The 288,358-nt window shown below is 43.4% G+C and overlaps 1 protein-coding gene and 1 pseudogene across 2 annotated transcripts; both read left to right on the forward strand.

Annotated features, from left to right (window-relative positions):
• The first annotated feature begins 26,161 nt into the window (after positions 1-26,161).
• LOC137378733 (chromodomain Y-like protein 2) lies at positions 26,162-168,330 on the forward strand. 2 transcript variants are annotated; one of them, XM_068049094.1, is made up of 7 exons: positions 26,162-26,350; positions 106,675-107,269; positions 107,589-107,803; positions 124,651-124,823; positions 144,047-144,257; positions 148,456-148,599; positions 165,800-168,330. In XM_068049094.1, the coding sequence occupies exons 1-7, from the start codon at positions 26,327-26,329 to the stop codon at positions 165,956-165,958; spliced, it is 1,521 nt and encodes a 506-aa protein (XP_067905195.1). In that variant the 5' UTR covers positions 26,162-26,326; the 3' UTR covers positions 165,959-168,330. The 2 variants fall into 2 exon arrangements, with proteins under 2 accessions (XP_067905195.1, XP_067905196.1); XM_068049095.1 differs by lacking the exon at positions 26,162-26,350 and adding an exon at positions 28,974-29,035.
• Positions 168,331-246,206: 77,876 nt separating this feature from the next.
• Positions 246,207-248,456, forward strand: LOC137378576 (myc proto-oncogene protein-like; annotated as a pseudogene).
• Positions 248,457-288,358: the final 39,902 nt, after the last annotated feature.

Below are 288,358 nucleotides of genomic sequence, written 5' to 3' on the forward strand. Positions count from 1 at the left end.
TTATTTTACATTGGCAATCATTGTGATGCTTTCACAAGTCTGCCATAATGAGTCCTCTTTTCCTTTTAGAGTTATATGGTATGCTGTCTTCAGCTCCCCTAGTCCTGTGAACAGAGTTGGAATTCAGCTTTAAAATTTCTGTCTGATCTTCTCTTGACGACAAGTGGTCAGACAAGGCATCATCAAACACTCCAAAAACAATTCTATCTCTGATCAACTCATCCTTCAAGCCACCATACCCACAGCCTTCTGCAAGTTTGTATGAGTCGTTTATAAATGCATCCACACTTTCCCCTTGACGCTGTGTGCATTTGTTAAAATTGGCGTGTTCCACGATGATATTTTTTCTCTAATTGAAATATGTATCAAGCACTTTGATCACTTCATCGTAGGTAGCTTTCTCCTCGTTAATACTTTGCGTTACGAGAATATTATCCACACAGTCACCCATCACATACAACAGCGTGCTGACCTGCTCACTGCTCGGTTTCATAGCTAGACCTGACAGGGTGTGAGAACCGGCAAATCTTCAATACCCTTCAACCAGGCCCACGACTTTTTAAAACTTTCTGGTATAGGCAGGGACTTTTCCATCATTCTTGCTTAGCGTTTTCACCACTGTTACCATATAATATACTGCTTACTGTTAAACTCTGTTAGTACAGAATATCCGAAGAATCAGATGAGTTAAAAGAAATGGGAGCTTTATTAAACATGTCTTACTACAATGGTTTACATCTTCCAAGCCCGTACATGAAGGTTCCACACAGGTGGTGTTACATCACTTCCTGTGATGAGGTACACAACATGATTAGCTTATTTTATCCAGTAACAATCCAACGTCCAGTATACCACATTCTATTACAAGTTGCTGTAAAGAGCTTTGAGACATCCTAACGTCGTGAAAGGCGTACAGAAATCCGTCTTCTCTCTCTTTTATTCTAAATGATGGAAAAAAGTGAATGTTTGTTAAAACAATGCAGGTCTTTGTTCAGCTAAGGGTGCCACTCTCAAAGCTAGAGTCAGGTAGAAACTTTATTAGTATAATTCTCAGGAGAGTGGAGGAATCTCTTACTCGAGGAACATAGGGCAAACAGTAAGCGACTCAGGCCCTCCAAAGTATTCTGCCATTCAATTACATCGTGGCTGATCTATACACAAATCCATTTACCCACCAAAGCTCCATATCCCTCGACACCCTTACCTAACAAAAATCCATCGATCTCAGTCTTGCAAGTTCCAATTGTCCCACTAGCCACAGCCTTCTGGGGAGAGAATTTCAAGTGTCTGCTACCCTGTGCATGAAAAAAATGCATCCTGATTTCCCTCCTAAATGTATTGGCTCTGATTTTAAGATTATGTCTCCTAATCGGTTTGCACATAATTTCCAGGCTTCAGATATGTGGCGGACTGAAATTTTGCACAGCAAGCTATTAGAAATAGTCCCTGCATCCCTTGTAAATTATCCATAGAATCATAGAATGGTTATAGCACAGTAGGAGTCCATTCAGCCCATTAAGGCTGTGCCAGCTCTCTGCAAGAGCAATTTAGCTAACCCCACACCACTGCCCTTTCCCCGTTGCTCTGTAATTTTTATTTTTGACTTCAGGTGCTTATTCAATTCCCTTTTGAAAGCCATGATTGAATCTGCCTCCACCACCCATTCCAATGCATTCCTGAGCCTAATCACTTGCTGCATAAAAAAGTTAGTCCCACTCCCTTGCTGTTTCCCTATATCCAAGCAAATGTTTTCTCCTTCAATCACAGAATCACTGAATCGTTACAGCACAGAAGGAGGCCATTCGGCCCATCGTGTCCGCACCAGCTCTCGGAAAGAGCAACTCCCTCAATTCTATTCCCCTGACTTCTCTCCATAACCCTGCACATTCTTCCTTTTTCATATAACTGTCTAATTCCCTTTTGAATGCTTCAGTTGAACCTGCCTCCCCCACGTTCTCAGGCAGCGGATTCCAAACCTTAACCACTCGTTACATGATTCAAGAATTTATCCAATCCCCTTTTGAAAGCTGCTAAAGAATTTGTACCCATCAACCTATCAGGCAGTGCATTCCAGATCCTAACCACTCGCTGTGTAAAAGCATTTTTCCTCATGTCGCCTCTGACTCCTTTGCCAATCACTTTCGATGGCCATGCTCTTGAGTTAGTTACCCTTCAGCCATTATAAGCAGTTCCGCTTTATTTACTCTGTCAGGCAAACCCCTCCCCCACCCCCCCCCCCCCCCCCCACCACCTGCCAAGATTGAGGCACGCATGATTTTCCCACATGACTATTAAAAATTAAGATCATCAGCAAAGTGATGGAAGGTGTCATCGTCAGTGTTATCAAGCAACACTTACTCAGCGGTAAGCTGCTTACCGATGCTCAGTTTGGATTCCACCAGGATCTCTTGGCTCCAGATCGGCTTTGGTACAAACATCGACAAAAGAACTGAATTCCAGAGGTGAGGTGAGAGCGACTGCCCTTGTCATCAAGGCAGCATTTGACTGAGTGTCACATCATGGAGCCCTAACCAAATTGCAATCAATGGGAATCAGGGGGAAAACTCTCCGCTGGTCGGAGTCATACCGAGTACAAAGTAAGATGGTTGTCATTGTTGGAGGCCAAGCATCTAAGCCCCAGGACGTCACTGCAGGAGTTCCTCAGGGTAGTGTCCTGGGCCCAACCATATTCAGCTGCGTTAGCAATGACTTTCCCTCCATCATAAGGTGGGAAGTGGTGATGTTCATTGATGATTGCACAATGTTCAATACCATTCACAACTCCTCAGATACTGAAGCAGTCCATGTAGAAATGCAGCAAGGCCTGCCAGATATGTGGAAAGTAACATTTGTGCCACACAAGTGCCAGGCAATGACCATCTCCAACAAGAGTGAATCTAACCATCTCCCCTTGACATTCAACAGCACTACCATCACTGAATCCCCCACTATCAACATCCTTAGGGTTACCATTGATCAGAAACTTAACTGGACCAGCCATATAAATACTGTGGCTACAAGAGCAGGTCAGAGGCTGGGAATTCTCTGGTGAGTAACCCACCTCCTGACTCCCCAAAGCCTGTCCACCATCTACAAGGCACAAGTCAGAAGTGTGATAGAATACTTTCCACTTATCTGGATGAATGTAGCTCCAACAATACTCTAGTAGCTCAACACAATGCCGGACAAAGCAGCCCATTTGATCTGCACCCTATCCACCATCTTAAACATTCACTCTGTCCACCAGCAGTGCGCATTGGCAGCAGTGCATACGATATACAAGATGCACTGCAGCAACTTGTCAAGTGTCCTTCAACAGCACCATCCAAACCCACCACCTCTTCCACCGAGAAGGACAAGGATAACAGATGCATGAGAACACCACCATCTGCAAGTTCCCCTCCAGGTCACTTAGCATCCTGACTTGGACCTACATCATCATTCCTTTACTGTTGCTGGGTCAAGATCCTGGAACTCCCTTCCTAAGAACACCGTGGGTGTGCATACACTAGATGGACCGCAGAGGTTCAAGAAGGCAGTTCATCACCACCTTCTCAAGGGCAATTAGAGATGGGCAATAAATACTGGTCCTGCCAGCGATGCTCACATCCTATGTAAGAATTTAAAAAACCAAGATATATACACATATGACTTATGTGTTTGCATGAAAAAACTTGAAGGAGCATTCAAAGATTTATTATAATGCCCCAAAACAACTCATGAGATTGCTTTGCTCCTACATTAGTTATTCAAGGGCTATATTCCAGAAATGGCTGCAATTTTAATATAATTTAATATTGAAATTGTGATTGAAATGTTTCTACCATTGGCTTTGTATATATTATTTGAGATAAAAATAAACAGTTTTAAAGAATTTCGGATCCATGATGCATGAGTTATTAATGAATACCTTTGAACAGAAATTTTGGTCCCAAAGTCTGGCTTATCTAACCCGTGCAGATTGGCTTGGTGTGGTTTGGCTATGATTTTTTTCTGGCCCTGATTTCTTTTTCTCCCCAGTGGTAAAATAAAACTTTGGAGTAGGGTCAAGCTTTCATATTGCCATTTGAACTGGAGGAGAGAATATCAATTTTATTAGTTGAGATGTGACCTGGTTTTGGCTTAAGTCCAATGCTTGGTCATTTGCTCATTTCTTAGCACTAAAGGAACTAATTAATGCCAATGAGATCCAATAAATGGTTAAATAATTATTGCACCATTGACTGCATTGTTGGTACTACGTTTGAAAACAAAGCGTCCGCATTTCCATGGTTACACGTGTGCTATTTTTGCAAAATGTACCTTTTCATCTAAACAGTTCTCAGATTGCTAAGTAATGTACTTTAAAAGACACTTGAGAAGAACAGTAATTGCTGCCTTTTGTACTTTTCCTGTGGGCTGTTGTACAATATGTTAATGTATTTACATTAACTTCAACTGCCCCATTGTACACCAATTATGGGGAAATGATTTGATATTAGGTTCACTGCAAATAGTGAAAAATATTGCGTTCTGTTATAAAGTATCACCATCTAACAGCACTGCAGTTTATCACAGGTGTGATTACACCAAACATGGCTTCTAAGGATAGACATACAAAATCTGATTTAGTTACCTGTAAAGAATTTTTTATAAATTGTCATTAGTGATTGGACTTGCTCTGCTTTGAAATTGTGGTTTAATTGTCTATGTTATGTGCACTCAAATTCAATGAAGATGTTTCCTCAGGATTTTACTGCCTTCGCTTGTTAAGCAAATGTTTTCACGCCTTCATTGTTACACTGAGGTATGCACATTTGTAGGCTAGATACGCAGAAAGTTATGATACAAGATGAATTGCAAGATATTGGGGCAGGTTTTCTGACCCTAAAGGTTAACTATATGGCAAATTCATTTTTTCCACTAAAGTCATGCATTGTAATATACAGTATTGTAAATTGTACAGGTCACACACTCACCATTGTACTATCCTACGTGGTGTAGCACTTCAGTAGTTTAGTCTGAAGTATAGCAGATTACATATTGAATATGATATTGAATATTGAATAACCATATTGATGGTTAGAGGTAAATTGCAGCCATGTATGTAGCCAAAATGAAAGCAGCACCTGATAGATGCAAAGTAGCCCCTGCAGTTCTATGCTAAATGCTAGACACAGCAGCAGCATTCAAGGGAGCACAATTTAAAACACAAAAGAAGAAATATTGAAGTGGTAAAAACAAAGCCACTGTCCTTTATGTGGTGCCCCTTATGGAAAAGAACATCTTGCAGCAATTTCTAGGAAGGAGAGATAGATGCTGAGCAAGATATTGAATAATTTAGGGGAGGATTTAAAGATAGCTTTGTAGCAGGCTTCCAAAGATGGGGCGAAAGATGCCAAAGTGAGTGAAGTGGTTCAGAAAAAGGTTACAGAGGCCAAGGCATAATCGCAGAAGCATCAGCCATTGGTAGTAGAGAGGAAGGTGGGGTACACAATAATCTGTAGACAGAGGACTAAAGGATCTAGGCAGGGAAGATTTACTGAACAGGGTGGAAGGAAGTCAGGGAACAATTTGATAATGAGGAGTAAAATGTTGATGTTGATGCACTGAGGCAGAGGGATTCAGTGGAGATAGCAAAGATCAGACTGGGCAAGATTCTTTATATGAGGGGACAAGTAGTAGATTACTAGACTAGCTGTAAGTACTGAAGGAGAAGTGGTTGATGAGGAGAACATCTGAAAAGTCAGTCCTAAAGATAATACAATATTGCTGAAAATAGGGACATGTTGTCGAAGCTTTTCATTTTGCACTCATCAGGACAATCTGCAAGAATACCAATGTAAGGGAAAACAACAACTTTATACTGTATGAGAAGACAGTGCTGATTGGTTGGCAAGTGAACTCTGATTGGTAGAGGCATTGCCATGGAGAATGCACCAGTTTACGGTGACTGACAATTAACTGCCAAGCTTTGTTTGAAATTTAAACCAGGCAGCTCGGGCAATGCCTTGACCAAACAGAGTCAAGCTTATTCTTGTGGATTGTCCTGATGAATGCAAGACAAAAAGCTTCGACAAAATGTCTCTATTTTCAGCAATACTCAAGTTTTGTACTTTTTCTTTGGCCTCCTTGTCTCGAGAGAATGGGTAAGCACCTGGAGGTGGTCAATGGTTTGTGAAGCAGCGCCTGGAGTGGCTATAAAGGCCAGTTCTAGAATGACAGACTCTTCAACAGGTGCTGCAGATAAAATTGGTTGTTGGGGCTGTTACACAGTTGGCTCTCCCCTTGCGCTTCTGTCTTTTTTCCTGCCAACTGCTAAGTCTCTTCGACTCGCCACACTTTAGCCCCGCCTTTATGGCTGCCCGCCAACTCTGGCGATCACTGGCAACTGACTCCCATGACTTGTGATCAATATCACAGGACTTCATGTCACGTTTTCAGACGTCTTTAAAGCGGAGACATGGACGGCCGCTGGGTCTGATACCAGTGACAAGCTCGCAATGTGTCTTTGGGGATCCTGCCATCTTCCATGCAGCTCACTCACATGGCCAAGCCATCTCAAGCGCCACTGGCTCAGTAGGGTGTATATGCTGGGGGTGTTGGCCGCCTCGAGGATTTCTGTGTTGGAGATACAGTCCTGCCACCTGATTCCAAGGATTCTCTGGAGGCAGCGAGGATGGAATGAATTGAAACATTGCTCTTGGCTGACATACGTTGTCCAGGCCTAACTGCCATAGAGCAAGGTACTGAGGACACAGGCTTGATACACTCGGACATTTGTGTTCCGTGTCAGTGCGCCATTTTCCCACATTCTCTTGGCCAGTCTGGACATAGCAGTGGAAGCCTTTCCCATGTGCTTATTGATTTCTGCATCGAGAGACAGGTTACTGGTGATAGTTGAGCCTAGGTAGGTGAACTCTTGAACCACTTCCAGAACGTGGTCGCTGACATTGATGGATGGAGCATTTCTGACGTCCTGTCCCATGATGTTCGTTTTCTTGAGGCTGATGATTAGGCCAAATTCGTTGCAGGCAGCCGCAATCCTGTCGATGAGTCTCTGCAGACACTCTTCAGTGTGAGATGTTAAAGCAGCATCGTCAGCAAAGAGGAGTTCCCTGATGAGGACTTTCCGTACTTTGGTCTTCGCTCTTAGATGGGCAAAGTTGAACAACCTGCCACCAGATCTTGTGCGGAGGAAAATTCCTTCTTCTGAAGACTTGAACGCATGTGAGAACAGCAGGGAGAAGAAGATCCCAAACAGTGTAGGTGTGAGAACACAACCCTGTTTCACGCCACTCAGGATAGGAAAAGAGTTTGATGAGGCACCGCGATGCTGAATTGTGCCTTTCATATTGTCATGGAATGAGGTGATGATACTTAGTAGCTTTGGTGGACATCCGATCTTTTCTAGTAGTCTGAAGAGACCCGTCTGCTGACGAGGTCAAAGGCTTTGGTGAGATCAATGAAAGCAACGTAGAGGGGCATCTGTTGTTCGCGACATTTCTCCTGTAGCTGGCAAAGGGAGAACAGCATGTCAATGGTGGATCTCTCTGCTCGAAAACCACACTGTGCCTCAGGGTAGACACGCTCAGCCAGCTTCTGGAGTCTGTTTAAAGCGACTCGAGCGAAGACTTTCCCCACTATGCTGAGCAGGAAGATTCCACGGTAGCTGTTGCAGTCACCGCGGTCACCCTTGATGATGTTGGCATTGCGCATGTCCTGTGGTACTGCTCCCTCGTCCCAGCACAGACAAAGCAGTTCGTAGAGTGCTGAAAGTATAGCAGGCTTGGCACTCTTGATTATTTCAGGGGTAATGCCATCCTTCCCAGGGGCTTTTCCGCTGGCTGGAGAATCAATGGCATCACTGAGTTCCGATTTTGTTGGCTGTACGTCCAGCTCATCCGTGACTGGCAGAGACTGGGCTGCATTGAGGGCGGTATCAGTGACAACATTTTCCCTGGAGTACAGTTCTAGGTAGTGCTCCACCCAGCGGTTCATTTGCTTGTGTTAGTCAGTGATTGTGTCCCCTGATTTAGATTTGATGGGGGCGATCTTCTTGATGGTTGGCCCAAAAGCTATCTTAATGCCATCATACATTCCTCTGATGTTTCCGGTGTCGGAGCTGAATATGACTGCATAGGTGTTGCCAGTCGTCATTTGCGCAGCGCCTGGCTGTTCTTTGTGCAGCGCTTCTGGCTGCTTTAAGTGCTACGGATGTTAACTCGCTGGTGGCTTTCTTGTAGTTCAATAGTGCAATGCGCTTAGCGGCTATGACAGGTTCCAGCTCTTCAAAGTGAGATTGAAACCAGTCTACATTCTGCATCCCACGTTTGCCATAGGTGGTCATAGCTGAGTCATAGATGGCGTCTCTGATGTGGGCCCACTTGGTCTCTGCATCACCTGTAGGAGTGTTTTGAAGGGCATTTTCAAGTGAATTTAGAAACTTATGTAACAGCTGTGGATAAGAAATTCTGCTCGTGTTGATGCGTGGGCGGCCCTTCTGCTTGGAGTGATGCAGCTTCTTTGGTTTGAGTCTAACCTTGCTGCACACCAGGGAGTGGTCGATGTCGCAGTCCGCACTGTGGAAGCTGCGTGTGATTTGAACGCTGTTTAAAGAGGCTTGCCTTGTGAGGATGAGGTCCAGTTGGTGTCAACAACGTGATTTTGGGTGCCTCCAAGAAACCTGGTGACAGGGTTTAGTATGAAAGAAGGAGTTGGTGATGCAGAGGTTATGATAGGTACACAACTCAAGCAGTCTCTGTCCATTCTCATTCATCCTTCCAATGCCATAGCGCCCAAGGCACGAGGGCCATGAGTCATGGTCGGCCCCAACCCAGGCATTAAAGTTCCCCAGCAGGAACAGATGTTTGGTATTGGGGATGCTACTAATGATATTATGGAGTTCCTCATAGAACTGGTCTTTAGCTTCAGGTGGGGAGCAGAGTGTTGGAGCATAGATGCTGAGTAGGTGTACTGGACCAGAGGCGGTGAGCAGTCGGATGGACAGTATACGTTCTGAGCCATTTGAAGGTGGTTCTATCATGCTGAGCAAAGAGTTTCTGATGGCGAAGCTCACTCCATGCTGTCTTGGTTCTTCAGGATCCCTACCCTGCCAGAAGAAGGTGTAGCCTTGCTCTCTTAGAGATCCGCTCGCAGGGAGGCGACTATTTGTAATAAAATATGTGTGAAGGTTTCACTAGCAGATGGTGAAGAACGAGTGAAAGTGGACAATGTGTTTGAGGTGGAAGAAGGAAATCTTGACAACCAATTGGATACACATCCCCAATTCTCATCGCTGTACCATTGGTGGCCTTGCCTTCGGTTGTCTAGGTCTCAAGCTCTGGAATTCCCTCAATAAGCCTCTCTACTCTCTACTCTCTCTCCTCCTTTAAGAAGCTCCTTAAAATCAACTTTTTTCATGCAAGCTTTTAGTCAACTGTCCTAATATCTCCCTCATCTTGGTGATTTCAGACTTTACACCAGAGGTACATGATAACAGGATACTGCTGAAGGTAATTCTAATACAGTCAGAATTTCATCTTGGCTGTTGCTGGGAGTAAATTTTAACAAAAATTGCAGACAATTCCACTCAGTTGGCAAAGGGCCAATAAATTCCAATAGTTAAATGTGTGGCATAGTTCAGGAAGTGGTTGCATATGCTGCATTTGAGCTTCTGCATAGAAGTTTCAGGCAGTTATGCAGTGTGTTGGGGAGGGGAAGTGAGAAGAGATCCACAGCAGGAACAGTGGTGCCTGTAGTTTCCATGCAGACTTTTTGGCTGACACAAAATGCTGAGATGCAGCTTCAGCAACTACTGAATTACAAGCATTAAACCCAGATGGGCTGCTTAGGCACTGTCAACTCTTGCACACACCTGGCAATATCTTTCCTCTGATAAAGACCAGACTTGAGCACATTAAAGTCCAGTTTCTTGGGGTCTGCAATGTTTTTGGATTGCTCTGGGTTCAGGAACCAGACGTAGGTTTAATGAACAACTTGCCACATTGTGTAAAAATGGGGCGAATCTTCCCTTTTAACGCTAGGCATAAAATGGGCGTTAACAGATTGGATACCCGTTTTACTCACCTCAAAATTTTCGTTTCCACTGAGGAACTGAAAATGGGGTGGGGTGTAGAGCCGGTGGCCAATTGGCCACCACCCAATTTCTGCCTGGCAGTAAAGGTGAAAGTGACCCCAGTAGTTTTCTTCAGTGGCTCGGTGTCAAATTTTGATTGCTAACATTCTTGTGAAGCACCTTGGGATGGACTACAATGTTGAAGATGCTACATAAATGCAAGTTCTTGTTGTTCCTTCCCTGGGTTGGATACCAGCTCTGTAGTATACTGAAAATGTTGATAGTGACAGGTCAGCCTTGTGTTTCTCACAGTTTAGTCTTTTTAGACTTAAAACAACAACTTGCATTTATATAGCATGTTAACATAGTAAAACAACACAAGGCACTTTCCAGGAAAGTTATGAAACAAAATTTGACTCCAAGCCACATAAGGAGATCTTAGGCTAGATGACCATAAACTTGCTCAAAGAGGTAGGTTTTTAAGGAGCATCTTAAAGGAGGAGAGAGAGGGAGAGAGATGGAGATGTTTAGGGAATTCCGGCTTAGGGCCTAAGCAGACGCAGCTGCCAATGATGGAGTGATGAAAAACGAGGATGCTCAAGAGGTCAGAATTGGAGGAGCGCAGATATCTTGGAGGGATGTAAATTTGGAGGAAGTTCCAGAGATAGGGAGGGGGTGAGGCCATGGAGAGATCTGAGCACAAGGATGAGCGGGGGATCAGCCATTGCTCTGTGGGTAGCAATCTTGCTTCTGAGTTAGAGGATTGTAAGTTCAAGTCCCACTCTAGAGACTTGAGCATAAAAATCTAGGCTGACAGTCCAGTGCAGTAACAAGAGATTGCTACAGTGTGGGAGGTGCTGTCTGCCAGATGAGACATTAAACCAAAGCTCCATCTACTCTCTCAAGTGGACAGAAACAATCAATGGCATTATTTCAAAGTAGACTAGTGGATTTCTTCCCCAGTGCCCTTGCCAATATTTATCCCTCAATCAATATTACTTAAAAGAACATATTATCTGGTCATTATCTTTTTGCTGTTTATAGGAGCTTGCTGAGCATCAATTGGCTGCCACATTTCCAACATTACATGTTATGATAGTTGTCACGCCCACCCACTCCAAATTTATGAACTATGAAATGAACTTATGAAGTAAACCTGAAATGGACACTTTTTGTGTAAACAAAATGGAGTAAGATGTCAGCTGACCTGTCCTTTCTTGCCATTGCACATATAACTACAAGAACACTGAGCTACTTTTCATGTCTAGACAAGTCTTGGAGAAGTTATTAAAATACAAATGACCTTTCTAGACCTATCCCTGATAAAATGCAAACAACCTTTTTTGTGGTGGTGGATGCTTCCCTCCGACTGATTGGATTAACAATACTGTCGCAGACATTTTGACTCCAAACTCAAATTCCAAAGAATGGGTGTGAAAAGCTCTACTTTATCAAGGTGATTTGAGGATAAATGATGCCCGGACTCCATTGTCTAAAAAAGGCCTCACCATCAGGAACCATTTATGAAGACAATGGAAAGAGAAACTATGGTTACATGACAGAAACTAAGTTTTTGATAAGGAGTTTTAATAAAGGAATATTCTGGGCAGACAAAGGAGAAACATCTGTGCCATCGAAGAGAAAGGACCCTGCCTGAGATTACCATCTTTGAACTACATGTAGGCAGCGACTAGAGTTTGGCCATGAATTCCCTATCTGAGAAATTGTACAAGGACTTCACCATTGACCTTTGGCCAGAATATAACAAGAACAGTCTGCAACAATGCATCCATCTTCCTGAATCTCCCAAGTCTTTCTTCAATGAACAAGAGAAAAAATTACAGGTCTGCATCATTTCAAATCTTCACCCAGGGGACAAGTAAGTTTAACAGAGGACACTTTTAAATCATCAGACCTAATGCATGTTATCTTTATAATCTCTATCTTTTCTTGAGTGTGCACGTATTTGCATGAGCGTGAGAGTGGGTGTTGTTGCGTATATTTTGGGTGTTGTATAATAAACATTTATCTTTCTTTTTAAACTTTGGAGAAAACCTGTCATTTGTATGTTCTTGACAGTTAAAAACACTCGGGTTATAAAAAAAAACCTCTTAAAAAAAAAACAGGCTGTCTTTGGTCACTCAAGAGGTGAAAAGGGGGAACCATCCTTATTATCTCTCACCTGTCCGTAACACAGCAACTACACTTCAAAAGTGCTTCATTGGCTGTAAAGCGCTTTGATCATGGAAGGTGAAATATAAATGCAAGTCCTTCTTTGTTTAATTTTGAAATTGAAACATTTGCCAGATTACGAGCCTGTGTAGGTCATCAAGCACAGGGGTGATGGGTAAATACTACATTATCAGCATCAATTGGCCTACTGTCTCTTTCAGATGGCTTACCACTGGACAGCCAAAGTGCCTGCTTGGTCAGGTGTTAGGCCTTTTTTAATATGCAAATTAGTGTCACATGAGTACAAAGGATCCCGATTGCTACTTTAGGATAGAAGTCTTTCACTGGCAATGGAGCTGAAGAGCATTACTGATCTTATGTTGCTGCACCATTGGCAGCACCTTTTACTACCTAGGTTCTAAACTCTAGAATTCTTGATCTTGAGCTCTTTGCAGCACCACCTCTCTCTCCTCCTTTAAGATGCTCCTTAGAACTGCTTCTTTGATCAAGCTTTTGGTCATCTGTCCTAATTTCCCCTTAAATACAAAGAGAAAATGTTGGAAATTCTCAGCAGGTCAGGCAGCCACTTTGGAGAGGATAATAGAGTCAACGTTTCAGGTCAGTGAACTTGTTTCAGAACTGGAAAAAAGTTAGAGATATAACATGTTTAAAGCACATACAGAGGTAGAGAAAGGGGGAGATGGTAGTGTCAAGAAAACATGCTATACTGAAGAAGGATTTTTGAATTCATCGGTTGGAAACCTACATTAAACTTTTAATTAAAAAAGGAGCTGGGATCGTACAGTTATCTTTCTAAAAAGAACTGGCTGCCAAGATAACCACCACAATTTGGATCTGAAGTACCTCACATTCCAGGACATCAAATTGGAGATGCATGTCTAACAAGAAGCCCATCCAGAACCATGCTTTGGCTAACTGAGTAGATTATCCATATCACCCTCATTAGCGAAACATTCAAAGCCATCTTGAGGAGTTCATGAGTGGAGACATCCCTCCAGGGGATAAACACTGACAATACCACCTCAGCGAGGTTTTGGGTTTTAGACTTTGGACCTCATTAAAAACAAAAGGGGATTGAGAGAACCATGTGAACATCTCCCCTGGCTGTGTAAAACTTGGAGTTTTGTTACACACAGCAGGCAAGCTACTGAGACCTTGAAGCAGACAGGCTTCATGTGCGAACAAGGCAGAACCCCAGTGGGACTCTGTTGCTCTCTCTCTCTCCAGATAACATCACAAGTTTAAAAACTGTCTGCAACTGTGGACCATCCAAGGCTACAGGTTATGACAGACAGCGACCCCAGGGGATGAAAGCCAATTACAATTCTGTCTCCAAGAAAACCATGAGCCAAGTGGGCCAACTATAAAGTGCACTGCTCCCAGCCAAAGACTTCAAGATCACGACTTCAGCCGGAAGACAACGGAATCATTCAACTCTACAGACTGCATTGATTTTTTACTTTTTCTGAATTCTAATCCAAACCAAACTATTTCTTTTCACTCTGTACTCTATTTGTATGTTTACAGTTGTTTACAGAGAAATGATATGTCAAGATTTATGGTGGTCAAGAGTTGGTTTCATTTGAGATATTGTTTTGAGTCAGTTGAGGGGGGTGGGGGGGGGGGGGAAACCTGCTAAGAGAGAAGCCACCACTTTGAGAAACCCTAGGAATTCAGTGTGTGGACTGGAGAAATTGATGCCACATATCACCCGAAAAGACTGCCAGACTAATCCTCGACGTCACCTGAACAGAACTGCTCCAAAAAGATCCCAGTGACAGCTGTCTATGGGAATCTGGAAGCCAGACTTAAAGGGCCAGCAGAGAACATTGCATATCTAATCCTTTTCTTCTTCAAGAATTAACAAGTATTGGCCAAAGTATTTTTTTTGTCCATTTTGTGAAGAGATCTCTGCAGAGAAAACTTTTTTTTCTTTAACCGGTGTGTGCTTGTGTGTGTGTGTGTGGGTGCGCGCGCATGCGCGCGTGTGTTGGGTTACTTTAGAAGGGAACTTTCATATTTCAACCTGTGTGTTAATAAGCTTTGCATCGGTATTGAATAAGTTTTGTTTTATGATAAATTAATAATTTTGTTGGTTATTAAAGAAAGCTTGTTGCTGGATTTTATTCTGAAACTAAAATAGATAAAGTATATAACTGGCCTTATTGGTAACTGGGTAAAACATTTAAATATATGTTGTGATCCTTGGAGAAGTGGAACGAGAGAAAGACAGCGCACTCCTCCAGTCTCGGTCATAACATTGGCAAAAGGAATGATGGTGCAAGGCAAAAAGCGTGGTAATGGGATAAGAAATAGAAAAAAGTGAGTCTGGAGGAGCTGTTAATGACAATGGCTCAATCATTACCAAAAGCCACTGTCTCAAAAAAAATTCGAACAGTGGTTAAAATCTGAAATTGTTGAACTCAGTGTTGAGTTCGATGTCTCCAGGGCTTAATCAAAAGATGAAGTACCGTTCTTTGAGCTTCCATTGAGCTTCATCAGAACAGTGTGGGAGACCAAGGACAGAAAGGTCAGAGTGGAAGTGGGAAGGAGAATTAAAATGATGAGTGACCAGAAGCTCTAAGGTCAGGCTTGCAGACTGAATGGAGATGTCCTGCAAAGCAATCACTTTACCGGCATTTAATTAGAATTAGAATTAGAACATTACAGCGCAGTACAGGCCCTTCGGCCCTCGATGTTGCGCCGACCTGTGAAACCATCTGACCTACACTATTCCATTTTCATCCATATGTCTATCCAATGACCACTTAAATGCCCTTAAAGTTGGCGAGTCTACTACTGTTGCAGGCAGGGCGTTCCACGCCCCTACTACTCTCTGAGTAAAGAAACTACCTCTGACATCTGTCCTATATCTATCACCCCTCAACTTAAAGCTATGTCCCCTCGTGTTTGCCATCACCATCCGAGGAAAAAGAATCTCACTATCCACCCTATCTAACCCTCTGATTATCTTCTATGTCTCTATTAAGTCACCTCTCCTCCTCCTTCTCTCCAACGAAAACAACCTCAAGTCCCTCAGCCTTTCCTCGTAAGACCTTCCCTCCATACCAGGCAACATCCTAGTAAATCTCCTCTGCATCCTTTCCATAGCTTCCACATCCTTCCTATAATGCGGTGACCAGAACTGCACGCAATACTCCAGGTGCGGTCTCACCAGAGTTTTGTACAGCTGCAGCATGACCTCATGGCTCCGAAACTCGATCCCCCTACTAATAAAAGCTAACACACCATATGCCTTCTTAACAGCCCTATTAACCTGGGTAGCAACCTTCAGGGATTTATGCACCTGGACACCAAGATCTCTCTGTTCATCTACACTACCAAGAATCTTCCCATTAGCCCAGTACTCTGCATTCCTGTTACTCCTTCCAAAGTGAATCACCTCGCACTTTTCCACATTAAACTCCATTTGCCACCTCTCAGCCCAGCTCTGCAGCCTATCTATGTCCCTCTGTACCCTACAACATCCTTCGGCACTATCCACAACTCCACCGACCTTAGTGTCATCCGCAAATTTACTAACCCACCCTTCTACACGCTCTTTCAGGTCATTTATAAAAATGACAAACAGCAGTGGCCCCAAAACAGATCCTTGCGGTACACCACTAGTAACTAAACTCCAGGATGAACATTTGCCGTCAACCACCACCCTCTGTCTTCTTTCAGCTAGCCAATTTCTGATCCAAAGCTCCAAATCACCTTCAACCCCATACTTCCGTATTTTCTGCAATAGCCTACCGTGGGGAACCTTATCAAACGCCTTACTGAAATCCATATACACCACATCCACTGCTTTACCCTCATCCACCTGTTTGGTCACCTTCTCGAAAAACTCAATAAGGTTTGTGAGGCACGACCTACCCATCACAAAACCGTGCTGACTATCGCTAATGAACTTATTCTTTTCAAGATGATTATAAATCCTGTCTCTTATAACCTTTTCCAACATTTTATCCACAACCGAAGTAAGGCTCACAGGTCTATAATTACCAGGGCTGTCTCTACTCCCCTTCTTGTACAAGGGGACAACATTTGCTATCTTCCAGTCTTCCGGCACTATTCCTGTCGACAATGACGACATAAAGATCAAGGACAAAGGCTCTGCAATCTCCTCCCTGGCTTCCCAGAGAATCCTAGGACAAATCCCATCTGGCCCAGGGGACTTATCTATTTTCACACTTTCCAAAATTGATAACACCTCCTCCTTGTGAACCTCAATCCCATCTAGCCTAGTAGCCTGAATCTCAGTATTCTCCTCGACAACATTTTCTTTCTCTACTGTAAATACTGACGCAAAATATTCATTTAACACTTCCCCTACCTCCTCTGATTCCACACACAACTTCCCACTACTATCCTTGATTGGCCCTAATCTAACTCTAGTCATTCTTTTATTCCTGATATACCTATAGAAAGCCTTAGGGTTTTCCCTGATCCTATCCGCCAATGACTTCTCGTGTCCTCTCCTTGCTCTTCTTAGCTCTCCCTTTAGATCCTTCCTGGCTAGCTTGTAACTCTCAAGCGCCCTAACTGAGCCTTCCCATCTCATCCTAACATAAGCCTTCTTCTTCCTCTTGACAAGCGCTTCAACTTCTTTAGTAAACCACGGCTCCCTCGCTCGACAACTTCCTCCCTGCCTGACAGGTACATACTTATCAAGGACACGCAGTAGCTGCTCCTTGAATAAGCTCCACATTTCGATTGTTCCCATCCCCTGCAGTTTCCTTCCCCATCCTACGCATCCTAAATCTTGCCGAATCGCATCATTGGTCTCCTCAATGTAGACGAGACCACATTTCGAGCAGCAAATGCAGTATACTAAATTGAAAGAGGTTCAAATAAATTGAAATTTCACCTGGAAGGAGTGTTTGGGGCCTCAAACAGTGGGAAGGGAGGAGATAAAAGGGCAGTTGTTGCATCTCCTGTGTTTGCACAATCAGGTGTTGTGGAAAGGGGAGTGGGTGGTGGGTGCAACCGAAGAGTGGGCAGAATGGTGCAGAGTGAACAGTCCTTTTGAAAAGCTGATAGGGAAGAAGTGAAGATGTATTTGGTAGTCACATTATGTTTGAGATGATGGAAATGGTGGAGAATGATCTGTTGAATAAGAAGGCATGTGGGGTGGAAGGTGAGGACTGGGGGACCCCTATCGTGGTTCTGGAAGGGAGGGGAAGGGGTGAGAGAAGAAGTGCGAGAAATGGGATGGGCACAGTCGAGAGCTCCGTCAACCACGGTGGAGGGGAATCTTCGGTTGAGGACAAAGGAAGACGTAACAGAAGCACTGGTATAGAAATTGCCATCATCAGAACAAATGCATGGAGACAGAGAAATTGGGAGAATGGAATGGAGTCCTTCAAGTGTCCTTACTCGCATAAAGTCCAGTTCACCCATCACCTCTGTGCTCACTGACCTACACTGGCTCCTGGTTAAGCAGTGTCTCGATCTTAAAATTGTCACCCTCGTTTTTAAATCCCTCCATGGCCTCTCCCTCCCTATCTGTAGGAGCGAACAGGAAGGCCTTATTCCCCTTGGTTGAGGGGTCCATAAACAGGTGGCATAGTTTCAGGCTAAGAAGTAGAAGGTTTATTTTTATTTTTTTTAGAGATACAGCACTGAAACAGGCCCTTCGGCCTACCGAGTCTGTGCCGACCAACAACCACCCATTTATACTAACCTTACAGTAATCCCATATTCCCTCCCACCTACCTACACTAGGGGCAATTTACAATGGCCAATTTACCTATCAACCTGCAAGTCTTTGGCGGTGGGCGGAAACCGGAGCACCCGGCGAAAACCCACGCAGTCACAGGGAGAACTTGCAAACTCCGCACAGGCAGTGCCCAGAATCGAACCCGGGTCCCTGGAGCTGTGAGGCTGCGGTGCTGACCACTGCGCCACTGTGCCGCCCTATAGAGGGGATTCGAGGGGAATCTTTCCACCTAGAGGGTGGTAGGGTTATGGAACTCACTGCCTGAACGGGTGGTGGAGGCAGAAACCTTCGTAACATTTAAAAAGAACTTGGATATGCATTTGAACTGCTGTAACCTATAAAGCCTCAGAACAAAGGGCTGAAAATGGGATTAGGCAGGATGGCTCCTTGTTGGCTGGCATGGACATGATGGGCCGAATGGCCTCCTTCTGTGCTGTAAATTTCTGTGATTCTATGATCTGCACTCCTCTAATTCTGGTCTCTTGGTCATCCCCGGTTTTAATCGCTCCACCATTGCTGATGGCGCCTTCAGCTGCGTAAGCCCGAAGCTCTGGAAATTCCTCATTGAACCTCTCTTCCTCACTCTCCTCCTTTAAGAATCTTCTTAAAACCTTTGACCAAACTTTTGGCCATCTGCCCTAATATTGCATTATGTGGCTTGGTGTCAAATTTTACTTTATAACACTCCTTTTAAGTTTATTAAAGGCACTTTATAAATTCAGTCTGTTGTTGTTGTTGAAGTGTAATCAAGGTAGCTATGGACATCAGTTGGCCTGAAGTATATGATGATCAATGGCCTAGCCTCAGAAATGGAGACAGTGAAGTCTAGGAGGGGAAGGGAAGAGTTGGACATGGGCCATGTGAAGGAGAGGGAAGGGTGAAAATTGGAAGCAAAGTTGACAAAATTTTCCAGTTCAGGATGAGAGTAATGAGCATCACTGATACAATCATCAATGTACCAGAAAAAGAAGTGTGAGAGGGGATCTGAGTAGGACTGGAACAAAGAATGTTCCACGAATCCCACAAACAGGCATGCATAGCTAGAACCCATATGGGTTCCCATAGCAACATCTTTTATTTGGAGGAAGTGAGTACAGTCAAAGGAGAAGTTGTTCAATGTAAGAACAAGTTCAGTCAAGCAGAGGAAGGTGGTGGTGGATGGGGACCTGTTGGGCCTCTGTTCAAGGAGAAAGAGTCTCAGGCTGTCCTGGTAAAAGGTGACTGAATGGATGACATCTCAGAGACCAAAGGTCCCTGATTTGGCTCTGATGGATGACATAATTGTGCCAGCTAGGAACAGCACACAACCATGATATAATGAGGCCCATGTACTTACTAAGATCATTATAGTGCATACCACTGGCATCTTGAAGCAGCTTTTTAGATACCCTCACAAATCATGGGGTGCCAGAGTCTACAAGCCAATCAGTGCCTGGAAGCTTCACAACTTTGCAATATAAATTGACCTAACCATGGAGGATAAGTGGGCCAATCTGCAATCAATGTCAGAGCAAGCAAGACAGTGCCCAAAAGGTTCTTGCTGTAGAAACACTAAAGGAAGAAGGAGACTTTAGCACATGTGGCAAATCAGAAATATTGCAACTAGGTGCTTTTGAGGAAGCTGCTATTATGATCAGACTGAGAGATTACATTCTGCAACACATCTTCAGCTAACATCGGTGCCCATCCTTTGCTTTGCAGTTACTTTAGGACTGAGATGAAGAGAAGGGTTGTGAATCTTTGGAATTCTCTACCCTAGAGGGTTGTGGATGCTCCATCATTGAATACATTTAAGGCTGAGATGGACAGATTTTTGGGCTGTCAGGGAATCAAGGGATATGGGGAGCAGGTGGGAAAGTGGAGCTGAAGCCAAAGATCAGCCATGATCATATTGAATGGCGGAGCAGGCTCGATGGGCCATATGGTCTACTCCTGCTCCTATTTCTTATGTTGTCATGTAGTTTCTTCTACACTGTCAGAAAAAGCTCAGGATAAAATTCAAATATGGTGCCAACAATTTACTCACCTACTTTGTGTCATGTGTCAGTGATGTGAGCGTTTTGCTGATTTGTGATACATATTGTATCCAACTTATAACTGCTAACTTGGGTCTTCTAAGTGATCCCTCAGTAGATGGACTAAGTGTGATCCCTGGTGGCACAATTTCACTGAGAGCTGCTTGGGATTCAGGTCATAGAAAGATACAGCACTGAAACAGGCCTTTCGGCCCACCGAGTCTATGCTGACCAACAACCACCCATTTATACAAATCCTACATGAATCCCATATTCCCTACCACATCCCCACCTTCCCTCAATTCTCCTACCACCTACCTACTCTCGGGGCAATTTACAATGGCCAATTTACCAATTAACCTGCTGTGAGAGGAAACCAGAGCACCCGGCAGAAACCCACACAATCACAGGGAGAACTTGCAAACTCTGCACAGGCAGTACCCAGAACTAAACCCAGGTCACTGGAGCCGTGAGGCTGCAGTGCTAACCATTGCGCCACTGTGCCGCCAGGTATCGCCTCATGCTGGTTTCTGAGATGACACTGCATTTGATTCAAACACCTCTTCTTTTGATGTAATTCTCTGGTTCTGGATGGTGATGTCTCTTTGAAAGACTGCGCTGACTGCAACGTGACCCTACTGCTGGGCACTCCCTCACCATGTCCACTGAAAGGGAACAGACATGAGAAAAATGGATCTTTCTTTGGTTCTGTCAATAATATAGTTTTATAGTTAATGCCATGACCTCAAGACATCCCAAAGCACTTTACAACCAATTAAGTACTTTTGAACTTTAATCATTATTGTAATGTAGGAAACAAGATAGCCGATTTACGCACAGCAAGGTCCCATAAACAGCAATGAAATAAATGACTAGATAATTTGTTTTAGTGATGTTGGTTGAGTATTAAATATTGATCTGCACACCAGGGAGAGGTCTCCTGCCCTTCATTGAAATAGGGTCTTGGGACCTTTGACATCCACCTGAAGAGGTAGCTGAGACCTTGGTTTAACATCTCATTCCCAAACAGAACACCTCCGACAGTGCAGCACTCCCTCAGTACTGCACTGGAATGTCATCTTAGATTATGTACTCAAGTTAACAAGTCAAGGCTTTATTAATAGGGGCATAGAGTACAAGGTTATGTTGAACTTGCATAAGACACTAGTTCAGCCTCAGCTGGAGTATTGTGTCCAGTTCTGGGTGAGCATTTTAGGAAAGATGTGAAAGCGTTGGAGAGACTGCAGGAAAGATTCACGAGAATGGTTAAAGGATGAGGAACTTCAGTTACGCAGGTAGAGAGGTTGGGACTGTTTACCTTGTAGAAGAGAAGTTTGAGAGGAGATTTGATAGAGGTATTCAGAAACATGAGGGGTCTGGACAGGGTAGATAGGGAGAAACTGTTCTCACAAATGAAAGGATTGAGAATGAGATGGCACAGATTTAAAATAATTAGCAAAAGAAGCAAAAGTGACATGAGGACAAACATTTTCACGTAGCGAGTACTTAAGGTTTGGAATGCACTGCCTGATAGTGTGGTGCAGGGAGGTTCAATTGAGGCATTCAAAAGGCAATTAGACTGTTATCTAAAAAGGAAGAATGTGCAGCGTTACAGGGAAAATGGCACTAGGTGAATTGTTCATTCGGAGAGCTAGTGCAGACACGATGGGCCAAATGGCCTCCTTCTGTGCTATAATAATTCTGTGAAATGTTTGGAGTGAGACTTGAACCCACAACATTTGGACTAGCAAGTGAGAATGCTACCACTAACACAATCCAATCGACCACCATGCTGAGGGTAGAGAATACAGCCTCTTGTACATTGGAGTTCAAGGATTCTACAGCAGAAGTATGAGCGTTCATAAGAGATACTCTCATTGGAACATGTGCTACTCAGGGCCATGCTGTAAATGACCCTGGAACTGACACAACATGCTCCATGGTAAACTGTAGTTCAGACACGTTCCTGCACAACTTATAAATAATCAATCTCAAAGTTATGCTTGAGACTCTTGCAATTTGCCTTGGCACACAATCCTAGTTTCGTACTTGTTACTCCTTTGAAAATACCCAGAAAGGGCACATAGATACAAAACAAGTGTTGTCAAATTTGCAAATTGTGCTTTAAGTGCTTTCAAGGAATTTGGGCAATGTTAAATATAGGTAGAAATCCAGCCTCCAGTTGGCGAGTGGACAAACTGGGTGAAACTATTAACAATTGCAATGGAGAGAAAGCAAAGAAATTGTGGTCCACCATTGGCAATCAGGACAATGCTGCTTATCTAGGTTGATAATCAATTTCTGTCAATATTTATCATCTAGGCTGAATCACTAGTATGTGAGCTGTTGCTAAAAGACCTCTCTATCCTTCAGCAATACCTCTAATAGGTTTGACTCCAAAACTTTCAATCTAGCAGCTGCTAAACGATGTTTGGAATGTAATCTGCTGTTTCAAAAAGCCAGCATGGGCATGATGCATCAAATGGCCTCCTTCTGTGCTTTAATTTTCTATGATTCTACAGTCTTATCACAAACACTTTATCCTCGGAAAGACAGATATTGCCTCATTTAGTATATATTCTTTGTCATGCCCAGCAAAGACACATTATATTCCTACTTTTAAAATACAAACTTTATTCAATAGGGAACCTTTGAAATTGACTTTTTCTTTAAAAAGTGGACAATGTGCTGCAAAAGATGGCCACCAAAGATCAGATAATCTGGGCTGTATATTCAAACACTGCTTCACTGTCTCGAAAGGACAAAAGGATACATTCCATCCTGAAATGATCAAGAGACATTCCTGAATTGAATGGATTTTTTGAGACAAAGAAGGTGTGAAGTAGACAAATCATAACAGAATGATACGCATCCAGACATTAATGGATGGCCATGGATTCCACATTCTGATCCATTGTGTGGTCACACCAAGGGAGAAGATCATGTGCCAGGTACTAGAAATGCTAATATGGCAAATTGTAACCTTAAAAGATAACCCTCTGGAGAGAGAGGGAGCGATCACAATACATCACAGAAGGAGTCCATCCAGGGATTGTGGAAAGATCCAACCTAAACAAGAAGAAGCCCTGCTACCAATTCTTCACTTCAACTTGGTGCAGCAAAGAACTGAAAGTGACCACCACCTCCAGTCTGAAATCTTAACCACTAGATATCTACAACACCTCAACAAGTTCAAGACTACAAACACCCAGGCCTGCATCTTTAAAAGAGACTGTCCTACTTAGATGATTCAACAAGTTTACTATAAACTACAAACACTTACCACATTTTGAACTCTTACCCTTTACCTTCAAGCTGTCTTCTCTTGAGAATGTATGTGAGAGTGAATGCGTGTGTCAGGGATTTTGCGAACATTTCAGAGAATGAATATTGTTCAATAAATAGTTCATTTTCTGTTTTAAACCTACAAGAAAACTGTCACTGTCTGTTTATATGGCAAGTAGAACACTCAGGGTTAACTCATCATGTTAAACTAAACACGATTGCGGTCCATAGGGAGGTGAACAGTGGGAATCACCCACATCCCTTTACCACCTGTCTGTAATATCTATTCAGAATTATTGTTAGCGAGTGTCTCAGGATTTTAGTAGCTGCAATAAAAAAGAGGGAAGCTTCTATCCCCAAAAGTCATGAATATTTGTGAAAGATAATGTAAATTTACAATCATATGCATGAATGGATCTTGGCACCAGTGTCTGGAATCAGATATCAAATTGGACAAATCAGAGATTTTTGAACTATCACTTCACTACACTACACTTTTGTGAGATTTGAGTATGAAGCCTGGAACAGGGTCCAGTGTTCCCCCAATGTACTTCATTTCCTATCCACATCACTATAATTTCAAGAAGCGCTTTATCCTTTGTTGACCAAGCTGGCAGATTGGAGCTGACATTACTTAGTGGGAGATTCTTAATAAATTTCACAAAAACCAAGTGTGAATTGTACATGATATAATGCACAACAGTATAATGTGCTACTATAGCAATTACTCCTCTGAACCTTTCTTATTTCTAAAATACAAACATTCCTACATGCATTTTCACTGCGTTGAAAGCAAGACTCATCAGACCATCTCAAGAATGAGAAGGAAAATGACATAGGTGTAAATAGCCCCAGGTGAAGAGCTGACAATGGCACAAACTCATCCTTTCCTGCAATCTACAAGCTAAAATATCCCACTGCACTATTCGAATAAGAGCAGGGGTGTTCTCCACAGTATCCTGGCCAATATTTATTATTCCTCAATCAACATCAATAAAAAACAGGTTATCTGGTCATAATCCCATTACTATTTGTGGGACGTGCTTTGTGCAAATTGGCTGCCGCATTTCCTACATTATAATAGAGATGACATTTCAAAAGTACTTAATTGGCTGTAAAGTGCTTTGGGAGGTCCTGAGGTTGTGAAAGGCACTATATAAATGCAAGTCTTTCTTTACAACACAAGCTTATTGTCATGTAATCACCACTTTTTGACTTGCTTAAATTTCTCATCTTCCTTTTTCATTTGTGCTGTCTTGCCTTGGCCCTTCACCTATGTTTCTCAGTTTAAAAAATATGCATGCCCGCCACCAACCTGTCACTTACTGTCACCTCCTGCTATTCACTTCTCACCAGCAACTCGAGTTCCAGAAGGGGCCCCACTTAGTCTGCACAATTTTAATTGCTCTTCGATATGTCCCTGCAGTTTGTACATGGTCACCTGACTGTGTTGCCAAATTGTGGTAATACTTTTGCAAATGGAAGAATATGTACAGAAAAAATCAAGAGAGAAACACAAGGTGTGTGGTATACAGATGTCTGGTCAAAACGTAGCAGCACTGAAGGTGTGAAAACGTAGAGTAATAGCAAGTCTGTGAAACTTAATAAGATTGTTAATCATATTTTGAAATTTCTGAACCTGGCCATCAGTAAGGCAATATTCAGGAGAGACTCTTAACATACTTAGAGGGCACTGGATATCCCCTTAGAGGCCACAGGTGTGGACTGACGATTTCAGAAATCCAGGGAGCTCAGCTTGGGTTGTTTACACCACTAAGTCATTCGTAAAAAGAAAACAGAAAGTGCTGGAAACACTCAGCAGGTCAGGCTGCATCTGTGGAGCGAGAAACAGAGTTAATGTTTCAGGATCGATGATCATTGCTAAGGTTGTCTGCCAACTCAGCATGTATCGCTGGTTCACATTGATAGTCACCTTTCCTTTCACTGTACCTACGATTAGTCATCATAAGCGTGCAATATTCGTGACACGTTTGACCCAAATGGGCGCAAGTTATTGATCACGTGAGATGACTAGTATTTATCGGAGGGATCGTAAATAAGAACTTTAGTCTTTCATTTGGCAGTTCCCCATTCATGTCAATCCCAACATTTTGTCAAAAAGCTCTTGCATTTTTAGCACCACGTGCTTTCCAGTGAATCCGCCTACTGTGCCGACAAGGACATCCCAGAAATTCCATTCCTCCCATCCCTCACCTCCCTAACGTTAAGGTGCTGAGACAAACTTTGCTCCTAGTTTGTCGTTTTCTGATCAAAATACTTTTTATACAGATAATTCAATACGCGAATGGGCATATCACAAATATTACAATGTAAATAGATAAGGTCGTATCATAAATATAAATACAGATACATATATTGTATATATGTTATATATATGAATCCAACTACAATATTTTACACATTTGCAGGTCAAATAATCGATTTGGGGAAGGGAACCAATTATTTGGAACGCACTTCTTAAAAACAATTTAAAAATTGTAAACATTTTTCTGTACAAAGCGCATTGCTATACCATTGGGAATGTGGCTTTTAAAAAAATACTAATGCAAAAGCATATTTTAATTACAAATTATGCATTTTTTTGTTCTCCAAAGCAATGGCATGTTGCTTAAGCATTGGGAATGTGACTTTTTTAATTACAAAAATGTGCTCTCCTTCTGTTCTCAGGTGTTGGTGATAAGTGGAGCAAGTCCTCGCCAGGTAAATTATTCCAAGGGAAATGTATCTTTCATCTCGCTACTTGTCCTGTTCCTTCCCGCACGTGGGGCCGGCCGCGTTACTTGTTCGGCGCTGCGGGATTGGACGGGGCGTTTTGCTACTTCCTCCTGTTACAGTGTAGCCAGCGAGAGAGAGAGAGAGAGAGACGCTAGCGGCGGATTCTGCGCATTAACCCAGTCTCCTGTATATGTGTGTGTATGTGAATGTGTGTGTCAGCCTGCAAAGGAGCACTCGGGCAACCCGGCCGCCAAAACAACAGCAGCAACACCAGCAGCAGCAAGCAAGCAGCGACCACGTCTAAAAGCGGGCATGGCTTCAGGAGATCTGTACGAGGTACTGCTCTTAACATTTTTTTTAATTGCTTATCACCCTTCCCTCTCCAACTAGATACAACACGAGGGGGACGCGTTAGAAAGTAGCCGAAGCTCTTCCGAGGCTTGCTTGCTTGCAATTTTCCCCCCTCCTCTTTCTCGCCCTCTCTTGCACACAGGGAAAAAAATTGAGAAGCTGTGGGATGGGAGCGCTGTCGCTTGCTTTCTCTTTTAATGCTTAAATGCATTGCTTGATGATAGGCCTTAAAAGTGAGTTAGCGGTTGCATCTGAGGGGGCAGATAGGTGCAGCACTACAATGACCACAGCTTGGAGGGGAGAGGGGCGGGGGTTGGGGGTAGAAAGTCCAGGTTGGCGAGGTAGCAGGAGGAACGAGTACAGCAGGAGATCCTGAAGTGTGTACGCACTAATTTAATGACAGGACGGCTGACGACTTTTCTGCTCGCATCAGTGTGCAGGAAGCTCAGTGGATGGAGTTTCAAATCTCATTATGACTCTTTATTTTGCATTGCTTTCTTTCTCTCTCTCTCTGTAGCTATGAGATGTACTTTATTTGTAAATGTGTATATGCGTCTCCCTGCAATACGCTGGCTGGAAGAATGGGATTTTATACAGCGTGCCGTAAGGTGACTCAGTGTGGTGGCAGGTTGTACTTTTATTGATGCACATTTTTTATAAAGCACATTTAGCAGCTCGTAAGATGTGTTTGCTCTTGGTCTTTCTGGAAGTCTGCGCCACAGTTTCATAATTAATATTCTTGCTTGGAAGACTAATATGAATTTGCTTCTCGTAGTTGCATTTTCAGGCACTCAGATCCGAAGGTGCTTTTCCAAAAAAAAAAGACAGTGCTGCCTATTAGTCATAGGTTCAGTAATATTTCTCCCATTACAGTGTCACAAGTACAGTATTGGATGATGCATGTGTAGAAAATGGACGGGTTGATTTTATTTGGGGGGGTCTTTAATATTATCCAATTAACCACGTTTTAATATGTTAGCCTATAAAAAATGCATACAATATTTTGGTAGGAGACAAGCAAGACACACGTCAGAAACGCACCGCGTTTATTACTTCCTAGGGTAATTTTACAAGTGGCAGTGAATGCTTAAAAATAGCCACTTATACAAAGTGGATGACCAATCCTGTGGGCTGCCGAATCGCATATCTGCCGCTGAAATATCTCCGCCTTGGTTATTAAAGAGTTGCAGCTCATCAGATAATAACGCCTTTTGTGAGAGGCGGGAGGGGAGGGGAAGGGGCGGTGCGACCGCCTCAGTTGAAAAATGCAATTGAAATGTACCACTTGAAATGTGCAATGGAAATGTACCAGGCGAGCGCGCCATATGACAAGGCACCAGTGGAAAGTAACATGTTTTGGTCGAGCTTTGCATGTGGTGAGGTGGGTGGTCAAATGCACGGTAACCATCACCATGAGCCGGATAATCAGACCGGGGTTGCCTGAAACCGTTATGTCTGGCACAAAGGTTGTTGGGGTTGATTGGAAGCTTCGAATGGGGATGTTGGTTGTTGGTAAGAATGTCTGCTTACTGTGGGCGACATTATTGTCCGAATAATTGTTGTCCAACTCAACGGGCAAAGGATTGATCTCTGCTGACTATCCCAATCCCCAATGGTGCAAAGTGTCCCACCAGTTAGAAGACATTGCAAGACTTGTAACCCGATTTGAGACGTTGAAACCAAGTTTGATTTGCGCATTAATCTTCATTACATCGGGTTGTAAGAAATGAGTGAGCGTTTGGCGGCTTCTGTCGAAGCGATTTACTGTGTATTTATGTTGTATCTTCGATCTGTTCAGCTTAATTAAATGCAGTTTGTTTGCATCGGCACTGCTGTAAAATTCCCCGTGGCACCCACGAAACTGTCCCCGCAACGTCCCACCAACTACATCGTTGCATTTATCCAAAGTAGAGAGATGCGGATACCTTCATTATCTAAACGTTTACAGTATGAGGTAGTTGGTCATGACTGCGGAACGCTATTTCTTGGAACGACACTGAGCTCAGACCAAACTGTTGGATCGAGAGGTGGAGAGAAGTTGGTAGTTGGACTACACTCCGAGCAAAATTGGGATCAGCCACAACTGGAGCTGCATTGGATGCCAGAGTGTATTGTGTTTCCTGTTTGTGCTTTAAAATATATGCAAGGATTATGCACAGGATTGGAAAAGAAATCAAAGAGAAATTTGAAAAGGAGGAAGAAAGTGGTCGAATGGAAGTGGAGAAAAATAGATGGTGAAAAACAAGATCTTTAAGATAAAGCAGAAATTAAACCCGAATAACAAAATAAAAAAAATAAAAATCACATGTTTTTAGCTGAAATCAATGTTAAAATAGGGAGAGAATCATGCTTTTTGTAAATATTCAAATATTTGACCAATTTTCAAATTGGTTTTCACATTGTTGATTTTCAGTGGTATTTTCCCAAACCTTTTGAGACCGAGTTTTGTGATCGACCTTTAGCTGTCATAACAATTTGTGGAATTTGAAAATGGTCTCCTTTCAATGAATTTCTGATATTGATATTGGTCTATTTTTAAAGAATGTCTTGTCAACTGTAAGCACAGACTGGAACTCACAACAAAAGTGGTCTGTGTGTTTCTTTTTAACGAAGGTACTCTGGTAAGAAGCCCAAGTAAATCCAGAAGCAAATTATATGATCTGTAACGTGGTAAGTGGCAGCTCTTTTATTTTTCACCTCTGCTTGAAAGTACTTGGACTCCAGTTCTGAACTTAGATGCTGACCTTGTGTATTCATTTGAACTGGATCTGTGAAATTTTGTATGAAGATACAAACATATGAAATTGACTGGCAGGGAGAGATCAGATGGTCCATCAAGCCTGGCCCAAACTATGATGGCTGGAGCATCATGACTGAGCCCTTCCTCTACCAGCAATATAATTTCAAAAGATAGAGAAGAAACCCAGGGCCAATAAGGGGAAAAACTACTTTGGAAAATTCCTCTGTGACACCCCCCCCCAAGCAAACGAAACCAGTCGAGGCAATTACCTGGACCACCTGCTGTCTGTTAAGGCTCTTGCCTTCTGTATGATGTGATCTCTGCTCCAGTCAAGAACTCCCACTTGAAAGCATACAGAGAGTCAGCTCCCACCACACCAGCCAGCAGTGTATTCCAGAGACTCACTACTCCCTAGGAAACGAAGAACTGTCTAACATCCAAACTATCTTTAATCTTACATAGTTTAAATCATGTCCCTTGGTTCTCCCCAGTCTGTTAAACTGCAGAGCATCTTGTGCCAGCCAATTAGCTCTGATTGTGTTGGTTCTTGTATTTTATGTTTAAGTTCTATAGAACTCCAGAAGGGATCCATTATTTTAGGATAGTGTCAACACATGGAATAGTACCATAGTGTATGTCTTAGTGGAGTAATTTGGGGGAAACCCAGTTTGTGGTGAAATATTTCTTTTGCAATTTATGTGACAAAACATTAAGTTTAAATGAGCCATGAATTCAGATTAGCAATAATTCTGACAATGAAGAAGTTACTTGCTGTTTCTAGGTAAAGTGGACTGGCATGCATTTGCGTGTTAATTATGTCTGTTGACTTTTTTAAAAGACTAGTTGTAACTTAACTGTGATGTCCTCATTGAAAATACAACATCAGTGGTGTTTTCCTTGAAGCTGGGTCTTTTCTTCCATGCAGATCGTGCTTTGGGTTGTTTCCATAACCAAGATCCCACTTTTTTTAATAGGTAGACAGGTCATTAGCCTGACCAGGGTATAATGGCTGTACTTCCGGTTTATTAGTAAGTGATCTTTAATGAAATGTGGCAAGCACTCTTCCTTATGTAGGGCATATACCTAATTACACTTATAATGGCAACACATGAATGGAAGATGGTCTATGTTTAGCCTATTATACAATGCCAAAAATAATAAATGCATATATTATTAACTTAAAAGGTTTTTGAGTAGAGATAATTAATTAGCTAATGATTTCTAATGATTTACCTCCTGTGCAAACTATAGTCACACTGCATTGTTCAATGGTGCTGCCTTTTGTTCTAGTATCTTTGGCCGTATTGCATCATTTCATTAAAGCGTAAGCAAATGTCAATAATTTCATGTTAATAGCCCAAAGCCTGAAAGAGTGCTCTGGGAAATCAGTTGTACTGACATATACTGTTCTTTCCGATAAATTGCCTATAGTGTTCATCAGGTCTGGTTGCTGTTTAGCTCTGGAACATAATACTATAATTGACTTGATTTGCTGTTCTGAATAAAATCTTACACATGAAAATAATTAAAATTTGATGGCATTGTACTTGTACTTCTCTACTTCATTCTTGAAATTTACATCAATGAACACCATGAGGTGTTGCTGCTAAATTTGGAACATCCTCAAACAATTCAAATCAACTCCACAGGACACAGCAATTACACTCTCAAATCCAGACCGGCAGCAACTGTAATGAAGATAATTTCCCTCCGGAATTGGATTTGTTGAGGTTTGATCAAATGGAACAGCCTCGAGAATTTGTGCTGGGCAACCTGAAGGCTTCCTCTGGCCTAGTGTATGCAAATGGAGAGTAACCCTTAGACTTCTGAGGGACAAAGTACCGGAAGACGTTGCTGACTGAAGCTCTGTAAGATGGAGAGGAGGTGTACAAGAACTTCCTTGCTGGTATTGTGAGAATATTCTGGATTGATTCTGAGGTGCAGCTACAAGAATCTTTGTGTTGCTGGCTTAAACGTGTGCAACTCCTGCCGTCCTGCTTTAGTCACAATTTTGTGCCTTGGTTCTAAGGTCTTTGACGTCTTTCTCGTGCCTTGTAGGATGCATTCTAGTACTTTAAAAAAGTGCTTGGATATTCACTTGATGTCCTGTAACCTACAAGACTACAGAACAAGAGCTGGAAAGTGGGATTAGGCTGGATGGCTACTTGTTGGCTGGCATGGACATGATGGGTCAAGTGACCTCCTTCCGTGCTGTAAATTTCTGTGATTCTATTTTACATGACTGGAGCAACTTCAAAGCCAAACAGACCAGTGGATTAGCTGAAGTGTACTGAATCCAACAAGAAATGATAGGCTGTTCTTTATAACAGGGTAAACTGGATGGTAATAATGCATGTGCAGCAGGATCCTGTAGCTTCCATATTCCTACTCACCTGCCAGCTTTTCTAGCCATCTGTGTTGCCTGCTTGCTTGAAAGTAGCTTGGGTATAAACACTGAGCTAAGGAGCTGGAGACCACTCTAGAAATGTGAATATATGACCATATCACCAATCTTTCACAACAGAGTTTAGTCATCTCTTAGCACTGAAAGTAACTTCCCGTTAATTAAAAAGCAAAATACTGCAGATGCTAGAAGTCTGAAATATTTTAGATCTCTGCCCCACTCCCACTCTGACCTCTCTGTTCTCCAACACTGTTCTAACGAAGCTCAACAAAAACTCAAGGAACTGCACCTCATCTTTTGATTAGGCACATTACAGCCTTCAGGACTCAGCATTGAATTCAACAATTTTAGATATTAGCCACTTCTGCAATTTTTTTCAGACTGCATCTTTTATTTATTCACCCATGGGATGTGGGTTTCACTGCTAGGACCAGCATTTAATGCCTATCCCTCATTGCCCTTGAGATGGTGAGCTGCCGCTTGAATACAACTGAATGTTTTGCTCGGCAAGCCTGTTTAAGAGTCAATCACATTGCCTGTGACAGCGATTTTGCTGTTGTCATTTGTTGCTCCTCTAGCCATAAAAACATAGGAATAGAACTGGCCATTTAACCCCTCGAGCCTGTTCCGCCATTGAATACCATTATGGCTGATCTGTGACTTAACTTATATACCTGCCTTTGTCCCATATTCCTTTAATGCCTTTGGTTAACAAAAATCAGATGATCTTGGATCATCTGCCATTTGTGAAAGAGTGTTCTAATCTTCTGACACTGTGTAAAAGTGTTTCCTACCTTCACTCCAAAAAGATCTGACTCTAACCTTTAGGCTGTGCCCCTTAGTCTTAGACTCCCCAACTAGCAATAATAGGGGAGGTAGAGAGGCGACTATTTGTTCCCCTTAATATCTTGAAAACTTGGATCAAATCATTCCTCAATGTTCTAAATGCCAGAGAATAAAATCCTAATTTATGTAATCTCTCCTCTCCTAGTAATGTAACCCTTGGAGTCCTGGTATCATTCTGGTAAATCTGTGCAGCACTCATTCCAAAGCTAATATATCCTTCCTAAGGTATGATGTCCAGATCTGCCCACAGTACTCCAGGTGAGGTCTAACCAGGGCTTTATATAGCAGTAGCGCAAGTTCTACCATCTTGTATTCTAGTCCTCTAGATATAAAGGCCAGCATTCCATTAGCCTTTTTGATTATTTTTTGTACCTGTCCACAATATTTTACTAATCTATCTACATGGACCCCTAAGTCTCTTTAGACCTCCACTATTCCCAGCTTTTCGCCATTTGGAAAGTACTCTGATCAATCCTTCTTGGGTCGAAAGTGGATGACCTCACACTTGCCTACATTAAAATACATTTGCCGTAGTTCTCTTTGTAATTTTTACACTGCTTGCAGTCTTTGTGCCAATGATAAAGTTGAATATGTGGCTATCCATCATCTTAAGTTGTTAATAAATACGGTAAATCATTGAGGCCTCGACACAGATAGATCCTTGTGGGATACCACTAGCCAGATCCTGGCAATTAGAGTACTTGCCCATTATTCATACTCTCTGTCTGCTGCTGCTCAGCCAATTTTCTAACCAGGTCAATAATGTGCTGTCAATTCCATGCGCTTCAACTTCAGCAAACTGTTTGTTATGAGGGACTTTATCTACTGCATCTGGAAGCCCATATAAATAACATCCATAGACATTCCCCTGTCCACAACTCTTAAAAAAAATTCCATTAGGCTAGCTAGGCGTTACTGCTTACAAATCCATGCTGTGTCTCTCTGACTAACTGAACATTGTCAAGGTATTCAGTCGCTCTGTCCTTAATTATAGATTCTAGTAATTTCCCAACAACTGATATTAGGCTAACTATCGATAATTCCCTGGTTTTCCTCTGTCACTTTTCTTAAATAGCGGAGTGACATGCATAATTTTCCAATCTAAAGGAACGGTTCCTGAATGGAGAGAATTTTGGAAGATTATAGTTAAAACATCTGTAATGTTTTCACCTACTTCCTTTAAAACCCTGGGATGGAAACCATCTGGCCCTGGAGATTTGTCACTTTTTACTGCCATTTTCTTCATCACATTAATTTTGGCGAGACCTGGTGCCAGATTCAAAGAGTTTCCTTGTGGTTTCTGGCTTGCTGATCTCTTCCTCTAGTGTAAATACTGATGGAAAGTAATTATTCAACATGCTGTCCCTTTCCTAATTTTAATTGACAATATCACCATTATCAGTTTTCAAAGGGCCCACATTGCTCCTAATCACACTCACTTTCCTAATATAATTGTGAACATTTTTTGTGTTGATTTTGATATCCCTTGCAAGCTTCTTTTCATTTTTCCTTTTTTGTAGTTCTTACTATTTTTGTAACCATTCTGTGTATCTCTCCCAGTCGGCAGGATAAGATTTGTGCTTTTTTTTGCATTTTTATATGCTTTTTCTTTTTGGTTTATGTTGTCCCTTAACTCCCTTTTGTCATCCATGTTTTTTTGGGCAAGTAGCGCTCTTGCCCCTTTGGTGTATAGACTCATCTTTTATTTCATTTCTTGTGCCGTTATCACCTCATTTTGCCTTGCACCATCATCCCTTTTGTTATTTAATCTCTGCTGCGTTCCACCCCATCACAGAGTTTCCCTTTTGTTCTTTCCTTTTCGCTCCCCCTGCTTCTACACTTGTTTAAAACCTGTTACGTCCTAACATTTTCTAGTTCTGATGAACAGTCATCAACCTGAAACATTAACTCTTTCTCTCTCAACAAATGCTACCTGACGTGCTAAGTATTTCCATCATTTTCTGTTTTTATCCCATTAATTAACCTCACTGTGGAGGGTGCTGTCAATAGCAACAACAACAACAAAAAAATCACTCTTGTTGATGCTGAGGACAGAATAGCAACAACCACCCTTCCTGGAGAGCTCTCATTGTGTAGATATTGTGATGCGACAGACCTATATCAAACCAGGTTTGTGTCCTCCCAAGGAAGTTGTATATCCAGTTCAAGAACTTGACGGATGTAGTGAAAATGGCTAGTTTTGAGATTATTTAGGGTGTTCTAATAAGTGTCAGGAGCGAATGATTTGAGAATCATTTCTTGACCATGCGACTGAAAGGATGCAGTTTTCCTCTGAAACATACTGACAGCTGGATATCACCATTTACATTTTGAGGCATTGACTTGTCTTTTCCAAGAGCTTTAACATCACGAACAGTCGGAATACTGGTGTGCAGTTGGTGGTACCTGGCTTCTGTCCCTCAGAGATGTATGGAAAGTGTTGGTGCTCTCCCATGCAGGTCAACACTGACTAAGATTAATCTGAAATTATTGCAGCAAGAATGCAACTTCTGTACTGCTTGGGCCAGTACACTTTCCAGGATCAAGGCTCTGAATAAGATGACTGCTTTGTTGTTCTTTACTTTGAATCAACAGATTAAATTGCGACAGTTTGGTGGAAGTTTTGGTGGTATACCTTGAATTTGGCTGGCTCTTCTGAAAATCTGGTGTTCAACATAACCACTTCATCTTTAAAGATATGAGTGATTTTTGTCCTCAAGAAGAGAGGCATGTTAACGATTTCCCATTAGTCTGACTTCAATCAGATGGAAAGCGACTAGTCTTGTTAGGTTGATGATCAGCATTATTTTACATGAATATGGGTTTCCTTGTTGGATAAGTTGCTTGATCTTCCAAATCTACCAAAGTATTCCCTTTTGGCAAATGCTACGTGGTCCCTCTTATTTAAAACGAGGATTGTGAGCCAGTGCATGATTGCCTTGATCTGATATAGTGTCCTACAAATCTTGATATGGGGAGGCGGTGGCGTAGTGGCAATGTCACTGGACTAGTAATCCAGAGACCCAGGCTAATGCTCTGGAGACATGGGTTTGAATCCCACCATGACAGATGGTGAAATTTGAATTCAATTAATAAATCTGGAATTAAAAAGATAGTCTAATGGTGACCATGAAAGCATTGCCGATTTTTGTAGAACCATTTGTTCCACTAATGCCTTTTGGAGAAGGAAATCTGCCGTCCTTACCTGGTCTGGCCCACATGTGACTCCAGACCCACAGCAATCTGGTTGACTCTTAAATGCTCTCTGAAATGGCCTAGCAAGACACTCAGTTGTATAAAACCGCTACAAAGTCTGAGAAAAGGAATGAAACCGGACAGACCACCCGGCACCGACTTAGGCACTGGAAATGACAACGGCAAAACTGGCCTCATTGATACTGCTAAGTCCTCCTTTTTAACATTGCCAAAATTAGGAGAACTGCCCCACAGACTAGTCAAGCAACAGCTTGACATAGTCATACTCACAGAATCATCCCTTACAGACAGACAATGTCCTAGACACCACCATCATCATCCCTGGGAATGTCCTGTCCCACCAGCAGGATAGACTCACCAGAAGTGGTGGTACAGTGGTATACAGTGGGGAGGGAGTTGCCCTGTGAGTCCACAACATTGACTCTGGACGCCATGAAGTCTCATGGCATCGGGTCAAACATGGACAAGGAAATCTCCTGCTGATTACCAACTTGGCTGATGAATCAGTGCTTCTCCATGTTGAACACCAATTGGAAGAAGCACTGAGGGTAGCAAGGGCACAGAACGTATGCTGGGTGGGTGACTTCAATGTCCATCACTAAGAGTGGCTCAGTAGCAGCACTACTGACTGAGCTGGCTGAGTCATAAAGGACACAGCTGCTGGACTGGGTCTGCGGCAGGTGGTGAGGAAACCAACAGAGGGAAAAACCTACTTGACCTTGTCCTCACCAATCTACCTGTCGCAGATGAATCTGTCGATGACAGTTTTGGTAGGAGTGACCGCCGCACAGTCCTTGTGGAGACAAAGTCCCGTCTTCACTTTGAGGATACCCACCATCGTGTTGTGTGGCACTACCACTGTGCTAAATGGGATAGATTTTGAACAGATCTAACAAGTCAAAACTGGGCACCCATGAGACTCTGTGAGCCATCAGCAGCAGCAGAATTCCATGCAACCACAATCTGTAACCTCATGGCCCAGCATATCCCCCACTCTATTGTTACCATCAAGCCAGTGGACTAACCCTAGTTCAATAAAGAGTGCAGGAGGGCATGCTCGGAGCAGCACCAGACATACCTAAAAATCAGGTGTCAGCCTGGTGAAGCTACAACACAGGACTAATTGTATGCCAAACAATGGAAGCAGCATAAAATAGAGAGTGATAAGTGATCCCACAACCAGCGGATCAGATCTGCAGTCCTGCCACATTCAGTCATGAATGGTGGTAGACAATTAAACAACTAACAGGAGGAGGAAGCTCCACTATTATCCCATCCTCAACGATGGGGGAGCCCAGCACATCAGTGCAAAAGACAAGGCTGAAGCATTTGCATCCATCTTCAGCCAGAAGTGCTGAGTGGATGATCCATCTCTGCCTCCTTCTGAGGTCCCCAGCATCACAGATGCCAGTCTTCAGCCAATCTGATTCATTCCACATGATATCAAGAAATGACTGAAGGCACAGGATACTGAAAAGGAACAACAACATTCCTGCAATAATACTGAAGACTTGTGCTCCAAAACTAGCCGCGCCCCTAGCCAAGCTGTTCCAGTACAGCTACAACACTGGTATCTACCCGGCAATGTGGAAAATTGTCCAGGGACGTCCTGTCCACAGAAAGCAGGAAAATCCAACCCGGCCAATTACTGTCCTATAAGTTTACTCTCGATCATCAGCAAAGTGATGGAAGGTGTCGTTGACCATGCTATCAGCAATAACCTGCTCACTGATGCTCAGTTTGGGTTCCACCAGAGCCACTCAGCTCCTCACCTCATTACAGCCTTGATCCAAACATGGACCAAAGAGCTGAACTCCTGAGGTGAGGAGAGAGTGACTACTCTTGACGTCAAAGCAGCATTTGACCGAGTATTGCATCATCAGCCCTAGCAAAACTGGATTCGATGGGAATCGGGGAAAACTCTCCACTGGTTGGAGCCATGCCTAGCACAAAGGAAGATGGTTGTGGTTGTTGGAGGTCAATCATCTCAGCCCCAGGACATTGCTGCAGGAGTTTCTCAGGGTAGTGTCCTAGGCCCAGCCATCTTCAGTTGCCTCATCGATGACTTTCCTTTCATCATAAGGTTAGAAGTGGGGATATGTTCGCTGTTGATTGTACAATATTCAGCACCATTCGCGACCACACACATACTGAAGCAGCTGGTGTCCAGATGCAGCAAGACCTGTACAACATCCAGGCTTGGTTTGATAAATGGCAAGTAACAAGTGTCAGGCAATGACCATCTCAAACAAAAGAATCTAACCATCTCCTCTTGACATTCAATGGCATTACCATTGCTGAATTCCCCCCACTGTCAACATACTGGGGGTTACCATTGACCAGAAACTGAACTGGACCAGCCACATAAATACTGGGGCTACAACAGCAGGCCCGAGGCTGGGAATTCTGTATCGAGTAACTCACCGCCTGTCTCCCCAAAGCCTGTCCACCATCTACAAGGAACAAGTCAGGTATGATGGAATACTCTCCACTTGCCTGGATGGGTGCAGCTCCAACAACACTCAAGAAGCTCGACACCATCCAAGACAAAGGAGCCTGCTTGATTGGCATCCCATCCACCTCCCTCAACATTCACTCTCTTTACCACTGACACACAGTGGCAGCAGTGTGTACCATCTCCAAGATCCACTGCAGCAACTCACCAAGGCTCCTTCGACAGCGCGTTCCATACCCGTGACCTCTACCACCTAGAAGGGCAAGGCAGCAGGTGTATGAGAATACCACTAACTGCAAGTTCCCCAAGCAACACACCATCCTGACTTGGAACTATTTTGCCATTTCTTCACTGACGCTGGGTAAAAATCCTGGAACTCCCTTCCTAACAGCACTGTGAATGTACCTGCACCACATGGACTGCTGCAGCTCAAGAAGGCAGCTCACCACCACCTTCTCAACGGCAATTAGGGATGGGCAATAAATGCTGGCCTGGCCAACTACACCTACATCCCATGAACAAATGTTTTCAAAACTGCCACGTCTTGGCCCACAAGAAGTTTAGATTTCTTGATAGATGAAAGTCTGGTGACAACTTTCCACTTTAGTCTGTTACAGTTTTCCCTATCGTAGAGCTAAATCCAATGTTGAGTTGATTAGATGCAGACTGACTGGTCTGATTTCAGGAGGAGTAAAATGCTTTTTGTATGTAGGTGTTTTCTCCAGCTGAAATGTAAATCAGCTTGGTGAGACCATTAGTTATTGTAAAGAACTGTGCAGTGTAGCCACAGTACTTGTTTTTTTATTCCCCTCAATACCGATGGCACTTCAAGTCTCAGATTTGGAGAATTGCGCAGCCCAAGCATAAATAACGATTTTTGTCAATGCTATCTGAAGGGTATGAAGACGGGTTTTGGATGTTTAACAGTTGGCAACAGAATTTTTATCTTAAGGAGCACTTTGGTCGAAAGGATTTTTTTGTGTAGTTAGCAGCATAAAATGAGTGCAACAAGGGATAGTATAATGAGGAAATATATCACAAGAAATTTAATATAGTGGTGGTAAGGGCACAATTAAAAAAAAAAACAGATTGTGTTATGCTACAGGTTGGCATCAAATTTGCCATTGATGCTATAATGACACTGGATCACTAAGTTGACTGCCCTTCTGCACATAAAGAGACTTCCAGGTAGTGGCACTGTCTAGGAAAGAGAACCTGTGTCTGAAGTTTAATCACAGAGTTAGTGTGGATGTTTTTGATTAACAAAGAGTGTTAAGACCCCAATTCAGCTGCAACGGTGTACTTGATTTCAATATAGATGTCTGGCTTAAGCACCAGCAACTCTTCATTTGCTGTTCCATTCATAATCTTATAGGGGACAAGCAGCTTTGGTATAATATCTGTTGTAGAAGATGGACTGTAATATGCAGTATCCCAACTTCATTAATTCTATTGGTGTGCATGGCCTTTGATTCTACTGTGTTCAGGAAGAACTTGGTTTTCTTTGCCAAACATGTCACAATGTTTCATCACTGAACGGATGGAAGCTTTGTAGAACTTCGAAGTTACCAGCAGGGACCAAGTTTTCTTCAGAATTCCAGCTCTTCAATCTACTTTATCAGTTAACTTCAACAATTGTTTGCCCCTCACACAGTTACCACATTTGTAACTGAGTTATGACAATTGACAGAAAATCATTAAGCCAGGGGCTGACAAATCTTGACTGCATGTCTTATCAAAATATGGTTGTAGAGATCTTACCATATCATCTGGCTTAAGAGACACGGACTTGTGGACATTTTGAATCCTAATCATAAGCGTACTGCCTACATCCGGGACAATAGCAGTTTCAAAGTTCACGCCCTCATCACCACACAGCTAAAATTGTACTTTGGATAAACCTAATTATTTTGAGACCATTGTTTCTGCCGTTGTCTAATGTTCTGTTTTAGACTATGTCTCCAGGTATCATGGTGCCATCATTTGACATCATCTCAGACTTGTCAATGTGTATTTTCGTCTTCAGTCATCTGGCATCACTTTCTACAGATACTGCCATGTGCTGGGCTTGCAGAGTGCTAGGTTCACGTTCTGTCACAAATTTTAGATCCCTTTTCTGTAGACAGTCCATTAATAGGGATACTGCACTTTTTCCAAGTTTCTTGAGATCCTAGGAATTGTAGTTCATTAAGCTCTTAGCTAACCACACTCAAGTTATTAGATTCTATTTTTTCCTGGTTCTAGCTATTGACTTTCACTTTGTTGGAATAAATCTATTCTTAATGTAATGTTTGCAGTGACTGTTCCAATGTAAAATTGTATGGTATTCAGTTTCAGCCAAATTACTTCTTTCTACTCAAAGACTTTCTGAATATCCTGGCCAGCCAGCAAAACTTTTGTAATTGATTTATGTTATATGGATGGGACTCAGTGTGAAGTCGGGCATGGTCTCCGAATTGTTTACAAAACTTTATGTAATCATCCCATCCAAACTCATGAAGTGTGTTGCAAAACAGTTCTAACCATCTGATGTATGTGATATTCTTTATGGATGCAGAGGTTGGGCTGCAGCATTTGATCTTGGAGGCACTGATATGCCAGTGTGGGTCTAGTCAGGATCCACTGGTTGATTATCCATATCACAGCTCATTAACGTCTGTGGTTGTAGCTGTTTCAATTCTTGGACTTTTCTGTAGTTCTTGGAATCTGTATATGTGCAAGCTATGTAATTTTTCATGTTGGATGTCAATTCCCTATTCTTCCATAATTTCAATCTGTATATTGCTTTTTCTAAAAAAAATCTTTAGAGAAATAGATTACATGATGTGATGTCAGGAAATGTTCACTTGCCTCTGCAACGAATGGCAGTTTTAAGTTTAGTTTAATTCCAGCCTGACTCCTAAGCAATACTTGGGAGTTTTGCAGCCAGAACTTAAACGATAACCTCATATACCTACTATTGCAAAAATATTATTCTTGAGTTGTTGAGTACAAGATCCTTGAAAGTCACAAATGTCTTCAATGCCAAGATTTCATGTGGGTAAGCTGATAAAAACAGAACAAGTTTTTGGCCAAACCTGTTGTTGGTTAGTTCTTTGTTGAAAAGTAATTAATAGGGCAAAAGAATTGATTACTCCCTGGCAATAATATGTTGTTTTCAGCACATTGTGGAGTTTTGTTTGGAGCTGGCGTATTTGGTCACTGTCATTGTCCCTTCCAACTGTTCTATTCCAGAAAGCCAGGTGGTGAAGGATAGAACTGGATCCAATCTTTACACACTGCTATAAGCATTTATTTACAGATACACATTACGCACATGCACCTCCTAACCCATCCACCACAGTTTCAGTCTGTGTCTATTTATAGGGGCACAAGTGAATCCCCAGTTAATGCCCACCACCTGCATACAATTGAACACAATTAATATACAATTAACATGACAGTGTGCATGCTTGGCCCGCTCCCTGGGCAGCAGCTGATGTACGACGGTCTAGATCTCCCAACACCTGGTGGTGTGTACCTTGTTGTAATGGCCATATGGGAAGCCTCATCCATGATGAGCTCAGAAATATCATTCACAAAGGAGTTCATGATGCTCTTGGCCTTGGAGATGCCTGTGCCAGGTGAACCTGCTTCATGGCTTTGTAGATGCAGATGGGCAACTCTCCTTCCTTTACCTTCTCCGCTCCCTGCTGCTCTTTGCTGTCACTTTTATTCAAGGCGTTCTTGGCACCCTTCTTGGGAGCTGATGTCTCCTCAGACATGTTAGCAGTCGTCAGCTGTTTTCTGCAGCAGAGTTCAGTTTCTTTGTTTTCATTACCAAATCAATCATCATGATCTTCTTGACCGAACAATAAATGTTTTTAAAGTAATCCCAAAGGTTTGCGATCTGACATCATCTGTACATATTGTCTGTTTTTTCCTGCTGTTTCAATGATAAATATCTCTGTGGTTAACTAATTCTGATAAGTTGTCAATTAACTTTTAATGTTTTTCTGTTCAAGATCTTGGGTGAGCTAGGGAAATCAAGAAATTTTAGAATTGTTTTTGTAAAGTTGCCACCCTGGTCTTCTGGTGGCTCTCCAGATACTTCATATCTTTTAGATAAGTTAAGCAACTATCTGCTCACAAAATACTTTCTCTGTTGTACCTTATAACCTTCGATTCACCATGGAAAATAGTCTTTGAGACAAAGAGTTGCTAGCAACAGAAGTATCTTCTCCCTTCTGATAGATGGCAGCATTTCTGCCAGTAAGCACCAGCGGTTTGTATGATAAAAGACAGCCTAGTCCAATGGTGATAAGCCAGTATGTACTCTGTGAGGGCGCCAATAGATCAGTGCCAATAATAATCTTTTAAGTGAATTATGTCACCTGTGTACAATTGTGATTCGGCAACTATTCTCACAGTCCATTCTCCCACCAAGATTACTTTGCCTTAGGGAGACATCAAGTTTGACTGAAGGAAGACAGAAGCAAGTGCAGTCCAATTCTAGTTCATTGAACTTGGAGATTTGTTGCCATATTTGGCATTTACACTTTAGTCCTTGCACTTGAATACCATATAGTATTCGATTCCAAGATTAACATATGTTTTCCTAAATTGGGTTACTTTAATACAGGAGCTCATGCATATGTACTGGATCCCAACAATATGACTGTTCTCCAATGATGGGGAAAAAATGAATGTATACCAAAATATACAGTCCATTTTCTATTGTTCTTTGGCCTCAGTGGCCGGCAATGTGAGATGTCCTTTCTGCTCCTTATTTGTTTTGGAAGAGCAGCCCTTGCTTTTAGAGTCCATTTCCCTTACAAGATTAAATCTTACTGTTGCACTTCTGGCTGGTATGGTATAATATTTTAATTCAACAATATCCTGAATTCTTTTTGAAAGGTATTTTTAATGAAATTACAGGCATCATGTACCCATGAATAATTTCTGGTTGGTTAGCTGCCATAAGTGCCGCACATTCTACACTGCCAATTTGTTCTGTTGTCCATTTGAAATCTACACTTAAGACATTTGAGAAATTTAACCAGTGCCCTATTTGCTCAGGTGGTACAAGATAAAATCATTGAATGGTTACAGCACAGAAGGTGGTCATTCAGCCCATCATCTTCAAGAGCAACTCATCCAGTCCCACTCCCCTACCTTTTACCCGCAACCCTCCAAACTTGTTTTATTCAGATAATTATCCAATTCGCTTTTGAAAGCCACAGTTGAATCTGCCTCCACCACACTCGGGCAGTGCATTCCAGATCTGAACCATTTGCTGTGTAAAAAAAGTTGTTGCTCACGTTTGGTTCTTTCACTATTCATCTTAAATCGGTGTCCTCTGGCTCTCGACCCTTTTGCCAATGGGAACAATTTCTCCCTACCTTCTGTCTTGACTCCTCATAATTTTGAGCACCTCTATCAAATCTCTCAACTTTCTCTTTAAACAAAACTTAGAGTTTACCATGCACAAACATTTCAAAGCAAATCAAAATTAGTTGCATATTCTGTACAAAGCATTGTATTGTGAGATACCTCTTTAGGACCCCGAACAATTTATTTGTACAAGCATTTCTTTTTGCTTCAAGTCAGCAAGGTCAATCCGTGACCTTTCCTCACTCTCATTTTTGTAGAGTATTTATTATCCCACAAGGAACAATTATCTACATAACTTTCAATGGGTATCCAATCTTCAGTATGACCCTTGCACAGAATCTCACCTAAAATATTTGACAAATCTAACCCCATATCTATTGTCGCCACAAGTACCAGTGTTTCTGCAGCTAAAGTACTATTAACAATCCTTTTTATTTTCTTAGCTTCTGAAGCTTAAGGACAACATTTCTCATTTTCACCCATCAGAAATATTGTAAAACCAGCTGTACTTGAATACCGATCAGGAAGGTTAGCATGTGAAGCATCATTAAAAATGACTAGTTTCATATTCTTTGGGTCACCTAAGGATGGAAACTTAAGTATGGATTGCTCCAAATTTAATATTTTAAATGTTTTATTTGCCCTTAAAGCAGTCTCAATTTTGTGTGTTTCGTTGTAGTACCAACACATCAAAACCAGCATCTGGTCTAGTCTGAATGCACAACCAGCTCAATTGACCAATCACGTTTTGCAATTGCTCTGTCTCTGCTTTCAGTGATAACCTAACATGATTAACTGCGATAGGAGTAACACTTTCTAAATAGAATTGCTGATCTAAAGTTATTCTAGATCTACTCTGCTTAATATCTAAACCAACATATTTAAAAGTCTACAAGCTTGACTCCCAATCTTCACACAATCCAGCAACTTGAATTCTAGCACTGAACGAGGGATCTCCAAATTGGATTTCCTCAGTCTTTTATGCAGGCTGTTAAAGTCCATGATATATTCCTTTACTGAATAACCATCTGCTTTCCAAAATCTATCAAAGTCTGACCACGACTCAAAGGCATTTAATGGATCATCTTTCTAAATTTCACCCAAGAATTATGATAGAAGATTCAGACTTCATCAGTATCTAACTGACAGATATCCAGCTCACAAAATTCTTTCTTTCTTTTCTTTCTTTTCTTTCCTTTCCTTTTCTTTTCTTTTTACTTTTGGTAGGAAGTGACAACACCAAGGGCATACCATGTTTCCTCTTTGGTAGGGACGTAATGGCACCCACATATCTACCTCATTCTTTCACTGGTCATATGTTTCAGACTCTCAGAACATTGGAAGGTAATCGTACCCCAAAAATTTACAACTGCCTTCTGCAATTTCTCACAATAGCTACCAGGATTGTAGCCTTCGATCTGAACATTTTTTTTAGTTTTCAGTCTTCACCTTTAGGCAATCATCCTCTGCTGCCATGTTAATCTCCAAAAAGCCCATTGATGAAGGATGATACGAGAGCCAATCTTTACTCAGTCTTCTATTTATTTTCAGAGTGAAAGATTACAAGCAGTATATCTCCTAACAGCCTCCGCTTAGTTTCAGTGTCTCCTTATATGTGCTCAAGTAAGACCCTAATTAATACCCTCCACTTGCATATAATTAAACAATTGATATATAATGAACAACCATCATCAACCTCTGTTACCTCATCAGAAAACTCAATCAAGTTAATTAAACACGATTTGACCTTAACACATTTATGCTGGCTCTCCTTTATTCATCAACATTTGTCCAAGTGACTTGTTAATTTTTGCCCCGGATTTACATTTCTAACAGTTTTCCCAACACTGAGGTTAAACTGACTGGCCTGTAGTTGCTGGGCTTATTTTTATGCCCTTTTTTGAACAAGTGTGTTAGATTTGCACCATTTCAGTCCTCCAGCACCACCTTTATACCTAAGGAGAATTGGAAGATTATGGCCAGTGCCTCTTCAATTTCTACCCTTACCTCCCTCAGTAACCTCAGATACATCTGATCCAGTCTTGGCGACTTATCGGGTGGATGCCAAAGAACCGACACGATGTCACGCTTGGCAGCTCATTTAAATAGCTGGTGCGGCCTGCCCCTTCCTCAGTCACATGGGCTATCTGTCCCCGGCAATGGCATCAGCTGCCTGTGGGCAGGTGCTGGTGCCATTTTTAAACAGCAGTCAGCCCTGCCAGTCGATTTGAATTTTTATAGTATCTCCCCACCCCCAAAATTTATACAATAATTTTGTAACTCTCCTTTCCCACCCCTCAATAACAATTACATTAACTATTTGCCCTTCCTGCCCCAAAACACGTACCTTTTAAATTTGACCTTTACCCTGCCCCAGACTGCACAAAGTTTAAAGTTCACCCATTCCCACCACCCCATCACCCATTATGTTTATTTGACCCTGTTCTCCCCCCCACCACCCCCGCACTGAAAATTTTAACTCCTCCCCCGCCCCCACCAGTGTCACGCTGGCTTACCCCGGACAGGCAATTGAAGGCGCGGGAGGGCAGGCCACCATGCTGAAGATCACGACGCGCCCGGAACACTTGAGGTCAGTTGATTAAAATTTCTGTACGTCAGTAATTTAAATATTTAAATCCGGGTCCTGTTGCCCAGTGTTGGGGAGGCGGCCACGGAGCCTCGCTCCTGCCGGGAGGATCGGGTCGGGCCCTCACAGCATCGCCCTCCGTGGTGGGCTTCTGCCGGAACAATTTTCTGCTCCCTTCCCCCTCCTGCCATGGAGCCCGACATCTTGGGTTTGGTTCAACTTTAGTACAGCCAGCCTTTCCAAAACCTCACCTTTTATTGTCTTTTATCCCATCCAGTGTCTCAGCTACCTCCTCTTTCACTATGACTTTGGCAGCATTTTCTTCCTTGGTAAAGACTGATGCATTGACAGTTGTCATTTAGTACCTTAGCCATGCCCTCTGACTCCATGCATAAATCCCTCTTTTGGTCCCACTCCTCCCTTTACTACCCATATGCCTAAAGAAGACCTTTGGGTTCTCTTTTATGTTTGCTGCCAGTTTCTACTCATACTCTTGCTTCTTTTACTTGATATATCTATTTATAGCCATTTTATGATACTGTTCATCTTGGCAAGAAGCCACTTCTGAGTGGGGCTGGAGTCACCATTAGGCCAGACCAGATGGTTTTTTTCAACAATCTGAAAACGTTTACTGATATTTATTTTCAAATCTGAATTCAAATTTTCTACCTGCCATGGTGGAATTTGAGCTCATATTTCCTGGATTCAGGTCTCTGGATTACTAGTTGTAGAGAGATACATCACTGAAACAGGCCCTTTGGCCCACCGAGTCTGTGTTGACCAACAACTACCTATTGAAACTAATCCTACATTAATCCCATATTCTCCCATATTCCCGACCACATTCCTACACGAGGGGCAATTTACAATGGCCAATTTACCGATCAACCTACAAGTCTTTGGCTGTGGGAGGAAACCGGAGCACCCGATGGAAACCCACACAGTCACAGGGAGAATTTGCAAGCTCCGCATAGGCAGTACCCAGAACCGAACCCAGGTCACTGAAGCTGCGAGGCTGTGGTGCTAACCACTGCGCCACTGTGCCGCCCTAGTGCAGTAATATAACCACTACACTACCATTGCTCTCAGTTTTAAAAAGAAGAAACCTCATTTTTGGCTTTTCAGTGTATCTTCCTGGATTTTTTTTTCCCAACACTTTGCCATTGACTGGGAGGTGGTTAGATTTTCTCTTGTTGGAGATGGTCATTGCCTGGTACTTGTGTGATGCGAACGTTACTTGCCACTTATAAGTCTAAGCCTCAATGTTGCCCATGTCTTGCTGTATGCTGGCACATACTGCTTCAGTATCTGAGGAGTCGTGAATGGTACTGAACACTGTGCAATGATCAGCCAACATCCCCACTTCTGGCCTTATGATGGAGAGGAGGTCATTGGGGAAGGAGCTGAAGATGGTCGGGCCTAGGTCACTATCCTGAGGAAATCCTGCAGCGATGCCCTGGGGCTGAGATGATTGACCTCCAACAACCATAACCATCTTCATTTGTGCTGAGCATTGGAATTCAACCTTTTTGTCCATATTTGGACCAAGGTTGTAATGAGGTCTGGAGCCAAGTGGCCCTGGCTCAACCCAAACTGAAAAATGTTGCGCATGTTATTTGGTGGACAAGTGCCGCTTGATAGCACTGTCAATGACATCTTCCATCACTTTGCTGATGATCGAGAGTAGATTGATGTGGTAATTGGCTGGTTTTGATTTATCCTTTTAGTGGACAGGACATACCTAGGCTCAACTATCACCAGTAACCTGTCTCTACATGCAGAAATCAACAAGCGCATGGGAAAGGCTTTCGCTGCTATGTCCAGACTGGCCAAGAGAGTGTGGGAAAATGGCGCACTGACACGGAACACAAAAGTCCGAGTGTATCAAGCCTGTGTCCTCAGTACCTTGCTCTATGGCAGCGAGGCCTGGACAACGTATGTCAGCCAAGAGCGATGTCTCAATTCATTCCATCTTCACTGCCTCCGGAGAATACTTGGCATCAGGTGGCAGGACCGTATCTCCAACACCGAAGTCCTCGAGGCGGCCAACATCCCCAGGTTATACACACTACTGAGTCAGTGGCACTTGAGATGGCTTGGCCATGTGAGCCGCATGGAAGATGGCAGGATCCCCAAAGACACATTGTACAGCGAGCTCGCCACTGGTATCCGACCCATCGGCCGTCCATGTCTCCGCTTTAAAGACGTCTGCAAACGTGACATGAAATCCTGTGACATTGATCACAAGTCGTGGGAGTCAGTTGCCAGCGTTCGCCAGAGCTGGCGGACAGCCATAAAGGCGGGGCTAAAGTGTGGCGAGTCGAAGAGACTTAGCAGTTGGCAGGAAAAAAGACAGAGGCGCAAGGGGAGAGCCAACTGTGTAACAGCCCCGACAATCAAATTTTTCTGCAGCACCTGTGGAAGAGCCTGTCACTCTAGAATTGGCCTTTATAGCCACTCCAGGCGCTGCTCCACACTCCACTGACCACCTCCAGGCGCTTACCCATTGTCTTTCGAGATAAGGAGGCCAAAGAAGACATACCTTGGCAATTTTCCACATTGTCAGGTAGATGCCAGTGTTGCAGCTGTACTGATGCAGCTTGGCTAGGGATGTAGCCAGTTCTGGAGCTCAAATCTTCAGTACTACAGCTGGGATGTTGTCAGAGCCCAAAGTCTTTGGAGTATCCAGTGCCTTCAGCTGTTTCTTGATATCACGTAGAGTGAATCGAATTGGCTGAAGGCTGACACCTGTGATGCTGGGGGTCTCTGGAAGAGGCTGAGATGGATCATCCGCTCGGCACTTCTGGTTGCAAATGCTTCAGCCTTATCTTTTGTACTGACATGCTGGGCTCCCCGTTCATTGAGGACGGGATGTTTGAGGAGCCTCCTTCTCTAGTTAGTTGTTTAATTGTCGATCAACATTCATGACTGGATGTGGCAGGACTGCATTTTTTTCTAAATCTATAATGCTGTTTCATTTAGATGTCTTCAAAGGATGAACCAAGTTTAAGTGTGTGATAAAAGTGCTTCCATTTTTAAATATATTTTTTAAGGACTCCTGTTTAAAAATTGCGGAAATGGACTCATTTGAAAGACTGAAGAGATTCCATAGATGCTAGACTTAGTTTTTTTTTAAAAAAGGTCTCTGGAAGGACTTGAGATCTTGTTTAAAAACAAACCCTTACTGGAAGTCACAAGCTAAGTAAACAGCAGGAGCCTTGGTGACTAGGGGAAGTGACATGTCAAGATTTATGGTGGTCAGGAGTTGGTTTTGTTTTGGATATTGGTTTGGGTCAGTTGGGGGTCAGTCAGCCTGCTAAGAGAGCAGCCACCAGCTCATCCTTTTCCACCTTTTCGAGAAACCCTGAGAATCCAGTGTGTGGACTGGAGAAATTGATGCCACAGTTCTCCTGACAAGCCTGCCAGACTAATCCTCGATGTCACCTGAAGAGAGCTTCTCCAAAAAGATTCCACTGGCAGTCGTCTATGCATATTTGGATGCCAGACTAAAACGGCCAACGGAGAGCGTTATCTTTTTTCCTTCAAGAATTAGTGGAAGTATTTGTCCAAAGTATTTTTCTTGTCCTATTTGTAAAGAGATCTCTGCAGAGAAAACGTCTTTATTTTTTCTTTAACCTGTGTGTGTGTGTTGGGTTCATTTAGAAGGGAACTTTCATATTTCAATCTGTGTGTTAATAAGCTTTGCATCTTTATTGAATATGTCTTGTTTTATAATAAACAAATAATGTTATTGGTTATTAAAGAAACCTGGTTGGTGGATTTTATTCTGAAACTAAAATAGATGAAGTATATAATTGGCTGTATCGGTAACTGGGTAAAACATTTAAATATATGTTGTGACCTATGGAGAAGTGGAACTGGAGAAAGACAGTGCACTGCTCCAGCCTCAGTCGTAACAATGTGTTCGATGCTGTAGATTGATTTGCCCTGCCTCCCCATCCTTTTCCTCTGTAGCTCAGTCAGACGTGCCTAAACATATTTAATGTGACTGACCTATTTTAGTGCTAATCTTAGCTGGCATCTGCTGCATCAGCTTCTCCGTTTCTATCTGGGCTTTTTGGATTTGCTGCTGCATTTCAACCTGAATTTTGTGAATCTCCCTCTTGCGATTGAGTTACCAGTGTAAGAGAGAGTGCTGGTGTGGTGGGATTTGGTGCTTCTGTCCATCCTTACTGCCTGTAGTCTGTCAGTATATGTTTGTGTGTGTCTCTTCTTCACTCAAAGGTAGTCATGTGGTATAGGCCCATTTCTCAACAGTAGAATAATGCTACAGATCAGGAAGATTCTAGGATTGATCCCAGCCTGTGCCAAGTTAGCTGGGAACAGTTGGAGAGAAAATGGGAATAGAGAACAAGAACATGTGAAATAGGAGCAGGAGTAGACCATCGAGCCCATTCAATAAAATCATGGCTGAGCTTCTACCTCAACGCCACCGTCCCTCACTATTCCCCATCCCTCAATTCCCTTCGTGCTCAAAAAAAAACCTGTCAATCTCCGTCTTGAATATACTTAACGATTGAGCATCCACAGCCCTCTGGGTCGTAGAATTCCAAATATTCACGACCTTATGAGAGAAGAAATTCCTCCTTATCTCAGTCTTAAATGGCTGGCCCATTATCCTGATTCTATTGGTTGAAACTTTAATTTTCTGACCAGCCCCTGGCAGTGGGGGAGCCTGGCAGCAAGTGGAGAACCTAAAGGTTTCATCAGCACGTTTGTCAGTGGCTTTTTAATCCAGCCGTTGCATTTACATGTGACTACCACATTTCCCGACCAGTTAGAGCAAGGGGTGTGATGATGACCCACATCAGCCTATTTCAGCTCAACTACTTTAAGTAGGATTAATCTTGAAGCATGGTAGAGCAATGGAAACATAATGTAGCAAGGCAGCACCACACTTCAACATTGTCTCTCTAGAGATGATGCTGCAGGGTTTAAGTGCCCACAGGGAGATTCTGTTCCCTGCCTGTCTCAGAAAAGCAGATGGTCTGGCTGGAAGTTGCTGTGGAGATCAGCAGCAGAAGTGGGGTGCCATGCTCCAGGAGACAGTGCAGGAAGACTTATTCAAGGGAGGAATGGTGAATGACATGAGCACATTCAAGTATATCCTGATGTAGACCTTACCCCAACCGAAACCCTTTCACTTTGCCTTCCCAAACCTTCTCCTGCATATCATTCCTCATAACAACACACCTTGCAGCTGAACCCATCCCTCTTTGTGTTGGCATTTCCTCACATTCCCATCTGACCATCTCCCACTGACACACTAATCTTAAAACAATGTCACATCTATCCATCACTGTGACCCTCCACAAATTTTGTCCATCCTCTTGACACAATCCATTTCTCACACTCATGGGCCTCTTCGTTTCCTCCTTGCAGGAGAAGAGAGCACAGAATACCAGGAAGAGGCAGAGAAGCCAGGGAGAGGCAGAGGACTGGAGCTGGCCCTCCTGTTATCTGCATTCTGAGAGGAGGAGGTGTGGGAGATAAACTAAGTCTCGCATGTCTGGCCATCAGAGACAGGGGTGTCTCAGCAACCTGGTGGTGGGATTAAATATTACACAGCTACATGGAAAACAACACTCACTCATATTGCCTTGACAGCAGCAGCCATTGAAAGATGTTAATGTACACAATGATGACTTAGCACCCACTCACTTTGACAGTTCAAATTCATGTCTTTCATCTCCACAGGCCCTGCAAGTGCTCCTCGGGAGGTGGTGCAGGAAGAGAATGAAAACTCCTCAGAGGGAGGTTACTCACTCTGAGGGTGCACAATCACAGGACTCATACGCACTGTCCACCAGCTCAGATACACCTTGGTGGGACCAGCAAGCTGGGTAGGTAGGTTGCAATATGGTGCCCCACAACTTCACAGGTGAGCAGCAAGTGGAGACAGGGACAGCAGTGGAGAGTCCCCGTTGGAAGGCACAGGGCTCTCCAAGCTCCGATCAGCTGGACACAGTTACTGAGCCTTGGGGGTCATTGAGGAAGAGGAGAATTCTGGAGCAGCAACAGAAAATGTGTGAGGTTCTCTCCGCATTTCCAATGGCACTGCGCACCATTGGAGAGAAATTGAAGGAGTCCAACTCCAACATGAGTGCTGTGATGTCTCAGGCCTTCATGCTGATGTCTTATGTCCATGGAAAGAGTATCCACCTGCAGGAAGAAGCAGACATGGCTGTTGACTGGGTGCATGCTGGTCCTCACCAATGATCTGTGCACTCAGCCTGCCAGCTTAAGCAGGATTGATGAAAATCTCAACTTGGCCGTTTAGCGTCTCACTGAAGTGCAAAAAACTGCCCTCCATCTCTTAGCGAGCAGGAAATATGGGTGGGCCATCAGAGGAAAGATGGAGAAAAGCAGTATGAAAGTAGGTACTCCGCTCAAAGCATTCCCATTTCTGACCCCTTCCCCCCCACCCTGCATTCACAGCCCCACCTGTCTCAATGGCCAAGTCTGCCCCTGCACAAGTGCAGGTGGGGCAGTTGTTGGCGGAGGCTTCATATGCTCCAGAACCCAGAAGTCATCAGCCAAGAGCATTTGAGTAGTCCGAGCAGTCTACCTCCAGCTCTGCTGAAGCCACAGGGGTGGCACCACATGGGAGTAGCTGAAAAATAAAAAATAAGGAATTGTTTCACAAGGGTATGTACATAAGTGTTTTAACAGGGTTACTTTGTTACATTTCTGTTTAGTTGTTCTGTACTGTAATATTTATTTGTTTGCACCCTTTTCTTGTTTTGCCCTTTTGCCTGCCACCTGGCAAGTGCCTTCTACCTTGTGAAGACTAGTAAGATCAGAGTTAAAGATGATGTTATGAAAGTGCTTCCATTCTTAATACTTTTTGAGGACTCATTTAAAATTGTGGAAATTGATTAATTGGAATGACTGAGGAGATTCCATAGATGCTGGACTTTGTTTTTTTTAAACAAAAAAGGCACTGGAAGGACTTGGGACTTGGTTTGGAAACAAACTCTCACTGGAAGTCACATGTTTTCAGCTAAGTAAACAGCAGGAGCCTTGGTGACTAGGGCAGTTGTTTACAGAGAAGTGATATGTCATAGAACATAGAACATAGAACATACAGCACAGAACAGGCCCTTCGGCCCACAATGTTGTGCCGATCCTTTGTCCTCTGTCAAGGACAATTTAATCTATACCCCATCATTCTCCTTTATCCATATACCTATCCAAAAGCCTTTTGAAAGTCCCTAAAGTTTCTGACTCAACAACTTCCCCGGGCAAGGCATTCCATGCCTCGACCACTCTCTGGGTAAAGAACCTTCCCCTGACATCCCCCTTATATCTCCCACCCTTCACCTTAAATTTATGACCCCTTGTAACGCTTTGCTCCACCCGGGGAAAAAGTTTCTGACTGTCTACCCTATCTATTCCCCTGATCATCTTATAAACCTCTATCATGTCACCCCTCATCCTTCTCCTTTCTAATGAGAAGAGGCCTAGAATGTTCAGCCTTTCCTCGTAAGACTTATTCTCCATTCCAGGCAACATCCTGGTAAATCTCCTCTGCACCCTCTCCAAGGCTTCCACATCCTTCCTAAAATGAGGCGACCAGAACTGCACACAGTACTCCAAATGAGGCCTTACCAAGGTCCTGTACAGCTGCATCATCACCTCACGGCTCTTAAATTCAATCCCTCTGCTAATGAACGCTAACACCCCATATGCCTTCTTCACAGCCCTATCCACTTGAGTTGCAACTTTCAATGATCTATGCACATAGACCCCAAGGTCTCTCTGCTCCTCCACATGCCCAAGAACCCTACCGTTAACCCAGTATTTTGCATTCATGTTTGTCCTTCCAAAATGGACGACCTCACACTTTTCAGGGTTAAACTCCATCTGCCACTTTTCAGCCCAACACTGCAACCTATCCAAGTCCCTTTGCAGACGACAATAGCCCTCCTCGGTATCCACAACTCCACCAACCTTTGTATCATCTGCAAATTTACTGACCCACCCTTCGACTTCCTCATCCAAGTCGTTAATAAAAATCACAAACAGGAGAGGACCCAGAACTGATCCCTGCGGCACGCCACTGGTAACTGGGCTCCAGGCTGAGTATTTACCATCTAAGACCACTCTCTGCCTTCTATCAGTTAGCCAATTCTTAATCCAACTGGCCACATTCCCCACTATCCCATGCCTCCTGACTTTCTCCATAAGTCTACCATGGGGGACCTTATCAAATGCCTTACTAAAATCCATGTACACCACATCCACTGGTTTACCCTCATCCACTTGCTTGGTCACCTGCTCAAAGAATTCAATCAGGCTTGTGAGGCAAGACCTACCCCTCACAAAACCGTGCTGACTGTCCCGAATCAAGCAGTGTCTTTCCAGATGCTCAGAAATCCTATCCCTCAGCACCTTTTCCATCAACTTGCCTACCACCGAAGTAAGACTAACTGGCCTGTAATTCCCAGGGTTGTTCCTATTCCCTTTCTTGAACAGGGGCACAACATTTGCCACCCTCCAATCACCTGGTACCACCCCCGTCAGCAGAGAAGATGAAAAGATCATTGCCAGCGGCTCTGCAATTTCATCCCTTGCTTCCCATAACATCCTTGGATATACCCCGTCAGGCCCGGGAGACTTGTCTATCTTCAAGTTATTCAAAAACCCCAACACATCTTCCCTCCTAACGAGCACTTCCTCGAGCTTACCAGTCTGCTTCCCACCGTCCTCTTCAGTAATACACCCCTTCTCATTCGTAAATACCGAAGAGAAGTACTCATTCAAAACCTCACTTATCTCTTCCGGCTCAACACACAGTCTCCCGCTATTGTCCTTGACCGGCCCTATGGTCCCCCTAGTCATCCTCATATTTCTGACATACGCGTAAAAGGCCTTGGGGTTTTCTTTTATCCTACCCGCCAAGCATTTTTCATGCCCTCTCTTAGCTCTCCTAATCCCTTTCTTCAGATCCTTCCTGGCCATCTTGTATCCCTCCAGAGCTATGCCTGTGCCCTTTTTCCTCAACTTTATATACGCATCCTTCTTCTTCCTAACAAGACTCTCAACCTCTCTTGTCAACCACGGTTCCCTCACATGACCATCCCTTCCCTGTCTGACAGGGACATGCTTATCAATGGCCCCTACTATCTGCTCCTTGAAAAAGTTCCACATTTCGACCGTGCCCTTCCCTGCCAGCATATGCTCCCAACTTATGCTCCTCAGTTCCTGCCTGACAGCATCATATCTACCCTTCCCCCAATTGTAAACCTTGCCCTGTTGCACATACCTATCCCTCTCCATTACCACAGTGAATGCTACAGAATTGTGATCACTATCTCCAAAGTGCTCGCCCACCAACAGCTCTATCACTTGCCCTGGTTCATTACCTAGTACCAAATCCAATATTGCCTCCCCTCTGGTCGGGCAGTCTACATACTGAGTCAGAAAAGCTTCCTGGACATACTGCACAAACACTACCCCATCCAAACTATTCGATCTAAAGAGTTGCCAATCAATATTTGGGAAGTTGAAATCCCCCATAATTACTACCCTGTGACTTCTGCTCCTTTCCAAAATCTGTTTCCCAATCTGCTCTTCCACCTCCCTGCTGCTATTGGGGGGCCTATAGAAAACTCCCATCAAGGTGACTGCTCCTTTCCTGTTCCTGACCTCAACCCACAGTGCCTCAGTCGGCAGATCCTCCTCGAAAATTCTTTCAGCAGTTGTTACACTATTTCTAACTAACAATGCCACCCCCCCACCTCTTTTACCACCATTCCTAATCTTATGAAAACATCTATAACCAGGTACCTCCAAAAACCATTCCTCCCCCTCACCTATCCACGTTTCAGTGATGGCCACAACATCGTAGTCCCAAGTGCCCATCCACGCCTTCAATTCACTCACCTTATTCCTGATGCTTCTTGCGTTGAAGTATACGCACTTTAACCCTTCTCCGTGCCCATCTGTCCTCTGTGACAGTGCTACCTTCCCCAATACCTCACTACACTCTTTGTCTTTCTGAGTGGACCCACTGGTCCCTGGATTACAAGTCCGGTTCCCATCCCCCTCCCAAACTAGTTTAAACCCTCCCGAACAGTACTAGCAAACCTCCCTCCCAGGATATTGGTGCCCCTCTGGTTCAGATGCAGCCCGTCCTGTTTGAACAGGTCCCATCTTCCCCAGAATGCAGTCCAATTATCCAAGAACTGGAAGCCCTCCCTCCTACACCATTCCTGCAGCCACGTGTTCAGCTGTGCTCTCTCCCTATTCCTAGCCTCACTATCACGTGGCGCCGGCAACAAACCAGAGATAACAACTCTGTCCGTCCGAGCTTTCAGCTTCCAGCCTAACTCCCTAAACTCACTTCTAACATCTGTGCCACCCTTCCTTCCTACGTCGTTGGTGCCAATGTGCACCACGACCTCTGGCTGCTCCCCCTCCCCTTTAAGGATCCTGAAGACGCGATCACAAACATCACGGACCCTGGCACCAGGGAGGCAACAAACCATCCGTGCGTCTCGCCTGCGCCCACAGAACCGCCTGTCCGTACTCCTCACCATCGAGTCCCCGATGACTAGTGCTCTCCCATTCTCCCTCCTTCCCTTCTGAGCCACAGTGCAGGACCCCGTGCCAGAGGCCCGGTCACTGCAGCCTGCCCCCGATAGGCCGTCCCCCCCAACAGTATCTAAAACTGTATACTTGTTGTTGAGGGGAACGACCACAGGAGATCCCTGCACTGACCTCTTCCCACCTCTAACTGTTACCCAGCTGCCTTTGATTTGTGGAGTAACGACCTCCGTGTAGCTTCTATCTATCAACCCCTCAGCTTCCCGAATGATCCTCAGTTCATCCAGCTCCAGCTCCAATTCCCTAACACGGTCTGATAGGAGCTGGAGACGGATGCACTTCCAGCAGGTGAAGTCGGCAGGGCCACCGGAGGTTCCCCTCACCTCGAACATTCTGCAGGAGGAGCAATACACTACACTGGCTGCCATTTCTTTTATTCAATTACCCCTTAGTTAAGTACAACTATAGATATTAACAAAAACAGTAAATAGCTTACCTGCTCAGTCCTTTTTGGTTAGAGGAGGAGGGTAAAAAGGGTCTTATTATTAGGTTAGAGGAGGAGGATGGGTGGGAGACACTACATGTGTAGTGGCTCGGGTTTACTCAGCTCCGCACCTTTAAGGAAAATACCTACCCAGGAGTCCTCGCTGCCGACCAGCTTCCGGTTCCTCCGGTGCCAAAAGAAACTCAAAGACAAGGAAAACAGTAAGTAAAACAGTAAGTACTTACTTTTAAAACACAGCTCCTGATGCCTTCACTCACCCACCGAAGAGTCGCTACCTTCTCCTGCTGCTCCGCCGGGAAATGTCAAGATTTATGGTGGTCCATTGTTGGTTTTGTTTTCGGATATTGTTTTGAGTCATTTGGGGGTTAGCCTGCTAAGAAAGATGCCACCAGTTCATCCCTTTCCACCTCTTTGAGGAACCCTGAGAATCCAGTGTGGTAGCTGAAATGCCTGATGCAGTGATTCTCCTGGAAAGCCTGCCAGACTAATCCTCGACATCGCCTGAAGTAAACTGCTCCAAAAAGATCCCAGTGACCGCCGTCTACACATGTCTGGATGGCAGAATAAAGGACCAGCTTGGAACATAACCTACCTTATCCTTTTTCTTCAAGAATTAACAAGTATTTGGCCAAAGTATTTTTTTGTCATCTTTGTAAAGAGATCTCTGCAGCGAAAACTTATATATTTTTTCTTTAACTGGTGTGTGTTGGGTTAATTTAGAAGGGAATATTCATATTTCAACCTGTGTGTTAATAAGCTTTGCATCTTTATTGTACAAGTCTTGTTTTATAATAAATGAATAATTTTGTTTATTAAAGAAACCTGGTTGGTGGATTTTATTCTGGAACTAAAATAGATAAAGTATGTACACGCAAGGTGCCAGAGGATTGGAAGTCTGCAAGTGTGTACCATTGTTTAGAAAGGGTGCGAGGGATAGGCCAAATAATTATTGGCCAGTCAGTCTGAACTCGGTGGGCAAATTCTGAAAGATAGGATAAACTGTCACTTAGAAAGGCACAGATTAATCAGGGATCGTCAGCATGGATTTGTTAAGGGAAGGTTGCGTTTTACCAACTTAATTGAATTTCTTGAGGAAATAACAAGGAGGAATGATGAGGGTGGTGCAGTGGATGTTGTCTACATGGATTTTAGTAAGGCATTTGACAAGGTCCCACATGACAAATTGGTCAGAAAAGTAAAAACCCACAGCATACAATGGAATGTGGTAAGTTGGGGCCAAAATTGGTTCAGCGACAGGACACAAAGGGTAATGGTTGACGGATGTTTTCGCAAATGGAAAGCGGTTTCCAGTGGCGTTCCACAGGGCTCAATGTTGGGTCCCTTACTGTTTGTGGTATGATTAGATTAGAGATACAGCACTGAAACAGGCCCTTCGGCCCACCGAGTCTGTGCCGACCATCAACCACCCATTTATACTAATCCTACACTAATCCCATATTCCTACCAAACATCCCCACCTGTCCCTATATTTCCCTACCACCTACCTATACTAGTGACAATTTATAATGGCCAATTTACCTATCAACCTGCAAGTCTTTTGGCTTGTGGGAGGAAACCGGAGCACCCGGAGAAAACCCACGCAGACACAGGGAGAACTTGCAAACTCCACACAGGCAGTACCCGGAATCGAACCCGGGTCCCTGGAGCTGTGAGGCTGCGGTGCTAACCACTGCGCCACTGTGCCGCCCGTATATATTAATGATTTGGACTTAAATGTGGGAGGCATGATTGGGGAATTTGCACATAAAACAAAAATTTGCCGTGTAGTTGATAGTGAAGAGGATAGCTGTAGACTCCAGAATGATATCAATGGTTTGGTTGAGTGGGCGGAAAAGCGGTAAATGGAATTCAATCCAGGGAAGTGTGAGGTAATGCATTTGGGGCTGACAAACAAAGCAAGGGAATACACAATAAACGGGAGGATATTGAGAGGGGTAGAGGAAGTGAGAGGTCTTGGAGTGCATGTCCACAGTTCCCTGAAGGTGGCAGGACAGGTAGATAAAGTGGTGAAGAAGGCATGTGAAATGCTTTCCTTTATTAACCGAGGTATAGAATACAAAAGCAGGAATGTAATGCTGGAACTGTAGAAAACGCTGGTTAGGCCACAGCTGGAGTATTGTGTACAGTTCTGGTCACCACATTACAGGAAAGACATAATTGCTCTGGAGAGAGTACAGAGGAGATTTACAAGAATGTTGCCAGGGCTGGAAAATTGCAGCTATAAAGAAAGATTGGATAGGCTGGGGTTGTTCTCCTTAGAACAGAGGAGACTGAGGGTTGACTTCATTGAGGTGTACTAGGCTTAGATTGAGTAGACAGGAAGGACCTGCTTCCCCTAGCGGAGAAGTCAATTACCAGGGGGCACAGATTTAAGATAGAAGGATTAGAGGGGACATGAGGAAAAATCTTTTCACCCAGTGGTTGGTGGGTGTGTGGAATTCGCTGCCCGGATCAGTGGTGGAGGCAGAAACCCTCAACCTATTTAAAAGGTACCTGGACGTGCTCCTGAAGTGCTGTAACCTGCAAGACTGTGGACAAGGTGCTGGAAGGTGGGATTAGAACGGGCGGCTAGTTTTTTCAGCTGACGTAGACACGATGGGCTGAATGGCCTCTTTCATGCTGTAACTTTTCTATGGTTAAACTGGAACTAGAATTGCAAAAGGAAAGAGAAGCACGAGAGAAAAAGGGTAAGGGAAAGAGAAAATAGGGAGTGAGAAAGGGTATTCCAATTTAAAAAGCGAGAACTAAAACAAAAGAGTGGCATTGACTCCAGTGAAAGTTCTGAGGAGGAAGAATCTGACTCTAACCCAGGACCCATTGGGAAACTGTTTAAATTTGTGCAAGCCCTCACAAACTTTGAGAAAATGGATTTAGAGGCATTTTTCATTTCTTCTGAAAAGCTAGCTAAACAGATGAGGTGGCCAAAAGAAAACCGGACACTGCAAAGCAAGTTGATGGGCAGAGCTCACGATGTTTATGCTCTGCTTTCTGAGGAGGCTTCTGAAGATTGAGGTGGCAAAGAAGGCTATTACTGCTGCTTAGGAGTTGGTCCCTGAAGCTTACAGGCAGAAATTTTGGAACCTCCGGAGACAGCCTGGGCAGACTTATTTAGAATTTGAGAGGGTAAAGCAAATTAACTTTGATCATTGGATGCGGGCTCTAAAGGTAGAGGCCACGTATAAGATCCTTTGGGAAGTAATTCTCCTGGAAGAATGTAAAAATTCACTCCCTCCGTTAATAAGAAACCATGTAGAAAACCAGAAAGTTTCAACAGCCAGACAGGCAGCTGAGATCATTGATGATTAAAAGTTCGTTTACAAGCCCAAACCCTTTTTCCGTCACCCCCCACAAACCTGAGAAGGATAGAAGGTGGGAGGGTGAAAGGAAGGCAAGTAGCCAGGAACAATAAGGGATAGCTGGGAATGCCACGGAATCTCCTCAGGCCAGAAAGGAAGGTGCTGAGGGCGGAAGTGAGGTCTGAAGGCCTCAGTGTTTCCATTGCCACAAAGTGGGACACCTTTGTGCAGAATGCTGGAAGTTGTGGGGTAAACCCATGGGGTTGACAAGGCCAATACAGAGAAAGGGTCCTGACCAAGAGTACGACTGATCAGGCTGTAGCTCTGACTGCAGCTGTAAGGCCAAGTACAAAACCCGCTGTGTGTGCAGGGCACTTGAACAAGATACCTGAGAGTTATAGGGAATTCTTGTCAAAAGGAAACGTAAGTCCTTATTCCTCAAGTGAGGCAGGGAATCTGTAGTTATACTTAGGGATACAGGAGCCACCCAAACTCTTTTAATGGGAAAGTCATAACTTTTCCACCAGAGAGCGCACTGAATGCCAAGGTTGCAGTGAGTGGTATCGGTGGGGAGTATATCCCTGTGCCTTTGTATTGGGTGTACCTAGAATGTGAGCTAATGTCTGGAATGATAACTGTAGGAGTTGTCCATAGTTTGCCTGTAGACGGAGTTGACCTACTCCTGGGGAATGATTTGGCCGGAGTGAAGCTAGTAGCTTCTCCAGTAGTCACAGGAAAACTAAGTGAAGTCAAAGAGACGGAGCAGTTGCAGGAAAAAGTTCCAAGAATTTTTCCTTCATGTGCAGTGAGCCGAGCAATGGCTGAACAAGTTCCATTGTCGGAGGTCAAATTGGCACCACAGAAAGATAGCTGAATATCTGAAACTTTCTTTGGGGATTTGGATAATCCGAAGGAAATGTTCAATAAGTCTTCTCTGATCAAGGCTCAGCAAACTTATCCAGAGTTAAATAAATGGCACAAGTGACTCTAACTGATGCTGAGGCAAAGGGAGTTCTGGAAGGCTACTATATTAAAAATGGGATTCTGATGAGGAAATGGAGACCGCCTCACAGACCTGCGGATGAAGAATAGACGGTAGTTCACCAGATACTCGGTACCGCCCAAATATCGCTGGGAAATATGAAGGATAGCCCATGAAATTCCTATGGTGGGACATGTGGGGATCTGGAAGACCCAATCACGTATAAGTAAACTTTTTTACTGCCCAGGTCTTTCCAAGGACATGGTGCAGTTTTGTAAAATGTGCCATACGTGCCAGATAGTGGGAAAACCGCAAGCTGCCATAAAACCAGCAGCTCTAATTCGCATACCAGTTATTGGGAAACCATTTATTAGGTGTTGGTCGACTGTGTAGGACCTTTACCGAAAACAAAAGTGGAACACCAATATATACTCACTATTATGGATATGGCTACTCAGTTCCCAAAGACCATTCCCTTGAGAACAATTTCTGCTAAGGTAATGGTAGAGAAGTTAACCCAGTTCTTCACGAGATTGGATCTCAAACAGTAATCCATATCGGGTCAAGATTCCAATTCTTATATCTAAAATTTTTCAGAAAGTTATGAGTCGTCTTCTTCTTTGGCCTCGAGAGACAATGGGTAAGCACCTAGAGGTGGTCAGTGGTTTGTGGAGCAGCGCCTGGAGTGGCTATAAAGGCCAATTCTAGAGTGACAGACTCTTCCACAGGTGCTGCAGATAAAATTGATTGTCGGGGCTATTACACAATTGACTCTCTCCTTGCACTTTTTTTTTCCTGCCAACTGCTAAGTCTCTTCGACTCGCTACTATTTAGCCCTGCCTTTATGGCTGACCGCCAGCTCTGGCGATTACTGGCAACTGACACCCCTGACTTGTGATCAACGTAACAGGACATCATGTCGCATTTGCAGACGTCTTTAAAGCGGAGATATGGACGGCAGGTGGGTCTGATACCAGTGACGAGCTCGTTGTACAATGCGTTCTTGGGGATATTGCCATCTTCCATGCAGCTCACATGGCCAAGCCATCTCAAGCGCCGCTGGCTCAGTAGGGTGTATATGCTGGGGATGTTGGCCGCCTTGAGGACTTCTGCGTTGGAGATACGATCCTGCCACCTGATGCCAAGGATTCTCCGGAGGCAGCGAAGATGGAATGAGTTGAGACGTTGCTCTTGGCTGACATACGTTGTCCAGGCCTCGCTGCCGTAGAGCAACGTACTGAGGATACAGGCTTGATACACTCTGACATTTGTGTTCCGTGTCAGTGCGCCATTTTCCCACACCCTCTTGGCCAATCTAGACATTGCAGCGAATGCCTTTCCCATGCTCATGTTGATTTCTGCATTGAGAGACAGGTTACTGGTGATAGTTGAGCCTAGGTAGGTGAACTCTTGAACCACTTCCAGAGCGTGGTTGCCGATATTGATGGATGGAGCATTTCTGAATCCTGTCCCATGATGTTCATTTTCTTGAGGCTGATGGTTAGGCCAAATTTGTTGCAGGCAGCCGCAATCCTGTTGATGAGTCTCTGCAGACACTTTTCTGTGTGGGATGTTAATGCAGCATCGTCAGCAAAGAGGAGTTCCCTGATGAGGACCTTCCACACTTTGGTCTTCGCTCTAAGACGGGCAAGGTTGAACAACCTGCCATCTGATCTTGTATGGAGGAAAATTCCTGGGTATAATCTGGGTATAACACAGTTAAAGTCTTCATCATATCACCCACAGACACAAGGGGCTTCAGAAAGGTACCATCAGACCCTCAAAACGATGAATAGGGCATATTTTCATGAATATGCCCATGATTGGGATAAAGGGCTAGAATTTCTTTTGTTTGCCATTAGGGATTCATCTAATGAGTCAACGGTTTTGGTCCCATTGAATTAGTTTTTGGACATGAGATCAGAGGTCCTCTAAAACTAATCAAAGGAAGGTTTTTAGAACAGAGGGACGAATCTTTTGTGTTAGATTATGTATCCGTGTTCTGGGAGTGGCTCATGAGAGCCTGCAAAATGGCTCAGGAACACCTTAAAGCTTCCAAAGCTACCATGAAGAAATGGGCAAACAAGCATGCCAAGATCCGAATATTTCAACCAGGGGATGAGATGTTATTACTGCCTTTACAGGGTGAACCGCTGAAAGCACGGTTCAGTGGACCATATAGAGTAGTCAAAAGGATTGGTAAAGTAAATTATTTAATTGACACCCCAGATTGCCAGAAAAAGAATCGGCTGTGTCACATCAATATGTTGAAACAATATCACCGCCGGGAAGAGGATAAACAAGAACAGGTATGTCAGGTTGTTGGGGCAGTGAAGCATGAAAGGGATAATGAGAATGAGGCAGAAGGCAGCCGAGACAATTTTCAAATTGTACCTCCTACTATCCGGTTAGCTAACACTGAATTGTTAGGGAGATTGGACACTATGCTTTCATATTTAGATGCAGAACAACGAGAAGACCTAACAAGGCTACTCATAGTATTTAAAGGAGTCTGTAGGAATAAACCAGGATGTACAATCTTAGCCATACGTGATGTGGATGTCGGAGAATCCTCTCTTATAAAACAGCATCCTTATCGCTTAAGTCCAGAGAAACAGACCGAGCTGAAAGCAGAAATCCAATACATGGTGGAAATCCACCTAATTGAACACAATCAAAGCAGCTGGAGTTCCCCAGTTGTGTTAACGTCTAAGTCTGATAGTTCAACTAGATTTTGCATAGACTACAAAAAGGTTAATGCAGTAACAAAGGAAGTCTCCTACCCATTTCCTTGCTTGTAAGATTGTGTTGGCAGTGCAAGGTTTCTTACAAAAATTGATTTGTTAAAGGGATACTCGCAGGTTCCGTTAACACCCCAAGCCGGAGAAATATTGGCCTTTGTCACACCAGACGGTCTTTTCCAATGCCAAGTGATGCCATTCGGGCTAAAAAATGCTCCAGCAACTTTCCAGAGACTAATGAACCAAGTGGTAGCCAGTGTTCCTAACTGTGTGGTTTACCTTGATGATGTGCTGGTATACAGTGACGCTTGGAAGGACCACTTGGAACAACTAAAAGCTTTGTTTAGGAAATTACAGATTTGGTGATGAACCTTGCCAAACCTTAATTTGCAAAAGCGCAGGTAACCTACTCTGGCATATAGTAGGGCAAGGACAAGTGTTGTCCAGAACAACGAAAGTACAAGCATTGATGGAGTTCCTGCCCCTAAGACTAAACTGGAAATCGTGAGGTTTCTAAGGATGTGTGGTTCCTACCGCAAGTTTGTACCAAATTTTAGCACTAGAGCTGCTCCACTAACGGATTTGCTGCAAACATAAAAAGCTGAGTTAGTGAGGTCAGGGGAGTGCCAAGCATCTTTTGAGAGGCTGAAAGCCATTTTGATTAACGAACCAGTGTTGGCTGCCCCAAATTTCACTAAACCCTTCAAGGTAGCAATTGATGCTGGTAACCTGGGGGTTGGTGCTGTTCTATTACAAGATGATGAATTGGGCATTGAAAGGCCAGTGGGTTACTTTTCCAAAAAGCTAAATCGACACCAAAAGAGTACTCTACAGTGGGTAAAGAAACCCCGGGGTTATTACTAGCTCTTAAACATTTTGAATTATATGTCTGCCACGACTACAGAAAGACACTGGTATATACTGATCATAACCCCCTTGCCTTTATGGAAAAATTCAAAAATCAGAATGCCAGACTATTTCGATGGAGTTTACTATTGCAGCCCTATCACTTAAAGATTATCCATATTGTGGGGAAAAATAACGCAATTGCTGATGCTTTGTCTAGAATTTAACCTTGCTTTGAGTTATCTGAGTACAAAGGTGGTACAGGGCATAACTGTATTAGTTACAGGTAAAGAGTGAATGAGAATGAGTGTGTAAATGCATTTTAATTTTTTTCACCTTTTTTTGCCACTCTTTGTATTGAAACGTATTTAAAAATGGCATTTCGTTCATCCAAGGATGGAGTATTATGAAAGTGCTTCCATTTTAAATAATTTTTTGAGGACTTATTTAAAAATTGTGGAAATTAATTGATTTGAAAGACAGAGGAGATTCCCTACATGCTGGACTTTGGTATTTTTTTTAAAAGCTCACAGGACGGACTTGGGACTTGGTTTAAAAACAAACGCTTACTGGAATTCACATGTCTTAAGCTAAGTAAACAACAGGAGCCTTGGTGACTAGGGGAATTGTTTACAGAGAAGTGACTTGTGAAGATTTATGGTAGTCAAGAGTTGGTTTTGTTTTGGAAATTGTTTTGCGTCATTTGGGGGTAAGCCTGCTGAGAGAGAAGCCATTTCCACCTCTTTGAGAAACCCTGAGAATCCAGTGTGATAGCTGAAACCCCTGATACTGCGATTCTCCCGGAAAGCCAGCCAGAATAATCCTCGATGTCACCTGAAGAGAATTGCTCCAAAAAGATCCCAGTGACAGCCGTCTACGTGTATCTGGACGCCAGAATAAAGCACTATATCATATCTTGTATGATATCATATCATCCCTTTTCTTCAAGAATTAACAAGTATTTTTTGTAAGATACTGTTTGTAAAGAGGTCTCTCTTGTGTGAATGTGTGTGTGTGTCTGTGTGTTGGGTTAATTTAGAAGGGAACTTTCATATTTCAACCTGTGTGTTAATAAGCTTTGCATCAGTATTGAATACGTCTTGTTTTATAATAAATTAATAATTTTGTTGTTCATTAAAGAAACCTGGTTGGTGGATTTTATTCCGAAACTAAAATCGATAAAGTTATCTTATTGGCCATATCTGTAACTGGGTAAAACATTTAAATATATGTTGTGACCCGTGGAGAAGTGGAACTAGAGAAAGATAGTGCAGTTCTCCTCCCTCGGTCGTAACAATGAGCATTGGGTGTCTGTGAGAGAGATCAGTTGTTGATTGTGAGACTGCTTTGTGCTAGGGCTGGGGACTGGGGAACACAGTGGGTTCAGGATTTGTATACCAGGTAGCTGTACTGCTTCAATGGAGTTGAAGTGTGTCTGAATCAGCTGTCCCAGGCATCCTGGGCAGCTGTGTGAGCGGTTGCTGGTGCCCTCATCACGTCACACTTCTCCTGCTCCTCCTCCTCCTCAGAAGAGGCAGAGCACTCAGCACCTCCCCCTTCTTGGGGTCCAGTCCTCGCTGCTGTGCAACATTGTGCAAGGCGCAACAAAACACTATCATTATGGATATCCTGGTTGGTGCATACTGAAGGGGGCCCCAGGTCTGTCAAGGAACCTAAAGCACATCTTCAAAATCCCTATTGCTTGCTCTAGCATGGATCTGGTGATCAAACAACTTATGTTGTACCTTTCCTGGGCACCATTGTCAGGGCTGCTCGCTGGTGTCCATCAACCACGTCATCAGAGGGTAGCCCTTGTCTCTGAGGAGCCATTTGCTAACTCTGCTTCGAGCTGTGAGCATCTCAGAAGGCTTCACTGGTGTAAGATGAAGGAAGGCATCATGGTGGCTCCCTCGGAATCTTGCAGACATGCAAGATAATTTTTTTGTGGTTGCAGACAAGCTGAACATTGATGAGTGGAATCCCTTTCTGTTAATGGATGATCTGCAGACGATTAGTTCACCACATGTGTGCAGTCGATGACTCCCTGCGCCTATGGGAATCCAGCTAGAGTTGCAAAGCTGAGCGCACGCCCTTTCTGACTGGCCTCATCAGTTGAGGAGTGCACATAGCTAGTTGCCTTGACAAACATGGCCTCAATCACCTGTGAGATACACTTATGGATGGCAGCATGCGAGATTCTGCAGATATCACTTGCGGATCACTAGAAGGAGTCAGACGTAAAGAAATTAAGAATTAAAACCAGAAATGCAAAGAAATTAAGGGCTATGTTGACTTTCACAGCCACTGGAAATGCGTGTCCACCTGGTCCACTTGCCAGGATGTCTTCCAGGAGGATCACCTGACTGAAACGCTGAACCTTCTGAGGCACTGATGCTCGGACATGTCCAGGAAGCTTATCTGCCTGTAAACCGTGTGTTGAGGATATTGTCTCCTGAGGGCTGGACCTCTGTGCCCTCATCCCCTCTTGTGGTGCAGCGGTTGGTTGTGGGGTGACGGTGGCATAGTGTAATGTCACTGGATGAGTAATCCAGAGGCCCAGTCTAATGCCTGAGGCACAGGTTCAAATCTCACCACGGCAATTAATTAATAAAAAAAAATCTGCAATTGACAGCTAGCCTCAGTAATGGAATTATTCATGAAATTATCATCGATTGTTGTAAAAACCTATCTGGTTCACTAATGCCCTTTAGGGAAGGAAATCTGCTGTCCTTACCTGGTCTGGCCTACATGTGACTCCAGACCCACAGAAATGTGGTTGACTCTTAACTGCCCTCTGAAATGGCCTAGCAAGCCACTCAGTTGTCAAGGGCAATTAGGGATGGGCAACAAATGCTGGCAAATGTTGTCAGCGACACCCACATCCCATGAAAGAATAAAGAAGAAGGCTCGTGCTGCTACTGCTGCTGTACCTCTGAGATCCAAGGTCGAGCTGAACTGAAGGTTGTCAGCTGGGAAATAGGTCAAAGGTAATAAACTCCAAGGTAGTAGAAATTACCTTGAAAACAGTGAAAGCACAATTTTAGGAAAAGACCTGTGATCAAAAGTCTTTCACCGAGGAAGGAAGCAGGTGTGAGGTCTCAGCATTTAAAAATTTCTTGCCTGTAATTTGTTCAAATCCTCCGATCACGTTGTCCTCTCTCCTTGATTTTCCTGCCGAGTTCCACAAAGCACCCAGAGTTAAAACATTAACTCCTGAGTCAAAATGGCTGTTAATGAGCACTTTACAGATTATAAATACAACCTGCCTGACCCACAGGGGTTTCCTGCACACTTCAGATCACACTCCGGTTAAAGGCGGAAGTTGGCAGGTCACTACTGATTTCATGATGCGCTGTCACTTTGAGTCCTTTTAACCACCCACCCGCTGGCATACCTACTCATTTTTGCCAGTTAAAATTCCCCCCCATGCCTCCTAGTTTTAGACTCTCCAGCTGGAAAAACTGCCTCTCAGCGTCTGTCCTGTTAAGCCCTCTTTAAAAATTTCATTTGTTTCAGTGAGATCACCTCTTATTCTTTCAAACTCTTGAGAATATAGGCCTAGTCTACTCCATCTCTCCTCATGAGAGGGCCATCTCAACCCAAGAATCAAGCTAGTGAATTTTCGTTGCGCCCCCTCTGAGGCATATATATCCTTCTGTAGGTGTGGAGACCAAAACTGTGCACAGTATGCCAGGTGTGGTTTCACCAAAGCCCTGTGCAATTGTAGCAAGACTTCATTATTATTACACTCCAATCCCCTTGCAATAAAGGCTAGGATACCTTTTGCCTTCCGACTTGCCTGCTGTACCTGCATGTTAACTTTCTGTGATTCATGCAGAAGGACCCCAAATCCCTCTCAGTAAATACTAGTGTCTCACTTTTTAAAAAATTATTCTGCTTCCTTATTCTTCCTACCAAAGAATAGAACCACAGTAATTACAGCTTCAAAGTTCAACTTGTTCTGTTGCTCTGTTGCATTTAATATGGTCAACTTGCAATTCCACGTGGAACAGTTGAACTGGAGGACTATAATTTCCTGTCATCATACTTTCTAGCTCATTGGATTTTAATATTCTACATGTTCTATAACTGAACTAAGTAATGAGAGAGATTTGACCAACTGGTAATAATTTCCACAATTCCTTGTGAACTGTAATATTAATTTCTGTTTTCTAATGTAATGAGCAAACATTGGCAGAAGTCTATTGTATCTTTTTAAAGTATTATAATTTGTAATGATTTTAACCCTAAATTGGTTTTAATAGTTCGAGGCAGATAAACAGGGAGTATATCTGATCGTGCAATTTCTTAAGGCAAGGAATCTAAACCCTTGTTTCTGTGTCTTCAACTATTTGTTCCAGATCAGCAAGGTTAAAACAGGATACTTGATTCCTCTCCATCTCTCTTTTTTTTCTATCTGTATCTCTCTTTATTTTTCTCTATTTCTCATTATTTTATATTTAGAGATACAGCACTGAAACAGGCCCTTCGGCCCACCGAGTCTGTGCTGACCATCAACATATTTATACTAATCCTACACTAATCCCATATTCCTACCACATCCCCATCTGTCCCTATATTCCCCTACCACCTACCTATACTAGGGGCAATTTATAATGCCCAATTTACCCATCAACCTGCAAGTCTTTGGCTGTGGGAGGAAACCGGAGTACAAAGAAAATTACAGCACAGGAACAGGCCCTTCGGCCCTCCAAGCCTGCGCCGATCCAGATCCTCTATCTAAACATGTCGCCTATTTTCTAAGGGTCTGTATCTCTTTGCTTCCTGCCCATTCATGTATCTGTCTAGATACATCTTAAAAGACGCTATCGTGCCCGCGTCTACCACCTCCGCTGGCAACACGTTCCAGGCACCCAGCACCCTCTGCGTAAAGAACTTTCCACGCATATCCCCCCTAAACTTTACCCCTCTCACTTTGAACTCGTGACCCCTAGTAACTGAATCCCCCACTCTGGGGAAAAAGCTTCTTGCTATCCACCCTGTCTATACCTCTCATGATTTTGTACACCTCAATCAGGTCCCCCCTCAACCTCCGTCTTTCTAATGAAAATAATCCTAATCTGCTCAACCTCTCTTCATAGCTAGCGCCCTCCATACCAGGTAACATCCTGGTGAACCTCCTCTGCACCCTCTCCAAAGCATCTACATCCTTTTGGTAATGTGGCGACCAGAACTGCACGCAGTATTCCAAATGTGGCCGAACCAAAGTCTTATACAACTGTAACATGACCTGCCAACTCTTGTACTCAATACCCCGTCCGATGAAGGAAAGCATGCCTTATGCCTTCTTGACCACTCTATTGACCTGCGTTGCCACCTTCAGGGAACAATGGACCTGAACACCCAAATCTCTCTGTACATCAATTTTCCCCAGGACTTTTCCATTTACTGTATAGTTCACTCTTGAATTGGATCTTCCAAAATGCATCACCTCGCATTTGCCCTGATTGAACTCCATCTGCCATTTCTCTGCCCAACTCTCCAAACTATCTATATTCTGCTGTATTCTCTGACAGTCCCCTTCACTATCTGCTAGTCCACCAATCTTAGTGTCGTCTGCAAACTTGCTAATCAGACCACCTATACTTTCCTCCAAATCATTTATGTATATCACAAACAACAGTGGTCCCAGCACGGATCCCTGTGGAACACCACTGGTCACACGTCTCCATTTTGAGAAACTCCCTTCCACTGCTACTCTCTGTCTCCAGTTGCCCAGCCAGTTCTTTATCCATCTAGCTAGTACACCCTGGACCCCATGCGACTTCACTTTCTCCATCAGCCTACCATGGGGAACCTTATCAAACGCCTTACTGAAGTCCATGTATATGACATCTACAGCTCTTCCCTCATCAATCAACTTTGTCACTTCCTCAAAGAATTCTATTAAGTTGGTAAGACATGACCTTCCCTGCACAAAACCATGTTGCCTATCACTGATAAGCCCATTTTCTTCCAAATGGGAATAGATCCTATCCCTCAGTATCTTCTCCTGCAGCTTCCCTACCACTGACGTCAGGCTCACCGGTCTGTAATTACCTGGATTTTCCCTGCTACCCTTCTTAAACAAGGAGACAACATTAGCAATTCTCCAGTCCTCCGGGACCTCACCCGTGTTTAAGGATGCTGCAAAGATATCTGTTAAGGCCCCAGCTATTTCCTCTCTTGCTTCCCTCAGCAACCTGGGATAGATCCCATCTGGACCTGGGGACTTGTCCACCTTAATGCCTTTTAGAATACTGAACATTTCCTCCCTCCTTATGCCGACTTGACCTATAGTAATCAAACATCTGTCCCTAACCTCAACATCCGTCATGTCCCTCTCCTCGGTGAATACCGATGCAAAGTACTCGTTTAGAATCTCACCCATTTTCTCTGACTCCACGCATAACTTTCCTCCTTTGTCCTTGAGTGGGCCAATCCTTTCTCTAGTTACCCTCTTGCTCCTTATATATGAATAAAAGGCTTTGGGATTTTCCTTAACCCTGTTTGCTAAAGATATTTCATGACCCCTTTTAGCCCTCTTAATTCCTCGTTTCAGATTGCTTCTACATTCCCGATATTCTTTCAAAGCTTCGTCTTTCGTCAGCCTCCTAGACCTTATGTATGCTTCCTTTTTCCTCTTAGCTAGTCTCACAATTTCACCTGTCATCCATGGTTCCCTAATCTTGCCATTTCTATCCCTCATTTTCACAGGAACATGTCTCTCCTGCACGCTAATCAACCTCTCTTTAAAAGCCTCCCACATATCAAATGTGGATTTACCTTCAAACAGCTGCTCGGCAAAAACCCATGCAGACACAGGGAGAACTTGCAAACTCCACACAGGCAGTACCCAGAATTGAACCCGGGTTGCTGGAGCTGTGAGGCTGCGGTGCTAACCACTGCACCACTGTGCCACCCATTATCTCTGTTTCTCTCTCTTTTTATCTTTGGGGGCAATTTTAACCTAACACCAGGAGGGAAGCTGATGGGATTGGGTGCAATGTTGCGATCAGCTGGAATGCCTACAGGAATTTTTAAACTATGTTAATCACCTGAATGTTCTCACTTGTGCTCAGCAAGGTCCATTTAAGTGCGTGCTTGTGGGGCCCATGGGTCTGTCATCAAACTGTGTACACAAGTCAGTATTTACAATGCCAGTTGTACCTACCAAGTAAATGTTTGTAGTTTTCTGTCAAACCTAATACGTTCAGAAAAGAGCGCAGATGTATAAGTAAAAAAAAATCTGTTGAAAGAAAAATACTAGCGGCTCTCCCATGCAGTTGCTGAAGGACATTTCGTTATAAGAACATAGGAGCTGGAGTAGGCCATTTAGTCCCTCACGCCTGCTCCTCCATTTAATAAGATCATGGTTGACCTTCCACCTCAGTGCCACTTTCCTGCCCCATCCACACATTTGTTGGTGTCCAAAATTCTATCGATTTCAATCTTGAATATACTTTAATGACTCAGCATCCACAGCCCTCTGGAGTGGAGAATTCCAACCTGCTGGCTTTGTGGGGGGGTGTAGGTTATCAAGGTCAGCAAAAATTGGCTGGCCTTTTTTTTTTAAACAGTCTGTAATGTGACAGACCCATGCCCAGACCCATATCTCTCTATTTCATCTTTCTTTCTATTGCTCTATTTATCTCTCTCTCTCTTTCTTTCTCTATGACTATCTCTGACTCTCTATTTCTCTCTCGGTGGCAAGCTTCAAAGATGGTAGGGCGCCAGCGCAGAATTTTCTCAGTGGAGCCGTCGCGATATTCAGTGTGGCGGCTCATTTACATGGCGGGGGTGAACTGCGCCCCCCACCCGATGACGTGGGAGGGGGTGGGCACTCCATCCCTGGCAATGGCGTCCGGCGCCATTTTTAAAGGGCTTCAAGCCCTTACATTGAATTTGAATTATTAAAGTGAGAGGCATTATGAATTTAGAGTAAAAACTTTAATGAAAGTTTCAAGCCCCTCTTCCACGCGCCCCCCCCCATGACTAAACAGTTTATTACTTGCCCTTTACCCCGCTCCCCCAGCAAACATTTACCTTGGGATCCCGACTTTCCCCCCACCCCCAAAAGTTTATGAACGATGAATCTTACCCCTTCCCACCACCCCCTAGACCAATCAAAAAGGTTTCACACCGCTCTAAAGCGTGGCTACCCGACCCAAACCCGACCAGACCCGACGACATGTATCGGGTTCGGGTCGGGTCTCTCTTCCGGGTCCAGCATTCGGGCTCGGGTCGGGTCAGGCTGGACGTGGACGTTGCTGCCTTGCCCCGGGAAGTAATCTTCAAATGAACATTGAGGACGTCAAGGCGGGTAACGTCCAGTCCAGACTCCGGACTCTGCAGTAAAGCCTGGCTACTTGACCAAATCCGACTACATGTGTCGGGCTCGGGTCAGGTCGGGCATTTAAAAAAATTAAAGGACTCTGGCCAGGATCGGGTTCGGGTTAGCTGTTGTTGGATTGAGGCTGGGTCGGGTTTTAATTTTATACCCGAGCCAGGCTTTACCCCACTTCCCCCTGCTCACACCCTGAAAACTTACCTCCGCCCCCCTCCCCATCAGTGTTCTTCCATGGATCTCCAGACGGAGATCCAAAGGCACGGATGTTCCGGCAACCAACCAGAATATGGCAGCGGGAGGGCCAATGGGAGCAGATGGGTTATTAATTCATCAATTAAAATATTTAAATCCTGTTCCCGTCGCTGAGTGGCGGGGGTTGTCCACGAGGCTTGGCCGCCGCCGGTAATATGGGGCAGGGCCTTCCCAGCCCTGAGGCCCATGGCGAGCTCTCCCGGAGGCATTTTCCGGGCCCCTACTCCACGACCCCCGATGTTGGGGAGCTGGTAAAATTCGCCCCTCTTTCTCTATCTCTTTATTTCTATTTCTCTATCTCTCTTTATTTATTTCTTTGTCTCTCTCTGTTTCTCATTATCTCTGTTTCTCTCTCTCTCTCTGTTTCTCTATCTTTGGGGGCAATTTTAATCTAATACCAGGAGGGAAGCTGATGGGAAAGGGTGCAATGTTGGGATTAGCTGGAATGCTAAATTTGCATCCCACCCAATGAGGGTTATTTTAACTGATCCCGCCAGTCAGGAAGCTGAAAGGATTGGGTGCAATGTTGGTTTTACACCTTACCTGACTTCACTGTCCATTGAAGTCAACAAGTAATATTGAGCGGGGTGTAAAATCAGTGTTCCACCTGATCCCGTAGTTTTCCCACCTGGCAGGTTACGTTAAAATTGCTCCCTCAAGATCTCTCTCTCTCTCCCTCTCTCACATTTTAAGATGATACAGCTTGTGTGTACTTTCCGTGACACAGAAATTGGATTGTTTTGATGTGACCTTTCGTAAGGAAGTGAAACAAGAAACTTTCCAGGAACAAAAAATACTACAGCCATTTTACCTGTAGCCTCTGAATTCAGCGCCAGTTGTTGGTGTCACTGCAGTCGGATGTTGTAATTTTAAACTGACACACACTTGCTCTTTAGCAGAAGAATAATGCAGTGTGTTTTACATGGGATAATGTTCCTGTCCTTATACAATAGTGCATCGGCTCACTTACTGTGAAATTGATCTTATAAAATATTTACGCTGCTATTTTCAGCTGTACCAAATTAAGACTCCAATGCGTTATCAGTTGGCCATTTAAATCAGCATTTTGAGTTTAAACAATTTTTGTCAATATTTTTTAAGTGTGAACCGGGCAGTATTTAACCAATGGGCTTCGGGCCCCTGACATCGGGACCAGCACCTGCCAGCAGCTAGCCCAGCGTCTCAATCTTCCCAGAGGTGGCCTCCTGATTGGCCGCCTTGGAGCTCGCCATCCTGTTAAGGGCAGCAGACAGGCTCCCGATGCTGCTGGCGTAATCAGAGGGCCGGCAGCTCGGCAGCCCCACCGGGAGAAGTGGACGCTGCTGAGGCAGCTCTGAGTCCTTGAGGGTGCCTCAACATGGAGGTGACCTTGGAGGCATAGATTTAAATTGAAAATTCAGAGGGGCAAAGCCGCTAGGCCCCTCGGAGCGGAGGGGAAACCCCTCTGGCAAAATCATTTGAGCCAGGAGTGTGGCCTTTCCTGCCTGCAGCCCTGTCTTTGGGGCATGGAGCCTCCAGCTCCCAACGGTCCCCTGGCCTCCCACAGGGAGGCTGCCTCCATTAAACTGGTGGCCTCTGCACTCAGTGGGGTCAACTCCGCCAGCAGCCCCTGAGAAAGTTCCCCGGCGGCGGCAAAACATTGGGGAACCATTGCAACACAGCTCCCCCTATCTTCCTGGCCCCCATTGCCTCCAAACCCCCCACCATGGGGCCAGGAAATTCAGACCATTAGGTCTGAGCCTCTGTGTTTCTGTTCCCTCCTTTCAATAATTCTGTGCAACTTTCCAGTAATTCCTCAGTTAGTGACCCAGATTTTGTGGTCAGCAGTGAATGAATGGCACCAGCCACTCATCACACTGACACTTGCTCATAGACTTTGTGTGGTCTGTGACTTGCCGTAAGTAGAGAGCCAAAACAACACGGTGCCCTGTACAGGAGATAGTTTTTTTTTTAGAGATACAGCACTGAAACAGGCCCTTCGGCCCACCGAGTCTGTGCCGACCATTAACCACCCATTTTATACAAATCCTACACTAATCCCATATTCCTGTCACATCCCCAACTGTCTCTATATATTTCCCTACCATCTACCTATACTAGTGACAATTTATAATGGCCAATTAACCTATCAACCTGCAAGTCTTTTGGCATGTGGGAGGAAACCGGAGCACCCGGAGGAAACCCACGCAGACACAGGGAGAACTTGCAAACTCCGCACAGGCAGTACCCAGAATCGAACCCGGGTCCCTGGAGCTGTGAGGCTGCGGTGCTAACCACTGCGCCACTGTGCCGCCCTAGGACCTTTGTGAACAGGGCAAACAACTGAGTCTTACTGAGACCCGCAGAGTCTAAACCAGGAAGTGTAGGTTAGAATATTTAACTCAAAGCCAAATCAATGTCAGGTGAAATAAAGAGAGGGAAAGAAAATGGGATGAAGAGAGAAATAGAAGGAAAAAGCTAACAACAAATTTAAAATGCAACAATAATTAAAATTTAAAGGAATGAGGCAATATTAAAAAGCCTTACCATTTTCTGGCAAACGTGGTAGGTATCTAGTGGGTTAGTACTGTAATTTCATGCATTTCACATGTTTTAAAGCTCCTGGAGGAGCAGGACAACACGGAGAGCAGCTTCCTGATTTCCATGTTTAAATCTGCATGTGCAGACACCGGAAGTTGTTGTCTGATTTACTCCTGGTGAGCACTGGTAGCCAAACCATTATTCTTACCACAAAATCTGGGCCATTGTATTTTTGAGAAAATCATTGGATGCCAGTACCAACTTTGCATTTCCTAGTCTGTTTTAGAAATGCAGAAAACATCCTAATACAGGAACAAAAGAGTTGTGGCACATGTAAAGATAAAGTATTTAACCAAATTAGATCAACACATGAATCATAGTAATGAAGAAGTATGATTTCAGACAAAATAAAGTCAAATTTAGCAAATGAGTGCCAAGCCATAACACAAACATAGCTTGAAAAAAAATTGCATTTGTATAGCGCCTTTCACAACCACCCTTCATCCCATTTTCTTTCCCTCTGTTTATTTCACTTGACATTGATTTGGCATTGAATTAAATATTCTCACATTTCAAGGTGTCTAACAGCCAATGAAGTACTTTTGAAGTGTCATCACCGTTGTAACATAGGAAACACGGCAGGCAATTTGCCCACAGCAAGCTCCCACAAACATCAAAGCGATAATGACCGGATAATCTGCTTTTGTGGTGTTGATTGAGGGACAAATATTGTCCAGACCACCAGGGAATAACTCCCCTGTTCTTCAAATAGTGCCGTGCAATCTTCTACATCTCCGTGAGGAGGCTTCTGTTTACCATCTCATCTGAAAGACAGCACCACTGACAGTGCAGTACTCCTTCATTACTGCACTGGAGTGTTGGCCTTGATTTTTATGCTCAAGTCCGAAGAGTGGAGCTTGAACCAGGGACTTTCTAACCAGAGGCAAGACTGCTACCAGCTGAGCCACCAATGACACTAACAGCAACTTCCACCAGGTTACTGCATAATCATGCTACTTTTATTCGTTCTTGGCACCGGTAAATCCGTTAAATTTCAAGCAATAGCTCAAGGATTGATACTATGTGAATGGCTGCAGAGTAGAATAATGTCACTTCAACATAAAAATTAAACAAGCCATTGAAATTCTTAATTTCATTAGCTGACAGATTTGACAAACACTTATTTTATAGCAAAATATCTTCAGGCTTGTTTTTCAGAAGTTAGAAGCGTACACTTCATAAAATATTTCTGAAATTACAGCAAATGTTTGCTTTTTAAAATAGCATATCTTGTACATATAAAGGTGTAAATCATTAGCAAGATACCAGGTACAATATTGCATTCCCTATTTGTTTTAAGAGCATAAGAAAATAAGAACTAGGAGCAGGAGTAGACCATTCAACACCTCCTAGCCTGCTCCACCATTCAGTAAGATCATGGATGATGATCTATCTTAACTGTACCTTCCTGCACTATCCCCATATCCCTTGATTCCATTAGTATCGTTATAAATCTCTGGCTTGAATAAACTCAATGACCTAAGCATTCACAACCCTCTGAGGTAGTGAATTTCCAAAGGTTTGCAACACTATGAATGAAGAAATTTGTCTTCATCTCAGTCCTTATTCAGTAATAGCTATAAATCAGGAGGTGAAAGGAAGAGAGGAACTTGGTGAAATTACAATCACCAGGGAAGCGGTACTAAGTAAACTGATGGAGCTGCGGGCTGACAAGTCCCCGGGTCCAGATGGACTTCATCCTAGGGTCCTAAAAGAGGTGGCTAATGAGGTAGTAGATATGTTGGTGTTAATTTTTCAAAATTCACTAGATTCTGGAAAGGTTCCATCAGACTGGAAAGTAACAAATATAATCCCTCTATTCAAGAAGTGGGGGAGGCAGAAAACAGGTAACTATAGGCCAATTAGCTTGACGTCTGTCATGGGGAAGGTGTTGGAATCAATCATTAAGGAGGCTATAGCTGGGCATTTAGAAAAACCCAAGGTAATCGGGAATAGCATGGTTTTGTGAAAGGGAAATTATGTCTAACCAATTTATTGGAGTTCTTTAAAGGAGTAACATGCGCTGTGGATAAAGGGGAGCCCGTTGATGTACTATACTTGAATTTCCAGAAGACATTTGACAAGGTGCCACATAAAAGGTTGTTGCGCAAAGTAGGAGCTCATGGTATAGGGGGTAACATATTAGCATGGATTGAAGATTGGCTGGCTGGCAGAAAACAGAGAGTATACATAAATGGGTCCTTTTCTGAATGGCAGGGTGTGACGAGTAGAGTCCTGCTGGTTTCTGTGCTGGGGCCTCAACTTTTTGCCATTTATATCAATGACTTAGATGAGGGGAGCGATGGCATGGTAGCTAAATTTGCAGGTGACACAAAGATAGGTGGGAAAGTATGTTGTGAAGAGGACATAAGGAAGTTGCAGACTGATATAGATAGGTTGAGTGAGTGGGCAAAAATCTGGCAGACGGAGTATAATGTGGGAAAATGTGAAGTTGTTCACTTTGGCAAGAAAAGCAAAAAAAAAAAGCAGAGTATTACTTAAACGGAGAACAACTGCAGAATTCCGAGGTGCAGAGGGATCTAGTTGTTCTAGTGCATGAGCCACAAAAAATTAGCAAGTAATAAAGAAGGCTAACTGAATGCTATTCTTTATTACGAGAGGAATTGAAAATAAAAGTAAGGATGTTATGCTTCAGTTATACATGACATTGGTGAGACCACGTCTCATTATTTAAGAAAGGATGTAAACGCAGTTCAGAGGAGGTTTATTAGATTGATACCTGGAATAAGCGGGTTGTCTTATGAGGAAAGGTTGGACAGACTGGGCTTGTTTTCACTGAGTTTAGAATAGTGAGGGGAGACTTAATTGAAATATATAACATCCTGAATGGTCTTGGCAAGGTGGATGCGGAAAGGATGTTTCCTCTTGTGAGTGAGTCCAGAATTAGGGGGCACTGTTTTAAAATTAGCGGTCGCCCTTTTCGGACAGAGATGAGGAGAAATTTTTTCTCTCAGGGTTGTGCGACTTTGGAACTCTCTGCCTCAGAAGTTGATGGAGGCGGGGTCATTGAATATTATTAAGGTGGAAGTAGATAGATTCTTGTTCGGCAAGAGAATCAAACGTTATCGGGGTAGATGGGAGTGTGGAATTTGAAACACAGAGATCAGCCATGATCTTATTGAATGGTGGAGTAGGCTCGAGGGGCCGAATGGCCAACTTCTACTCCTAATTCATATGTTCGTATTCTGAGACTGTGACTCTTCGTTCTAGACTCCCCAGCCATGGGAAACATCTTCATAACGCCTACCCTGTCAAGAACCATAAGAATTTTATAAGTTTCAATGAGTTCACTTCTCATTCTTCTGAACTCCAGGGAATATAGGCCTAGTCTATTCAACCTCTCCTCATAGGATAATCCCCTCATCCCAGGAATCAGTCTGGTGAACCTTCATTGCACTCTAAGGGAGACAATTTTTGCAGACATTGGGCTCAATTTTATGCATCCCCTTGAGACAGTTTTGGAGGCGGCGGGGGTCCCATAGGATTGTTATGGGAGGGTGGGGAGTGCCCGTCACCTCCCCATCGCAAGGCAATTTTGTCAGGGGCGGGCTAGGCTGACGACGGCCTTCATGCCCAGAAGCTAATTGAGGTCCTTTGGAGACCAATTAACAGCCACTTAAAGGCCTCTTCTCCCTGCCGCTGACATTAAGCTAGTCGGGAAGGGTGGTGCTGGGGGACAGGGGGCGGTGGTGTGATGGGGAAACCTCTGCTATGCGGGGAGGTTGCCCAGCAGAACAAGGCAAGCTCCCTGCGAGCCTGGCAGGGAGCTCTCTTCTGTGAGCAATCCATCGCTGGGGCTTTCCGGACTGGTCCTGGCGACCCTCCTACCTCACTTACATGAAGTCCAAGTCTCCAGCACTGGGCTGGGGTACAAGGCCTCTGAAGCACCATTGCTCCTGGTGGCGCTGACAATGTTACTGAGCTACCAGCCCTGTGATTGGCCAGCAGCTCTTCAAGGTGGGATCCCTGACTTTAAAGGGATGGGGATCCCAGCGCCATAGAATCGCACTGCCCAAGGTGGGATCTTTTTGGCCCAGTGCTGGGAGCCCCACCCTGGGCAGAAAATTCCACCCATTACTTTTTTTCTTGATAAAAGAATTCTATGATTATTTATATAATTGCAATTCAAGTCTCTTGTGTCCCATAAATATGCGCATGTAAATGTGACTTTTTCTGAGAAGCTATGCAACTACTATGTAATTGAAAGAATTATTAATTTAGCTATTGTTGAAGAAGCTGGCAGATTTGGCTGTGGTTTTTCATTTGTTGGCGGCCAGAAATTGAAGTCAAAATGGACATTGTGGAAAAAATGAAGTATATTCCCACCAAAAAAGTGTTATCCACTTTTTGAATCAGTAATTGGGCTGATTTTGTCATTACTTAAAAATGCTTAATAATTGTCAAAATGCCTGCTCACAACAGTTTTTTCCCAAATATACTGTAATTCCAATATTTAGTTACGATTAAAATAGTCTTAACAAGAAATTTCTTAAACTCAATGAAACCATGATTGTGTTCAGAAATACCAAGTCACGATTGATGGCTTGGGGAACAACAGTTATGTTATTAGTTTTCTTGTATTAGGTGACGACATCCCAACACCACCCTAATTCGAGGTTCATGGTAGAATCAGGCGTTGAAATAATGCCAAGCCAAATCTAGCAATTTTGCTTTTAATAGTTCCATAAAGGTCAAAAAGATAAATCAGATGTTTCCTATGTTTCAATGAACGGTCATGAGACTGTATTCCATCACTTTCATTCAATTGACTTATGATAGGAACAATTTTACTGTGGGTGCTGTGATAATATGCTGAGATAAATGGTCATTTGTTACTTATTTGAATCAAAGAGAAACTTTTGTTTTGGAATAGAAACTCATAACATTATTCTATAATTTACACATTTTTCAGTTCTTTTGAATGTTGTACAGGTTTATTAAATATTAAAGAGGTAGAAGTATCTTTGTATCTTGGGCTGTTCTTTTGTTTCTACATTAAAGGCACTACATAAAAGCAAGGTGTTGAATAAGATGTAAAGTTACTGAAGGAATGAAGAACAAAAGGTTTTTAATCGTCCATAATTGAATTGTTAGAGTATAAGCATCGACTTCACACGGGAACCTCTATCTTTATTGAACAGGTCAGTCATAATAATTAAAAAGCAGTAGCAATTTTGCATCCATTCTATTGGATAATTGAGGTTCTCTACTACAACTGTAAGTAAAAATACTTTAATATGCCTTTGTTTTAACCTTTAAGATTTTGTGTTACAGAACAGAATTTAATATGATGTTCTAAGGTAGGCAGCACCAGTAAAAGGTCAGTATTGGCAAGAGTCATTCTGATATATGGAGTAATCAAATAGAATGCGATTGTGAGCCATGTGCTCATTGTTGTGAATAAATTTTCCGCTTCATCTGGGGATCTAAAATGGACCGGGTCCGGAGAGACACGATGTTCAAACCTCTGGATAAGGGTGGAAAAAACGTACTCAACGTTGCCCTAATCCTGATGACCACCTTCGTGTGCAGCTGCATCAAGCTGTGTGTAGACCTCCAGTACGCAAACTCCAAGTGTCACTACGTGCTGAGGTTCCATCTGTCCCCGGTGTTGCGAAGGATGGGCCTGGTCACATTGCCGCGGAACGCTCCATGCAGTTGGACCGTGCCGTACCACCTGTCCTTCATGGAGCAGTTTCTGCGGGAAAACACCTTTGACCACCGATCCATCAGGCAGTGGTTTCCACGGAATGTCCTCAAGGCCCTACGGGAAAAGGAGACGGTGGATCCTGTCGGATGGTTCCCCGAGCAGACCTCCAAAGTCATTTGGCGGAATGCCTCATCACCAGAACTTTCAAACAAGCACCAAGATGTAGCTTGGCTGGTGGTGAGAAGGGCCCTCCCCGTCTGAATTTTTCCTGCACGCCCGAAGTCTCGCCCCCTCCGCGCAATGCCCCCGTGGTGGCTGTGGTGGGGAAGAGACGGTTGCCCACCTCCTCCTGGAATGTGTCTTTGCAAAGCAGGTGTGGAAAGAGATGCAGTGGTTTTTGTCGAGGTTCATCCCAAGCAGCTCTGTAACACAGGAGTCTGTGCTCTACGGGCTGTTCCCAGGGACACACACCGAGGCAAACATCAACTGCTGCTGTAGGACTATCAATTCGGTGAAAGACGCCCTTTGGTCTGCCCGAAACTTGCTGGTCTTCCAGCGCAAAGAGTTGTCCACGACCAAATGTTGCAGACTGGCACATTCCAAGGTCCAGGACTACGTGCTGAGGGACGCACGAAAGCTTGGGGCAGCCGCAGCAAAGGTTCAATGGGGAAAGACCACAGTGTAAGGTCCCCCCACCAAGCTGAACTGAGGGGCTGGATCCATGGGAAACCCCTCGAACTGTATCGGGAAAATTTTCATTTGCTGTAAAATGTAAAAATGTAATTGGCATGACAAATGTGAAATGGAAGGGTTGTGAGGCAACTCATGATTGTAATGAAGCAAACGGACCTCCTTTGCACTGTTTGTATTTTTTGACTTGGTGCTGTTTGAAACTGGTAATGTAATTTTTACAGATTTTTATGAATAAAGTATATTTTGGAAATTAAAAAAAACTCCTTCCTTTTTATGTATGAAACTGAAAGGAGCTGAGTTCTTCCCCATGAACAAAACAACTCCAATTGTCAGAACCTATTTTAAAATCAGGTGTTTTGGAAGGTTGTAGAATTGGATGCAGTGGAATAAATGAACTATAATGCTGTTCCTCCTTGCTCGTGGTCATTTCTGTTTAATATGCCTCCACATTATAAAAAGGATATAGAGGCACTGAAGGTTTTAAAAAAAAAAAAGATTTACAAGTATGACTTATGTATTAGGGAAGACTGAACAGGCTCTTTTCTCAAGAAAAGAGAAAACTGAGAGGTAACCTAATAAAGGTCTTGAAAATTAGGAAGGGGCTTGATAGAATAGATGTAGAAAAGATGTTTCTACTTGTGGGTTGACCAAAACTAGAGGCATAAATATAAGATAGTCACAAATAAACTGAATGGGGAATTCAGGAGAAACTTCTTTACCTAGAGCATAGTTAGAATGTGGAACTCGCTACCAGAGGGAGGAGTTGGGATGAATAGTGTAGATGCATTTAAGAAGAAGCTAGATAAGGACACGAGAATGAAATAGAAGGTCATGCTGATACGGTGAGATGAAAGAGGGGTAGGAGGAAGCTCGTGGACTATTTGGGCCAAATGGACTATTTCTATGCTGCATATTCAATGTAATTCTGTGCAACAGTGATTCTTACCAATTGGAGGTGATCAGTTTTCAATTGTACTTTCCAGCGACACTAAGTAACACTTGTTTTTTAACAGGGAAGTCTGTAAATATTTTGTTAAAACGATGGCTGGCGGTAATGATAAAAACACTAAATCATTTTTCTTCGTGTCACGTATAAGAGTACATCTCCTGAGATGGCACATTGGACCTACACTGTTTTATAAAATAAGGGTGTTGGTGCCATGTAGGGGCTGTGCCACTGGCTGATTACAGTGACTGAACAAGTAAACTCCTGACTTTTTTTGAAATACCATTCTGGGGTTTTCACTAGTGCTTAGGTGATCAAATTCCAGAACTTTTCAATATTTTGGAATGAGTGAATCTGCCCTGCTGTTAATCAGAGGATATGACATGTGACAGCATACATATGTAGGAATAGGAGAAGGCACAGGATAGAGCGAAGTAACTGCAATAATCTGGAAAAAGGGTCCTATATTTGGTTTTCCCATATTGTGAAAGTTTCTTACTGCACAACTGAAAATAAAAATCCCTGGAAGTTGTTCAGCAGCTACAAAACTCATGGGATTTGGATTAACGGAATATATTGTATCACAAAAAATGCTGGAAACACTCATCTTTGGAGAGAGAAAGAGTTAACGTTTCGGGTGGTGGACCTTTCATGAAGAGATAGTTCGGGCATAGTCAAGGTACAGTCCCACAAGGGGGAAAGGTAGGGCAAACAAATCCAGAGTTCCCTGGATGATGAAAGAGTTCGAAAGTAAGATGAAGCAGAAAAAAGGTGTGTATGACAAATGTCAGGTGGATAATACAATTGAGAACTAGGCTGAAGATAGAAAGTTCAGAGGGGAAGTGAAAAAACAAATAAGAAAAGCAAAGATAGAGTATGAGAATAGACTGGTAGCTAACATAAAAGGGAATCCAAAAGTTTCTGTAGGCATATAAATAGTAAAAAGGTGGTAAAGGAGGAGTGGGGCTGATTAGGGGCCAAAAAGGGGATTTATGTATGGAGGTAGGGGCATGGCTGGATTACTAAATGAGTACTTTGTATCTACCAAAGAAGATGCTGCCCAAGTCATAATGATAGAGGAGATAAAATGTTGTTTGAAGGTGAGAGCGGTATGGTTGAGTAAGATGATTTAGGGTTTACCCCATGTCAATTGCTCTGAAAAGAGCAGTTGTTTTCTTGAAAGAAGAGTTCTTAGAAGAACTGTTAGGACTCGATATTTCGGGCAACATACTCTGCCCGTCTTCTGGAGAAAAGACTGAATCTGTGGAAGTGGTGGGTTTGTAAGAGGTGGAGGATGGAAATGTGGGCGGGACCTTGCTGCTGATTGGTCATAGGTCCTTACATATGATTGTTCTTGCTGGTGATTGATTGGCTGTTGTGTTCCGTGATTGGCCAGTATATGCTGTTGTTCTTGCTCCTGATTGGTTGGCTAATCTATCCTGTGGTAGGTCAGTACACGCTTATGTTCTTGCTGTGTGGTGGATCTTGACTGTGTAAAGGGTTGTATGTTGTTACAATTGGTTGCACTTTGGTGTGGTGGAAGCGGAGACAATCAATGACTTCAAAAGGAAATTGGATGGCCACTTGAAGGAAATAGACTTGTAGGGCTATGGGGATCATGCAGGGGAGTTGGACTGACTCAGTAGTTCCATGGAGAGCTGGTATGGGCCAAATGGCCTCCTCCTGTGTCATAAAAGACTATGAGGCTATGTTGGCTGCATAGGGGGTGGTGTATGATTCTTGAGTAGGGGTAGCCAGATGTCACTGATGAGTAGGCCGCTGTCTTGAGGGATGGTGTGGTGTTGGTAGATCTCCATGGCCTCCCTGACGCGTCCAGAATGCCAGTGTGTGATGGATAAGACGAGTTTGGAGTTGGACCATTCAAGGTGGTAGTTGAGACACTGGATGAGCTAAAAATTGATAAAGAGGAGGTATTAAAAAGGCTGGCTGTACTTAAAGTTGAGAAGTCACGAGGACCAGATGAGATGCATCCAAGGATGATGAGGGAAGTAAGGATGGAAATTGCAGAGGCAATGGCCATAAGCTTCCAATCCTCCTTAGATATAGGTGTGCTGGGAGAGAACTGGAATTGCAAATGTTATACCTTTGTTCAAAAAAGGGTCATTACAAAGTGGACAAATCCCACAGCCAGAAGGGCTGGAAGTCCTTTGCTGCAAAAGAGATGATTCCATCTGATGCAGATTTTCCAACACGTCTGACCAGACTTCAGAATCACAGAATTATTATAGCACAGAAGGAGACCATTCAGCCCGTTGTGTCTGTGCTGGCTTTCCAAAAGAGCAGTTTACCTAGTGCCACTCCCCTGTCTTCTCCCCGTAACCCTGCACATTCTTCCTTTTCAGATAACAGTCCAATTCCCTCTTGAATGCCTCGATTGAATCTGCCTCCACCATACTCTCAGGCAGCGCATTCCAGATCCTAATCACTCGCTGCATATATATATAAGGAGCATATATAAGGAGCAAGAGGGTAACTAGAGAAAGGATTGGCCCACTCAAGGACAAAGGAGGAAAGTTATGCGTGGAGTCAGAGAAAATGGGTGAGATTCTAAACGAGTACTTTGCATCGGTATTCACCGAGGAGAGGAACATGACGGATGTTGAGGCTAGGGACAGATGTTTGATTACTCTAGGTCAAGTCGGCATAAGGAGGGAGGAAGTGTTGGGTATTCTAAAAGGCATTAAGGTGGACAAGTCCCCAGGTCCAGATGGGATCTATCCCAGGTTACTGAGGGAAGCGAGAGAGGAAATAGCTGGGGCCTTAACAGATATCTTTGCAGCATCCTTAAATACGGGTGAGGTCCCGGAGGACTGGAGAATTGCTAATGTTGTCCCCTTGTTTAAGAAGGGTAGCAAGGAAAATCCAGGTAATTATAGATCGGTGAGCCTGACGTCAGTGGTAGGGAAGCTGCTGGAGAAGATACTGAGGGATAGGATCTATTCCCATTTGGAAGAAAATGGGCTTATCAGTGATAGGCAACATGGTTTTGTGCAGGGAAGGTCATGTCTTACCAACTTAATAGAATTCTTTGAGGAAGTGACAAAGTTGATTGATGAGGGAAGGGCTGTAGATGTCATATACATGGACTTCAGTAAGGCCTTTGATAAGGTTCCCCATGGTAGGCTGATGGAGAAAGTGAAGTCGCATGGGGTCCAGGGTGTACTAGCTAGATAGATAAAGAACTGGCTGGGCAACAGGAGACAGAGAGTAGCGGTGGAAGGGAGTTTCTCAAAATGGAGACGTGTGACCAGTGGTGTTCCACAGGGATCCGTGCTGGGACCACTGTTGTTTGTGATATACATAAATGATTTGGAGGAAAGTATAGGTGGTCTGATTAGCAAGTTTGCAGACGACACTAAGATTGGTGGACTAGAAGATAGTGAAGGGGACTGTCAGAGAATACAGCAGAATATAGATAGTTTGGAGAGTTGGGCAGAGAAATGGCAGATGGAGTTCAATCAGGGCAAATGCGAGGTGATGCATTTTGGAAGATCCAATTCAAGAGTGAACTATACAGTAAATGGAAAAGTCCTGGGGAAAATTGATGTACAAAGAGATTTGGGTGTTCAGGTCCATTGTTCCCTGAAGGTGGCAACGCAGGTCAATAGAGTGGTCAAGAAGGCATACGGCATGCTTTCCTTCATCGGACGGGGTATTGAGTACAAGGGTTGGCAGGTCATGTTACAGTTGTATAAGACTTTGGTTCGGCCACATTTGGAATACTGCGTGCAGTTCTGGTCGCCACATTACCAAAAGGATGTAGATGCTTTGGAGAGGGTGCAGAGGAGGTTCACCAGGATGTTGCCTGGTATGGAAGGCGCTAGCTATGAAGAGAGGTTGAGGAGATTAGGATTATTTTCATTAGAAAGACGGAGGTTGAGGGGGGACCTGATTGAGGTGTACAAAATCATGAAAGGTATAGACAGGGTGGATAGCAAGAAGCTTTTTCCCCAGAGTGGGGGATTCAATTACTAGGGGTCACGAGTTCAAAGTGAGAGGGGAAATGTTTAGGGGGGATATGTGTGGAAAGTTCTTTACGCAGAGGGTGGTGGGTGCCTGGAATGCGTTGCCAGCGGAGGTGGTAGACACGGGCACGATAGCGTCTTTTAAGATGTATCTAGACAGATACATGAATGGGCAGGAAGCAAAGAGATACTGACCCTTAGAAAATAGGCGACATGTTTAGATAGAGGATCTGAATCGACGCAGGCTTGGAGGGCCGAAGGGCCTGTTCCTGTGCTGTAATTTTCTTTGTTCTTTGTTCTTTGCATGGAAAAGTTTTTCCTCGTGTCGTTATTACTACTTTTGCCAATTACCTTAAATCTGTGCTGTCTTGTTCTCAATCCCTCCACCAATGGGAACAGTTTCTCCCTATCTACCCTGTCCAGATTCCGCATGATTTTGAATACCTCTATCAAATGTCCTTTCAACTTTCTCTTCATTAAAGAAAACAGCCCAAACCTCTCCAATCTATCCACATAACTGAAGTTTTTTCATCCCTGGAACCATTCTCAGGAACCTTTTCTTCACTCTTTCTAATGCCTTCATATCTTTCCTAAAGTGCGGCACCCAGAACTGGACACACTACTCCAGTTGAGGCTGAACCAGTGTTGTATACAAGTTTAACGTAACATCCTTACTTTTGTACTCTGCCCTTATTAATGAAGCCTAGGATTCTTATGCTCTATTAACTGCTGTCAACCTGTCCTGCCACCTTGAATGATTTGTGCACATATACACCCAGGTCCCTCCGCTCCTGCACCCTGTTTAGCATTGCACCCTTTTTCTTCCTACCATAGTGAATCCCTTCACACTTCTTACATTAAATTTCATCTGCCACTTGTCTGCCCATTCTACCTACCTTTCTACCTCCCTTTGAAGTTCTACACTATCCTCCACACAGTTCACAATGTTTCCAAGTTTCATACCGTTTTCAAATTTTGAAATTGTGCCCTGTACGTCAAGGTCTAGGTCATGAATATATATCAGGAACAGCAAGAGTCCTAACATCAACCCTTGGGGAACTCCACTACAAACCTTCCTCCAGTATGAAAAACATTCCATTAATCACTGCTCAATATTTCCTGTCACTCAGCTAATTTCGGATCCATGTTGCTATTTTCCATTTTATTCCATGAGCTCTGACCTTGCTCACAGTCTGTTGTGTGGCACTTTATCAAATGCTTTTTGGAAGTCCATGTACACCACATCAACAGCATTGCCCTGATTAACCTTCTCTGTTACCTCATCAAAAAACTCTAGCAAATTAGTTAAACACAATTTGCCCTTCACAAATAATTGAACTGGATCATTATTATGAACTGTCAAGTGGTGAAATATGAGAACCATTTTGCAATGTCAAATTCTTTACATTAAACTAGAATGTTGTGTACAGTTCTGGTCTCCATATTGCAGAATGGGTACAAAGACACTAGGGAAGGTATACAAAAGACTTCAAGGGTGATTGAGATATTCGAACTACCAGGAAAGACTGAACAGGCCGGGGTTCTTTTCTCTAGAAAAGAAGGCTGAGAGTTGGCCTAATTAATAGAAGTCTTCAAAATCATAGGGTAGACGTAGAAAAGATGTCTCCACTGAAATTCAGAAGGAATTTCATTACCAGAGAGAAGCAATTTACTAGAATGGTACCAGGAATGAGGTACTTCAGTTAAATGGAGGGACTGGAAAAACTGTTGTTCTTAGAGCAGAGAAGGTTAGGAGGAGGTGTGATACAGATGTTCAAAACCATGAACATCTCAGTTCTAGGATCACCCTCGTAAATCATTTTTGCACCTTCTCCAGTCCTCTATCTCCTTTTTGTAATGGAAAGTAGAACCGTACACACTACTCTCGATTAATGTAGAGAGGTGAATAGCATCAATGCATTTAAGGGAAAGCTAGTACATAAGGGAAAACTAGTATATAAGAGAGAGATGAATAGAAGGATATGCTGATCAGGTTAGATGGAATAGGGTGGGTTGAGGCTCATGGGGAGCATAAACACTGGCATAGATGAGTTGCACTGAATAGCCTGTTTCTGTGCTTACATTCTATGTAAAGAGGTGGATGTACATCGGAGGCTAAGCTATGATAGTAACTCTGTTTAATGAATATTCCGTGAGTCTGTGCTAAATTCAAACACAACTCTTTTTTTGTGATTGTGCAGAATCTACCATAGATTTTGTACAGCCTTGCAAAATTACATAATCCAACAAGTCTCTTTAGGTCTTAATTCAGAAGTGCTACTCCACAATAGTCGCATATGTTAACAGACGACAATCCTAATCTTATTTATGTGATTGGTTTATGGCAGCATACAAATTCATTGGCTTGCTTCTTAACAGCTGTGGGTTATCCCATTGAATAACACTTTACAACTGCTGTATTCCACAGCAAAGAGCATGAAATGAAGGCCATTCAACAGAACAGCTGTCCTTCAGAAAAGCCCAGCCTTCAGTTAGTGCAGAATAATGAAATCTGATTTTGAACATTCCTAGAAATTTTAAGGTCAGAATCCAAATGTACCTTCTGGCTTGTCACTGGCAGAGAAATGTTTTCCAGACCTTGAGAGACGGCTGGAGTCCTCTTTTTAATTCAGTTACTGAATTATTCAGATTAATCCACGGGGTATCCAATCGCCTCTCCTTCCTAAAGGGTCTGTGATGCAGTGAGGGATATAGTTCCCCAAAAAATAAATGTTTTGGCACCTTGTTTAAGGCTCGGTTAACGGATAGTCTGATTGTTGAATGCAACAGACTTCATTTCCCAGTGTCATCACTCAACATGATGAACCCCGTTATGGCATCTAAATATCTTCATGCTTGCCTTAAGAAGCTTATAAAAATAATTAATTCTTGTGGCAGCAGATGGAAGATTTAACAATCTAGATATGTCCCAGAATATCTTCTCCTATCTCGTGTTCTAAATGAAAGAACCTTTTCTGGGATATGTATGCATTGCATCCCCCTTTACAAAGGGGCCTTGGGAGTTTCTCTTATAAAGATGAAAAGAAGCTTCTGAAGAATCTCCAATGGGTTGTCACCATGACTGAATGATTATTGTCTTAAGGGTGTTGAACATGGCCATTAGTGCATTGTCACCTTTACATCATCAGCAGAGGCTGGTTAGTTCAGTTGGCTAGATGGTAGTGTGTGGTTCAGAATAATGCCAACAGTGTGGGTTCAATTCCCATTCCCGTTGTGGTAGACTTGCGGGCCTGCCTCTTTGCCATAGCCCTCTTGGCAGAATATGGATGTTGGTCTGTGATGCTGACACAACCAACACAGAAGCATTCCGGAGAGATGCTCCAGCTGCATGTTTGAGCTGTTGCCTGTGGTTGCTGCATGATTCTCAGTGAACAGTTTACAACCACAATTGAATGGTACAGTCAGAAACTTCAGTGTGCCCAGTTTTCATCACAGTCTGCAAAGAGGCAGTTGCTTGTTGCATCCATTTGTGTGAATGAATGTTTTCCATTTCACCTATGAAATCAGAATTACAGACAAGAGGCAAGAGTGAGTGGCAGTGCCTCATCAGTTGTGGATTCTTTTATCCTCCTTTTTATATCCGGGACTTCTTTAGGACCTAAAAGAGGGAATAGAGAAAATGATTAGTACCCAGTGGTAGTGTTACATCTTTGCAGAACAGTGTTTTTTTTTCGTTCTTGTGATGTGGGCGTCGCTAGCAAGGCCAGCATTTATTGGCCATCCCTAATTTCCTCTGAGAAGGTGGTGGTGAGCTGCCTTCTTGAACTGCTGCAGCCCTTGTGGTGCAGGTACACCCACAGTGCTGTTAGGGAGGAAGTTCCAGGACTTTGACCCAGTGACAATGAAGGAATGGCAAAGTTCCAAGTCAGGATGGCGTGTGACTTGGAGAGGAACTTGCAGGAGATGGTGTTCCCATGTGTCTTTTGCCCTTGCCCTTCTAGGTGGTAGAGGTCGCGGGTTTGGAACGTGCAGTGAAAGGAATATTGGTGAGTTGGTGCAACCGATCAAATAGGCCTGAATGATGTCGAGCTTCTTGAATGTTGTTGGAGCTGCATTTTATCCAGGCAAGTGGAGAGTATTCCATCACACTCCTGAAGGTGGAGGCATGGTCAGGGATGGACTGTATCATTATCTGAGGAGTAACAAATGAGCTGAACACTGTGCAATCATCAGTGAACATCCCCACTTCTGACCTTCTGATAGATAGAGGGAAGGTCTTTGATGAAGCAGCTGAAGATGGTTGGGCCGAGGACACTATCCTGAGCAACTCCTGCAGTGATATCGTGGGGCTGAGATGATTTGCTTGCAACAACCACAACCATCTTCCTTTGTGCTCGGTATGACTCCAACCAGTGGAGAGTTTTCCCCCTGATTCCCATTGACTTCACCTTTACCAGGGCTCCATGATGCCACATGGTCAGATGCTGCCTTGATATCAGGGGCAATCACTCTCGCCAGTTCAGCTGCTTTGTCCATGTTTGGACCAAGGCTGTTGTTATGTCTGGAGCCAAGTGGTCCTGCTTAATGAAGCAGCAGTCTGAAATGTAGATTGAGTGAGGGAGTAGTTAAGCGACAGGAGAAATGGATGGTTATAGGGCCAAGCATTATTCATGTCTTTACCTCTGCAACAGCTTTAGCTTTCTGTCTGCTCAAGATATGCATATATTGCAGTCACTTCAATAAATGACAGCACAGGAAATAAAAGAGTACTTCCTCCTATATAAGTCCTTTCCATTGTATAGAGTGCTGTCCTGCAAGAGGAAAGGGAGTGTGTTTGTGAGTGGCATGCTGAAGGGTTCTGAACATCTCTGAGGGTAGGTTAGTTTGGTATTGTGAAGAAACATCAGGTGTGTGTAAGAGAGGACATTCATTGTAAGCGTGGTGGCAGGAGGAGGACCGTTGAAGTAAGTTTGCAATGATTGCATGAGAGAAATTTGGAATGGTGGAGGAGGACAGTCAACATTTTTGCTGATGCTGTCACTGTAAAGTGGTGCAGGGCTGTGCTGACAATGACGACAAGACTTAGCAGCCCAGGTCAGGTCATTGAACTTCTTACTGCACTCCTTCCAGGTCTAAGGGCTTAAACTTCTGGCATGGACATGCCCAGCCACCTTGGGCCATCCTTCCTTGGCAGTGTTTCAGGGTACTTCTCCCATCTAATGGAAATCCTCCAGAACCTGATCAGAGAATCTTGGCACTCTCCCAATCAACAATTTTTTGGTTTCCAGTACACAGGCAGCCTTTATTTGAACTTCACAATGAGTACTGGCCTTCCGCTTTAAATGATACAGGCCACCAGGAGCTAACATCAGGCATGCCCTCGATTTTAAATTTCTCATCCTTGTTTTCAAATTCATCTATGACCTCACTCCTTGCTATACCTGCAACCACCTCCAGCTCTACTACCCTAGGAGTTCTCTACACTACTCCAATTCTTGCCTCTTGCACATTTCCGATTATCATCATTCCACCAGTGGTGACTGCGCCTTCAGTTGCCGAGGTCCTAAGCTCGGGATTCCTTCTCTAAACCTCTCCGCCTCTCTACTTCCTTTAAGACGTTGCTTAAAACCTAGCTGTGTCCAACCATTAGATCATCTGCCTTAATATCTCCTTAGCGTGGCTTGGTGGCAAATTAAGTTTGATGAAGCTCCTGGTGAAGCACCTTGTGACATTCTACCTTGTTAAAGGTGCTATACAGATGTAAGTTGATGTTGCTATTGCCCAACTCCCACCCCCTCCCCACTCCAATGAAAATGATGTTCAATTACCAGTCTGATTTTGTGCAGACAACTCACTCATTAAATTTAAACAAGGCACGATCCTGAAAAGGGTTCCTGCCTCACGCTGGTGTCATTGGGTGAGTGACGTGATGTCCCCACCCACTTCACACTCCCATCAGGTGCAAGTTGAAAGCCCTCCCCTTGTACGACAGGGTCCCACAATTGCTTCACCTTGTGGGTTTAGGCAAATTGCTTCTCTGCTCAGTAGAGACTACTTGCAGCATACATCGATTACGATTTGCTTATCTTGTTTGATAAATTTTAATTTACACCATCTGCACAAATCCTCTTCCTGTTCTCACAGAAATTGGCCCAGGGCTATCTTTATTGGTTGATGGCTGTTTGATGTGTTAAGCAGTATTTTTGCATGTTCTTTCTGACGATCTGTTTCACTATGCATTACTTTACCCACAGACTGAAGTACTTGAAATTGAAGAAATCACACAGGGTAAAGTTGTAAGCACTTATTTTGAAAAGCTAAAAAACTTTACTTCCCATTTAATGCATCGTCTGTGTGCTGAATCTAGTAGCACTCTCTTGGTGTCCAGCTTTATAAGAAGCAGGATTGCTGCAGAAGTCCTATAGTCACGTTGAGATCCAAAGTTGATCTTGCACAAGTTAATTTATCTTCTCTTTTAGGAGGTTCCTGTTATGGCAAATTAATATTCTAATATTAGAGAGGAGAAAGACTGAAAGATGACCTGATGGAGCTCTATAAGATTATGAAGGGGTTTGATGGGATTGATATGGAGAAGATGCTTCCACTTGTGAGGATGTCCAAAACAATGGGTCATTAATGTAAGATAGTCACTAATAAATCCAATGAGGAATTCAGAAGAAACTTCTTTACTCAAGAGAATGGTGAGAATGCGGAACTTGCTACCACATGGAACAGCATCGATACATTTAAGGGGAAGCTAGATAAGTACATGAGGGAGAAAAGAATAGAAGAAAATGTGAGATAAAAATTGGGTTGCAAGGGCATTATGTGGAGCATAAACCTTGCCAATAGCCTGTTTCTCTGGTGTAAAATAATATGTAATGGTTTTCACAGCTGAATTCTTTTGTCATTGAATCACTCCATTTGCTTCTAAATTGAAGATGCGAAATACTTGTCCACCACAAGAGATCCTGTCAAAATTGGTATTTACACAACTTCCGACTCAAGAAATGTTACTATCTATAATTTACACCCTATGTACAGCTACATTTCAGCAAATTTCTATTATATGGTGAGGATAGTTGCTTTCATTACATGGACAGAAATAAATGTGTCAGAAAATCTGTGTACAAAAATAAAAGCAAAAACACTCAGCAGGTCATACAGCATCTGTGGGAGGAAGAACTAGAGTTAATGTTTCAGGTCAATTACCTTTTCGTCAGAGCTGGTAGATGTTAGAGTTGAAGTGCAAGCAAGTACAGAGCCAGGAAAAAGCAGGATAGGGAAAGAACAGCAGGGAATGGTCTGCGATTGAGTCACAAAAGTGATGATGGTGCAAGTGATATTGGAACCAGAATTGAATCCTTGACTGAGCACCTCACCAAACAAAAGCATGATTTATCAGTGAGATAATTGTACATTAATACTGGTTGGCAGGTCGCTACCCCTTAGCAAGATTAAAGTGACAAGTACTCTGATCAGTCGAATTTAGAACCTGGTAATTAGATAACTTTGGGAGAACAGAAGCATATTATATGATGTTTTAAAATGATTAATTTAATGACCAAATGCAGATAAGTACCATTCTGTAGATTACAGCCTATAACACTTGATAATTTATGTTTGGATATTTAAGCAGTCATTTGTGGTGTTGTAGCAATTAAAGCATAGTTTTCCCCATAAGATTTTTAAAGAACTATCTAAGTGAAGTTAGGTAGTTGCAGCAATTCAGAAGTATTAAACAGTGTAACTTTCAAAGAGATTGTAGTTTTATTTATTCGTATACCAAAGATGAATTATTTCAGGATTTCCAGCTGTGGTCTGCAATGACTTTTAGTGTTGGCCGTGCCTGCTCTCTGCTCACGTTACTGTTCTCTGTTGAGACTTTTTTGGAAGGGATTTTTGTCAGAATTTGCTCATATTTCTATTTTTATTATGTTGTAATAATTCTTTTAAACATTTACACTCTTTATTTACCCTGTTTCATTTTAGTTTGAATTGTCAATTTTTTTTTTTAATCACTGGATGATCGACTACAGTGGAAACTAATAATCTGTTGATGAATTGTGACTGCATCTCCTCATCGTGCAAAAATGTTACCACCAAATGGAATAAATGGAATATTGCGCAGATGGCTCATTCATGTGTGAGGAAGATCTGTGTCACTTGAGGACATGAGCAAAACAACAATTTACATTTATATAACGCCTTTGACATAGCAAAACATCACAAGGCACTTCACAGGAGCAGACTCGAACAAAATCATGAATGCATTTTCTTCCTCAGAAAAGACAAACATAATTCACTTTGCCACCGTCATATCCAGTATTAATTTTTATTGTCATTTAGAAAAATCATTTTTTTATCTACTTTAGTTTCTCCCTGCCAATTGTGGAAATTTTTGTGCTGAACATCGACACTTGCTAGACACTGCTTCAGACTCTTGAGGAATATTAATAGGCTCTTAATCTGTGTGAGGGAGACTTGTATCTGATGAGCTTGGCTTGGATAGGGACCCAAATATCAAAGGTCGAATGGAGTGCTCTAATCCTCCTCTTGGTGACATAATCCTTCCTTGTTAGCATTTTTCTAAATGATTAAGCCAAGGTGAAGAGTCATGGCTCTAAGTGGAAGACACCAGCAATGTTTTAGTGAATGAAAGATGAGACAAATTAATCCAGGACGAAACAAATTGGGATGGGTTTTGAAAGAATGTGGTTGACCCTTAACTGCCCTCTGAAATGTCCGAGAAAGCCATTCCGTTGTACACAACCTCAATGTTATAAGAGGGAGGTTAGAATGAGGGAGATAAGGGGCCAAATTTTCATTTCTGGCCCTGACATTACACCGCGTCAGCGTCAGTGACGCAATGCAATTCTCAAAGTGTCAGCCACTAATTGGCTCGGAGCCAAGTTCGGCATCCAATTAGGGGCATTGGGTGTGGGCAGAAGGCAGGAGCTAAGCATGGAGGGATAATTTAAAAGGCAAATGGCAGCCATGACTGGGCTTGCCGTTACCTTTGGAAATGGATGAGCAGATGAACAGAAGGTCAGTGGTGGTTGAGGCAGCCATCCCCACATTTTTCTGTTGCCGCCATTGAAGCCCTGATCGAGGCTCTGGCAGACAGGAGAGGTGTACTCTTCACTCCATCTGGAAGAAGAGCCAGACCAAGTAGGCATGGCTAGAGGTGGCCACGCATGCCAGCAGCCTCACATTCCTCTCAAGAGTCCAAACAATCTCTCCTCACAAAATTAAACCTCTCAGCTCTAGTGTTCGCAACTCTGTGCCACTGCATAAACAACTGAGGTTAAATCTCCCTTTTATGCAACTTTTCAGGAGCACTCACGGCTCCCTGCTGTGTTCCTGACGGCTGTGCTCAATTGTGACCCAGATCTCAGATGTTACTCGTGCTTGCCATTTGAAAATTGCTAACTGTTGCTGCTCGTACTCCTAACTAGTTCCACAGTGAGCTCAACAAGCAATTTATTGGAGTGCGGATTGCCAGCTCTTTTCCCCCATCCCCCCCCCCCACCTCCCCCGGAGTCCCTTTAAAATTCTAATCGCATCACTGAGACATTGGGAACCAGTGACCTCTCTGGGCGAGCAATTTTCCAAGCCTGTCCCCACCCAAACTTAACTCAACGGGTGATTGAAAATTCAGCCCAAGGAGTCATGAAACTGAGTGGATCTTGACTTCAAACAGTGAGGTTATATGGTGGAGAAAGAATGCAGATGGTGAATTTGGAGTTTAGGAGAGGAAAGTGAAAAAATTTTCAGAAACGCACTGACCATAGTAGTAATTATGGAGTAGAGAAAAGCAGAATGTTGTGATGGAATGATTGAGAAAAAGATCACCATCAAATGATGATCTATTTCTTGTATCCTACCTGGGAATGCAAACCAAAGCTCTAGAAGAACATTTTCAGATCTAGGTGAAGCATTGAAGTCTTGCAGACTTTGCCTTTCGTATGGAGAGTTATGAGTTGCTGAGTGGAACATATGTGAAAACCGGATTTCTTAGAAATAGATTTAACGGTGGGGGAGGTTTAAGAGGTCTGAGAATGCAATGAGGCCAAAAATAAATGAAAAAGACTCAGACTGAGTTGTAAACGGTAAGAGGGATAGCAAATGGAAAAAGGAAATGATGTTGTGTTCTGTTCCTCCACTGTTCCTTTTTATGTTCTTTATGGTGACATTTATCATTATTGCTGAGTAGCAAAATTGGACATGTGTGGTGCTGAAATGAGCTTGCTGTGTAAGGACCAATAAAAACATTTTTAAGGAATATACTGGGAAGCGAAGGCTTAGGTGTTCACTGTGGCATCAGCTTGCACTTGTCAAGTATCAACAGTTGCGGGTCAATTACCAGCAATATAGGGACTGTAACCTACTATGTTTAAAAACTACATGAATATCCTAGAGTATATAGGCAGTTACAGTAGCAGTTACTGCTTGTTTTATTCAGAAAGATTTATAGTTGGCTGGAGCTTTGCAACTGCAATCATCTTTGGCGCTTTTCCAAGTTTTTAATGTCAGACTTTTTTTATTAAAGTTTCTTGGCACAGTTATCTTCCAAACAGTTCTTACCCTGTAATCTCGGCAGACTATTGATTTCTATTTTATCATAACCCATGAATTAAAAATGTTAGTTTTAAGCCCTTGTCTGATGTGTGCAGTACGCATGTTTGAAACATCTCCCTCTTATCCTCTTTTTGATGAAGAACCAGCTAAAATCTAAATCCTTACAGTTTCTTCATGGTGTAGAATTGATTCACATGGCAGTAGATAGTTTATTATTTAATTCAGCAATATTCTTTGGCTATCAAAAGGATGCACATAACGTAATTAAAATTCAACCAATACTGAAATGTTTGTATATTATGGATACAGTTATGAGCTACTTTCTTGTCCCCTTCTCAAATGGCCTGTTGTGTCTGTTGAGAGGTAAACTTTTACCAAAAAGTGTTGAAAGAAAAAAATAATTTTCAGTACCATCTAATAGATGTTTGGCTGGATGACAGTGTTGCCCTTAAAAAGCAGCATCAATGGACGTAGATGCCCATCGTAATTTTATTCAGTTTTCTCTGCTTTCATTATTTATCGTTAAAGCGCATTGCATTCCTAGTGCATGTGTGAGGTTAATTAGATCTTCCATCATTTTTATAGCCTACTTTCTCCAGGTGAGTATTATTGCTCTGTGTCCAGTTGAATGCAGAAAGATCTTTCCTGTACTCAGGTCATCCCAAAGCCATGGCTAACTTGGGAAGTTAGGGATAGTATTAGAGTAAAAGTAGACACTTACAATTTTGCCAAAAGAGCTATAACCCTCAGGACGGTTTTAAAAATCAGCAAAGGGTGACCAAGAAATTAATAAAGAGAGAGAAAATAGAATGAGGGTAAATATTTAAAACGGAAGAGATTAACGAAAGTGAATGTGTGTCCCTTAGAGGCTGAGACAGGGGAAATTATAATAGAGAATAAGGAGATGGCAGAGACGTGAAACAAGTATTTTGTGTCTGTCTTCACAAGAGAAGACACAAAAAAATACCAGAAGTTGAAGGGAACCAAGGGCAGAATGAGAGTGAGGAACGTAAACTAATTAAAATTAGTAATGGAATAGTACTGGAGAACTTAGCGGCACTAAAGGCTGACAAGCCACCTGGATCTGATGACCTACACCCTAAAAGAGGTGGCTGCAGAGATTGTTGATGCATTAATTTTGATCTTCCAGAATTCCCCAGGTTCTAAAACGGTCCCTGTGGATTGGAAGATAGCAAATGTAACCCCACTGTTCAAAAAAGAAGAGAGCAAGAAAACAGAGAACTATAGGCCCGTTAACCTGACATCAGTAGTAGAGAAATGCGAGAATCTATTATTAAGGACGTGGCAATAAGGTACTTGGAAAATCATAGTATGATTCGGCAGAGTCAGCATAGTTTTATGAAAAGGAAATTGTGTTTGCCAAATCTATTGGGGTTATTTGAGGTTGTAACTGGCAGGCTAGATAAGGGGGAACCAGTGGATGTAGTATATTTGGATTTTCGGAAGGGATCCGATAAGGTGCCACTCAAGAGGTTGTTATACAAGATTAGGAATGGGGATAATATATTAGCATGGATTGAGGATTGGTTAAAGTACAGAAAACAGAGTTGGAATAAAGAGGTTATTTTCAGAATGGCAGGTCTAACTAGTGGAGTGTCGCAAGGTTCCATGCTTAGGCAATGGCTATTTACGATGTATAGATGAGTGTAATATATCCATGTTTGCTGATGAGACAAAGCCAGGATGGGAAAGTAAGCTGTGAGAAGGTTGCAAAGAGATGTAGACAGGTTAACTGGTTGGGCAAGAAGGTGGCAGATGAACTATAATAGGGGAAGTGTGAAACTATCCACTTTGTAGGAGGAATAGAAAAAGAGAATATATTTTAAAAGGTGAGAGAATAGATCATTCTGACTTCCAGAAGGATTTGGGGATCCGCATACACAAATCACAGGAAGTTAACATGCAGGCGTAGCAAGCAATTAGGAAAGAAAATGGTATCTTAGCCTTTATTGCAAAGGGGCAGAGTACAAGTAGGGAAGTTCTTACTGCAGTTATGTAGGGCTTTGGTGAGATCACACCAGGAGTATTCTTTACAGTTTTGGTCTCCTTATCTAAGGAAGGACATACTTACCTTAGAGGGGGTGCAACAAAGGTTTACTAGATTGATTCCTGGGTTGAGAGGGTTGTCCTATGAGGAGACAGTGAATAGAATGGGCCTATATTCTCTGGAGTTTAGAAGAATGAGAGGTGACCTCATTGAAACATAGGAAATTCTTAGAGAGCTTGACAGGAGGAGTCATTATTCTCAAGATAAGGTGCGATTTAGGACTGAGATGAGGAGAAATTTCTTCACTCAGAGGGTTGTGAATCCTTGGAATTTTCTAGCCAGAAGGCAGTGGATGCTCAGTCATTGAGTATATTCAAGGCTGGGATCAATAGATTTTGTCACTGGGGATCGGACAGGAAGGTGGAGTTGATGTAAAAGTTTATCCGTGATCTTGTTGAATGGTGGAGCAGGCTGGAGGGGCCATATAGCCTATTCCTGCTTCTTATGATCTTATGTTCGAAGCATTTCACAGCTAATTAAATGCTTTTGAAGTGTTGTCACTGTTATAAGGTAGGAAAACACAGCAGCCAATTTGTCGCATAGCAAGGTCCCACAAACAACATTGAGATAATCAACATGATAATGGTCATTATTAGAAGTAACCTATTTTGGTGCAGTTGCTTGAGGGATTTATTGTGGACTGGACATAGAAAACTCTCCTTTTTCAAATATTGTCATGAAATCAGTTATTTCCGCCTCAGAGGGCAGACGAGACCCTTGTTTTATGTCTCATCCAAAAGACATTGGGCATCCACAAAAGCCATGACAGCTTACTTTATGATCATTGCAAAGCTTGGCAGTAAACACAATCTTCTGACAATGTTATAGCCTGGCACCAGGGCTGGTGTCAATGGCAATTTCAGTTTTTACATCCTCACTCTGTAAGCAGCTGATCGGTTGTCATTAGTAAAGAACACAAATGCTGTGGCCATGCCCATTGTGTCTTTAAAGAGATAAATCCCACTAAAGGATAACCGTCTTGGAAGAAAAAGTAATTTTTGGTGTTACCTATAATGTGGATATTTGTTTGTATCTCAGTGTTGAGATGGAGGGAGCAGCTGTTCCTGCCTTTTTTCACATCCTCTGGCCTTTTCTTCATAGCTTGGATGGTGGTCCGTCTATGAACGTTACTGTGGTGATTTGCATTTTTGAAGGCATTGAGTGCCCCATTATCCCAAGTGGTGGTGTAGAGTTGTGGTCAGGCTATCATTCCTTCAATACTTTCCCTAGAGCTGAGGCAGGGGCAGCGGTGTTGGATGTGGCATTGCCTTGAGAAACAGTAGCCTCATCGGTTCATACTGCAACTGTGCCACTGATGCTGGGCACTGCCTAAGCATATCTACTGATCAGCATGGGAGCAATCTCTGAGCAGCAGTGATTCTTTCAAGATTCTTTTAACCTCATCACCCAGCATGTTGATTCGGATAAGTAGTACTTTTTTATTCATTCGTGGGATGTGAGTGTCGCTGGCTATGCCAACGTTTATTGCCCTTCCCTAATTGCCCTTGAGAAAGTGGTGGTGAGCCGCCTTCTTGAACCGCTGCAGTCCATGTGGGGTAGGTATACCCACAGTGCTGTTAGGAAGTGAGTTCCAGGATTTTGACCCAGCAACAGTGAAGGAGCAGCAATAAAGTTCCAAGTCAGGATGGTGTGTGACTTGGAGGGGAACATTAGGTGGTTATGTTCCTATGTGTCTCGGTGACAGAGGTCACAGGTTTGGAAGGTGCTGTCGAAGGAGCCTCGTGTTGCTACAGTGCATCTTGTAGATGGTACACACTAGCCACTGTGCATTGGTAGTGGAGGGAGTGAATGTTTAGGGTGGTGGATTAAAACTCAAGGTCTCTATTGCAGAATCATTCAATGTTCACAAGAGAGAACTTGACTGAGCTTAATCAGTGCTACTGATACACTGGAGTTTTTACATGCTTCCTGATAGGCTGTAATCCAGAGAAATCTTTCTGTGTGACTACACAGATGTGACTGGTAGACTCCTCCACACTCCTAGTCAGAACTGGCAAGGTAGTAATTTCTTTTTTAGCAGTGTTCGTTTTGTGACCTGTGTTTTGCATTTGAGTATGTGTCTTTGTGACAGTGAGTAGGTAGAGGCAGCAAGATCTGACATGAAAGAGGTGGTACTAGCCTTGACTTTCAGGGCAAGCCTCTAGTGTTATCCTTCTGTTGATGCTCTCATGCCCAGTGATGTCTAGAGCAGCCTGCTTAAATGGAAACAAGGGCTAATTCTAGTCTGTTCCTTTCTATTATGCTCCATCGCATCCCACAAGGGGAAATTTGTTTTAAGATGTTGTAACGTACAGTGATGTCTACCTGTCCATCCTGAAGTCTATCCTAACTGGCCTAACAGTAATTGTACATGCATCTTGTCTGACACTTGTTGGTAAGTTGACAACTAAAGGATGTACCTTTTCAAGCCATCATCATACGAAGGAAGGGAGCAGTTAGGAGAATTTTTTTTAACTCGAGGGTTGTTAGAACGTCCTACCAGAACCAATGGTGAGGCCGAATCTGTAACGGCTTTTAAAAGGAAAGTGAATGTTTCAAACTATATGAAGCAATCTTATGTTTGTCCCATGCTTTAGTGCAACTATGCAAGGTAGGCAACATTCCCCATTTGTCTCTTAACAGAACTGCACAGGATAAGATTGTTTGGGATGGGGGAGCAGGAAATGAGTTGCAAGTTATGAAGATAAGACTGGGTGGCATGCATACTTTCCAATATTTATCCCACAATCAACAGCAAAAACAGATCTGTTCATTTATCTCAGTGTTGTTTGTGGGATCTTGCTGTGTGCATATTGGCTGCTGCATTTCTTACATTACAACAGTGACTAGACTTCAAAAAGTTCTTCATTGGCTGTAAATCACTTTGGGACAATCTAAGATTGTGAAAGGTGCTATGCAAATGAAAGACGTTCTTTTTAGCTTGGGGCAGCTGCTTGGCATATAAAACTGTTCTGTAGCTTTATATTAGTAGCCTTCAGATAAAGGACCTGCATCTTTTTGGACACACAGATTTTATGGTCAGTGCTGTTGCTCTTCTGCTCTCGGGATCCAGCAGTTTAAATGGCAACTCAAGCAATTTGAGTGCAGCTTAACACTTGGATGAATAAAACATTTAGCAGAAGATCCTAACCTATTCACTACCAGTATTGCTTCATTATCAGTTGAGCTACAAGTTATAGATTTTTGTTTATTCAGCAATCCATGGCCATATAATCTTCATTTAACCAAATGATCCATATTTGCTTAGGGCGAAAGAGAAAACAGTTTCCATGAATAAATACATTCCTTAAAATCCAGCAACAATTTATGAAATGCTCTTTTCATGCGAAATCAGTTTTGGGGTGAGTTCAATGGATAACTTGTTCCGTTCTGCGAGTATTTGAAATAACCACAACAGCAGTAAGTAGATTATTCAAATTAAATGGTATAATTGTCTCCACCTCAATGCTTGTGGAGAGAATGTAAAGTAACACATCCATGTAACTATGCTTGAAACATCTAAGACGTTTAACTTGAAAAGGAAAACATTTGCAGGGCTATGTGGGAAGAGCAGGGGAGTGGAACTACTTGGATAGCTCATTCCAAACCGCTGGCACAGGCATGATGGACCAACTGGCTGCTATTTGTGCTGTGTCATTCAGAAGGCAAAAGGAAGGATTGGGACAGTGGGGGCGGATTGGTGGGGCAACCTATCTGTTTTGAGGAAACACTTAAGAGAGTCATAAAAACTTACATTCTCCTTTTAAGAATGAGGCCATTCAGTATCATGGGTGGCTCTTTGAAAGAACTGTTGTACTTAGTTCCGTATTCCTGCTCTTTGTCCGTAAAGCTGTAAGTTCCTCATCCTTAATTACCTGTCCAACTCCCTTTCAAAATTATTTATGGCATCGGCTCTCACCACCTTTTTCAGGTCGAGAATTCCAGATCCCAACAAGTCGTAGAGTCAGACAGCACAGAAACAGGCCCTTTGGCCCATCATGTCTGTGCTGGCCATCAAGCACCTATCTATTCCAATCCCATTTTCCAGGACTTGGCCCCTCTGAGTGAAAAACTTCTAATTTCTCCTCGAGATCTTTTTCCAATGATCTTGAATTTACGACCTCTAGTTATCGACCCACTCTCCAGAGGGAATATTTTTCCCCCTATGTACTCGATAAAAATCACTCATCATCTTGAAAACCCCTATTAGATCACCTGTCAAGCCAAATTAATTTATTAAATTGTTATGATTTGACAACTTTTTGATAACTTTGTACCAAAATAAATATTTATTTGGAAAATATCTCTTGTGTCATGCATGAATATTAAATCTAGTTTCAGTTCAGACTATACTGAATTTTCTAGCTATCCATTAATGATAGACCTGCATTGAGATAGCTTGGATACCACATTGCATCAGCACTAAAGGGAGTCACGAGTTGAACAGAAGACCATCGCATCAGTGATCCCCTGAAGGCAGAAACAGAATAATCTCACTATTTTTTGAACAAATGTGCATTGAATTAAACAGATTGGAGCCAGTTGTGTGGCGGGGAGGGGATGGGTGGAAGCAACAATTCAGATTTGCTGTTGCATTCTTTTCTTTCGTTAACGTTAGTGCTTACTAAGGTGATGTACGTTATTGCTGAGGAATCTAGCATTGTTCCACTATTTAGATTTGGGCATTTGCAGGGGGGCTCATTGGGTTGGATTCAGGGTACATGTCCTCTGAGCTGCTGAAACTTTGCACGGTGTATCCTTATCTCAGCAGCCAAAGAGACCTTCACCAGTGTGCCTTCTGTTGAATGAGCGTCTGCAGTGTTTATAAAGTACATTGGGAAGTCCTGAGGTCACAAAAGGTGCTACAGAAATGCAAAGTCTCCTTTTCTTTCTTTCAGCAGTTCCGTGCCACTCGTTACACTCCACATTTGCCTCCACCTACCTCACTTCATTTCACCCCATCAACTTACCCTTCTATTCCTTTGTCCATCAGGTGCTTATCGAGCGTCCCCATACCTGTATCTATGCTATCCGCCGCAACTACTCTCGTGGTAGCAAATTCTACGTTCTAACTGCTCTCTCAGTAAAGAAGTTTCCCCTGAAGCAGAAAGGTAGAGAGGGGTTAGGTGATAAAACCGTGGATTAAGGTTTCAAAGCAGGTAATGTAAGGTCTTGAGGCAGGCGATGGACTGGATACAGGGGAGAAGCAAACAGAGTTTGAAGTCGAACACGACATGAAGGTTTTGTAATCTCTGGGTTTAGCCTGCGATTGCAGCCAGGGTGGTTGATGGAGTCAAGGTTGGTGTTTGGATATGTTCTTGTCATCGATAGGAAGGCTACAGTACTGTTACTTTTCCACTGAGAGTCCGTGAATCCACTAGAATCAAAGGGGAGGGTTAATAAAGGGGAGGAATAATACTCAGCAAAGGTAAAAATGTGGTGTTATGGGCAGAGATGGAAAGCACAAATCTGGAGAACCCAAGAAAATTATAGCTGCTAAAATGGTGCAGTGAAAGTAGAGTAAAAAATTTTAACTTAGTTGTAAGAAAAATGCTATTTGTGTGCATAAACCTATGTGTTTGTGTTGTTACGACCCGGTGAGAAAGAGGTCTAGGGTTCCCTTTCAGCCTTCACCTGTAACAGGGTTTAATTTTAAACACACCGTGTTTTTAACTCCCCCTTGGTGAATCCTTGTTCCAATTATAAGGCAAAGAAACCAGCACAAGCAGCCTTTCTTAGGTTTAAAGAAAAGAAGGTTGAAATTTATTACACTTAAACTTAATCTCTAATTCGGTTAACGCCTACGGATACAGACGCGCCCACGCTAGCATGCATACGCGATACACACATGCAAATAGAGACAGAAAAGAGCAGAAGAAATAAAGTGGAAAAGTTCGAGGCAGTATCTGAAGAGTTTTCGTTACGGCTCTTTGAGCTCACTGTAAAGTCCTTGTTTGTGGGTAGATCTTTCTTTTCGTTGGGGCCCAGTATTCTTCTTAAACCTTGTTCGCTGTAGGAAACTTTTCTCATTTTCCTTCAGTGGATTCAGAGGCTTGTGAAAAAGAGATGGGAGCAGACAGGTCCAACAGGCGATGTTGGCCAGTTCAGAAGAAAACCCTGGAACAGCCAGGTAGTCATGTGACTAGCTGGTCTAACCAGTACTGGCCCTTGTGGATTATATCCTCCTTAGCAGGCCCTGGAATGCGCTTCTTCACCTTCAATGTCTGTTAGTATGCAAATGTTTTTTCCAGCCACGGCTGATCTGTTTAACAAGTCATTTCCTCGCTCCAACAACAGTTAAAAATCAATGTTCATGACAAAATAAATATGCCTCATTCTTGGCAGGTGAGGGCTTAGCAATGACAGTGTATATGTAATTTTTCAGAATATATGCTTACTTGTGAGCAGTTCCTTATTTTTACTGAGAGCCCCTTAATGAAAATGGGGAAGGGCAGGAACTTCTCAATTAGTCTGTGCATGAATTGTCTCCTTTGATTGAAAAGGGCTGAAGGTGAATGTCCGGATAAGTGGTGTGGAAGATTACACAGTTGCTGTGAAGGTTTCTTGAAGGTCTTTAGTATTGATGTGAAATGGTAATGATCACAATAACCTATACAGAACTTTTTCTCTCCATTAGGTAGAGAAGATTGTCGATAAAAGGAAAAATAAAAAGGGGAAATGGGAGTATCTTATACGATGGAAAGGTTATGGAAGTAATGAAGACACTTGGGAACCAGAACATCACCTCCTTCATTGTGAAGAATTTATTGATGAGTTCAATGGACTCAATGCTTCCAAAGAAAAGCGAACTAAATCAGGGAAACGGGGAAATAGTCCAAGGCAGGTCTTAAGGGACAATCATGGAACTTCTCCCCTGAGAGCCTACGAATCCACTAAGGGGAAAGGGGGAGGATTACGAAGAAAGCGGACTAATAATGCACATCAAAAGCAAAAACGGGGTACAATGGGCAGAGATGGAAAGCAGACCCCTGCAGACACCAAGAAAATCATTGCTACTAAAACAGTGCATTACAGAACAACCGCGAGTGGAGTACAAATAATGCCTTACAGAAAGACTGATAACTCATTTCAGAATGGTGATGCTAGACACAGCAAAAATGCATTACAGTTTGACAATACCTCAAGGCAACAGAGAATGAATGTGGATATAGGAGAGCAGGACTTTGCCGAGGATGGAGCAATTTCTGACCCTCCTATAGTAAATGGAATAGGTATGTAATAAGTGTTGGTGTTACATATAATATAGAGCACAGCTCAGGCCATTCAGCCCATTGAGTCTATGCTGGTGTTTATACTGCACTGTTCATTGATGTGCAAACATTTGATGATTACATTAACGTTTTTAGTTATTGCATGCAATTTGCAGTAATGATTTGAATTTACAAATGGCCTAGTTAATCATGCCACACTGTTCATGACATTTTTAAAAATAGATTGTTTGGTGTTTGCTACCAATAAGGTTTATTGGCTAAACAGAGTAAGTACAAGCAACTTGGCAGATTGACATTTCACAAACATTTTATGTAATAGGGATTTCCAATGGACAAGCTAACCTACCGTGTTCTGTGAAGAGGAAGCTTGTGGAGGACAAAGAAGACTATGTGTTTGACAAACGGCTCAGATGCAGTGTCCGACAAAATGAAAGCAACTATCGATTCAGAGACATTGTTGTTAGGAAGCAAGATGGTTTTACACATGTATTACTCTCTAGCCAAACATCAGACAACAATTCATTAACGCCTGAGGTAAGGCCAATAGCACGCTGTTTTTTTAATTAATATATGATCAGTATGGATAGGGTAGCAAATGTTCATTTTTTTCCTTTGGAAGTTGTTTGGCCTGCCTACTAGTATGCTGCTAAAGCACGAGCCCCAAATTTCAAATAAAAGAAAGCCTCATTCATTATAGGAATATAACCAAAATTGATGGGCAGGAAAAGGGCATCTGGTCCATCAAACCTGCCCCACACCATGATGGCTGGAGCATCATGACTAAACGCTCCCTCCCTTCCCCCAGCTCCTCTCCTCTCCCTCCCTCGCCAACCCAGCCCCCATCTCTGCAGCCATGTAATCTTTTGGGAGACGCCAAAAAAAAACAGGAAAAGATTCCAGGGCAATAAGGGAAAATATACTCTGGAAAATTCCTCTCCCACCCCAGCACAGATGTCTGAAGCTAGTCCAGGAGATCACATGGATCAAGTGATACCTATAAAGACACTTAACTTTCTATATGATGCAATTCTGCCCCAGTCAGGAACCAGTCCAGCTCCCTTTTAAAGGTGTACAGAGAGGCAGCACCTGACATTACCTAACATTAGGTAAGTCTTTCGTTTTCAATATGGTTTCGCCATATGGAAATTTTCAAGAACACCAGTCACATGCCGAAATGTCAGATTTGCCCAATCATTTCTTAGTATCTGTTCTTTGTGTGTGAACCCAGACAATGGGCTATTCTACTCTGGAAAGAACATAGAAAATCTCAAGCCTCATCCACCTTGCTGCTATCCTGATAATGAGTTACTCTTCAAGATACTTGTCCAGTTTGACCTTAAAGGAGATAGAAATAACTTGTCTCGCTTGCTAAGATTTTCCAAAAACTGCAAACCCTGTCAGTGAAGTAATGCTTTCTTACCTCCTACCTGAATCTATCTCTGTTCAGCTTGGACTGGTATCCCCTCGATCTGCTGTCTCATATAAAACTAAAACAGCCCTGCTCCATTCTATATCCCTCAGCCTTATTAATCTGAAAACTTCAATCAGACTCACCATCACCTCCACTCACCACAACCTCCAAGAAATGTCACAGTTCTGTGTGTCGAATGTTTCATTCTCTAGAATCGTATTCACCCTATTAGCAGTTCTCGACACTGTTCCAGTCCAGCTGCACCTTTTATTTTAATTTTTTCACGGGATGTGGGCACGCTGGCAAGTCCAGCATTTGTTGCCCATCCCTAATTGCCCTTGATAACCGAGTGGCTTGCTAGGCCATTTCAGAGTCAACCACGTTGCTGTGGGTCTGGAGTCACATGTAGGCCAGACCAGGTAAAGACAGCAGATTTCCTTCCCTAGATGTAGGTTGTGAACCAGATGGGCTTTTATGACAATTGATGATAGTTTCATGGCACCATTAGTGAAACTAGCTTTCCATTCCAGATTTTTTTTTTAAATTATTTAATTGAATTTAAATTCCGCCAGTTGCTGTGGTGGGATTTGAACCCAAGGCCCCAAGGCATTAGCCTGGGCCTTGGGATTGCTAGTCTAGTGACATTACCACTACGCCACTTTCTCCCCAATATCATCATCTTCTAGTGAGGGCTCAGAACTGGCTCCCCCTAATTCTTCCTTCCCAGTGGGGATTGCTGGAGAGAAACACGATCAACAATCGTCAGTGATCTTTGTTTTCCACTCCCTTGTCTCGAGAGACAGTGCCTCACCACTGCTCCAGCTGAGATCTACTAAATCAGCACAGATTGTGTCTTGATTGTGAAATGTTCCAAGCCTGCATGGTTAAAGGTGGTTTACCTCCAGCCTCTGGCTGATTTGGGTCTTTTGGGCTCTTTGTAGTGTTACAAAGGTGGGCGAAAAGAAATAAAAAGGATAAAACTGGACTCTCACAATCCTAGTAAATTAGGAATAACATGCATTGCTTGTGTATCGCTCAGGAGATAAAAGCCATTCACATTGGAGCAGCACATTGTTAATAATGTTGCATTATCAGAGATATGTGACTACATTAATAGTGGCTCCTTCCTTACCCGCACAGTGTGTTCTGCTCTCAAATATCCATTTCTTGGACTGTGGTTATATCTCTATTTGAAAGGTAAAAGGTTAATGATTAATTCTAACCTACTGAAGAATTTAGAGACTGCTCTGACAAACGAGCGTGTTCTGTTCAGCACTGCAAAGACCAAGCTCGCTGAGATTTTTGACTGTGATGTTGTCCACCTGTCAAATTCTCTCCGGTTTCAAACTTTCAGTGTCGTAACTGAAGTGCTTTGTCAGTTTATGTGCTATTCTGGGCTTCAACACTGAATCAGTTATTACCTTCTTAACACTACACCCATGCCCTCCATCAGTGGGTGGTCAACACCAAAGGAGGCACTCAAGGCAGGTGCGTTTATACCTGAGGTGGTCAAAATGTAACCACTCCTTTCTTTGCCACCTATGTGTACAAGCCAAGGTAACTGTACCTATAAATGCCCAAAGAGGTCCACATGCAGAGACTATAATTTACAAGGGACGTCGTGACAGAATTATGTAGTATCCTAGAGCCAGAGCTTGAAACTATTCAAGGATGATTCTGTCGATGTCTGTCAAGATGACTGTTGCTATGGGTTCTTCCCAAACAACAGCATCTTCCATTAATATAGCATCTTTAATGCAGTAAAACCTCCCAAGGTGTCTCAACAGCCCCAGCGATACCTGTTAAATCTCCCAACTTGCAGTGTGCAGTCACATCAAGTAGGCAACAGATGCAATTTCTACCAGGCTAAGGAATTTAATTGGTTTGCATGGGAAAACTATTCAGAACCAGCAAAGGGTTACTTCCATTGGGCAGGTAAAAGAAGACATCCAATAATAAATAGGACCAGAAGATCTGATAAGTGAACCTTTAGTTACATGCCTCTGCTACCCAATGCACAGCAGTGATCTGCATCTATGCACAGTTCCCTTTAAATAAACAAGACATTGCTCCATTACCCTCAACCTTCCATCAACCCACAAATACCATCACAACACCATCTGAAATGAACTGTCAACACATTACCACCAGTTCACCCAAATTTTGTTAATCCTAACTGTACCCTGCAGGTATGTGCCATGTGTTTCACCTTTGTGATTCCCACCACCATGGAAGCATTTGGTGTGTGCCATCTACTCCCTAAACATGCGTTTCTTTCCAAGTGGGATCAGAAAGTGGAGTGAATGGCGGTTGGGTGTCAGGGTTTGCCACTGGAGATGGAGGTCACTTTTTGCACTGGATTAGCAGGTAGCCCTGCAACTGCAGGTAGCATGGGCATTTCTGGGCTTGCCTCCTATCTGGCACATCGGAGTCATTTGAGTGGGCAGTTGGGTGTTATGATGTGATGTTGTTGCCTTGGCAGACAGCTCCATCGTCCGTGTCCCCAGCTGCTGGGGATTTCCTCGGCATGTCTGGTGATCTGAGCAAGAGTAAACTGGTGGACTGCTTTCTCTATGAATTTTCAATCTAATTCTCCAGTAGGTGAAGGCAGTTGTAGACTGGAGGATGTCCTTTGACACAGGTGGCACATCTTGAGGCAGGAGGCCAAAAGCTCCACCCTCAAATGCTGCCGGTGACGACCTTTCAGTTGAAAAAAGAAGGACTTGCACCTTTCAATCACCGGGCATCTCAAAGTACTTTACAGCCAATGAAGTATTTTTAGAGTGTCGTCACTGTTGTAATGCAGGAACCATGGCAGCCAATTTATGCACAGCAAGCTCCCACAAACTGCAATGTGATAGTGACCAGATAATCTTTTTGTGATGTTGATTGAGGGAGAAATATTGGATAGTACACCAGGGATAACTCCCCTGCTATTCTTCAAAATAACGCCATGGGATCTTTTACCTGAGAGGGCAGACGGGGCCTTGGTTTAACACCTCATCCAAAAGATGACATCTCTGCTAGTACAGCACTCCCTCAGTACTACACTGGAGTGCCAGCCTTAATTTTAGTGCTCAAGCCTCTGGAGTGGGACTTGAACCCATAATGTTGTGCCTTAGAGGCAAGAGTGCTACCAACTGAGCCATGGCTGACACGCCGTTGACGGAGACGCTTGCTTCTTCTTGATAGCAGGACAGCATTAATGGGGATCAGCTGCTCCCTAAAAGCTCCTGGCATCAGAAATCATTCCATTGACATGGTGCAGTCCCAACACAACATGTGATGTGCACCAGAGCTACTGCGATGTTATTCCAGTTAGCTAACCTCGCTTTCTAGTGGGTGGCCAGTTTTCAGTCTTGCAGGTACGCATAGTAGCGAAAGAGCAGTGATCCTACCACCACTACAATGGGACCACAAGATCAGCCCCCAGATGTATCATTATGGTCGCAATTACATTATTCAGCAGAGCCAACAATTTCATTATTTTCACTACTAACAAGTAACAGCACCATGCTGGGACCTCCGAAAACTTAGGAACATAGAAATAGGAATAGACCATTCATCCCTAAGAGCCCGTTCCATCATTCAGTTAGATCAGCTGGTTTACAATTGCCTGTCCTTCAGGGAAGGCAACCTGCCATTCCTACCAGGTCTGACCTGCATGTGGTTCCAGTCCCACACCAGAATGGTTGACTGCCCTCTGAGTGCCTAGCAAGTTACTCAATTCATCAATCTTCAGGGCAACTAAGGATTGACAATAAATGCCAGCCTTACCAGAGACACCTCAAATCCGGAGAATTCATTTTAAAACAAAAGTTTAAATTTGCAATCCACATATGCAAAATACCCAAGACCAAACAGCACAGTCCTATGCAGTTCCTCAAATACTGTCTAGTCTCATGTTTTGCTGTGTTTCTATTTTGCTCTCACGGAAGACACATTTTTATGATCCTGTAGTTTTTGTCTTTTCCGAGAAGTATGCAGTGTGCCTTTAAGGCTGTAACAGGATCAGTACTGCTTTCAGGCAGTAAGCTCCAGGGACTGAGTCAAAGACGCATTCTCGTTGCAATAGGTTACAGCCAGCTTCAAATATGCATTCTAGTTGCCTAGGATACAGCCACTCAGGACCAAGGACACGAGATACATTGTTGCCGACTGACATTTGAAAAACTGGCTTTTGAGACACAATTAACAGAGAGACACGCACAGACTGTTCTGCCAGCATGTACTGAAGGAAAGAGAGCTCTCTCTCGGTTTATTTAAACCCTATTTATTATACTCTTAGAATTCTGATGTCAAGCCAGATTAATTTCTTAAAAGAAAATAACCAAATTCCTTTAACTACTGAACTGTAATTGCTGAAATTCATCACTGGAAAAGAAGAGCATCAATTCAACTGCTGAATTAGACTACGGACTGTTCTATTGTTGAAGAACCTTTTTTCCCCGTCGTATGGCTGTGAGGACTTGAAGCAGCCTTAGGCTGTTCCACATTGGAAGAGTCCACTTTGGCAGGAGCGTAAATCTGCAAGGACACTAATTTTTCTATTTTCTTCTTCTTTGGCCTCCTTTTCTCAAGAGACAACGGGTAAGCGCCTAGAGGTGGTCAGTGGTTTGTGGAGCAGCGCCTGGACTGGCTATAAAGGCCAGTTCTAGAGTGACAGACTCTTCCACAGGCGCTGCAGATAAAATTGGTTGTCGGGGCTGTTACACAGTTGGCTCTCCCCTTGTGCTTCTGTCTTTTTTCCTGCCAGCTGCTAAGTCTCTTCGATTTGCCACTCTTTTGCCCCACCTTTATGGATGTCCGCCAGCTCTGGTGATTACTGGCAACTGACTCCCACGATTTGTGATCAATGTCACAGGACTTCATGTCGTGTTTGCAGACGTCTTTAAAGTGAAGACATGGACGGCCGCTGGGTCTGATACCAGTAACGAGCTCGCTGTACAATGCGTCCTTGGGGATCCTGCCTTCTTCCAGGCGGCTCACATGGTCAAGCCATCTCAAGTGCCACTGGCTTAATAGGCTGTATATACTGGGGATGTTGGCCGCCTTGAGATACGGTCCTGCCACCTGATGCCAAGGATTCTCCGGAGGCAGCGAAGATGGAATGAGTTGAAAATATTTTAAATGTTGCTTATATCTTAGTAGTGTTGAAGAATTTAGTTTTTCTAATTAAACAGTTAATTTGTTGATCTAAAGACACCTGGTTTGGTTCGCCTCATTTGGGGGTTAATAGATGGTCAATTTGGCTGTGGTTTTCTTTAATTTGGAAAGTTTAAAATGATATGTTAGGCGATCTGTGGAGGGGTGGGACTCAATCAACAGTGCGGTTTCTCCTATCACAATCAGAATCGTATATTTTAATTGGGCACTTTGACTTGAGTGGGCAGTCGTAACAACAAGTACTCAAAGTCTTCTTTGGCCTCCTTGTCTCGGGAGACAATGGGTAAGCGCCTGGAGGTGGTCAGTGGTTTGTGGAGCAGCGCCTGGAGTGGCTATAAAGGCCAATTCTAGAGTGACAGGCTCTTCCACAGGTGCTGCAGAAAAATTTGATTGTCGGGGCTGTTACACAGTTGGCTCTCCCCTTGCGCTTTTGTCTTTTTTCCTGCCAACAGCTAAGTCTCTTCGACTCGCCACACTTTAGCCCCGCCTTAATGACTGCCTCAGTAGTGTATAGGTTAAGTGCAGTGCATTTGTTCCATCCATTCCATGTTCCGTCAGCACACTATCAGTGTGATTTCCCTGCTTCTCCTTCCTGCTTGTGGTTTGTTTGCAGGGCATGATATTGGACAGCTTGTTCTAATTCATTTTATTACTTTAAACACAGGAGTACATAAGCATGTATGATAGTATGCAAACAGCATGTGTGCTCGGGTTCATCACACTTCACAATTCTAGTATGAGTACAGCATACAGTACTTCACTCAACCATAATAGTAATTCTACCTTTAATGTCTACATTCCATGCATGCTACCACTAAATCACAACACATCAAATCTGCATAAAAGCTACATCAGAATAACAACATGGAGCCAGCAAAATGCACTTAACTCTTCTCAATCTCTTCTAACCATCCTGTTACCATGGCTATATTGCTCTCAAGTGCCATGGTTCTATTGCCCTCACAACTTATTCCCATCATTTGATTACTGTAAACAGAATTGACCTGTTTAACATCTTCCATACCATCAGAGACATGGATGAGTGAATTTCATACATTCCATCAGCTCCATTATCAGAGAAGACATCCTTGCCTTAGATCCACTTACACAATGCATCCCATATTCAACAGAACTCATAGTGTGCTGATCGCTTAAACAGCCCAAGATATCAGTGTGTGCTGGTAGTGGGAACTCATGTTCGCATATATGACACCTAACCTATTATTTCTCTGTGACTCTGTATAGGAATGAATAAATGTGCTAACGGTTGCAGGGTTTCACTATCAGCTTTTCGGAATTGTGGTGATAACATGCAGCTTTACCTGGTGTGCAATCGAATGGTTCTATATCTGAGTCAGTACTATTGTGGTGCCTGGTTCTCACTACCTGGCATATACGTCACGAGGAAGCTTGATGGCACAAATGTGGAGTCTTATTCATTGTAAGACACCTGATCTGTGACAAGACCATGTGTGGATTTTGCAACACTGCTTCAACATCTGGGCAGCTGGGAGGCCTGTGAATCCCTTGCTCCAAGATCATTGTGTCTGGTCTCCACCCATTTTGAAGCTGTCAAAGCCTGCATTTTTAAAGTTCGAGCCCAATTACTCTGGTATCATACGAATCAGGAGCAGGTGTAGGCCACTTGGCCCTTTGAGCTTGCTGCGCCATTCAATAAGTTCATGGCTGAACTGATTACTCCACATTTCCACCTTTTGGGGAAGAGAATTCCAAAGACTCACAACCCTCCGAGAGAAAAAAATTTCTCCTCATCTCTGTCTTAAATGGGCATCTCCTTATTTATAAACAGTGACCCCTAGTTCTAGATTCTCCCACAAGGGGAAACATCCTTTCCACATCCACCCTGTCAAGACCCCTCAGGATCTTGTATGTTTCAATCAAGTAGCCTCTTACTCTTCTAAATTCCAGCGGATACAAGTCTAGCCTGTCCAATCTTTCCTCATAAGACAGCCCGCCCATTCCCAGTATTAATCTAGTAAACCTTCTCTGTACTACCTCCAACAAATTTACATCCTTCTTTAAATAAGGAGACCAGTACTTTACACAGTACTCCAGATGTGGACTCACCAATGCCCTGTTTAGCTGAAGCATAACCTCCCTACTTTTGTTTCAATTCCCCTCACGATAAACGATAACATTCTATTTGCTTTCCTAATTGCGTGCTATACCTACATACTAACCTTTTGTGATTATGCACTAGGACACCCAGATCCCTCTGCATGTCAGAGCTCTGCAATCTCTCACCATTTAGATAATATGCTTCTTTTTTATTCTTCCTGCCAAACTGGACAATTTCACACTTTCCCACATTTTACTCCATTTGCCAGGTCATTGAGAAGATTGGTGAGAGATGTGCCTATGACTTGAACTGGAAGCCACTAGAATGGCCACAAGCTTTATGGCACACGTGCAATATAGGCAATTCTTTATTGGTGCTGTGCCAGTCTGGATCATGGATAATGTTCTAGTTAATTTTCCTTCGCTGTACATAGCTTGTTTCTTGCACTGCGCAGTCCTTTTAAGATTACTGCGTGACCACGCATGGCATATATTAAAGGGACTGCTGCTTATGCACGGCCTGTTTGTCCCTGTAGCGACACATTCCCGACTTCTGCATGGCCGAACACCCATGCAGAGGGAACATTCGTTGTGGACTCCGTCATACACCTCTCAAGAACTCGCAATGTGTTTTGCATGAACAGTGATTACTCTTATAGACGATTCTGCTCAGACTGCAGCCTCTGTTCATAAGCAGGTCCTTTGAGATCGGAATCACTTGATACGACAGCAAAGCCAGTAACCTTGTTAACATGATGGCTTTCAGCAGCCAACATCACTTTTTTTCTTCCTCACCTTCACTGTCATGCACTCTGCTTTCTCCACAATCTCACCATCTAGATTCTCTAAGCTATAAGCCTGAAGTCACACTAGTGAATGGCAGAGGTGATTATAACTTGTGGATTGATGCTGGCTATGACTTCAGTCTCTTCCTCCATTTCTGTGAAAGGAGAAGGTGGCAAAAAGTCAAAATGCTTCCTCAACGTGAAAGCATGATTATCACTGAGATGTCATTCAGGTTCAGTCTGTGGCTGTTAATCCGTAGCACAAGTGACAGCTTAGCTCAGTTGGTAGCCCTCTTACCACAGAATCAGAAGGTAGCCCCACTCCATGGCTTGAGCAGATAATCTAGTTTGACATTTCAGTGCAGTACCGAGGGAGTGCTGCAGCATCAACAGTGCTGTCCTTCAGGTGAGATCCATAGCAAAATTCACAAGGATCTCTCCCAAAGTCCTGGTCAATGTTCTTCCCTCAACCAACAGCAAGAAAAGTAGATTAACTAACTGGTCAGTCGTCTCAAACCACCAACTGGCTGCTGCATTACCTACATAGCAACAGTGATTGCACATAAAGTGAAGAGACACAATAAGAACTGTATGAATGCAAGTTCTCCTCTAGAATAACATTATTACAATACCAGCCTTTAGCTAAAGGGAACAACCCAACTTTGTTTGCTCCAACTCCCTTTATGATGTTGCTCCCAATAATGTCTCGGATGGACTCCTTGAATGGGACGAAGATTTTGTACCATGCAGGAATCCCATAAGGACAGTACTGCTCCTGCCAATTAACAACCATCATGTCCTGAAAATAGAGCAGTGATATTGAGGTACATGGCATAGTGACGACGTACTATAGCTGCCCAGTGCTGAAATGGAACGGGCATCAGTCTGCAGGATTGACTTTCAACCATGTTTTTTTGTGTATCTAGTTTTGGAATTGATACAGTGCACATCATTTAGTATATGCACTTCTTAATTGCAACTTTCTAATATAAAAACATCTCCATTCATCCTTAGCATTCATTGCCCATGATCTCTCAGGCCATTAATGCAGCGGTTACTGGCTTGCATGTGTAAGCAAGATCAAAGTAGAAGTTTAACTGGGTGGCTTTTAATATGTCTGCTTACAGTAGGTGCTTGTCATACATAACTAAGTTTGTGATTCTTTGGAAATCACTACCCCAAAGGACTGTGTATTCTCAGTCAATGAGTATATTCAACACTAAAATGGATAGCTTTTTGGACTGTAAGGGAATCGAGAGATATGGGGCTAGGTTGGGAAAGTGGAGTTTAGGTAGAAGATCAGCCTTAATCCTGTTGAATGGTTGAGCTGGCTTGAAGGGCTGTATGACCTACTCCTGCCCCTTTTTCTTATGCCCTTAGAACAGTAGAGTTCCTTACCAGGTGTCATGAGATGTGCCCTCTACTGTCTTGCATCCTCCTTTCTTTGAGAGGTGTGGCATTGACCATTTTCAGCGATTTCCTCCCATGCCTTCTTGGAGTAGGGTTGGCAACTGTGTCACATATTGCTCCATCCTCTCATTCATTCAAGCAGCACTTCATCATCGAAGCAGAGTTTCTTTTGCCTCCTTGGCTCTGTTTTGCAGGTAAATTGCTCAGCAAATATCTGTGTTGGATTCCCATGCTACTATTTCCGGGTCTTAACTGGCTGTTTTAACACCACTTTAAAGTCCTGACCTTAATAATTTAATCTTGTACTCTTGACATCTTGTTGCAGGTTGGTTATAGGTCATGCAGTATTGCAGGCAAATTTCTTAATAAAATTATGCATTCATAAGCATTCTGAATTCGCTTAGTAATGTCAAACAATTGTTATGATCTGCATGGAGATCACCAACAAGCCAAAAGAATCGAATCCACCGACTGTCCCCAATTTAGGAAACAAAAAACCAAACTGACAAGATTTCACTTTTATAAATTTTACTTCAACACTCAAAGCAAAACCAACATACATTAAACATGAGCTAACAGTTAAATCACAGTCAATATATATATATTTTAAAGGTTACACATGCATTATCAGATGCATCAAGGATAACTCTCACAATTCGTCTGGTTAGTTCTCTCAGCAAATGTAGCACCAATTACAACCACAAAGTCCTTCAGGTCTTTGAACTTTTCTATAGATCTCCAAATTCCATCTTCCAAGATGCAAACGTCGATTTCCATTTGATGGCGGTTCACCATCAATCTGAACTCGTCTCCACCAAAACTTTGCACCCTTCTGGAACTTCCATGGACTTCTCACAACAATCCTGATGGCATAGCTGCAATGGTGTCACCTTAAATATCTCCTTAAGTCACTGAAAACAGCTGTAGCAATTTGGGCGGCTTCCCGAATCAAGTCTTTGTTTGTAAAACCAACAGCTCCCAGCTTGTTTCTTTAAAACACCCACTACAGAGAGTTCTTGTAAACTGAAACTTGAGCTCCAGTCACATGTCTTTGATCATAATACTGTGTTTCAAACTGGTTAGGACCAGCCTTCTTTTCCTAAAACACTCTGTAGCTTTCCAGTGAATGACTCTGTCAGAACAAAAGACATACTTTGAATCCAAGGTTATAGCATCTAACAGTCCATTCAGCGGGTTAGCTGTATAGAACGCAGTCTGCACACAAGGACCCCATCACACAATACTCAGATAACCTTTTCTTCGCACATAAACAGCTATTTCGAGCTTTTTCTTATGATATTAAGGGCTTCAATTCTGGCCTTTTGCGCATCTCCGATTTTAATCACTTGATCATTGGTGGCCGTGCCTTTGACTGCAAAGGCCCTAAGCTCTGAAATTCCCTTCCTAAACCTTTCCACTGCTCTATCTCTCTGCCACTGCTCATTTAAGACACTCCTTAAAACCTGCCTCTTTGACCAAGCATTTGGTCAACTGTTCCAATATCTCATGTAGCTCAGTGTCTTTGTTAGCTCTCTTGTGAAACACCTCGGGGCGTTTTACTACATTAGATGTACTATATAAATGCAAGTTGTTGCTGAATCCTTCGCCTTGGTCCCGCAATAAAAATAAATCAACCCATTTTGATGTATTGTGTAAAAGAAAATTAATGTAGAGTTAATTTTTGCACTGCTATCTATTTTCTGGTAATACTTGAGGTACTGATTACCACTTGGTCCTTGACCCTGATGGAAAATGAATCAACAGAAAAATATGTATTCCCCTGGTGAGAACCACCTTTTCTCCATTAAGAAAGGAACCAAAGAGTTAAAAAAAGAAACCGGGTGAAACATTTTTTTTAAAATTTGATTCATTGTTTAGACAGCAGTACCAAGCACAGCACAATTTCTTTCAAATTAAAGCAGACAATATCCTTACAGCGTTGACATGTTGTAAAGCATAGCAAAATTTGTAAGAACTGCTGAAATCTCAGCAGTGTGTGTATATACCAGTGCAAGGTGTATCTCAGCAGACAGTGCGTATAGCAGTGCAAAGAGTATCTCAGCAGACAGTGCGTATAACAGTGCAAAGAGTATCTCAGCAGACAGTGCGTATAGCAGTGCAAAGAGTATCTCAGCAGACAGTGCGTATAGCAGTGCAAAGAGTATCTCAGCAGACAGTGCGTATAACAGTGCAAAGAGTATCTCAGCAGACAGTGCGTATAACAGTGCAAGGAGTATCTCAGCAGACAGTATGTATACCAGTGCAAGGAGTATCTCAGCAGACAGTGTGTATACCAGTGCAAGGTGTATCTCAGCAGACAGTGTGTATACCAGTGCAAGGTGTATCTCAGCAGACAGTGCGTATAACAGTGCAAGGTGTATCTCAGCAGACAGTGCGTATAGCAGTGCAAAGAGTATCTCAGCAGACAGTGCGTATAACAGTGCAAAGAGTATCTCAGCAGACAGTATGTATACCAGTGCAAGGAGTATCTCAGCAGACAGTGTGTATACCAGCGCAAGGTGTATCACAGCAGACAGTGTGCATACCAGTGCAAGGTGTATCTCAGCAGACAGTGCGTATAACAGTGCAAGGAGTATCTCAGCAGACAGTATGTATACCAGTGCAAGGTGTATCTCAGCAGACAGTGCGTATAGCAGTGCAAAGAGTATCTCAGCAGACAGTGCGTATAGCAGTGCAAAGAGTATCTCAGCAGACAGTGTGTATACCAGTGCAAAGAGTATCTCAGCAGACAGTGCGTATAGCAGTGCAAAGAGTATCTCAGCAGACAGTGCGTATAACAGTGCAAAGAGTATCTCAGCAGACAGTGCGTATAACAGTGCAAGGAGTATCTCAGCAGACAGTGTGTATACCAGTGCAAGGAGTATCTCAGCAGACAGTGTGTATACCAGTGCAAGGAGTATCTCAGCAGACAGTGTGTATACCAGTGCAAGGTGTATCTCAGCAGACAGTGTGTATACCAGTGCAAGGTGTATCTCAGCAGACAGTGCGTATAACAGTGCAAGGAGTATCTCAGCAGACAGTATGTATACCAGTGCAAGGTGTATCTCAGCAGACAGTGCGTATAGCAGTGCAAAGAGTATCTCAGCAGACAGTGCGTATAACAGTGCAAAGAGTATCTCAGCAGACAGTGCGTATAACAGTGCAAGGAGTATCTCAGCAGACAGTATGTATACCAGTGCAAGGTGTATCTCAGCAGACAGTGTGTATACCAGTGCAAGGTGTATCTCAGCAGACAGTGCGTATAACAGTGCAAGGTGTATCTCAGCAGACAGTGCGTTTAACAGTGCAAGGTGTATCTCAGCAGACAGTGTGTATACCAGTGCAAGGAGTATCTCAGCAGTGTGTGTATATACCAGTGCAAGGTGTATCTCAGCAGACAGTATGTATACCAGTGCAAGGAGTATCTCAGCAGTGTGTGTATATACCAGTGCAAGGTGTATCTCAGCAGACAGTATGTATACCAGTGCAAGGAGTATCTCAGCAGACAGTGTGTATACCAGTGCAAGGAGTATCTCAGCAGTGTGTGTATATACCAGTGCAAGGTGTATCTCAGCAGACAGTATGTATACCAGTGCAAGGAGTATCTCAGCAGACAGTATGTATACCAGTGCAAGGTGTATCTCAGCAGACAGTGTGTATACCAGTGCAAGGTGTATCTCAGCAGACAGTGCGTATAACAGTGCAAGGTGTATCTCAGCAGACAGTGTGTATACCAGTGCAAGGAGTATCTCAGCAGACAGTGTGTATACCAGTGCAAGGTGTATCTCAGCAGACAGTATGTATACCAGTGCAAGGAGTATCTCAGCAGTGTGTGTATATACCAGTGCAAGGTGTATCTCAGCAGACAGTATGTATACCAGTGCAAGGAGTATCTCAGCAGTGTGTGTATATACCAGTGCAAGGTGTATCTCAGCAGACAGTATGTATACCAGTGCAAGGAGTATCTCAGCAGTGTGTGTATATACCAGTGCAAGGAGTATCTCAGCAGACAGTGTGTATACCAGTGCAAGGTGTATCTCAGCAGACAGTGCGTATAGCAGTGCAAAGAGTATCTCAGCAGACAGTGCGTATAACAGTGCAAAGAGTATCTCAGCAGACAGTATGTATACCAGTGCAAAGAGTATCTCAGCAGACAGTGCGTATAACAGTGCAAAGAGTATCTCAGCAGACAGTATGTATACCAGTGCAAGGAGTATCTCAGCAGACAGTGTGTATACCAGTGCAAGGTGTATCTCAGCAGACAGTGTGTATACCAGTGCAAGGTGTATCTCAGCAGACAGTGCGTATAACAGTGCAAGGAGTATCTCAGCAGACAGTGCGTATAACAGTGCAAGGAGTATCTCAGCAGACAGTGTGTATACCAGTGCAAGGTGTATCTCAGCAGACAGTGCGTATAACAGTGCAAGGAGTATCTCAGCAGACAGTGTGTATACCAGTGCAAGGTGTATCTCAGCAGACAGTGCGTATAACAGTGCAAGGAGTATCTCAGCAGACTGTATGTATACCAGTGCAAGGAGTATCTCAGCAGACAGTGCGTATAGCAGTGCAAAGAGTATCTCAGCAGACAGTGCATATAACAGTGCAAAGAGTATCTCAGCAGACAGTGCGTATACCTGTGCAATGAGTATCTCAGCAGACAGTGCGTATACCTGTGCAATGAGTATCTCAGCAGACAGTGCGTATACCTGTGTAATGAGTATCTCAGCAGACAGTGTGTATAACAGTGCAGAGTATCTCAGCAGACAGTGTTTATAGCAGTGCAAAGAGTATCTCAGCAGACAGTGTGTATAACAGTGCAGAGTATCTCAGCAGACAGTGTTGTATAACAGTGCAGAGTATCTCAGCAGACAGTGTTGTATAGCAGTGCAAAGAGTATCTCAGCAGACAGTGTTGTATAACAGTGCAGAGTATCTCAGCAAACAATGCGTATAACAGTGCAGAGTATCTCAGCAGACAGTGTGTATAGCAGTGCAAAGAGTATCTCATCAGACAGTGTGTATAACAGTGCAGAGTATCTCAGCAGACAGTGTGTATAGCAGTGCAACGAGTATCTCAGCAGACAGTGTTGTATAGCAGTGCAAAGAGTATCTCAGCAGACAGTGCGTATACCTGTGCAAAGAGTATCTCAGCAAACAGTGTGTATAGCAGTGCAAAGAGTATCTCAGCAAACAGTGTGTATAGCAGTGCAAAGAGTATCTCAGCAGACTGTGTGTATAACAGTGCAGAGTATCTCAGCAGACAGTGTGTATAACAGTGCAAGGAGTATCTCAGCAGTGTGTATAACAGTGCAATGCGTATGAGTTAAAGATCATCCTTCCATTCCTCTTGATGTTTGTTTTATTTTGGATGTGTTTCTTAGCCAATTTCATTCAGTGAAAACATGTACAGGGTTGTTGCATGATCAATAAATCACAGACAGGTAAGCAATAGTTGTCTTCTGCCAAATAAAAGCACAACTCTAATTGTACTATGAGGGCAAAGAATTGTTAATTTCATCATACAATAACGTAACTTCTTTTTGAAATAGACATAGCCTTGGATTAACCCCAACAAGCCTCTCTTCTCACTGCATCATTCAATTCCGTGCCCAGAAAACATACAGCACATTTTAGTAATGGAAGAACTGATTTCTGCCGAGTTTCATTTTCCTGCTTTCTCTCTCTGGTGTTTTCACATTCTTCTATAAATAATTATCCAGTACCTTTTTCAATGGTCACACATTTTAGCATTGATCACCACTTGTGACAGAGTACTCCACATTCTCATAACTGCCTGGGGAAGTTCTAACCATCTCCTTTATGTAGCTACTACTTAATTAAGAATTGATAGCAATCTAATTGTCTCTCACACCCAATAATACCTTCCATATCAATGACCTTCCTTATTCTGCAACTCTTTGGGGTAAATTTCCTCGAAGCCGCTTTACTTTCTGCAGTAACTTTGACAGGAAGTGCAATGGAAACCCCATTAAAATGTGTGATTGAAAAAGGTTTGGCTAAACTCACTGTTTCTGGCCTTTTTGTGCCACTGCCCGAGACTACCCCACTCATTTTTGTCTTGTATTTCAGCCCTTCGCCGTAACACAATTTGCCAGGTTCCCTTCTTGCTAATCTTAAAAACTCCTATCTGCTACCCTGTGAATTGTTTGTTCATTCTCCCAAGTTAGCCAACAGTATAACAGCAGAATGACCAGGGAGCTGATAAAATTCCCACCAGTATTTCCTTTAACAAATACATGTAACGTGAAATGTTGCTGCACAATTGCTGTCGGGTGTCTTTCTCTATTCGTTTACTGAGAAAGTCAGTGTGGGTATAAAATGTGTTTCCCCAGTTTATACCTGCAACAGCATTTTTTCTGTGTGACTTGAATATTTCCCCCAAGTCTGTTAATTAGACTTAGGGGTGGATTAAAGCCAGAGAGGCAGAAAAACAAAAGCTTGATAAAGGTTTGTTGCCATTCCCCATCTGTTCATGGTGACAATAGTTGAATGTTACTGTTGTCTTTACAGATTATGAAGGAGGTGCGGAGAGCACTTGGTAATGCTTCAGCCGATGACAGCAAGCTTCTGCTGCTTAGCGCTGTAGGGAGTGTGTTCTGCAGTGGCCTAGACTATTCCTACCTAATTGGCAGGTTGTCCAGTGACAGACGGAAAGAGAGCGCTCGGATTGCAGAAGCAATAAGGTATTTTGCAAATGGTGTAAAGATTATATTTAAATTGCATGCAACTTACCATCTTGTAGAAATGGCTGGAAATATACAGCAGGCAATATACAGCAATTTTAAAATAAAACACAGAAAAGGCAGGTTTGCCTTTCAAATCAGTCAAAATCCAAAATGTTAATCACATTCGAGACACTGACAGAACTGCTGTACCTTTCCAGCATTTCTGCTTTATTTCAGCATTTGCAATTTTTTTTCTGCCCCTTTGATCTCTATATCTTTGATTGCTTGTGTTAGATGTTCAAACAGATAAATCAATGCATCTGTTAGTCACACAGATATAGCTATGTCTTGTTTACCTGCACGGGGAGTCCTAGTTGTTTTACTAATATTCCAAAATGGCCAGTGAGCATACAGGCACTAAGGAAATCTAGATCAACAGAGGCTGCACTAGAGATCAGACCCACTTAACACCATGTACCTGTTTACCTTGAACAGTGGAAGCATTCAGACGATTGCAAGACCATGCAGTAAACAAGGCGCACACTTGTGCATTGGCAAAGGACAAGAGTATCACTGGATCATCATTATTTCTCCTTCCAAGGCTGAAAGTCCAAGCCATAGGATCATATAAAGAGCATAAGCAGCAGACAGAGTGTTGGTAGATTTGGCACTGAACATGTCCAATCACGGTGGGGCAGCACAAACTATAAATAGAATGCTGAGCAATAAAGCAAAGCACAATGCAAGTTGGAGGAAGATGTGCCAAAACCTTACTGTACTCTGGTCAGACCACACCTTGAGTACTATGTCCAGGCTTGGTCACAGAGGGGCACATTCACACCTGGAGATATTAGAAGCACCAGGGGACTGGATTGTGAAGAAAGACGGGAAAAATCTGAGCTGTTCAAGTCGGCAACTGAGGGAGTATGTTTATAAATGTTTGGAAAATAACTAACAGTATAGGAAGGACAAATTCAAAATATTGATCAATTTAAACAGTAGCAGCTCACATTTATATTTTCCTGTTATGTACTAAAACGTCCCACGGTGCTTCACAGGAGTTTAACGCTGAAGCAACTAAGGCAATGTTAGTATCGGTGACCAAAAGCTTGGTCAAAGTTTGGATTTGAGAAGCTTCTTAAAGGATGAGAGAGAGTTTTAGGGAGGAAATTCCAGAGCTTAAGCAGCTAAAGGCTCAGGCGCCAATGGTAGAGTGATTAAAATCAGGGATGTGCAAGAGACCAGATTGGGAGGAGCGCAGAGATCTCTGCGGGTTGGAGAAGGTTAGAAAGACAGGGAGGAGCGAGTCCACTGAGGGGTTTGAAGCAAAAGTTCAAGCAAACGGAAGGAAAATTTAGAATTGATACCAGGAGGTTCTTTGCACGGAAGAATCAATACACGGAATGGACTGGTCACAGAGGCATTAAAAAAAATTCTGTCATCTTAAGAAGCAGCTGAATGCTGTAAAGGAGGAGGGACTCTAGATACCTTCTGGATGAATGAGCTGGGATTAGGCCAAATGACAACCTTCAGGCCCGACTATCTTGTGTAATTGCCTTAAGTTCAGTTGCAGAATCTGACCCCTCAGGAAACATCCAGCCACATTTGAGGCTAGGAGAATAAAATGTTCTGAAAGACAAATAATTGGACATCTGTACAAGCTGGAGTTCGCCGTCGGCAGTCAGGGTTCGAGATCTTCTCTGCGATAAACCTTAAAACAACTTTAAAAGTTGCCTGAGCTCACCACAGTTGGGGAATAGAGGAACAGGAGTAGGCTATTCAGCCCCTCGAGCATGTTCCCTCAGATCATGGTGGATCTGTATTTTAACTCCATCAACCCACCTTGGTTCTGTAACCCTTCGCCTAACAAAAATATGTCAGTCTCCATTTCTGAAATTTTTAATTTACCCCCAGCCTCAACAGCTTTTTTTTTTACATATCTATTTCACATTTTTACTTTTCATGTTATGTTAAATATCTAGTGTACATTATGAAACAAAGATTAAAGTTCAGGTTTTAGCGACCAATCTCCTGTAGGTTCATGGGTCCCGTTGTTTGAGGTGAAAAGCCCATCCGTTGATGTTTTCTAATCTCCTTGATTTGCAATAGGGTTTGCAACCAGATACTCTTCTGTCTCAATCCATCAGGTTCCAATGATATGGTAAAGGAGCAGACCGCTTTTCCTTGCTGCCATTTATCCACCTGTCAAGGTAGAGAGTGGCGAGTCTGGGCACCGTCAGACAGCCGGTCATGATACAGAGCCCTTGCAGGATCTCGTATCACATCCTGGGTTGCCTCCTCCCGTCCGATAGACCTCCCCAGCGCGTACCGAGCATGCACAGGAACAGGTCCGCCACCTCCCCCTCCCTTCCCTCGCTTTAGTGGGAGAGAGTTCCAGATTTCCACTACCCTTTGTGTGAGGAATTCCAACCTGACATTACCCCTGAGCCGCCTAGCTCTAATTTTAAGGCTTTGTCCCCTTGTTCTAGACTCCCCCACCGGGGAAGAAAGTTTCTCTATAACCTATCAAATCATCCCATAATCTTCTACTTTCAACGGAATACATGCGTAGACTCTCGAGTTCACTTGAGTTCCTGTCATCAAAAAAAAAGAAAAAATGTCCAAGTGACTTTTCAAAGATACTTTAAAACAAGCTAATTTACAGTTACTAATAAATTAGAATATTTGCATGGCCAATAATATTCATTCGTCAATTGATTGCATTTAGTTCTTTTTGCATGTTGCAGCCTACTTGCCCTGTGAACAGCTTGTGGTGATCTGTAGTCATAATTTGTATTTTTTGAGCATTGGACCTAATTAATTTTGCCCCATCCCTTTATGTGGGGACACTTCAATTGTTTTAAGACAGGAATATCGCAAAGGAGCCCACCATTAAGCAGGCTATGTCATCGCATTAAGGTTTATTAATAGAGGGCTGAGTTTCATTGTGTCGAAAGAATGTTCTGTGGGTTCTCTTGGAAGACCCCTTCTATTGGTAATACAGATAAAACCATCAGTCTTATTTCACTCAACTTTCTAAAATGGGATATAACCCAGGACTGATGCAAAATTTGTTGACTCATTGCTCTGTTAATATTACATCCATACCCAGCCAAACCTGACTGGATAGAAATCTGTTCTGCATTTTTGGCTTTCAGTATCATTAATCTCAAAGTATTTGTGAGATCTTGTTATGAGGAAAATGGCTATCGAGTTTGCCTAAGTAACAATAGTCACTGCATTCCAAAGATAATCACATATGAAGTGTTGTAAGAGATCTCTGGGAAATGTGATATGATGCTTTTTAAATGCAAATCTTTTTCTTGACTTTATGGTACATTTCTTGACAGAACCTAACACTGTAGCTGCCACATACATGTCTGTTAACCGGGAGTGATTACCACTGATGTTAGATTTAGAAAAAATGCCCCTCTCTCAACCTGTGACCCACAAGTGAATTTATTGAAATGGGATAGAAGCAACCAGCATATTTTCTACATTAAATGATATTTGAAAATAAATGTTGGGGACAATGAGTAGATGTGAAATAAACCTCTAAAATAAACATTCTTGATCTAAGACTCCGAAACGTGCACAAATGCTGGCTACTCTGACTGTACGAGATGCATAGTTAATCCATAACAGGCTTCTAACATTGGGTTAGAGGATCTTCATATAAACACTCACACTCTGAGTGTCAAAATTCAGGTCACGTTACTAAAGAATCAAATTAACTGCAATTTCAAAACTCCCAGTAGTTCTCGCGCGCTCTCTCTCTACTGAGATAAACACGTTGGCTGATTTACAGTATATTTCAATTTGGTCCATAGTAGTGATAAAATGATAGATTTTCATCTTCTGTGATTGTGGTAGATATCTCTTTAAAATGCACCTATTCTGCAGACAATTAACAGCTAGCTGTCTCATGATTTTCACCTATGCCATCAAATCAGAGAATGATACAGAACAGAAAGAGGCCATTTGGCCCATCGTGCCTTATACTGGCTCTTTGAAAGAGCTATCCAATTAGCTCCATTCCTCTGCTTTTTCCCTACAGCCCTGTAGTTTTTTCCCCCTTCAAGTATTTATCAATTCCCTTTTGAAAGTTACAATTCAATCTACTTCCACCACCCTTTCAGGTAGTCCAGTCCTGATTGCTGGTTTAAAAAAAAATTCTACAATTCACCTTTCCTCCATACAATATTGATGTATTGCCTCAGCTTGAATTTGATTGTTGATTTTTGAATCTAAGTGAAAGGTGATTCAAAATGCAGGATGACCCAGTAACACCTATCCATGATTTAAAAGAGGCGGCTTTTGTTTGGATTTGGGAAATTGGAAAGTTCTTTTAAGAGAAATCCTTAGGCAGTTGGAGAATCTCATGAGATGAGACAATTGAAAATTTGGAATTTGTTGGTTTAGCAAGAAACACTGAGCTGGATTTTGTTCTCCCCCTCCCCAGAGTCGGGTTCTGTGGTGGGAGGAGACCTAAAGATGCCTCCGGGAGAGGGCCGCCACGCACCCCGACGTAAGGAGGGCCTGGCCCAATATTACCGACAGCAACAAGGCCTCGTGGCAGACCCCCACCACCACTCGGTGACAGGACCCCAATTTGAATATTTAAATAAATTAAAATGAATTAATTAATGAAACTCATATCGCTGCTTGATGTCCTGCTGCGAGCTTCGGCTCGATGGCCAGCACTCCCATGCCTTCGGATCCCCCGTCCAGGGATATGAGGCACCACGCTGGTGGGGAGGTGGGGGATGGTGAGAAGGGTTGGAGTTGAATTGTTTGTACAGTTACGGGGGGGAAGGTGAGATGCTAAAGATATGTGTTTTGGGGGGGAAGGCAAATAATTAATTTAATTGTTATTGTGTGGAGGGGAACAGGGACTAAAGAAATGTATTTATTTTTATTCACTTCACCTTAAAATATTTAAATTTCCTGATATGGTTGATAGCCCTTTAAAAATGGCGACAGCGCCTGCGCGCAGGCATCTGATGCCATTGCTGGGGACAGATAGCCCACCCCCTCCACGTGATCGAGGGGGTGAGGGGGGCGTTCCACCCCAGCTTTTTAACTGAGCTACCGCATTGGAGGATTGTGGCTGCTCCACGACCTGTGGTCCACGCAGGCGGGCTGCTGTTTTTTTTATGAAATTCGGTCCACTGTGTGCATATCTAAAAGTAATTCAGTCATTACGGCTCAGAAGGAGGGCTTTCGGCCCATTGAGTCCATGCTAGCTCTCTGTAGAGCAATCCTCTCAGTCCCATTTCCCCCTTTTTATCCCCGTGGCCCTGCAAGCTTATTTCCCTCAAGTGCCCATCCAGTTTCCTTTTGAAATCATTGATCTCCACTTCCACCAGCCTCGTAGGCAGCAAGGTCCAGGTCATTACAACCCGCTGCATAAAAAAAGTTCTTCCTCACATTCCCCCTGCATTTCCTGCTTAAAATTGTAAATCTGTGTCCCCTAATCCTTTTATAATCAGCTAATGGGAACAGCTTTTCATTGTATATTTTATCTAAACCTGTCATTTATTAGAGATTCTATTAGTTGTTAGAGTTATGACCTTATTATTTTATTCACGCACTAGGTTAGAGACTTTCCGACTGTAAATCTATAACTATATAACTGTTAGGTTATACATTCATTCATTATTTAATAAATGCATTTCATATTTTAAACTTTAAACAAGGACTTAATGTGATCCTCTACTGCTTTCAAAGAGTGACTTGGGGTCAGAAAGCATATGATAGTCTAGTATCTAAAAGCAATTACCAAACAAGGTTTTTTTGATTGTTTTCCTGGGCACATTATCAAAACCTTTCTTCGAATTCAAGGGAAGAATAGGTCCTTGAAGGTTTGAAGATTCAGCACTTGTCCATCAGAATGATTGGGGAGCCAAAATAATCCAGGATAAGTAGGCTTGAAAAAACCTGAAGTGCCAACAATAACAACTATCCAGCTGTTGGATTACAATTACAATTGCCTACATCCCATAATTTCACACTTAGAAAAAAAATAAGTTGCTTAAGTGACCACCTAGCATAATCACATATAGAACTAGAATAGATTACTCCCAAACTGAAGTAAATAAGTTATTTAAAAAGGCACCAAGTAGTCTTTATTCCGACCATGACGGTATCTTGAAACTCAACAGGAGACAGCTCCGCAATGAGCTTTATTTTTTCCACCTGAGAGGTTTTTTTTTTCCGAGTTAAATGCAGTCAAATTTTGCCAATGAGTTTGTTTAGATTACAAGATTATTCCCATATACAAAGGTCCTGAAAAAAAATCTGTCTGTTTAGGACCACTTCAAAGTGTTGCTACTTAGACTGTGTCCATTCCCCGGGGACCGTTACCTGTGTGGTTTGTGCACATTTCTCCATTGATATGGAATTTTAACCCAACCTCTTCAGTAAAATAAAGATGTTAGGAATGGGAGTAGGCCACTCAGGGCCTTGACCCTGCAATTCAAATTTGATCATGGCTGGTCTACACCTCAACTCCACTTACCCAGTTTTGCTCCATAGCTCTTGATCGCCTCCCTCATAAAAATATATTAATCTTGGCCTTGAAAGCCCCAATTGCTGCAGCATCCACAGCCCTTGTGGGGAAGAGAGTTCCAGATTACCACCCTTTTTGTGTGACAAGTTCCCTGATTTTGTTCTTGAATGGCCCAGCTCTAATTTTAAGATTATGCTCCCTTGTTCTTAACTCTTCCACCAGAGTTATTAGTGAAATTAGTCTTTGGCTGGGAACACAAAATGAGCAAAGCGTATCAGCAGTTCTTCTTGCACACTATCTGGTCCCCAATATCCTTTTCCGTTGTAGCCAACAGGAAAGAATATCCGATGGGGTGTGAACCAGCTGCTAATTTACTTTCACCCGCTGTGCACTGCCATTTTTATCCCCAAATTTTGATGCACTGGTGTTACTTCTAAAATCCATTTTTCCAAAGCAGAAAGAGACGAAGCCCAACACTTAATAATGGAGTGTGAACAAAATGGTGAAAGAGGTCGTTGCGCAATGCTAATGTTCACCTCAAGGTGCAAAATAAGCAGAAAGCTCAAAAACATAAGACAGAAATCTGGTTCATTATTTAAAAGGGATCAGATTAAAGGAGCTGGTTTGAGGTGGTGTTGGGGCACATTTAGGATAGTGTTTCATTTTCTGATCAGTACACTTGCCATCACATTCCCTCCCATAACCCCCCCACCCCCCCCCCCCCCCCCCCCACGGACAAACAAATGTGACAAATTCAGTTAATAGGTTTATTTAGTTGGTCTGTGAGTTGCGTTCCGTTGCAAGCTTACTTTGCTCATGTAAGATTGCTTCACACTCCAGCTTGTTGCCCCTGAAGTTGTGGACCAAACGTCATAGACAAATTTACTTTATTTCTTTTGATAATTGTATTTCCCCTCCTCCACCACAAATAACTTATCCCTTTCTCACTGCAGAATGAGGAAATTTGAGGTTGTGGCACTGCCCATTGATTAGATCTTGTTATCTCAAAAACGTGGAACTTTTCCACAGAACTGTGCCATTTATTGGTAACATTCATTTGTTCCCCACTAAGACACTCCCTCTTATCATGGGCAATCACTGCAATGAGCTTTAAGGTGACTGTCCCTGTAGTTTTGGTTTCAGTGCCTCAATGATAATTGAACCTTACTATTTTCAGAATGTAAAGAGTAAGTTTTGCAGGTGTGAAATTAATGCAGTTATTTTTCAAAATAAAGTGACTACCTGGTGTGAAAATATCTGGCAACCATTTTCAATCTGATTTTCCCTTTCTTGCCCTGCACCCCCCTCCACCCTTCAAAAGAAGAGAATAGGCCTGTGATATATTTGTTAATGGTGATGTTGAGGGCTTAATGACATGATCGTGCATTTCAACATTGTCATGTTTGATCTATATTGTCTGTATTGCCCAACACTTTTTTGTGAAAATGGTGCAAGGATTCTTTTTCACGATCTCTCAAAAAAAAGTGGTAAATGGTCGGGTTTAATTATTTCAGCTGCTTTCAATGAAAAGAAAGAATTGCATTTCTGTAGCGTCTTTCACGACCTCAGGAAGTCCCAATATGCTTTACAGCAAATGAAGTACTTGAAGTGTAGTTGCTGTTGTAATGTAGGAAATGCAGCAGCTAATTTGCACACAGCAGGCTCCCACACAGTGCGATGATGATCAAATACCAAACTCGATGTATAAATTGCCACTATAACTGTTCATACATTGTTGGAAAAATAAGACTAATGTAGTGGATTCATGCCTTTGTCAAGCTTGGTTTCAGTGCCTGCGAACCGCAAAGTGACTTGCGATCAATGATTTGGATGTGGGGACCAAATGTAATATTTTCAAGTTTGCTGATGACACAAATCTAGGTGGGAATGTGAGTTGTGAGGAGGATGCAAAGAGGCTTCAAGAGGACTTAGGCTAAGTGAGCGGGCAAGAATGTGGAATATAATGTGGAAAAATGTGAAGTTATCCACTTTGGTAGGAAAAACAGAAATGCAGAGTATTTCTTAAATGGTGAGAGATTGGGAAGTGTTGATGTCCAAAGGGACCTGGGTGTCCTTGTTCATACAAGTCATTGAAAGCGAACATGCAGGTGCAGCAAGCAATTAGGAAGGCAATAGTATGTTGACCTTTATTGCAAGAGGATTTGAGTACAGGAATAAAGATGTCTTGCTGCAATTGTATAGAGCCTTGGTGAGACTATACCTGGAGTATTGTGTACAGCATTGGTCTCCTTACCTAAAGAAGGATATACTTGAGATAAAGGGAGTGTAATGAATGTTAACCAGATTGATCCCTGGGTTGGTGGGATTGTCCTATGAGGTGAGATTGAGGAGACTGGGTCTATATTCTCTCGAGTTTATAAGAATGAGAGGTGATCTCATTGAAGCATACAAAATTCTTACAGGGCTCGACGGGTAGATGCAGGATGGATGTTTCCCCTGGCTGGGGAGTGGGAAGGGTGGTCTAGAATCAGAGGAAGCAGTCTCAGAATAAGAGGTGGACCATTTAGAGGTGAGCAGGAATTTCTTCACTCAGAGGGTGGTGAATCTGTGGAATGCTGTACCCCAGAGGGCTGTGGAGGCTCAGTCATTATGTTCAAGACTGAGATTGATAGATTTCTACATATGAAAGATATTAAGGGATATGGAGATAGTGCGGGAAAATGGCTTTGAGGTAGAAGATCAGCCATGATCTGGTTGAATAGCAGAGCAGGCTTGAGGGGCCAGATGGTCTACTCCTGCTCCTATTTCCTATGTTCCTATGACACATTTAGAGCATTTATCTAATCATGAAACTGACACTGCTGTCATGGAACTGGGCCACCTTCCTCTCCAATACCACCTCAGTAACTTGAGACAATTGAGAGATATGAACTCACTTTAAGCACATGTTTGCTGGCCTCATTGTTCCCTTGATTCTTTGGAAAGGTATGGTAATTTGGGTATCTTTAAAGATTAACTCAGTAACCTTGCACATTCTGGGTTAGAGATTTATCAAATTGCTGCCAGTGAGATGTAAGGAGTATCACACATCGATGTTGCAGATGAACTCTCTGAGGCGAGAGGACAAATATCACATACCTTTTACATTGACAAAAGGATAGTGGATTTGTCCTGAAATCCAGCTTTGTTTATTGCTGTGTAAGAGCTGAACACTGCAGTACTCAAGTAGCTGCTGGGGTCGGTGCAGTACATCCCAGATAGAGTATGATTGGTGGAGGAGAGATGAAAGTCTTAACTTAGCGCATGTGGTGCTTGGCAGCTTGACATATCAACGGGATCCCTTAAGCTCTCCTTAAAGGCTAGTGATGGGTAATTTATGTATGCAGTGTCCCAATGTGATTTCATACACAGTGAACATTCAGTTATAGGCTGTTTTTTTTTTTCTCATTTTATTTGATATTTTCTTGTAACAGATCTGTGGCAAGTAATAGCAGGTACAGAAAGTTGAAGCTAATGAAAAGAACATAAGAAATAGGAGCAGGAGTAGCCTTCAACAAGACCATGGCTGATCTTCTACCTCAACTCCATCTTCCCACAATATCCCCATATCCCTTAATTCCCTTCGTACCCAAAAAGCTATTGGCCTCTGTCTTGAATATACTCAACGACTGAGCATCCACAGCTCTCTGGAGTAGAGAATTCCAAAGATTTACAACCCTCTCAGTGAGGAAATTTCTCCTCATCTCAGTCCTAAATGGCCGAGCCTTCATTCTGAGATCCTGACCCCGCATTCCAGATTCCCCACCAGGAGAAACATTTTCTCAGCATCTTTCCTGTCAAGCTCCTTTAATAAGTTTATATGTTTCAATGATCACCTCTCATTCTTCTAAACTCCAGGGAATATAGGCCTAGTCTACGCAATCTCTCCTCATAGGACAATCCCTTCATCCCAGAAAGCAGTCTGGTGAACATTCATTGCACTCCCTCTAGGACAAGTGTATCCTTCCTTAGGGAAGCAGACCAAAACTGCGCACACTACTCCAGCTGTGGCCTCCCCGTGCCCTGTGTAATTGTAGTAAGACTGCTTTATTATTATACTCTGATCCCTTTGTAACAAAATTAACATACAATTTGCCTTCCTAATTGCTTGCTGTACCTGCGTATTAACCTTCTGCTATCTTTTATGTGGCCTTAAAGAGATCTTTAAAATTATTAAAGGTTTTGATTGAGTAGACACTGCAAGTGTTTCCACTTGTGGGGAAGAGGCCATCAATGTAAGATAGTCAGCAAGAAACCCAAAAAGGAAATGAGAAGAAACTTCTTTGCCCAGAGAGTAGTGAGAATTTGGAACTTGCTACTACAGGAAGATGCATAAATGCATTTCAACGGAAGCTAGGTAAGCACATGCGGGAGAAGAGAAGAAAGGGTTTGCTGATAGAGTTAGATGAGGAAGGATGAGAGGAGGTTCGAGAGGAGCATGGATAGGTTGGGCCTGTTTCTGTGCTGTATATTCTATGTAATTCTACGTAAAGGAAGCTTAAGAAGCATAAATTAGTCTGGTTCCAGAATCTCTCTTCACTCTGAAGGAGTGGCTTTGTTTATATATATTTTTGCTTTTGTCATTCTTTGCACTGTAATAGTTCTTGCTTATGCTGGTGATGGAGGTGGAGAGCATTTGTGTAACATCTGCTGACAGGGTAGTTCTGCTAACACTTTCGTTCTCTTTACAAGGGCAAACATTTACCCACAGTTTAAACAATCTGTAATCTCACAGGTTAAAAGAATAGTATGTCATTGCAACAGGATGTATTTTAGGATCCTGAGATTTGTTTTGGTTTTAGTTAAACATGTTCCTTAGTTTTAAAACTTTTAACTGAATAACTTGAACAGAAACCGTCCGCATTATTCGAGAACAGAATTTGTGGTTAGTAGAGTAACTTCAAAGTGATAGAATAATTGAAAAAAAGTTCCATACGCACAGTAATTTCTAACTCCAAACTAATGCTGTTGTGAGTATAATAAACCTGTGGGCAAAGGCACATTTTGGCAGGAATGAACATGACTGAAAAGGGGGAATTTTAAAAACACAGAGGACAAGGTTGTTCTTTTGGAGGTCCAAAGAGCAAAAGATTGAATTCTATATTGGAGATGCTATATCATGACAAAATCTTACTTTTGACTCGACATCATTATTTAAGGGTTATTAATTAACCATACTGCATTTTCTTTTTAAGATCTGTGCCTATTTTCAGTTCAAGGGAAAATAAGGCATCCTGAAAGTGTACAACAAACACACGTGATATCCTCGAGGAGTAGCCAACTCTGGATCTACTCCCAGATTGGTCTGAGTTCATAATCCCTATTAAAATGATTGCAGTCACTCCATAACAGTGGTGGCTGCTCCCTGTCTGACCTTCCACAACACAGCAACAAGTCACAGAATTGCTCGGTTGTAAAATTTAACTTTTTAAAAAAAAACAAATGTCAAGGAACATTTTGTTTATTTTTTTTTAACACAGACAATGGGAAGCGAGTACTTGGAACAAAATGTACTCTCCTTAAGCTTAACTTTCCCTCCAAGGATATTACTAATATCAGTTCCTCTGGGAATTTGCCGGCCAGTAAAAATATTTTCTTTACCCACTGCAAGTAAATAAATTTGTTCCCATCACTTCTCAATTTCATAATTTTTGCATGTAGTCTGTATAAGTCGCTCTTTATCTTTACAGTCCTACTTTTCAAGGGTATAGGTTTTTGTTAGGAAGATCAAAATGCATGTAAAAGTAAAAAGATTACAATGCTTTACTTGTTTTGCAGTACTTGGTGTTATCAGAAGCTTCTCCTTAACTATACATCTTTTGAGGTTATGAATTTTATTCAGAACCTCTCTGCAAATTTGAATGCTTGCACAGTCTATCCAGATCTCACCACTCCTTTGTTTTATAAACCATTTTCTCTTTCTGGTTATTTTTGAGTCTCAGGCGAATAAAAAAAAAATAAAGGCTTACTTTGACCTTGAGTACAAAATCCATTGCAATATATTTCGGCCTCTAGGTTTTTGCCATTCTGTTTTTCCCCCTCAGCTGAATGTAGATGCAGTTGTCTTATTCTAAATGCTGACTGTAATTTCTGGAGATCAGCTGGTAATATTATACAAATGGTGTATCTGGCACGTATTTCCTGTGCATTGTAATTCAGGAGTCTTACATAACTTTCTGTGTTGCGCTTCCAAGAAAGGTATTATATAACAACAGACTTCACTTGGAACCATTAAGTATTGGAGTCAAGATCTCTTACTTGATATCTGTACCAGCCCACCCAAAATTTATTTGAAAGTAATTGCTCTTTGCAGTCTTGAAGGGATATAACCCTATAGTTCACATAATACACTGTTGCCTGCCTTATTAAATAGCACTGAATGTAAAGCAAAGGGAGAGAAAATGTCAGTAATATTTCAAAAGCTTGCGCGCATTTTCTATTCATTGCAATTTGAGAGCAGAAATCCGTGAATGGTGGGGAAAATTCGTCAAAAAGCAGAAACTGAGCCAATTACTTGAGTCAAAATACATATTCATTTGTTTTCAGCCTCCGCCGCTGAATGCTTATGGGTAAAAATGTTGAAAATGAGGTTGGCAACAAAGATAGAAAAGGCACATATTTCATCATAATATAGTTATTTAAGTATGTGTTTTTAAACGGCAAGTTGTTCTGATCTGGAATGCGTTGCTGAAAGAGTGGTTGAAACAGATGCAATAGTAACTTTCAAAAGAGAGTTGGATAAACACTTGAAGGGGAAAAAAAGTTGCAGGACTATGGGCAAAGAGCATGGTAGTGGAAGTAGTTGCAAAACTCTACCAAAGAGCCAGCACAGGCACAATGGGCCAAATGGCCTCTGCTGTATCATTCTCTGATCTTTTTGGTCTTTGAGAACTTTCATTAGTTTTCTTTTGTACTCTGAGGCTTCAGCCTCTTCTAAGAAGTCTAGGGTTAAGAGTTATCACTCTGTCGGATGCAGAGGGATTACAATTCTACTTGCGCCTCCTGATCCCAGGCTTCTGAAGTCTAATCGCATGCACTTTGGAGAATCTGTGCATTGGTGCAATGATCTTAAATGGCATTTAACGTCATTCTCTTTGGGCAAAACTCTGACTTCTCTCCAATTCTTTCCAAGCATTGGAATAGCTAGCAACTCTTTGCACAAGTTACACCCCCAGTTTTGCTGTTTGAATCTGCATTAAGCTGTGGCCTGTAAGTTACTGTGCATGAATATACAGTAATATGATCATATATAATCTAATAATGCTGAGCTAACAAGACATAAAGAAGTGAATGCTGCAAATCTGAAATAAAATATCCTGGGAATGTACAGCATGCCAGCCGAGTTAGATAATGTTTCAGGTACAATTTCTATCTTATAACTTTGTACGGTTACTGTGTCTGAGTAAACCGATTGGGCTGTGTTGTAGTGTCCTCCAGTTCGATAATTGACATTTCGCCAAGTGTGTCAGCAGGAACCAGATGCCATTACTAGCAGGTTTCCATCACCAGTTCAAAAACTGCAAGGCTTTACCTGTGATCATCAATTTTGTTAATCCTATTGGTGAATTTTACTGAATTATGCACATTTTAATTATCTTCATTTTTGTACTCCTGATTTATGTCAGTCTAAATTAAGCTTCCCATCTGCTCCACCAGATAGAGTCCAAATGAGGAATTTTATTTCAGCTTATGTTCACTTTTACTCAAAAACATAAAAACACATAGACGCTAAAACACATCGTGTCTGTGCCAGCTAGAGCAATGCAATAATAATCCCACTACCCTACGCTCTCTCTCCATTGTGTTATATTTTCCTCTACCTGAAATATTTGTACCATTTTCCCTTAAGATATGTTATGGTACCTGCCTCAACCACTCTCTGTGGCAGAGCAATGCTCTCGCTAATGCCGTTTCATCTGACCTCATTCCTCGCCATCTCAGTGACAGTCATCAGCAAATTTTGAGATGCCATTCAGTCTGTCCAAGTCCAAGTCACCTGAACCAAGAACAAAAGTGGGCCCAGTGTTGACCCATTTCCAACCAGTCTTTAATCCAAGCCAGACACATTTCCCTCATTCTTTAATGGGGCGATAGTGACGTAGCATCATTGGACTAGCAATCCAGAGGCCCAGGCTAGTGCCATGGGGACACCGGTTCAGATCCCACCACGACGGCTGATGGAATTTAAATTCAATTAATTTAAAAATCTGGAATTGAAAGCTAGTCTCAGTAATGGTGTCATGAAACTACCATCAATTGTTGTAAAAACCCATCTGATTCACTCATGTCCTTTACGAGAGGAAATCTGCCGTCCTTACCTGGTCTGGCCTACACGTGACTCCAGACCCACAGAAATGTGGTTGACTCTTAACTACCTTTGAAAATGGCTGAGCAAGCCACTCAGTTGGGATTAGGGATGGGCAACAAATGCTGGCCTTGCTAGCGGTGCCCACATCCCATGGAAAAATTTTAAAAATCTTTGACTCTGCCAACCCTCTATCCATTTCCTCTTTTTTTTATTATTTAGAGATACAGCACTGAAACAGGCCCTTTGACCCACCAAGTCTGTGCTGACCAACAACCATCCATTCATACTAATCCTACATTAATCCCATATTTCCTACCACATCCCCACCATTCTCCTACCACCTACCTACACTAGGGACAATTTACAATGTCCGATTTACCTATCAACCTGCAAGTCTTTGGCTGTGGGAGGAAACCAGAGCACCCGGTGGAAACCCACGCGGTCACAGGGAGAACTTGCAAACTCTGCACAGGCAGTGCCCAGAACTGAACCCGGGTCGCTGGAGCTATGAGGCTACGGTGCTAACCACTGTGCCACCCAATATATAGATTATATATAGATTTTTTTTCTAACGAGCCTCTTATGAGACACCTTATGGAATGCCTTCTGACAATCCATGTACATTATATCTACTGCATTCCATTGTAAATTAATTTAAATTAAATTTGCGAAAGACAACTTGCCTTGAACAAATCCTTGTGGCTCTCCGTGATTAACCCAAACATTTCTAAAAGCTTGCTAATTTTATCTCAAATTATGGATTCTAAGATTTTGCCCACAACCGGTGTTAGAATAACTGACCTCTAGATATCTGTAGGATACTCTCCAGTCCCATGGCACATATTTAAGGAATGTTGTAAAATTGTGGCCCAAGCATTTATCAGCTCCTTTCAACAGCTGAGGGTGTGTGCCAGCCAGTCAGTTGACTTACCCACTTTGAGTTGTGCTAATGTTTTCAGGACCAATACCTGTTCTACAGTTATCTCTCTCTCCATATTATCTCTAGTATCCCTACATTCTGGCTTCATCAAACATCTGTAAAACCTGACGTAAAATATTGAAATACGGATATATATTTTTATAAATGTTAATAATATTTCTGGGTCTGAGGATCATTGCAGCATTGTGGGTCAGTAAGTCTGTCTCCAGAGACGTGAAATGTATTTTTATTTTATTTAATTGCTCGGCATTGCCTCATACATAAGTACATGAACTAACCGAACTCTGCGAAAACTTCTCTGCTAATCAATCTTATCAAGTGATAATACAAGTGAGAACCAGGCTGAATATAGCAAGTTCAGAGGTGAAGTGAAAAATGAGAGGCAAAGAGAGAGTATGAGAAGAGACTGACAGTTAACATAAAAAGAAACCCAAAAGTCTTTGTTAGGCATATAAATAATATAAAGTTGGTAAAAGGATGCGTAGGGCCAGTTAGGGACCAAAAAGGGGATTTACGCTTGGAGGCAGAGAGCATGGTTGAGGTGCTCAATGAGTACTTTGCACCTGTCTTTGTCAAGGGAGAAGATGCTGATATAGTCGTAGTGAAAGAAGTCATTGTTGAGACACTGTATGGGCTAAAAATTGATAGAGGTATTAGAAATGCTGGCTGTATTTAAAGTTGATAAGTCACCAGGACCAGATCAGATGCATCGGAGGATACTGAAGGAAGTAAGGGTGGAAATTGCAGAGGCACTGGCATAATAAGTCCAGCAACTACAGGTCAGTCATGTTGATCTCTGCAGTGGGAAAGCTTTCAGAAATGATAATCTGGGACAAAACTTAACAGTCACTTGGACACGTGTGAATTAATTGAGAAAAGCCAGCACAGATTGAAAAGCAAAATACTGCAGAAGCTGGAAATCTGAAATAAAAACAGAAAGTGCTGGATATTCTCAGCAGGTCAGGCAGCATCTGTGGAGAGAGAGAAGCAGAGTTAATGTTTTAGGTCTGTGACCTTTCATCAGAACGTGTTTAATTAACTTGATTGAGTTTTTTTCTAAAGTAACAGAGAGGGTTGATGAGGGTAATGCTGTTGCTTTGGTGTACATGGACTTCCAAAAGGCATTTGATAAAGTGCCACATAACAGGCTTGTCAGCAAAGTTAAAGCCCATGGAATAAAAGGTACAGTGAAGTTGGCTGACTGACAGGAAATAGAGAGTAGTGGTGGACGCTTGTTTTTCGGACTGGAGGAAGGTACATAGTGGGGTTCCCAGGGGTCACTATTAGGACCACTGCTTTTCTTGATGTATATTAATGACCTTGATCTGGGTGTGCAGGGCACAATTTCAAAATATATGGATGACACAAAGCTTGTAAGTATTGTGAACTGTGAGGAGGATATTGATAGACATCAGGAGGACCTGGACAGGCTGATGGAATGGGCGGACATGTGGCAGATGTAATTTAATGCAGAGAAGTGTGAATTAATACATTTTGGTTGGAAGAGTGAGGAAAGGCAATGTAGAATAAAGGATGCAATTCTAAAGGGGGTGCAGGAGCAGAGGGACCTGGGGTAATATGTGCACAATTCGTTGAGGGTGGCAGGGCAGGTTGAGTAAGTTTTAAATAGGCTTACGGGATCCTGGGCGTTTTAAGTAGAGGCATAGAGTACTGTTACGGACAGGTGGGAGATGGTGTGGGTGACTTCTACTTTTCACCTCTCAACTGACTGTAGACAGTGTTTTTAAAAATATTGTTTTAGTCCTTGAGTGTTTTAGAGATCAAATAAGCAGACAACCGACAGGTTTTTCTCATAGGATTCAAAGAAAGATAAATTATTTATTAAACAATACCCAAAAATATTCGCAACCTCTCCCACTCACACGCACACACTTGCACACACACAAGAAGTGATAGAGATTACAGAATAGCCTGCATTTAAGAGCAATTGTTGTAAAAAGAGTCCACTTTGAAAGTGTCTTGGTTTTACGGGAGGACTGGTGTTCCTTTTCTTGGTTCACTGAAGTATTGCAGATTCAGTCAAAGTTGGTGGCGAGAGTCTTGTTCCGATTTCTCAGGTGGTGAGTTTTCAAGATCATCTTACAGTTTCTGCCTCTATGGTCTAAAGATGTTACAGGCAGGGTCGTCTTCTTGGCTGAAATCGATCTCTCAGATTCCTGGCTGGCTGACTTTCCTGTCTCTGTCGTTCAGAGAGCTCGTTTTTAGAAAAAAACCTTATCAGGCTTAGTTTCGGTCAGGTGACGATAGAGGCTCTTCCCTGGTGTGGTCATGAAATGCCTTGAAATGTGTGGCCATTGTTATACAATGGGGCTTGAATGTGGCTTATCTTGATAAAGTGATGTTATGTCCCACCTATTGGCTTTGAATCCAGAGTCTCCCTGTCTGCGAAGGCCTTTATCAACCTAGTTCTTGAAGATAGGAGCCATTTAGCATTGAATGGGCTGTTTTGCATTTTAATGTGCCTTCCCCAGGACGGGTCCAGACATGATAATGGATTTAGTCTCCGACGATCACTATGTATATTTGCAGTACAGGAGAGGTCACTTGGCCTCCTACTCTATGTTGTATGCAGCAAAAGTATGTCTATTTTTTGGAGTTTAGTTCATCAGTTCATTTTTATAATTCATAATTGCTCCAGTTCACTTTAGTTCATAACTGTTCCTTGCGTGAGTATGACAGTACAAATGCAAGGAAGTTATGTTGAACATTTATAAAACACAGGTTCGGCCTCAACTGAAGTATTCTGTCCAATTCTGGGCACCACACTTGAGGAAGGATGCGAAGGCATTAGAGAGGGTACACAAAAGGTTTACGAGAATGGTGCCAGGGATGAGGGACTTCAGTTAACTAGATAGATTGAAGAAGCTGGGGTTGTTCTCCTTAGAGATGAGAAATTGAGAGGGGATTTGATAGAGGTGTTCAAAATCACAAGGAGTCTGGACAGTGTAGATAGAGCCAAGAGCCAGAGGACACCAATTTAAGGTGTTTGGCAAAGGAACCAAAAGCGACGTGAAAAAACGTTGTTAGGCAGCGAGTGGTTAGGATCTGGAATGCGCTGCCTGAGAGTGTGGTGGAGGCAGATTCAATTGTGGCTTTCAAAAGGGAACTGGATAACTAACCTGAAGAAAAGAAATTTGGAGGGCTACGGGGAAAAGGCAGCGAGTGGGACTAAGCTGAGTTGCTTTTGCTGAGAACTGACATTGACATGATGGGCCGAATGGCCTCCTTGCGGTAACCGTTCTATGAAGTTTAAAACTGCTTCCTTTTCATTTTATTTCTAAGCTGTAGTGAGAATGTGGTGACTACACTCTCGCAACGGGAACTGATCACAGTGACTGACTGCAGCATGTGCGATATCAGAAATTGTACTCCAGCTCCTGGACTAACCAGGAGCGGCTCATCAGGAATAATCTGTTATTGGCTACTAATGGAATTTTTTTTTTGCTTTATTTTTCTTCCAGGGATTTTGTGAATGCCTTCATTCAGTTTAAGAAACCCATCGTCGTGGCAGTCAATGGACCAGCTTTGGGTCTGGGAGCCTCAATACTTCCACTCTGTGACATTGTATGGGCCAGTGAAAAGGCATGGTTCCAGACTCCATATGCAACTATACGGCTAACGCCAGCTGGATGTTCATCGTATACCTTTCCACAGATAATGGGAGTTGCTCTAGTGAGTTCTTGGTTTCAGGAAATAGCCTCTTCCATTAAATATAAAAATAGCTGCATCTTTGTACTGTTCCCTGCTTTATCTTTTGACTAAGGGTCCGCACTTGAAGCGTCAATGCCTCTGTTCTCTCCACAGATGCTATCTTTATCTGCCAAGTTTTTACAACATTTTCTGGTTTTGTTTTATCGAATCAAAACGATTGTGTTTTCCGCTTTCATTTTTGTGTAATCTGATTGGCCTTTACATGATACAGACCATTCAGATCGTGGGGAAAATGTAACTGGACCAATCAGTGCAAGTGGAACGAACACTAGTTGAAACCAGCAGTTGGTGAAGCTAATACTGCAACTCCACTGTGCAATGGGCAGATCCACAATACCTGAGGCTGCTTTTGATGATTGGTGGGTTATGTCTGTCATTGGGGACCCACGTTCCTTCTTACTTGGTCCCAGCAGTAGCTCTGTGCATATTTAAGTTAATGACGTTCTTAAATCTAGATTGTTGCAAACCTGCAAGTTCTGTGTGCTTCTGCAAGTAGACTGTCACTTTACTGGAGAGAGTACGCACTGCGTAACAGGCAAACTTGCCAGTGGTTTGGTATGGAAACTTTTTAAGCATGTGGCTTCTCTATATGGCAAACACCCAGCTGACCAAAAAAAATGGTCTAATACTAGTGTCACATTTCAAGATGTTTTGACCATTTCTCCACAGAAAGGTTTCGTGGACAAACTAGCTACCTTTTAAGTGTTGTGTCTTAAACTACAGTATATTCATACAAGTTTAGAAAAAGGCAGAGATTATAGCTAGATAAGATGCTAATAGATAAAAGTCATTGTAGGTTCGTTATCGACTGTGAATAACAAACAATTCCTTAACCTGTTGCGACAATCAAAAAACACCTCACACTCATGGAAAAACTTTGACCCCTTCCTCATTATGAATAGAGGGAGATACAATAGAGACTGAGATATAGGCAGGCAGTTAGGTTTTTTTATAACAAATAGTAAGGCACAGAAAAAGGCTGCAACAAAGTTAATTGGTAGTCAGGAATTATTATGTTTAAGTTGAGCAAGACACTTCACTGCTGTGGGGAAGCAAAGCTTGCTTATTATTTAGTATTATTTCACAAAGACATCGTAGAGTCATAGAATGGTTACAGCACAGAAAGGGGACCATTCAGCCCATCATGTCCATGCTGGCTCTCTGTAAGAGCAACTCACCTAGTCCCACTTCCCCACCTTTCCCCATAGACTTGCAAACCTTTTTGCTTGGGATAATTGTCCAATTTTCTTTTGAAGGCCTCGATTGAATTTGCCTCCACCACACTCTCCAGATCCTAACCACTCACTGTGTAAAAAAGTTCTACCTCATGTCGTTGTTGCTTCTTTTGCCAATCACCTTAAATCAGTGTCCTCTGGTTCTGGATCCCTCTGCCAATGGGAACAGTCTCTCCCTGTCTACTCTTGTCCAGACCCCTCATGATTTTGAAAACCTCTATCAAATCTCCTCTTAATCTTCTCTGCTACAAGGAGAACAGGCCCAGCTTCTCCAACATCCATGTAACTGAATTCCCTCAACCTTGGAGACATTCTCATGAATCTTTTCTGCACCCTCTCTAACGCCTGAACATCCTTCCTGAAGTGTGGTACCCTGAACCTGTCACAGTACTCCAATTGAGGCCGAACCAGTGTTCATCATAGCTTCCTTGTTTTTGTACGCTGTACCTCTATAAAGCCCAGGAGCCCATATGCTTTATTAACTGCTTTTTCAACTAACCCTGCAACCTTCAGTGATTTGTGTACATATACCCCCCAAGGTTTCTCTGTTCCTGCAGCCCCTTTAGAATTGTGCCCTTTAATTTATATTGCCTTTCCTCGTTCTTCCTACCAAAATGGATCACTTCACACTTTTCTACATTAAATTTCATGTGCCACTTTTCCGCCCATTCCACAAGCCTGTCTATGTCCTCTTGAAGTTTATCACTATCCTCCTCACAGTTCACAATAATTCCAAATTTTGTATCATCCGCAAATGTTGAAATTGTGCCCTGTACACCCAAGTCTAGGTCATTAGTATATATCAAGAAAATCAGGGGTATGATCACTGACCCCTGAGGAACCCCGCTATATACCTTCCTACAGTCCAAAAAACAACCATTCACCACTACTCTGTTTCCTGTCACTCAGCCAATTTCATATCCATGCTGCTCCTTTCCTTTTTATTCCATGGGCTGTAACTTTGCTGACAAGCTTGTTTTGTGGTACTTTATCAAACGCCTTTTGGAAGTCCACGTACACCACATCAACCGCATTACCCTCACCAACCCTCTCTGTTACCTCATCAAAACACTCAATCAAGTTAGTTTAACACAATTTGCCCTTAACAAATTTGTGCTCATATTGATTGATATAAGTGAATTCAGTCAGAGCTATTTCTTTGTATCTTGACGACTTATATCTGCCCTCGCAGAGACTGAAGAAGCAAAAAATACAACGATCTAGTTCAGATCACTAAGGAATAGTATTGTTACACTCCTAGGTTATACTATTGTATTGTCAGATATTGAGCAATGCAGGCATATTCTGAACTATAAGGCACTGAGACTGTTTATAGGAATCATTGCACTGCTATATCCAAGAGAGTATCTAAGGCAAGACCATAAACTTGTAAAAGCTACTCTCTGCAGAGTGTCATTATCAGCTGAGGTTGTACACCGTAAAGAAAGGTTTCCACAAAGTTTGTATTTGTTGCTTCAACTCTTTAGGCGCTGTCACTAAAGTAGTTTTCCAGCTACAATATGTTTCCCATTGTGTTAGACTGGAAAAGTGAAGGAGAAATCTAGTCAATCCGCATGTTTCTAAACATTAAGATAACAGAAAGGATGACTTTCATTTATATAGCACCTTTCACAACCTCAGGACGTCTCAAAGTGCCTTGGGATCAATAAAGTAGTTTTGAAGTGTAGTTGCTGCTGTAATGTAGGGAAACGCAGCAGACAATTTGCACACACCGATTCCCACAATGACCAGAAAGTGGTTTTGGTTAAAGGATAAATATTGGCCAGGATACCAGAGTAAACTCCCTGCTCTTCTTCAAAATATTGTCAGGGAAACTTTAACGTACAACCTGGGAGGGCAGATGTGGCCTTGATTTAAGGTCCCATGGAAAAGACTGTGCTTCCTGACAGTGCAGCACTACCTCAGTACTGTACTGAGTGTTGGCCTAAATTTCACACTCAAGTCTGGGACTGAGGCTTGAACCCACAACCTTCTAAACTTAGTGGCAAAGGTAGGAACTATCTGAGCCACAGCTGACACTTTAGCACCAGTCTTGTGTGCATTAATATCCAGCTTGTATTACAGAGATAATTATCCCATGTTTATAACAGGGCAGGGAGGAATACCAGTACAGTGGAAAATCTGTTAGCCGGAACACTTGTCTGACTGGTTGCCGCTTGTCCCTCTGCCTTTTTTCTTCCCTCCTGCCCTCTCTGATCTAATAACTGATAGTGGTACAGGGCTTCTCCACTGGTGTAAGAAATTTACCAGGAAAAGGTGAATACATTAAGCTGCAAGTTTATCTGGTGAGTAGTTGAGAGTTATGCAGGCTGGTATGGTCCAGGGTTCTATTCCCTTATCTGTACTATGGTAACCAGTCTCATATGGGGAAACAGTAAGGGTATTAAGATTCGCTTCAGATCCTGAGCATTAGGAAAGGAAAAATTAGCCGTGTCACTTTCCAGCTGTGATGCTTCTGAGCCATCATTGAATAACAAGCAGACATTTGCTGCCTTGGTTTGTATTCGAATCTGGCCACTTGGATCAGGTCTCTAGCCTCCAAGAAACCATATCACAGCAAGGAGTCGATGCCTTCAGGATTGGAGGGAAGGAAATACAAAGTTTGGATAAAGGGTTACACCCAAAATCTTGCTGTTTCCAATAGCGATTGACCAGTTGTGCATTTCTGGCTATTTCTGTGTTCGGATTGTTAATGTTCATGTTTTTTTTTAACACTAAGGCTCACATGCTAACCTGTGCATTCATTCATACAGTGGACTTTAAGACTGTGTGGCATGCACTGTATCATACTGAAGTTGATGCTTTTGTTGTCTGTCTTATTTTAGGGAAACTCTGGAGGGATTTTTTTTAAACTAGAAAATGCTGTGGAAAAACAATTGCAAAAATGTATTTTCCTCTTTCAGGCGAATGAAATGCTGTTTTGTGGGAGAAAATTAACTGCGCAGGAAGCGTGCAGTAGGGGACTGGTATCTCAAGTCTTCTGGCCAACAACATTTAGTCAAGAAGTTATGTTGCGAGTGAAAGAAATGGCATCATGCAGTGCAATGGCAAGTTTATTGATCTCTTACAACTAGTTTTATGTTCATGGGAGGGCTGCACTTAACTGAATTTTAAGTTTACAAATCCTGGACAGCTCTTGTTGACTGATCCCAAATGCAGATCCCAAAATGTGAATGTAATTTATTTTTTCAAAAAGCTGCTAACTGTAAATTACAGGATTTTGTGCTATGCCAAACAAGATAGCTGTACTATGAAATTCCCTCCCTACCCTTCCCCTGCTATGCTGACTCATGCATCCTCCAAGCTCCAGTACCTCATAAAACAGGCTTCTTTTCATTAGTGACGCCGGACCCTGTGTGTTGGATCCTGTCCAACCATTAGGAAATATCGCAGCCAAGTCCAGTCCTGTCCTCGTTCAAAATCTGTGTAAGAGGGAATCAGTGGATAGTGATGAGTTTTAAATCGTGAAAGAGAAAATCAGATCAGTCAGGAAGTACCAATAGAGTGGCACCATGTTTGGTTTTAAAGGTCTGAAGAGTTTTGATGCAAGGAAGATAAGTGAAGATTAGGAGGCTCACAGTCTAAAGTTTCTGGGAGCTAAAGGTCTGAGCTCACTGTTTTTCACCTGTCCTGGCCTGAGAGTGCAAGAAAGCTGTTGGATGAACCTCCCCATGTACATGGGTCTTAGTCAGACATGGGGTTTTATACAGCACTGAGAATTTTGAAGTGAAAGGAAATGTTTGGAAAGGGGAGGAATATTGAGCTTTTTGAATGCAGCAATAGCAGCAGAGGAGATATGAGAGTTGCTTTTGAAGTTGAATAATACAATAGGCCAGGAAGGTCAATAGATGAGAAAGGACGACAGTTGGTCCAATAAAGGTAAGAGGTAATTAGTTGCTGGATAGTTCTACGAGAGATAATAAATGTTTTGAAACAATTTAAGTAAACAAAATTTTCATCTCCCAACAAAGAGCTTGAGATGAATGTGTAGCAATTCTGCCCTGCAGGAAGAAAGCACCATGTACTGAGGGTGTGCAATCTGAAATTGCTGATAAGTGGAGGGTGAAATCATCATCAAAAGAGTGGATAGGTTTTGATGATGAATGGAGAACATTCTTGATGTGACTCAGAAAGAGTATCGCTAAGGGAAACAAAAGCTAAATGATGACCCAGCAAGTACATCCTAGATAAAAGCATTGGAAAGGAAACTTGGTAGCTGTTTGACATTACTTTGGACGGCGCCCATGCAATGATAACATGTCACGAAGCACATGGTGCTGAACTCTGTGTCATGGGCTTTCAAGACATTCAAGGCAATGACTGGTGATTCACCAAAATCACTTAACAGAAGGCAACGAGATCACTAGAAATAGCCATTATGCAAAGTGGATGAGCAATCAAGGATTAGGTCAGAATTTCAAGATTCTGGGTGATTTGTTAGTCAGCAGTAGAAGTACCAATGTGCAGGCAATAAACTAGCAGTGTGAAAGAAATCAGCATCATGTTTTTAGTTTAGGGGTAAACGTGAGCAAGTTTCCAAGACATGGATGTGGACTGAGAATAAAGATGGAGCAAACTGCATAGATCAAGGGTGATTTCAGAGGCACCCACTTGAAGGATTATCTGGTCAGAGCTGATGTTGGAGTCCAGAGCAGTGGAAAGGAAAGACCTGCCAGGGATAAATCTTGATGTTGATCCTCCTGACTGCCCAAAAGTCTTTTCACCAGGACACAAGTCAGGAGTGTGATGGAATACTCTCCACTCGCCTGGATGGGTGCAGCTCCAACAACACTTAAGAAGCTCGACATGATCCAGGACAAAGTCACCCACTTCATTGGCACCCCATCCACCACCTTAAACATTCATGTCCTCCATTACCTGCACAGCACTGCAGTGTGTACCAACTGCACTGCAGCAACTCGCTAAGGCTTCTTCAACAGCGTCTTCCAAACCCACGACCTCTACCACCTAAAAGAACAAGGGCATCAGGTGCGTGAGAACACTTAAGTTCACCTCCAAATCCGGACTTCGATATATATCGTCATTCCGTCATCGTCGCTGGATCAAAATCTTGGAGCTCCCTCCCTAACCGCACTGTGGGAGTATCTTCATCTCACGGACTGCAGTGGTTCAAGAAGGCAGCTCACCACCACCTTCTCGAGGGCAATTAGGGATGGGCAATAAATTCCGGCCTTGCCCACATCCTATGAATGAATAATTTTTTTTTAAATTGCACGCATCGAGCATAATGGAAGAATCTCTACCAGGATCATAGTTAGAAAAATAAAATGTGCCAACAAACAGCTTTCTGTTCAGAAATGAAGCAGTATAGAAAGCAGAAGTCACAAAGGGTACAGGAGACATCTTTGCAAAGGAACAAGAATGAGAGATTGCTGGACAGACAGTGGTTGATGTCCTTTTCAATAAGGCTGCATTTAGCTGACGTTAAGAGCAAGATAAAATTGATGTGGTGTACTTCAAACCGATATTGAGATGGGAGATACAAAAAGCAAGATCTTGAGGATAAAGCTCAACAGAGGCACCATTGAAGTGACATACAATACCAAATCTTGCAGAAAGGTTAGACTGAATTATGCAGCTAAAATAAACTCAGTTGCTTCACTGGCACAGATACAAGTATCAGGAGAGTAAAATCAGCAAAGAATTCTCAATAGCAGTACCAGCTTGCTGGCTTATAGTGCCCTGGTGTAGTTACAGGCAAAGCATTGAAGAAAGGACTCAGCTGTAAGGAAACCAACACATTGTAAGAGTTGGGATCAGAGGTCAGGTGAAAGACTTGTAGATTAGCTGAATGACCTGGCCAACCAGGGTAGAGATAGGCTGTATTAATGTGTCCCAGTCATCAAGGATGAATGTCAAGGCTGAAATGCAGATTAGATTACCTTAATAAGACAGACTGGATATGCTTTGACATTTACGACATGAATTAACCAAATCCCTCCCTTCATGTTACAACCTTGTAACTACCTCCTAAGTATCCTTTTTCCTTTGAATTCAATTTATCGATTGATGTACAGTGAAGGACGTTCAGTGCAAAAATCAGCCGACATCAGTATGCACTTGAAAAGCAGGATTGTGATTACAATATACATGAAAATAGCAATACATCAGCATTTTAACTTAATAAAGCTGACATCCATTAATGCAATGAGCCATGAATTACTCGTCGTATCGCTGCTTGACAAAAGTGATGACACCTCACAAAATAATCTTGATGTAAATAGAATCATCCCCAATTACCTGCCTTAAAGGAACACATAAATCAAAATGGATAGTTTCCTAAAAATTCTAAACATTTCTCAAACAACTTCTTACAGAATTGTGTTTTATGCTGAATTGTAATGAACCTTTTATAAATCCCTTGCAAGAAGATGTCTTAATTTTAGATTTTGTGCCTTGTTTTAAATTATGATTATCGAATTGGAAAATCCATTCAGTTGCGTTTCAGATGAGCACAGAAGGTTGCTGGGATGTAAAGACTAGTTCATTTCAAGCTTCTTTTGCCCTTATTCTGTAGATAAACATCAGACTAGTGTTGCACTTTTCCCCCCCTTCCAGTCATGTGCTAATAGGATGATTTATCTCCGTGTATAGTGTGTGTATATACACAATTTCATACATACTTATATAGTGTACATATATATATATACACACACTCTTCTATAGCACACATTTGCAAACATGTGAATTTACTTATTCCTCACATAACTTGGGCTAATTCCAGCCTCTAGCCAAGGAAAATCACTGCCAGTACTCATCTTGAGGGTGGCTGTTTTCCCTGAAGTCAAGTGATCTTCCGCTAATCCCAGAGACTGCATCATTGGGGCACTGTTATACATGCTATGGCTACACAGCCATTTGTGAAAGTCAAATAATAGGCACACACTCGAAATTTAAAAATTGAAAAGAGTGGGCAAGTAGATATGACACTTATGAAGGACAAAGCATGTTCAGAGAATGGGGAAGAACGCAATGAAAGGTGAGATATCTAACCACCTTCCTCATTGGTTAACCTTGTCATCACTCAGCAGTAATCTGTATCAGTGCCCAAAACAAAATAGGAAGCAGACTGATTTGATGTTTTGGGCTTGCATTAATAATTGATTTACTGAAAGGAGTAAAGGTTTGCAGATACTGAGAGCAGATTTCTCTGATATTGGCTCTTTAAATAATTGCATAGAATCAATTTTCATATCTTATAAACCGGTCTGTTAATAACCCAGGTGTACATTCCACAGCCCCTCAGGCAATATAATGCTTGGCGATGAGGGTATTTATTGTTCTTTTGCCAAATTATGTGAAAATGTATGCAGATCCATCACATCTTTAGTCCTGTTAATGTATTGTGCAAGAATTTGTAGCAGTGTCAATGGAATGATTATCTTCATTGGCTCCCCAATGAATTCAGTAAGAATTTCAGCCTTGTAATCTCTTGAGAAATCTCAAAATGTGATGTATTTTAGGCAATAACGTTAGATGGCATTTAAAAAGAGTAGAATTTGTGCAACGGAAAAAAAATGGATCCACTATATAATTGGAGCCCTTTGAGCTAAATATTTGTCTCAAAGCTAAGAGCAATAATGCAACATTCCTAGGAAATTTTGGATGTAATGGACAGGCTCCAGAGGAACATATTCAAGCCTATTGGAGAGTATCATTTGTTTTCTTCCCAATATTCTCCTCTTCCCTGAAGGTGGTTCCATAAGAACTGGTCAGATTCTCAGGCCCCTTCTCTGAACCACAATATTCCAGGAGACCCTTCTTATATTTTTCATCTATAAATGTGTTGAAAAACTGCAATGACTATTTGTTTATTTTTCTCATCCATTTGTCTGTGATGCATCTCTTCTGAAGGCATTGAACCTTGTTGGGTGGAATCACATCAGCTCTAGGTATCTCGATCAAGTGACCATTCTTTATGTGGGCACCTACGCTGTGAGTGTTGGCACAGTGGAGAGTAGCAGAATTAATCCTGATCTTGTAACTAACTTGGCAACCCCATATATGCAGCAGGGACCACGAGATAGTGATCCGGAGCCCAGGTCAGTCTTCTCCCGAGAGCAGGAGTCCTGAGACAAATTGTACTGTCCCTAAAGTTCCAAGTGATTTTTTTCTTTTGTTAAATTATGAGGATTTATGTTTTAAAACTGAAAAAAACTTACATAAATGCTGGAATTGGTGTTTTTTTTAAAAAAAGAGGTCATCAGAAGGTCTTTTGGACTCTGCTTGTAAACAACAGTTACTGGAAGGCACCTGTTTTCAGATAAATACCCAGCTGGGGAGAAGGGGGGATGGTGTTTGACTTGGGGAAAATCTTTACAGAGAAGTGACAAGTCAAGATTTATAGGGCTCAGGAGGCTTGACACCAGGAATGCTTTTGGTTTCGCTTTTGGACAGGCAGTTGAGGTATGGACAGTGTTCTGAAAAGGAGTAAAAGAATCAACCTGCCAAGGACTAGCCCCAACTCAGCCTTTCCAGTTCTTTGAAAAGCCTGCCAGTTTTTCCATCTCTTTGAGAAGCTCTTAGAAGCGAGTGTAAGAAATAGATGCTGCATTCCTTCTGTAAAGCCTGCCTGAAATCCCCTGTTGCTGCATTTCTCCTGAAAAGCTTTCCCAAACTGATCTTCAATGTCACCTGAAAAGAACTGTTGTCAGAAGATCCCGTTGACCGTTGTCTACGTGTATTTGGAACACCAAACGAAAAAGGACATCTGACATCTTTTCATATCTTTTTTTTTCAGGAATTAGCAAGCATTTGGTCAAAATATTCTTTTTTTGTCTTTTTTTTGGTAATAGAGCTCTAAAGAGAAAATCTCTATTTTTCGGTTAACCAATGTATATGTGTGTGTGAGGGGCTGAGGTCAAAAGGGAACTTTCATATTTCAATCTGTGTGTTTATGCTTCATTACTGGTTAAGACCTGTTTTATAATAAACTGATAATTTTGTTGTTTATTAAAGAAACCTGGTTGGTGTATTTTATTTTTGGGATAAAAATAGAGTTTGTGATTGACTGTATTGGTAACTGGGGGGAAAAAATAAATGTATCTTGTGACTTGTGGAGAAGTGCAACTAGAAAAACAGTGCGCTCTTCCCGCCTGAGTCGTAACAGTAACTACACATTCTCCAAGATCATTTATCTCAGCACAGTATAGTAATCAAATATGGGGCCTTCTGCTTAATATGGTTCAATTATATACTGACTTTTCATAATTGCAAGCTACGGCATCAGGAGGATTTGGAGCAGATGTTAAAAGACTCTCATGGAAAAGGACCTGAAGCTCCAGTGAAGGAACAACAACAGTAGTAACTTGTATCTATATAGTGCTTAAAACATAGTAAAATATCCCAAGATACTTCACAGGAGCGTTAGAAAAAAAAACTTGAAACTGAGCCATATTAGGACAGTTGACACAAAACTGGGTGGGAGGGTGAGTTGTGAGGAGGATGCAGAGAGGCTTCAGGGTGATTTGGACAAGTTGAGTGGTTGGGCTAATGCTTGGCAGATGCAGTATAATGAGGATAAATGTGAGGTTATCCACTTTGGTAGCAAAAACAGGAAGGCAGATTATTATCTGAACAGCTATAAACTGAGAGAGGGGAATATGCAGTGCAACCTGGGTGTTCTCGTACCCCAGTCGTTGAAGGTAAGCATGCAGGTGCAACAGGCGGTAAAAAAGGCAAATGGTATGTTGGCCTTCAAAGCGAGAGGATTCGAGTACAGGAGCAGGGATGTCTTGCTGCAATTATACAGGGCCTTGCTGAGGCCACACCTGGAATATTGTGTGCAGTTTTGGTCTCCTTATCTGAGGAAGGATGTTCTTGCTATAGAGGGAGTGCAGTGAAGGTTTACCAGACTGATTCCTGGGATGGCGGGACTGACGTATGAGGAGAGATTGAGTCGGTTAGGATTATATTCACTGGAGTTCAGAAGAGTGAGGGGGAATCTCATAGAAACCTATAAAATTCTAACAGGGCTTGACAGGGTAGATGCAGGAAGGATGTTCCTGATGGTGGGGGAGTCCAGAACCAGGGGTCATAGTCTAAGGATGCAGGGTAAACCTTTCAGGACTGAGATGAGGAGAAATTTCTTCACCCAGAGAGTGGTGAGCCTGTGGAATTCGCTACCACAGAAAGCAGTTGAGGCCAAAACATTGTATGTTTTCAAGAAGAAGTTAGATATAGCTCTTGGGTCTAAAGGGATCAAAGGGTATGGGGCGAAAGTGAGAACAGGCTATTGAGTTGGATGATCAGCCATGATCATAATGAATGGCAGAGCAGGCTCAAAGGGCCAAATGGCCTACTCCTGCTCCTATTTTCTATGTTGACGGAAAGCTTGGCCAAAGAGGACGGGCTGAATTTTACGCCCTTCCAATGAGTGGGATTGTGCCAGGGGGTTGGGGGGGTGGGTTGGAGTAAAATGGAGCGGGAGCTCGGGGGGCCCTTCCCAACCCGCTCCCGCCTCCGCTGCCACTTTATGCAGGCGGCGGTGACGAAAAACGGCTCAGCTTCCCCAGGCTAATCAAGGCCCTTAGGTGACCACTTAACGGCAACTGAAGGGCTTCGCCCGCCTCCACAGGGATTTTACATGTGGCAAGCGGGCATCCTAGACCCCAGAAAAGCCGCCTGACAAAAGCAGAATTAAGAGGGCTAAAAGGGGTCATGAAATATCTTTAGCAAACAGGGTTAAGGAAAATCCCAAAGCCTTTTATTCATATATAAGGAGAAAGAGGGTATCTAGAGAAAGGATTGGCCCACTAAAGGACAAAGGAGGAATGTTATGCTTGGACTCAGAGAAAATGGGTGAGATTCTAAACGAGTACTTTGCATCGGTATTCACCGAGGAGAGGGACATGACGGATGTTGAGGTTAGGAACAGATGTTTGATTACTCTAGGTCAAGTCGGCATAAGGAGGGAGGAAGTGTTGGGTACTCTAAAGGGCATTAAGGTGGACAAGTCCCCAGGTCCGGATGGGATCTATCCCAGGTTACTGAGGGAAGCGAGAGAGGAAATAGCTGGGGCCTTAACAGATATCTTTGCAGCATCCTTAAACACGGGTGAGGTCCCGGAGGACTGGAGAATTGCTAATGTTGTCCCCTTGTTTAAGAAGGGTAGCAGGGATAATCCAGGTAATTATAGACCGGTGAGCCTGACGTCAGTGGTAGGGAAGCTGCTGGAGAAGATACTGAGGGATAGGATCTATTCCCATTTGGAAGAAAATGGGCTCATCAGTGATAGGCAACATGGTTTTGTGCAGGGAAGGTCATGTCTTACCAACTTAATAGAATTCTTTGAGGAAGTGACAAAGTTGATTGATGACGGAAGGGCTGTCGATGTCATATACATGGACTTCAGTAAGGCGTTTGATAAGGTTCCCCATGGCAGGCTGATGGAGAAAGTGAAGGCGCTTGGGGTCCAAGGTGTACTAGCTAGATGGATAAAGAACTGGCTGGGCAACAGGAGACAGAGAGTAGCAGTGGAAGGGAGTTTCTCAAAATGGAGACGTGTGACCAGTGGTGTTCCACAGGGATCCGTGCTGGGACCACTGTTGTTTGTGATATACATTAATGATTTGGAGGAAAGTATAGGTGGACTGATTAGCAAATTTGCAGACGACACTAAGATTGGTGGAGTAGCAGATAGTGAAGGGGACTGTCAGAGAATACAGCAGAATATAGATAGATTGGAGAGTTGGGCAGAGAAATGGCAGATGGAGTTCAATCAGGGCAAATGCGAGGTGATGCATTTTGGAAGATCCAATTCAAGAGTGAACTATACAGTAAATGGAAAAGTCCTGGGGAAAATTGATGTCCAGAGAGATTTGGGTGTTCAGGTCCACTGTTCCCTGAAGGTGGCAACGCAGGTAAATAGAGTGGTCAAGAAGGCATACGGCATGCTTTCCTTCATCGGACGGGGCATTGAGTACAAGAGTTGGCAGGTCATGTTACAGTTGTATAGGACTTTGGTTCGGCCACATTTGGAATACTGCGTACAGTTCTGGTCGCCACATTATCAAAAGGATGTGGATGCTTTGGAGAGGGTGCAGAGGAGGTTCACCAGGATGTTGCCTGGTATGGAGGGCGCTAGCTATGAAGGGAGGTTGAGTAGATTAGGATTATTTTCATTAGAAAGACGGAGGTTGAGGGGGGACCTGATTGAGGTGGACAAAATCATGAGAGGTATAGACAGGGTGGATAGCAAGAAGCTTTTTCCCAGAGTGGGGGTTTCAATTACTAGAGGACACGAGTTCAAAGTGAAAGGGGAAAAGTTTAGGGGGGATATGCGTGGAAAGTTCTTTACGCAGAGGGTGGTGGGCACCTGGAACGCATTGCCAGCGGAGGTGGTAGATGCGGGCACGATGGAGTCTTTTAAGATGTATCTAGACAGATACATGAATGGGCAGGAAGAAAAGAGATACAGAAGCTTAGAAAATAGGCGACATGTTTAGAGAGAGGCTCTGGATCGGCGCAGGCTTGGAGGGCCGAAGGGCCTGTTCCTGTGCTGTAATTATCTTTGTTCTTTGTTTTGTTTTTTCTGACTGCCTGGGGGGGCCCTCCTCATCAGGCACCCTGTGTCCAATGGAGGACTGCCCCCGTTGCCCTAACCACACCCAACACACTCCTGCCCCTCCCAATCAACCACCCTTGCCTTTCCAGGGCCCGACCAATCAACCCCTGTGAGGCAACTAAAACTTAACTTTGTTCCGGGGCTCCCCAACATCATCTTCTGTAGGCTGGGCTGCAGTCCCAGCAGTGGCCACTGCTCCCGGTGGCGCTGCTGGGACAGAGAGCTGCCAGCCCGCTGATTGGCCGGCAGCTCTATTGGGGGGACTTACTACCTTAAGCAGGTGGAAGTCCCGCCTCAGACCAAGTAAAGCCCGGGGACCCGGAAAATACAGGTCGGATCCCCAGTCCAGGCGCAAGCGGGTTCGCCACCGACTTTTCAGTTGGTGGACAGCTCCCGTCTGCCAAGGGTAAAATCCTGGCTGTAGTTTCTAAAGAGAGTTTCAAAGGAAAAGAGAGAGGTAGACAGGCGGAGAGGTTTAGGAAGGGCATCAGACGTAGGCAGCTGAAAGTGGGCACCAATGGTGGAGCTATTAAAATAAGGGATGTGCAAGAGGCCAAAATTGGAGGAACGTAGAGATTTCAGAGAGTTGTAGGATTGGAGGAGGTTACAGTAACATTTTAAAACAAGGACGATAATTTAAAAATTGAGATGTTGCCAGTGTAGGTCAGCAAGCACAGGGGTGATGGGTGAGCATGTCACCCCTCTGCAATAGGTATGAATAAGAAGATATGACTTTTGGAGCGTAGCATGTTATAGCTCCAAAGTGATGTCATGAAACAAGGATCCTCTGCATGGAGTATTTAATCTCAAGATTTTTTGCATGTTAGGAGTGTACTTGATAAAAGATCTTACCTAACAGACTTCCATTTACCATTGGTGACTTTCAGGTTTTACTGGAGTTTCTTGAAGCACTCTAGGAGGCTCCTCCTCCTACTGGATTGCAAGATCCTAACAAATTTCCTGAGTCATCAGGTCTTAAAAGTACATTGTCCACAGCAGGCCGAACGATCTTTGGTGGAAACTGATGGCAGTATACATACTGCCAATCAGGAGAAGGTGAATGTGTCGAGCTTTGCTACTGACACACTGGTAGTAGAGCCAAAGTCTAACTACTTCCACCACTTGCAGTTGTACATGTCCTCTCAGTCTTCCATACTTCAACGGTGTGATGATGGCTGGTCCATCGGCCTGTTATTTATAGGAAATACCGAATCATCAAGAAATGTGTGCTTGTGTGTATATTAAGCAGATCTGTATTTGTACTTTGTGTATATATAATGATAAAGTATTGTGATATTTGGTAATATTGTGATGTCTTGCCTCAAGCAAATTGCAGTGAATTTGGAATTGAAAGCTATTTGTCCACTTAATAGGTTTTAGAGAGTGGCACTAAATGCAGAATTACACAAAGAAGGACAATGGTACAGGTTACATAAAAGCAGTACCTCAAGAGTGACAGTGGCTTAATTCTTCCAAACACAACTGCAGCCAAGCCAAGTGTTCCCTTCATGCCAACCAGTCAGTATAAGCGTGGTATAATATTCTGTTCAGCAGAAAGAAGGCTTTAAATAGAAAGAATTGTCAGAGCATCACTCTGGCAGTGACTGTGGGCGTGCTGTTTATTGTAAGAGGGTGCTTTCTTCCTCCCAGCTCCACACAGCAAACAATATGTTGATTTATAACTTCAGATAAATTAATGTGCGATTTAAGATATCAGCCAGTAACTTGGATGGATGACCTCACCAGGTGGCTGTTTCACACCTGTAATGCTGACTCTGTACTGGTATTGGTGACCATCTGGAAGCAGATGAGGCTTTGATCCTCAGGACATACGTAGCTGGAGGAAAGGGATTAAGGGGCAAACAAAATGCTATCATTCCCAAACTTAGAATTATAGTCACATCAAACACCAGAATTTTTGTGAAGGAGATGCAATTAACATTTTCAAACGCGTTGTTGGGTGAATCACAATTTAGTGTTAGCTAATCAGATTTTGTTCTGTTTCCTTGGCGATCTAATCCTTAATGATCTGTTGTTGCCTAAATGGGTGCAGCACTTGTAGTTAGAAGTTGGCTGTCTTTTTGTGGCTCCCTGTGGTAAAGAACTATAATTTGTACAAATGTACATGAACGAAAAAAAATACAAGTTTCAAAGATTTAAAACATATATAGGACCTGTGTCCATGTAGCACTTTAGCATGTGTTCAGGTCAACCGTAATACTTTAGATCCAATAAATTATTTTCTTGAAATACAGCAACCAGTTTGTGCACAGTAAGATGCCGCAAACAGCAAATGAGACACATGACTAATTCATCTGTTTTCAGTCATGCTGGCTAAGTGAGGAATTTTTTTTTATCCATTCATGGAATGTGAGCGTCACTGGCAAGGCCAGCATTTGTTGCCCATGCCTAATTGCCCTTGAGCAGGTGGCGCTGAGTTGTCTTGTTGAACCGCTGCAGTGCATGTGGTGTGGTTCACCCACAATGCTGTTAGGGAGGAAGTTTCATGTTTTTGACCCAGTGACAATGAAGTAACGCAGTGTAGTTCCAAATCAGGATGGTGTGTGACTGGGAGGGGTACTTGCAACTGGTGGTGTTCCCATGCATCTGCTGCCCTTGTCCTTCTAGGTGGTTGAGGTCATGGGTTTGGAAGATACAGTCGAAGGAGGCTTGGCGAATTGCTGCAGTACAATTAGTCGATGGGACACACTGCTGCCACTGTGCTCTGGTGGTGGAAGGAGTGAATGTTTAAGGTGGTGGTTGGGGTGCCGATCAAGTGGACTGTTTTGTCCTCAATGGTCTTGAGCTCCTTGAATGTTGTTGGAGCTGCACCCATCCAGGCAAGTGGACACTATTCCACCACACTCCTGACTTGTGCCTTGTAGATGGTGGACAGACTTTGGGGAGTCAGGAGGTGAGTTAGTCACTGCAGAATTCCCAGCCTCTGACCTGATCTTGGCTGGTCCAGTTCAGTTTCTGATTAATGTTAACCTCAGGATGTTGATGGTGGGGATTCAGCGATGGTAATGCCATTGAACATCAAGGGGAGATGGTTAATTTCTTGCTTGTTTGAGATTGTCATCGCTTAGCACTTGTGTGGCGCTTATGTTACTTGCCACTTATAAATGCAAGCCTAAATATTGTCCATGTCTTGCTGCATGCGGGCAGAGACTGCTTCGGTATCTGAGGAGTCGCGAATGTTACTGAACACTGCAATCATCAACGAACCTCCCCACTTCTGACCTTATGGTGGAGGGAACATCATTGATGAAGCAGCTGAAGATGGTTGGGCCTAGGACATTACCCTGAGGAATTTCCTGCAGTGATGTCCTGGGGCTGAGATGATTGGCCTCCAACAACCACAACCATTTTCCTTTGTGTTAGGTATGACTCCAACCAGTGGAGAGTTTCCTTCCTGATTCCCATTAACTTAATACTCGGCCATCCTCTTTCAAACGCTGCCTTGATGTCAAAGGCAGTCACTTTCACCTTACCACTGGAATTCAGCTCTTCTGTTCAAGTTTGGAGCAAGGTCGTATTGAGAACTAGAGCCCAGTGGTCTGGTGACACCCAAACTGAGCATTGGTGAGCAGGTTATTGCTGAGTAAGTGCTGTTGATAGCACTGTCAGTGACACCTATCATCACTTTGGTGATGATTGAGAGTAAACTGATGGGGTGGTAACTGGCTGGATTGGATTTGTTCTGCTTTTTGTGAACAGGACATACCTGTGCAATTTTGTACATTATCGGGTAGATGCTAGTTGTAGATGTACTGAAACAGCTTGGCTAGGAGCGCAGCTCGTTCTGGAATGCAAACCTTCAGTACTACAGCCAGGATGTTGGTGGGGCCCATAGCCTTTGCTGTAGATAGTTGGTTGATGGTTGTGGTTGTTGCAGGTCAATCATCTGAGCTCCAGGACATGCAGGAGTTCCTCAGGGTAGTGTCCTCGGCCCAACCATCTTCAGCTGCTTCATCAATGACCTTCCTTCAATCATTAGGTCAGAAGTGGGGATGTTCGCTGATGATTGCACAATGTTCAGCACCATTCGTGACTCCTCAGATACTGAAGCAGTCCGTGTAGAAATGCAGCAAGACCTGGACAATATCCAGGCTTGGACTGATAAATGGTAAGTAACCTTTGTGCCACACAAGTGCCAGGCAAAGACCATCTCCAACAAGAGAGAATCTAACCATCTCCCCTTGGGATTACCATCGCTGAATCCCCCACTATCAACATCCTAGGGGCTACCATTGACCAGAAACTGAACTGGAGTAGCCATATAAATACCGTGGCTACAAGAGCAGGTCAGAGGCTAGGAATCCTGAGGCGAGTAACTCACCTCCTGACTCCCCAAAGCCTGTCCACTATCTACAAGGCACAAGTCAGGAGTGTGATGGAATACTCTCCATTTGCCTGGATGGGTGCAGCTCCGACAACACTCAAGAAGCTCGACACCATCCAGGACAAAGCAGCCTGCTTGATTGGCACCCCATCAACAAACATTCCCTCCCTCCACCACTGACCACAATGGCAGCAGTGTGTACCATCTACAAGATGCACTGCAGCAACACACCAATGCTCCTTAGACTGCACCTTCTAAACTGCGACCTCTACCAACTAGAAGGACAAGGGCAGCACATACATGGGAACAGCACCACCTGCAAGTTCCCCTCCAAGTCACACCTCATCTTGACTTGGAACTATATCGCCGTTCCTTCACTGTCGCTGGGTCGAAACCCTGGAACTCCCTTCCAAACAGCACTGTGGGTGTACCTACCCCACATGGACTGCAGCAGTTCAAGAAGGCAGCTCACCACCACCTTCTCGAGGGCAATTAGGGATGGGCAATAAATGCTGGCCTGGTCAGCGACGTCCACATCCCATGAATGAATTTTTTAAAAAGATAGGACAACCAGGACAACAGGGAGCACTTCCCCACTCTTAGAATAATGCCACAGGAACGTACATCCACTTTAAAAACATTAACATTAATTCAGCATCTCATCCAGCTCCCCTAACAAAGGCTCCCTCTGTACTGCACTGGAGTGTCAGCCTCAATTATGTGCTCAAGACCCGGAGGTGTCTTGAACCCACAACCTCTGACTTGACGGAAGAGTGTTACCACTGAGCCATGTAGACATTTGGCTCAGTTGGTATCAGCCAAAAAAAAAAACAAATTCCAATAAAACATAGATTCATAGAATGGTTACACCAAAGGAGGCCATTTGGCCCATCATGTCCATGCTGGCTCTCTGCAGGAGCAGCTCAGCTAATGCCACTCTTCCACCCTTTCCCCATACCCCTGCCAATCTTTTTTCTTCAGGTGCTTATCCATTTCCCTTTTGAAAGCCCCGATTGTATCTGCCAGCACCACACTCTCTGGCAGTGCATTCCGGATCCTAACCACTTTTTCATGGTGTCGCCGCAGGCTCTTTTGCCACCCACCTTAAATCAGTCTCCTCTGGTCCTTGACTCTTCTGTCATTGGGAACAGTTTCTCTCTATCTGCAGTGCCTAGACCCCTCATAATTTTGAACACCTCTAAGGAGGACAGCCCCAGCGTCTTCAGTCTATCCAATTGAAGTGGCACAAATGAACCTGAAATGGTTTCAGAGTCAGAATACCAGGAAGATTGAGTAAGAATTGCTAAGTTAAACGATTGCTTTGTTGAAGTTTGACTTAGAATTTAACTTTTCTTTTAGGGGAGGTGGTAGTGTGGTGGCAATGTCATTGGGCTAGTAATGCAGAGGCTTGGACACATGTCCTGGGTACATGGGTTCAGATCCCACCATGGAAGCTGATGGAATTTAAATTCAATTAACAAAAAAAAATCTGGAATTGAAAGCTAGTCTCAGTAATGGTGCCATTAAACTGTCATCAATTCTTGTAAAAATCCATCTTCAGGGAAGGAAATCTTCTGTGCTTACCTGGTCTGCCCTAAATGTGACTCCAGACCCACAGCAATGTGGTTGCCTCTTAACCGTCCTCTGAAATGGCCCAGCAAGGCACTCCATTGTTAAGGGCACTTACGAATGGGCAACAAATCTTGGCCTTGCCAGTGCCGCCCACATCTCATGAAAGAATAAAAGAAAACTTACTTTCTTAGAAATTACAGCCCTTGTGAATTAAAATTTGGTTTCAATACAAGAAAACGCTTGCATGTATATAGTTCCTTTCACATCCTTAGGTCATCCTAAAGTGCGTTGCAACCAGTGAATTGTTTTTGAAATATATGGGCTGTATTTTATCAGCCCTCCGCGTCGGGGGTCAGGGCCCCGGAAGATTCGTCCAGGAGAGGCCTGGCACAACCCCCGACGCCAAGAAGGCCCCGCCGCATTTTAGCGGTGACGCTGAGGCCTCGGTGGGGCCACCCCCGCCACTCAGGGACGGGACCTTCATTTCAATATTAAAATTGTGTTAAAATCATTCAAATGAACCAACCTTGTTCCGGCACCAATATTCCAACAGCCAGCCGGAACTCAGGCGCCTTCGGAACGCCATTCTGAGTTCCAAGGCATGACACAGGTGGGAGGGGGAAGGAGTGAAATCTTCAGATTGGAAAGGGTGTGGGAGCGGGGTAAACTGCTTCGATTGGTTGTGGGGATTGTGGGAAGGCGTTGAGGGTCAATTGTTCTGAAGGTGGCGGGGGGGGGGGGGGGGGGTTAAAATTTGGAATTTGCAGCGCGCTTATAAAATTCAGCCCCTATTCTCTCTTGTCATGTCGGTAAATGCCGTAGACAGTTTGGGCACAGCAGGGTCCCACAGAACAGTATTAAGGTGACTCTCCAGTTAATCCTTACTAGAGCAGTTGGTTAATTGATTAAAGGTTGCCCGAGGCACGGGAGAACTGACTGGAAAAAGTGCTGAGAGAACTTTTAGTTCCACCTGAAAAGGTGAGCAGGGCCTGGGTCTGATCCGAAGCACAGCATCTCCGACAATACAGTACTTTGTCCGTACTGCACTGGACAATCAGACTAGCTCAAGTCTTGGTGTGGGGTAGAATCGCACAGCCTTCTAACTCTAAGGTGAGAGTGCTAATAACTGAGCCAAACCTTTGCATTTATTTTAAGAAATGTGTGCCAGTTTTAAAAGAAGTGTTAATCTTGCGTGCTTTAATTTGCCAGTGGTGGAGCTGGATTATGAGAAGAAATTGGGCCGAAGTAACTAGGATGACCTGCAGATGCAGTCATTTCAACATTGGTTGGCTATTTATAAGTACTATACTTCGGAAAACTACATATGTACCAGGAACATTCTGCACAGGGACTAGATTGCTGGCAGAACCCTATAAGGCCCTATACCTTTGTTGTCATGATCTTCAAATTTGGCCTGGATTCAAAACAGGCCTCAGAGGTGAAATGACACCAAGCTGCCATTTTAAAAAGAGTTTGGTGTAAACATTCAGTTTGTTCCTGGGTTAAACAGGCGTTGTAGATCAACTGCTTGATGAAAATCAGACAAACCACAATGCCAGTTTTACACCTGGGCAACAAGTTGAAAATCTTCCTCTTCTGTTATTTATTTCACAGATTTTTGTTTTGGCTTCGGTCGCTGTGGAGCGTTGCATTGTATAAATTGATAATATAATTGATATTATAATATAATTGAAACATTGCATTGTATTTCTTTGTTTATGCTGTGTTTTTTCTTCACCTACAGGTACTAGAAGAATCAAAATGTCTGGTACGTAGCTTCCTCAAAACTGCCCTGGAACAGGTGAATGAAAGGGAATGCCAGATGTTGAAGCAGCTGTGGAGTTCCTCTAAAGGACTAGATTCCTTGTTTAGCTACTTGCAGGAAAAGATCTATGAGGTCTGAAGCCACTGTAAGACTTGAAACTACGGTCCATTATTCCAGTGTCTGCAAAAGAAGTTGATGGACATAACCAATTTTAAGAAGTCTAATGCTTCAGCAGTTGGGTTTAACTGCTACTAGCATTACAGATTGGCCAGCAAATGTCTTTGACAACATGATAAACACTGACGTGTTCAACCAAATAATGCCTGAGTGGGTATATATTGGATGCAACATCTCTGCATGCATTTTCAACTGTTTTGATGCTCATATTCAAATTATGCCACGTGATTTTGTTTTATTGCTGGCCTTAAAATTCCCAATATTGTCCCATTTCAAACTGACTAGACCTATTTACTCCCAATTTATATAGAATGTTGTGTCATAGATAATCCTTTTGCTCCTGAGCCACAAGAAATGTAAGGAAGAGTTATGTCACGGTTGTATATTTGGACTCATTTTGTTATGAATTTCATTAGTGGGGATTGTGTGGGAGGGGCAGCTCAGAAAATTGACAATTCTTTTATTAGGGCTTGTAAGTAGCTTCAAGAGATAAAAACCTATCATTGATGTAGATTTTCATTACAACTGTTAACTGATTGCTAAGCTGTCAGGAGAAATTGCAGGAAAAATAGAACTTTAACATTGTGAGCTTTTATTAAGTAACTTTTTAAATAATTATTTTCCAAAAATTTCAAACTCTAGGTACACAACAGAAGATTTTATGTATTTATTATGTCATACAGCTATATGAACAATAAGGTTTAATGGATCACAACATTTTTCTTGTGGACTTTTAGGATCCTGGGTGTGAATTTTATTGGGAACACTTATTTTTACATTTTAGTTTTGAGTTTTTCCCAACCACCTAAATCGACCGTGCAGGAGATCATTGTGACTACAGTCTTGATGCTATCGAATATAGCTCCATTTTGAACCATAGAATATACAAGCAGGGTTTGTATACCAAAAATAATGTGTACAGAACAAAAGGAATATTCTGGTTGTGAAGCACACTTTTTTCAATGGGATATACTCACCATGAAAAACTACCTTCTCGTGCTGACTGCTGTCATATGACCAGTTCAAGGTCCAAAGCCAATTAGTCATATTCCATGTTCTAAAATAGTAGTGAGTTCTAATTTCTTATTTATTTAAAGAAAAATGCACTAATCAGACACAGTGTATGTGCTGTTGTTAAGTGACTCAGAGGAGTATGTTACAAAGAAGATATGGGTTTTATGTCACTAAATTGAAAAGGGTTCACTAAATAGTTGGTTTAAACTTAGTTGTGCAAAAATACATGGGTGTTTCTCTATTTGAAAAACCTATGTCTGGGTACTGGCACAAATACAGTATTTACTAACATAAAATGGGATCCATGTCAAAGGGGGTTGAACACTCTGAAGTGTGTTCATTATAAACTGCTGTGTTTCTTTTTAAATAGTCACTGGGAGCTACACCTTGTAAGTATAGGATAGACTGCTGGTTCCGTGAAGACGTCCACTTGATTTTCCTCTTTGCTCAAGTTGCCTCTGTTACTATGTGGATGAGTTGGCGCACCATATCACAGAAATATGGTAAATCTGCAAGGCAATATATATTTTTTCAAATGATAAACTTTCTTTTATACATGATTATCCAAGACCTGACGATATGCTTCTTTAGAGAGTCTGTTGCCCGAAATAGATGTTCTTGGGTGTTTCATTGACTGCTTATGTCACCCCAATGCTTTGTGCCAATATATATTGTTTTTGATGTTTATGAAACACTGTTTGCTCCTTACTCATTAAAAAAAAACTGTGCTGTGTTTGAACCATAACACATTATTTTTGAAAAAAAGCTGTTCACATTGTGAATATTTTTTGCCAAGTTGTGTTCTGTTCAAGTTACAAAACATTTGATGTGTGAAAATCATTGCGCATCTGCCGCTGGGAAAACCGAAGTTTAGCTTATGGATAATCCGTGTCACTTGTGAAGAAAACGGGACACTTCGGATGACAGTGTCCTTTGTCAAGAGGACCAGTAATGCAATGGAAACCTGTATGGGCTGAATTGTGTATTTGTCGGAAACTTGTTAAATGTATTTATCCTACAGCAGAACACAATGGGGTTTTAAAAGACTTTTTCTAAGTAAACGGGGGCTGTGTTTATTTAAAAATTGTTAGAAATCTGTTTTTGGTGTGGGCACCCTTTTTCTTACTGGAGATATATTATCTATATGTTCTATAAACTACCAGGTAATTCTCATATGTGTGATGACTAACTTGTGTAAGACAGAAACCTACACAAAACTGTCTACTGCTTTTGTAATTAGTGTATGAACACTTTTCTGGGTGCCTTAGAAGTTGTATTTTTCATGTGTGTTAATATATTTATATATTGTGGAAAAGCTGCTCCCAATAAAATATGAAATTCATTTGTTGAATGGGTTGCCTGCTGTTCACCCTGTTAGCTCCTATCCCAGGTCATATGGTTGCAATGAATGGTGTCCAAACATCATTGCCCAGGTATTAGTTAACATCCCAAATGGACCTGTTGAAATGGATGGAGATTTCCAAATTGGATGGCCTGTCGGTTTAATAAAGGTAAACTTTGGTACGTGTTGTTCTTTCAGTGGGCATCACTGGCAAACTTAGAAATATTGGCCCAGATTTTGAAATTGGCAGCGAAACAAAGGCACTCGCCACTGACCTCGAAGAAAACCGCTGTCGAAGAGCTGGCAGTCTCTGTGGCGTGGTTTTCCTCTTGCCTGACAGTAGTTTAAATCTGGCACTCAAGTCAAGCAGATGTCGTGGCGTGCAGCAGCTGTGATGTCAGCAAGCAGGTGGACAACTAATCAAACGGAAGTATTTGCACAGACAGCAAACCAGGAAGTTTAAAGCACTTAAAATCCTTCATTTTGAATTTAAATTTTCAGATAGCAAAATACACGTATGACTATTAAGATAGAAGCTCAAATAAAGATAAACAGACTTTTAAAATGATCAAATGTTTTTAAAAATGTGAATTTTTCTATCATTGTCGAGAAATTCGACATTCCGGTGATATAAAATTAACTTTTCAGGGTCAGTAAGAGTGTTTAGCAGTAATTATGATGTTAATTCTCCAGTTACACCTCATTCAACAAGGTGTTAACTTTCCCAAGGGTTTCGACAGTGAGGCTAACAATATAGAAATGGAAGTTCTCACCATGGCATGATTGTAATGGAGATTGCAGTTTGTGGGAACCTATACAGCACACCCTTTGCAAGAGCATACACTCACTGACAGCAACTTCTGGATTTCTGCGTTACTCTGCACATGTCTGAGCTCCAGATACACTGTTCATTTCAGTGGACTAATGGCAGCAAGCAATGAAGTACTTTTTGAATTGTAGTCACTGTTGTAATGTAGGAAACGGTGGCCAATTTGTGCACAGCAAGCTCCCACAAACAGCAATGCGATAATGACCAAATAATTTGTTTTTGCGATGTTGATTGAGTGATTAATATTGGCCAGGATACCTGCCCTGCACCTCTTCAAAATGGCGCCATGGAACCTTTTATATCCACCTGAGAGGGCAGACAGAGCTTTGGTTTACCATCTCACCTGAAAGACAGCACCTCTAACAATGCAGCACTCCCTTTAATGTTGCACTGAAGTGTCAGCCTTAATTTTTGTGCTCAAGTGACATTTGAATCCAGAACCTTGTGTGAGGTAAGAGTGATACCAACTGAGTCATGGCTGACACAGTTGATACAAGGCTTAGGACCTTAGATGAGCAAAGTAAATAGGAGGCAGGCCCTGATGTGATTAGGTTGGGGATGTAATGGGCCTATAACATGACATGTCATTTAATATAAATACAGTGTTAGTCACATGGACAGGGCCAACACCAAGCAAAGGTTCTGTGCTCACAGCTGTTAATTGGGAGAAAAACTTGGGTGTTATAGTATAGTGCCACAAATGTAAATAGTGTTCAGATGTGATGCCAGGACAATCAAATACAGAACAATCAAAAAAAAAAATGTTGTCTTTGTATATATCTTGATTTGGCTTCATTTAGAATACTCTGTCCAGTTTAGTTTCCTGTTATCTAGAGGATAATGTTGAAGCACTAGTAGAGGTTCAGACAAGGATCACTAAATTAATACAAGAGCAAGGTACTGCTGCCAATCTGAAATAAAAACAGAAAATGCTGGAAATACTCAGCAGGTCAGGCAGGCAGCACATTAGAGATGTTACATGTCTAAGTACTCCCAGTTTTGGTGAAGAGTTGTGGACCTGAAATGTTAACTTTTGTTTCTCTCTCCACAGATGCTGCCAAACCCACTAAATTAACAGTTCTTTTAAATGCCCTTAGCATTACTCTTTTTAAAAGAAACAGATTTCAAGGATATTTAATTGAGGTTGTTAAAATAATGAAAGGATTAGATTCAGTCCATGTGGATATAATTGTTTGAATGAGATAGGCAGGACCAGGGACATGGTAAGTTACATAAGCATGGAACTTGGTTAGATGTCAGGGGGTACCTCCTTTCAGAGGTTCAGTGACCTATGGAGCAAATTGGCTTTTGCGGTGCATTGAGGATTCACTGGAAGTATTCAGAAGGGAACAGAGCAAGTTCCTGAGTGTGGCCAACATAACTACATATAGAAGATAGATGGGTATTGGGGGATCTGCCTCCGCGGGCAAGGTGGTCTCTTGGGACCTGTTTGACTGCTTTCACGGGATCAGAGAGAAAATTCCCAGAGTTTTCCTTTTCCTAAATTGGCCTAAGATTTTTTTTTCGCTCCCTCTCCCAGGAGGTTCCATGCCTTTTTGATGGGGTCAAGGTGTGCTTGAGTTGCACCATGCCAGTATGAGACAAGTGAAATGAATTAGCTGGTCTTTTCCTGTCCTTCAACTTTGTATGTTTGTAAAGATGAAGATGTCTTGGGATGGAATGCTATTAATGCAACGTGGGGCCCAAGTTTCCTTGGAGCTCTGCCGTGCCAGAAGAGATGTGGAAACTGCATTTATTTATGCCCCATTTACAAAGAAAGCAAAAAAGAACTTACATGCAACAGCTTTCATGACCTCATCATGTCATGAAGAATGTTACAGCCAATATATTGTTGAATAGTAGTCACTTCTTTAATGTAGGAAATACAGCAGCCAGTTTGCACATGTCAAGGTTCTACAAACAACAAGATAACAACTAGATAATCATCTTTGGTGATGTCGGTTGAGGGGTGATAAATACTGGCGACAGACTGGGGTTAATTCACCTGCTCTTCAAAATAGTGCAATGGGATCTTTTACATTTACCTGAGAGGGCAGGCAGGGCCGAGGTTTAAAGTCCTATGCAAAGGACGGCACATCAGACAGTGCAGCACTCCCTCGGTATTATACTGAAGTGTATGCTTGGATTATGTACTCAAGTCTCTGAATCAGAGGTGAGAGTGCTATCAACTAAACCACAACCTAACACCTCATGTACAATGTACCTCCAGTGCAGTCGCAGCGAGGGAACAGGAATGGCTCCAAGCAAATTCTGGGTCAAGGTTGCCGTTATTTTTGTCATGTTAGAATTTTAAGAAATTTGATATGGGAGGTTGATTTTCAGAAACCAAGAGTTAATTAGGAATTAATTCCATGTAAAAGTGTTCCCATTTTCAGGCAGTGTATGGAACCAACCTTTCTGCTCATGCCCTGTTCATCACATCACAAGAATTAGGAGCAGGAGTAGGCAAAACAAATGGAAAAGTTATTGATTTACAGCACTGATGACCTTATCCCCTTCCTGCTAGTGTTTTTCCGACTGCTATGATGATTCATTAGTGCCATTATTCTTCTGTAAATTAGATTCCACAACAACGGGAGTGCACAGTGTGAACAAGTGGTCTTAAATTTAACCCCAGTAGTTTCTAAGAGCACAAAAGGGACTTGAGAAATTTGTGCTGGCATACCTGTGAGTGTGTGAAAGATTTCACATGGCCTAATGCTTGCTTTAGCTACCCTGCTTCAGCCAATGATTAGTTAACTTCTGTTTTGGAGTCTCTTGTTGCAGTACAGTGTACTGATAGCTATACTGCAGAATGTCATTAGCATACACATATGGCAATTTGAAAAATAATTTAGTTGGTTTTGTCTAATTGCCAGCTTACAAAGTCTTCAGGTGACCTCTTAAAAGGTTTAAATTATTTTTTCTTGCAGTGACAGCTGTTTGGATGAATTGATTCGTACTCTTTATTGGGATAGGTTTTTGAATATAAGAAGCAGAAGCATTGTTTACATATCATTTTGTTATTACTTAAGGAATATGCAGCTATGTTTCCTTTTTTCCAGCTATGGTTGCCAGAAAAAACTTGCATTTATATAGCAATTTTCATGACCTCTATGCCCCAAAGCATTTTACAGTCAGGGAAACGAGACAGCCAATTTGCACACAGCAAGCTCCTACAGCTAGCAGTGTGATGATGATCAGATAATCTGTTTTAGTGATGTTGGTTGAAGGTGAAATGTTGACCAGGACACCAGGGAGAATTCCCCTGCTCTTTAAATAATAACTTGGGATCTTGCATCCACCTGAGAGGGCAGGCAGCTTACTGTCTCTTTCGAAGGATGGCACCTCCAACAGTACAGCACTCTCTCAAAATGGCATTGGAGCGTCAGCCTAGATTATGTGGCCATGTCTCTGGAGTGCAACTTGAACCCACAACCTTCTGACCCAGAGGCATAAAAAAGCTGAAGTTGAGATTTTGACACGTGCCCAGTTGTTTATGGGTCATATATATACAATTCTTTGGTGTTTTATTAACATTATACCATTAAGCTGCTTAATCAGCATGCAACAAAATCATGAGTTAGTTCCATCACGAGTCCGCGAATGATAAAAATGGAAAGTTGGCAAGAGTTATATGTGCTGTTTGCACTGCAGTCTACTGTTATTAATTTAAAGTTGGTTAATTTGAATAATTTGTAAATTTTTTTCTTCACATTGCCATTTTAGTTTCATCAGTCAATTTGAATTACTGAATAATTTAAAACAAAATTGTGGAAAGCCTGACTTTGAATTAACGACAATTTGTCTATTTCTTGTGTTTAAATGATATTGGAGCTTCAACAGTAGAAAACATAAAATGGGTAAGATTGTAGGTGACTGAGTGACTGTTTCACGTTAAGCTCATAAAATGTTGTATGGACTGCAGAATGACACCATTTGGTTGCCATGGAATGCAACACCATTGGGAGTTGCAGTGAAAACAACAACTTCTATTTAAAGAACCATCGTCCCTTGGGGTAACATCTCCAAGTGCTTTACAAAGGGTAGAAGTGGATACCAAATAGCAAGTGAGGGCATTTAGTTAGACAGGGGAAAGACCAAAGGGACAGTCAAAGAGATTAATTGTTAGCCTTATGAAGACAAAAGTGGCAAGGAGGAATGATTGATGATGAGTATTCTAGAGGGTAGGATGGTAATGGTCGTGAGATGAGGAATGAATGCAGGGAACTAACAGTAATTGGCAGTGAGAGTAATGGAGCATGCATGTTGGTTCATATGCTTGATCGAAGTTCCTCAAATAGGGAGGGGCAATGCCATGGAGAGTTGAAGATAAAGATTTTGAAATTGATTTTTTTTTTTGTTGAGGCATGGAGGCTGTGGAACTCAACAAGGAAAAGGTTAATAGTTTCTGGGATCCTTCAAAGGAGAGGATGCAGGCTGCAGAGTTAACTGGTTTGTGTTGGAAAGAAGCTGTTGAGGAGAGCATGAGACAAATTTTAGCTGACTTAATTGTGGGTTCAGTAAGTGGTAGCGGGATATTCAGGCAATGTTCTGGAGATGGAAAAAGGCAATCAGTGACAGACTGGATGCAGGGTTGAAAACTGAGCTCCAAATCAGACAGAGAACATAAGCGTTCACATCAGTGGTTGATGAAATTGGAGCCAGAGCCACTTGGGTGTTGGTTTATTTTCCCCAGTATTGAGCTACAGGAAAGTTCAAATCACCAGGGGCTTGATGTCAGGGGGGAAAAGTACATTATTGTTAAAGAATTCTATTTGGTTATTTGTGGTGTGTTGGAAAAATGATCAGTGATTTTCTTCAAGATGGCAGCTGTGAGCTGTACTGGAATCAATCAATCATTTTGTTTTGTGGGGAGATTGTTTTCTTTATCCCAATATTCTTTCCTGGCTATTTCCTTCCATGAAAGGCTCCTCTTGCAGCTGAGGAGATTCTGAACAAGCAGCCTGCTCCCAGACTGCCATCAATGTCTGAGTTAACCAGTCACTCAGAAATGTCAAATAAGGCACAGTGGCGCAGTGGTTAGCACCGCAGCCTCACAGCTCCAGGGACCCGGGTTCGACTCTGGGTACTGCCTGTGTGGAGTTTGCAAATTCTCCCTGCGTCTGTGTGGGTTTTTGCCGGGTGCTCCGGTTTCCTCCCACATCCAAAGACTTGCAGGTGATCGGTAAATTGTCCGTTGTAAATTGTCCCTAGTGTAGGTAGGTGATAGGGAATATGGGATTACTGTAGCGTTAGTATAAATGGGTGGTTGTTGGTCGGCACAGACTCGGTGGGCTGAAGGGCCTGTTTCAGTGCTGTATCTCTAAATAAAAAATAAATATAATAAAAACAGGAAGTGCTGGAAATATTCAGCAGGTCTGGCAGCATCTGTAGAGAGAGAAGCAAAGTTAACGTTTCAGGTCTGTGGCAAAGGTTAGAAAAGAATTAGGTTTTAAGCAAGTGAAGGGGATGGAGTGGGGGGCTTGTGAGGAAGAAAACAAATGGACAGGTGTGTGATAGGACAGAGGGCAGGAGAGATTAAATAACAAAGCTGTCATGGGACAAAGACAAAGAGTTAATGCCTGTGGTGAAAGACAACGCATTAGTCCAGAGAGAGTGTTAATGGACGAATAATGAGCAGCTCTGTCCACATGAAAACCAGGCATATGGTTAAAAAATAAAATAGTCAAGAAAAATATAAAAAGGTCATTCATGCTCTGAAATTGTTGAACTCAAGGTTTAGTCCGCGAGGTTGTAGAGTGTCGAGTAGAAAGATCAGGTGCTGCTCCTTGAGCTTGCATTGATGTTCACTGGAGGCCAAGGACAGAAATGTGGGCATGAGAGCGGAGGGGTGGGGTGGGGGGGCTGCGGTGTTGAAATGGCAAGCAACCGGAAGCTCGGGGTTATGCTTTCAGACTGAACGGAGCTGTTCTAAAAGCAGTCACCCAATCTGCGTTGGGTCTTAACAATATAGAGTCGACCACATTGTGAGCAGCGAATACAGTATACTAAATTGAAGGAAGTACAAGTAAATTGCCACTTCACCTGAAAGGAGTGTTTGGGACCTTGCATGGTGAGGAGAGAGGAAGTAAAAGGGCAGGTATTACACCTCCTGCAATTGCATGGGAATGTGCCGTGGGAAGGGGATGAGGTGTCGGGGTAATGGAGGAGTGGACCAGGGTGTTGCAGAAGGAACGATCCCTTGGGAATGCTGACGGAGGAGAGGAAGGGAAGATGTGTTTGGTGGTGGTATGCCGCTGGAGGTGGTGGAAATGGCAGAGGATGATCCTCTGGGTGTGGAGGCTGGTGAGGTGGAAAGTGAGGACAAGGGGAACCCTGTCTGGGAAGGAGGGGGAGGGGAAGGGGTGAGGGCAGAATTGCGGGAAATGGGTTGGACACAGTTGAGGGCCCTGTCAACCACAGTGGGGGAGAATCCTCATTTGAGGAAAAAGGAAGACATATCAGAAGCGTTGTTGTGGAAGGTTGCATCATCAGAGCAGATGCATCAGAGATGGAGAAACTGCGAGAACGGGATGGAGTCCTTACAGGAAACAATGTGTGAGGAAGTAGGAAATGTCCTTCCTTTCCATCTTTGCTGATGTTACCTTCTTCCACTCTGTACCACAGATACACAGCTGGGAATTGGGTACGTACTTGAAAAGGAAACATTTACAAGGCTATGAGGAAAGTGCAAGGGAGTGGGACTAACGGGATCGCTCTTTCAAAGAGCTGGCAAAGGCACAATGGGCCAAATGGCCTTCTGTATGATTCTGTGGCTTCGACTCAGTGCTTCCCTGCAGATGTGCAAGTGCAAGGATCTCAAGAGTCGGAGAATGTAACCTTGGTTCTTGCTACTGTGCAATTTAATTCAAAATTGGATTGCTACTGCCAGCTGAAACTAATAATTGTTTAATATCATTTGTGTATATAAATAACAGGGAGTACTGCACTGTTGGAGGTGCTGTCCTTCGATGTTAAACCATCTGTCCTCTCAGGTAAATGTAAAAGATCTTGCGTACTATTTCGAAGAAGAGCAGGGGAGTTTTTCCCAGTGTCCTGGCCAATATTTATCCCTCAATCAACACTACCAATATGATGATGAGACCATTTGCCTCATCGATCCTTGATCTGATTTAGTTGTGGATAAAGGATTCAGGTAGCAGTAGTGAAATTAGACAGGCAATCTTCTGGGGACAAATGACTATTCCAGAATTGATGAATCCAAAATGTAGTCACAAAACCAATATTAACTGGGATAGAAATTTATGCACACCATATCCAATATATCTGTTTTGCAAAAACGTATTTAATATTGAACAAGTGACAAGTTACAAGCTTGACATCTGACAATATTGTAAATATTGCGAGAGTCAAACATGGAAGTATTTACAGGAGGGCTGTTGTTTTATGGTGTTTTCAGCTCCTAGAAGAGCCCATTCCCAAAGTTACATTTTACAACTGCTTTCAAAACCTGTGAATGAAAATTGTTTTCTCAATGTTTCCTCTTCTAAACTTCTGATAACTAACTCTTTTTTGAATGTTGTGCTGGTTTCTACGGTGCTGATATAATGACATCGCCACATTACCAGTCACATCATAATGTCCCAGATGTTGGGGTGCCAGTAGGGGCGAATGCTGAGACTGTCACCACTATTGAGAGTCAGAGCAGCACCACACCTTCCAGTGATCACACTTGCACCAAGAACCAGATGTTACAGTGCGCCTCACTGGGCTCTGGAGGAGCCTCCGATGATGATTTTAAAAAATGTATTCATGGGATGTGGGCTTCGCTGGCTAGGACAGCATTTATTGCCCATCTTTAATTGTCCTTGAGAAGGCGATGGTGAGCTGCTCTCTTGAACCGCTGCAGTCTATGTGGGGTAGGCACACCCACAGTGCTGTTAGGAACGGAGTTCCAAAGTTTTGACCCAGCGACAATGAAGAAACGATGATATAGTTCCAAGTCAGGATGGCGTGTGACTTGGAGAGGAACTTGCAGGTGGTGATGATCCCAAGCATCCGCTGCCCTTAGGTAGCAGAGGTCACGGGTTTGGAAGATGCTGTCTAAGCAGCCTTGGTGCATTGCTGCAGTACATCTTGTAGTTGGTACACACTGCTGCCACTGCACGTCGGTGGTGGAGAGAGTGAATGTTTGTGGATAGGGTGCCAATCAAGCGGGCTGTTTTGTTATGGATGCTGTCAAGCTTCTTGAGTGTTGTTGGAGCTGTACCCATCCAGGCAAGTGGAGCGTATATCATCACATTCCTAACTTGTGCCTTGTAAATGGTGGATAGGGAGTCAGAAGGTGAGTTACTCACCGCAGGATTCCTAGCTTCTGACCAGCTCTTGTATCCACTGTATTTGTATGGCTACTCCAATTCAGTTTCTGGTCAATGGTAGCGCACAGGATGTTGATAGTGGGGGATTCAGCGATCATAATACCTTTGAATGTCAAAGAGAGCTGGTTAGATTCTCTCTTGTTTGAGATGGTCATTGCCTGGCACTTGTGTGGTATGAATGTTACTTGCCACTTATCAGCCCAAGCCTGGATATTGTCCAGGTCTTGCTGCATTTCTACACGGGCTGCTTCAGTATCTGAGAAGTCGCGAATGATGCTGAACATTGTGCAATCATCAGCGAACATCCCCACTCCTGACCTTATGCTGGAAGGAAGGTCATTGATGAAGCAGCTGAAGATGGTTGGGCCTAGGACACAACCGAAGGAATTCCTGCAGTGATGTCCTGGAGCTCAGATGATTGACCTCCAACAACCACAGCCATCTTCCTTTGCGCTAGGTATGACACTAACCAGCAGAGAGTTTTCCCCCCGATTCCCATTGACTCCAGTTTTGCTAGGGCTCCTTGATACCATACTCGTTCAAATGCTGCCTTTATGTCAAGGGCAGACACCTCACCTCTTGAGTTCAGCTCTTTTGTCCATGTTTGAACCAAGGCTGTAATGTGGTCAAGAGCTGAGTGGCCCTGGTGGAACCCAAACTGAGCAGGTTATTGCTAAGAAAGTGCCGCTTGATGGCAGTGTTGATGATACCTTCCATCACTTTACTTATGATTGAGTAGACTGATGGGGCGGTAATTGGCAGAGTTGGATATGTCCTGCTTTTTGTGTACAGGACATACCTGGGCAATTTTCCACTTTGCCGGATGGATGTCAGTGTTGTAGCTGTACTGGAACAGCTTGGCTAGGGGCGCGGCAAGTTCTGGAGTACAGGTCTTCAGTACTATTGCCGGAATGTTGTCAGAGCCCATAGCCTTTGCAATATCCAGCGCCTTCAGTCGTTTCTTGATATCACACAGAGTGAATGGAATTGGCTGAAGACTGGCATCTGTGATGCTAGGGACTTCAGGAGGAGGCCGAGATGGATCATCACCTCAGCACTTCTGGCTGCTGGCTATTGCAAATGCTTCAGCCTTATCTTTCACACTGATTGGCTGGGCTCCCCCATCATTAAGGATGGGTATATTTAGAACATAGAACAGTACAGCACAGTACAGGCCCTTCGGCCCACGATGTTGTGCCGAACCTTTAACCTACTCTAAGATCAAACTAACTACCTACCCTTCATTCTACTATCATCCATGTACCTATCCAAGAGTCGCTTAAATGTCCCTAATGTATCTGCTTCTACCACCACCGCTGGCAGAGCATTCCACGCACCCACCACTCTCTGTGTAAAGAACCTACCTCTGACATCTCCCCGAAACCTTCCTCCAATCACCTTAAAATTATGCCCCCTGGTGATAGCCCTTTCCACCCTGGGAAAAAGTCTCTGGCTATCCACTCTATCTATGCCTCTCATCATCTTGTACCCCTCTATCAAGTCACCTCTCATCCTTCTTCGCTCCAATGAGAAAAGCCCTAGCTCCCTCAATCTTTCTTCGTAAGACACGCCCTCCAGTCCAGGCAGCATCCTGGTTAATCTCCTCTGCACCCTCTCTAAAGCTTCCACATCCTTCCTATAATGAGGCGACCAGAACTGAACACAATATTCCAAGTGTGGTCGAACCAGGGCCTTATGGAGCTGCAGCATAACCTCGCGGCTCTTAAACTCAATCCCCCTGTTAATGAAAGCCAACACACCATACGCCTTGTGAAGCCACTCCTCCAGTTACTTGTTTAATTGTCCATCACTATTCACAACTGGATGTGGCAGGACTGCAGAGCTGAGATCTGATCCGTTGGTTATGGGATCGCTTAGTCTGTCTATTGCATGCTGCTTACGCTGTTTGGCACGCAGATAGTCCTGTGTTGTAGCTTCACCAGGGTGACCCCTCATTTTGCGACATGCCCTCCTGCACTCTTCATTGAACCAGGGTTGGTCTCCTGGCTTGATGGTAATGGTAGAGTGGGGGATATGTCAGGCCGTGAGGTTACAGATTGTGATTGAATACAATTCTGCTGCTGATGATGGCCCACAGTGCCTCATGGAGGCCCAGTTTTGAGTTGCTAGATCTGTTCGAAATCTATCCCATTTAGCACAGTGGTAGTGCCACACAACACAATGGAGTGTATCCTCAATGTGAAGACAGGACTTTTTCTCCCCAAGGACTGTGAGGCGATCACTCCTACCAATACTATCAGGAACAGATCCATCTGCGGCAGGCATGTTGGTGAGGACGAGGCCAAGAATATTTTTCCCTCTTGTTGGTTCCCTCACCACCTGCCATTGACCCAGTCCAGCAGCTATGTCCTTTAGGACTCGGCCAGTAGTGGTGCTACCAAACCATTCTTGGTGATGGACATTGAAGTCCTCCACCCAGAGTGCATTTTGCACCCTTGCCACCCTCAGTGCTGTTCAACATGGAGGAGTACTAATTCATCAGCTGAGGGCAGAGGGGGGGAATGTCAGTGGTAATCAGCAGGAGGTTTCCTTGACAATGTTTGGCCTGATGCCATGAGACTTAGTGAACCAGATGTGTTTTTACAACAATCAAGAATGGTTTCATGGCCATCATTAGACTAGCTTTTAATTCCAGATTTATTGATTAAATTTAAATTCCACCTTCTGCTGTGGTAGGATTTGAATCCATGTCCCCAGAGCAATACCCTGGATTTTTGGGTTACGAGTTTAGCGACAATACCACTGCGCCACCATCCCCCCAGGCTGTCTTGTTAAGTGGCACAGACCCTTTTTTCGTCAATTTGGGCTGGATTTAATGTTTGATTTATTTATAACTGGTATCACCAGATGCAGAGCCTGCTCAGGAGTGCAATCACCATTAAATTATATGCAAGGAATGTACCAGTTCATAGCGATGGGGACTCATCATCAAAAGCAGCTAATGCACAGTTAACAAACTTGGATTAATACCTGATCAAGAACAAGAATTAATTTTAGGAGGATAAATAAAAACATCGATGATCCAATATTTAACATGAATAAAATAGCTCCTCTACTTGTTGGGGAATGCACATGCATCTATCAATCTCTGTTCAAATGTAGGCTGTAATGTTAGATTGATATATCAGCTTTACGAGATTATGTGGGAGTTTAGGAAGAAATGCAACAATGACTTGTTTTTAAATAATTTAAGTCAGTGAAGTAGGAATTTATTTCTATTTATTGAATTAAAATTATGTAATAATAAATGGCAATGCAAATTGTTCAATGGAAAAACTAGGCTTGATAAGGCAAATAGCTCTTGTTCTTGATCGATATTTTCTTATCTTGTTGTAAAATGTGCTTACATTGCAGTGCAAATGCTAATAGAGGAAAGAGACAAAGGTGTAGAATTTCTGAGGGAGTTCTTCTGACCTCTTACAATAACTCTGGCAGATCGTCAGCAGGAACTTTGGCGACAAGGTGTGAGTGTTTAGGTCATTTCTCCAGGGCTTCCATCAATTTTCTGCCAAGGTTACAGTGGCAGATTGAGAAAAACACCACAGAAATTCTACCCCCCTGTTCTGACCCGTTCAGTAAGTTAAATTCTGCTAACCAATTAACTTCACATGTGGAATCCGATTTGTCTTCGGTCATTAGTTTCTATCAAGTTCCTTAAATCTGAAGATCAATCCTTCTATATTTATATAGTGAAGGATCTGGCATCACTGAAATATGGAACAAATGGAGGAAAGAACTTAATTTCTCACCTACAAAGTACTTTTAAAACCTACTTTTCCATACTCATCCTTAATGGAATGATTGCTACATAAATGCAGACAATGGATAATAAAGTCTTTAACGAGCATCGAAACCACAACAAGAAAATTGTTGGATCAATTTTTAAAAATACCAGGTTGTTCAGACGCTGAAGAGACTCATCGAGTAGATTGGAATGTTTACTGATCAGCTCTGGTCAACTAAATCCTTTCTCCCCTTTGGCACGATAAGGATCATTGTTATTGCATTTGTTTCTCATTGAGATTTTTCTTGAGGTCATTTGTGACAATCTTGACCATTCTGTTCAATTTATGAAACTGTTGAAATTAAATACTGTCACGATCCAAGCCTTCTTGTGCCTTTTATGAGGGATAAGTTAGATTTTGGGCCAAAGAGAGCGGAGAAACATGGAATATTTATCACACAGAAGAAGGCCATTCAGCCCATAGTGTCTGTGACAGCCATAAAAAAAAAAAGCATAATCCTACTTTCTAGCTCTTTATCCGTAGCCCTGTAGGTTACAGCACTTCAAGAGCATAGCCAACTTCTTTTTGAATACAATGAGGGTTCATGGTTTATGCTTTCAGGTTGTGAGTTCCAGACCCCCACCACCCTCTGGGTGAAAAAATTTTCAACTCTCCTTCAATACTTCTATTACTTTAAATCCATGCCCCCTGGTTATTGACCTCAAAGCTGAGGCAAATAGCTCCTTCCTGGACACTCTAGGCCTCTCATCATTTTATACATCTCAATTAAATCTCCCCTCAGCCTCCTCTGTTCCAAAGAAAATAACCCCAGTCTATTCAATCTTTCCTCAGAGCTAAATTTTTCCATTCCTGGCAACAACCTCAAAATTTCCACTGTATCTAGCTACTTGTTGATTTATGTTTAACAAGTTTACTGTTACGACCAACCGTTCCATTCAAAGCCCCCAATCAAAATATACGATTCTGATCATGGTGGGAGAAATGCACTGCTAATTCAATCCCATCGCTCCACAGATCACCTACCATATCATTTTAAACTTTCCAAATTAAAGAAAGACCCAGCTAAACTGTACCATCTATTAACCCTCAAATGAGGCTAACCAAACCAGGTGTTTTTAAATCAACAAGTTAACTGTTTAATTGGAAAAATTAAATTCTTAAACACTATGAAAATATAAACATTTAAAATAGAAAAAATTAGAGTCCTTGCAAATTTGCAGTCCAATGTTGCTTGAAGTCCTCACAGCCGTCCGATGGGGAAAAATGGTTCTTCCACAGTAGAATTCCAGCAGTATGTGACGCTTTCCTTTAGCGGATTTCAACAATTAATGACTTGCAAACACTTTCAATAGAATCAATCTGACTTGAGCTTTTGAGGGATAAAAGATTGTCACAGTCTACCTTTCCTTCCTTCAGTTTAAATTACCAGAGATCTCTGTTTTGGCTTGACTTTTTTAGAATTTTGAGAGATAATAATTAAACAGACTAAAATCCTATTCCTTCAGTTTAAATGGCTGAGAGTTCTTTTTCCAGGTGCTAAACACCACAGCTGTCTGGCTGTGTGTGTTCTGTTAGAACAAACTGTCTTCAACTAAAAGCCAGTTCAAAATTGAATTGTAACAAATGTATGGTTTGATACTCAATCCCAGTGGCTGTATCTATGGTAACGAGAACGCACCCTTTGAATCGCAGTCTCCGAATGGTTGTATCCAACAGCAACTGAAAATGCACCTTTCTTTAACTCCTGAGGCTTGCTGGTTCTTAAAGCAATACTGATCCTTTGCAAGCCTTAAAGGCAAACTTCATCTTCCCCGGAGGAAACAAAACTAAAGGACTATGACAATATATAGTTGTATATATTGGTCTATATTTTCTGCCTTTAACACTTTCGTTTGTTGACGTGATAAATATGAATAATTTAAAGTAACATATGATTGACTGCCTTAATTTAACACTGCCAGTGAAATGCTGTGTATCAGAATATGCAGAGCTGATAGTTGGGGATAAGTGTATGAATTTATGAGTAAATAACTACTGTTACGACCCAGTGAGAAAGAGGTCTAGGGTTCCCTTTCAGTCTTCACCTGGTCTTACTGTAACAGGGTATAATTTTAAACACACTGTGTTTTAGCTCCCCCTTGGTGAATCCTTGTTCACCACTTTCCAATTATAAGACAAAGAAACAAGCACAAACAGGCTTTCTTAGATTTAAAGAAGAAAGATTGAAATTTATTACACTTAAACTTAAACTCTAATTTGGTTGATGCCTACAGATACACGACGCGCCCACGCTAGCATGCATATGCGATACACGTGCAAATAGAGACAGAAAGGAGAAGAAAAAATAAAGTGGAAAAGTTTGAGGCATTATCTGAAGAGTTTTTGTTACGATTCTTCAAGCTCACTGTAGACCACTTGATTGTAGATAGATCTTGCTTTTCATTGGGGCCCAGTATTCTTCATAAACCTTGTTTGCTGTAGAAGACATTTCTCTCTTGGGGTTCATGTGTCTTCAGTGGATTCAGAGGCTTGTGAGAAAGAGATGGGAGCAGACAGGAGAGATCTTCTCAGTCTTGGAGCAAACAGACACTCAGATTTCAAACTCTCTGTGCCAGTTCAAAAGGAAACCAGCTGGTCTAATCTGTCCTGGCCCTTGTGGATTGTATCCTCCTTAGCAGGCCCCGGAATGCACTTCCTCACCTTCGATGTCTGTTGGAATGTAAATGTTTTTTTCCAGCCACAACTGATCTGTTTAATAAGTCATTTCCTCGCTCCAACAACAGTTAAAAATCAATGTTCATGACAAAATTGTCATGCCTCATTCTTGGCAGGTGGAGGCCGAGCATGACACTACCTAAAGTGCCTAAATGTCCAATAGTCTAAAAAATAGTCTGTCAGTAGTCTGAAGAGGACATTGCTAAGTGCGACGGTGTTGAGTAATGGATCAGATTTTGTAGTTCCCAATAGTGGCAAACTCTGAGACATTCATCGCTAGGCTGAATGTGGGTGCAGGGGCTGAAGTCGTGTCCTTCCTTCCGTCTCTCGGTCAGTTTCGGCTCTCCGCTTGTGTCTGGTGTCCTTGCCCCGGCTGTGGACACTTGATGCCCAGGTTCTCGGGCTCATCCTCAAGGCATTAGTTCTCTCCAACCCCGAGAAGTGGTAGATTGGCCTGCTGTTGCCAGGGCTCAGAGCCCCATCCAGTTTCTTGTCATCTCTCTGATCCCACAGCTGAATCAGCTCTGCCATGGGAAAAGGGGCACGAGGTCGGTAGAAAGAGGGTGGAAGGGAGAGATTTTAAACTGCCTGGGACAACTGCAAGGGATACTCAGGCTGAAGTTCAGATAAAAGACATGGCGGGTAAAAGGGATTAAAATTAAATGATGCAAACGTCTCAGGATAAGAAAAAATATATAATTTTTATATAAAGTCTCATATGCAAAAAATAAATGCAATTAAACCAAGCTTGTAAAATTACAGAAACCAGAGGAGAAAATAAATTGTGAGTCAAGCTGAAAAGTTCTGGGCAGTCAAAGATGTTAAAGTGTTTCCTCCTTCTTTGGCCTCCTTGTCTCGAGAAAACTATTTAAAAAGTGTTTAAAGTTTTTTAAAGTATTATAAAATACTCACCTGCCTTTGAGCTGAAGACTGACCTCAAGGGGCATGTCTTCCACTGTTGTCATCGTTAGGGGGTGTGGCTTCGCCAAGACTACACCTCGCTGCTAAGTCTGACAGATCCTTTCATCATTGGACCATGCTGCAGTGAGAATTTGAGGTTCTTGCTGCAAACAACCAATTAGGTAAGTTCGTATTTCTCAGTGCAGTCAGCAGCAAACCCTGTCACTTCACCTCTGATGGCAAAATCTGGGTCAATATATTTTGTGGATTATAAACCTGGTAGAATGACTGGACTTACATTGATTGAGCAACAATACATCTTTGAAATATACGGAAATGCGGTTTGAATGTGGTTCCTGTATTTCTGCCACGAGCTAAAACTAAAACCAATCCTTGAATACTTTCCAAGAGGATGACACTATGAAATCAGAATGGGACAGGTCCCTACATTCAGGTGGATGCTTCCCAAAGCAAACTTTTTTGTTCTGTCCCTTCATTTTGCACCTCCTTTCCATTTTTTTGTGCACTGTGAAGAAAGGGGCATAAGTGGTGCCTGAGTTGTTGCCAATAATAATATTATTCCTTCTCAGAAGGACGGTCTGCTTCAATAACAGCTCAGTGCCATAGTGCTCAACTCATCCATGCACTGTTGGCTATGTATGTAATAAACACCAATACGCAAGTTAGGTTGCCAAATTATTCATTTAGTTTTGTCCCGATTTTCCAAATATAAAAAGCAACCCTTCTTGTCAACACTAAAGGAATAATCTCAGACCCTAAACAATTTTTATGCAAATCTAAAAATTTCAGCAATTTTAGCACACTCCCAAAATTGAGTAACAAAGCATTTCTTCAAACACTGATGGGTTAACCACCTTAACCAACATGTCCTAGAGCAGGGATCTGCAACCTTAATGACAAGAGCCAGTTTTAAAAATTTAGTTAAAAACACAATGGGCTGGATTCTATATTGCTGCCGCCGAGTATGGAGCAGGCCTTAAAAGATGATGGTCCACACGCACAGGTTTCACTCCGCAGAACTACTACAATCTTACATGCAGTGGCTCATTAACGAGGCCAGCGTATCCTTGTCGTGCAAATCTGCCAGTTCAAGTACTAATTCTAAAGTTCTAATTCTGCTCGGCTCACTCCTGGAAATGAAGAAAAGTTGTGTGCCGAGATGTCTGCTTCAAGATGTTTGAAGACGATTTGTAGCGTTGCCCTTTCTGTTCTAAATTCCTGAAAACGTATTGCAAAAGCTTCTTGCATTTTCAGAATCACGTCTTTTAGGTTTTCCTTGTCAAATATATTGCTTGACTGTTCTTTGCATTGTTTCACTGATAGGAAATGAGTGAGGAAGTCTGTCTCGATGTCTCGTGCAAACAGTGTTAAGCTCGCGCTCAAATGAAAGTTCTTCTTCCAAAAACTAGAGAGCCGTGTTTCCCTTTCTTGTCGTTTTCTGTTGCGGTTGTTTAAATGCGCTGGGATGTCTGTCATGTTGTAAAATTTCAGCAGTCACTGTGGATCGGTTAACTCTGCAAAGTCCTTTTCTCTCATGAACACCTTCACTTCTTCCAAACAGATTAAAAAACGCACAAGAACACTCCCTCCGGAAAGCCAAGTTGTGAAGAAGGTGGTCCGCAAATTGACAGTTGACCTCTTTAATAAGTTCACAGAACAGACGGTGGTTTAATCCTTTTGCCATTATTTTGTTAACTGTCACCGTGAACTCAGGAGGAAACATTTGGGTACGATTGCTTCTTGGCGAATTGTGCAATGAAATGATATCACATTGTGATCCAGCATTTTCTGCAAAACAGCAACAAAGTCCTTGTTTGTTCCTCTCATACTCGGCTCCCCATCAGTGGCAATTGAGATTATATAGTTGGTACGTATTACTTTCATTTTTAGGCAGTCAATAATAACTGAAAAAATATCCTCTCCCTTTGTTTAAGGGGCAGTAAGTCAATGAGCTCCTCTTTTGGTCCTTTGGAATTCACACACCTGCAGTGAAGAGCAATCTGTGCAATGTCATCAATATCACACAATTCATCACAAGCAATAGAGAAGCCTGGAGCTGAATTTATATCCTCAATCTGCTGGCTGGTGATATCTGTGGACATTTTCATTGTTCTGTCCCTCACAGTCTTCACAGATAAAGGTGTGTCTTTAAATTTTTGAATTTTTTTTTTAAATCGCTGTACAGCTGCTCTGAGACTTTGGTAAAGAACACTTTTACATATTCACCATCTGTGAATGGCTTTCCTCATTTCACAATCTCTTGAGCTGCCACAAAACTAGCAGTAGTTGAGCTACCTTTGATTTCAGGCACATAGTGAACATGTTTGCAGATTTCTCGGCTTTGTTCTCCCACTCCACCATGGCTTTCTTTCGGGCATCTCTACTGCTTTTAGTACAGTACCTGTCCTGGTTTGATTTCTTCTTGTTGGTGAATTTCTCATTGCAAATGAGACATACAGGGAGGCCAGTCGAATTTGGGATGAACACAAATGAATTAGTCCAGCTTGAAATTCTTGAATTTCCTCTTTAATTATTTTCTTTGCAGCCATTTCCAAAGCAGGCACAAAACAAAAGCTACAGTAAATTTGTTCCTTCATAGATTTATCTGCCTGCCTGTATGCGATGCACATACTCACCAACACAGCCTCAACACCAGGGCCAGAGTGTGTGCGCTCTTTTATTGCTTAATGTGCCTGCCTGCATTTGCTCACCAGCAGAGCATGAAGACCATCAAGAACACTTCTGTTACAATTGGTCAATCAGTGCCCTACTAGTACATCCACCCAATCGCAGAGCACTAACTCATCAATACCCCCCGATCAATCAGGTTCCGAATACAGCAACCAATCAGAATGTGCCATTTTGGGTGAGTTTTTGAAACAGAAAAACCAAGGCCAGAGCAAGTGCATTGTTTCATTGATTAATGTGCCTGCCTGTGACCCATATGATTGTTAAAGAAATCTCCAAACCTGTTTGTGAAGAAGACACTGAGACGAGGATGCTTGGCGTAGATTGTTTATTGCTTGTCACAGAGCTCTCCAAACAACACCACCAACCTGTGCTACCTGGCTCTTTATATATATGCACACTTGAATACAATTAACTAATTAACACCCAACACCTGTTCTCCCTATTATCTTGAACGACCAGGTATTTATCGTCCATTAACAGAACGTCAGACCCGAGCAGATTCCCCCTTTTTTCTTTAAAGTAAATACATAAGAAAAAGAAATAAAAAACAAATAATGACATAGTTTTCTTTACATTATTTATCATTAACTTTCAACAGCACCAGCCATTAACATGCTATTTATTCCCCCCTTTAAAAAAACTTGTTGAAAGAAAAAGCGATCTTATCGTAAAAAAAATTTCCAGGTTTACCTAACTTATAACACAAGACGGCCCTCTTCGAGGACATCCAACAATTTTTCAAACAAGCACCTCTCTTAGTAAAACGATCCGACAACTGATGACTTGCATCAACCCATTTTATTTTGGAAATTTCTTTTCTTTCCAACATTTCTTTTATACTCGAGATCAATCCTCAACCTCTTCTGCAACACGTTTTGTTGAATGGACATTGTCCCAGAGACAATGGTTATCTATGTAGCATTCTATAGGAAAGCTCTTCTCCAATTGCCCCTTATACAAGAGTTCCTGTAAAATACTCAATAAATCATAGCCATATCTATCGCTTCTATCAGTGCAAGTGTCTCAGTAGCTAAGGTGCTTTTAACTATCCTCTTTATTTTCTTCGGTTCCCAGGCTAGCGAACAACATTTTTCATGTCTTCCCACCAAAAATATAATGAACGCTGCTGCACTCAAATAACCATTGGGAAGATTAGCGTGTGAGGCATCAATAAAAATGACCAATTTCATCTCTTCTGGGTCACCCAGTGCTGGAAATGTAAGTGTACTTTTATCAAAACTCAGTTTCTTCAATGTCTCATTTGCTTTCAGCAGTTCCTCAACAGTAGCATGTTTCAGCATGGTGCTCAATTCGAATATATCATAGCAAGCATCCGGCCTAGTTTGTGTGCACAACCAATTAACTGCCCAGTTCAACTGCCAGGGGAGGCGGTGACGTAGTGGTTCTGCCACTGGACTTGTAACCCAGAGACCCAGGGTATTGCTCTGGGGACATGGGTTCAAATCCCACCACAGCAGAAGGTGGAATTTGAATTCAATTAATAAATCTGGAATTTAAAAAAAGCTAGTCTAATGATGGCCATGAAACCATTGTCGATTGTTGTAAAAACCCATTTGATTCACTAATGTCCTTTAGGGAAGGAAATCTGCTGTCCTTACCTGGTCTGGCCCACATGTGACTCCAGACCCACAGCAATGTGGTTAACTCTTACATGCCCTCTAAAATGGCCCAGCAAGCCACTCAGTTGTATTTAACCGCTAGCCCATGGACTGCAGCGGTTCAAGAAGGCAGCTCACCACCACATTCTCAAGGGCAATTAGGGATGGGCAATAAATGCTGGCCTGGCCAGCGATGCCCACATCCCATGAATGAATAAAAAAAAAATTAAGCTCCTTAACTTGTCTACTTCTTCCTTGATTGCAGAGTCTTCCTTTTGTAACGATCTGGCCTGATTTATTGGGATCCTATTAACATTCTCTAGGTAAGACTGTTGATTTAGGGTTACCCCCAACTTAGTCTGGCTAATATTCAACCTTATATATTTAAAAGCTCCAGAAGCCTGACTTCCAATTTTAAATTCCTGCAGAACTTTATCTACCACAAATTTCTCAAATGCCTCAGTTCCTCCCCGCAGAAAACCAATAAAACATTGCCGGATCCACCTTGAGTTGAATACAACCAGCTTTTAGTAGAATGGATCTAACTGAAAAATACCACACTCTGAACGCATCATTTAGTCCATAAACACACTTGTTTAGCCTCCGTAATTTCCCCTCTATATCTCCAGCTTCTTTTGTGGCTTTAAAAATACTTCCCTTTGGAATTTCTCCCCTTGCAAAAATGCTGCTTCGATGTCAATGAACTTACATTCCCAGGAGTGTCGCGAAAAGGGCTAGGAAAATCCTCAAACTTACTTTTCCTGCAGTTGGGGAGTCCACTCTAACTTCCTGGTCACCTAGTCATTCCTCAAACCCCCGAGCTACAAGTCTGGCCCTTGCTTGATATGTACCATCGGGAAGTACTTTCTCTGTACAGATCCATCTATAGGGCAATGCTGGTTGTCATCTATCTGGCACCTCCGTGTATATGCCAAACTCTTTCCAACTGTCAAGCTCTTTTTGCTTGGAATCCTTTATCAACTTACCATCTAACTTGTTAGTAGCCACTAGAGCTTCTCGATCATAAGGGCATCTACTTCTTGTGGCGCCCCTCGCCTGCTCTCCGGTCCTTGCTCTAGTGAAACCACATTTCCTACTAAAGTCCCTATCCCTTTCTGGACTACTACTACTCGACCTGTCCCTCCTATAGCCAGACTTCCTTTTTCAAGTTTGTGATCTTTTCCTTGGACTATAATCATCTTCAGGCCCACTGTCTGAACTTTTACTACACTTTCTGGCCTTCAATGTTTTCACTTTCTTCTGCCAATCTATAGGTCTGATATCCTGTCCCTTGTCTTCCACATTCAACCAATGTTTGTATTTCCCTATGGCCTTTCCTGCCCTCCCTATAATGGTAGCTTCCCTCCATTCACTAGTCCCTTCTGGAATATATGCCATGGGATCCAGGGCAATTTGGCAAATTGGATCCAAAATTGGTTTAGTGGCAGGAGGCAGAAGGTAATGTTCGAGGGCTGTTTTTGCGATTGGAAGCCTGTGACCAGTGGTGTACCGCAGGGATTGGTGCTGGCACCCTTGCTGTTTGTAGTGTACATTAATGATTTAGACGTGAATATAGGAGGTATGGTCAGTATGTTCGCAGATGACATGAAAATTGGTGGTGTTGTAAATAGTGAGGAGGAAATCCTTAGATTACAGGGAGCTGGTAAAATGGGCGGAGCTGTGGCAAATGGAATTTAATCCTGAGAAGTGTGAGGTGATGCATTTTTTGAGGACTAACAAGGCAAGGAAATATATAATGTATGGTAGGACCCTAGGAAGTACAGAAGGTCAGAGGGATCTTGGTGTACTTGTCCATAGATCACTGAAGACAGCAGTACAGGTAGATAAGGTGGTTAGGAAGGCATACGGGATACTTGCCTTTATTAGCTGAGACATAGAATATAAGAGCAGGGAGGTTATGATGGAGCTGTATAAAATGCTAGTTAGGCCACAGCTGGAGTACTGTGTACAGTTCTGGTCACCACACTGTAGGAAGGATGTGATTACACTGGAGAGGGTGCAGAGGAGATTCGCCAGGATGTTTCCTAGGCTGGAGCATTTCAGCTATGAAGAGAGACTGAAAAGGCTAGGGTTGATTTCCTTGGAGCAGAGAAGGCTGAGGTGGGGGGGGTGACATGATTGAGGTATAGAAGATTATGAGGGGCATTGATAGATTAGATAGGAAGAAACTTTTTCCCTTAGCGGAGGGGTCAAGAACCAGGGGGCATAGATTTAGGGTAAGGGGTAGGAGGTTTAGAGGGGATTTGAGGAAATTATCTTTCACCCAGCGGGTGGTTGGAATCTGGAACACACTGCCTGAAGAGGTGGTAGAGGTAGGAACCCTCACAACATTTAAGAAGTATTTGGATGAGCACTTGAAATGCCATAGCATAAAAAGGGACAAGTGCAGGAATATGGGATTAGAATAGTTGGGTGCTGGATGGCCGGCACAGACATGATGGGCCAAAGGGCCTGTTTCTGTGCTGTATAACTCTATGACTGTATGTCACTCTAGTCCCAACTTTCGGCAGTTAACCTTTGGGATAAATAGCCTTATCTGGATCTTCACTATCACTTGGTCCACTCTCAGTCAGCCCATTATCTGCCACAATCTGTTGCTCGCAAAGTTCCGACATATGTGCAGGCAAAATATATGGTGCCTCATCAGTGTCCATCATTTGTTCAGATTCTGTCAATGTATAATCAGTGCCAATAAGCCACGAGGAATGTGCTCAAATGGTTTGGTTGCCATGTTGCAAAGTCATCGTTTTGCCATCAGTGCCTATAACTTTTCCTGGGCTTCTCCATTCTTTCTGCCCTTCTCTTTTGTAATACACCTTATCCCCGGTATCAAAATTCTTTTCCGATGGCCTGATCCGTTACCTCAAAGCTCTCTTGATTTTTTCTGAAACCTCCGCTTTAATAAATGCTCTTCTCCCTGTGTGCATGGCATTCAAATGTTCCACAAAAATTGAACTAATTGTAGTCCCCTCTAAAGCCGGGGGATGATCCCACGTTCCCAAAGGTATTTTCGGATTGCTGCCATAAACTAATTGATAGGGGCTGTAGCCCCCAACCATTTGAAGCGTGTTTCTCGCATGTACTGCCCACGCCAGAGCAAGAGTCAATTTACAATTTGGCTTGTCTGCTAAAATTTTTCGGAGCATTTTGTCAATCACGGCGTGATTTCTCTCACAAATCCCATTACTGAAAGGACTATCTGCTGCCGTGTGCATTGCTACAATATTCATATTTTCACACATACTCCTGAACTCATCATTGGCAAATTCTCCTCCATTGTCAGTTAGAAACCTAGCCGGTGCTCCCAGTCCTGTTTCTATCCATTTTCCATTATCTTGTCCACTATTACTTTATTTTCTTTACTATAACTTACTGTTGACAGACTGAATCTAGTCGCCGCGTCCATCAAGTGTAGAATAAAAATATTTTTTTCTTTATCCCATACCTTCAAGTCCATCGGTATAGTTTCATTAAAGTCCCTTACTAATGGGAGACTCACTATGGGTCACGATGGTGTACTCCTGTATTTTTTATAGATATCACATTTGCCACTGATATCTTCGATAAGTTTAGTGTAGTCATCATCTATTACCCCTACATCTTTTAACAGAATCTTCAACCTATGACAAGATGGATGTGCAAACTGTCGATGTATTTTTGGAGAAATTTGCCTTTTCTCCTTTAAATCCCTACCCCACCCCAACCCTCCCCCCGATGCCATTAATACCTCTTTAATGTCCTACTTAGAGATGTTAGGTGTCGCTAAAGGAACACAATAATATCCCAACTGTGTACACCGCAAAGCTACAGATTTCCCAAAGCCTTATTATGTTCCATATCCAATTCCATCCAAGCCTTTTTCATAAGGCAGTTTACTTAACAGCAAAGGTATATCACTGGATACTACATCCATACTAATAAAATGATTTACCCCTGCTATTTTACATGGAATTACAACTCTTTTTAGTGATTTCAATGTGTTGTCATCCCCAAACCTGAAACAGGTGGATCTGTTGTATTCTTTGACCCTTATTTCGGTCTTCTTTACTTAAAGAATCCATGTAACACCTTAACCAATCCACTCCACATACTGTGGACATACATCCACTGTCTAGTACTGTGCAATTGAACAAATCTGCGCCTAGGACACTCATTACCGGACTGAAGCTTCTCTTGACCAGTACAATTCCTTCTGATTGATCAGTAGCGTCAACCTCACCTTCCAAACCTGTGTCATCTCAAAAACCCTGTTATTCCTTTTTGGACAATGCAACACATAGTGATACTTTGAGTCACATCGGAAACACCTGTTGACCCTCCCTTGGTTATTCCCGGGGTTCATCCTTATGCTATAATTACCCTATTCCTGCTATCTGTTATAGCTGCTAAAAGGGTCACTTTTCTCATTCTCCTTTCGTACTGACCTCTGGACCCCATATTTGAATGGCCTCAAAATTCTGCTAGTATTGTATCCTCCACCTTTGGTGTCACCGCTAAAGAGCCCATCTGCATCATGAAAGCGGCCGGAAAGGAATGTTTTCCCAAAAGTTTTTAGGGCGTCAGACATCTGATCAAACAGAGTATCTTTTTCATTGAATCTAACTCGGGTTAATACCAAGAGCCTATCCATGTTCGATATCCTAGCAAAATCCAACAATTTGAAGGCAAGTAGTGATCTAGGAATTTCCAAGCAGAATTGCTGCAACCTTGCATATAGTCGGTTAAACTCCATAATATATTCTTCTATGGAAGAACCATCCATTTTTCTAAATTTAACAAAGTCCAACCACACCTCATAGGCACTCAATAAGTCATCTTTCATATAAATTTTATCCATAAATTTCAAGAGTTTGTCTAAACCTTCCTCATCGTCCAAATGATGAGCCTCTAGCTCTGAGAACACTTTGCCCCTGATCTTGCTTCTGGTGGGAAGTGAAAGCGCAAGAGCTATTTCTTGCTTCCTTTTAAGTAAAGACGTAACCCGTGTCCATATATCAACTTCATTCTTCCATTGATCATAAGGTTCAGCTTCACAAAACAGTGGTGGAAAATCATATCCCGACACCTTACACTTGGTTTCAGTCATCTTTCTTCAAAAAAAACTCTAGATATAGCTTTCTCAAAAAAAAACCTCCAATTCTAATCTCCTGTCTGAAAACAAATCTTAGTCTCCAATCCTCACTTTCAGGCAACCATCCTCTGCTACCAAGGTTAGAGAAATCTCTAAGCCTGTTTGTGAAGGAGACACTGAGACTAGGATGCTTTGGTGCAAGTTGTTTATTGCTTGTCACAGAACTTCTGCTCTCCAAACAACAACACCAGTCAGTGCTGGCTGGCTCTTTAATTGTATTCAAGTGTGTATATATAAATAATTAATACCCAGCACCTGTTCACCATATTATCTTGAACTACCAGGTATTTATCATCCATTAACAGAACTTCAGCCCCTAACAATGGCATGCAATAGTGCAGGACGCCAATTTTCCTGGTGAAGAATTCGACAGACAAGAATCTTTAGATAGCTAATGATTTTTCATGTTTCAGTGTTGAGAGCTCTTTGGGGGAACAATTCTCTGAAAACTCATTGCAGTGAATGTTTAAAGGTACGTTCATTCAGGAGCCGCACATCAGACCCCAGAGAGCCGCAGGTTGCCGACCCCTGTCCTAGCATAATGAAACTCAGCCCTGAATGTTTAATCCAGGGGCAGCACAGTGGCACAGTGGTTAGCACCGCAGCCTCACAGCTCCAGCGACCCGGGTTCAATTCTGGGTACTGCCTGTGTGGAGTTTGCAAGTTCTCCCTGTGTGTGCGTGGGTTTCCTCCGGGTGCTCCAGTTTCCTCCCACATGCCAAAGACTTGCAGGTTGATAGGTTAAATGGCCATTATAAATTGCCCCCAGTATAGGTAGGTGGTAGGGAAATATAGGGACAGGTGGGGATGTGGTAGGAATATGGGATTAGTGTAGGATTAGTATAAATGGGTGGTTGATGGTCGGCACAGACTCAGTGGACCAAAGGGCCTGTTTCAGTGCTGTATCTCTAAACTAAACTAAACCTTGGCTTTAACCTTATAACTCACCAAGTCAGCAGCATCAACCTCTGGCAATGCCTGGACATAGACTAAAACACTCTCAACCCTCTTTATTATTGTAATGGGATCTCTGAGCTCCTCCAATTCTGCAATCTTGCACATCCTGATTTTCATCTTTCCACCATTGGTGGCCATGCCTCCACGTGCCTTGGCCCTGAGCTCCAGAATTCCCTCTCTAAACCTCACCACCTCTCTACATATCCTCCTTTAAGATGCTCCATAAAATCTACCTCTTTGACCAAGCTTTTGATCATCTATCCTATTATCTCCTTATGTGGCTTAGTCTCAACTTTCTTTGGTAGCTTTCCTGCGAAATGCCTTGGGACATTTTTGGGATATTGATGGTGCTATATAAATGCAAGTTGTTGATATAGTTTGCATGTAGATATCATAAAGTCCTTCGAAATTTCGATGATGGTTTTGAGTCTTCTCATTCAGAAGTGAGTAAAGGTCACTTGACTTTCACTTTTACATTGAAGCAATTCTCATTGGATGAATGCAGTGCCCAAGTGGCAGGAATGACTATTATTCTTGCTGTATATTGTATACAGATTGAATTGAGTTGCAGTTCTTTTTTATTCTGGATATGGTGTTGCTGTTACTATTTGTAGTCAGGTGAGTGTAGTAAGGCTGGACTGGAAAAAGGTAATCTGATATAAAAAGAGACTTGTATTTCTATAGCACCTTTCGCAACCTCAGAAGTTCCCAAAGCGCTTTACAGCCAATTAAATACTTTTAAAATGCTGTCAGTGTTGTAATGTAGGTCAGTTCCGAAGAAGGGTCACTGACCCGAAACGTTAACTCTGCTTCCCTTCCCACAGATGCTGCCAGACCTGCTGAGTGATTCCAGCATTTCTTGTTTTTGTTTGTAATGTAGGAAACTCGGCAGCCAGTTTGCACACAGCAAGTTCCCACAATCAGCAATGTGACAATGAGCAGATAATCTGTTTTTGAGGTTGATTGTTTGAGGAATAAATATTGGCCAGGACACCGGGGATGACTCCCCTGCTCTTCTTCATGGGATCTTGTACGTCCAGCTGAAAGGGCAGGTGGGGCCTCCGTTTAACATCTGAAAGACGGCACCTCCAACAATGCAGCACTCCCTCGGTTCCTGCACTAAAGTGTCAGCCTTGATAGTGTGGATAGTAAGGATGGCAGTGATGAGGATTGCAGGGCTGTTATTGTATTGAGAATGGGAGGGATGATTCACATGCAGTGCTCTTCAATGAGCTGTTTTCTAAATGCTCTGGCAGCTAAGAGCATTGGTGGTTGATGTTGCTTCTGCCCCTCCTCCTCCTCTGCACTTCATGTGGTCACAGTACTGCAGCATTACGCAGCATACAGCAGCGGACCACAAGTCTGGATGCATGGTCTGGGCTGTATTCCAAAGCTGCCCCTAAAGGGTTCAGGTTGGAGAAACATCGCTTGAGCATGCCAGTGGTCAACGAGAGACATTTCTGGTGACTGCATGCCAGTGGTCAACGAGAGACGTTTCTGGTGACTGCATGCCAGCTGTGCCCGGGTTGCTGGCAGGAGTGAAGAATGGGATAGCCTATTGCCCAGTAATCAGCCACTGACCAGACAGCGTGGTTGCAATGAAGATGGCACAGAAGACTGAAGCAGAATGAATAAATTAAGACTACTGCCAGAAATCCGGGCACAAATATGTCTGCCCGTGATCACAAACAAACTGGACATTGATGGACTGAAATCCCTTTTTATTCAGAAAGATGACAGGCTTGTAATAAGGAAGCGCATGTGAGTCAATGGGTGTGACATCTCGGGTGCTTTGCACCCTGGGGGAGCCTGTAATGTGGGCAAAGCCTAGTGTTCTCCCATTTTGCATTGTCCATTGGGAATGTAGTGTAGCTGTTGCTTCTGGCCTGCAGACGCTTGGTGACTTCTTTGGTACAACAGTAAAGAGCAAACTGGGAGATGCCGCTCATGTCAGCATCTGCAACCAGGAATGACCCTCCCCAGCATGAACATTAAGGGCCATGGTGACCATGGCAGCCAGGGACAGTGCTGTGCATCCCCTGGATCAAGGCTTGAGTTGTGGCTGAAGCTAGTGACAAAGTCCAGTGACAGCTGCTCTGGTGAAGCAAAGGCGCCTGGAACATTGCTACTCACTGTAGTTGAAATTAGTGAAGTGCTCCCTGAAGCCCCTCTTTGGGCATGGTCTCCTGCACAGTGCCCTCCACATCCTCCCTCTTCACCCAGCTGCTTTTGCTCTCTACTTGTCTTTTTGGCTGTTCCCCATCATCCTCCAGCCCCAAAGGCAGATCTACCAGACCGCCCATGTCTGTAGTAAAAGTGTTAAGGCAGATGAAAGCAGTCTAACCACCAACAAAAAACATCTTAGCAGAAATCAAATACCCAGAAGTTAACCAGCAGCCTAAAAGAACAAACCTGCATTTGTTGCCCATCCCTAAGTATCCTTGAGAAGGTGAGCCACCTTCTTCAGCTGCCCCAGTCCATGTGGTGTAGGTACACCCACACTGCTGTTAGGAAGGGAGTTCCAGGATCTTGCCCGAGCGACTGTAAAAGAATGATGATAGAGTTCCAAGTCAGGATGGTGTGCAGCTTGGAGGGGAAATTTCAGGTGGTGCCCTTGTCCTCTAGGCCAGGTTCAGCAACCCGCAGCTCCACAGCCACATGCGACTCCATAACGTCTCATTTGCAGCTTTCAACCCTTATCGGCTGATTCACAGACAATACTGCCAATTTTAAACTCAAGTAAACTGTCAATACTCATATTATTCTTCATAATAAAGTACATTGGCTATCTAGAGGAATGTTTTAACTCTATTTGCAGCATATATAGAAGTTGTTAAGATGTTTTTGCGTGAAAAGGTTTGTGAACCTGATTGAGCAGATCCTGATTGGTTACAAAAGTTTTATTTCATGGTTGATATCAGTGACCATTTAAATATCCTCAACAGAAAGCCACAAGGACAGGGAACCATAGCCCTCTTACTTCTGAAAGAAGTACTCTCTTTCGAGCAGAAAATTGGAATTATTTGCAAAAAAAATATAGGGGAGGTTATTTTGGCACATTTTTCCTCTGTTTAAAGAATTTAAAAAAGACAAATGTATCAATTAAAAAGATTTTTTAAAATGCAATACATAAAATGAAAGAAGCCTTTGCTAGCTGATTTCAAGAATTTAGAAAGTGAAAATGATAGATTTTATATTAAGACTCGAGTCAGATACAACATTGAACTTTTCAGCATTTACGTTTTATATTCTTATAGGTGCCAGAAAATGTCATACAATTGTCTGTTTACAGCATCAGATAACTGCATAATGTTCATTAGATTCTTGATAAACAATTTTATCACCTTAATTTATGCTTATTCCTTTCCTTCATTGTTTAAAATTTTATCTTATTTGTCTTGCAGCTCCAGGGAGTTTGTATTTTAGGCAAATTTCTTTAAAAAAGGCTCTTCAGGTAAAAAAGATCGCCAACCCCTGTTTGAGATGGTAGAGGTCGAGAGTTTGGAAGGTGCTGTCGAAGGAGCCTTGGCAAGTTGCTGCAGTGCATCTTGTAGATGGTACACACTGCTGCCATTGTACACCTGTGGTGGAGGGAGTGAATGCTTAAGGCGGTGGATGGGGTGCTGATCAAGTCGGATGCTTTGTCCTGGATGATGTCGAGCTTCTTGAGTATTGTTGGAACTGCACTCATCCAGGCAAGTGGAGAGTATTCCATCACACTCCTGATTTGTACCTTGTAGGTGGTGGACAGGATTTGGAGAGTTAGCAGGTGAGTTACTTGCAACAGGATTCTCAGTCTCTGACCTGCTCATTGAACATCAAGAGGAGATGGTTAGCTTCTCTCTTGTTGGAGATGGTCATTGCCCGGTACTTGTGTAGCGTGAATGTTACTTGCTACTTATCAGCCCAGGGCTTGCAGCATGCAGCACGGACTGCTTCAGTATCTGAGGAGTCACAAATGGTACTGAACACTGTGCAATCATCACTTCTGACCTTATGATGGAGGGAAAGTCATTGATGAAGCAGCTGAAGATGGTTGGGCCCAGGACACTGAGGAACTCCTGCAGTGATATCCTGGGGCTGAGATGATTGACCTCTAACAACCATAATCATCTTCCTTTGTACTTGGTACAACCGGTGGAGAGTTTTCCCCTTGATCCCCATTGACTTCAATTTTATTAGAGCCCCTTGATGCCGTACTCGGTCAAATGCTGCCTTGATGTCAAGAACAGTCACTCTCATCTCACCTCTGGAATTCAGCTCTTTGATAACATTTGAACCAAGGTTGTAGTGTGGTCTGGAGCCAAGTGGCCCTGGCTGAACCCAAACTGAGCACCGGTGAGCAGGTTGTTTGTAAGCATCACTTGATAGCACTGTCAGTGACACCTTCTATCACTTTGCTGATGGGGCAGTAATTGACAGGATTGCATTTGTCCTGCTTTTTGTGGACAGGACATACCTTGACAGTTTTCCACATTGTCGGGTAAATGCCAGTTTGTAGCTGTATTAGAACAGCTTGACTGGGGGCACGGATAGTTCAGGAGCACAAGTCTTCAGCGCTACAGACGGGATGTTGTTTGTGAAGACAGAGGGGGAAAAATTGGAAAAGGCCCAAAAACATGCATAGCAATGCGCAATTAACCCATACCCATTTTTTGCAATGCAGGTAGCATGCAAACTTTGTGCTGCCTGTTAGTTTAAATGATAATAACGTGCAGCCCAGTGCTAAACATGTTGCTGAGTGTGGCTGCACACCTCAGCTGGGGCCACGTTTGTGTGAGGATAGCACCACTTAAAATTAATCTGCATTACTTAACACCAGACTGCACCTCTTAAAGGGGAGGCACATTCTGGTGGCAGCAAGGGCTGAAACTGTTTGTGGAGGAGAGTCTGAGCAGGAGGAAAAGCAAAAATGGCGCGAGGGCAGAGAGCGTGCTCTAAGGTTCTTTGACACAGCACTGAAGGTCTTGGTGCAAGAGGCAGACAGAGAGCTCCTCTACCCACAGGGAGCCAGGAGATCCTCCAGAGAAGGCTGTGAGAACAGATAGCCATTGCTGTCAATGTTAGCAGTGTAGCCCCAAGGACCTGGATGCAGTGTAGGAAGAAGTTTAATGACCCCACACAATTGGTCAAGGTCAGTGAATGCATCATCAAATGCCATATTCTTACAAATGAGCCACGAGCCTCACGCGCTACTCCATTCACCATGCCCACTTCATTCACTGACCAACAATCTCCATTTAAAACACTACTCATACGCAACATTCAAAGTCTCCCCTCAACTTCACACTTAGCACTGCTGCAAGCCTCGCACACACATCTCTCAGCTTGCACACACTGCAAGGTATTCAACTATGGCAGGCATATCACCCAAACACACTGCACCACACTCACTGACGCACTTCCCTCTCACTTACAGGGTAATATAACATATCTGCAGAGAGAAACACCTAACAGCAGGCAGACAGGGATGGCTGTATATTCCATCCCCGTGGAGAAGACAGCACTGGCCATCATTGGAGCAGCCACAACTGAGGCTGTGGTCAGTTGCAGGACTGAAACCATAGAAGATGACGGTATGTTCCTACCTAATCCAGCTTCTCACATCCCTCTTCCCTCTCATCCCACAATCTTGTCTGATTTACAAGCTGCAGATGTGCTAAATGACCGCCTCTTGCTTTCCCCCCATGCACCTCCCCCGCTCCCCCCCACCCTCCCCCCCCCCATCCCCCCGCCCCCCCTCATCTCCTCACTGCAAGCCTACCCTTGTGCCTTTCTCCTTTCAGATACTCAAGAACTGGCACCTGGCCAGGCAGTGGTGTGTGAATGTGAAGTCCAAGAGGAACAATTGACTGATAATGATGAAACACCAGCACTCAATCTCACGATCACCGGCACCAGCTCAGATACTGGCACTGCGCTTTCGTTAGAGGGTAGTGCAGAGGTGGGATCTGCATGTGGTGAGTCACTGAGCACGAGTGTTCTGCAGCCAGGGCAACGGGAAAGGATAGCACAGATGCCAGCTCTCCAGATGGCAAGTTGGCACACGTGTTCTGCCACACAGAACTCAAATGAGGATTTCAGTGGGATGGCCACAAGAAAAGGGATGGTGGGAATGCACAATGAAATGTTTGACACATTGGCAGATCTGCCAGGGCATCTGCCTTCAATGTCAAGGAGCATGGAGGAGTCCTGCACCAACTTGGCACAGGACTTTATGCAGAGCTTGGAGCCCATCCTATCTCGCGTGAAAGTGCTGGCCAACCCGTGAGAACACTTACAGACCCAACCCCCAACCATGATGCTGTGTATGATGGCCGATGTCTCAACTTCCATTGCAGCACAAGCAGAAGCCATGCAACATCGGAGTGCTGCAGTGAAAGCTGAGACTGAGGTTGTGCAAGCTCAGCTTGACGTCAGGCAGGCTCAGACTGCTGCTATCATGATATGGATCTCAGTGCTCAAAGGGGCTTGCAGGATCTCACAGCAGTCCAGCAATCCGTCCTCCAACAGATTACTAGGATCGCTGAGGCGCTGCCCTGAGGGAATGGCAGTGGATCATTGGAGCGCGAACCTGCTGTCCTGTCTCAGGATGACAGTATTCATCGTCCCACCACTGACACTCTGCCAGTGCCCTTCCTGTTGCCTAAGCCAGCCAGCCGAGACTGCTGCCACCCATGTTGAGGAGCTCCAGTCCAGGCCTTCTAGGCCCAGAGCTGTTCAAGGGCATCATACAAAGCCATCTGCAGTCATCCCCACTAAAAGTCAGCACCCTTCCACCAGCCTTACTGCAGCCATTGGAGTAGCATTGTGTAGGAGCACTAGGCCAGACAAAGGCACCCACAAGACAGGCACTAAGAGTATACACAAGTGTGATTATTTGACTTTTGTACATTGGATGGTTTGTTTGATAAAATTGGTTTGGAATTGGTGTTTAGTGGTGGCTGTTATTTCAGCATTGTGGCCATGATAATGCTGTGATGGTCACTAACAGAGGGAAGGTAAGGTGTGTGACTGTTGTAGAATGGGGATTTGGGGTTGTGTTCACTGGTACCATAGTCAGATGAGGCGATCATGACAATCTGGCTGGAATGGGATGTATTGGTTGCCTCTTCCCTTGCTGTTTCGCCTCTTCTTTCTCCTCCTCCCAACCACATGTGGCAACCACGTGTACAATGTTTTGAGTAGCAACGTGGCTCTCATTATACGCATGCTGGCCCCTTGCGGTTAGGTTGCACAGCAGAGCCAAGAGCCATCTGGTTAGCAGATAGTCCTTGATGGCCAACAGCCACCCTCTGGTTTGCTGTGATGGTACAGCGGACTGACGCAGATTAAATGCATTATGACTGCTACCAAGATACTGGGCATTCACTTCCATGATGTGCTGAGCATGGTCACACACTAACTGCATATTCAGGGAGAAAAACCCTTTGCAGTTGTAGTACATCTCTGCACTTAAAATGACAGAGAAACTGTGATCAGTCAGATGATTAATGCACACCTAGCTTTGTAATCTAACCTTTTAATGTATCCTAATCCACACTGAATCTCGTTCACCCATCACCCCTATGCTAGCTGGCTCCTGGACCGTCAATGGCTCAATATTAAATTCTCATCCTTGTTTTCAAATACCTCCCTGGCCTTGCCCTTCCCCATCTCTGTGACCTCCTCTGTGCCTCTCAACCTCCAGGATCTCTGCACTCCTCCAATCTGGCCTCTTCTTCATTCCTAATTATAATCACTCCACGGCCTTAAGCTTTGGAATTCCCTTCCTCAATCTCTCGACCTGTGTATCATCCTTCTTTAAGATGCTCCTTAAAACCTACCTCTTTGACCAAGCTTTTGTTCCCCTGTCCTAATATCTCCTTATGTGGCTTGGTGTCTAATTTTGTTTGATACACTCCTGTGAAGTGCCTTGGGAGGTTTCACTACATTATAAGTAATATTTAGATGCAAGTTATTTTGTTTTTAATGTGGGACTGGGAGTCATGGATTTTATAAATGTGGTGTTCTAGTTGGCTGTTGTAGATAGATTATTTTTCTTTGACCTGTCACTTTAGGTAAGATTTTAATTTTTTCTAGTGTATGAGCTTTTTCATTGTACTGAGAGCAGTTTTCCTGTTACTGTACTGTTAACAGTTGTTAGATTTTGTATGTGAGTAAATCTGCCCCACAAGCCTACAAAAATTGACATAGAAAGTACAAAAATACATAAATTATTAAGATCTAGAAGGCACTCCTTGATAAGCAGATTCAATAGAAACTTTCAAATGGAAATTGAATAAATACTTGATGGGGAAACAATGACAGTGCGATGGAGATAGGAAAAAGACTTGCATTTATATAGTGCCTTTCAGGACATCCAGCATCCCAAAGTGCTTTACAGCCAATGAAAATCTTTTGAAGTGTAGTCACTGTGGTAATGTAGGAAAAGAGTCAGCCAATTTGCACACAGCAAATTCTGACAAGCAGCAATGCAATAATGGCCAGATGATCTGTTTTTTGTGATATTAATTGAGGGATAAATATTGGATCTTCTTCAAAATAGTCCCACAGGATCCTTTACATTCACCTGAGGGAGCAGATGGGTTCTTTATTGAACATCTCAACACCTCCAACAGTGCAGCACTCCCTCAGTACTGCACTGGAGTGTTAGCTGTAGTATGATCACTTTAAGAGTGATGTCCCTTTAAGAATTCAGTATGCTAATGAGCTAAGTATCAGGATGTAGTCATGTGACTAGAAGCCGTAGTCACTCTGCAACTGTAACACCCTAGACAAAGGTTCTGTAAATAGTTTCTATTGTATATACTAGTTTAGCTGTTAATAAAACTTTAGAGATCTTCAAGGAACTGGAATCCACATATCTCATTGTGTTCCTTAAGATAACACAAAGAACACATGACATGATGGCAGCTATGGTGAAAAGATCAGCTATAACCTTGAAGACCACGGGCAAAACAACAAACAAGTGAAGAAACTTTAAAATAAGTGCCAGAAAAGAGTGTAAGAATTACTGGCCGAAACAGTGGAAAGAAGAAAAAACTTACCTCCCGCTGTAGGAGACCGAGCACTGAATGACAGGCTGCAAATAAATTCCTGTGATCCAGTGAGTCATTGTGCCGATGGTCGAGGAATCCCTGTTTTTTAAAAAAAAGCTTTGAAATGCTTAAAAACTTGATTTTTTTAAAGCCTCCGTGGGAGAGAGATAAAAATGGGGAAAACCCAATTCCTCTCTCAGACTGATCAAGGTCAGTGCCATTCCAGGAGGTGTGCAGGAAAAGCGCAAAAAAAACCCCGAATGCTGCAGCATATCCATTGAAGCAGTGAAGCTGAAAAATCATTAAACCAGTCAACGGTGAAGATAAATAAACTCTAACAAGAAAAAAAGCAAAGGGGAAAACCCTTGAACTATCTATCGACTAGCTGTGTAAAGATACAGGCTGAAGTGCTGAAAGCACAATAAACAGAGAACACTGTCAAGCACCTGTTACTCTCCATCAAAGCAGCTAATCTAAATAAAAGAGAATTTCTTAAATGGGGAAAATGCACAGAGTTAATAGAACAAATTTTAAAACCAGTTTCAAACCATAAACAGAAAAGTCATAACAAGTACAGTGCTGCAGAGCTGAACAAAGTTAAATACAGAGCAGAAAGCAAAAGAACAGTAGGAAGATCAATATCAAATTTCACAGCATAAACTGGAAGGCCATTGACATCCTATCCAAGTTCAAACTTTTTAAACAAAGAATGCAGTTATGCTTCACAGACCAAGTGGTTGTAGAACCAGATAAACAGGCTGTGAAAATACTGATAGCAGTTGGAAATGAGGGGTTATACAGAATCAATACCTCTGGCTTATCAGAAAGATGCTGCAAAGATATGGAAAGAGCCAGAAGATCAGCTTCGGGTAAGAGTGAATTTTAGAATTCATCACCTGGAATTGATGTCCTACAGGCAACAGCCACAGGAATCAATAGACCAATTTATCAGTAGATGCTGTAGTAAGGGCAACGAATGTGATCTTTGGAAACTGAGCTGTCAGAGCGAATAATGGAGCTGGTGGATTGTCTCAACACCTATTGAAGCATTTCAAAAAGACTCTTGGGGAAAAGAAAGGTCACAGCATTGATGCGCTGCTAGAAGATGGCAGGAAGCCATTGTAGCTGGACAACAGCATCTGCAAGCATTAGGTGCAGCCAACAGTATCGGCACAATAACCAGGTCACAAAAAGCAAGCAAGCTGTGTGGTAAATGTGGTTTGTCCCACTCACCGCAAAGTTGTCCTGTATTTCAAGAATTGTGCAAGGCGTGCAGTGAAAAAGGACAGTGGGCCCACCTATGCAAGAAATCTGGCTCCAAAGACACAGCCAGAAGTCACAATAAGACACAAAGAAACAGAAGACAGGTGCAACAACAGGGCAACAGCAGTCAGGAGAGCACCAGAGACCTGCATAAATGCAAGTTGATACACGACGTCCACAGCGGAATAGACCTGCGTTAAGACTCAGAGTGGAGCGATTCTCAGCCAGAAGATGTTTCACAATGTGAAACCTGACACATTGGGCTGGATTTAATTCTCCCTCAGGCGTTGGGGTCTGTGGCAGAGGGGGGGCCTGAAGATGCCTCTGGCAGAGGGCCGCCACGCACCCCGACGCCAGGAGGGCCCGGTGTGATATTACCGGTGGCGGTGAGGCCTCATGGCAGTCATTTGCATATTTAAATAAATTAAAATTAGTGCATTAATGATACGTCGCCACCTGAGTTCCTGCTGCGATCTTCAGCCCAGTGGTTGGCATTCCCATGCCTTTGGATTCCCATTAGGGGAAATGAGGCATCACACTGATGGGGAGGAGGAAGCAGGGAGAGGGGAGGAGAGAGGTTTCTCAGTGCAGGGGAGGGGGGGAATGGGGCCAAAGTTACATCATTGGTGATGGTGGGAAGGGTTCTAGTTTAAAGTTTATTCAGTTTGGGGAGGAAGGTCAGATGGACAAGGTAAGTGTTTAGCGGGGGAGAGGGAAAATAATAAATTAAATTGTTATTGGAAGGGTGGGTGAGGGGCAGAAGCAATGTCTTTTATAGTTACTTGCGGTTTAAACATTTAATTTTATCAGTAGGACTCAAAACCCTTTAAAAATGGCGTTAGCGTCTGCGCACAGGCAGCTAATGCCATTGCCGGGGATGGACAGCCAGCCCTCTCCGTGTGATCGACAGGGGAGGGCAGCCCACCGCATGGAAGATTGCGGCAGCTCTGCGACATGCAGCCTGCTCGGGTGGTCCTCGGCTCTCTTCGCCGGCCGCCAACGTTGGCAGCGGGAACAGAAGATTCAGCCCGTTGTGTTGATGAAGTCAAACAACTGGAAGCTTTTGCTGCTGTCAATATCATGTGCCGAAAGACAGTTGGCAAACATACACTCTGGTCTAAGATTGACACAGCAGCTATTGCAGGTATCCTATCAATCCAAATCCTGAAGGATATATACTGGGATCGTTGGAAATTAATGATACAAGCAACAACTGCAAAGCTAACTGCATACAACGGGGATGGTGGGAAGGGTTATAGTTTAAAGTTTATTTAGTTTTGGTGGAAAGGTCAGGTAGACAAGGTAAGTGTTTTGGTGGGGGAGAGAGCCCTTGCAGTGGCACACTAACTATGCCACGCAGCTATGGCAAGTTGGCATGGAAACCACAAATATTTTACCTGGTCGGCATGAGCGGACCAGCAGTGGCAGGACTACCAGCGTGTAAGGACCTCAACATTGTGACTATCCACAAGGTCACCAAGGTACCCATTACAGCAGAAGAGTTCAAGGATACCTGCATTGAGTCAGTCCACAACCTACAACAAATGTACCCAGACAGGTTCGACGCCATAGGAGATTTCAAAGGTGATGCCATACTGTACCTCAGAGAGGATGCAATTCCGTCAATCGACCCTCCCACAAAGTGCAGCATGAGCATACAAGAAAAGCTTAAGTGCGAGTTAGATGACGTGGAACACAATGGCTTCATCCGTCATGTGCATCATCACACAGACTGGTACAGCTCAATTACGTGTGTACTGAAGAAGGATGGAGCAATCAGAGTCTGTCTTATGTCTAGATCTGAGGCATCTAAACCTCTCCCTAAAGAGATGCACCCACAAGATTCCAACACTTAGAGCAGTGGCCTTAGAGGCAGCAACCTGGTTAGTAATTATATAAAAGCAAAATACTGTGGATGCTGGAAATCGGAAATAAAAACAGAAAATGCTGGAAATACTCAGCAGGTCAAGCAGCATCTGTGGAGAGAGAAAGGTTTGTGACCTTTCATCAGATTACCCTTGGGTGGCAGTGGGAAAAACTATTCACTATGTGAAATTGATCTGAATGATTTTGAGAATCCAATCTGCCTTGTTACATAGACTGGTAGTTCATGAAATATAAACCATCTGGGTTAGAGCTGCTTAACTTAGTTGCAGCTGCCATGCTCAAGAGTTATGCAGTACTCTCAGAGAATTGTGTTTAATATCATAGAATCAGACAGAACAGAAGGAGGCCATTAGGCTTACCGCTCCTGTGAAAGAGCTATCCAATTAGTCCCAGTTCCCAGCTCTTTCCCCACAGCCCTGCAAATTTTTCTTCTTTAAGTCTTTATCCAATTCTCTTTAGAAAGTTACTATTGAATCTGCTTTCAGGCAGTGCATGCAGATAGTAACAACCCACTGAGTAAAAAAATAAATCTCCTCATTGCCCCTCTGGCTCTTTTGTAATTTCCTTAAATCTGTGTCCTCTGGTGACCGACTCTCCTGCCTGTAGAAACAATTTCTCCTTCATTACTCTATCAAAACCTCTCATAATTTTGAACTTCCAATAAATATAGGATTGTATGCAATCTGCAGTTTGGTTCAAGCTAGTAATCCGTTGAGCGATTTATGAGTCTGAGCCTCTGAGATCGTTAATTCCTTGGCATATGCTACAGATTGTGTTACCCTGTATAATATGCAACTTAACAATACTTACCATTTTTTTTTGGGTTGGAAAGGGTCTCATGCCCAAGAAAGATTGAGTTGTGTGACCAGAACAGGTGTGCTACTGTGTCATAGCATCTGCACTGCAATGAAATTGGGATTTATTTCACAGCACGTTGTGTGACATGTTATAGCTTATGTATATTGTATAATAGTATTGAGCTGATCATTATTCTGTGTTTTCCCCAGTTTGCAGGAGATTAATGAGATGACTGAGCAAGTTAAAGGGATGCCCAGTTACTCTATTATAATTATTTAAATGCAGCCTTATTACATCTATACTCATCATACTGATTTAAACTGGAAAAAAAATCAATTTAATTGGCTTGAAATGAGGTCTCATTATGTAAGCTTTCTCTGTGACTAGAATGAGACCTCAATTTGTGGGCAATTAGTAACTATATCTCCATTAACCAACATCCGTCATCAGACCTCTCTCCACACAGCTGAAAAATATTGCCGTGGTATATTAAATGCACAATATTATGAAGGGCAAAAAGATTATTCTTCGCTGAGACCCTATCTCAAATAAATTACATTTAATCTAAAATTATTTAAAGGTACTAGAGGAGACCTTAACAGTTCATACATATGAAAATATGAACAGCTAACTGGCATTGCCAGGTCAGATGTTAAAACAGATTTTGCCCGCGGAGCCAAGTTTCAGATTTGAAATATTGAGTAAATACTCAAGGGAATGCTTGTGAAGATCTTTCTTGTGAATTCAAACCTGCTCATTGAGAGTTTCTTATGTAAATGCAGAAGTTTAAATTTAGCAGGTAATGCTAGTCAAATGTGATACGGCAATAAGAATCTGACAGAGGAAGTATTTCAGCTGTAAGGCTTCTGAAGGGTCCTTGTCTGGAATTTAAGCCTATCTTTCTCTTTCAGAGGCCGATTGACCTGCTGAGCATTTCCAGCATTTGCTTCTTTTATTTCAGATTCCCAGAATTTACGACTCATCTTTTTATCTCTAATCTCATATTTTACTGAGCATGGGGAGCTGACTATTCCCCAGATACAGTAAAGAGGGAAAAGAGACATAGGAACTTGACATTATCCACTGTCTCAATCTGAACTAGGGAGATGGATGGAGTCAGCGGTAGAAGTACTGAGTGGGTGACAGAGACTGAAGACTGGGCTTTGCATTGTTTATCCGCAGGAAATTGCAGGTCATCCAAGAGTGGATATCAGACAAGCAATCTAACAGCACAGACTTGAGAAATGGGTGGAGAGAGGTAGGCTTTAGGCAATATATCTTCTCCATTGCTAAGACCACCTACTGCCAATTCCATAACATCGTTTGCCTCTACCTCAGCTCATCTGCAGAAACCTCCTCAATCATCTCCAAACTCCATTACTCCAGTGGTCTCCTGTCTGCTCTCCAATTCTCCACACTTCATATACTTCAGCTCATCCAAAACTCTGCTGTCCATATCCCATCCCACATCAAATCCAGTTCATCCATCACCAAAAATCATTGACTGTTAGCATTGAACTATTGACTGATGTTCACAGCAATAAAGAGGGTTCTCCTTTTAATCAGATGATCACAAGATAATTACAGGTAGGAGAGGCCATTCGACGCACCTTACTTCCTCCATCCAATAATACCCTATAGTCATCCTATTGCAGCATCCAATTATTTCTTAAATGATGTGGGGACTTTTTGCCGCGACTACTTCATTCATTCCATGTTGTGATGGAAATCACACCTACCAAATGGAAACATATTAATTTTGTTACATGGAACACTACTTTAAACTTTTTACTGAGCCACTGAAAACATGGTTGCTCATTTGCATTCTGAGAGACATGAATGGAGAGACAATGGGGGTGCTGCTTGATTCAATTAACAAGATTGGTCTGGACAATAGTGGTGATCAACATCCCTTGACTGCGTAAGAGCCAGAACTCCCTCCCCACCCCTCCGCCCCCCCCCCCACCACCACCACCACCACCGCCCATTGAGTGTGTCTGAAAAGCTTTGAAATCCAACAACCCTCCCAGAAGATGCTGTTTCAAACAAAGAGATGGTCACATGACCTACCTGCTGGCCAGATTGGAGCTTTTTTGAATTGTGCCTGATGGAATGGAAAAAGACTGCAACTGGACTGGCAGAAGAAAAGTCTCGCTCTCTCTCTCTCTGTCTCTCTGTCCAGCAAAGTCCCAGGGAAACCACAGTGGCAGCTTTGACTTCGAGTTTACAGACAAAGCCGCACTTTGGCCTTCTGGTACCAGAGAAACAAGTCTGGAATTGTGCACGTGCCCCCAGCGAGGACTCCAGCCCTTAATTTCAATCAAGGACATTACATCAAAGACACAAAAGACAGTACCTGTATTCCATTTATTGCCAATTCTACTTTAATCGCACCCCCCACCCCTCCAATTCTTTCTTCCCCTCTGTATCTGTGTCTGTATCTCGCATGCATGCAAGCCTGGTTGCTTTGCGTATTTTAGTAATTTTAACTGGGTTAGAGTGATAAGGCTAATAAACTTACATCTTCCTTGTTTAAACCTAAGAAAACCTGTCTGATTACAATTGCAAATGAACCAATGAGAGTGCAGTGAGCAAGGGCTTTGGGGTGGTAAGCTAAAATCACTGTGTTTTAAAAGATAAACCCTGTTGCGGCCAAACCAGAGAAGGGGCAAGACGGGAGCCTGACACCCCTTCCTCACCTGGTCGTAGCAATATATTAACCACTTTAACCACTGTCAAGAGGAATTTACTTTTATCCTGCCGTATATTTGTCTTTTACTAACCTAAAGCTTGGGGAGGTGGTGGCATAGTGGTATTGTCACTGCACTAGTAATCCAAAGATGCAGGTATTGCTCTGGGGACATGGGTTTGAATCCAACCACAGCAGAGGTGGAATTTTGGGGTCAATAACCAGGGGGCATAGTTTTAAGGTAAGGGGTAGGAGGTTTAGAGGGGAGTTTAGGAAAAATGTTTTCACCCAGAGGGTGGTTGGAATCTGGAACACACTGCCTGAAAGGGTGGTAGAGGCAGGAACCCTCACAACATTTAAGAAGTACTTAGCACTTGAAACGCCATAGCGTACAAGGCTACAGGCCAAGTGTGGGAAAATGGGATTAGATTGGACGGGTGCTTGATGGTCGGCGCAGGCACGTTGGGCCGAAGGGCCTGTTTCTGTGCTGTAAAACTCTTATGACTCTAATTTGAATTCAATTAATAAATCTGGAATTTAAAGTTAGTCTAATGATGGCCATGAAACTATTGTCGATTGTAGCAAAAACCCATCTGGTTCACTAATGTCCTTTAAGGAAGGAAATTTGCAACAATTTTAAGGCAGAAGTGCTGAGTTGATGATTCATTTCGGCCTCCTCCTGAAGTCCCCAGCATCACAAATGCCAAACTTCAGCCAATTCAATTCTCTCCCCGTGATATCAAGAAACGACTGAAGACACTGGATACTGCAAAGGCTATGGGCCCTGACAATATTCCAGCAATAGTACTGACGACCTGTGCTCCAGAACTTGCTGCGCCCCTAGCCAAGCTGTTCCATTGTGAACTGTGAACTCAAGAAAACATGCTGTGCTGAATCAAGAATTTTTAACTCATCAGTTGGAAACCTATATTAAACTTTTAAAAAGGAAAGGTGAGATCCTACATTTAACTTAAATAGCTGGCAGCCAAGATGGCCATCACAATTTGCATTGAATTACCTCACATTCCAGGACATTGGATTGGAGACGCATGTCTAACAAGGCTCCCTTCCAGGACAATGGCTTGGATTGCTGACGTAGATTATCAAGTATTGCTCTCGTTAGCGGGACATTCAAAGCCATCTTGAAACAATCATGAGTGGAGACGTACCTCCAGGAGGTAAACACTGAGAATACAGCCTGAGACAGATATGGGTTTTAGACTTTGGACCTCATTAAAAACAAAGGGTATTGAGAGAACCACGTGATAATCTCCTCAGGCTGTATAAAACTTGGAGTTTTGTTACACACAGCCGACAAGCTACAAGTGCTAACCAGACAGGACCCCAGTGGAGCTGTGTGTGTTTCTCTCTTTCTCTCCAGATAACATTATAAAAGTTTGAATCCTGTTTGCGACTGCGGAACATTCAAGTCTACCATTGCTACAGACAGAGACCCCGGGGAAGAAAGCCACCTACATCACCGTCTCCAAGAAAAACCTGAACCAGGTGGGCCAGGTGCAAAGTACTTCTACCAGCCAGAGACTTCGGAACCACAACTTCAGCCGGAAGACAACTAAGTTGCCAGACACCACAGACTGTATATTATTTTTACTTGTTCTAGCCTCTAATCCATACCAAACTATTCCTCTTCACTCTGTAACATATGTTTGTGTGTGTGATTCTCATATGTTTGTGTGTGTGTGGAAGCTGAAGCATAATTTTATTATTTTACTTAGATCCTGTTTAGATTTTAAGTGCAATAAACTAACCTCTTTCTTGTTTACACTCAAGAAAACCTGTCCGATTGGTTGTTTTATGATCACAACAAAGGTAAGGGATTAAACACTCAGTGAATTAGTGAGCAGATCCACTGTTTAAAAAGGAATAAACCCTGTTGCGGTCAAACGAGAAGGATAAGAGGGGAGCCTTGTGGCTCCTCCTCAGCTGAACGTAACAACTGTAACTCAGTGTGGCTCTGTTATCACAGCAGTGATACAGGCCTCTGGGCATACAATAGTAATAACAAATATAAAATCAGAGCCCAGTGCATCGGTATTGGTGGTTTCTCATTCTAAGTGTGGAAGTGCGACAGTGCCACAGACAGCTGCACAGTGGCGCAGTGGTTAGCACCACAGCCTCACAGCTCCAGCGACCTGGGTTCAATTCTGGGAACTGCCTGTGTGGAGCAAGTTCTCCCTGTGTCTGCATGGGTTTCCTCCGGGTGCTCCGGTTTCCTCCCACATGCCAAAGACTTGCAGGTTGATAGGTTAATTGGCCATTATAAATTGCCCCTAGTATAGGTAGGTGGTAGGGAAATATATAGGGACAGGTGGGGATGTGGTAGGAATATGGGATTAGTGTAGGATTAGTATAAATGGGTGGTTGATGGTCGGCACAGACTCGGTGGGCCGAAGGGCCTGTTTCAGTGCTGTATCTCTAAAACTAAAGCTGTAATAGGAAGAAGTGTCAAAGGTAACTACTCCAATCAGCATTTGCACTCATTCTTTTTAAAGTGTGTGCTCTTAACTGTCCCAAGCAATGTGGTTTGCTACATTCTACCTTTGAGTTTATGAATAGCTTCAGTGTTAAAAGAGATGAACATATATCAAGACTAAATTGTAGAAACAATATTTCAGTGAGGGAGCACTTAATCAGTGGAACAGAGTCCCGTGGGAGTCAATGGAAGCAGTTGATATTGATTCAGTCAAATGCAAATTGGACAGACTTCTTTCAGTAAATAACATTTTGGGATGTGGTATATGATTAGTTTGAGACGTGACATGTGGGCCGGAGCTTTACGCCCCCAATGGGAGTGGGCTGGAGGTTGGAGGTGCGTAAGATTGTGTGGGAGGCGGGGAGTACTGTTCCCATTGCCTTCCTGCCCCCCTTTGCAATTTTACGGGCAGAGGGAGAGGTGACAAATGGACCGCCCAATTAAGACCCTTAAGTGGCCGATGGTCACTTAAGAGCCTCCTCCCATCGCCACTGGCATTTCACCAGCGTGCCTGGGCCCTCCGTCACGTGGGGAGACCGCTGGTGAAACCTGGCAGCCTCTTTGTGGACCCAAGGGTGGGGGAGGCCCTCCTGATTGGGCATCCTGTGGCCCCCGCAGAGAGTTTTCTCCAGTAGCACAAAACACCCCCCACAGGAACACCTCTCCCTGGCCTCCTGAATGACCCCCACGCCCCCTTGCAAAGGCCCAACTGATTGACCCCAGTGAGGCCCGAAACCCCACTCACCTTGATGGAGGCCAACGCTGCAGTCTTCTTCTGGTTGGGTGCAGTCCAAGCAGTGACCACCGCTCCCAGTGGCATTGCTGGAACTGAGGAGCTACTGGCCCACTGATTGGCCGGCAGCTCTTGAAGGCAGGACTTCCTGCCTCAGAGTGGTGGAAATCCCACTCGGGGCCAATTAAGGGCCTGGGACACAAAACATTACGGCATGGCTTCCGGGCCCAGTGGAGGTGGGCTCGCCCCTGACTTTTTGAGCAGTGGGCAGGGCCTTCACTCCTATGTAAGTTCAGGCCGTGGTCAGTATAACATGCTTGGGACGAAAAAGATGACTTTGGACCAATGATTCCCAAAGCTGTCTACCACTAGAGCTTTTCTCATGTCACTTCTGTTGTAGACTAATTGATAGAGATCAATTGCAATGTTTAATAGTACCATACGACTACCAAGATGGTAGAAGGTAAACTAGATTGGACCTTGGTGTTTTTGTCTAGCAATTCCTATGCTCCAAAAAAAACCTTGTTTTCTGAATTTTATTAGGCTATGTATGTGCCAGTGAGCCCTCAGACCAATTAAACATTGAGAGCAGAAGAAATGCATTCAGTTATGTGGAATGTTAGGTAAAAAACACTATTAATTTTGAAAAGTCAATTCGACAGATTATTGACCTCAAACAAATTGACGTAACCTTCCTCAGGATGTTTTGCTACACATGTCGTACTTCACTGAATCCGAAGCGCAAACCTATTCCACACTGCTGATGTCACATAAAATTACAAAGAATATGGAGCACAGAAACAGAGAGGGTTGATGAGGGCAATGCTGTTGATGTGGTGTACATGGACTTTCAAAAGGTGTTTAATACAGTGCCACACACAGACTTGTGAGAAGACTTGCAGCTCATGGAATAAAAGGGACGGTAGCAACATGGATACGAAATTGGCTGAGTGACAGGAAAGAAAGAGTAGTGGTTAATGGATATTTTTTGGGCTGGAGGAAGGTTTGTCGTGAAGTTCCCCAGGGATCAGTGTTGGGACCCTTGCTTTTCCTGATATATATTCATGACCTAGACCTTGGTGTACAGGGCACAATTTCAAAGTTTGCAGATGATATGAAACTTGGAAGCATTGTGAATTGTGAGGAGGATAGTGTAGAACTTCAAAAGGACATAGACAAGTTGGTGGAATGGGCAGACAGGTGGAAGATGAAGTTCAATGCAGAGAAATGTGAAGTGATTCATTTTTGGTAGGAAGAACATGGAGAGACAATATAGAATACAAAGTGATTCTTGACAATGCAGCCGGCCGCTGACGTCAACAGACTGTGCCAAGCTGCGCACATGCGCAAATGGGCTCCTGCTCTCTGTACGTGCGCGGCATTCCGCATTTCCAGGATTGGTTGGTGCATGCGCAGATGACGTCATCGCGTAACGCGGGGAAGCGAGCGAGAGAGCAGGGCGGAAGTGGGGAGAGAGCGGGGGGGAAGCGGGGTGAGAGCAGGGGGGAAGCGGGGTGAGAGTTGGGGGGGGAAGCGGGGAGAGAGCAGGGGGGGAAGTGAGCGAGAGAGCAGGGGGGGAAGCGAGCAAGAGAGCAGGGCGGAAGTGGGGAGAGAGCAGGGGGGAAGCGGGGAGAGAGCAGGGGGGAAGCGGGGTGAGAGTTGGGAGGGAAGTGGGGAGAGAGCAGGGGGGAAGTGGGGAGAGAGCAGGGGGGAAGCGGGGTGAGAGTTGGGGGGAGGAAGCGGGGAGAGAGCGGCCGAAGACCTTGGTGGCGGCGGGTGCGGGTGCGCTCTCCTCTTCCCCTTAACCCCCCCCCAACTGCCACTGACACCCCGCTTCCCCCCCGCCCGCTCTCTCCCCCCCGGCTGCCCTCTCTCCCCCTCTGCCCGCTCTCTCTCCCCCACCCTCTCCTCCCCCCGCCCTGTCCCCGCTGCCCCCCCCCGCCCTCTTCCCGCTGACCCCCCGCCCGCTATCTCCAGCCACTCGCTTCCCCCTCCCGCCCGCTCTCTGCAGCCATTTGGTCTCCGTTTCCTCGCCGGCCCCCCGCTTCCCCCCCCCCACCCCGCTTGCTCCCCACCTTCCCCCCCCCACCCCCCAATCCGCCCAGCCACTTGCCTGCCCACCCGCCTGCTCGCCTGCCCGCTCTCTCTCCGGCCACTCGCTCCCTGCTTTCCCTCCCCCCCCCCCCTCCCGCTTCCCCTCTCCCCCTGCTTCCCCTCCCCCCTGCCCCGCTCTCTCCTGCCATTGGGTGCTGCCATGGGTTTACGTTGCCTGTCTGTAATTATTTAAGCAGTGCCGTCTTTAGTCCTGGCAGCTGCCTGAACGTCGCAGATTGTGTCGTTTAGTTAAACAGGCTGCATTTGCGCATCTGCCAGTACAGCGCCACCTAGTGGTTGCATTGTCAGCAAACGCAGCCTATAGAATAAAGAGTACAATTCTAAAGGGGGTGCAGGAGCAGAGGGAGCAAGGTGTATATGTGCATAAGTCATTGAAGGTGGCAGGACAGGTTTAGAGCACGGTTAATAAAGCATACAATATCCTGGGACTTTATTAACAGGGGCAGAGAGTAAAACAGCAAGAAAGTTATGTTGAACTTGTATAAGACACTAGTTCAGCTTCAGCTGGAGTATTGCGTCCAGTTCTGGGCGCCGCACTTTAGGAAAGATGTGAGGGCATAGGAGAGAGTACAGAAAAGACTCACAAGAATGGTTCCAGGGATGAGGAACTTCAGTTATGAAGATAGACTGGAGAAGTTAGGAATGTTTTCCTTGGAGAAGAGCAGGCTGAGAGGTGATTTGATAGAGGTATTCAAAATCATGGGGGGGTCGGACAGAGTAGATAGAGAGAAACTGTTCACACTCGTGAAAGGATCGAGAATGAGAGGGCACAGATTTAAAGTGTTTGGTAAGAGAAGCAGAAGTGACATGAGGAAAAACCTTTTCATGCAGCGAGTGGTTAAGGTCTGGAAGCTGGGTTCAATTGAAGCCTTTAAAAGAGAATTAGATGGTTATATGAAAAGGAAGAACGCGCAGGGTTATGGGGAGAAGGCAGGGGAATGCAACTGAGCGAATTGCACTTTCGGAGAGCCAGTGCAGATATGATGGGCTGAATGGCCTCCTTCTGTACCGTTAACGATTCTCTGATTCTGTGAATAGGCCATTGGGCCCAATTGATCTATGCCAATGTTTACGCTCTGCACAAACCTCCACCCACTCCACTTCATCCAACTTTCTCAGCATAACCTTCTAGTCCTTTCTCCTTCACCTGTTTAACTAGCTTCCCCTTAGATGATTCATGCCATGCACCTCAACCATTCCTAGATTTTTCAGCAGCAAACATGAGACACAGAGGATATCCAGACTGTACTTATTTTCCCATTTTTTTTCTCATTGTCCTATCCTTTATGCTGAGTTCAGTTTCATGGGCCAGCTGCCCTTGGTACCTTTCCCAATGGCTACTCTTAACTTGAGCCTTGACAGTGAATGCCAATGGGTCATACAACCATGGACAGGGTCATGGTTGTGCTTGATTCTCACATCATCCAATATCCATATAGTTGTGATTGGCAGCTGGAGTCACCAGAGACATCAAGGAGCAGCAGAGTTGGCTAATGGTTCCATTGTGGAAACACACAGACTGCCCATTAGTGTAACAAAAAAAAAGAGCTGGAACACACAAAGGCATAGCATAGTCCGTGTCCCTCAATGCCCTTACCTGACAAAAATCTATCAATCAATCTGTGCTGTACCCTCTCCAAGGCCAGTATATCTTTCCTGAGATTCAGAGCCCAAACCGTATTCCAGATGGTGTCTGATCAAGGCTCTGTACAACTGAAGTATCACTTCCTCATTTTTGAATCCAATCCCTTTGAGATAAGGGCCAACATTCTACTAGCCTCTTTGCTTCCTTTTTGTATCAAGTAGAAAAGTACTTAATTCAAACTCAGTTTTGCCATTTGAAGATCTGCAACATGTCTCCCCTTTCTGTTCAATCAAGTGTCACTATCCAGTGGACAGGAGCCCAAAAAATGAGCTAATTTTCTTCTTCCCTGGCACAGAAACACTGCGGACCCAGAAGAGATGAGCTAGTACATCACAAGCCAGGGATCAAACCCCCACAGAAGCTTTGTTGTTTGCACATCAACTGTGTTGAAGTTTTCCATTTGCTTTGCAAGCAATTGGCATCTGTTGTATTTGTTACACGGGCAGAGGTTAGAAAGTGGTACATACATGATGTGGTTGAAGTGAATGCCATAGGTACATTTAAGGGGAGGCTAGATAAGTAAATGAGGGAGAAAGGAATAGAAGGTTCCGAAGAAGGGTCACTGACCCGAAACGTTAACTCTGCTTCTCTTTCTACAGATGCTGCCAGACCTGCTGAGTGAATCCAGCATTTCTTGTTTTTGTTGTAGAAGGTTATGCTGAGAGGGTGAAGTGAAGTAGGGTGGAAGGAATCTCGTGACGATCATAAAACCAGCATAGACCAGCTGGCTGAATGGCCTGTTTCTGTGCTGTAATTTTGATATAATATTTGAAGTTTTGGTCAGTATTTTCTGCCTGAGTGTTGCTTTACCAGGGGTCGGATCAGGAGGTGCAAAGTAGTCTTCATTATAATGATTATGTTCACTTGATGTCAAGGATGGATTTGTGAAAGGGAAATCATGTTTAACCAATTTATTGGAGTTCTTTTAAGAAGTAACGTGCTGTGATTAAAGGGGTACCGGTGTATGTACTGTACCAGAAGGCATTTGATAAGGTGCTACATCAAAGGTTATTGCAGAAAATAAAAGCCCATGATGTAGAGGTAACATATTGGCATGGATAGAAGATTGGCTAGCTAACAGGAAACAGAGAGTAGGCATAAATGGGTAATTTTCTGGTTGGCAAGATGTAATGAGTGGTGTGCCACTGGGGTCAGTGCTGGGGAATCAACTTTTTACAATTTCTATCAATGATTTGGATGAAGGGACCGAAGGTATAGTTGCTAAATTTGTTGATAACACAAAGAAAGGTAGGAAAGTAAGTTGTGAAGAGGACATAAGGAGGCTACAAAGGGATATAGATAGGTTAAGTGAATTGGCAAAGGTCTGGTAAATAGAGTATAATGTGGGAAAAATGTGAAATTGACCATTTTGGCAGGAAGAATAAAAAAGAAGTATATTATCTAAATGGTGAGATTGCAGAGCTCTGAGATGCAGAGGGATCTGGGTGGCCTAGTGCATGAATCGCAAAAGGTTAGTATGCAGGTTCAGCAAGTAATTAGGAAAGCTAATAGAATGTTATTGTTTATTGTGAGGGGAATCGAATACAAAAGTAGGCAGGTTATGTTTCAGTTATATAGGGCATTGGTGAGACCACATCTGAAGTACTGTGTACAGTACTGGTTTCCTTATTTAAGGAAGAATGTAAACGCATTGGAAGCAGTTCAGAGAAGGTTTACTAGACTAATACCTGAATGGGCAGGTTGTCTTATGAGGAAAGGTTGGACAGGGTAGGCTTATATCTGCTGGAGTTTAGAAGAGTAAAAGGCGACTTGATTGAAACACATAAGATCCTGAAGGCTCTTGACAAGGTGGATGTGGAAAGGATGTTTCACCTTTTGGGAAAATCTGGAACTAGGGCTCAGTATTTTAAAATAAGGGGTCACCCATTTAAGACAGAGATGAGGAGAATTTATTTCTCTTAGAGGGTCGTGAGCTTTGGAACTCTCTTCCTTAAAAGACAGTGGTAGCAGAGTCTTGAAATATTTTTTAGGGCAAAGGCAGATTGATTCTTGATCAGCAAGGAGGTGAAAGGTTATCGGGGGTAGACGGAAATTTGGAGTTGAGGTTACAGTCAGATCAGCCATGATCTTATTGAATGGCATAGCATGCTCGAGGGGCCGAGTGGCCTACACTTGCTCCTAATTCGTATTGGTGTGACTGAGGTAGGAGGAGTGCACTGTCTTTCTCTAGTTCCACTTCTCCACGGGTCACAACATATATTTAAATGTTTACCCAGTTATGATACGGCCAATTATATACAACATTTTTGTTCAGAATAAAATCCACCAACCAGGTTTCTTTAACAAACAACATTATCAATCTCTTATAAAACAAGACTTATTCAGTAAAGATGCAAAGTATTAACAAACATATTGAAAAATGACAGTTCCCTTCTGACTTCACACACACACACACACACACACACACACACACACACACACACACACACACACACACACACACACACACACACACCAGTTAAAGTAAAAATAAAGAAGTTTTCTCTGCAGAGATTTCCTGACATAAAAATCCCAAATAAATTGGCCACATACTTGTTGATTTGTGAAGGAAAAGGAGAGGATATGGAATGATATCAGTTGTCCCTTTATTCTGGCGTCCCAAATACATGTAGACGGCTGTCACTGGAATCTTTTTGGAGTAGTTCTCTTCAGGCAACGTCGAGGATTAGTCTGGCAGGCTTTCCAGGAGAAATACGGCATCAGGGGTTTCAGCTATCATTGGGTTCTCAGGGTTTCTCAGAGAGTTGGAGAAAGGATGAACTGGTCTTCTCTCTTAGCAGGCTGAACCCCAACTGACTCAAAACAATATCCAAACCGAAACCAACTCTTGACCACCATAAATCTTGACAGGTCACTTCTCTGTCAACAACTCCCATAGTCAGAAGACACCTGCTGTTTACTTAGCTGAAGAGATGTGACTTCTAGTAAATGTTTTTAAACAAAGTCCCAAAGTACTTCCAGTGACCTTAAAACAATCAAAATCCAGCATCTATGGAATCACTTCAGTGCTCCAAATGAATCCATTTCCACAATTCTAAAACATGAGTCCTCAAAAAATATTAGAAAATGGAAGCACTCCACCCTTGGAGGAATGAAACACCATTTTTCAATGTGTTTCATTACAAAGAGTGGAAAAAGCATAAGCAAAAAAAAAAATTTAAACATCTTTACGCACTCATTCACTCTTTACCTGTAACTAATTCAGTTATGCCCTGTACCATCTTTGTACTCAGGTAATTCAAAGCAAGGTTAACTCCTAGACAAAGCATCAACAATTACATTATTTTCCCCCGCAATGTGTATAATCTTTAGGTGATAGGACTGCAATAGTAAACTCCATCGAAATAGTTGAGCATTCAGTTTTTAAAATTTTTCCACAATTATGAGGGGGTTATGATCAGTATATACCAGTGTCTTTCTGTAGTCATGGTGGACATATACTTCAAAATGCTTAAGAGCTAGTATTTTGCCCAGGGTTTCCTTTTCCACTATTGAGTATCTCTTTTGGTGTTGACTTAGCTTTTTGGAAAAGTATGCCACTGGCCTTTCTATTCCTGATTCATCGTCTTGTAACAGGACTGCACCGACCGCCAGGTCACTAACATCAATTGCTACCTTGAAGGGCTTAGTGAAATTTGAGGCAGCCAGCATTGGTTCATTGATCAAAATGGCTTTCAACCTATCAAAAGATGCTTGGCACTTTCCTGATCACACTACCTTGGCTTTCTTTTTTTTGTAACAAATCCATTAGTGGAGCAGCTTTAGTGCTAAAATTTGGTACAAACTTCTGGTAGAAACCAAACATTCCCAAAAATCACATGATTTCTCATTTAGTCTTAGGGGCAGGGAACTCAATTGTTGTTCTTTTGCTATTTTTGGCAACACGTATCCTTGCCCTACTTTTATGCCCTAGGTAGGTTACCCGCGCTTTTGCAAATTCACTTTTGGCAAGCTTTATCACCAAACCAGCCAACAGTCATTTTCTAAACAAAGCTTTTAGTTGTTCCAAGTGGTCCTTCCATGTGTCACTGTAAACTAGCACATCATTAAGGTAAACTGTACAGTTAGGAACACTGGCTACCACATGGTTCATTTGTCTCTGAAAAGTTGCTGGGGCATTTTTTAGCCCGAATGGCATCACTTGGCATTGGAAAAGACATTCTGGTGTGACAAAGGCTGATATTTCTTTAGCTCAGGTTGTTAAAGGAAGCTGCCAGTATCCCTTGAACAAATCGATTTTGGTATGAAATGTGGCACTGCCAACTCGGTCAATACAGTCTTCCAAGCAAGGAATTGGGTAGGAGTCTGCCTTTGTTACTGCATTAACCGTTCTGTAGTCTATGCAAAATCTAGTTGAACCATCAGGTTTAGGCAGTAACATGACTGGGGAGCTCCAGCTGCTTTGACTGGGTTCAATTAGATGGTTTTCCAACATGTATCGGATTTCTGCTTTCACTTGGGGCCTGTTTCTCAGAACTTAAGCGATAAGGATGCTGTTTTATAGGAAAGGATTTCCCCTACATCCACATTATGTCTGGCTAAGGTTGTACATTCTGGTTTATCTCTACAGACTCCTTTAAATGCTATGAGTAGCCTTGTTAGGTCTTCTCGTTGTTCTTTCTCTAAATATGACAGCATAGTGTCTTATCTCCCTAACAATACAGTATTAGCTAACCGGATAGTAGTAGGTTCAATTTGAAAATTGTTCAGGCCTCCTTCTGCCTCATCCTCACCATCCCTTCCATCCTTCACTGTACCTACTACCTGACATACCTGTGCTGGCTTATCCTCCTCCCGGCGATGATATTGTTCCAACATATTGATGTGACACAGTCGATTCTTTATCCAGTGAACTGGGGTGTCAATCAAATAATTGACTTACCCAATCCTTTTGACTACTCTATATGGTCCAAATGTTGGTGTCTTGGCATGCTTGTCTGCCCATTCCTTCATAGTTGTTTGGGAAGCTTTTCGGAGTTCCTGAGCCACTTTGCAAGCTCTTGTGAGCCTCTCCCAGAACACGAATACATAATCTAACACGGAAGATTCGTCACTCTGTTCAAAAAACTTTTCTTTGATTAGTTTTAGAGGACCTCTTACCTCATGTCCATAAACCAATTCAAAAGGACTAAAACCAGTAGACTCCTTCGGTGAATTCCTAGTGACAAAGAAAAGAAATTCCAGCCCTTTGTCCCAATCATGAGGATCTTCATGACAGTACACCCTGATCATCATTTTGAGGGTCTGATGGTACTGTTCAAAAGCCCTTTGTGTCTGTGGGTGGTATGCTGAGGACTTTAACTGTGTTATACCCAGATTACTCATAATGTCCTGGAAAATTTTAGACATAAAATTGGAACCTTAATCCGACTGAATCTCAATCGGTAATCCATATGTAATGAAGAACTGGGTTAACTTTTCTACCACTACCTTAGCACAAATTGTTCTCAAGGAAATGGCCTCTGGGAACCGAGTAGCCATATCCATAATAGTGAGTATATGTTGATGCCCCGCTTTTGTTTTTGGTAAAGGTCCCACGCAATCTTCCAACACCCTACAAAATGGTTCACCAAAAACTGGTATGGGAACTACAGGGGCAAGTTTTATGGCAGGTTGCGGTTTTTCCCACAATCTGGCACGTACGGCACGTTCTACAAAACTGCGCCACATCCTTGAAAAGACCTGGCCAGTAAAAATGTCAACTTATATGTGATTGGGTCTTCCGGATCCCCACATGTCCCACTATAGGAATATCATGCGCTATCTTTAATATTTATTGGCAATATTTGGACAGTACCACTATCTGGTGAACTACTGTCCATTCCTTGTCCGCAGGTTTATGAGGAGGTTTCCACTTCCTCATCAGCATTCATAGTTGCCTTCTGGAACTCCTTTTGCTTCAGTTAGAGCCAATTGTGCCACTTTACATAACTCTGGATCAGCTTGCTGAGCCTTGATCAGAGAAGACATACTGAACATTTTCTTCGGATTATCCAAATCCTCAAAGAAAGTTTCAGATATTTGGATATTTGTCTGTGGTACCAATTTGACCTCAGACAGCAGAACTTGTTTAGCCATTGCTCGGGTCACTACACATGAAGGAAAAATTCCTGGAACTTTTTTTTGCAATTATTCTCTCTCTTTGACTTCACTTGGTTTTCCCGTGACTACTGGAGAAGCTACTACCTTCACTCCGGCCAAATCATTCCCCAGGAGTAGGTCAACTCCATCTACAGGCAAACTATGGACAACTCCTACAGTTCCCGTTCTTGACATTAGGTCGCATTCCAGGTGCACCCGATACAAAGGTATGGGTATATACTCCCTGCTGATACCGTTCACTTGAAGCTTGGCATTCAGTGTGCTCTCTGGTAGAAAAATCATGCCTTTCCCCAGCAAAAGAGTTTGGGTGGCCCCTGTATCCTGAAGTATAACAATAGTTTTACCTGCCTCATTTGAGGGATAAGGAGTCACTTTTCCATCTAACAAGAATTCCCTATCACTCTCAGGTACCCTGTTCACAGCGGTTTTTGTACTTGGCCTTACAGTTGCATTCAGAGCTATAGCCTGATCTGTCATACTCTCGGTCAGGGCCACTTTCTCTGCATTGGCCTTGTGTACCCCAATAAGTCTTGTGGGTTTACCCCACAACTTCCAGCATTCTGCTCGTAGGTGTCCCACCTTGTGGCAATGGAAACATTTAGGCTTTTAGACCTCACTTCCACCCTCAGTATCTTCCTTTGTGGCCAGAGGAGAAGATCCCGAGGTGTTCCCAACTATCCCTTCTTGTCCCCAGCTACTTGCCTTCATTTCACCCTCCCACCTTCTATCCTTCTCAGGTTTGCGGGGGTGATGGAAAAATGGTTTGGATTTGTAAACAAGCTTGTAATCATCAGCGATCTCAGCTGTCTGTCTGGCTGTTGAAACCTTCTGGTTCTCTACATGGGTTCTTACTAATGGAGGGAGTGAATTTTTAAATAATTCCCTAAGGGTCTCATACATGCCCTCTACCTTTAGTGCCCGCATCCAATGATCAAAATTAATTTGCTTTGCCTTTTCAAATTCGATATAAGTCTGCCCAGGCTGTTTCTGGAGTTTCCAAAATATCCCGCTAAGCTTCAAGGACTAACTCATAAGCAGCAAGAATGGCCCTTTTTGCCATCTCATAACCTGCAGAATCCTCCTCAGAAAGATTGGTATAAACTTCGTGAGCTCTGCCCATCAACCTGCTTTGCATAAGCAGTGTCCGGTTTTCTTTCAGCCACTTTATCTTTTCAAAAGAAGTGAAAAATGCCTCTACATCCCTTTCCTCAAACTTCAGGAGGGCTTGCACAGATTTAAACAGCTCTCCACTGGGTTCTGGGTTGAAGTCAGGTCTTTCCCCACCAGAATTTTCATCAGGATCAAGGCCACCCTTTTGTTTTAGTTCCAGCTTTTTAAATTTGATTTCCCTTTCTCTCTCCTGCTTTTCTTCTTTTTCCTTTTCTGTTTCCCTTTGCCATTCTAGTTCCAGTTCTGAAATGCTCATTCTTTTTCCTTTTCCACTCTTTCTTCCTTTTCGTTTCTTTTTCTCACTCCCTTTCTCTGTCCTGAAATTCTAGCTCTAACCTCTTAATGTCTAACTGAATCTGTACCAGTGTTACCGAGTCCTCTTCTGATTCCACTCATCCTTCTGGATCTTTCTCTTCAATCTTCATCTGTCTGGCCATGAGTCCCTGAGTTTCAAGTCATTTTTGATCAAAAATGTACCTTCAAGTGCTCCGCCACACTTAACAGCTCGCCAATGGATAATGCCTTTGAAGGACCATAATCCATCCCAGACTGCTGCACAAATGCACTAGCATCAAAAGTAGCATTCTGGTAGTGTAAGCTTTACTCTAATGTACAAGAAACCTGGTGTTTTCCTTTTTCCCTTTTCAGTTATTATTATCCCACCTACAGTTTCACGTCGTCTGCTTGGGTTATCCCACACATGTTATCCCGCACGGAGCTCCCAATTATATGTTATGACCAAGGTGGGAGGAGTGCACTGTCTTTCTCTAGTTCTACTTCTCCACGGGTCACTACATATATTTAAATGTTTACCCTGTTACTGATACGGTCAATTATATACACTATTTTTTTCAGAATAAAATCCGCCAACCAGGCTTCTTTAATAAACAACAAAATTATCAATATATTATAAAACAAGACTTATTCAGTAAAGATGCAAAGTATTAACACACATATTGAAATATGACAGTTCCCTTCTAACTTAACTCAATACCGGTTAAAGTAAAAATAGCAAAGTTTTCACTGCAGAGATTTCCTTAAAAAAAAGAAACAAAAAAAAAATACTTTGGCCAAACACTTGTTAATTCTTGAAGAAAAAGGAGAGGATATGGAATGATATCAGTTGTCCCTTTATTCAGGCATCCCAAATACGCGTAGACGGCTGTCACTGGGATCTTTTTGGAGCAGTTCTCTTCAGGCAACGTCGAGGATTAGTTTGGCAGGCTTTCCAGGAGAAATGCAGCATCAGGGGTTTCAGCTATCACTGGATTCTCAGGGTTTCTCAGAGAGGTGGAGAAAGGATGAACTGGTCTTCTCTCTTAGCAGGCTGAACCCCAACTGACTCAAAACAATATCCAAACTGAAACCAACTCTTGACCACCATAAATCTTGACGGGTCACTTCTCTGTCAACAACTCCCATAGTCAGAAGGCAGCTGCTGTTTACTTAGTTGAAGGCATGTGACTTCCAGGAAGTGTTTTTAAACAAAGTCCCAAAGTACTTCCAGTGACTATAAAAATAAACAAATTCCAGCATCTATGGAATCACTTGAGTGCTCCAAATGAATCCATTTCCACAATTCTAAAACACGAGTCCTCAAAAAGTATTAAAAATGGAAGCACTTTCATATCAGTATGTTCGTATCTAAGGATTTACAATTACAATCAATATCAATGATTTGGATGAAGGGATCGAAATTTGCAGATGACACAACGATAGGTAGGAAGATAAGTTGTCAAGAGAACATAAAGAGACTTGTCCATTTTGGCAGGAAGAATGGAAAAGCAGAACTACAGAACTCTGCGTTTCAGAGGGATCTGGGTGTCCTGGCACATGAATCATGATTCAGTTAGTTTGCTGGTACAGCAAGTGATTAGGAAAGCAAATGGAATGTTGTCATTTGTTGCAAGGGGAATAGAATATATAAATAGGGAAGTTTTGCTACAGCTGTATACAGGGCCTTAGTGAGACCAAATCTGGAATACTGTGTACTGTTTTGGTCTCTTTACTTAAGATAGAATCATAGAAAGTTTAAGGCGCATAAAGAGGCCACTTGGCCCATCATGTCTGTGCCAGCCAAAAAACTATCCACCTATCTTAATCCCACCTTCCAGCATTTGGTCCGTAGCCCTGCAGATTACAGCACTTGTGATGCATATCCAGATTCCTTTTAAATGAGTTGAGGATTTCTGCATCAACGACCCTTTCGGGCAGTGGGTTCCAGACCCCCATCACCCACTGGGTGAAAAAGCTTTTCCTCATCACCCCTCTAATTTTTCGACCAATCACATTAAATCTATCCCCCCTCGTCACTGACATCTCTGCTACGGTGAATAGACCCTTCACATCCACTCTATCCAGGCCCCTCAAAATGTTGTACATTTCAATCAGGGATCAGGCTCGAGGGGCCAAATGGCCTACTCCTGCTCCTATACTTATGTTCTTATGTTCTCCCCTTAGCCTCCTGCTCCAAGGAAAACAACCCCAGCCGATCCAATCTTTCCTCATTGCTGCATTTTTCCAGTCCTGGCAACATCTTCGCAAATCTCCTCTGTACCCTTTCTAGTGCAAATACATCCTTTCTGTAATGAGGTGACCAGAACTGCACACAGTACTCAAATTGTGGCCTAATCAATAAGTTATACAGTTCCAGCATAACCTCCCTGCTCTTATATTCTATACCTCGGCTAATAAATGATTCCATATGCCTTCTTAACCACCTTATCGACCTGTCCTGCAATCTTCAGGGATCTATGGACATTCACTCCAAGGTCCCTTAGTTCCTCGACACTTCTCAGTATTTTCCCCTTAATCTTGTATTCCGGTGCCTTGTTTGACCTTCCCAAATGAATCACCTCACATTTCTCCAAGTTGAATTCCATTTGCCACTTTTCTGCCCATCTGACCAGACCATCAATATCTTCCTGCAGCCTACAGCTATCCTCCTTGCTATCTACCACAGGGCCAATCTTTGTGTCGTCTGCAAACTTCTTGAGCATGCCCCCTACATTTACGTCCAAATCGATAATATATACCACAAAAAGCAGGGGACCCTGTACTGAGCCCTGCGGAACGCCACTGGAAACAGCCCTCCAGTCGCTAGAACACCCGTCAATGATTACCCTTTGTTTCCTGCCACTGAGCCAATTTTGTATCCACCTTGCTGCATTTCCCTGGATTCCATGGGATTTTATTTTTTCAACTAGTCTGCCCTGTCAATAGCCTTGCTAAAATCCATGTAGACCACATCAACTGCACAACCCTCATCTATCTTCCTTGTTACTTCTTCAAAAAATTCGATCAAGTTGGTCAAACAAGATCTTCCCTTAACAAATCCATGCTGACTATCCTTGATTAACCTGTGCCTTTCTAAGTGACAGTTTATCCTATCTCTCAGAATAGATTCCAATAATTTGCCCACCACTGAGGTTAGACTAACTGGTCTGCAATTATTCGGTCTAACCCTCGCTCCCTTTTTAAACAGAGGTACATTAGCAGTTCTCCAATCCTCTGGCACCACACCTGTATCTAGTGAGGACAGGAAAATGATGGTCAGGCCTTCTGTTATTTCCTCTCTTGCTTCTTTTAACAGCCTAGGGTACATTTCATCTGGCCCTGGTGATTTATCAACTTTCAAGGATGCTAATCCCATTAATACTTCCTCTCTCCCTATGTTTATCACATCCAATACTTCACACTCCTCCTCCTTAGCTACAATATCTGCATTGTCCCCCTCTTTTGTGAAGACAGATGCAAAGTATTCATTAAGAACCATACCAACATCTTCCACCCCTACACATAGCTTTTCTTTTTGGTCTTTTATGGGCCCTACTCTCTCCTTATGTTTTTCTCTTACTCTTAATTTTTGATAAAACATCTTTGGGTTCACCTTTATTTTGCTTGCCAATATTTTTTCATGCCCTCTCTTAGCTTTTCTAATTTCCTTTTTGATTTCGCCCCTCCACTTTCTATACTCCTCCCGCCTTTCTGTAGTATTGCGTTCTCGGTGTCGGACATACGCTTTCCTTTTCTGCCTTATCTTACCCCGTAAGCTCCTTGACATCCATGGGGCTCTAGATTTGGCTGTCTCACCCTTTTTCTCTTTGGGAACATGTTTACTCTGAACCCTCTGAATCTCCCTTTGAATGCCTCCCACTGATCTGACACTGATTTACCTTCAAGTAGCTGTTTTCAGTCCACTTTTGCTAAATTAACTCCTCAGTTTAGTAAACTTTTCTAATATTTGTCAGTTCCGAAGAAGGGTCACTGACCTGAAACGTTAACTCTGCTTCTCTTTTCACAGATGCTGCCAGACCTGCTGAGTGGTTCCAGCATTTCTTGTTTTTACCTCAGTTTAGTAAGATTGGCTTTGCCCCAACTGAGAACTCTAACTGCTGTTCTATCTCTGTCCTTTTCCATAATTACGTTAAAACTGACTGAATTATGATCACTGCCACCAAAATGCTCTCCCGCTGCCGCTCCTTCCACCTGCGCATCTTCATTTCCTATAACTAAATCTAAAACTGCACCCTCTCTTGTTGGACTTGCTACATGCTGGGCAAAAAAATTCTCAAGAATTCTGCTCCCTAAATTCCTTTCACTCGAAAAATATCCCAGTTAATATTGGGGTAGTTAAAATCCCCTACTATTACTGCCCTATTGTTCTTGCACTTCTCAGAGATTTGCTTACATATGTTCTATCTCCCTCTGACTGTTTGGGGGTCTATAGTACACTCCCAGCAGTGTGATTGCCCCTTTTTTGTTCCTTAGCTCAATCCATATGGCCTCATTTGATGAACCTTCCAACATATCATCCCTCCTCACAGCTGTAATAGTGTCCTTGACCAAAACTGCCACTCCCCCTCCTTTCTTATCCCCCTCCCTACAGCATCTGAAAACCCTGTAACCAGGAACGTTGAGCTGCCATTCCTGTCCCTCCTTAAGCCATATTTATGTAATGGCTATGATATCATACTGCCACATGTCTATCTGTGCCCTCAGCTCATCTGCTTTATTTTCTAAACTCCTTGCATTGAAATAGATACCCTTGAGCACTGCCAAACTCTTTTTTATTTTCTAACCTTTGTTGCCTCTGTCTTCCAGACTCATCCATTAATCTTCTGCCTTCCATTTTTACTTCTGATTTTGTCCCAACTGAGTCTACCCTCAGGTCCCCATCCCCCTGCCAAACCTTCCCCAACAGCACTAGCAAAAGGTCCCGCAAGGAACTCAGTCCCAGCTCTGTTCATGTGCAACTGAATGGCCTGTACAGGCCCCATCTCCCCCAGAGCCGGTCTCAATATCCCAGGAATCTAAAGCCCTCCCTCCTGCACCATCTTTCCAGCCACACATTCATCTGTCTATCCTTCTATTTCTATACTCACTTGTGCGTGGCACTGGGAGTAATCTGGAGATTACTACTTTTGAGGTCCTGCTCGCTAATTCGCTAAATTCTGATTGCAGGACCACATCCCTCTTTCTACCTATGTCATTGGTTCCGATGTGGACCACGACTGCTGGCTGTTCACCCTCCCCCTTCAGGATGCTCTGCAGCCGTTCAGTGACATCCTTGACCCTGGCACCAGGGAAGCAACACACCATCCTGGATTCCTGTTAAGATAAAATTGCATTGGAAGCAGTTCAGAGAAGGTTCACTGGACTAATTCCTGGGATCTTATGAGGAAAGGTTGAACAGGTTGGGCCTATACCCATTGGAGTTTAGAAGAATGAGAGGTGATCTTGTTGAAAGATCCTGAGGGGACGTAACAGGATGGATGCTGGAAGGATATTTCCACTAATGGGTGAGACTAGAACCAGGAGGCACAGTTTAAAAATAAGGGGTTTCCTATTTAAGATGGAGATGAGGAGAAATGTTTTCCCTCAAAGGGTCATTAGTCTGTGGATTTCACTTCCTGGGAAAGCTGCAGAGGCTGGGTCATTGAATATATTCAAGGCTGAGTTAGATAGATTCTTGATCGACAAGGGAGTCTAGTGTTACAGGCAACAGACAGGAAAGTGGAGTTGAGCCCACATTCAGAAAATCAAATGGCGGAGCAGGCTCGAGGGGCCGAATGGCCTCCTCCTGCTCCTACTACATATGTTCATAAGTAAGGAGTAAAATCAGGTATATGGTTCGAGACTTCTTTTGTCTTCGTAATTTAAGAGACTGTGACACTGCTCACATTATTTGATACATTGGGTTCCAATAACCAACGTACCCTCTATTTACTGGAGTGCCCCTCCGATTTGTTTAAGTGTGGAGCCGTGCAAGCATGGTAGCTTAAAGGGGCCGACTTGTGCGTAGCCTGCATGGGGATTTTCGGGTTACTGCATGGCTGCATGGCGGTGCAGCTTAGTTGGAACATTGCCAATAACTCCTGTTTTGAGACCGCTTTACGGAACACCTCCGCTCAGTCCGCAAGCAGGACCCTGAGCTTCCGGTTGCATTCCATTTCAACACTCCCTCTTGCTCTCATGCTCACATCTCTGTCCTGGGATTGCTGCAGTGTTCCAGTGAACATCAACGCAAGCTCGAGGAACAGCATCTCATTTACCGATTAGGCACACTACAGCCTGCTGGACTGAACATTGAGTTCAATAATTTCAGAGTATGACTGGCACCCCCCCCCCCACCCTTTTTACTTTTATTTTTAGTTATTTTTTTTTCTTTTTCCTTTTTAAAATTTTTTTTTTGTGTTTATTTTATTTTATTTCATCTTAGTTTGTTCAGTTTGCTTACCCACTGTTTTTTTCATGTTCGTACTTGCGGCTGTTCAATTTTCAGTCCGTTAACACCCTATCTGTACTAATGCTTTGTCTTTCAACACACCATTAACATATCTTTGCTCCATGACCTTCTGGTCAGCTATTCTGTGACCTTGTCCTATCTACACCTTCTCCTTTGTTATCTCTTGCCCCACCCCCACTTTACTTGCTTATAACGTTTTACATTTCTAATATTTGCCAGTTCTGAAGAAGGGTCAGTGGCCTGAAACGTTAACTCTGCTTCTCTCTCCACAGATGATGCCAGACCTGCTGAGTGTTTCCAGCATTTCTTGTTTTTATTTCAGATTTCCAGCATCCGCAGTATTTTGCTTTTAAAATTCTTCACCTTGTTTTCAAATCCCTCCATGGCCTCGCCCTTTCCTATATCTGTTCCCTCCAGTACCACTGTCATCCATTATCTCTGCATTCTCCAATTCTGGCCTCTTGCACATCACCTATTTTCATCACTCCACCAATGGTGGCTGTGCCTTTAGCTATCTAGGTACTAAGCTCTCGCATTCCGTCCCTAAACATCTCCACCTCTTCATCTTTCTCTCCTCCTTTAAGATGTTCCTTAAAACCTAGCTCTTTGACTATACAGTCATCGAGACATAGATCTATTATGGCAAAGGAGGACATTCGGCCCATTGAGTCCAAGCTGGCTCTCTGTACAGCACTCCATTCAGTCCCATTCCCCTGCTCTCTCCCAGTAGCCCTGCAAGTTTATTTCCCTCAAGTGCTCATCCAGTTTTGAAATTATACTCTGTATTCCAATATCCAAGTCATTTTTTAAAATTCATTCATGGGATGTGGGTGTCACTGGCTAGGCCAGCATTTATTGCTCATCCCTAATTGCCCTTGAGAAGGTGGTGGTGAGCTGCCTTCTTGAAAAACTGAGTCCATGTGAGGTAGGTACACCCACAGTGCTGTTAGGAAGGGAATTCCAGGATTTTGACCCAGCGACAGTAAAGGAACAGCGATATAGTTCCAAGTCAGGATGGTGTGTGACTTGGAGGGGAACTTGCAGGTGGTGGTGTTCCCACGTATTTGCTGCCCTTGTCCTTCTAGTTGGTAGAGGTCGCAAGTTTGGAAGGTGCTGTCTAAGGAGCCTTGGTGTGTTGCTGCAGTGCATCTTGTAGATGGTACCACACTGCTGCCACGGTGCATCGGTGGTGAAGGGAGTGAATGTTTGTGAATGGGGTGCCAATCAAGCGGGCTGCTTTGTCCTGGATGGCATTGAGCTTCTGGAGTGTTGTTGGAGCTGCACCCATCCAGGCAAGTGGAGAGTATTCCATCACACTGCTGACCAGCTCTTGTAGCCACGGTATTTATATGGCTACTCCAGTTCAGTTTCTGGTCAATGGTAACCCCTAAGGTGTTGATTCAGCGATGGTAATGCCATTGAATGTCAAGGGGAGATGGTTAGATTCTCTCTTGTTGGAGATGGTCATTGCCTGGCACTTGTGTGGCGCGAATGTTACTTGCCATTTATCAGCCCAAGCCTGGATATTGTCTAGGTCTTGCTGCATTTCTACACGGACTGCTTCAGTATCTGAGGAGTTGCGAATGGTGCTGAAAACTGCAATCATCAGCGAACAACCCCACTTCTGACCTTATGATTGAAGGAAGGTCATTGATGAAGCAGCTGAAGATGGTTGGGCCTAGGACACTGCCCTGAGGAACTCCTGCAGTGATGTCCTGGAGCTCAGATGATTGACTTCCAACAACCACAGCCATCTTCCTTTGTGCTAGGTATGACTCCAACCAGCGGAGAGTTTTCCCCCTGATTCCCATTGACTTCAGTTTTGCTAGGACTCCTTGATGCCATACTCTGTCAAATGCTGCCTTGATGTCAAGGGCAGTCACTCTCACCTCACCTCTTGAGTTCAGCTCTTTTGTCCATGTTTGACCCAAGGCTGTAACGAATCAGGAGCTGAGTGGCCCTGGCGGAGCCCAAACTGAGCATCACTAAGCAGGTTATTGCTAAACAAGTGATGGCACTGTTGATGACACCTTCCATCACTTTACTGATGATTGAGAGTAGGCCGATGGGGCAGTAATTGGCCAGTTTGGACTTGTCCTTCTTTTTGTGTATTGGACATACCTGGGCAATTTTCTACATTCCAGGGTAGATGCCAGTGTTGTAACTGTACTGGAACAGCTTGACTAGGGGCGCGGCAAGTTCTAGAGCACAGGTCTTCAGTACTATTGCTGGAATGTTGTCAGGGTCAATAGCCTTTGCAGTATCCAATGCCTTCAGTTGTTTCTTGATATCAAGCGGAGTGAATCGAATTGGCTGAAAATTGTTGCAAATGCTTCAGCCTTATCTTTCGCACTGATGTGCTGGGTTCCCCATCATTCAGGATGGGGATATTTGTGGAGCCACCTCCTCCAGTTAGTTGTTTAATTGTCAACCACCATTCACAGCTGGATGTGGCAGGACTGCAGAGCTTAGATCTGATCCGTTGGTTATGGGATCACTTAAATCTGTCTATCGCATGCTGCGTACGCAGTTTGGCAGATAGTCCTGTGTTGTAGCTTCACCAGATGACACCTCATTTTGAGGTATGCTTGTTGCTGCTTCTGGCATGCCTTCCTGCACTCTTCATTGAACCAGGGTTGTTCTCCTGGCTTGATGGTAATGGTAGAATGGGTGATATGCCGGGCCATGAGGTTACAGATTGTAGTTGAGTACAATTGTGCCAACTGTGCAACAGCCCCAACAAACAAATTTCTCTGCAGCACCTGTGGAAGAGCCTGTTACTCCAGAATTGGCCTTTATAGCCACTCCAGGCGCTGCTTCACAAACCACTGACCACCTCCAGGCGCGTATCCATTGTCTCTCGAGATAAGGAGGCCCAAAAGAAAAAGAAAGAAAGACAATTCTGCTGCTGCTGATGGTCCACGGTGCCTTATGGATGCCCAGTTTTGCTTTGCTAGATCTGTTTGAAATCTATCCCATTTAGCACGGTGATAGTGCCACACAACACGACGAAGCATATCCTCAATGTGAAGGTGGGACTTCGTCTCCACAAGGACTGTGCGGTGGTCACTCCTACCAATACTGTCATGAACAGATGCATCTGCGGCAGGCAGATTGGTGAGGACGAGGTCAAGTATGTTTATCCCTCACTACCTGCCGCATTCCCAGTCTGGCAGCTATGTCCTTTTGGACTCGGCCAGTAGTGGTGCTACCGAGCCAGTCTTGGTGATGGACATTGAATTTCCCCACCCAAAGTACATTTGTGCCCTTGCCACCCTCAGTTCGACCTCCAAGTGCTGTTCAACATGGAGGAGTATTGACTCATCAGCTGAGGGAGGGCAGCAGGTGGTAATCAGCAGGAGGCTTCCTTGCCCATGTTTGACCTATGCCATGAGACTTCATGGGGTCTGGAGCTGATGTTGAGGACTCCCAGGGCAACTCCCTCCCGACTGTATACCACTGTGCCACCACCACTGCTGGGTCTGTCCTGCCGGTGAGACAGGACATACCCGGGGATGGTGATGGCAGTGTCTGGGACATTGTCTGTCAGGTATGATTCCGTGAGTATGACTATGTCAGGCTGTTTCTTGACTAGTCTGTGGGACAACTCTCCCAACTTTGGCACAAGCCCCCAGATGTTAGTAAGGAAGACTTTGCAGGTTCGACAGGGCTGGGTTTGCTGGTTGTGTTGATGCCGGGTGGTCCGATGGGTTTCATTCCTTTTTATTGACTTCGTAGCGGTTAGTTACAACTGAGTGGCTTGCTAGGCCATTTCAGAGAGCATGTAAGAGTCCTGGTCTGGAGTCAGATGTAGGCCAGACCAGGTAAGGACAGCAGATTTCCTTCCCGAAAGGACATTAGAGAACGAGATGGGTTTTTACAGCAATCGACAATGGTTTCATGGCCATCATTAGACTAGCTCTTTAATTCCAGATTTATTAACTGTGACTCCAGACCCACAGCAATATGGTTAACTCTTACATGCCCTCTGAAATGGCCTAGTAAGCCACTCAGTTGTATCTAACCGCTACAAAGTCTATAAAAAGGAATGAAACCGGACAGACCACCCAGCATCAACCTAGGCACCGGAAACGACAACAGCAAACACAGCCCTGTCGACCCTGCAAAGTCCTCCTTACTAACATCTGGGGGCTTGTGCCAAAGTTGGGAGAGCTGTCCCACAGACTAGTCAAGCAACAGCCTGACATAGTCATACTCATGGAATCATACCTTACAGACAATGTCCCAAACACTGTCATCACCATCCCCGGGTATGTCCTGTCCCACCGGCAGGACAAACCCACCAGAGGTGGTGGCACAGTGGTATACAGTAGGGAGAGAGTTGCCCTGGGAGTCCTCAACAACAACTCCAGACCCATGAAGTCTCATGGCATCAGGTCAAACATGGGCAAGGTAACCTCCTACTGATTACCACTTACCGCCCTCCCTCAGCTGATGACTCAGTACTCCTCCATGTTGAACACCACTTGGAGGAAGCACTGAGGGTGGCAAGGGCACAAATGTACTCTGGGTGGGGGACTTCAATGTCCATCACCAACAGTGGCTCGGTAGCACCACTACTGACCGAGCTGGCCGAGTCCGAAAGAACATAGCTGCTAGACTGGGTCTGTGGCAGATGGAGGGGGAACCAACACAAGGGAAAAACATACTTGACCTCGTCCTCACCATTCTGCCTGCCGCAGATGCTTCTGTCCATGACAGTATTGGTAGGAGTGACCACCGCACAGTCCTTGTGGAGACGAAGTTCTGCCTTCACATTGAGGATACTGTCCATCGTGTTGTGTGGCACTATCACCGTGCTAAATGGGATAGATTTCGAACAGATCTAGCAATGCAAAATTGGGCATCCATGAGGCGCTGTGGGCCATCAGCAGCAGCAAAATTGTACTCATCCACAATCTGTAACCTCATGGCCCGGCATATCCCCCACGCTACAATTACCATCAAGCCAGGAAACCAATCCTGGTTCAATGAAGAGTGCAGGAGGGCATGCCAGGAGCAGCACCAGGCATACCTCAAAATGTGGTGTCAACCTGGTGAAGCTACAACACAGGACTATCTGCATGCCAAACTGCATAAGCAGCATGCGATAGACAGAGCTAAGCGATCCCATAACCAACGGATCAGATCCAAGCTCTGCAGTCCTGCCACATCCAGATGTGAATGGTGGTGGACAATTAAACAACTAACTGGAGGAGGTGGCTCCACAAATATCCCCATCCTCAATGATGCGGGAGCCCAGCACATCAGTGCAAAAGATAAGGCTGAAGCATTTGCAACAATCTTCAGCCAGAAGTGCCGAGTTGATGATCCATCTCGGCCTCCTCCTGAAGTCCCCAGCATCACAGATGCCAGACTTCAGCCAATTCGATTCACTCCGATATCAAGAAACGACTGAAGGCACTGGATACTGCAAAAGCTATGGGCCCTGACAATATTCCGGCAATATTACTGAAGACCTGTGCTCCAGAACTTGCCGCGCCCCTAGCCAAGCTGTTCCAGTACAGCTACAACACTGGCATCTACCCTGCAATGTGGAAAATTGCCCAGGTATGTCCTGTACACAAAAAGCAGGACAACCCGGCCAATTACCGCCCCATCAGCCTACTCTCAATCATCAGTAAAGTGATGGAAGGTGTCATCGACAGTACCATCACTTGTTTAGCAATAACCTGCTCAGTGATGCTCAGTTTGGGTTCCGCCAGGGCCACTCAGCCCCTGACCTCATTACAGCCTTGGTTCAAAAATGGACAAAAGAGCTGAACTGAGAGTGACTGCCCTTGACATCAAGACAGCATTTGACCGAGTATGGCATCAAGGAGCCCTAGCGAAACCGAGGTCAATGGGAATCAGGGGGAAACCCTCCGCTGGCTGGAGTCATACATAGCGCAAAGGAAGATGGTTGTGGATGTTGGAGGTCAATCATCTGAGCTCCAGGACATCACTGCAGGAGTTCCTCAGGGTAGTGTCCTAGGCCCAACCATCTTCAGCTGCTTCATCAATGACCTTCCTTCAATCATAAGGTCAGAAGTGGGGATGTTCACTGATGATTGCACAATGTTCATCACCATTTGTGACTCCTCAAATACTGAAGCAGTCCGTGTAGAAATGCAGCAAGACCTAGACAATATCCAGGCTTGGGCTGATAAATGGCAAGTAACATTCGCGCTACACAAGTGCCAGGCAATGACCATCTCCAACAAAAGAGAATCTAACCATCTCCCCTTGACATTCAATGGCATTACCATCGCTGAATCCCCCACTATCAACATCCTAGGGGCTACCATTGACCAGAAACTGAACTGGAGTAGCCATATAAATACCGTGGCTACAAGAACAGGTCAGAGGCTAGGAATCCTGTGGCGAGTAACTCACCTCCTGACTCCCCAAAGCCTGTCCACCATCTACAAGGCACAAATCAGGAGTGTGATGGAATACTCTCCACTTGCCTGGATGGGTGCAGCTCCAACAACACTCAAGAAGCTTGACACCATCCAGGACAAAGTAGCCCGCTTGATTGGCAGACCATCTACAAATGTACACTCCCTCCACCACCGACGCACAGTGGCAGCAGTGTGTACCATCTACAAGATGCACTGCAGCAATGCACCAAGGCTCCTTTCGACAGCACCTTCCAAACCCGCGACCTCTACCAACTAGAAGAACAAGGGCAGCAAATACATGGGAACACCACCACCTGCAAGCTCCCCTCCAAGCCACACACCATCGTGACTTGGAACTATATCGCCATTCCTTCACTGTCGCTGGGTCAAAATCCTGGAACTCCCTTTCTAACAGCACTGTGGGTGTACCTACCCCAAATGGACTGCAGCGGTTCAAGAAGGCAGCTCACCACCACCTTCTCAAGGGCAATTAGGGATGGGCAATAAATGCTGGCATCACCAGTGACGCCCACATCCCATGAATTAATTTTTTAAAAATGCGTGGCTGTCTGTCTCTTGCTTTGGACAATACATTCCTAAAACTACATTAACGTGTATCTACAGTGCCATTGAATTGGTATTGTGAATTAAGTACTTTTAAATGTTAATGAGGTGCTTTTAAAAAGTAATCACTGTTGTAATGTAGGAAACGTAGCAGCCAATTTGCTCATGGCAAGGTCCCACAAACAGCAATGTCATAATTACCAGATTATCTTCTTTATTAGTGATGTTGATTGAAGGATAAATATTGGCGAGGATACCCAACTCCCCTGCTCTTCTCCAAATAGTGCCATGGGATCTTTTACGCCCATCTGAGAGAGCAGACGGGGTCTTGGTTTAACGTCTCAATCAAAAGACAGCATCTTCAACAATGCAGCACTCCCTCAGTCGTGTCCATCGAGGTTATGTGCTCAAATCTCTGGATTCACATTTCAAGCTACAACTTTCAGACTCAGAAATGAGAAAATCAAAGCTACCACTGAGTTCACTCTGAGAAGTGTAATCAACAGGGGGAAGTGGATATCTGCAGTCAGCTTAGTTTCACAAATATCTCTGTTCCATTGTGCTCTAATGCTGTCTCCAGATGCAGCTCCACCTTCAGAGGTGTACTGTAAATGAACATGCCCTATGGAAGCAGGAAACTGCACCTCGCAAGGTGCTTTCATTTCCTTCTCCTGGGGGAGAAGCACCAGAAATGTTAAGTGGTCCCCACCAATGACTCATGCCATTGAGTGCTGGCTGGAGCTGGGCTGAGCTCTCAGACAGGCTGACAAGCTGATTTTTCGAGCAGCAGGCTGCACAACATTAGAATGATCATGAGTTTGGTGCGAGGGGTGCGCAGTCTTGTTTGGTTTCTGAATCCACTGAAAATGACATATAAGCGAGGAGAGAGGGAAGGAATAACAGACACTCAGAGGTAGAAATTACGAACAAATAGGCTTTCATTAGTCAGCCCTTGGATAACAATGCAACAAGTGCAATACTGATTGACTGACTGCAGCAGCATGGATGATAGGAGCTGGAAGTGTCCAGAGGGAGCAAAGCGGTAGAGTTATCCTAATTAACGAGCTTTACACAGCTTCTTATACCATTCAGTCAGTGCAGGCTGATTTTATGCACCAGCTTTATATCTGCAGGGCTTTTCTATTGCAGCCTTATTAACATCCCAGTAATATGAATAGCTTCAATACACATAATAAATAAATACATAAGGACCTGATTTATTTTAAAAATATAACTTAAGATTATATGAATTATTCACAAAGCTTTAAGGGAGCTGCTTGTGGTTTATATGGAGCTTCTTAAACAGTCTTCTGCAGTGTTGCTTTAATCATAGAAGTAGTTAGTTTCCATCTATTTTACTTAAGGTCATGAGAAGCAGTTTGCTTATAATGTTACCAGCGATGAGGGACTTCAGTTATGAGAAGAGGTTGGAATAGTTAGGAATGAAGATTAAGAGGTGACCTAATAGAGGTTTTCAAGATGCTGAGAGGTTTTGACAAGAGTAGATCAAGAAAAACTATTTCCTCTAGCGAGTGGGTCAATAACCAGAGATCATAGATTTAACATCATTGGCAAAAGACCTAGAGGGAGATTGAGGGGAATTTTTATTCACTTAGAGTTGTTGAGATGTGGAAAGCTCTCACTGGAAAGATAGTGGAAGCTGAAAAAAGAAGACTCGTATTTATATTGCACATTTCATGACCACAGGACATCCCAAAGCACTTTACAGCCAATAAAGTGTAGTCACTGCTGTAATGTAGGAAACGCAGCAAGCAATTTGCACACAGCAAGATCCCACAAACAATGTGATAATGCCCAGATAATCTGTTTTCTTGAGGGATAAATATCGGCAAGGACACAGGGGGTAGATTTCCTGCTCTTCTTTGAAATTGTGCCATGGGATCATTTACATCCACCTGTGAGGGAGGACAAGAGTCTGACATTTCATCCTAAAGTCAACACTTCCAACAGTGCAGTGCTTGCCTCAGTACCACACTGGAGTACTCACCTTGATTTCTGTGCTTAAGTCCTGAAGTGGGACTTGAACCCACAACCTTGGAACACAGAGGAAAGAGCACTACCAACTGTGTTGTAGCTGACACAAATGAGCTTATAAATAATTTTAAAAGGAAGTTAGACAGTTACTTGAGGGTGTGGCACTTACAGGGCTATGGACAAAAAAGCAGTGGTGTGGGACTAAGCGTGACTGGTCTTTCAAAGAGTCAGCAGAGGCATGACAGGTCAAATGGCCTCCTTCTGTGCTGTAAGTTTATATGATTTTAGGATTCTCACTCCTGGTTTGAAGCCTCCACTCTGAGCAGAATACCCAAAAGTTTGGGTGTGCTCTCGGGGCTGGATTTTATGGGCCTCCCCCCCCCTCCACAAGGCGGCATTGGAGGAGGGGGGGGCACAGAGAATTGTGCAGGTGGCTGGGGAGGGGAGCGACAGGGCAGAGGGCCTGTCGCCCAGCAATCTTCCCAGGGGTGGGATAGGCCAATGATGGCTTTCCCGTCCAGAGTCCTATTGAGGCCCTTAAGTGGCCTATTAAAGGCCAATTAAGGACCTCTTCCCACCGCCACTGGGATCTCACCAGCGGTGGCGGGGGCCTCTGCCACACGGAGAGTACGCATTGTAAAATAAGACACCCTCCCTGTGCCTTTAGGTAGGGTCCCTCCTCCGTTGGCAATTTGTGGCTCACGGAGGACCCCCCCCCAAGAACTAATTCATTCCCCGGGACCCCCTCCCTCTGGACCGCAAGACCACCCACCCCCCCCCCACCAGCACCCTCCTTGCCAGGGTTTTCTGGACTGGCCCCGGCGACCCCGCCTCACTTACCTTGGGTCCGGCGTTCCATTGTTGGACCTGGGTCCGAGGCCTCTGCAGTACCAGCAGTGGCCACCACTCCCGGTGGTGCTGCCGATACTGCCGAGCTGCCAGCTCTCTGACTGGGATGGGGATCCCTGATCGCTCCGGGGGCGGGGGTGCGCGAAAATGCAGAGGTGGGGTTCTCCCTGCCTTCTCGGCCTGGTGTTGGGAGCCCTGCCTCCTACACAAAATCCAGCCCTTGGTGTAATTTCTGATCACTGACCATTGAATTGGGCGGCACAGACCTGAATCTCCAATATACACTAACGGTGGGTGTGGCTCCCCACTGTTAACATGGAATTAGTAAGCTTGCCCTACGGATTTAACTTTAAATTGTGGTTTAAGCTTTAATCTTGGTTGGCGGAGAAATTTAAGGAAAAAATCATTTGCTGCCTTCTATGCTTCCATGCGAAGAATTTATTTTTTTCCAAATTTGTCTTTCAAAAAATGTTGTTGCTTCATTTCTCATTTATAATGTTTTCCAGGGTTTTCCACAGATCTTCTGTAGAAGGTACAGTGGTCAATCAGGAGCACAACCATGGAAATTCTACCCCCACATGTGTAAACTATTGGACCAAAACAATAATCCAGTTATCTGCATCCCTTAATTTCAACAGTACAAAATTTGACCAAAAGAGCAGAAGTCCTGAAGCAATGTTGGACCGAATACTCAGCTCTCATAGCGAACACATCATTGAAAGATAATTATCTACACTACTTTGTTTCATTGCATTACATAGAATTACATTGCATTTACAGCTTAGAAACAGGCCATTCAGCCCAACTAATCTGCTCCACACAAGCCTCCTCCCACCCTACTTCATGTAACACTATCAGCAGATCCTCTGTTCCTTTCTCCCAAAATGCCCAGACTTAAAGGTTTATGTTACAAGGGATAAGTTGCATAAACTTGGCTCGTTTTCCCTTGAATGTAGAAGATTAAAGGATAACCTGATTGAGGTGTTTGAAGATGATTAAAGGATTCAATAGTGAGGGGGTTTTGATCTGTCTGATGCCTGCCTTAATTTACGGTCTTACAATATGTTGGATGCAGGTGCTAACAATTTCTGAACCAGGGAGAAACCCTGAACAAAAACAATTTAACTAAACACAATAGAACGCCCCAGCAGACCTCCATCAACAATAACACCTCCGTGACCAAGGAAACACATTGGCTGCACCAGCAGTTCAAATACACTGAATGCCAGATACTTACTCATTGAACTTGTTCAAAACAATACATTTATGCCTAAAAATAAAATTTAAATATGTCTTCAAAATAAAACAAGTAAAAAATGTAGAGGTAAGGTATTCCTGTATTGACTGTGTGAAGAAAAAGCAGTATAGGGGCTCTTTTGGGCAAAGGGTGAAAAGAGGTAACAGGAAGGGTTAATGAGGGCAATGCGGTAGATGTAATGTACATGATTTCCAAAAAGCATTTGATAAAGTGCCACATGATAGGCTTTTCAGCGAAGTTAAAGCCCATTTATTAAAAGGGACAGTGGCAGCATGGATGTGAAGTTGGCTGAGTGGCAGGAAACAGAGAGTAGTGGTGAATGATTTTTTTTCAGGTATACAGTGGGGCTCCCCAGGGGTCAGTCCCAGGACTGCTGATTTTCTTGATCTATATTAATGGCCTTGCTGGGCACAATTTCAAAGTTTGCAGGAGACACAAAACTTGGAAATATTGTGAACTTTGAGGAGGATAATGATAAACTTCCAGAGGACATAGACAGGCTGGTGGAATGGGCGATCATGTGGCAGATTAAATTTAATGCAGAGAAGTGTGAAATGGAACATTTTGGAAGGAAGAACAAGGAGTTTCACTATAAAATAAAGGCTACAATGCTAAAGGGGTTGCAGAAACACAGAAACCTGGTGGTATATTTAGCCAAACAGTTGAAGGTAGCAGGACGGGTAGAGATTAAAAAGGCACATGCGATCCTGGGCTTTATAAATAGAGGCAGAGAGTACAAAAGTAAGGAAGTTATGATGAACCTTTATAAAACACTGGTTCAGCCTCAGCTAGAATAGAATGTCCAATTCTGGGCATCACACTTTAAAAGATGTGAAAGCCTTGGAGAGGGTGCAGAAAAGATTTAAGAGAATCGCTCCGGGGATTAGGGACTTCAATTACTTGGATAGATTGGAGAACCTGGGGCTGTTCTCCTTAGAGAAGAAAAAGTTGAGAGGAGATTGATAGAAGTGTTCAAAATTGTGAGGGGTCTGGACAGAGTAGATGGATGCTTCCATTGGCAGAAGGGTCGAGAAGCAAAGGACATTGATTTGAGGTGATTTAAGAAAAGAACCAATGGGAACATGAGGAAATTTATTTTTACATAGCAAGTGGTTAGGATCTGGAATGCACTGCCTGAGAATGTGGTGGAGGCAGATTCAATCATGGCTTTCAAAGGGGAATTAGATAAACGCCATAAAAGAAAAAGATTGCAAGGCTATGGGGAAAGAGCAGGGGAGTGGGACTAGCTGACTTGCTCTTGCAGAGAGCCGAATGGACCCGACAGGCTGAATGGCCTCTTTCTGTGCTTTTCTATGATTTTATGATTCTGTGCTAAATGGGTGCATTGCTAATAAGACTCTTTGAAAGTCTGGAATTAGCACATAATTTTTGTCTTAATTACCAATTAACATAATTTAGACCTGCAAGTTTTGCACTCAACTGCTAATTATATGGATTTTTTGTGAAGCAGTATGTATGGGCCCCTCGCAGCTAATGCATGATCGCTTTAAGAGTGATGTCCCTTTAAGAACTCAGTATGCTAATGAGCTCAATACCAAGGATGTAGTCATGTGACTAGAAGCCATAGTCTCTCTACACTGTAATACCCTGGACAAAGGTTCTGTATATAGTTTGCTCTGTATTGTGTGTATTAGTTTTGCTGTAAATAAACCTTCGAGAGATCTTCAAGGAACTGGAATCCACCTACCTCATTGTGATGCTTAAGATAACACAAAGAAACTCATGATATGGTTGCAGCAATGGTGAAAAGACAAGGTCTAAGCTTGAAGACCACGGGTAAAATAGCTGTGAAAGTGACCCTTCCTACAGCCAAAAGCGAGAAAGTTCAAAATAAATACTGACCCAAACAGTGGAAAGAAGAAAATAACTTACCTCCAGCTATGGGAGATAGAGCACTGCCCAATCCTGTGATTGGGCTCCGTGGGAGAGAGGAAAAAAATGAGGAAAACCCAGTGCCTCTCTCAGGTTGATTGAGGTAGGTGCCATTAAAGGAGGTGTCTGAAAAAAAGTGCAGGAAACCCCCAAACACAACAGAGCCTCCATTCACACAGCCAAAGCTGAAAAAATCATTAAACCAGTCAAGCATGAGGAAGATAAACAAACTCTAGCAAAAAATAGCAAAGGAGAAAAAACTTGAACTGCCTATCGAACAGTTGAAGTTCTGAAAGTAAAATAAACAGAGAACACTGTCAACAACCTGTTACTCTCCATCAGAGCAGCCAGTCTAAATAAAATAAAATTTCTTAAAAGGGGAATAGCTCAGAGTTAATAGAACAAGTTTTAAAACCAGTTTCAAACCACAAATAGAAAAGTCATAATAAGTACAGTGCTGAAGGCACACACACAGCTGAACAAAGTTAAATATAGAGCAGAAAGAAATAGAACAGCAGAACGATCAATATCAAATTTCCCAGCATCAACTGGAAGGCCATTGATATCCTATCTGAGATCAAATTTTTTAACCAAAGAAGGCAGTTTTGCTTCACAGACCCCATACGGTTGTAGGACCAGAGAAGCAGGCTGTTAAAATACTGATAGCAGTTGGAAATGAGGGGTGACACAGAATCAATACCTCTGGTTTATCTGAAGAGGACCAGAAAGATCCCGCAAGGCTATGGAAAGTACTAGAAGACCAGCTCTGGGTAAGAGTGAATTTTAGAATTCACCACCAGGAATTGATGTCCTGCAGGCAATAGCCACAGGAATCAATAGACCAATTTATCAGTAGATGCCGTAGTAAGGGCAACTAATGCGATTTTTCAGAAACTGAGCTGTCAGAGTGACTAATGGAGCTGGTGATTGTCTCAACACCCATTGAAGCATTTCAAAAAGACCCCTTGGGAAAAAAGAAGGGTCACAGCATTGATGTGCTGCTAGAAGATGGCAGGAAATATGAAGCAATTGTAGCTGGTCAACAGCATTTGTAAGCACTAAGTGCAGCCAACAGTATCGGCATAATAATCTGGTTGCAAAAAGCAAGCTAGCTGTGTGATAAGTGTAGTTTGTCCCACTCACTGTGAAGTTGTCCTGCATTTCAAGACCTGTGCAAGGTGTGCGGTGCAAATGGACAGTGGGCCCACCTATGCAAGAGATCTGGCTCCAAAGACGCAGCTAGAAGTCACATTAGGACACAAAGAAACAGAAGACAGGTGCAGCAACAGGATAATAGCAGCAAGGACAGTACCAGAAACCTGCGTAAATGCAAACCAATACAATAAGTCCTCAGCAATATAGACCAGAGGCAAGGCTCAGACTGAAGCGATTCTTAGCCAGAAGATGAGCAGGCATTTCTCATTGTGAACCTGATACATTGAGCTGGATTTTACCAGCCCCCCGACATCGGGGGTTGTGGCGGGGGAGGGGCCTGGAAAACACCTCTGGGAGAGGCCCACCTTGGGCCTGACTGCTGGGAAGGCCCCACCCCACATTACCAGCGGTGGCGAGGACTCATGGTGGCTACCCCCCCCCGGGCCGCTCAATGATTGTAACTTAATTTAAATATTTAAATAAATGCTAATTAATGCATAAGTACATACTTCATCGCAATGGCCATCTCACTTCAATATTCCAGCCGGTTGCCAGAACTCCCGCACCTTTGGATCTCTGCTCAGAGATTCGAGGTGGAAGACTGGTGGGGAGGGGGAAGGAGTGAAGTTTTCAGGGCAGGGAGGAGGGCGGGGAAAATTCTTGCTATTGGTTGAGGGGATGGTGGGAAGGGGTTGAAGGTCAAAGTTAATAAAGTTCGAGGGGGGACGTTAGGGATTGAAAAGTTTACTTTTTTGGTGGGGGGAGTGGGCAATTTATAGATTGATTAGCCATTGGGGGGTGGAAGAGGGAATTGAAACTGCTAATAATGTTTTAATTTTATGTTTTACAGACATGTATCTTTAAAAATTAAAATGGACCTGAAGGGCTTGAAACCCTTTAAAAACGGCGCCGGTGCCTGCGCGGTAGCGCCGGAGGCCGTTGTCGGGGACGGATCGCCTGCCCCTCTACATCATCAGGGGAGGGTGTGCTGCCCCCTCCATGTAAATGAGCCCCCGTGCTAAATATGGTGGCTGCTCAGCAGGGCAAATCCCGCACATGAGCCCCACCACTTATGAAGCTTGCCACTGAAATCAGCAACGAGGTGGAAAAATCCAGCCCATTGTGTTGATGAAGTCAAACAACTGGAAGCTGTTGCTACTATTAACATCATTCGCCCAAAGAAAGTTGGAAAACACACACTCAGGATTAAGATTTAGTGCAAATATCCGACCGTCCGAATCCTGAAGGATATGTACTGGGGTGGTTGGAAATTATTGATACAACTGCAAACTGCAAAGTTAACTGCATACAATGGTGAGTAGTATACTGACAATCCAGTGCAGCTATGGCAAGTCAGCATGGAAGGCACAAATATTTTAGCTCGTAGACATAAGCAGACCAGCAGTGGCAGGACTACCAGCGTGTAAGGATCTCAACATCGTGACTATCCACAAGATCACCAAGGTACCCATTATAGCAGAAGAGACCAAGGATACCCGCATTGAGTCAGTCCAGGACTTCCAACAAATGTACCCAGACAGGTTTGACGCTATAAGAGATTTCAAGAGCGATGCGTCAGGGAGGATGCACTCCCCGTCTTCAGCCCCCAGATGACTCAGATTGAGTGACAGTTCTTCCAGGATCTCAGTGCTTTTGGTTTGCAGAGTATCAGCACCTTCTCAGAGACACCACCATCAAGAGAATGAAGATCGAACTTCAGATGGTGAAAGTTCTTTGTCAACAGTCAGTGTTTCTTCGCACTCCAGCGACTCAGAAGAAGAGATTGACGTTGTAACCAGTGAGAAGCAAAGGCTGGCAGTGGGGAGCATTGCCAAGGGGAAATCTCCAAGGACAGGAACCCGCTCGCAGACTCTGGCCAGCATCATACAGTGCAGTCTGGAAATCCAGCAACAGCACAACTATGCCGTGCTCTCACCTCTGCTCTCTAGAGAATGGCCAGCACCAAAATGAGCCAGAATAGACAGGCACCTCAATGAGGCCAAGTACTCTTCCCCCAACAAGTCCTGGACCTTGAGCCCCAGGCCTTCAGACACAGAGAATGAGGAGAGGCGAAGGACACACCATGTCCTCAAGAGGCAGAGGAGGAATGAGTTGAAGCATTGTCTGTTCGCTGTTCGAGATGCGGTGTCGGAACTTTCCAAGAATGACAAGGCTTCAAAAGTAGTCATCCTGAGAAAAGTAACGAAATATATTGGCAGGCTGAAGGCAGAGCAACAGAAGCTGAATGCAGAGAGGGAGAAACTTCAGAAAAAACAGCAACAGCTGAGATGCAAAAATTCTCCGAGATGCAGGAGACACAGCTCCGACAGCCAAGGGTGAAATCCACATCCCCAGAAGGTTATACCATAACAACATCCAGAAGAGTTGTCAAACCACCAAAACGATATATGGACTTTTAAGCTTCTGCAATTGTAAATTTCACAATCCTTATCTTTACACTTGTAAATTTTATTGTCTCTATCCCTATATAACTAATTTTGATATTGTCCAACTTTATGTATTTTTACTTGTAGCGTCTGAGACCAATCTTTGGAAAGGAAGGGGATGTTGCATGATCGCTTTAAGAGTGATGTCCCTTTAAGAACACAGTATGCTAATGAGCTAAATACCAGGATGTAGTCATGTGACTAGAAGCCACACTATCTCTGCACTGTTAACACCCTGGAGAAAGGTTCTGTGTATAGTTTGCTCTGCATTGTGTGTATTAGTTTAGCTGTATATAAACCTTCTAGAGATCTTCAAGGAAGTGGAATCCACATACCTCATTGTGTTGCTTAAGATAACACAAAGAAATTCATGACAGCACCCACTTCCACTGGAGGTGTGAAATGCTTTGGTTGGCACATTAGAGGATGGCTAAGGAACTGAGGAAGGTGTGCATAGATTTTCAGATGCTGCATTGGAGATCTTGATGGAGGGGGTTCAGAGAATGAGGGCTCTCTTGCAGCAGCTGGTGGTGCTCTGTCTGGCCTCATGTCCTCCTTCCTTTCCTCATCCAGATCAAGTTGGTCCCCTAGCAAGCTGCCCATGACCAAGCACTCCCTTTCTCCTAGAGACTTCTAAAAGGTATCTAATAAGGTGGAATACCACAGCACTTTAATCTTTCAGGTGAAGTCCTCAGAGAATTTGCAGAATAAATGTTACTCCAGTGTTGGTAAAGTCTTGACAAAGTGTCTCAGAAGGTCTCCCAGAGCTCCTCTCGATTGCTCCAGCAGCAGTGGACGTGAAATGGTGAGTATTCTTTTAAGTGGCGCAGTCGTTAGCACTGCAGCCTCACAGCTCCAGTGACCCGAGTTCAGTTCCGGGTACTGCCTGTGCGGTGTTTGCAAGTTCTCCCTGTGACCGCGTGGGTTTCCTCCGGATACTCCGGTTTCCTCCCACAGCCAAAGACTTGTGGGTTGATAGGTAAATTGGCCATTGTAAATTGCCCCTAGTGGAGGTAGGTGGTAGGAGAATTGAGGGAAGTTGGGGATGTGGTAGGGAATATGGGATTAAATGTAGGATTAGTATAAATGGGTGGTTGTCGGTCGGCACAGACTCAGTGGGCCGAAGGGCCTGTTTCGGTGCTGTATCACTCTATGACTCTATGACTAAGTAGTGAGTATCCCCTTATATATTGCTTGAAATCAACACCAGCGCTCTGCTTACTCCCAAACAGTTGATCATTGTTAGGATAGGCTGTTAGTTGAAGCACAAGCCACCAAAATACCATGCAGCCTCTTTAATGAGTGATCATAGGCAATTTAAGTGACAACCATCTATTTAACAAGCCTCCAGGGCCTGTTCCTAGTGCTGGCTTCAACTCCTTTACCAAGATGGCAGCTGGCACTAAACGCAAGCTTAGCCAGCATTTCAGCTCAAGACCCATCTTGGCCTCCTTGGAGGCTCTTTAGCGCATAAAGTATTCGGCAAAAATTGTTCCCTATGCATTTATTAACATAATTTTTAAAATTTTGCATGTACCAGCAGTTCATACCACCACTGAACATAAAGTGAGATAAATAATGGCCCGGATTTTGCTGTGATAACAATGGAGAGTCTATCAGTGCTAGCTGTTATTAAGTGGTAAATCTGATTGCAGCTTCTAGCATCCGCACATATGCAGTTAAATGCGGAAATCCAGAAGTTGCTGTTGGGGATACCCCTCTCTTCCACAATCTGCACTGTTGCAGTTCTCGCCGATAGACTCGACATTGAAATGACTATAAAAGCTTGAGCCTGCCTGCTATTTCCACACTCTAAACCGCTGAAAAGATTAGTCTGGTACATTTAGGAATAAGTGAATTTTTCACAGCATAAGTGATAAGTACTGCTGAACAACCTCTCTGTCCCTGAAAAATTAAGTTTACAAGTGTGGAGTCACATTCCCCCTGAAGAAAATTAATGTAGCAGATTTTTTTTAAATTTAAATTTAAAGAATGTACTTTTTCTGTTTGCCTCATTTATCTCTGTCCATTAATCCCATCTGTATTTTTTACTTTTTATTTCACTTCCTGTACATGATTTAAATGTAATTTATTTTTCCTGTTCTTTACTTCCTGGTTTAGACTCTGCCGGGAGAATTTTAACCCTCAGAAAAGGGTAGGTTTGGATCAGATGGGGGAGGGGTTAAAGTGTTAAACATCTGAATCCCAACCACAAGCTGCCTCCAACCCACCCACAACCCACCCACTTCCAGTTTTAACAGAGACGGGACCGGGGCAAGCAACATACATGCCCCAAGGAAGCGGCTTAGCACTTTAAATATCATGATGAGGCTGCGTGCCTCATTTGAAATCTAACTTTGGTTGGCCAGGTTTTCCGAGCCTCTCTATTTCCTGTCACTCAGTCAACTCCATATTCATGCTGCCACTGTCCCTTTTATCCCATGGGCTTTAACTTTACTGACAAGCCTGTTATGTGGCACTTTATGAAACACATTTTAGAAGTCCATATACATCATATCCACTGCACTATCCTCATCAATCCTCTCTGTTCGCTCATCAAAAATCTCTATCAAATTAGTTAAACAACACTCCATGCTCCAATAGCATGATAGACCCATGATAATACCACCAGATTAAGAGTTAAACAAATAGGAGAGCTTCACCCTCATGTTAAGCAACTGAGTCTCCACATTCTACTTGTAGGCGCCAGGGCCACTGGCACCTGATTGTAAAACAAAAGGGTCGATTATCCATAACCCACTCTCCATAGACAGAAACAACTGGCAATAAGAGTTCCTTTTGAGGATTTGTGGTGTCCAGTTGACTGTCCAGTTAAACTCTTCATGAAGTCAGTACTGGGTCCCTTGCGATTTGTAGTATGTATCAATAATTTAGACTTTAATGTAATGGGTGTGGTTAAGAAGTTTGCAGGTGATATGAAAATTGGTTGTGTGGTTGATAGTGAGGAAGAAAGCTGTAGATTTCAAGAAGATATCAATGGGCTGATCAGATGGACAGAAAAGTGGCAAATGGAATTCAGTCTGAAGAAGTGTGAGGTAATGTATTTGGGGAAGACTAAAAGTCAAGGGAATACGCAATTTCACAAATTCAATTTCAAAATTTGTAGATGACATAAAACTTGTAAGTATTGTGAACTGTGAGGAGGATAGTGACAAACTTCAAGAAGACATTGGTAGGCTGGTGGAATGGATGGACAAATGGCAGATGAAATTTAATGCAGAGAAGTGTGAAGTGGTAGGAAGACTCAGGAGAGGCAATATAAAATAAAGGATACAATTTTAAAGGGGTTGCAAGAGCAGAGGCACATGGGGGGATATGTGCACAAATCATCAAAGGTGGCAGGGCAGGTTGAGAAAGTGGTTAATAAGACATACGGGATCCTGGGCTTTATGAATAGAGGCATAGAGTACAAAAGAAAGGATGTTATGGTGAAACGTTTTAAGTCACTGGTTCGTCCTCAGCTGGAGGATTGTGTCCAATTCTGGGCACCACACTTTAGGAAGGATGTGAAGGCATTAGAGAAGGTGCAAAAAAGATTTAGGAGAATGGTTCCGGGGATAGATTGGAGAAGCTGGGATTGTTCTCCTGAGAGAAGAGAAGGTTGAAAGAATATTTGATAGAGGTTTTCAAAATCATGAGGGGTCTAGACAGAGTAGGTAGGAACTGTTCCTAATGTCAGAAGGGTGGCGAACCAGAAGACACCAATTTCAGGTGAATGACAAGAGAACCAAAGGTGTCATGAGGAAAGATATTTTCATGCAGCGAGTGGTTCAGAACTGGAATGCACAGCCTGAGAGTCTGGTGCAGGCAGATTCAATTGTGGCTTTGAAAAGGGAATTGGATAAACACCTGAAGAGAAAATATTTGCAGGGCTGTGGGGAAAGGGTGGGGGAGTGGGACTAGCTGAGATACCCTTGTAGAGAGCCGGCATGGATACAAAGGGCCACGAGGCCTCCTAGTGTGCTGTAACCATTCTATGATTCTAATACTGTGGATTACAACAGAGGGAGGGAGTGCATCTCCCCGCAGCTGCTCATAGTGCAATTTCACAGTAGTAAGGGGGAATATTTGGGTTAACACTGATTTCTGACGTGAAATAGGCAGCAGGATTGCAACGTGTGCCCAAAGAGGTCATGCTTCGGGCATCATTGGCATTAACCTGGCAAGCTGAGATGCCAATCAGATTTTCGTCAGCTGATGGAGAGGTGGATGAGGCCATAGAGGGAGGCTGGGGGTGTGGGGGGTGGGGGGCGGAGAAGGTGAAGAGTGAGATGGGGAGGATAAGGCAGGGGAGGGTAATGGAAGGGGAGCGATGGAAGGAGGGTGGGGGGAGATGAAGGAGGGGAGGAGGACATGGAGGGGGAGGTGGTTGTGAAGCCAGGCCATCAGCAACTCCTAGCTCCACAAAAATTAATTGATGTTCTTACCATTTTGTAGGTGGCCTAACTAATTAACTAGTTAATTAACTGAATTTAACTTTTCCTCAGCTGCCTTGGTAGGATTTGAACACATATCACTGGAGCATTAGTCCAGGCTTGGGTATTAGACCACTATGCTACCATTCCCCTTACAACAGCACTGTGGGATCTTTCATGTCCACCTGAGAGGGTAGACAGGGCATTGGTTTAATGTCTCGTCCGAAAGATGCCACCTTCAACAATGCAGCATTCCCACCCAACATGTTTTTTTTTCATTGATTTGTCCTCTCTCATGTGCCAACTGGCCAGCTGTACATTACCAGCATGTTCTGTTGTTTTATTTTAAGGATTATTAAAAAATACTTGGCTATTATGCATGCTTATAAATGTTGTCAGGCCTTGAGGTAAGTCCGATAGCTTTCATAAGTGCTATTTGATGATTGAACAGTCTTGACATTGTCTGCTCCAACACAAATTTAATAATCAATAGGCCGAACAGTATTCAAATAAACAGTATGGAAACTGAGTCAAATGTAAGCCAGAAGGATGGGTGGACAGCCTTTGCTAGCGTCCATCAGTGGCCAGCTGCCAAGAGTATTGTGATGGTTAAGTGACCCCAGGTGCTTTTATACTATATGAGGGCAACTGATGGAGGAATTCTTCACTCTATAGTGTGAGAATGCCTAGCTCCTTGATTCTGGCAGCGTTCTGCCATCAGAACAAGGTGGGCAGAACCTACCTTTCATTCGCCCACCTTCCTTGATGGTACGCTTGAGACCAGGATTGGGTACAGCAAAACTATGCTTGCAATGGTACACAATCATAGAATGATACAGCACAGAAGGAGGCCATTCAGCTCATTGTGTCTGTGCTGGATCTTTGTGCAGCAATGCAATTAATCCCATTCCCCTGGTCGTTCCCCATAACCCTTGTTCCCTTCAAGTATGTGACTATTGAATCTGCTTACTCCGCCCTTTCAAGCAGCACATTCCAGATCACAACTCATAGTGTAAAAAAAAATGTTTACTCATGTTACCGCTGGTTCTTTCGCCAATTGCCTTGGGTCAGATTTTTAAATCCCACTGGCGATGGGAACGGGTACGCATGCGATTTGAAGATTTCGGAGGTCGGCTTTCGGTCATGCCGCCTCCGGAATGTGAAGCCATTTTTTAAAGCGACGCTGGGAGGGAGGGAACGGGAACGCCACACACCTCCAATTAAGTGCCTGTGGAGGTCATTGAGGAGCTCATTAACAGGCTTGTCATCTGCAGTTTAGGATTTTCAAAGGAAGGACACAAGGAGAACACCATGTCTGGACCACAGCAGGGTTTGGAAGACATGAACAATGTGGGGGGCCATGAGGGCTATGGGAAGGGCTGATTAACATGATGAAGAAGCCTAAAATAAAGCTCAGCTGCTCCAAACGTGCCACAGGGTAGCCATTGCTGGAGCTGTAAGACTTGCTTTTCTCAGGAGTGAGCGGTAGGAATCTGGAGAGGGACATGATGCCGCTGACATTACTAGGCAGCTGGGGTTGGCAGGCGAAGGTCTGGTGAGCACACGAACCCCAGCTGAGGGGCTACACTGCCATTGAACAGAGCAGCCAGGATGAGCTTCAGCAGATGCAACCTGGACAGCCGAAGGCCAGAGGAGCACGACCCAAAAGGCAGCTACCTGCAAATGACAGAGTGCCAGTACTGTAGAAAGCTGCATCTATCCAGGCAGATGGTCTCAGACCTATATGCTCTGAGCCACAATGACCTGAGGCTTCGCGGCCACACATGGCAGTCCCTCACCTACAGCCATCAAGGTCTCCATTGCCCTGAATTTCTATGCAACCGGCTCGTTCCAGGAATCACCTGAGGACTTAGGTGAATCGCGCAGTCAGCAGCTCATCACGCCATCGGGTGGGGGGGGGGGGGGGGGGTGGTGGTCATGGATGCCATATTCAGTAGGGCAAGGAACAATATCCACTTTGACACAGCTGGGTCTGCACAGGCACAGAGGGCATTGGATTCAGCCTCCATCGCTAGATTCCTCCCAGGTGCAGGGCATCATCACTTGTGCCATGTGGCCATCAAGGCACCCAGCGACCGACCAGTGAGATCCATCACAGGAAGGTCTTCCACTTCCGCAACTGGTTCGTGACTACGACAAGAGCTTCCTCCAATAATAAAAGCAAAATACTGCGGATGCTGGAAATCTGAAATAAAAACAAGAAATGCTGGAAATACTCAGCAGGTCTGGCAGCAGCTGTGGAGAGAGAAGCAGAGTTAACGTTTCAGGTCACTGACCCTTCTTCAGAACTGGCATTTATTAGAAATGTGAAAGGTTTTAAGCAAGTAAAGCGGGGGTGGGGCAAGAGATAACAAAGGAGAAGGTGCAGATAGGACAAGGTCACAGAGAATAACCAACCAGAAGATCATGGAGCAAAGGCAAACAATATGTTAATGATGTGTCGAAAGACAAAGACAATGTACAGATAGGGTGATGCTCTACTAGAATATTGTCAGAACCTAACAAATGCTATCAGTTCTGCTTCCTCACAGGTATCGGCAGCTTGGGGTGACCCACCAGAAGGAGGGCACGACATCGTCCCGGGAGTCTGGGTCTACGTGAAGAAAATACATAAAGAACCATTGGGCGCCAAGTGGGAGGGACCTTTCCAGGTGCTACTGACCACCCAGGCAGCAGTTTAGGTGGAAGGGAAGAAAGCCTGGATACACGCCTCTCACATCAAACGAACGACCCGTGACTAAACACTGACCTGCTATTAGGACAATTACAATTTGCCAATATGTTCAGCATGTTTATTATCCTCTTTGCGTGCATTTTAAGTATCTGCTTATAATTATAATTTTGTATTTTCCATTTTTGCTTATTAAGTGCTGTTGTAAACAAGTAACTGAAGCCCCTGCCAAGCTTATGCCCTTACAGAGCTCCCACCGTCCCCTCTTGTGGCACAAGTGGGCAACGTATTAAGCGCAACCCCTCTGGGGTTGTTTCTAGACAAGTAGAGACCATTAAAGGCACCTAGGTGGGATTGATGGAATGATTCTTAAAGAAGTTTGAAGAATCAAAGTGGGGACTGTGGGAACAGATCAAAAGTAAACTAATCAGCTAACAAACTAACTGTGGAGCCGTGGAGCCAATTTATAAAAAATAACAAGCAGAAGCTAACAGGACAGTTGCAGATAGTGAATAGTAGCCTATTGTTTAATAATCAGCCTAACAGTTCAAGGAGGGAGGATGTGAAACTACTGAAATAAGATGCAAGAATAAAATGCTGGGACGAATGCACCAACCATGCACTGATAATAGAAGTCTGCAAACCACTCAGAAACAAGGGGGGGGGGGGGGGGGTGGCGTTACTAGTTTTGTTTGAATAACTATAAGAAAGGCTTGCTGTAGTGAGCACATGTTCTTTTGTTTTGTTCTTTTGCATGTTCTTTTGTTTTGCTTTTAGTTATTTTTGTATCCTTGCAATGTAACAATAACGTACTGCAATAAAGTTTCTAAAAGTTACGGTCAGACTTCGTCTCCCTTTGTAACTGATGGGATCCAACAGAAGGTGTTGATAGGACAAGGTCACAGGGAATAACTGACCAGAAGGTCATGGAGCAAAGGCAAATGGTATGTTAATGGTGTGGTGAAAGACAAAGCGTTAGTGCAGAGAGGGTGTTAATTGACAGAAAAATGAACAGCCTGGCCCCAAGCACAAACATGAAAAAAAGTGGGTAGGCACAGTAGAAACAAACTAAACAAACTAAAATAAAATAAACAAATAAAAAATAAAAAATGACTAAAAATAAAAAAGGGGGCCCGTCATGCTCTGAAATTATTGAACTCAATGTTCAGTCCGGCAGGCTGTAGTGTGCCTAATGAAATGCTGTTCCTCGAGCTTGCGTTGATGTTCACTGGAACACTGCAGCAATGCCAGAACAGAGATGTGAGCATGAGAGCAGGGGGGAGTGTTGAAATGGCAAGCAACCGGAAGCTCGGGGTCATGCTTTCGGACTGAGCAGAGGTGTTCCACAAAGAGGTAACCCAGTCTGTGTTTGGTCTCCCCAGTGTAGAGGAGACCACATTGTGAGCAGCGAATACAGTATACTACATTGAAAGAAGTACAAGTAAATTGTTGCTTCACCTGAAAGGAGTGTTTGGGGCCTGGGATAGTGAGGTGAGAGGAGGTAAATGAGGTATTACACCTCCTGCGATTGCAGGGGAAGGTGCCGTGGGAAGGGGAAGAGGTGGTGGGGGGTAATGGAGGAGTGGACCAGGGTGTTGCGGAGGGAACGATCCCTCCATGTGTGCACTCACTTTCCTGACAGCTGCTATGACTCTTTCATCCTCCGCCAGTCCAGGCTGCCTTGGACCTTCACTCCAACCCCAAAGTGCGTGGATGGATTCAAGGGGCCAAGGGAAAATCCCTTGAAGAGATGGCTATCGATTCCACTCAGGGAGCCCCAGTCAAAGGCACAGAGGTGATATAACCAGAACCACCTGCTCAGCAGGCCATACATTGAGCAGGCTATCACGTTTCTGAAGAATCGATTCCAGTGCCTGGATCGTTCAGGTGGCACCCTGCAATACCCTCCTGTAAGGATCTCAGTCATTGTGGTGGTCTGCTGCAATCTTCATAACATGGTCCTCCAGAGAGGTTTGTTTGTTTAGAGATACAGCACTGGAACAGGCCCTTCGGCCCACCGAGTCCGTGCCGACCATCAACCACCCATTTATACTAATCCTACACTAATTCCATATCCCTGCCACATCCCCACCTGTCCCTATATTTTCCCTACCACCTACCTATACTAGGGGCAATTTATAATGGCCAATTTACCTATCAACCTGCAAGTCTTTGGCATGTGGGAGGAAACCGGAGCACCCGGAGGAAACCCACGCAGACACAGGGAGAACTTGCAAACTCCACACAGGCAGTACCCAGGATTGAACCCGGGTCGCTGGAGCTGTGAGGCTGCGGTGCTAACCACTGCGCCACCGTGCCGCCCAAGGTGTGGACCTTGAGGACAGTGAGGCCCTGGAAGGAGACAGCTCATGGAGGGGGGTGGGGGAAGAGGAGCAGGAGGTAAGAGAAGAGGAGGCAGAGGAGGCATAGGGGGATAACACTGAACAGTGAAGTGCCCCTGCTGCATGATGAGGTGGTCTCCTCCTCATACCCTCCGGGAAGAGGACCTCCCTCCTCAAGGCCTCCAACATTAGATTCAGGTCAACATCGATGAAGCAAGGGTCTGCCCTGCCCTAATGCCAGATCTCCAGCTCTCCTGTGACATCTCATTTCCCTCTGGTGCTGTGGAAGGCAGATCTCTCTCTCAGGGGAACCAGCAGCTCAATGATGGCTGCCATGGGGAGTCTACGTGAGCCCCACACTTCATCTGACCCACCTCCATTCCGGGCCCCACTGGCTCTAAGTCGACAGGAATCACCTGTCTCCATACCAATTAAGGGCTTATCCATTTGAAAATCTGAACCTGAATCAGTTTCCCATCGGAGGTGGGTTTTATTGTGATAGTGTATTTGTCAGAATGTTAAATATAATCATTTAAGTATACGTTTATGCTAATATGTATGTCATCACAGAAAGTGATGCAATATCACGTGATTTAGTTCTGTTGCACAGTCTGTTAGAACGTGTAAACTGAAGCAACAATAAGTCTCCATTAAAGCTCTGCGTTCAAATCTTTCTGCCTGCCCTTCAGCTTCATTTGTGTTAGTCTAGAAAGAGATAACACAATATGGTGGCAGTGGTAGTGAGTCAACAGCATTGATCAGCAGCTGAAGACAATAACTCAAGTCAGAATAAATGCAAAATACTGCAGATGCTGGAAATCTGAAATAAAAACAGGCTGGGTCTGTTTTCCCTGGAGCGAAGGAGGCTGAGAGTGGACATGATAGAGGTATATAAAATTATGAGAGGCATAGATAGGGTAGATAGCCAGAGTCTGTTTCCCATGGTAGGGGTGACTAAAACTAGAGGGCATAGATTTAAGGTGAGAGGGAGAAGGTTTAAAGGGGATCAAAGGGGCAAATTTTTCACACAAAGAATAATGGGTATCTGGAATGAGCTGCGTGAGGAGGTGGTGGAGGCAGGAACAGTAGCGACATTTAAGAGGCATCTGCACAGGTATTTGAATGAGCAAGGCATAGAGGGATATGGAATTAATGCAGGCAGGTGGGATTAGTATAGATAGGCATTATGGTCGGAATGGACGCGGTGGGCCGAAGGGCCTGTTTCTATGCTGTACGACTCTATGAAATGTTGGAAATACTCAGCAGGTCTGGCAGCATCTATGGAGAGAGAAGCAGAGTTAATGTTTCAGGTCAGTGACCCTTCATCAGAAGCCCTACCTAAAGTGCTGCGACCGGATCACAGCTCTCACATTGGGAGAAGGATGGTGTAAGTAGCGATCAAAGGTGATTAGTGTGTACTCCCAGTTTTGCCCCGAGCCAGCAAGAAAAATTATCAGCCACAGTGATCAGTGCAGTGTCGTGTCTTGGCGCTGATTCCTTCCCCCCATCAACACACTTGTACGCCATTAGCCGACTCCGGCGACAGGGCCCCTCCTGCCTACAAGCTCATAAACCCGCATTGCAGAAACACAGCTCGGGGCGTGGCTTCTGCTCAGCTCTTCAGACAGTGCAGCTTGCTGCAACTTTTAAAGCAATGTTTGTTCCTCAGCGGGGGAAAAGAGAAGAGACTTAGGCAATGGCAGCCAGATTTCCAGAGATGGACTGGAAAGCACCTGATGTCCCAGGTGAGTTCAAACTGTTTACACAGAGGATTGAACAATGCTTCCCAGACCACGAGGTTGTGAATGCAGTGAAGCAGGCGATAAAAATTAGGATCACCATAGGAAACGAAGGTCTGTGCATAATGAATACCTCTGGTTTAGCTGATGCTGATCAGAAGAATCCATCAAAGCTACGGGCAACATGAGAAAATAAGCATAGGATTAAAGTCAATTTCAGAGTTCACCACCTGGCACTCCTGCGTTATAGATGGAAAGCCAGTGAGAGCTTGGACGACTTTGTTAACCGATGCAGAGAGAAAGCAAAAGAATGCAACTTCTCTGATATTGAACTCTTGGAATGAATTAAGGAGTTGGCTACTGCCTCTACTCCTATTGAGACATTCCAGAAAGACCTTCTGGAAAAGCCGAAGAAGTGGAGAGTGTGCTACGGGATGGATGCAGATACGAGGCAATTACCACAGGGAGAGGGTGTTTGCAAGCCCTAGAGTCTGAAACACCTGTCAGTACAATATCCAAGGCACCTACGCAACACGATGGGGTGTAACTGCTGGCTCTCCCACCAATCGCGTAGATGCCCGGCATATGCAGACATGTGCAAGGCATGCGGGCTTAGAGGGCACTGAGCCAAACTTTGCAGAAGATCCAGCAGCAGGAACGTGGGGAGAAGCCAGAGCGGGCAATGTTCAAACTGCAGAACTATGCCACCCAAAGGTGAAGAGAAGTGTGACTCTTCCGGTGATCGCCAAAAGCATAGACCCATCAATAAAATAGGGGAACGTCTAACCAAAATGGATGAGGTGGATCAAGGTGAAGACATGACAGGTGAACAGCTATTACACATGATCACCCTAGCGGAACAGGTCCATTCAGTTAACAAAATGGAAGCTTTTGCAACAGTCCAGGTCATCTACCCCATTAAGGCCAGACGGCATCAACTGAGAGTGAAGATTGGCACAGGTGCACGTGCCAACACTCTATCTTTCCGCATTCTCAAGGACATGTACCATGAGGCATGGAAGTCTGTGGTCCAACCCACAAGCGTGAAGCTTACAGCATACAATGGCTCGACAATGAAGTGCCTAGGCTTCCTAGACCTGGAATGCAGGAACAAAGAGTCAATATGTTCCACTCAGTGTTACGTCAAGTGAGGACGGGTCAAAGGGCTTCCCTCTTTTCCCTCTCCTTGTTTGACCACAACAAGTTTCATTCTTTCTTAAAGTGGACGTACTGGCCAATTCAGTAGGTGTTTGATTACTTACTTGCTATGATCATAACAAGAATAAATCGGACAGGTTTTCTTGAATTTAACAAAGAAAGAGGTTAACTTTATTGCACCTAAACCAAACTAATGAAAATAATAAACTGCACGCCAACTTTCACTCACACACACTTACAAACACAAATAGGTTTCAGAGTGGGGAAAGGTAGATTGGTTGAGTTAGAGTCCATAGAAAAAAGGGTATATAGTCAGTGATGTTTGGTGATTCGGCTGGCTTCTAGCTGAATTCAGTGGTCCTGAGGCTTTTAGTTTGAAGAGGTAGATGACTAGTTCAGTAGGTCTCTTGGATTCAGTGATGCCGATGATTTCCTCCAACGGGGTTTCGGATTGTAGCCATAGTATGCAAAGGTGGTCAGTCAACAGGCAGGATTTGAAGCTTTCAAGCTGGAATGGAGAGAGAGAGAGAGAGAGAGAGGGGGACCCCACTTAGGTCAGCATGTGTCAGAATCCAGTTGCTTCTCCTCTGCTGCAGAGAAAACACCAGTTAAAACCACAGATCGGAGGGGCTTGTCACATGACAGTCACTCAGTGATTCAAAAGTAGGAGTTAGCAGGATTTCTTCTTCTCGCTAAAAAGAACAAGCAGTTCCCTTAAACTTCCTGGATCTTGGTTCATGCTGGGATATGAGCAGACATTTTGGCTCCACCTCACAATGTAGGATATAGTGTGGCAAATTAGGTGGCCATCTTAAGCTGCTAGCAAAGTCACCTTCTATCTGTCTTTTTAAAAATTTCTTCAAAAAACATATAAATTCAGATCTCCAGTCAGTGGATTAAAGAAAATTATCATTCAACAAAGCAAGTTGGCATGACATCAGATATTGTACATAGTGGATGTGTCTGGACCAGCAGAAGCAGGAATGGCAATGTGCAATGACCTTAACATGCTCACCATCCATGAACTGACCCAGTCAGAAGACCACAGCAGGTACACACCCATTGGATCGGTACAAGACCTCCAGAGGTTATACCCGGACAGGTTTGACATGGTTGGCAATTTCCTCAGGGACACAGTCCTACACCTAAAAGAAGGTGCAACTGACCCACCATGAAAATACAACCTGCACTTTCAAGAAAAGTTAAAGATGGAACTGGATGGAATGGAAAAATAAGGCATCATTCATCATTCATCACATGGACTGCTGCAGTTCCATGACTATCGCAATCAAGAAGGATGGGTCAATTCGACTATGTTTAAACCCAAGGAGACTAAACAAAGCCTTAGAGAGATGTCCTCTTAAGATACCAATGCTAAAAGAGTTAAACCCAACATCTGCTGGAGTGAAGCCCTTTTCCAAATTAGACGCAAAAAACGAATATTGGTCCATGCACTTGCAAGAGGTCGCAAGAGCTAACAACATTCAGAATTCCCTTTGGCAGATACGGTTTCCTCCATTTACCATTTGGGCTTTCGGTCAACCAGGATATATTTCAACAGCATATGGACTGGAAAATGGAACGGGTCAGGGGCTGTATATGTATTGTGGACAACATTGCCATAATAGGACCTATGGAAGAAGAGTATGATAGAAACCTACACTTAATAATGGAGACCACCAGACACGAAAGTTTGGTTTTCAACAGCAAAACGTGCTCCATTAAGGCAGATGACATAGGTTTCTTCAGTGCCATTTACTCAAGCGCAGGTATCCACCAGGATCCTGGGAAGATTGAAGACATCCAGTCAATGCCAATATCACAGGACAAAGACGACCTCCAAAGGTGCCTGGGTCTATTCAACTTCCTTGCTGCATACATACCGAGCTTCTCGGAGAAGGCATCTGCACTATGAGAATTGCTGAAGAAAGACACGCCATTCCTATGGCGGGACAATCACCAACATGCATTAATGTATTGAAACGAGCACTGTCAGCTGAGTCATGTGAAGGCAACAACATTAGAAGTGGACGCGTTGCAGAACGGTCTCGGTACCAGTCTTCTTCAAGACGGTAAGCCTGTCACACTTCATTCAAAACATCTGTCTCCAGTACAAGCAAATTACTCCAACATCAAACGGGAAACTCTAGCTCTCATCTTCAGGATCACCAGGTTCCATACATACCTATTTGGAAAAGAATTCACGGTCGTGAGAGCTTTTTAGCTGCTTGAGACGATCTGGAGAAATCAGTTCACAAATGCACTGCCTCAACTCCGGAGGTTTCCAATCAAGATTCAGGCTACAACTATAATGTCAGACCCAGTAGTCAGGTGATCCTATCAGACATTCTGAGTGGACTGTCCAACCCTGGGAAGATGTGCGAAATGCCATTTGACTTCCAGGTGAAGTCTGTCCAAGTCTGGCAGATGTCTACAATGTAGACCTCATGTGCTTCAATCAAAACAAGGGAGAAGAACTCCAGAGGGAGACTTCTCAAGACCCCAAACTCTGAGCTGTATGACAAATCGTTGTGGAGGGTTGTCCTGAGACCATTCAGGAGATCCTAACGGATATGAGATCTTTATTGGCCATGCAGAGACAAAATCGGTATATTCAATGGAGTACTATTCAAAGGACACCAAGTACCTATTCCGGTGACACTTCAGTCTGACGTGCATGGACAGCTCGACCAAGAACACATGGGAATAGAAAGAACAAGATGACTCAACCACGTGTCTGTATTCTGGCCCAGCATCAGCAAGGACATTGACTAGATGATGAGATCTTGTGATTCGTGTTGGAAGCACCAGGCAAGTCAACAAAAAGAGCCTCTCCAACTGCATGACATACCATCATCACCATGGATCCAGATAGCAACAGATTTATGATTTGTGGACAGAGAAAACTACCTGCTAGTGGCTGACCATCTCTCCAAATTTCCCATTGTGCAGAAGCTTTGAAACACATCAATTATAGCAGTGGCCTACAGTATTAGTGCCACAGTAGAAGTGGTATCTGACAACGGGCCACAATACACGGGAAAACCATTCCAGGATATGTGTGAACGATGATCCATCAACCATGTCAAATCATCACCCCGATATCCTCGTTCAAATGGGATGGCTGAATATATGGTCAGGACAATCAAATCGCTGATCAAAAAGTGTTCGGAAACTGGGAAAGATATCCAAGTTGCTTTATTGCATCTTCACACAATGCCATTAGACTCTGGATTGCCATCACCTGCTGAGATTATATTTGGTTGACCAGTGAGAATCACACCAAGTTATCATCTCACCAAGGCGTCCTTGATCACAGACCAAGCTACGTCAGAAACAAGACAAAATGAAAGCCGCAAAAGACGTGCAAGCGGATGCAGAATTACCACCATTATATGTCGGCAAGAGGTGAGGCTCCTTCATAAGCAAGAACAGACGTGGATCCAGCAGCGGTGTCCAAGATGTGCAAAGAGCCATGTTCATATGAGGTGACAGCACCAAGTACTGAAAAGGAATCGATCTCACCTCAGGGGACGCTCTGCTAGCCGTGCGTAAGGTGACCAACCAGCATCGCCTACGCATACCCACATACGTTTTGAAGATGAAGAGACAACCAGCAACACTCCAACAACTGAGAATAATCCTCCCAAACACAATCTTCAGGAAGGGAGGTTGGACAGTTCAAAAACATACTCACATGTCACTGTGACAAGGTCTGGTCGAGTCAGCCGACGATCAGTACAGTTCCCAACGTAGACAACACCTTGAAGAGGAGTGTTCCAAATGTTCTTGTTACAGTTGAATGTCTAATGTAAATAGTGTTATAGTTGTCACAAATTTCTCATATCTCATAAGGGTTGCTTATACATATACATATTTATGTTATACTATATGGGGTTGTCATTTAAGGGGAGGGGAATGTTGTGATAGTGTATTTGTCAGTATGTTAAATATAATCATTTAAATGTATGTTAATGCTAATATGTTTGTCATCACAGGAAGTAATGCAATGTCATGTGATTCAGTTCTCTTGCACAGTCTGTTAGCGTGTGTAAGCTGAAGCAACAACAAGTCTCCATTAAAGCTCTGCGTTCAACACCTTTGTTTGTATTAGTCTAGAAAGAGATAACACAACAGGTTTCTGACCCAAAACCGGACCTGGCTCCTGTTTCCGACCTCCGTAACGAATATCTGACCCCTTACATCTGTTTCCTTTGGTTATTGACTGTTCTGCCAATGGAAACAGTTTCTCCTTATTTACTCTAGCAACACCATTTTGAACACTTCTATAAAATCTTCCCTCAACTTTCTCTGCTGTAAGGAGAACAACCAAAGCCTCTCCAGTCTCTCCACATAACTGAAATCCCTAGTCCCATCTAGTAAATCTCCTCTGTACCTTCACCAAGGCATTGCATCCTTCCTAAAGTCTGCTGCCCAGAATTGCTGCCCGAAGAAGGGTCACTGACCCGAAACGTTAACTCTGCTTCTCTTTCCACAGATGCTGCCAGACCTGCTGAGTATTTCCAGCATTTCTTGTTTTTATTTCAGATTTCCAGCATCTGCAGTATTTTGCTTTTATTGAACACAATATTCCAGTTGAGGCCTAACTGGAGCTTCAGCAGAGTAACCTGTGCCTCAGTGCAATTTCCCAGCTTCCCCCACCACCCTCTGTCTTTTTTTAAACTGAGTTCTCAAACAAGATTCACATTTCAACCTATGGAAATGAGCCAATTTTTTTTCAATACTAAATACTTCCAAGTTGCATTTAACTGAAAAAATATTGTTCTTTAACACATTTTGGGAGTGAGCCAAATTATATTGTAATGAGGGAGTTTTACAAGAATCCTTTGAATCTGTGGCAATTGCGATTGAACTGTGCTGCGTGACCCAACAGATAATCAATCTTTTCCAATGTTTTTCATTTACCTGAACAGAAAAAGGATTTATTTTCTAAATCTGTGCGCCGTAGAATGTTTTATTATTCGAAGATTCCAGGGTAGCCAGAATAGTCACAGGATCTGACTTTGAGATACCAGGGAGAATAGAACTGGCAGGACCTGTCTGAAAAGAGCTCTGGAATTTAATAAACTGTGGAAACTGACAGAAATACCAGGAGAATAGAATTTCCAGGAGACTAAAGTGAGAGATAACGGGGAGGACAGAACTTCTTGGAACTGACTAAAAAGAGGACAGAATAGTCAAAGCTGCAGACTTAAGATGCCAGAAAGAACTGACAGGGTCTGACAGAGATACTAGAGGATTAATTTAGAGATATCAGGGAGGGAAGAATTGTCTATAACTGACTCAGACAATGGACTAACTGAGATACAAGAGCATAGAACTGCCAGGAGACTGATGAGAGATGCTAGAGAACTGATTGAGAGATGGTGTGGAGAACAGAGCTACCAATGCAATCACTTACAGGCATCAGAAACCTAGGGCAGGATTTTCCCTCCGGGGTTAGGAAACCGACATCGGTGTTAATTATATATCAACTGTGTTTAGTTATATGCAGCTGGAGGGCATTAATTAGGGTTTTACTTGAGCACATATAAACAGACACTGAAATTGTGGTGTGGTTGAGTTGGGAAGTGTATGCTTCCAATATTACACTCCTGTCAGGCAAGCCCCCCCCCCCCCCCCCACCACCCACCTGCCAAGATTGAGTAACACATTATTTTGCCACATGAACATTAAAACATAAAATTGCAAGCTCCTGACTGGAAAGACATTTGCATAGTAACAGACAGTGTTGGAACAAGGGACAAAGGACCGTACCCTGACACATTCAACCAACAATGGACTTTTGATTACCAGACGTTGAAGGTGGGGGAGATAGCATTTCAGGTTGACTGCTAAGATAGCAGAATCCACAAACACAGATGTGGTCAGACCAGTGTTTAGTCACATGACTAACTGGCTGTTGCAGAGTTTTGAACTGAGAGTTTTAAATTGGAGAAGACAGTGTTTGAAGTCAGAAAGCACTTTTCTCCTGGACTGAGAAGACCTCTCTCCTGTCTGCTCTCATCCTGCTCACACCAGCATCGGAAACCACTGAAGCCATATGAACACTAAGAGAGAAAAGTCTCCTACAATGAACAATGTTTAAGAAGAATACTGGGCCCCAACGAAAAACAAGACTACCTACAATGAAGGATTACAGCGAGCTCAAAGCGTAGTAAAAACTCCTCTTCAGAGATTGCCTCAAACTTTTTTACTTTATTTTTTCTTCAGCTCTTTTCTGTCTCCATATTTGCATGTGTGTATCGCGTGTGCATGCTAGTGTGGGCGCATTGTATATCCGTTAACTGTATTAGAGTTTAAGTTTAAGGTATAATAACTTTCACTCTGTTCTCCTTTAAACCGAAGAAAGCCTGTTTGTGCTCATTTCTTTGCCTTATAATTGGAAAGTTGTAAACAAGGATTCACAAAGGGGGAGCTCAAAACACAGTGTGTTTAAAATTAAACCCTATTACAATAAGACAAGGTGAAGACAGCAAAAGACCCCTAGACACCTTTCTCGCCGAGTCATAACACTCCGTAAATAAATTTTAGACAGAATAAAGATTGGCTCCAGTACTATCCTTCGCCAACTGGCTTCTGGAATAAATGAAGTTCAACATAAGCTCCAGGAATAACACCTCATCTTTTGATTCGGCACGTTGCAGCCTTCCGGACTCAACATTGACTTCAATAGTTTCAGACCATAACCTCTGCCCCCAGTTTGTTTCCTTTTACTTTGCAGATGTCTTATTTTTCACTTGTTTTTGCTTTTGGATGGCAGCTGTTCATCATTCATCCATTCACTCCTCCTCTAGACACATCTTTTCTTTAGTTGTCCTATTACCACTCCTTTTGGCCTTACACCACCCCCAATCTTTTTGTCATTTAATGTCTCGCATCTTCCACCCATCACAGATCTTCCCTTTTGTTCTTTTTCCCACCATCCACCCTTTCACTCACTTAAAACCTATTACATTTCTAATTTTTCCCAGCTCTAATGAAAAGTCATTGACCTGAAACGTTAAATCTGTTTCTTTCTCCACAGATGCTGCCAGACCTGCTGTGTATTTCCAGAATTTTCTGTTTTTACTTCAGATTTCCAGCATCCGCGGTAGTTTGCTTTTGTTTTACAACTAGGAAATGGTCCTGAACAATTTTTAAAAAGTCGTTTTCAGTCATTTAAAATCGGGTTACTCACAGGTGGTGGATACAGTTAAAAATGCTTATTCTTTTCGTGATAAATCCATTTTCAGCTGTATTAATCCAATGGCACCAACTTACCACTCTTAAATATATCAAGGAATATTTTTCATTGCAATTATTTTTTTAATTACATTTTAATACACTCCGTAGTTGCGCTGGTTCAGTGCAGATTTTGTTTTTGGAAATTTGCAATGAGAAACTCAAGAAAGAAAAAATACTCCTCAAAATGGGCTTGATTTTGGGTGCAATTTGCTCCTTTTTGCCCATTGTGCCCAAGGCGGAAATTCTACCCCGATAATCTAATTGTGGATAACCAGTGATTTCTACGTGTACAGCAATAACTGTTTGATTTAGTTCACATACCCCAAGTCATAAATTCCTACATTACAACAGTGACTACACTTCAAAAGTACTTCATCGGCCGTAAAGCATTTTGAGACATCATGAGGTTAGGAAAGGCGTGATATAGTAATTTTTCAAAATCAAAGACTTCACACTGTCTCAACAGCTTTATCAATTTATCTTCCCACTTTTAAAGATTTGTGTATCCGAGCCCCTCAGATTCTTTGCCCCTGTACTCCTTTTAACTTGTGTTGGGATTTGCTTCTATGGGTGTCACCATCCCTCTAATACTTCACCCATGATCAGCTTGCAATGTCCATAGTGTTCCTCATGTGCATGAAGATGCCTCAAAGTGCTGCACACTGAGGAGGAAGAACAGTGGATACCAAGCACAGGGGAAAATGGCAAAGGTTAGAGGAGATTATAGGCATGGTCCTAGAAAGGGGTTTTGAGAAAAATATTTGGAAGCAGGGAAGAAGTGGAGGCATCCAGGGAAGGAATTACAGAGGGCAGGAACATAGTGATAGAAAAGGTGACCGTCAATAATGCAACAGAGGGACAAATGATGTCAGAAGGGCAGCTGAATGTATGGCTGGAGGAGATCACTAAAATAGGTGGACTAATGGCATAGAGGAATTTGAAAACAAGATGAGATTCTTGCAGTTAATTTTCTGGAGCATGGAAAACCAGTAGAGCTGGGCAATGGATGTATGGGTGAGGATGCAGGTTTCTGCAGTGAGGAATAATGGGCAGCTAGTTGGATCATGTGAAAAGGCTGCAAAAGGTAGCAGGGACTGGGCACAAAGTGGGAAGCTTTGGGAAGGAGCAAGTGGGGCATGGAGAAAGCAGAAAATTTTGGGGGTGGCTGTTTCTGACATTAGCAAACAGGGAGGTGGAGTCCTAGGTGTGCGTATAGTTTTGTGCGGCTGTGTATGAATTCTTCATATAGTTCTGAAGAAGGGTCACTGAACTGAAACGTTAACTCTGCTTCTCTCTCCACAGAGGCTGCCAGACCTGCTGAGTATTTCCAGCATTTCTTGTTTTTATTTCAGATTTCCAGCATCCGCAGTATTTTGCTTTTATTACTATTAGGAGTTCTTCATGTCGGGCCTTAGGACATGAAGTGGCACTTTATAACAGGGATATGAGTAAATATAATGCTATGTGGTAACTGTGGAAGGCACACTGGGAGTTGAGGCTGTTGAATATTTGGGGAAGGAGAGTAATTGAAAAGAAAGTAAAAAGCAAGAACTTGCATGTATATAGAGGCTTTCACAACTTAAGGACACTCCAAAGTGCTTTACAGCGAACAAAGTACTTCTCTGAATTGTAGTCACTGTTGTAATAAAGGAATTGGAAGCTGGGATGGGATAGTTGGTGATTTTTCTTGTCAACATGTTTATTCTGTTCTAGATATTAGCCTAGATTTTACATTATATTGTGTCACAAGATTAGCAGGGTAAGGGTAGGAAATTAATTTCACTGGGCACCTACCCATTTCATGCATATATATCATAGTGTGGTGAACAACCTTGGCATCCTGTTCAACCCTGAGCTGAGCTATCAACTTTACATTTGGCACAGTGCCAAATCTAGGCTCTTCTACTTCCAGAACACTGCCCACAGCTGCTAATATGCTAATCTATTGCTTCATAACCTTGAACATTAATTTCTTCTCCTTGTCCCTCTGTTTGCACTCTTACAAATTTCACCTTATCCATCTATTGAAAACTCTGATCAGGCTTTAGTAATGGAGGTATGTGACCCTATTATTTTGCTTGACCATCTTTGGGGTTCAGGAAAAAATGCTGTCGAACTTTCCTTCAAAAAATTTAAATAAGTGGAAATTGAGTGACAAATTTGTATTGTATTGTGTATTGTGTAATATTACTTGTTCCTTTGATATGTGGACTATTGCAAGACTCACAGGACTACAAGTAATATCCAAAGAAAACATGGGTTTTTATTATAACTTAAAAACAGATATTTACTGCACGAGCCACATCTAAACACATCTCACTGTGTCGGGCTACATCCAAACGCCCTGGTCATATGTGACATGACATCACTTCCTCCGGTGACCTTCATTTACAGCTTCTTAAGGTGGTCTGCTCCTAAGGTTGTCCCAAAGATATAAACATATGTACAATAAACAATGATGTTGTGGTTCGGACTAACTATACATGATTAAAACAAAACATTATTTACAAGTGAGTAAGTTTAACACTCCTCTTCCCAGAGCTGAGCTCGTCTTAACGTCGCCTCTGAGACTCTGGTGACTCAGAAATCTGGTTAGCATGTTCTTCCTCTGTGCTCGTAGCCTCTGTATGTTCATCTTCAGATCTTGTATTTGAACGTGTCCGTGATTCCACAGGGTTGTCACATGTAGTGTTGTTGTACAGCTCTCTGAGTTGACTTCTGTTCTATCTGAGAATCGCACCATTAGGTGCTTGGGCCTCATACAATCTGGGTTGGTGACATATTCTAGCAACCTCTGCAGGATACCAAGTTCCTGAAACATGATTGAGGACTCTGGCCTTCTGTCCTACTTGCAATCGAACTAATTCTGGTCCTGCTTGCCTGTCATATGATGCCTTCACCTTCCCTATTGATAAATCTTAGAAAAATGATGACTGGAAAAATCGGCAATCAACGGCAATCCTTCTGGCCTCCAGGCACTTGCTGCAACGAACTGAAGCCCAAGGAGAGACCCCTGGTCATACCGCCTCTTCATGTCAAGACTCCCAGCTTTTGTGTCATCCTTTTCATGAACCAATTTATTACATTTGTCCTTGATATTTTCTGCCATCTTCAGTACGGTGCTGACTTCATGTATTGGGACAATTTGTAGAACTTGGCACACCGGAAGTCCTGTGACAGTTGGTCCAATTGTTTCTACAATATAAAACATTTGTGGTCGCCATTTGGAGCTCCCATAGCTGCACTGCAAGGTTTTCGTTCCTATGCATTTGATTGGAGAACCATTGTAGGCAGTCAGCCTAGCTGTGGTGGTCATACCATAGATTCCCATTTCTTTAAGTACATGTCCTTCAGTATACAGATGGGCAGAATATTTGCACTTGCTCTGGTGTCAATTTTTACTCTGAGTTTATGCTTGCCACTCTTCTGCAGACATGGTGAATGCCTCAGATTACATAATAGCATTAACATATTGATCCAAATTAACTATGTGGAATGCTTACTCGCTGATGGCATGAGTGCACCCATCATCCATGTCCTCCTGACAACCTGTCTCTCCGCTGACCTAATGTACCTGCTTGGGCTTTGGTTGTGTGTTGGCGTGCCTTTTTTTGCATTTGCCATCCTGTCTTGCAGACGGTCTCTCTGCATGTGATCTGCCACAATTCCTGCACTACCACAGCTTTGCACTGGTCCTGGTATGCGGACAACTGGGAATTGGGTGAGTCAGGCCACATTTGCCACAAGGCTTAGCAGACTTCTGAGCCTTGGTTACCATACCAATTGCTGTATATGCCCAATACTTGAACTGTTGCTGCTCAGCAATAATGGCTTCAAATTTCTTTCCATCATTAAGTAGTGCCTCTATGATGTGCACTTTCTTCTTTTCTAGCAGGTCTTTTTGAAAGACCTCTATTGGAGTAGATGTGATTACTAGCTCTATAACCCATTCCAACAATTCAATAACTGCAAAGTCGCACTCTTGAGCTTTGTCTCGGCATCTTGCAACAAACTTGTCAATGGACTCATCTTGCCTTTGCCGGTAGGCCATAAGCTCAGGCCCATGTACTCAGAACTTTTATCGCTGTTACAAAGAAAACAAAAAGAAAAAAAGAACACTTACGCTGAAAATAAAGTATGGAAAGATGTGCTTTGTTTTGGTTTGGCATCCCAAATGCATATAGGGACTGTCAGCAGGATCTTTCTAGCATACTTCTTTCCAGGCGATATTGAAGATCAGTTTGGATAGGTTTTCCAAGAGATGCAGCTACAGAGTCTCCAATAGGTCTTACAGCAGGAAAGCAGCAACAAGGTTTCAGTTCCCACACATTTGATGTGCAAGCTTTCTTCAAATACAGAAGGAAAATAGGAATCTGACACTCTGGATGCAGGACTTCTTTTCAAGAGAGAGAGATCAACTGTGTCTTCTTTGGCAGGCAAAAAACAACTGCCTGTTGTGACAGTTCCAACTGAAACTAAAACCTTCCAGAAGTCAAGCATCCTGACATCTATAAATCTTGGCCCATCACTTCTTTGTAAATGTATCCCAGGTCAAAAACAACCCCTGCTGGGTGATTATCCACCACCTTCCAGTAAGACTTGTTTACAAGCCAAATCCAGGAACCTTCTGGTGACTTCTTTGAACCAAAAACACAAGTTCAGCAAACTCTTCAAGATTCCAGATGAATCAGTGTCCATAATTCAAATATAAGTCCTTAACATATTTTACAAAAGAAATAGAAGCAATCTCAGAACAAACTCCAGTGGCTCTCTTTTCTCTTCAGGTCCCACCCACAAAGCAAAAAAATAGGAAAACTAAAACAATAATGGCTGCAGCTACTGTTTTTCAAATGTTTTCAACCCACTGCCAGAAGCTCCAATCTCCTGACAAATTGCCTACTTTACTCAGAGTTTCAACATGTCCCAGGGTCCTGTCTGCAGCATAGCTCACTGCACTGTTGTGGGGTCTCCTGCCAGCTGCTCTCCAAGAGCTTCAGCCACTCCAGGTAGGCAATTGGCTGTTCCTTGTTCACTCTTAGTGTGTTTTTCAGGGGGAATAAAAACAAACGATACCATTTGGTGGTCGCCAGAAAAAATTAATCCCAAATGTTGTCACCATGTAATATTACATGTTCCTTTGATATGTCAACTAATATAAGACTCACAGGACTACAAGTAATATCAAAAGAAAATGTGGGTTTTTATTATAAATATTATATATATATATATATACACATGAATGATTATTGTAATGAGCCACATCTAAACACATCTCACTGTGTCGGGCTATCCACAACACCCTGGTCATGTGTGACATGACATCATTTCCTCCTGTGACCTTCACTTACAGATTCTTAAGGTTGTCTGCTCTTAAGGTCGTCCCACAACATATTGTATTTCTATTCAAGGGAGCCAGAGGACAAAGCCAAAGTCATGTAGCCAAATGTTAAGTATACTACTATCGTAATCACCCTGTAATACAAAAGAAGAAGCAGCTTGTAATTATATAGCATGTCCTCAGGCTGTCCCAAAGTGCTTCACATTCAGTGAATTACATTCTGAAGTGCAATCACTTGTTACATAGACAAACACAGCAAATAATTTGCACAAAACAAGAACAGCAAATGAAATAAATGGCCAGTTAATCTATCATATATTGAGATACTTTCTTCCATGCCCTAATTTTAGCAAAAAGGTGAATGTGCAATAATATGAGACACTATTTTATACTCACCTCTACACTTCAGCTAACATTAATAAATGGGGAAAAACATACATGAGTTATGACATTTAAAATATTTGTTTGGTTCTATAAGGAATTTGTTTATCTTTTGAAATTTCAATGCTTCCACCCTAAAAATTAAAATTATCGAGAACGATGTTCAACAAAAAGGAATCCTTTCCTAATAAAACAGAAAAGAAAGGCAACACAAAGTGATTATTGGCCGGAATTTAACGAGGAAGTAGTGGCCCTGCCTTCAGCTGGGACTGAAAGCCACATGCTGTTTTGCATGGCTCAGACACTTAAGGAACTGCGGTTGGGGCTTCTGCCCCTCTGAGGCAGGAAGTCCCACCTCCAAGTGCTGCCGGCCAATCAGAAGGCCAGCAGCTCTTCCGTCCCAGCAGCGCCACCAAGAGCGGTGGCCACTGCTGGGACTGCACCCAGTGAGAGGTGCCACGATGGATGCTGCCCTCGGAAATCATAAGTGAGGTCAGGCCTCACGGGGACAATCGGCCAGGCCCCAGTGAGGTGGAGGGGAGGGGGGGATGAACAATAGGGTGTGGGGGTTTTCAACGGGGGCGGCCTGTGCTGCTGGCGGGGAGGGGGAACCTCCATGAGGCACAGGGTGCCCGTTCTGGGATAGACACCCCCAGCCTGCAAGGAGGCCACCAGGTAATAATGGGCGGCCTCCTCAGGTACCAAAGTGCCTGTCAGCGGCGGTGGGAAGAAGCCCTTAAGTGCTCATTAATTGGACAATTAAGGGCCTCAATTGGCCTAAGAGCAGACGAGTCACCTGCCACCTCCCTTGCCGCTGGTAAGATAGCAGCACAGGCGGGAAGGCGACGGGCACGGCACAGCTACCATCCTACACCATTTTACATTCCCCGTCCCCCCAACCACAGCACCCGCCCAGTCATTATTTCTGAGCCAAAGCTAAGTGTTGTATTTGATAAAGACATAATGCAAACACAAGTTGAAGGCGAAAGACCAAGAATATTACACTTAAGGCGCAAAATTGGGCTCCGTAGCACCTCTTGTGCTGGCACTATGGAAACCCTGACAAGAGAAACTCCTGGCCCACACAGCGCTTCATGCTGGGAAAGGTGTTAGCGTGGGTGTGCTATGTGTGTGCCAGCAGCTTTCACAATGGGTAATTTTGAGGAAGGCAATGCTAGTGGCTGTCAAGGTCAGTGTCACATTAAATGTCTATGGGACTAGATCCTTCCAGGTAGGAGCTGATGACATTAGGAACATATCCAAGTATGCTGTCCATCGTTACATCGGAGAGGTGATGGAAGCCCTGTATGTGAGGAGAGGCAAGTTTATCATTTTGTTCCTTACCAGACAGAAAGGCAGGATGAGTGAGCATGTCGCTTTGCCAGGATAGTGGGATTCCCAATGATGCAGTGAGCCATCGACTTCACATGAATGGCTCCATGGGCCCAACCTGTCAATGGGGAAAATGTACCAGAACTGCAAAGGGTTCCACTCCATTAATGTGCGGTTGGTGTGAAACCATGCCCAGACCATCATGTCAGTGAATGCCCATTATCCTGGCAGCATCCAGGATGCCTTCATTCTGAGGGAATCTGCCATTCCTGCCATCTCCAGGCCACCACAGAGAGCCAGAGGGTGGCTGCTTGGAGACAAGGGATACTCCCTGCACACCCGTCTCTGCCCCTAACTGTGCGGAGACAATGGGCTTACGACGAGAGGCATGCTGCCACCAGGATCGTCGTGGAGAGAACCATTGACATTCTTAAGTGATGGTTTCACTGCCTGGACCACTCAGGGGGAGCCCTACAACACTGTCCAGAGTGTGTCTCCAACTCGTGGTGGTCTGCTGCGTCCTCTATATGGCAATGTAGCCACTGCCACCAGACATACAGGACCACTTCAGGAACAGGAAGAGTAGGAGGCACCCAGGACCCTTTTGCTTTGGATGGACTGTCCATGAAATCTCACTCAGACTCCGGTTCCCTTCATCACCATTGCTCCACTATTCCCCACCTTCCCATCCACCTGCGAGGCCACCTTGCCCTCTTGGCCAAAATCCTACAATAAAAGACACCAATGGAAACCTTTCCATAACATCTTTATCCAATAACACATCCAATTATAGAGGCACAAATGAACCATTCACCTTTGTGCATTCTCTTGGTGCTTAGTTTGCAGGTGCCTTTGCGAGTCTCAATGCTCCCATGCAGTGCTACCCCCGTGGCTGCTAAAGGAAGGCCGCTGACTTTCACTGGGGAGACTGCAGATGGCCTTGCAGGATGGCCTTGAGCAACTCTGGGCACTGAGGGCCCGACTTCAGATTGCCCACCTCAGCATGGGGCAGTCTGGGCTGCGTGGCTGAGACACAACAGGTACTGATGGAGTGGCAGTGATGGGAGGTCAAATGCTGTCATTCTGACAGAGGACAGCAGGTTCCTGCTTCACAAAACCACCATCACTACCTTGGGTCAGCGCCTCGGCAATCCTCGTTCTGAGATCCACAGCCATGATGGCAGCCTGCCTGGCACCTAGCTGGGCTGGCATGGCAACAAGCATGAATCTCATGGCTTCTGTCTGAGCTTCCACTGCAACATTCAGACGTTGGGCAGCTTCTAGCTGTGCTGCACTGAAAGCTGAAATATCAGCCACCGGACACTACATCACGGCTGGATCCACAAGCACTGTCATGGAGTTGGTCACCAGTCACAGGCTGAGAAGGACGGGCTCGAAGCTCTGCGTGAAGTCCTGTGTCATGTCAGAGCCGGACTCCTTGAGGTCCCTTGACAGTAACAAGAGACTGTCTAGCAGGCCTGCCAATGCACCATGTATTTCAGCGTGCAGACTCATCAGTGTTCTCCTGTATGCCCAACTCCATCAAAGTCTTTTGCCCCACCCCCGCTTTACTTGCTTAAAACCTTTCACATTTCTAATATTTGCCAGTTCTGAAGAAGGGTCACTGACCTGAAATGTTAACTCTGCTTCTCTCTCCACAGATGCTGCCAGACCCGCTGAGTATTTCCAGCATTTCTTGTTTTTATTCTATCAAAGTCCTCATCTGAGTCTCCTGTAGCAGAACTCATGTGTCAGTTGACCCTCTGGAGAACTGGTACAAAAACTGTCCTTTCCCCGTGACCTGGCTGCAGGCCACTCATGCCCAGTGACTCACCATGTGCAAAAATGACTCTATACAACCCTCTAAAGTTCATGCAGTGCCAGTATCTGAGCTAGTGTCTGTGAATGTTAGATTAAGTGAAGGTGCTTCTTCATCCGTGCTGTGGTGTTACTCTCTCTTCTCCTCCTGAGGCTGCTGTGGCTGGGCAGGTGACAGTTCTTGGGTATCTGGAAGCAGGAAATCAGAAGGGGAGGGTTGGGGTGAGGGAAGTGGAGTGGGTGGAAAGCAAGAGTCCCATGGTCACACCATCAGCTGCTTGCACATCATGCCAGATAGCAGGATGAGGGTGAGAGTTGAGAAGGGGCATAAGTGAGGAACATACCATCATCCTCAATGTTCTTGGTGACAACGAATGCAATGAACTCTGTTGCAGCCGGCCGCAGGATGCAGAAGACCATCTCCTCCGTAGGGCTCAGGAGATGCAGGGGTGCCTGTCCACCTCCGGTTCTCCTCTGCTCACTGTGATAGTGTGCCACCTTATCCTGCAAAAGAGAGGAAAAAATGCTCATGATTGCATTGATGTGCCTCCCATCGCTGAATAGCTGCACATATGTGAGGGCTACGAGAAATGAGTGTAAGCCTTGCTTCACTGGAGGGTAAGGGTGAGGTTGAGCATCTGAATTTTAGACCTGAGTCCTGAGTGCCAGGGCCTGGTGCTGGGTGAGTGGTGGGGACCTGGTGAATGGAGCAACATGAAAGCATGTTGGGTAGGAGATGCCCTTTGATGATGGATTCACAGACCTTTACCACCTGTGTGAGATCATTGAACTTCTTGTGGCACTACTACCAGGTCCTCGGGGCCAGACTCAGGGAGTTGATCGTCCTGGCCACCTGTTCCCATTTCTGTTGGAGAGTATTCCCTGAGGGCCTCTTAGCCTCCTGGCCTCTCTCCTCCCATCCACCTCCTTCACTAACATCCGTGAACCTCACAGCCCAATCTCTTCCCCAGTACTCCATTTGTTTAGCTTCTACTTGAAGCCAATTGCAACAAAGGCATTCAGCAGCAGCTTCCTTCTGATGAGTGCAGCTCCCCTTTAAGAACTGCCAACCAGCTAGTATACATGCTTGCCATACTGGCTACTAGGGCCCCTGTTAAGCGTTGAAACAGTCAGAAGCAGGGTCGCCTTTGGTTGAACGTGTTACCATCATGGAAATGAGGAGGCCGCACGAAGTTTGCGTGCTACCAGCCTCAACTGGACCTGGCATGTGCTGCTTGCGAATCGCGACCTCTGCACTTGAAAACGAGAGGTGTCGAATTTTTAGCCGAATGCGTTTAACTCGGAAAAGACGGTTGGCAGCCACTTATTATTATATCTTCATTGAATGAGACACATTACAAACATTAACAAACAGCTGCTCACTGTGTGTGTGTGCAGCAGATTTAACCTTAGTTTGAAACTAAGCATGCAGCAATCGTTTATTTGCATTGCTGCTAATCATATCCACTTGCTAATTTATTGCACTGCCATTTTTCTCTCGTACTCTACAACAACCTTCTTATTCTTCTCCAAATATCCACAGCAGCTCCAAAAAGCATTCACGATGAGACTGCCAGACTTTCTGTAATATCAGCAGAAAGGCTGTTGAATGGATGACTGACTGTTTCTCAAGTCAAAGTTCCTGCCATGATAATAAACTAGTGAGACATTTCTGCGCATTCCAGTTAACAATCCAACAATTTTATTTAGTCCCTTATGTTACAAATGTGTTTGGATTGCTGTAATTTGCACTTGACTTTTTTAACACTTATTATGATAGGACAACATTTATAAATAACACATTTGTTATTGTATTTAAAGAATTAACAAATCCATTTTTTACGTCAACAAACCCCATAATTAAATCCTTCCTATAGCAACAACAACGCGCATTTATATAGTGCTTTTAACAAAGGAAAACATCCCAAGAATATTTCACAGCAGTGATATTGCAGAGATGGAATTGAAAGTCTGTGTGCTGGAGAAGTTATGGGGCCAAAAGCTCAATTCACGGTCAAATTGCACACTGAGGTTACTTGCAGTCTGAGTCAGCCTGAGAGTGGTCAGGGAAGAGATGGAATCAGTAGCGAACGAACAATATTTGTGGTGGTGGGGACTGAAGACAATGTCTTTATTTTTTCCAATGTTTAATTGAAGGAAATTGCAGCTCATCACGGACTAGATGTCAGGCATGCTGTCTGACAACACAGAGGCAGTGTAAAGGTCAAGAGAGGTGGCAGAGCTGGTTATCATCAGTGTACATGTGGAACCTGAAATCATGTCTTCAGATGTTGTTGCTGAGAGAAATAAAAAGTAGGAGAGGCCAAGAATAACTACTTGAGGAACTCCAGAGGTAACAGTGTAGAAAGGGAAGAGAAGCCATTTCAGGACATTCTCAGAATACAACTATTCCTTCAAAGGAATGGAACCAGTCGAGGACAGTCTCACGCAGCTGGACAGCAGGGAGGGAAGATGTTGGAAGAGGATGATCTGATCAACCATATCAAAGATTGCAAGAGGTGGAGAAGGATGACGAGAGATAGCACATCATGGTCGCAGTCGCATAGGATGTCATTTGCGACTTTGATTAGAGCCATTTCAGTGTTCTGGCGGGGGCAGAAGCCTGATTGGAGAGCTTCAAAAAGTGTACTCACTTGTAACGTGGGAAACACAGCAGCTAATCTATGTACAGCAACACTCCCACAAACAGCAATCACATCATTTGTTTTTTAGTGATGCTGGTTGAGGGATAAATATTGGCCAACACACCAGGGAAAACTTCCCTGCTCTTCGAAGTAGCGCCATGGGACCTTTTACATACATCCGAGAGGGCAGATGGGGCCTTGGTTTAACGTCTCATCCAAAAGTCGGCACCTCCAACTCTGCAGCACTCTAAGCACTGTGTTGGACATAGAAATATAGAAACATAGAAAATAGGAGCAGGAGTAGGCCATTCAGCCCTTCGAGCCGGCTCCGCCATTCATTATGATCATGGCTGATCATCCAACTCAGTAACCTGTTCCCGCTTTGTCCCCATACCCTTTGATCCCTTTAGACCCAAGAGCTATATCTAACTCCTTCTTGAAAACATACAATGTTTTGGGCTCAACTGCTTTCTGTGGTAGCGAATTCCACAGGCTCACCACTCTGTGGGTGAAGAAATTTCTCCTCATCTCAGTCCTGAAAGGTTTACTCCGTATCCTTAGACTATGACCCCGGTTCCAGACTCCCACACCATCGGGAACATCCTTCCTGCATCTACCCTATAGAATTTTATAGGTTTCTATGAGATCCCCCCTCACTCTTCTGAACTCCAGCGAATACAATCCTAGCCGACTCATACGTCAGTCCCGTCATCCCAGGAATCAGTCTGGTAAACTTTCGCTGCATTCCCTCTATAGCAAGAACATCCTTGCTCAGAGAAGGAGACCAAAACTGCACATAATATTCCAGGTGTTGCCTCACCAAGGCCCTGTATAATTGCAGCAAGACATCCTTGCTCCTGTACTCAAATCCTCTCGCTATGAAGGCCAACATACCATTTGCCTTTTTTACCGCCTGTTGCACCTGCATGCTTACCTTCAGCGACTGGTGTACGAGAACACCCAGGTCTCGTTGCATATTCCCCTCTCTCAGTTTATAGCTGTTCAGATAATAATCTGCCTTCCTGTTTTTGCTACCAAAGTGGATAACCTCACATTTATCCACATTATACTGCATCTGCCATGCATTAGCCCACTCACTTAACTTTTCGCAATCACCCTGAAGCCTCTCTGCATCCTCCTCACAACTCACCCTCCCACCCAGTTTTGTGTCATCTGCAAATCTGGAGATATTACATTTAGTTCCCTCATCTAAATCATTGATATATATTGTGAATAGCTGGGGTCCTAGCTATCCCTGCAGTACTCCACTAGTCACTGCCTGCCATTCAGAAAAAGACTTTATTCCTACTCTTTGTTTCCTGTCCGCCAACCAATCTTCTATCCATCGCAATACGCTACCCCCAATGCCATGCACTTTAATTTTACACGCTAATCTCTAATGTGGGACTTTGTCTTGGAGAGTTCAGGGTTAATAGTCGAACTTATTTGCATCTTGGAGCAACAGGCTTTCCAATGTAAACAGGATGGCTTTGCAATTTCATGCGAAACAAGCATGGCCTGTCTTCTGTTTCTAGTGTCTGTTATAGACGAGAAATGCTTGCGCAAAGAAATGAAGCCAGTAATGACATCGCTGATGAGTGATTAAGGAGTAATCTTGTTGGTTAGGCTAATAAACATTAGTAGAAGGATCTATTAACTGCAGGGTAGAAAGATAACTATTAATAAAATGACTTTTCAAAGGATTCAGGAACAGTTAAGTTAGGAAGACTTGTTTGAGAGAAGGAGCTTTGAAGTAAATAACTACAACTGTTTATGTAAATAAGACTGTTTGAAAGGACTTTGGAATAGATATGACATGAGGTCTTATCTGTGACATTTACCTTTGATATAAGCAAAATGAGGAACATAAAGGAATATGGTTTTCAACAGTTCTTTGGAGGGCTCAAAAGATAGAACCAGAAACTGGAAGCCACTCTCTGTATATAATCACTTATGGCATGAATAATACTCTGTATACTTCATCATCAAGTGCCTCATTCTTACTCAAAATGTATCATTATGAAGGAAGGAGGTTGAATAATACTTTAATGATAATATACTACACTGGAGTGTCAGCCTAGTCTCACGTCTCTGCAGCAGAATTTGAATCCACAATCTTCTGATTCAAAGGCAAGAATGCAACTGTCTGAGCCATTGTGGTGCCACCTGTAAAATATGCTCCCAAATCTTTGCAAGAATATTCTCTGTACACAGCTTCGGTACAACCAGATTTTTAATGTCAAATCAATTTGTACTTGTGAGACTCCCTAGTGTGCTTTTGCTGAGTAACTGTATGCGATGAATAAGCCCTTGAGCTTCTTCTACACACTAACCCAGTGACAGGAGTATGAAGGCGGTACTTGGCTGCTGTACGAACCTCTTGGGAGTCGGGGTGGGAGGGGGGGGGGGGAGCGGGGGGAGGGGGGGCCTCTCTTCCCAGCAGCTAAGTTCTGAAATGGAAAAGCTGGAAACTGCACCACTTCGATCACTGTAGGCAGCCTTGGCCCCAGTGTTTTCTGTTACATGTGCAGGTATCAAAGACACCAGTGAGAGTCCTGAGGGACAACATCATCTGCCTCATCCCAACCATGTCCCTGCTAACAAGCTCTGTCAAATCAGCAGTTACTGAACACTGTGATACTTGTCAGAAATCTATGAAGTGCTTTTGAATGTAGGAAACACAGAAGCCAGTTTCTACACCACAAACTCCCACAAATAGCAATGTGACAATGACCAGATAATCTGCTTTAGTGATGTTGATTGAGGAATAAATGTTGGCCAGGATACCAGGAATACCTCCCCTGCTCTTCTTCAAAATAGTGTCATGGGATCTTTTACATCCACCTGAGAGGGCAGACAGGACCTCAGTTTAATCACTCATCTGAAAATCAACACCTCTGATAGTGTCGTAGTACTCCCTCAGTATTGCACTGGAGTGTTGGCCTAGATTATGTACTCAAGTCTCCGGAGTGAGATTTGAACCCATAACCAGCTGCCTCAGAGGTGAGAGGAACATCAACAACAACAACAACTTGCATTTATGTAGAGGCTTTAACATAATCAAATGCCATCAAACAAGATTTCACACAGAGCTGTATCAGGAAAAGTGACCAAAAATTTAGTCAAAGAGGTATGTTTTAAGGAGCATCTTAAAAGAGGAAAGGTAGCGAGGCAGAGAGGTGTAGGGAAAGAATTCCAGAGCTTAGGGCCTAGGCTGCTACAGGCACGGCCACCAATTGTGGAGCAATGAAAATTGGGGATGCACAAGCGGCTAGAATTGGAGAAGTGCTGAGATCTCAGAACGTTGTACAGCTCGATGAGGTTACAGAGATAGGGAGGGGGTGAGGCCAGGAAGGGATTTGAAAGAAGCACAGTGCTTCTCACAATCCAATCCCTAAGCTTGTCTAAGACGGAAGAGGCAACCTCCAGCTTCTGTGGCAGTTAGCTGAACATCCATGGGCCAATACCAACAGCGCTTGGGGCCTCTGGCATGGACACTCCACAGTAAGTATCAATAGAGTTGCCCCAGGATCCATAATAAATTGTTGCAAAGCAATTGTGCAAGACTGCATACATGCAGCTGGTGGATCTCTTCAACCAAGCCACCATTCCGATGCATGGTTATCAACATTTGATGCTCCTGAAGTATTCTCCGCATATCCCATGAACAGTTTCGGTTTTATTTTTCATGGGGGACACAAAATGTGCCAGAACTCATAGGCAATGGAAGCTGGGTCTCTGGGGCTCTCCTATCCTTTTTGTGACCTGGAAGCTCAGTGCATGCAGGTTGATGGGAGAACTCCTCAATCTTGTGTAAAAGCAAAATACTGCGGATGCTGGAAATCTGAAATAAAAACAAGAAATGCTGGAAATACTCAGCAGGTCTGGCAGCATCTGTGGAAAGAGAAGCAGAGTTAACATTTCGGGTCAGTGACCCTTCTTCAGAACTGGCAAATATTAGAAATGTCAACGGTTACAAGCAAGTGAGGCGGGGGTGGGGCAAGTGATAATAAAGGAGAAGGCCACATAGCTGACCAAAAGGTCATGGAGCAAAGGCAAACAATATGTTAATGGTGTGTTGAAAGACAAAGCATTAGTACAGATAGGGTGTTAATGGACTGAAGATTGAACAGCAGCAAGTACAAACATGAAAAAAAATCATTTCATCTTTCAGTTTGCTTACCCACTGTTTTTTTTTCATGTTTGTATTTGCTGTTGTTCAATCTTCAGTCCCTATCTGTACTAATGCTTTGTCTTTCAACACACCATTAACATATTGTTTGCCTTTGCTCCATGACCTTTTGGTCAGCTATGTGGCCTTGTCCAATCTATACCTTCTCTTTTGTTATCTCTTGCCCCACCCCCACCTCACTTGCTTATAACTTTTGACATTTCTAATATTTTCCAGTTCCGAAGAAGGGTCACTGACCCAAAACGTTAACTCTGCCTCTCTTTCCACAGATGCTGCCAGACCCGCTGAGTGGTTCCAGCATTTCTTGTTTTTATTCCTGAATCTTATGGCTGCTTTGTCTCAGATGGCTCTATAGATAACTGACCCTTGATGTTTTGCAATTCAGCTCTGAGGAGTATCTGGAGCAATGATTACATCCACTTTGCAATCCCCTCCTATTGTGGTTTGCCCGTCACATGTTAACCGTCCGGTGCTGGCAGCTTCCACTCACTCTTCATCCTCTAAATCAGGCTAGTCATCCTCTTTCACCAAGACACAAAGAGTTAAAGGTCAGACGGGTCAACCATTGTGGCTGTGATGTAGAGTTATGTGAATATATGAATGTCGATTAATTCCTTTTGCTGCTTTTCATCTGAGAAGGATATTTTCCTAAATGGCTTTGACTAGACTTTGAAATCTATTTACTTTTATGAAATGCAAACACAAGGACAATAATCATTCCACATGTGCATTAATGTCCGACATCATTGGAATCCAGGTCAGGTTTTTTTACATCTCATATTTTTTATCTGTACACTTCACAACCTTCTGGACTCAATATTGAATTTAGTAACTTCAAATCACAGCCACTACTCCTATTTTTTTCATATAGCACACACTGTTAATGGTTCTGCTGTTGCCATTTACACCTCTTCTTGACCCATCTTTTGTTTCTTTACTTGTGGCATCATCATCCCTTTTGTCATTTAATCTCTCCTGTCGTCCACCCTGTCACAGACCTTCCCTTTTTTTTCTTTCCTCTTTTCCTCCCTTTCCCTGCCTCTGTATTTGCTTTAAAACCTGTTACATGTCTAACTTCTCCCAGTTCTGATGAAAGGACAGTGACCTGAATCATTGGCTGGGGTTTTCAATTGTCAGGATTGGGAGGGGGGTGATTTGAAAATTGCGTTGTGTTGGAGATGGTACTGGATGCCGCTGCCTCCAGAATGCGATGCAATTTTTAAAGGGAGGGCAGGAGCGAGGGGGAAACAGGGAACCAGTTCGCCTTCAATCAACAGCCCATTAAGCTCCTTGAGGAGCTTGTTAACGGGCCGGGGAGGGCGAGAAGGCAATTTCCAAAGTTGAAATCGCTGAACCCTTGGTGCACATTAGTTGTGCGGCTGCGGGGTTCTAAGCGGGCAGAAGGTAAAATTTTCTTTTGATGCTTAAAAATTTCAAGAGCTGGGAAATCTTGCGCCAGATTGTGCGCTTTATCTTCCATTTGGCTGTTTGGCCACTTATGTGCTGGGTGAGACTGCTGGCCTTCCCAGGTGCTGCCCACTTTCTTTTGCAAGTCAGCAGCAGGCCCCATCATGGCTGCCATCTGCCCTTGCCACTCATGCTCTGCGGGCAGCTCCCACCTCCTGGTGACGCTTGGCGCCACTAATTGGGCTCTAAGTCGCCACCAGTCCAATTAACGCATTAACACTTAACGATAGCATCGCGGGAGTGACGCAGATGTGGCACGGGATCAGGACCCCGTAATTATCCAGGCGTCAGGTTCCCAGCTCCGATATGAAAATCAAGCCCATTAACTCTGTTTCTCTCGCCACAGATGCTGCCTGACCGGCTGAGTATTTCCAGCATTCTCTGTTTTTAATTTCAGGTTTCCAGCATCTGCTGTATCTTGCTTCTGTTTGAGGTGAATGAGGCCAAATATAAATGATTGTAACCTTTAAACTGTTGACATCTCCACAGCATTTCATACACTGCCCCCGCATCCCACCCCACCTACCCCAACAACCTGGTTTTTACGTGAGACCAGACAAACACAGAACCAGGAGCCATCAAAGTAAAATCAGGCTGGTCAATTGTTGACACATTCTTTAAAAGACAGGGCCCGATTTTAACTCACTCAAAACCTATTTACACAGAGTTAAATCAGGCCAGCAGTTTTTTTCTCAAACCTAATTCAAAATACGTTACACCTCATCACAAGGAAGAACTCAAGTGATAAACACGCAGTTTCAATCTTTTTTTTATTAATACAGCACTGAAACAGGCCCTTCGGCCCAACGAGTCTGTGCCGACCATCAACCACCCATTTATACTAATCCTACATTAATCCCATATTCCTACCACATCCTCACAATTCCCCTACCACCTACCTATACGAGGGGCAATTTATAATGGTCAATTTGCCTATCAACCTGCAAGTCTTTGGCTGTGGGAGGAAACCAGAGCACCCGGCGGAAACCCACACAGTCACAGGGAGAACTTGCAAACTCCACACAGGCAGTACCCAGAATTGAACCCAGGTCGCTGGAGCTGTGAGGCTGCGGTGCTAACCACTGCGCCACTAACCAAAGCAAGTGAAGCCCATTAAACAAGCCAGCTAATTCTAACTAAGAGATGGCACAGATAGGATAGGCAAATAGCTTTCTTCTGTGCTGCAAACGTCTATAGTTCTATGGCACAAGATATCAAAGTGACTTTTCACAGGAAACTGAGATACATGACTTTAACAAAGTATTATATCATCAACAACAGTCAAAGAGCTTAAATGACACTGGAATCTGAGCATTTTGTTTATTTGACTTCTTTCTTCATCAAAGACTCCTTAATGTCTCCCTGAAATTCAATAATCTTTTAGGTGTCATGGTTTGACTTTTCCACTTTCTGTTACTAGCCTTCAATTGTGTCGACTTTTTCAGGGCAACTTAGCCTGTTCTCCCATTGTTCTGCATCATTCCTTATACCAATGGCCTTTCATCGCCAATTTAACCCAATTACAATAATTTTCATCGGCACCTTTAACAGAGGAAAATGGGAAAGGATAATCCCAGGCTGCTTATTGTTCATTTAGAGAGACATTTTCCATTATACATTTGGTCCAGCAAAATCCTAATTTACGCTTTGTAAAAGTACTTAACGAATTCACTACATCTGATAGACAGGGAGAATCTTTGCCTCTAATGTGGGTGGTCCTGCAAAGTTCTTTAGCCATTTTACAAATCCTTTGGCAAAAATATTGTTCTTTTTCTCTGAAGCATGACTTGTGAGTTACTATTGATTTACATTTCCCATGATTTACTGCATAAGAGACTTGCAACAAAGATGAAGGCATATGGAATTAAGAGGAATGTGGGCACATGGATACACAGCGAGAGGGCAGAAAATAAAGAGTAGGGGTCAAAGGAGGTTTCTTGTACTGGAAAGATATGGTGAGTGGTGTTCTGTAAAGGTCTGTCTTCAATCGGTCTGATTTTCTCAAATTTAAACTTCTCATACCAAATTCAAATCCCTCCATGGCCTCACCCCTCCCTATCTCTGTAACCTCCTCCAGCCCCTTCACCCCTCCCTATCTCTGTAACCTCCTCCAGTCCCTTCACCCCTCCCTATCTCTGTAACCTCCTCCAGCCCCTTCACCCCTCCCTATCTCTGTAACCTCCTCCAGCCCCTTCACCCCTCCCTATCTCTGTAACCTCCTCCAGCCCCTTCACCCCTCCCTATCTCTGTAACCTCCTCCAGTCCCTTCACCCCTCCCTATCTCTGTAACCTCCTCCAGCCCCTTCACCCCTCCCTATCTCTGTAACCTCCTCCAGCCCCTTCACCCCTCCCTATCTCTGTAACCTCCTCCAGCCCCTACACCCCTTCCTATCTCTGTAACCTCCTCCAGCCCCTTCACCCCTCCCTATCTCTGTAACCTCCTCCAGCCCCTTCACCCCTCCCTATCTCTGTAACCTCCTCCAGCCCCTTCACCCCTCCCTATCTCTGTAACCTCCTCCAGCCCCTTCACCCCTCCCTATCTCTGTAACCTTCTCCAGCCCCTACACCCCTTCCTATCTCTGTAACCTCCCCCAGCCCCTTCACCCCTCCCTATCTCTGTAACCTCCTCCAGCCCCTACACCCCTTCCTATCTCTGTAACCTCCCCCAGCCCCTTCACCCCTCCCTATCTCTGTAACCTCCTCCAGCCCCTTCACCCCTCCCTATCTCTGTAACCTCCTCCAGCCCCTACACCCCTTCCTATCTCTGTAACCTCCTCCAGCCCCTTCACCCCTCCCTATCTCTGTAACCTCCTCCAGCCCCTTCACCCCTCCCTATCTCTGTAACCTCCTCCAGCCCCTTCACCCCTCCCTATCTCTGTAACCTCCCCCAGCCCCTTCACCCCTCCCTATCTCTGTAACCTCCTCCAGCCCCTTCACCCTTCCCTATCTCTGT

This window comes from Heterodontus francisci, chromosome 17 (assembly GCF_036365525.1).
Source record: "Heterodontus francisci isolate sHetFra1 chromosome 17, sHetFra1.hap1, whole genome shotgun sequence".
Taxonomy (NCBI): domain Eukaryota; kingdom Metazoa; phylum Chordata; class Chondrichthyes; order Heterodontiformes; family Heterodontidae; genus Heterodontus; species Heterodontus francisci.

Coding starts and splice junctions, on each gene's coding strand:
- LOC137378733 (XM_068049094.1), top strand. CDS start 26,327: ATGGCTTCAGGAGATCTGTACGAG. Junction 124,824..144,046: donor CGGATTGCAGAAGCAATAAG/GTATTTTGCAAA, acceptor TTTTTCTTCCAG/GGATTTTGTGAATGCCTTCA. Junction 144,258..148,455: donor AGATAATGGGAGTTGCTCTA/GTGAGTTCTTGG, acceptor TTCCTCTTTCAG/GCGAATGAAATGCTGTTTTG.